The sequence below is a fragment of the Spermophilus citellus genome, assembly GCF_964194105.1.
Source record: "Spermophilus citellus genome assembly, chromosome: 7".
In the NCBI taxonomy this organism is placed as follows: Eukaryota; Metazoa; Chordata; class Mammalia; order Rodentia; family Sciuridae; genus Spermophilus; species Spermophilus citellus.
In genome coordinates this window covers 163,081,667-163,356,072 of record NC_138188.1, presented here as the reverse complement: position 1 = coordinate 163,356,072, position 274,406 = coordinate 163,081,667, and the positions used below count along the sequence as shown (strand labels likewise).

General features: G+C 52.1%; 6 protein-coding genes and 2 long non-coding RNA genes across 25 annotated transcripts; 5 read left to right on the top strand and 3 right to left on the bottom strand.

Moving 5' to 3' along the window:
- The first annotated feature begins 10,597 nt into the window (after positions 1 to 10,597).
- LOC308652932 lies at positions 10,598 to 27,278 on the top strand. The gene is made up of 3 exons (XR_014022939.1): positions 10,598 to 11,814; positions 11,915 to 12,051; positions 24,389 to 27,278. It is a non-coding gene; the product is annotated as an uncharacterized lncRNA (long non-coding RNA).
- Positions 27,279 to 70,496: 43,218 nt separating this feature from the next.
- On the bottom strand, positions 70,497 to 86,193 carry CRYAA (crystallin alpha A; the record flags this gene model as incomplete). 2 transcript variants are annotated; one of them, XM_081301855.1, is made up of 4 exons in its annotated part: positions 70,497 to 71,276; positions 72,292 to 72,414; positions 73,674 to 73,966; positions 86,111 to 86,193. In XM_081301855.1, 3 exons carry the CDS (start codon positions 73,860 to 73,862, stop codon positions 71,067 to 71,069), a joined length of 522 nt encoding a protein of 173 aa, XP_081157981.1. In that variant the 3' UTR covers positions 70,497 to 71,066. The 2 variants fall into 2 exon arrangements, with proteins under 2 accessions (XP_081157981.1, XP_081157980.1); XM_081301854.1 differs by lacking the exon at positions 86,111 to 86,193 and having other exon boundaries at positions 73,674 to 73,985.
- A 7,808-nt stretch (positions 86,194 to 94,001) lies between these two features.
- Positions 94,002 to 106,213, top strand: U2AF1 (U2 small nuclear RNA auxiliary factor 1). 4 transcript variants are annotated; one of them, XM_081301415.1, is made up of 8 exons: positions 94,002 to 94,131; positions 97,033 to 97,120; positions 100,728 to 100,794; positions 103,944 to 103,993; positions 104,133 to 104,231; positions 104,778 to 104,911; positions 105,002 to 105,094; positions 105,930 to 106,213. In XM_081301415.1, the coding sequence occupies exons 1-8, from the start codon at positions 94,088 to 94,090 to the stop codon at positions 106,069 to 106,071; spliced, it is 717 nt and encodes a 238-aa protein (XP_081157541.1). In that variant the 5' UTR covers positions 94,002 to 94,087; the 3' UTR covers positions 106,072 to 106,213. The 4 variants fall into 4 exon arrangements, with proteins under 4 accessions (XP_081157541.1, XP_081157542.1, XP_081157543.1 ...); XM_081301416.1 differs by lacking the exon at positions 100,728 to 100,794 and adding an exon at positions 99,829 to 99,895; XM_081301418.1 differs by lacking the exon at positions 97,033 to 97,120 and having other exon boundaries at positions 94,074 to 94,131.
- An 8,616-nt stretch (positions 106,214 to 114,829) lies between these two features.
- CBS (cystathionine beta-synthase) lies at positions 114,830 to 141,040 on the top strand. 7 transcript variants are annotated; one of them, XM_081300689.1, is made up of 18 exons: positions 114,830 to 116,444; positions 124,261 to 124,453; positions 124,543 to 124,759; positions 127,276 to 127,382; positions 129,431 to 129,565; positions 129,913 to 129,992; positions 130,070 to 130,204; positions 130,544 to 130,613; positions 131,461 to 131,552; positions 132,196 to 132,321; positions 132,836 to 132,920; positions 134,164 to 134,269; positions 135,485 to 135,562; positions 135,674 to 135,808; positions 136,293 to 136,401; positions 138,343 to 138,427; positions 139,243 to 139,284; positions 140,777 to 141,040. In XM_081300689.1, exons 3-18 carry the CDS (start codon positions 124,551 to 124,553, stop codon positions 140,878 to 140,880), a joined length of 1,698 nt encoding a protein of 565 aa, XP_081156815.1. In that variant the 5' UTR covers positions 114,830 to 116,444; positions 124,261 to 124,453; positions 124,543 to 124,550; the 3' UTR covers positions 140,881 to 141,040. The 7 variants fall into 7 exon arrangements, with proteins under 7 accessions (XP_081156815.1, XP_081156816.1, XP_081156817.1 ...); XM_081300690.1 differs by lacking the exon at positions 124,261 to 124,453 and adding an exon at positions 116,977 to 117,143; XM_081300691.1 differs by lacking the exon at positions 124,261 to 124,453 and having other exon boundaries at positions 114,830 to 116,426.
- Positions 141,041 to 154,641: 13,601 nt separating this feature from the next.
- Positions 154,642 to 210,558, bottom strand: PKNOX1 (PBX/knotted 1 homeobox 1). Of its 5 annotated transcripts, XM_081302208.1 has the most exons (14): positions 210,420 to 210,484; positions 197,966 to 198,207; positions 193,121 to 193,226; positions 189,617 to 189,809; positions 187,311 to 187,421; positions 183,857 to 183,984; positions 180,043 to 180,214; positions 177,929 to 178,099; positions 172,310 to 172,406; positions 171,134 to 171,231; positions 165,644 to 165,772; positions 162,876 to 162,952; positions 159,584 to 159,756; positions 154,642 to 156,798 (listed from the first exon to the last, which is right to left on the bottom strand). In XM_081302208.1, exons 5-14 carry the CDS (start codon positions 187,359 to 187,361, stop codon positions 156,587 to 156,589), a joined length of 1,308 nt encoding a protein of 435 aa, XP_081158334.1. In that variant the 5' UTR covers positions 187,362 to 187,421; positions 189,617 to 189,809; positions 193,121 to 193,226; positions 197,966 to 198,207; positions 210,420 to 210,484; the 3' UTR covers positions 154,642 to 156,586. The 5 variants fall into 5 exon arrangements, with proteins under 5 accessions (XP_081158334.1, XP_081158332.1, XP_081158335.1 ...); XM_081302206.1 differs by lacking the exon at positions 197,966 to 198,207 and having other exon boundaries at positions 210,420 to 210,512; XM_081302209.1 differs by lacking the exon at positions 193,121 to 193,226.
- Positions 210,559 to 210,885: 327 nt separating this feature from the next.
- Positions 210,886 to 220,416, top strand: LOC308653587. Its single transcript, XR_014023074.1, has 4 exons — positions 210,886 to 211,003; positions 218,124 to 218,189; positions 219,452 to 219,608; positions 220,209 to 220,416. It is a non-coding gene; the product is annotated as an uncharacterized lncRNA (long non-coding RNA).
- A 13,542-nt stretch (positions 220,417 to 233,958) lies between these two features.
- Positions 233,959 to 245,242, bottom strand: NDUFV3 (NADH:ubiquinone oxidoreductase subunit V3). 4 transcript variants are annotated; one of them, XM_081301790.1, is made up of 5 exons: positions 245,004 to 245,242; positions 244,220 to 244,360; positions 243,709 to 243,829; positions 236,384 to 237,454; positions 233,959 to 234,219 (listed from the first exon to the last, which is right to left on the bottom strand). In XM_081301790.1, the coding sequence occupies exons 2-5, from the start codon at positions 244,238 to 244,240 to the stop codon at positions 234,056 to 234,058; spliced, it is 1,377 nt and encodes a 458-aa protein (XP_081157916.1). In that variant the 5' UTR covers positions 244,241 to 244,360; positions 245,004 to 245,242; the 3' UTR covers positions 233,959 to 234,055. The 4 variants fall into 4 exon arrangements, with proteins under 4 accessions (XP_081157916.1, XP_081157917.1, XP_081157915.1 ...); XM_081301791.1 differs by lacking the exon at positions 245,004 to 245,242 and adding an exon at positions 244,824 to 244,997; XM_081301789.1 differs by lacking the exon at positions 244,220 to 244,360 and having other exon boundaries at positions 245,004 to 245,228.
- A 5,884-nt stretch (positions 245,243 to 251,126) lies between these two features.
- Positions 251,127 to 270,151, top strand: WDR4 (WDR4 tRNA N7-guanosine methyltransferase non-catalytic subunit). The gene is made up of 11 exons (XM_081301475.1): positions 251,127 to 252,121; positions 253,400 to 253,465; positions 254,633 to 254,776; positions 262,026 to 262,182; positions 262,952 to 263,064; positions 264,653 to 264,713; positions 265,516 to 265,614; positions 266,483 to 266,547; positions 267,249 to 267,432; positions 268,079 to 268,148; positions 269,666 to 270,151. The coding sequence occupies exons 1-11, from the start codon at positions 252,033 to 252,035 to the stop codon at positions 269,857 to 269,859; spliced, it is 1,242 nt and encodes a 413-aa protein (XP_081157601.1). The 5' UTR covers positions 251,127 to 252,032; the 3' UTR covers positions 269,860 to 270,151.
- The last annotated feature ends 4,255 nt before the right edge of the window (positions 270,152 to 274,406 follow it).

Here is a 274,406-nt window from a genome sequence, read left to right as displayed (position 1 = left end):
ACTCCTTCCCACCCCCAAGACAATCGCACCCCTTCGTGAGGTAGCTGGTCCCGAGGGTGTCATCAGAGTCCACGTGCCCTTCTCCATGTCAGACATTACTCAGCTAGAGAGGAAGCTAGGCTCATTCACCACTGACCCCACCACTTACATTCGGGAGTTTCAATGGGTCCTGCAAGCATATAGCCTCACTCATCATGACATCTACATGCTCTTGGCCAATACACTTCTCCCCGAGGAAAGGCGACGGGTCTGGGAGCTAGCCCAAGCCCATGCTGATGAAAATCATAGGACCAATCCCAACCACCCCACGGGCCCTCATGCTGTCCCAGAGCAGGATCCCCTATGGGATTACAACACCCCTGAAGGCTTGCAGTCTCGTGACCTTTTTACATCCTGCCTCTTGGCGGGCCTGAAAAAGGCCACTCACAAGGCTGTTAACTTTCAAAAGGTGCAGGAGGTCATTCAAAGAAAGGAAGAAACACCTTCAGAATTCTTGGATAGACTAACCAAGGCCCTTCAACAGTACACAAACCTCGACCCAGAAACCCCTGATGGCCGTCATGTCTTAATGACATATTTTCTAGCCCAAAGCTACCCTGACATTAAAACCAAGCTTAAAAAGCTTGAACAGGGCCCTGCTCCTCCTCAGACTGAAATCCTCGCTGTCGCTTTCAAGGTTTTTCATGGTAGAGAGGATGAAAGCGAACGCCGTAGGCAGAGGGCTGAAAATGCCAAGTTCCAAATGTTGGCCCAGGTCATTCAGAGAAGGTCATCACCACTCCGTCCTAATAAGACACCCCCTGGAGCTTGCTTCAAATGTGGTAAGGAGGGACATTGGGCCAAGGATTGTCCTTCGCCGAGGACACCCTCCACCCCCTGCCCAAAATGCCACCAAAGGGGACGCTGGGGGGTGGACTGCCCAACAACCCGGAAGGGAGGTTGGTCAGCCGCCCGGCAACCCCAGCCTCTCCTGGGCTTGGCAGAGGAGGATTGACGGAGCCCTGGGCCTTCCCTCCCGACTATTACCATCAAGAAGCAAGAGCCTAGGGTCACCTTTCTGGTGGATGGACGCTTCATTACCTTCCTCTTAGATACTGGTGCCGCTTTCTCGGTCTTGAGGGAGTATTGGGGTCCTACCACACCCTCAAAAACTCCTATTGTCGGGGTAGGAGGTAAACAGATTTTCCCCCGAAACCCCCCCCCTTATCATGTTATATGCAGGGATCCCTTTTGTCCTTCACACACTCCTTTCTCGTTATGAGCCATTGCCCCACTCCCCTTCTGGGAAGGGACATACATACTCTCACTATTGAAAGTCACCATTCACATATCACCCCACACTTCTCCCACCTCTCATTTCCTCATGATGTTCCTAGGGGCAGATACACCTCCTTCACACACTCTTCCACAACTATCTAAACCAGTTAACCCTGAGGTTTGGGACACAACTACACCCTCTATGGCTAAATGCAGTCCTATTCATATTGTCTTACGGGACCCTTCAAGATATATTAGTCAACCACAATATCCACTCACAACCACAGCCCTCCTCGGATTAGAACCCATCATCCAAGATTTATTATGAAAGGGATATCTTAGGCCTACACACTCTCCTTTCAACACCCTCATTCTGGCAGTTAAAAAACCTAACGGGTCCTACAGGCTGGTTCAAGACCTTCGCCTCGTCAACTCCTCTGTGGTCCCCATCCACCCGCTAGTGCCCAACCCTTACACCCTCCTTTCTCAGATCCCTGCCACTACTACCCACTTCTCGGTCCTAGATTTGAAAGATGCATTCTTTTCTATTCCCTTGTCCTCAGAATCTCAGGATATCTTTGCTTTTACGTGGACTGACCCTCACACCCGCCATTCTCGTCAGCTTACCTGGACTGTCCTCCCACAGGGATTCAGGGATAGCCCCCATCTCTTTGGCCAAGTTCTTGCCCAGGACCTCACATCCTTTCACCTCACCTGTCCTGACTCTACTCTCCTTCAATATGTCGATGACCTTCTTCTATGTAGTCCCTCTTGGGAACACTCTCAATCCCACACCGCCCAGCTTCTTAATTTCCTAGCAGACAAGGGATATAGGGTGTCTCCCCACAAGGCCCAGGTTTCCCAGTCTTCTGTCACCTATCTTGGTTTTCACCTTACACCCGGGAAAAAGGAAATAACACTGGATAGGAGGCAACTCCTCTCTAATCTTCCAGTGTCCCATACGAAAGCTGAAATACTATCATCCTAGGACTAGCAGGTTATTTTAGGGCCTGGATCCCAAATTATTCTCTTCTAGCCAAACCCCTGTATGACCTAGCAAAGGGACCCCCTAGTGAATCTCTTGCCTCCTCCCCCAACTACCACTTCCGCAGGCTTCAGCAACTCCTCTTAAAGGCACCTGCCCTTCACCTTCCTGATCTTTCAAGACCATTTCATCTATATGTCCATGAAAAAAGGGGGCAAGCACTTGGGGTCTTAGGTCAAAACTATGGGCCTACATTTGCACCTGTGGCATATTTGTCCAAGCAACTAGACCCTACCATCCGTGGGTGGGCCCCTTGCTTAAGAGCTCTGGCTGCTGGACAAATTTACACAAAAAAGCCTCTAAGCTGACTTTTGGGGCCCCTTTAACTATCCACTCCCCACATCACTTGAAGGATCTTTTAGCTTATAAGGGCCTTCAAACCTTTCCTCCATCCAGAGTTCTGTCACTCCTCACTTCCTTTCTGGAAAACCCTAATATTACGTTCCTCCCCTGCTCTGCACTGAACCCTGCCTCACTGCTCCCAACGACTCCCACGTCTGACACACCAGCTCATAATTGCTTGGAAACCTTAGATGATTTCCTCCCCTGTCATCCTTCCATTTCTGAGGGACCACTCACCAAGCCTGACCTTATCTGGTTCACTGACGGCAGTTCCTTTAGACAGAACGGCACTCATGACTCTGGATACGCTGTAGTTTCAGCCACTGAGATTATAGAGGCCAAAGCTCTGCCTTCAGGAACTGCCAACCAGCAGGCTGAACTCATAGCAGCCACTCGTGCCTGCTTTCTAGCTCAAGGCAAATCCCTCACCCTTTATACTGACTCAAAATATGTCTTCCATATTCTATTATCCCATGCTGCAATATGGAAGGAGCGAGGCCTACTTACCACCAAAGGTAATGCGATCACTAATTCGGCTCTTATAACCAATCTGATAGAGGCCTCCCACTTACCCACCCAGTTGGGGGTTGTCCATTGTAGGTCCCACCAGAAGGACGGCTCTCTTATCACTGAGGGCAACGCCAGGGCTGACCAGGCGGCACGAATGGCTGCTACTACTTCCAATTATGGCCCCCCTGGGGGACATATAATGGCCACCTTAGACAGCTCATCTGAAGCCCCTACTTCTTCCAGTAAGAACCAGGATCTTTTCGAGTTCCTTCATACTCTATTCCATTCCAATTCTCAGTCTTTGACCCTCTTCTTACAGAGCTTCTTTTCCCTCACCCCCTCTGACAAAGCCATGCTACAGAATATAGCCTCTAATTGTCAGATCTGTCAGCGGACCAACCCTCATACTCCTTTAAGGCCTAAACCTTTCCCCTCCCACCAAGCTCGGGGACACACTCCTGCTGCTGACTGGCAGGTAGACTTCACCAACATGCCCACAGTACGGCGCACTAAGTACCTCCTTGTCTTTGTGGACACCTTCTCTGGTTGGGTGGAGGCATTTCCCACTTCCAATAAAAAGGCTTCCACTGTAGCTTCAATCTTACTGACAGACATCATCCCTAGGTTTGGTATGCCCACTTCCTTACAATCTGACAGTGGTCCTGAGTTTATTTCTAAGATCACACAAAAGGTCTCTCAAGCCCTCTCCTTCAAGTGGCATTTCCACTGTCCATATCGCCCCCAGGCTTCAGGGAAAGTGGAAAGGGTAAATCGGACTCTAAAGGAAGTCCTTACCAAATTGACAATGGAATTAAACTTAGACTGGGTCAAACTCCTTCCCTTGGCTTTGCTTCGAATCAGAGCTCTCCCTAAGAAACCATCTTTACTGTCTCCCTTTGAGATAATGTATGGAAGACCTCTCATACCCCCTGGGTTGGTCGTTTCACAAGGACCTCTCACCCGAGATTTGTCTTTGCCTCTCTTGTTTCATCTCTGCTCGGAACTCTGGAAATATCAAGACTGGCTTCTTCCGGACCCAGTCTCCTCTCCAAACACTCCCCCCTTAACACCTGGAAGTCTAGTCTACTATAATACCCCAGAGGAGAAAGGGCCGCTTACCCCAAAATGGGAAGGCCCCTATCCTGTCATTCTCTGTACCCCCACCGCCGCCAAACTCTCCTTACCAGACAACCGTCTCACTCCCTGGATTCACATTTCTAGGTTGAAGCCATATCACCAGGAGGCCCCACCTGCTGACGACAGGACCACCCCAGAGGAACTCCAAGAATCACCTCCTGAACCTCCCCTTTACTCCTGCTCTCCACACCCTTCTCACCCCTTTAAGTTGTGGCTCACACGGTGTTCCCTGCAGCCCAATTCCTCTTAAAGAAGGCACAATGAGCTTTCCCAACACCTCAGTCTTCTCTCTCTGCTTGTTTTTTGTGCTCTGCTTCTTTTCTGTGCTCTATCGGGACCGGTCTTTACCCTCCTCTCCTACCATGTATCTATTCACTCTTCGGGAACGATACTCAGAACATGGCATGCTGAAGGTCCGCGAAGTGGATGCAACTACTTGCTTCATCCACAACTGCACCTCTATTTCCCTAAAATTGTCACCTTCCAGGACCTTCATCCCTGGTAGCTGGAACTGGCCTTTCATTTGCTTCCTTTTTGATCAAACCAAAGGCTATTGCCATTGGTGGCCTGAGATATATAATGGGTGCCCCTGTTGGTCATGCAGGTTCCATGATGAACGTGGTAGCTATTCTTACCACTCACTTGGTTACCCTGTAGGATGGACTTCTAGTTACCTAAAATGGCATAAAGGCTCTTCATCCGATAACCATCGATGGTATACTTTAGATATACCTGACCCCAAGGCCAAACGTTGGGACTATGTTGAGTTTGCTGTCTATGCTCGGACAACCTCAGCCAGACCCACAGGGTGGATGACTGTTGGCCGCACCCTGATTACGCCACCTAAGGCAACCATCCAGGTAGTCGAGCACATCAAGGAGTCAGAATCAAAACTTCAAGATCTTATCCATAGCCCATCCAAAGAGGATTCAGAGCCTTCAACCCCCTCAGGCCTCCCTCCCACATGGCTCAATTTGCTACACCAAACTCTTCGATTATTAAACTCCACCCCTCTTTCTATGCCTACTTCTCAGTGCTTTCTCTGTGCTTCACTTAGTCGTCCACTTCTAGCAGCGGTCCCATTAGCAGCAGGAAATATTTCAGCAAAAACCTACAATTTCTCTAAGAAAGGACAACCCCTACACGTGACACGTATCCCACTATGGGAAAGTTATTCCACCAATACTTCATTTCCTTTCATCTGCTTCCACCCACCAACAATGAATCCTTTACCCATTTGTTCCTTGAGCTATAGCACCCCATCGAGCCCTGCGTTTATGCAACCTGGACATTTCCTCTGGTGTAACGGGTCTTTAAGTACCTCAACAATCAATGTCTCTGGCACCTGTTTCTTGGTTACTGTAGTCCCTCAGCTGTCTTTATATACTCCCACCGAATTCTGACAGTTGGCCCTGCCTTCCCGCACCCGTAGGGCAGTCTTTCTGCCGGTTCTGGTAGGCCTCACTTTAACAACCTCAATGGCGAGTCTCGGACTCTCCGGTGGAGCTATAGGTCATGCTCTATGGGCATCCAATGACCTGCAACAAAAACTGCAGGAAGCACTCGATACCACTGCTGAGTCTCTGGGCTCCTTGCAGCGGCAGGTTACTTCATTGGCACAAGTGGCTTTACAGAACCGAAGAGCAATTGATCTTCTCACTGCAGAAAAAGGGGGTACATGCCTGTTCCTCAGAGAGGAATGTTGCTACTATGTTAATGAGTCTGGGCTAATAGAAAAAAATGTTGTTAAATTGCAGGAATTATCGACCCAATTGCTCAAACCCACCTCCTCTAATCCCATAACGGGGTTCTTCCAATCCTCTCTTGCCACGTACTTACTACCTATCTTGGGGCCCCTTATTGGGATGCTCCTTTTTTGTGCTCTCTTGCCCTGCATAATGAAGTTCCTTCAAACCCAATTGCAGAAAATTTCTAATCAAACTTTCAACCAGCTTCTGCTTAGGCACTACCAGCCTCTGATGACGGATGAACCCCCAACATCTCCAAGAGAAGAGTTCACTCAGTGCTGAGGCTCCCTACCAGGCACGATGGAATGCAACGGACATCAGACAGCGGGAGACAACGAGCCCAAAGAACCTCTTAATCTGCCATCCTGGATTCATGAGTCTTTATGTCCTTTTAAGCCTCCTCATGGCCCTTGGCCTCTTCTCTGTCAGTCCCCCAACATGGAACTTCTGCCAAAAATTGACCTTTGCTTTAATCTTTATCTTCATTCTGTTTTTATTCGCTCTGATCTTCTTCAGGTGCTGGCGACGCCATGTCCAGGCAACGCTTCCAGCATTTCCTAGAGTCTCTGTTACAGGCCCAGTGGCTGATACTAACAATCTCCTCCATCCAGGACTGGTTCGATGCCATCGACGACTTGTGGCTTCAGGGAACTTTCATAGACTTCACCCCACGGAAGTAGCTGTCTATAGCCACTGGGTTTTATTTCTGGCTGCCATGATATCCCCAGACCTGCCCCCCGAACATTCCTCCACTTCCCTTTCTAGGCCCTACGGCGCCCCCACACAGCAGGAAGCAGCTGGATCTGACCAACGACGCCCCAATTCCTAAGAAAACAAAAAGGGAGGAATGTTGGGAAAAGTATAAACGGCAGCCGTACCCCAGAGAAAAAACCCCAACATGGCGCCTAAGGACTTCTTCTTCCTACCTTCTTCTTCTCTGCAGTGGCGCGAAAAGTTCCCGCCCTTGTGAACTCTCCCGCCGGCGCCAATTTCAAACCTCGCTGGCAGGGAACCTTAGCCCAATGAGAGCTAATTCCTGGGCGCGGGAGCTGATATCTGGAAGAACTTGCCAATAGACGGGCGGCCTGCCATTTATCTAAGCCCTACCATCTCCCCTTTAGTTCTATATAAGCACACAGCTTTTTGCAATAAAATTGGAATTCTCCCGGCGAAGTGTCTTTGCGTGGGGAATTCTTTCACTTCATGGATTCAGATGCCCATTCCCAAAGGGCCCTCCTCCCCTAACTGAGTAGAACGCCTTTCTCTACATCCTGGACAAGAGCATGTTTTCTTAATATTTGTCTTTGGCAGTCTGACAGGTTAAAAATGGTCTTCCATTCTAATTTCAGCTTGCATTTCACTCTTTAGTGTGTCTGAGTTTCTTCTCGTGTGTGTAAGGAGTTTTTGTGGCTCTTCTCTTGTGAGCTATATTTGCCAATTCCCATTACTTCATCGGTCTTCATTGTGTTGATTTGCAGAACCTTGCTGTGTATGAGCAGATTAGAGCTTTCCCTGTGGTTTGGGTTGAAGACACTGTGTTTCATTTCTCACTCATGTATCTTGTCTTTATTTACGGTATTTTTGTTTTTCAACACTTTTTTGTTTTTCAAAACTTCCATTTTATCATCCTTGGTTTACAGCGTCCGCGTTTCTGCTATGTTTTAGAAGATCTTCTTCCTTCCCAAACTGGCCACAGCAATGCCTGTTTTCTTCTAGTGTCTCTACGGTTTTGAACCTTACAGCCAACTCTTTACAGTAGTTGTAACACACGCATGGTTCAGAGAGTGAAGTCAGGATGCAGTCTGTGGCTTTGGAGAACCATCTGGTTGTCTCAGCAGGATCTTGAAGGATCAGAGACCATCGTGTGAATAGTTGAGTCGCCTCTGCCTGTTGCTGAGCACCGTGGTTGGGAGCCCTGTCTAGCTCCCCTGCTCCTTCCTGGCTCGGTCTGCCTGTCTGGGTTTCAGCTACTGCCCAGCGACTGTGGGGATCTGTTTTAAGAGATTTCTCGACGTCCCATGTCTTCACCCTTGGCTTACAGGGTGAACATTCACGTTTTCATGTGGCCTTCCTTTGTGAGACTGGGCTTCTTACATGACTCTTCTGCGATCCTCACGAAGTGGGGCATTCCACTTTCTCACCACCTGTGCAGCTGTGATGGTGTCCTTAAGGGTGTGCCGGGCTCACCTGTGAAGCCACCTGGGCCTGGAGCTTTCATAGCCCTGTTGTTGTGCCAGCGTCCCAGCCCTCTGCCAAGATCAGCAGACGGCAGCCCCACCCACACACAGGCACCAAGGGGTGCATTCTCTGTGAGGAGTCAAGAATGACAGCACAGCCCAGCCAGTTTCACAGCCGGAGGGCATGCCATCACAGACTCGGGACACTCTCAATGAACCCCCAGATGAGAAGATGGAGAGCAAAGGCTTTCTTCAAGTTAGTTCTGCAGCATGATGAAAATATTAGGGAAAATTCCAAAGAAACCCCAGGCTTGAGAAAATTAAGCAAGGCAGTTCCTCAAAATTTAAATATAGAACTACCCCATGGTCCAGCCTTCCACCCCTGTACCCAGAGCCGAAAGTCAGGTCTTGAAGGGATGCAGGTGCACGCACGCTCACAGGTGGCACACGAGGCGGTGACACAGGTGCCATCAACCGAGGAGTGGAGAAGCGAATGGGGGGTCAGTACCGTGGGGTGTGGTCAGCCTTGGGGAAGAAGGAAGTCCTGACACCCGCAGCTCCCGGATGCTCCTGTGGTCACTGAGCCAAGTGAAAGAAGCTGGACCCAAAGGACATGCATGAGTGTCCCAGAGACAGGGAGTGAAGCATGGGGCCGGGCAGCCGTGGGGGCTGGGGGTCAGCGTTCAGCGGGGACAGAGCTTCGGGGCCGAGATGGCTGGGCAGCACTGAGAAGGCACCCCGGCCACTGAGCTGGGCATCAAAAATGACTAAAATGGCCAATTTTGTTGGTTTTCACCACAATATAATAAATGAACAATACAGATATAACAAGTAATTGAAACAAAATCATAAACAGAAAAATTGTTGTTAAAATAATTTTTTTTTCAAGAAGAAATAGTCAAAATGACAGCCCTGCTGCTTGGGCCTGCTGCTTCGCCTCCTGTCTGTGTTGGGAGCAGGCCCTGCGGCCTCCACCAGAAGCTGGCCCAGGGAGACTGGGGAGCCTTCCAGCTTGGCCATCTGGCTCCGGGGCCTGTCATTTGTCCCAGCAGCACGACACCAAGCTGACCCTTCTCTGGACATTTTCCACCAACACGGTCTTATCAGAAGCCTAACCCAGGTCTTCATAAGCTGGTGACATGAACTCCCAGACCCTGGCCCTCCTCTGCTGTGGGAAGCCTTCAGGAGTGTGATCTTCCTGGGGGACACCGGAGGAGCTGGACAGCCAGCTGTCCGTGCCAGAGCCACCAGGCTGCCCTGCTTGGGCCCGCTCCTGCCGCAAGGAAAACCATCTTCTTCCCACTGTGGCCTCCAGGCCCCTCCAAGCCCAGAGCCCTGGGGAGAGGCGAGGCTACACCCGGGGCCGCTCCCTGACAGCAGCAGGGCCTCAGCCCAGACAGACCCGGTGCCTTCTCATGTCATGACCTTGTCAGCCCCTGGGGCAGCCACTGTCCCTCAGGTGTGGTTCAGCCCTGCACTGACACTAACCCTGATAAACCTGCAGGACCATCAACAGGGCCACTGGCTGTGGAAGAACCCCTGCGCGGGGCTGACCATCTGGGGCTGGTGTTCCCTGCATCAGGGATCTTCAGGGGAGGTAGTTGGGGCTGTGCAGACGGGCACCTAGCACACCAGTGTCACCCCCTTCTATTTCAGCAGGCTTAATTTTGAAGCACATCTTTACAGTCTCATTTAAACATTACCAACAGTGTTCTGGGGGTGGAAACATGGAAGGACACGTGAGGGGTTCAGAACCTGGAGCATTTCCGTGTCACTGGATCCCAGGGCTTGCCCAGCTGCATCACACTATCTGGGGCGGGCAGGGACAATAGGGTCAGGCAGAGGAGGGTGCGTCTCAATTACATTGGTTGCCAAATGCTTTGGGCCAGCTCTGTCCTCCTTGGGCTAATATACATTTATGATGTTGGATGGGGACCGATTGGCCCTGGGGCCTGTGACAATTACTTCTAGAACTAGCCAGTGTCTCCACGTTCCAGAATTGACAGAGGTCCAGCCTGCGCCAAGACAGGGCCCCTGTAAGATGTGGGGTCCTGGTGGCCTCGGGACCCAGCAGAAGCTTTCCCTCCCCTCCTTCTGGGCTTCCGCCCACAGCTTCCTGCAGCCGCCGGAGACTTGCACCTGGGCAGAGGCTTGGGAGGGGACCGCCTGCTTCTGGTGGGAGCCCACCAGGTCCCTCCAAAGCGTCCTTCTCGGTCCTCCCCTGCCTTCAGTTCTTGGAGGAGCAGTGTTTAGGACAGGGCTTCCTCTTGAGGACCCCTTCCCTCCTGGAGGCTACTGCCCAGACTGGCCCCTGGCCTCTGCTCCCTGCCTTGTCCTGGCCTGCGCCTGGCTCCCCACACACTCTCTGGTGGCAGTTTTCCAGCCCTCCTGGTAGATGTGGCCACAAGGCATTGCCTCAGCACTCTGGCCAACTGGGAAGGGGTGGGCAGAGCAGCTGGCCCGTGAGCCAGGCAAGACCACAGGTCCCATTAATTGGGGTCCCTAACCCCATGTCCCTGTCCTTCCCCCAGTGACTCAGCCTTGACTCAGGGCAGGGGAGAGTTCCGGTCCAGCTGGGCCAAGTGGCAGCTGCCAGTTTCAGTGTGTGGTCTTTTCTTCCCTTTTCTGGAAACCGGGCAGGCCTTCGCATTCCTAGGCTGTTCAGCTTCTGGCCCCGCCCGGCCCTGGTAGCCCCACCAGCTCCTGCCCTGGACTTGGGAGAACCAGTTCCAGATGGGTGTGGTTCTGGCCTGAGCAGGAATCCCAGGGAGCCCTGGGGAAGCCACTGGCTCAAGAGAGTGGCAGGGAGGAGGTAGCCATGGACACCAGACAGTGCCGGCCCCACAGCCCTGGGCCCCTGTCGTGAGGGGAAGCGGGAGATGGGCAACCTGAGTACCTCCACCAAACAGGTGTTTCAAAGTCACCATCAAGGCCACCCTGGCCACGGCACAGCCCTGCACTCCCAAGGCAGGTTGTTAGGCTCCTCAGGAGCTAGGCTGGCTGGCTGGGAAGCAGGCATCTGGTGTCCACTTGAAGACAAGGAAGACCCACTGGGCCCATCTGGAAGCGTCTCAAGCGTGGCTTTAATCCCAGGAGCGCACTCTCATGGAGATATCCCCATGGGGGCTCTGAGCGACCGTAAGCTGTCACCAGAGAAGGGCAAGCATGCGGCCCTGGGGCCCAGGACTCTGTTGGGTGCCTTGGGGCATGGAGACCCTTCTGGAAGGCCAAACTGCCGTTGCTGGAGACGCCATGGCTGACCTCATCCTCAGGGCACCGCCTGAGTCTGCTCTGGGAGTTTCGAAGCTGGGCTGGTGGAAGGAGGGGTGCCCGTTCCCCAATTGTGGGGCATACCCAGGGAGCAGGCTTGCTTCCCGCCCCCGCCCCGTGTCCATCTGTGAGGCCACCGACTTCCAGAGGCTACGAGAGTCTCTCAGGAGATGTGGCAGCTCACCTAGGGGCTGGCTCCTCTGCTGGGGGCAGGATGGGGTACCTTTGGGAATCAGCCGTGTGCTCATGGGCAGAGCCCCTGTGTGGAGGACACACTAACTCTATCCACCCACACACCCCCTCATTCGTCCGCTGCAGAGGAGTGAAGGTACCTGTAGAGCCCTGGGGCTGGGCCCCTTTATCCCCAAAGCCCCTCCAGTCTCCTCTTTCTCTTCTCTTTTGTGAACGAGTCTATTCCTGTTCCACAGACGGCAGCCAGCCAGCATTTACCAGGTGGCAGGCCCTGTTCCATGCAATGCTCCGGTTTCCCTGGGCCTCCTACACAGATGTCTCTAGGACTGCACAGGGCCCGGTTGGGCACCTGACCACTGTGCACCCGACAAATGTATGGCCACCCTTCTTTGAGGATCAGGAGCCACGTGCTTCTCCTGTGTGGAAAGATCCAACGTGATCTTAATCACCTCCTGAAAGACTCATGTCAAGATAGGGTCACATTCTCAGGGCTTCATTATATCATCTCTGGGGGACACAGTTGAGCCTGGAACCCTAGCAGGTTGCACCTAGCCAGTTTGCTCACGCAACACTTTTCACTGTGCCCAGACCCTCCCGTGGCCAGGTGTGAAGGGAGGACGCCCATCAAAACTGCACCCACTCCAGTGAGCAGGTCACACAGGGCTCGGTGTCCTCGGGTGGGGAACCTCTGGAAGACCCTGGCATCCACGCAGAGGGGCTCTCTTTCTTGGGGAGTGTGGGCAAGTGGGGGTCAGCAAGGGGGAGTCCGCGGGCAAAGCATCTGGATGGAAGCTCTCAGCTCCGTCACCACCAGCGCCTCCTAGGCCGACTGGCCCTACAGCAGCTGCGCAGGGGTGGACCCGGCCATGCACGAAAGAGGGTCTGCGAGACGTCCTGGCGAGACGCCAGCACAACTGGGTTAAATAGTGTGAATTCTGGACAAAAAAGACCGAGCTGACACACAATCACAGACCACAGGCGTTCTCACACACGCACCACACCATCCACACACACACCACACAGATGCCACACACACAATCGTACATATGCCACACACACACCATACACATTCTCACACACAAACCACATACACACTTGCACATACATGCCACACCTACATCACACACCCACACACAATCCACATATACACCACACTCACACACTCACACTACACATACACTACATGCCACACACTCACACACACCACACACCACAGCTCACACAATCCACACACACCATACACAAGTCACACACACCACACCCCCAGTCCTTAGGGTCCCTCACAGGCTGGCTCTGTACAGCCTGTCACTGCCGTGGAGGTGGTGGCAGCCTGGCCTGGTGGACCAGAGTGGGGACACGGCCCTGGGTGCTGGCTCAGCCACATGCTAGTCCCCAGGAGACGGGTCTTCTGGCGCAGGAGGAGCAGGCCCTGCCAGGTGGCCTGCAAGAGGAGCAGGATGACATCAAAGAGCTTCTGTGGCCTTGAACCACTGGAGCAGCCACCTCAGCGTCCCTCCTGCTGGGCTGCCTGGGGTGGTGCTGGGCCCTCCAGGCAGGTGCAGAGTGGGGAGCACAGTCCAGGCCCCGAGCTGCCCTGCAGGACATTGTGGTCTTGACTCTCCTGGGCCTCTCTCTAACCCCTCAGCCAGCTCCTTTCTGACCCCTCAGGGCTCTTCCTCCTGCCCTCTTAGCATGGGGACAACAGGGGACAGGACCCTGCTGTGGCCTCAGGGAGGCCAAGGGCTGCTCCCGAGCTTGACTCTGGGCTCTGCCATGCAGCACAAGGGTGGAGGGGCCCGGTGGCCCTGGTGCATGCAGGGCTTGACACGTGCTCCTGCTGACAAGCACCCCGCCTCGCTGCGCCAGGGCAGGCGCTGGCCAGTTCCCGGCCTGGAACATGGGGACAGAGGAGCAGAGCCACAGCTCCCCTGCTCCAGAGCTGAGCCCGAGTCCCCGGAGCCCCCAGAAGTCAGCAGGAGTGCAGTCACTGGTCAGGCGCTTGCTAGCCACAACCCATGACAAGCGCTGACTGACCAGCCCGCGGGCTCAAGGCTGCCTGCTACCCCACTGCTCCTCCCCATGGACCCGCGTCCAGCACGGGCACTGCAAGTTTCCGGCAGGCCTGTTCATTCCAGACACAGTCTGAGGGGGAGAACTCCTACAGTATAAGAAGAGTCGCTCCAGGGCCACGTCCTGTGCACTCCAGGGCTGCCCTGGCTGCTTTCGAAGCCCTTGGTGGCAAGGCCCAGCCCTCGTCCTGTGTCTGTGGGTGCTGGGACTGCCTGACATGCTGCTTCCTGCAGCCTTACACACACCGCCTGCCATCACACCAAGCTCAGGACAGTCCCAACAGCTGGAAATCGGGGCTGAAGGGCCAGGTGACAGGCTCCCTCTGCCCCTGCCCCCCTGCCCTGAGCCCCGGGCTCCAGAGGGGAGGCTCGTGTGTGCTGTGTGAGCTGCACACGTCAGCGTTGTCGCGGGGCCGTCCCCCTTGCCCCTCCCAGCCTGCCACGCCAGGGCTGTTAGGCTAAAAAAAGCAGCACTCCTCAGCCTGCCTGCCAGCTCACTCAGATGGCAGGTCCACGCAGGCGCTGCCTGCCAGGCCCCAGGCACACTCTCACACAGAGGGCCTCGCACACGCGGGCAGTCACGTAGTGGGACAGGCCAGCCACTGAGCCTGAGTGCCAAGGAGCCGGCCTGGGAAGTCTGGGCTGCATCCCAGGGGCCCTCAGGAATGCTTCCTGAGGGCTTCCGGTCGGACTCACGCAGCTGGCTCCCCTCTCTTGGGGACAGACAGGCCCTTGCCTGGAATGTGGAGGAGTCTTGTTCCTGTTTAGAAACAGCTCCGATGGGGCCACTGGATACGTGTGGAGGCCAGGAGGCCGAGTCAGTGAGCTGCCCCGGGGCCCCCTCCCAGGGCGCTTGCTCCTCACGGCTCACCCTCAGGGAAAGCTCTGGCCTCCCGTGTCCTTCAGACAGGTCAGCTCCCCTGGCCCTTGGCCTTCCTCTGCAGCCTCGGGGCCCACAGACCTCAGGGTCTGCTCCTGTGGAAGGGGTGACTTACGCCCCTGGGAGACGTGAGTGGGGCAGGGCGGCCGAGCACCGGGTGAGCGGGAGGTCCTCAGGAAACCCTCTCCCACCTGAGCTGGACAGTGGGCAGTGATGGGGTGGGAAGAGCCCCGGCAGCTGGGACATCCCAGAGAGGTGGGGAGGGCAGGGCGAGTCCTCTGGGACCCACATGGGAGTGGCAGTTCCCACGGGAGCAGGTTGGGAACAGTGAAGAGCTGACGTCAGCAGGGATGACTGACAGGGGAGGGGGGGGCCACACAGACACAGGGACACAGACGTGGGAGGGGTGCAGAGGACACAGCTTCTTCCAGGGGGCTCACTGCAAAGGTGCTCCCCGGGGGGTCACGCCGTGTGTCAGCCAGTCTAACTGTGGGGCAGGAGGGCCTCACAGGGGTGGCCCTGTTGAAAGGCAGCTGTGAGTCCTCCGGGGCCTCTGCTGCCTCCAGTGAGTCCTAGAAGGCCCTCCCTTCCCGGTGAACCACAGGGCCCCTGCGGCCCTGCTCCGGAGCCCTGCCCCTCCTAGCCAAGGGCACCAGCTTTTGACGCCTGTGCCCTGTGGGGGCTGCAGGGTCCCAGCACATGTCCTGAGGGGGAAGCAAGTTCAGGCCTTACTGGTGACCTGGGGCGTCAGGGCACAGTTCCTCTTTTAAAAAATGATATTTACAAGAAAGAGGGAGGAGTAGGGAGGGGCTGCCAGTGAGTCCCAGGCAGCAAGTGCCAGACTTTCCAAGGCTGGGGCCCTAAAGCCATCCGGCCCCTGGGAAGCAACCTGGGAGTGACCTGGACTCCAGGTGGTGTGGCCTGCTTCGTGCTGCGCCAGGTGGGAGCCCGTGGACCCAGGTCTTGTTGTTTGCTTAGTTTGGTTTCTGTGGAGCGTGTGCGGGACCCATGCCTGGGGAACGCCAGGCAAGTGCCCGGCCACTGGGCCCCACCCGGCCCTTTGCATCTTGTTTTGAGGACATAGTTCTGGACCGTCAGCGTCAGCTCCGGGGTTTGGCCTGAACACTTCCTCCCCCGTCCCTGGGATCCTGCCACCATGGACACTGCCCTCTACCGTGGGCCTGGCTGCTGGCCAGCCCTGCTGACCACCTCCGTTGGGCCGAACCAGACAGGTCGCTGCCCTGAGGTACGTGAGCAAGCACTGTTGGAGGCCTGGTGTCTCCAGACGCATGATTCTGTTTCAGGTGTCTTCACCCACCTAAGTGTGGCCCCATTGAAACACATCTCAAGAGTTTGACACAACTGCATCCAAGGAGCTGCACTTGTTGGAAGGACAAACTTCTCAAGATAGTAATAAACAGAGCTGTAGTGCAGCCCAGCAGTGCAGAGCCAGCGAGGGGAGGAAGGGCCAGTGCCTGCGTGGACGGGAGCTCGGCCAGGGCGGCCTCCGTCCTGCACCTCCCTGTAGTGGGTCAGGCCTCTGGGGTGATTCCGGCCTGGGGCTAACTCACGAGGGCCCTGGCGGGGCCTGAGACCTGAATAGGGCTGTCCTTGGCCAGGAATCAGCTGGTTAGATCCGCTCGGCCTGCCCAGTGCCCTCCAGCCTGTCACCACCATGGTCATGCCCCAGTACCTGGCGTGGGCCAAACCACGACAGGAAGCACAGCTCTGAGCCCAGGCAGCCTGAGCGTTGTGTTACCATGCAAGGGTAGGAGCTTAGGGCCACACCCCAACCCGTGTGACCCTCACTCATGTCCTGGTAGAAGGTGGTCACAGATGGGAGCCTCATCCCCGCCAGGTGTGCTGCCCTGGCTCAGCCTGGGCCTGAGACTAGAGAGAAGGACCCCGGGAGAGCCCCTGCAGGCACTCCATGGTGGCTGCACGGGGCAGCAGCTCTGCTGAGGGGCTGCACGGCTCTGAGAGGCCCCTCACCTGGAAGCTGGGTGTGTATTTGTGTACACGGCCGTGTGGAGGCGTGTGTAGCGTCTGAGGACTGGCAGGCTGGGTCCAGACCACACTCCTTTGCCGCCTGCCCTGCTCCCAGAGGACAAAGAGGAGCAGAGAGCCTCAAGGCCGAGCTCCGGCTACAGACCTTGGGAGTGGGACAGGGCTGCACCCTACCTCCAGGTGGACGGTGACCTCTGACCCAGGCAAGGTGTGGGGAGCAGTTTCTGGGCCTGTGACAGGAAGGCCAAACAGCAGGGGCCCAGGAGTCCCACAGAGCTGTGTAGCGACCACATCTGGCATTTATCCTAACAAGGTGACTCACGTGGCCCCAAGGTCACTCACACGACAGGGTGACTCAGGATGGGGGCGTCCCTTCTGGGACAAGCTGTGGTGGTCAAGTGGTCCCGGGAATGCTTCCTGGGCAGGTTGCCAGGGGCTCTGCGTCCAGCTGGAGGCTCTCCCAGCCCTGGAGGACATGCTGGCTTCTACCGGGGGCGCGGGGTTGTGGTGCGTCAGGCTGGGAAGCTAGCCAGCACAGGGGTGGGGGGCACCACCAGGCCCTGGCCGCCTGTTGTCCTTGCCGTGACCTCTGTGGACCTAAGGCCATTCAGATGGAGGGACCAGGGGAGGTCAGCCTGGGCAACCAGACAGGCAGCAATGGAGCATGGTGGCCCTACCCTGAGGCCCAGCAGCACTGCAGCATGAGGACACGCACTGTGCAGATTTCACAACTTTGCTGCGACTGTCCCCTCATTTACGTTGTGGGATGACAGGAGCATTTGCCAAGTGGTCACTGCTGGGGCTAAAGGGCCTTCAGAGGGCCGACAGTGTAATTTGGGCTCCTCTGTGCCCACAGGACTGAAGCCCTGCCCACTCCCGTGACCATGAGTGGGGGCAGCAAGGATGCTGGCCCATGTCCAGTGCTGAGAGGAGGCCTGAGGGGACCACAGGTGGACCAGCTAGAAAGACCCGTCCCGGGGCTGGGGCTATGACTCACATGTGAGGCCTTGGGCTAGATCCTCAGCACCACATAAAAATAAATAAAATAAAGGATGGTGGGATGTGATGGACACCATTATCCAAAGTACATGTATGAAGACATGGATTGGTGTGAACATACTTTATGCACAAACAGAGGTAAGAAACACTGCTCTATATGTGTCATAAGAATTGTGATGCATCCCGCTGTCCTGTATTTAAAAAATAAAACCAATTTTAAAAAACAATTAAAATACGTAAATTAAACAGAGGTATGTGCCCACCTACTAAAATATATATATATATAAAAAGAAAGAAAGAAAGACGGGTCCCATGTGGAAGCAGCTAAGCAGAAGCTGACGGCCCTGCCAAGGACACTGCTGTGGAATTGGCCCCTCTGCCCTCAGACCTTCCCTGCTTCCCTAGATTAGAAGAAGAGTGGTCACCCAGCCCTGCTGGTGAGTGGATGCTGGGTAGAGGCGGGGTGAATAGAGAGTGTCTGCACTGGGCAGTGGCGCCCACCACTGGGTGCACCTTCTCTGATGGACAGAGACCCCGAGGCACAAGATGCAAGCCTCTGTGTGTGCGTGGCTGATGGCCTGGACAGTGTCCCCTATCCCTTTAGGACCAAGAGTCCAGAAAATGCCTGGAAACTGCAAAGAGAATCGGCCCACAGAGAGGAAGCCCCTCCCCAAGTGCAGGGCCGGCAAGGAAGTCCCAGCCCCAGCCTCAGCTTTCAAGGCCCTGCTTCACCTGCAAGGGAGACCCGCCTTGAAGGCTCAGGCCAGCACAGAAGCTCGGCCCTCGACCTGCTGAGGTTAGGGAACCTTCACCGACAGCCATGGGGTACTTCCTCTGGCCAGAGAAAGCTCACGGAGATCAGGCAGCCCACCAGAGAAAGGGCCCCTTGACCCACTGGGTCTTCTCCAGCTGTTCTCCCATTCCTCTGTGGAAGGGCACCTAGGTTGGTTCCATGGTTCTGTTACTTTTTAAAAACAGTCTTGCTGTATTACTTGGTTTCAGTTATTTATCACCTAAAAAATGAAGGCATCGAGAACGCTGTGACTTAGCACAGCCATGTTTTACAAGTCTGTGGGTCAGTCTGGGGTTTCTTTTGATGCCCATGGTGCCCATGGGTAAGGGCTCTCACTCATGTGGCAGCTGCCCATGGCCCAAGTTCAGCTCCACCCTCTTGGCGGGGCTCCATCCTCCTCTGGCCGGCCTCTCAACGTGGCTGCTTGGGCCTCCTCACAGTGTGGCTGCTTGGGCCTCCTCACTGTATGGCTGCCAGTTCCAAGGAGCAGGATGTGGAGCCGGGTATTCTCCAGGCAGGGCTCAGGAGTCTCAGACTGTCACTTCTGTGTCCTTATGGTCACAGTCAGTCACAGGCTCCACTGACTCTCAAGGAGAGGGGCTTGGAGTGCATCCCTGGTTGTGAAGAGCAGTGTGTGTGTGCAGGAGGGAGGGTGTGCTGGGCCTCTGACCCCCACAGTGCTCCAGGCCATGTCTGAGCTGAAGGGCTTTCCACACAGCAGGACCAGCTTGCCCAGTGGGCGGAGGTGCCCAGGAGAGCCTTTAGGCACATCCTGAGCGCTCTCCTGCCTCTGCACCGGGACCTGGGCCCTGACAGGCGAGGGACAGTGCCTGGGATCCTCTGGAGAAAGACAAGCCTGTTCCTCCTCTTCACTGTGTCCTCCCTCAGCCTGCTGGGGGTAGGATCTGTCGCATCCTCCATCACCAATCCCTGGGAGTGCTCCCTCCCCACAAACAGTCCTCCCCAGAAAGCTGGCAAAGCTAATCTGTCTGTGGGAACCACTTGGGGGGGCCAAGGAAGGTGCCCACAGTCCAGCCTACTAAGTGTTGCCTTTGTCTACAGGCCCAGGAGCCCCCTCCCCTCACAATGGAAAACTCGTGGTCACCTCCCCCCACCCCAGCCTCCACACAGTCCTATGCTTGGCCAGGACCTGGTTTGGTCTGGTAACAATCTGCCCCTGTGAGCTCACAGGCACACATGGTCACTAGGCCACCTTGGGGTTTGGCCTCCAGATGAGAAGGGAAAGGGTGGGCAGCTCCAGTACAAGGAGAGAGGCTGGTGGTCCTGTGAGGTGGAGAGGGTCCTTACACAAGTCCAGAGTCACCAGGTCTAAAACAGGGTCCAGACCTGGGGACACGTGCCGCATTCAGCAGCAGCCATCGCACTGCTAAGGTTTACTCCAAGCCAGAGTCAGAGGTGTGTGGCGTTTGCATCCCACGGTCCACGTCTGTCAGGGAGGCCTCCCCATCACACGGTAAGCAGCTCCCGCCCTGTGCACAGTCTCCCTGAGCCTTGCCATGGTGCTGGTGGGCCCCATCCTGAGCACACCGGTGTCAGACATGTGCTCACTGCTGCTGAGAAGCTCTGCAGAGCAGGCCCTGGCCAACGGGTTCCATCACGGGCTGAAGGTTCAGGTCCCCCAAAGCCACATGTTGAAACCTAACCCAAGGGAGCCGGTGTCAGGGCCGCAGCTTTGGGAGGCAACCAGGTCATGAGGGTGGAGCCTTGTGAAAGCAATCCATGTCTTTGTGGAGAAAATCCTGGAGAGCTCCTCCCCGCCACCATGCAAGCACACAGGGAGAGGGCACCACCCAGGAACCAGGAAGCCGCCCTCACCCGACCCCAAGTCTAGGGCACCTTGATCTTGGACCTGCAGCCTCCAGAACTGGGAGGAGTGCACTTCTGCGGTTCCCAGACCCCCTGGGCTGTGGCCCCTGGTTGCAGCAGCTCAGCAGACGGAGCAGCTGCTGCCAAGCTGGGTTCCACTCCTCCTGCCTCCATCTCGAATGTGCTGTGCTCCTGGCAGCTGGGCCCCCAGCCTGCTCTGTGCCCTGAACTCCATGGGAGGAGCCCCGCAGGGAGCCATAGCCGGGAGGTGGTGCAGGGGATTCCTGCTCTTCAGTCACACAGCTGACAGTGTCACAGTCTGGGTTCCAGGGCTCCTGGGTCCAGGCTCTGGTGCCCACTCCCAAAGTCTGCCTCCTATCAATGGGCAGGCTCCCCTACAAGGACAAGGGCAGGATGCCCAGGTCACGTCCCAGCTGGCTGGGAACCTGCCCCACGGCGCTGTGCTTTGTGTTCCCCTCTGGGACATGTGATGCCCATGGCATGTGCCTCGGGGAGCCCGGGAAGGTGCAGGGTCATAGCAGAAGGGAAGGAGGGTGCCAAGGTCCACAGCCATGTCGGAAAACTAAGCAGGAGGGGGCGTGAGACCCTGGGGGGGACAGACTCTCCAATGTTACCCTGGAGGGGGCCAATCCCACCAGCCTCACCTTTGGGCCTAGACTGGAGTTTGGCACTCCACCCACCCCTTGTTCACACCAGGCTGTGTGTCCCCTGCCTTCCTTCCTGTACCACTCGGCCAAGGAGTATGCAAGTGTGCAGGCAGGCAGACAGACATGTAGATGGACAGACAGACAAAACAAAACCCCAAATCAACCTACAAAATCAACACATCAACAGCTTTCCTTACACCAATAACGAATCTGCTGAAAATCAGGAAAATGATCCCATTCACAATGGCCTCAAAGTAAATAAATAAACAAACAAACAAATAAATAAATTAAATATCTAGGAGTAATTTAGGAATAAATCTAAGCAAGGAGGTGAAAGAGCTCTGCAATGAAAACAATAGAACACAAAGAAATCAAAGACAACACAAGAAGATGGAAAGCAAAATTAATGTTGTAAAAATGGTCATACTGCCCAAAGTGAACCATACAAAGCAGTCCCCATCAAAATACCAATTATATTCCTCACAGAACTAGATAAAATAGTCCTAAAATTAATTTGAAGGATAAAAGAAAGACCCAGAATAGCCAAAGCATTCCTGAGACAAAAAAGCCATGCTGGAGGCCTCACCCTGACTACGTGTCGGAGCTACAGCAACCAACCTGCATGGCACTGGCTTCAAACCAGACCCAGACCAACGGCACAGAACGGCAGACAGAGACAGCCCACATCTACTGACCCTGGACCAAGGGGCCAAGAAGACGCCTTGGAGAAAAGACGGCCTTTTAACAAATGGCGCTGGGACAGCTGGTTATGCTCGTGTAGGAGAATGAAACTAGACCCTTATCTCTCACCTGCACAAAAAATCCACAAAATGATCAAAGACCTCGGAATTAGACCAGAAACTGTACAATTCCAGGAGAAAATGGAGATCAACACTGCAGCATGAAGGCCAGGAAAGGACTTTCTCGAAGGACCCTAGAGCTGAGGAGATAAGGCCCAGAGTGAATAAGCGGAAGGGCATTGAATTAAAAAGGCCCACACAGAGAAGGAGACAATTAACAACGTGAAGAGAGGACCTCAGAACGGGAGAGAAGCACCGTAGCTACTCGTCTGACAGACGATGAAGATCCAGAACAGGAAAGAACTCAAACACTTTACACCAAAAACCAAGTGATCCAATTGGTACGTGGGCAATGAACCCAACAGGCCTTTCTCAAAAGAAGAGATACAAATGGCCAACAAATACATGAAGAAATCTTCAAGACCATAGCAATTAGGGACGTGCAGATCAGAACCACACTGAGATTTCATCTCACACCAGTCAGCATGGTGGCCGCCAAAAATACACTAATAAGGGGTACCGGAGAGGACGTGGGACCCTTGTCCATGTTGGTGGGACTGTGGATCAGTACAGCCACTGTGGAAACCGGTGCGGAGGGTCCTCAAAAGGCCAGGCCTGGCACCACCACGTGACCCAGCCACCCCCTCCTCAGTAATTACCCTAAGAATCAAAGTCGGCATGCCCCAGTGACACAGGCACACCATGTTGACAGCAGCACGTTCCCCACAGCCAGGCTGTGCCACCAGCCAGGGGCCCCTCAGTGGAAGAATGGATAAAGAAAAAAAGCATGGTCTATATACACAATGGAGCTTTATTCAGCCACGGAGAACAATGAAACCATGTCATTTGCAGGAAAATGGATGAAGCTTTCTCTCATGTGTGGACGCTAAAGAGGAATAAGGGAGAGGGGGAGTGGTCCTGTGAAGAGCAAAGGGAGGCCAGGGAATAGAGGCCCGGGGACGGGGTTCTGGGTGGTTCGTCGTCCCTCTGGGAGTGTTTATGAATGTCAACAGGAATCCCACGTTGTGTATGGTACAATGGGGGAAAGCAGGAAAGAAAGTCCACATTTGCAGCAACTGTTAGCACCGTGGGACTGTAAGGAGCCACTGGACTGTGAGGACTGGCCTCCTTTCTGGGACAGGGTCACCTGCAGCCTCCTCTCCACTGCGCTTGCCCAGCCTCTGTGCTCAGCACACGCTGCAGGGTGTCCTTGGACAGAGAGGACAGAAGCCCTTCCCTTTCAGAAGGAGCGTGAGCAGGGACCTCTGCTCCAGCCCTCTCCTTGCAGCACAGGGGTCAGGAAGGCCTGCCTGATCCCAGCCAGGCCCCGGTGGCCATCTTCCGAGATCTGCACTCATCTCTCTCTTCCTGAGGCGCCCAGAGGTTCTGGGTTGAAGAAGTGGACGTGGGCAGAGCTCTCTGGTCTTACACAGATGCCCCTACCTCATGTGCTCTGGTGTCTGCCTGTGTGACTGGGGCTCTCTGGGACTCCATCACATGGCAGACCGTGTGACCCCACCAGTCAGATCCGCCACGGCTCCAGCACAAGGCCTGGTGCCGCCCGCCCCAGCCACAGAGCCTCCCCCGGACTCTGGCACGCGCTGATCTGTTCTCCATCTCTATAATTTCGCCCTTTCAAAAATGCTAAGTGGAATAGTACTGTGCGGAAGCCTTGGAGACGGTTTTTTTCCCCCACTCTGCATCTATCTCAGGGGTTCACCTACGTCATTGCATTTTTCATAGTCTGTCCCTCAGTGTTCCAAGATACGGGTCCACCATCTTTTGGTTGACCGTTGACCTCTTGAAGGACATCAAGGCTGCTTCCAGCTGGGGGTGATCGTGAATACAGTTGCTCTGAGCAGGTGCGTGCAGGTTTCATGTGAGCACAATTCTGCGTTTCTCTGGGACGATTGCCCAGCCGAGGAATCAGCAGGTCATGTGGCCAGCGCAGGTCTGGTCTTCTGAGAAGCTGCCAAACTCCACTCCAGGGCACAGGCACTTCCCCTGGCAACAGAGGCTGATCCCGTGTCCCCACACGCGGTGGGCATCTGCTGCCGCCATGTCAGCTGTCCCGGGAGCCGCTAGGCAGCATCTCCCGGGTATTGCTTTCCCGACGCTGATGGCATTGACCGTCTTCCCAGGTGCCGCGGTCCTCGGACCCCCCCCTCAAGTGAGCGTCTGCTCAGGGTCTCGCCCAGGTTCTGACTGGATGGTTTGGTTCCGGCTGCTGCCTTGGAGAGTCCCCCGTCCTTTGTTGGAGGGGAGGTGTGTGGACACTTGTCCTCAGTGTGACTCACCCCCTTCTCCTCTGCACAGGAGTCTTCTCAGAGCCAAGGCTTTTAATTCCGACGGCGCAGTCCTCCATCTGTCCTCTGGTGGAAACTCGTGTTGTAGTAACACCTCCTCGGCCATCCAACTTAGATCCTCGTCTGTGGATTTTTTCAGAGTCTTCTAGTTGGTGCCTTGCAGTCAATCTGCGACCATCTTGAGTAGATTCCTACAAAAGCCGGCCCTTCATCCAGGGCCATTCTGTGCCTGTGGGGTATCAGCTCCGACACCGTTATTCTCTCACATTGAATTGTTTTGCCTCTTTGTCAAAAACCAGTTGGGCATATTTCTGGGTTCTCTGTTCTGTTCTGCTGACCCGTGCGTCTGTCCCTCTGCCAGTCCCCACTGTCTTGATTCCTGTCGATCACCGTCAGCTGTGATGTAGGAAACCTCGCGCGATGGAAACGTACGCCTGTTCCCACGCAGGACCCGGGGCCGGGGGGATGTTCTCTCCTGAAGCTTCCCCTCGGTCAGCTGGCTTAGGAAGGTGTTCCCACGCAGAACAGCCAAGGACGACTGGAATCCAGTGGCAAATGTACTCCTCTCAGGCAGACAGACCGCTGGAGGGAGGGAGGGAAGAGGCCTTCTCCCTTGCCAATGGATGAAAGCCTCAGGCCCTGAGGCTGCTGGCCCAGCTGCGGCTTTGTTTCGCCTTGTTCCGCGGCCCGATGCCATCTTACCTGGACCTCAGCCATGGTCACCCTCCTTGGACAAACAATGATTCTCACACGCAAGTGAGAATCATGAAACAAATGTGTTTCCTGGCTACTCAGGGGGTTTTTCACTTCTGGAGATCAAAGGTAGGGAGAGGGCCCCATCTTCTGTGTGTTTGCGTTGATAAGGGGCTCGGCAGCACTTCAGAAAGTCCAGAAAGATTAAACATAGGCGTCGACGTCAGTAACTCCTCACTGGCACTCAGTGTCCCCTGATGGGTGCCTGCTGTCTGCTGAGGCACAGAGGCTTGGGAAACGCAGGCCAGGTGGGTGGCACTCCGCTCTGAGCTGAAGGACCACCACCGTGGATTCCTCATTCCCATGGGGAAGTGTAGCTGGCCTGGGCTCAAGCCCCAGTAAGGTTCTCAGGCTGCACCCCATAGTTCAAGCTGACCCTGGAGGGGGGACCCAGTAACAGTGCTTGTTGAGGCCAAGGGAAGGGGTTTCCAGGGAGATGGGACATTGGGGGAGGCGGGGAAGACACTCCTAGAGTACTCTTGGCCAGGTGGACAGGAGGTCAGGGTGACGTCTAAGTAGGAAAGGACAAATTCAAACCCAAAGATCAGAGCTCCTGTACCTGGGGCACTGGACCAAGTGCCACAAACAGGTGGCTTCACACAGCAGCACTGCTCCAGAGGCACAAATCCAAAATCAGGCGCAGCAGAGCTTGCTCCCCGTGCGGGCTCTGGCGGGGGGGACCCTCCCTCCATCCCTTGGCAGTGGCCCTCCTCTGTTTTTGCATGGCCAGCTCCTCTGTGTGGGGTCATCTCTGCTACCTCTCTTATAAGGACGCAGTGGTAGCCTTCAGGGCCCCCTGGACAGACCCCCTCTCGAGATCCTTACCTTGGTCACATCTCTTACTACTGACAAAATTTAAAAACTGGAGATGCCTCCAATTTCATCAAAAGAGCCAAAGGGTGAGGGGCAGGGCCGAGGGACGCTCACCAGTCAGCGCTGCAGCAAAGCCACCTAAAGGTGAGTGTCACGGGCAACCCCCAGGCCACCGTCCCAGTCCACTGCACACTTCCTAGACTGTGAGCCCCAACCAGCCGGAAGTGACAGTCACTTCATAGGGCCCTGGAGCCCCAGGCTGTCTGCCTCCAGTGGCCCACACCTGTGACGGGGCCCCTCAATGCCGTCCCTGCCTGCCTTCCCTGCATTTAGTCCAGCACCGCTCCAGCTCTGGCCCCAGTCTCTGGCCGCCCCCCAGCGCTGAAGCCGCCATAGCCTCTGCGGGCCCTGCTTCTCTGGCTGGCATGTCCAGTCGGTGAGAGGCCCCGAAGCCTCTCTGCCACCAAGTCCCGTTACCTTCCGCCAGGTGACACGGGCACTGACTGGCCTGGGAGCTTGTCATTGAGTATTTATGGAGAAGGGCAGGGAAGGCCTGGCTCTGTCCACCCTTTGACGGATGGATGGCCCCACAGGAGAAGCACAACTCAGAAGATTCGGGCTCCAGGGCTTTGGCCCCGAAGCTGCGGGCCGGGGAACCTCGCGGTTTCACTTTATTTGGGGGCCAGCTCTGCCCACTCCTGAAACTCAGTCCTCTGCTGCCTCTAATTCCCCACTAGTTGTGGACATCACAACCTGCACTTTGGAAAGGACATTGGCCAACATGGCCTCGTTCTGGCTGGGTGACAACCCTGTGGGCAGGCTGAGCACCCCACCTCCCCGGCTGAGAATGCTCCTGAGGAAGCCAAGCTGAACCGGGTAACAGCCGCCAGCAGAGCTGCCTCGTTCTGGGGGTCCCTTTGCCACTGAGAGGGCATCCCGGGGCATTTCCGGGGGTCTCCGGCAGGTGGGAAGGCACTGCGGCCTGAGAGCCACCTTGGCTTCTCTGTAGACTTCTTCCTCTGCTGCAAGCCTTGACCCTCGTGGGGAGGCGTGGCTGGGTGGAGGGCTCCGCCTGCCCAGCTGAGAGCAGCAGGACCCCCTTGCCTCCTGAGACTGGCCACCCCGGGGATAGCCGGCCCCATGGGAGGGAGCCGTGCCTCACATCACACACTCCCAGGCCTGCGGGGCAGACCTCAGAGAGGACTCACTGTGTCAAGGAAGCAGCCTCCAGTGTGGGGCGAGGCCAGCCTCTGTGCCCGGGTGGCCCTGGCACCTGCAGTAGAGGAGGCTGCTGGCCCGCAGCTCGTGGGATGGGCCTGGAGTGGCTCCCGTGGGCACCCAAGGCTTTCCACAAACTCCCGAAACAGCCCCCAGCGACCAGACTCCACGCCACACAAGCCTCAAAGGGGGGCTCACGGCCCCAACTCGGCCCCAGGCAGCCCCGGAGGCCAGCAGGTCTGACTCCAGACGCCAGACGGGCTGCCTGGACCTTCTCGTCTGTGCTGACCACAGCCTGTCTGAGCAGCCGCAGCCTTCACGGTCTGCGGCCTGTGGGGCGGCTGCCAGCTCCAGATCACAGAACAAAGAAACCCCGGAGCAGAGGAGCCTCCCACCACCCAGGCTTCCAGATCCTCCTAGGGTTTCCAAAGAGAGGGCAGAGACCTGCCCACCCCTCCACCAGGGCAGGACCCCGGCAAACAGGAAGCAGACCCGGAATTCCTCGGAGAAACAGAAAACCCCTGTGGGGCCTGCCCCCGGCCCTCCCCGGGTTTCCCCTTTTCCTCTGGGGGAGGGGGCAGTCGCTGGTGCCAGGTTCCTTGCAGGTCAGGACTGGGACTCAGCTGAAAGGGCTGCTGTGGTCAGGCTCTGCGGTGTTCCCCCACCACCCACCACCCGCGACTTCAACCCATGTGGGAAGGCCGGGTCTGTCCTGCCACAGTCAGGAGGGGGTGGAACGTTTAAGAGGGGGCCTCCTGGAGGTCTTAGGTCATGGGGCGCACCCTTGAAGGGGCTCTGGGACCCTGACTCTTTCTCTCACCCCCGTGCTGAGCAGGCTCTCTGGCGCCACAGCAGAGCCCCAAACAGCAGAGCGAGTCAGTCGTGGATTGAAACCTCCCGAACTGTGAGCAGGTAACCCTTTCCTCTTTATAAGCCAACTGTCTCGGGTATTTGTTATAATGAGAGACACCTGACAGGCAGAAGCCGGACCACGGGTGTCTCTAGACCCACCAGACCACCCACCGGCAGGTTCCGGGCCCCGGCCACAGGAGGCTGGCCAATCACGCTGACGGGCATTCCTTCAGTGTCCCGCCCGCATTTGCCCGGATGTCACTTCACACAGTGAAGAATGTTTCTCCAGTATCTATAATGAGTCAAGCCCTAGTCCAGGCGTTGGGGCCACCAGTCCAAACCCATCACAGTGCCTGCAGTCCTAGTTCACATTCCAGCTAGCCAGGAAGCCGCCCAGCCAGGATCCGAGTCAGGGAAGTCCGGCTCCTGGACTATGGTCAGTGGGATCCGGAGATGCGGCCCCCCCCTGGACACAGTGAAGCAAGTAGCCCATTGTGGGGCAGCTGGGGGTGTTGCACCTGAGGCCAAGCTGTCCCGGGCTGGAACCACCTAGGTGGTTCAAGGGTACAGGGGGCTGTGGGAGCCGTCGTGTGGTGGGGCTGTCGTGTGCAGCACAGGACGTAACTTGCTTTGCAAGGTGAAAAACGTCAGTGGTCGGAGCTGCTTCTGCTCTGCTGCGTCCAGCAGGGGGCGGGGGGGGGGCAAGGGCCCAGCTGGAGACCTCTCCCCAGCCCCCATCTCCCCAGCATGCGTCACCAAGGGCTTCTGAGCCAGAACAGCCTCGAGACCAGCGCCCTGCAAGAAGCAGCAGCCCACTCTGGCCTCGGGGGCTCCGCCGCAGCAGGAGCCCAACAGAAATGCCACCAACAGAATGCCTGCACCAGTTACCTGGCGGGGGGCAGAGCTCTGCATGATCTCCCTTTAAGTCATGACAAATGCAAGCCACGGGTCCCTAGCAACGGGCGAGAGCTTGGTTCCGATTTCCTCCCTGTCCTCTGTTTCCCACAGAGTGCTCCGTCCTGCCCATTTGCCGTGGCTGTGTCCTGTAAGACTTCAAACACCAAAGCCCAGGCCAGGTTCTGGGGAGAGCAGCCTGTGCTCTGAGTAACTCCGCTTTGTAAAGCAATGGTTTGCCACGAGCTTTGAGTTTAACTGCCAAGGTGGAGTGACTCCACACCTCGTTTGCACAAGAAAACCCACCATCTGCCCAGCACAACCATAAGGCAAAGACTGATAAATAAATTAATCATGCTGATAAAAACAACCACCTGTGATCATCTCAGATTAAATCAGAAGCACATGGATACATGGGCATAGCAACTCCATATCAGAAAAGCCAGGCCCAGCTGGGCAAAAGGCTGCATACCTATAATCCCAGTGGCTAGGGAGGCCCAGGCAGGAGGATTGCAAGTTCAAGGCCCTCCTCAGCAACTTATTGAGGCTCTGTCTCAAAATAAAAATAAAAAAAAAAAAAAAAACAGGCCGGGGATGTGGCTCAGTGGTCAAGTGCCCCTGGGTTCAATCCCTGGTACCAACAAGAGGAGGAGGAGAATAAGAAGGAGAAGGAGAGCCAGGCCCTCAAGCTTAACAAACACACCAGACCTTCAGAAGAAGCAGCCCCTCACCTGAGACCCACATAAGGAGGAGTACCCCAAGACTGGTTAGAGTGGCACACACTGACCTTGTCACCTGGGGTGGAGCCCAGGAGCATGCACACCTCTGCTCACTCACCACACACGAGCCTTGCCCAGGAAAATCGTCATAGCAACAGATCTCCTGTCCCCAGCCTTCAGGGGACAGACCAGTTTCTCCTGCCCATTCCCAGCGGACACCTCATGCTGACGACGCTGGGAACATGGCTGCTGTGGGACGCTGGCTCAGACCAAGTCCGTCTCCGACAGCTCTGCACCCTGGACAAGCCCGTCAGCTGGTTTTTGTTGATGTTGTTGGGTTTTATTTTTGGTTTGGGTTTTTTTTTTTTTTTTAATCTGTCTGTGGTCCTGGGGTTTGTGGCACCTAGGGGTGCTCCACCACTGAGCTACACCCCCAGCCCTTTTTACTTTATTTTGAAACAGGGTCTTGCTAAGTTGCCCAGGTTGGCCTCAAATTTGTGATCCTCCTGCCTCAGCCTCCCCAGCAGCTGGAATTGCAGGCGTGCACCACCCTGCCCACCAGCTGGTTCTTAATCTCTTAATCTGGCCACCTGTAGTGACTCTTGCTTTCCTGTCTTCTCTCTCTCCCTGAGACTACCTTGACCCTTTCTTAGCCTTCCATGGTGTAGAGTGTGATGTGTGACTCTGGTGGTAGAGACATCAGAAGAAAGGAACTTGCGTTCGCCTGCCTTCTGACCACCAGATGACCCTCCCCTGGAGCAGAGTAGCCATGCATTATCGTATTCAGTGCATTCTGACACTGTGGAGAGACAGGCTGTCTGTGTTAATGGCACAGTCAGCTCGCGATAGCTTCCCAAAGCCTCCGGTCACATTTCTCGGTGATCAGCACGTAACCTTGCTCCACGTGTGTCCACCTCATTGGTCTAGACAGCTGAGTCCTCCACTTGGAGCCCGTGGCCAGCAGCACCACTCGTGGGCCTGACGAGGACTTTCCCCACTAGGTGTGTCACAGCCTCTCGGGCCCAGGACACAGGACAGCACGGTGCTGGGACACTGAGAACACCAAGGGACCCACAGAAGCACAGAAACACTACTGTGTGGACCTAACTGGACCAGGCCAAGGACATCTGCTTACCCTGTGCACTGAAGCAAGAAGGCAGAAGGTCACCTGCTCAGTCTTGGCTGGGAATGTGTGGAAGTCACCGATTCTGTCTCCCCCGCACGTGATGGAGAAAGATAGTCAGCTCTGGGAGTGTGGACTTGGGGTGGCGGAGACATTTTAGCAAGTGGGTGAATTTGCAATCAGGGAACCTGTGGGTGGGTTGTGCCACCCTGCCCTGGGCACAGAGCTGACCTTCCTCCCACCTCTGGCCTCCAGCCAGCGGGGAGGAGGGTGGGGAGTCAGATCCGGGCACCAAGCCAGCTCCCCCCACACAGGAGGAAGTGTCCCCCACAGTTGGTGGAGCCGTCACTCCATGGGCCTCCTGCTTGGTCGGGGCCTGCCCTCTGCTGGAGCTGTCCCCTCTCGACACCAGGGCTGGGGGACAGGTCACTTTCTCCTACAGCTTGGCCCAGCCTCTGCCACGCCTGGGTTGGCCCAGGAGGGCCCCTCTCCTACCCACAGTCACCCCACAAGGGAGAGGCCTGGGGTGGAACCCAGGAGCATGCCCTGCACGCTGAGGCCCGGCTCTGCCCACCAGCCAAGACCTGTGGCTCCCTGGACATCGCCCACGGCAGCTCTGGCCTGGCCCTGGCAGGTCGCAGCCTTGCTGAGGTACTGCAGGTAGGCGCGGCTCAGACCCCGCGGGAGAGGAGCGGAGGAGGCACAGGCCCTTGGTGATCCTGGAAACCGTCTGGGGAATTAGGATGCTGAGGACGCCAGGGAGGTCCCCGGGAAAACTTGAACAGGCACAGAATACAAGTGAAGCGCGGGGCAGCCCCTCACAGGATGCCAGGACACTGAGGGCGGCAGAGAGCATCTCTCCCGCGGGCAGGGAGGCCGAGGAGAAACGGCCAGCCGCCCTCGGTGTCATCCCTGTTGTCCCTTAAAGACGTGGCTGGAAGCACCTTGTGGTCCTCGTCAGGGCTGGGCAGCTGTCGTCTGGCTGAGCCTCGCCGTGTCCTCGCTGGCTGGGCTCCACACCTTGGGGGCAGCTTCGCTCACGACACTCAGTGATTCCCGAGAGTGGGCATCAGTACCAAGAAAAGCTGACCCAGCTCCCCCCTGACGCACCAGCAGAGAGAGGCGCAGGGTTAGGTGACACCGCGATTCCCCTTGGCCACCCCCCTTCCCTGGGTGGCGGTCACAAATCCAGACCAGCCATGTCTGCTGGGCAGGACTCATTCCTGCAAGGGGCCCCCTGTGGGCCCCAGGGACCAGACTCTCCTCCTCAGGAAGGCGTGGAGACAAGCTCTTGGGGTCTGGCTGAGCCGGCAGCCCAGGAAAGGCCTGTGGCCACCAATTTGGGGGATAATTACAGGCCATCTGCCTGAGAGGGAAACTTAATGCAGTTTCCAGGAAATCTCTGCCCGATTATGTAGCTTCAGAGAATGTGAGGAAAATCGCCACACCACGGGTGCCCCAGGCCAGACGCCTGCTTCCCGGGAAGAATCGGGGGAAGCTCGGCCAGAGCCATCAGGCTGATCCAGAGGCCTGCAGCTCTGGGGCCTGAGACCAGCGCTGCCCAGCCTTCGACGGCGGCACCAGGGCACTGTGATAGGAACTGGCCCCAGCCGCCCCATTCCCCACAGGGGAAGGCAGGGTGCCCGTCCCCACCAGGCAGCGGCTGACCCTAACCTCACCTCTCTCCCCGTACACACCGGGGCCTTGCTCTCTGCAAATGCCGGCAGTGGGCTGGGGGCCCAAAGGCCTGGGACACAGGCTGCACCTGGAGGCCCATGTGGGATCCTGCAGGGCCACCAGAGCTTGCTTTCCTGAGCCATCTCCGGAATTCTCCTATAGCCAGGCACAGTGGTGCAGGCTTACGACTCCAGCGACCCGAGGCTGAGGCAGGAGGATTGCAAGTTCAGAGCCGGCCTGGGCAACTTAGCTGGTCCCTAACAACTTAGCAAGACCCTGTCCCAAAATAAAATACCAAAAAAGGTCTGGAGATGTGGCTCAGTGGTGAAGGGCCCCTGGGTTCAATCCTCGTACAAAAAAAGAGAGAAGTTCTCCGATATCCTTGTGTCCTGGAACCCTAAGAGTACCTTTGTTTGGTGAAGGACCTCAGGGCTGTCAGAGTGGATGGGGGATGGTCAGAGCTGTGGCGTCCTGGCCATGGGTAGCACTTGCCTCTGTCCCTGAAGCCAGCCTCCAGGAACACTACCTGTCCTCTGTGCTGGTCACCCTCAGCCTGACTGCATGGCCGCCCCAGGGCTCCAGTCTCAGCGTGGGGAGGACCGAGAGGCCACTGGCTGGAACAGGAAGGAGGCGTGGTGCCTCCATGGAGGTGTGGTCTGGATGTGTGTTCCCCAAGTGCATGTGTCGGTAACTAACCAAGGGGACGGGGGCCTCTGGGGGTGATGAGGCCAGGAGGGTGGGGCACTCAGGTGGGGTTAGAGCCTTGACAGAAGCCACCCCAGAAAGCTCCTGCCCCTGGTCCACCTCAGGAGGCCACAGTGAGAAGGTGCCGTCTGTGACCTGGGAAACGGCCCTCACCAGGGTCCTCTGCAGCCTGACCTGCCCTGTCCCCAGCTCCGCCCACCGTGGTCTGTAAGTTGTCTGTCCATGGTGTTGAAGGGACAGACAGACAGGGCACCAAGACAGCAGGAGACAGTTTTATTTGGCTGCAGCCAGGTCCAGAGGGCACAGCTTTTGCTGTAATCAGTTAACCCCCTGAACCCCGAGTTCAGGGAGTTTCAGAGTTAAACCCAGCATGTAAGGGGAGTGGCTCAGAAGTTCAGTCTGCAGAAGTTCACATAAAAGCAGCTTTTTCTCTCACTGTTCTGGGCACGTTAACCCTTCAAGGACCACACCTGAGAAGGGGAGAGCTTCTTCTCCCCTCTCTTTCCTCCCCTGCCAGCTGTTACCATGGAGTCCATTTGTAACTTATCTTAGAAATGTAGACATCTCTGTGAAGCCCAGCTCAAGGCCAGAGGCTTTTTTGCACAGTTCTACAAACTACTATATCGGATACATGTTTGTGAAAACTAGTAAGGGGTGTCCAGCACCTGGAGTGCAGGTATCTTCCCGGCCAGCGGCCAGGTAAACAGGGCGACATGAAAACAGGAAGTTTATCTACTTGGACTCTTTTGCAGCCACCCCAGGCTCACAGGCAGGGTTTGGTCTTCACCCCTGCCATCTTGGAGCCAAATGGTGGTGGCTTCTGCAGACAGTCAGCCCCATCCACCTGTCCAGGGGGAAGGGGCAGAGGGGCCGCAGGTACTGGCCACATCCCCTGGCTCCTTTCCATGTGGAGAAAGCTCAACCCACCTCATGGCTGACCCTGTGATGATGAGTGGCCGGGTGCTCAGCGTGACCACATGCTGGCCAGTGCCACTCTCAGGCCCGGGCAGCTGTGCTACCAAGCAGAACTTCCAAGCCCTCTCTCCCAGGTCAGCCACCGACCGATGTCAGCTTCTGCCTGTATCCATCACTAAGATGATGAGATCACAACAGCAAGAGACCCGATGTTCCTGCTGCCCTGGAAGATACAGCTGGAGCGTGGACCACCGGAGCACGTCCCCAGGTCCCTACCCTGCACCTCCCCTGAGCCCTGGGAGCAGAGCCCCGCCCAGTCCTCAGGACGCCCTGAGAACCAGCCTGGGGTGGGCTGGAGGGCCAGGCAGGTGCGCGGCCCCCTGCCAGCTCCAGCTCGACTCCTAGTGACAGATGATGAAAAGAAATGAATGATGGTCTCTGAGAGGCCACAGCTGACCGCCCCCCCCCCCGCCGGCCCCGGGCAGAGACTTGTCATTTTACTTACAAGTTGAAGAATGGAGTTAGAGAATTGCAGCCAATTAAGTGTCCTCATTGAAACTCTGAGAGGTGCCTCCCCCTGAGAGGCTTCGTCACGAGGCCTGAGGACTCAGCGCCGCCCCTCTGTGCCCAGGGACCTTCGCTGTGGGAATGCAATTGTCCCCCGCAGCAGGAACATCCAAACCCAGCTTTGGATCAAGAGCCTCCCACGTGGTGGAGCCAGAAATAACCACGGAAGGGAGTGAACACCTTCCTCCTGGGTTAGAGGGCTCCTGGGCTTCTTGTCGTGGTGACCTGCCCCAGGGAGCCCAGGGTGGCCTCGGATGTCCCCGAGCTGCCAAAGGACTCATTACAGTGGGCAGAGCCTGGGAGGAACCCTCGAGATGCCCCAAGGCAGGCGGAAAAGAAGCCCTGGGAGCCTGGGAGGGGGCAGGAGTGGGCAGCAGAAGGGGTGTCCACTGCTACCAAGAGGACCAGCCTGACCCCCACCGGGCAGGGGCCTCGGGGGTTCTGAAGGACACTAAAGCTGGGGGCTTGAGGGCTCGGCACAGTAGGCAGAGGGCTGGGGGAGAGGACAACCCTGCCCCTCGGCTGTTGCCACACGCTGGCCCTAAACCTGAGCAAACCAGAAGCCCAGGAACAGAATCGGCCCTAGGCCCCTGAGCACAGGAGCCAGGAACCAGGCTTCCTCGGGCCTGTCCTACACGGCCCTCCCACGCCCACTGCGGGAGGGTGGGGAGAGACCCTGGCCTTGAGCCTCAGGCTTGTGTTCTGCTCCTCATGAAGGCAGGTCATGGGTGACCCAGCAGGGCTGGCCACAGAGTAGTCAAGGCCTGAGCACAGCGAACATAAAGGCAGCCCACAACACCATCCGTCGACTCACCACCACCAGTACCACCACCAGTACCACCACCACTATCACCACCACCACTATCACTACCACCACTACCACCATCAGTACCACCACCACCACCACCACTATCACTACCACTACCACCATCACCACCACCACCACCACTACTACACTACCCTAACACCACCATCACCATCACTATCACTACCACCACTACTACCACCACCACCAGTACCACCACTATCACTACCACCACTATTACCACCACCACCACCAGTACCACCACTATCACTACCACCACTACCACCACCACTACCACCACCACCACCACTATCACTACCACCACTACTACCACTACCCTAACACCACCTCACCACCACCACCATCACCATCACTATCACTACCACCACTACTACCACCACCACCAGTACCACCACTATCACTACCAGCACTACTACCACCACCACCATCACCATCACTATCACTACCACCACTACCACCACCACCACTACCACCACCACCATCACTATTACTACCATCACTACTGCCACCACTACCACATCAGTACCACCACCACTACCATCATCACCACCACCACCATCACTATCACTATCACTACCACCACTACTACCACCACCACCATCACTACTACCACTACTACCACCACTATCACCATCAGTACCAACAACACCACCATCACTATCAATACCACCACTACTACTGACATGCTACCACCACCACCAAACACCACCAGTACCACCACCATCACTACCACCACTACTACCACCCCCCCACCCCCACCATCACCATCACTATCACCACTATCACTACCACCAATACTACCACCACCACTACCACCACCATCACCACTATCACTATCACCACTACCACCACCATCAGTACCACAACCATCACCACCGTCATCACCACCACAACCACCACCACCACTATCACTACCTCTACTACCACTACCACCACTACCTCCACCACTACCACAACCACTACCACAACCACTACCACCATTATCACTACCACCACTACCACCAGCATCATCACCACCACCACTATCACTACCACTAATACTACCACCACCACCACCACAACCAGTACCACCACCACCACCACCACCACCGCTACCAACACCACCACCACAACCAGTACCACCACCACCACCACCACCACTAGCACTAGCACTGCTATGACCACCACTAGCACCATCTCCACCATCATCATCACCAATCAGCACTGTTGTTGAGGCAAGTCACCTGAACACCCCCCACAATGCACTTGAGCTGACTCAGTCTGCCCAGGGGAGCCCCTGAACCACAGCCGAGGGGCACACATGTCATCGTCTATTGCCCATCTGATGGCTACTCCAGTTCGCTTGGATGGTGTGTGTGTGAAATCGACAATACCCAGAATTGGGTAGTGCACACAAAAGCCTAGTTTGGTTGGATTTCAGGGCAGGCCCAAGAGGCATGATGGTTTCTGTCCCCTACAACAAAGTTCTTCCCCACCTGGTGGCCCACCTTCAGTCTGGGACCCCACCTTTCAAACTCAATTTCTTTTGTTTAAGATCCAGTACCTCCCAGGGGTGGCACATTGATGTGAACTCTGGCCTTTGCCCTTCTGTGGGGACAATTCCACCTGCTCTTTCCCAAGCAGGGATGGGAGAGGTGATGGCTGTGGGACCCCCCAGGTCTCACCTCCTGCGCCATCTGTCTTCAGCCTGTCACCCTGGTCAGAGTGGACGCTGGCAGGAGTCTGCTGGCTCCTGGCCCAGGCGAGGCTTCTGAAGGAGGCCCTTTCTGAAGGGAGCTGAGCAGATGTAGCTGACACCAGCGTGCCCTCCTGTGCACAGAAGACCTGCAGGGAAACAGGATTCAAAGACCGCAGGGTTTCTAAGTGCTCTTGGACGATTGGCTGTTAAACCTGAACTCAAGAGGAAGATCTCTCTCCAGGGGACTGAGAATTCTACCTTCCAGAGCCCAGGACAATCGTCACCCCCAGCCCGGCCATGGAGGGAGGGCCTTGCCCAGGATGTTAAGGTCACCTTTGAACCGTCACTCTTTATCACAACTCACTAAAGCCACCCCAGACTCTGCACCCAGCCCTGCTCTCGGTGGGCCCTGCCACCAGCCAACGGGCGGGAGACAGAGAGGTGTGAGCGTCCCAGCGTGGGCATCCTCCTGCCACTGTCAGCACCTGCCCATCTGAGGAGTGTCTTCCACGTGTCGGTGAGGCCTCGGGTCCATCTGAGCAAGGAAAGTGTCCCCCTAAGTCCTTCTGAGTGCTCTGACACCACTCTGCAGGGTAGTGTCCCTGCCTTTCTTTTTTTCTTTTCTTTTTTGTTGTGAGATTGTTTTCCCTGCTGGAGGGACACCAGGAGACGATGGATGAATAACGCATTCCTCCTTCCAAGTGCACGTGTGTTTTCTGAACACCCGGGAACATGCTGCACCCACACAGAGAGGCCTGAGAATAAGGGTCCTGGGGAGGGGAGAAGTATTTGCAATGAAGGGGTTTGCATGGACCTGGAAGTCACCGGAGGCTGCTTGGGTTTGAATTTCTCTTGGGTTGGACTTTCTCATAGACTTTCATTTTCTTCCCATGATAACCCCTGAGAACCCAGCCTCCCTGCTCAGCGAGCCGGCTCTTCTGCCCGTGCTTCGGGCCTATCCCCTGTGTCCCTCTGTTCTGGGTTGATCTCTTTCCCTGCCTCCCCCTTGGCTGAATGGAAACTCCCTGACTGGTGGCCTGTCCCCACCCCTGCCAGGGCCAGCGACGTGGTGGAGACTAAGTTCCTGCACCTACTGAGACCCCCTTGGCACAAGCCCCGGAGACCACAGAAGAACGCTCAGCCTCCTTGCTGGCCATGGGACAGGGCATGGGACACAGTCAGAGCAGGCCAGCAGAGAGGAGCCAGCTCTGTGGCATGGCTCAGCACGCAGACTGCAGCAGGAGGACCAGGAGGCGTGGGGCCCCCTCGACAGGTCCCCTCCACCAGGAGCTGCCGTGGTGAGGACCTGGGAGGTGCCCTACTGACTGTGTGTTGGTGGGCGTGGCCCCCGGCTTGTGGTGTGACTGGGAGGTGTGGGAAAGGTAGCTGAAGGAAGTAGCTCACCCAGGTGTGTCCTTGCGGGGTGCTGGGGCCCTGACCCTCCCCTGGCTTGTGTCTCCTGCCTGCACCAGGTGAGCCGCTCTGTTCCAGCACACACTCCCTCAGGACGTTGGACCTCATCCCAAGTCCAGAAATGACCAAGGCAAGTGACCCCTGCTGAGGCTGCAGTGGGCCTCAGCCTGTCCTGTGAGCTGGTTCCCCAGGTGTCGGCACAGCGATGGCAGTGGCTGACAGGCGCTGGGGACAAGATGGCCGGGGAGGCAGGTAATAGGGCAGAGCCACGAAGGCTGGCCCTGGGCAGGGTTCTGTCCTGAGGACAGCAGGAGACTCCACACACCTTCAGCAAGGGCCTGGCGTAGGGTCCAGCTCGGGAGCCCACTGGCAGGCCCAGGCAGACGCAGGCGGCCGGGGTGTGGAGGAGGTGCTGCCCGTCTAGACCAGGGGCGACCAGCCCAAGCTCAGGGGCATGGGGGATAGACAGGAGACCAGTGGTCAGAGCAGGAGCTGAAGCCCCACCAGGGAGAACACGGGCAGAATGGCTGGGGATGTCACCACATGGGGTCGTCATTGACAAGGGTTTCGCCCAAAACTATAACACAGGGCTGACTGGCCCAGGTTTCCTGGGCCCCTCTCTCGTCTCCCCCCCCCCCCCCCCCCCCGGTTCATCTCCCAGCTGCCATGGCCAGACACAGCAGAGCAGGGAGGGTCAGTGAAGATCCACCTACCCCTAGAACAGACTGTGAACGCTCCTCCTTACCACCGCGGTCTCCCATGGTCCCGCCCCAGATCTGTGACCCTCCACACTGGTGCAGAGGCTGCCTTTGAGCACAGCCTCTCTTCTCCATTCCTCGGCCACTGAGAAAGCCTTTCTCCCTCTGGCTCATCTCTGGAACGTTGCTTTTCTCCCTGAGCTGAGCTCCTGGGCCTGGGATTGCATAAAGATTTAGGGTTGTTCTTTCTTCTGGTAGATGGACTTGTTCTTCGCCACTGGGAGAAGCCCCCTTCGTCTCTGGTAATATCACCCCTTTCCTACAGCCTGCCCTGCGTGGTGGACACAGTCAATGTGGCTCTCACAATGAGTGTTGGCATGGGGACCATTTCTCATCCTTCACTTTGAATTTCTCTCTTCTATTTAAAGTTTGTTTCCCATCTTTAACATTTAATTGGATCTTGCTTTTTAAATACAATCGGACAATCGCTGACTTTTAATTAGAGTGTTTAAAACATTCACATTTAATGTAATTATCGATTTGATTGGGTTAAAGTCTACCAGGTGGCTGTTTTCTATTGGACTCTTGTGTTCTTTGCTCTTATTTCTCTATTCCTGGCTTATTTTGGATTGAGTTTCAATTTTATTTTCGCTCTTGGCTTTTTAACAACACTTCTTTTCCTGTTTTCCTAGCAACTGCTCTTGGGTTCACACTGTTTTCAACTTACCACAGCCTGCACTGCAGACTCTCACACGTTCCACACCCCAGGTGAGGGCCTGCAAGAGTCTCTCCTTCTGTCCTTGGTGCACCCTTATATACACTTGACTTCTACGCAAGTGTGTTACAACCCACAGCACACCGTCATTACTTTTGCTTAGAATTGCTATTACTTAGTAAGGATGTTTATAAAGAAAGAGAAGCCCTTAATATTTGCCATTTTTCTAGTGCTCTTCTCTACTTTCTAAAATAATTTCTGGGATCACCATCTTTCAGCCTGAAGTCCTTTTAATAGTTATTGAAGTACAGGTACACTGGTGAAAAGTTCTTTCAGGGTGTGTGTGTGTGTGTATATATGTGTGTGTGTGTGAAGAAAATCTTTGTTTTAGATTCATTATTGAAAAATAGTTTTTGCTACACACAAAATTTCGGTTGGGTGTGTTTTTCTCTCAGTGTTTGAGAACTGCTGTTCCACCGTCACCCAGCGGACACTTCCCTGAAGAGAAGTCTGCAGTGAGCCTATTACTGTTTCCCTGAGTGTAATGGGTCTCTTCCCCTCCGGCTGCTCTTAAATGTTCTCGTTTTCATAGATTTTCAGCTATTTGATTACCATGTGCCTCCATGTGCTCCTGTTAGTGTCTGTCCTGTACAATATTTGTTTTGTTTTCCGCAGAATTTGGAAGCTTTAGGACCATTATTTTTCCAAATATTTTGCCCACTCTTGCCTCCCTCGCCAAGCTCATTCCTGAAATCCAGTTATGTGCGTGTTTGACAACAGTCCTGAGGTTCTGTTCGTTTTTTTTTCCAGGTTTTTTTTTTAATCTATTTCCATCTTTACAAGTTTATCTCCATCTTTGAGTGTATTGATCTTCTCTTCTGCAGTGTTTAATCTGATACTCATCAATCAGTGAACTTTCCATTTTGTAAAATTACTTTTCGTTTCTTTCATTTGGTTATTTTTAACACCTCATTTTCCTTCCCACTTTTGTTTGAATTTTCTTTTACAGTCATGAGCAGATATGCCATATTTACAGTAGCCATTTAAAATTCATCATTCACCAATTCTATCATTCCTATCATTGCTGGTTCTGTTTTTTCTCAATCTCCTGATTCTGAGCCACCACCTCTCCTTCTTCACCTATATGGTAATTTTTTATTGAATGCCAGGAATTTTAAGGGTAACATTGGGAAATGTATAGCATTTTCCCTTCTGTCTTACTTTAAAGAGTGTTGACATTTATTCCAATAGACAGTACATTACTTGCCAACAAGGTTGACCCTTTTGAGACTTGTTTTTAAGTTTTCCTAGGGTGATCTGCAGTAGCGTTTACTCTGGGACTGATGTGTCCCTACTGCTAAAGCATGATCCCTTGTGTTCTATGGTGATTGCCTCAAGAATTCCATGAGCTCTCTTGCTGGACAGATGGGATTCAAACATCTCCTAGTCTGGTGTGAGTTCTGGGAATCATTCAGCTTCTACCTCACTGTTCCTGGTCCGGCTCCTGAGATTTCCCCACACATGCACAGATCAATATTCAGTAAAGATCGAGGGTGACCCTATGCTGGGAATTGACTGTCCTCATTTGGGTATCTTGCCCTGGCACTCTGCCCCACCTCCGCCTCCCAAGGCCCGGCGCCTCCTCCCTGCTCCAGAACATGTGCGTGCTCTGCCTCACCCCCACCCGACTGGAAGTACAGAACTGCCTCTGGGGAAAGCTGAGTTGATTGTACAGCTTGTTTTAGTTGTTTCCTTTCTCCTTGGATCGCAGCACTGCACAGCCTGTCAGCCTCATGTCCAAATCCAGTTGTTTCTTATACTTGTCCAATTTTCTAGTTCTTTCAGGAAGGAAAAAATAATCATAATAACTATCATGAGTTCCACACCAGTTGCTCCTTCATGGTTGACTGCAAACATTCCCAAAACCATTTTCTGTGTTTCTACCCCACTTCCTTCCTTGAGATTCCTCAGAATTGTAACTTGAGCAGGTTCGATGGATGACTACATCGACTGCAACAGATTCCTTCTAAGCTCCTGGCAATTCCTGACCCTGAGAAGACTGGCCAGGATGAGTGAGCATCCCCTGGGCCTGGGGAGGAGGCAACACAGCTGGGTGTGGTCCCCGGAGGGGGAGCTGAGCCGGGCTCCAGAGCAGAACAAATGAAGGATGAGCGCCATGTTCCTTGGAATTCTGACTCTGACAGTTTGTTGTTCTACATGAATATCACTAACATCACTCCCTCTTTCAAAAACGCTGAACTAAAATGAATTTACAAACACAGAACTTTACTTAAAGGGGGGTGACTCAGGATTTCCAACTGATAACACCCCTAGGTAAGCCACGTTTCTGAGCAGAGGGACCCAGGCCCATTGTCAACCAAACCTCCACCCCAGCACGTTGCAATCCTAGCGTTAAAGAATCCTCTTCCACCTTCATAGGTCCTTGTGAAGCAAACTGTCAAGTTGATTAGATCTGGAGATAATTGTGTTTGGTATTTGCCTGTAGCCGCAGCCCTTCCTAAAGACCGCTGTCCAGCCCACAAACCCTGCCAGGTGAGCAGACCTTGGCTCCCATCTTACACCCGTTGAGTCCACCCTTCTCAGTCCACTGGACCAGCACGGACATTTGACCTGAGCAGCTAGTCCATGTGCTTGCCTGGGACCAGAGAGTGACCTATGAGGGGAAATTCCTCTCCTTAGTGAAATGAATCAACAGACACCACACGAACACGACATTTGGCAGGGAGAACTGAAGCTCAAGGGACAGTTAAAGGAATGAGCTGTGAGCTCCATCTGGGGCACCACAGGTCAGCGACACAAGAGGCCATTCCTGGGTGAAGTTACAAGTCAGTGAAATCCATAAAGACAAGGAAGAAGCAAGGGGGGAGAGGTGCAGAACCTGCTGAGGGCCCTGGAGCTGCTGGGAGCCAGGCCTCGCCGTCGGGGCCCCACGTGGGAGTCCTCTGTCTCCTTTTTTTTTTTCCTGCGTGATTCTCAGCAGAGTGAGTCTTTATTCACTGATTCATTCTTTTTTTATTATTATTGGTTGTTCAAAACATTACAAAGCTCATGATATATCATCTTTCATACATTTGACTCATTTGGGTTATGAACTCCCATTTTTACCCCAAATACAAACTGCAGTATCACATCAGTTACACACTCACCATTTTACATAATGGCATATTAGTGACTGTTGTATTCTGCTGCCTTTCCTATCCCCTACTATCGCCCCTCCCCTCCCCTCCCATCCTTGTGAGCAAGTCCCACCCTACCTCTGAGCCAGGGAAGGCCTCTGCTATTCGCAGCCAAAGAAAGCTCACACAAAACAAAATGAGCACATCACTTTGCAGTATCGAAGTCTGAACACAGGTGAACTTACAAAATATGAATTAATTGCTGACTCTTGGCAAAGGAAAGGGTCAGGAAGATTTGGTGGGAGTCTCAAACTGGTGACTAAAGGGCTGTATCTGATTTACACGCATGTTTTGATTGACTTGTTTGGCATTTTTGAAAAATAGAAGCTAGCAAATCCCAATATCCTGCTCCTCTTGAAATATCTAGAAGACGGGGTAAGGCTAGGCTTGCATTCCCCAAACTCAGTCGCCTCGAGCTGAGCAGCAGCCCCTGTCCTATGGGACAAGGTCTCTATGGGGCACATGTGTCCCCATCAGCGATGGGCTGGAACACACACTCCCCATTGGCTCATTTGTTCTGGTTGCAGAATACTGGACTCCTAGAGAGGCATGCTCTGAGAGTCAGAGAGCTTGTGGCCTCCTCTGGGCTCTCCCCAGCTTGCTGAGTGACCTTCAGCAAGTCACCTGACCTCTGTGCCTTGGTGGAAGAAGACCCCATGCTTCCCGGTCAGGAAGAGCTTCTTGAAGGAGACTCCTTCCCAGCAAGAAGTACACAGACCCACGCATGGCCCGCAGCTTCCCCAGTATGAAGCCCGGCCCTCACCCCTCTTCCCATCCTTTGATGCCTGTGCTCATTGATCAATAGAAACAAAACCCTCCTCAACCAAACTGGGTTAAATTCCTCTGTCCTCCCCTGGGGCCCTGAATTGTGCCCACCCACCCTCAGCCTGAGTCCACGGAGAGCCTCTCTGCCCCTCCCTCCTGTCCCACCACACCCGCACCTCCCGCCTCCCACCCTCCATCCTTCCTCCTGTTGGCTGCTCCACACGGGAGGAGAGGCCCTGCCGACCTTTCAGAGGCAGACCCAACTGCCCACTCGCTCCACCTTGCGTGCAGTGTCCTTCCCAGTAAAGTCTCTCCTTCCTGACATCCTGGCCTGGTTTGTAGGTGACACTTGCTCAGGGCTGCTCCTACCGCTGAGACCCCCATCCAGGAGGTGCAGGGCCACACCGGCCTTGCCCTCCCCGCTTCCGTCTTGCTGCTGGGCCACCCTGCCCTGCAGCCAGGGCCCACACAGCCCAAACACCCGCCCGCGAGGCCGCTCCAGCACTGCCTCCTGGCCCCTGACATCCTGCTCCACACAAAGGAACCTCCTGCCCTTCCTTTGAGGCACAGCCAGGGATCTGGCAGTGGCCAGAGTGTACTTGGACTTCTGATGAAGTCACGTGCATTTGCGGGGTCTCCAGCCGCGGGCCTCAGTGCATCCCAGGCACTCGTCCTCCCCCAGCTCCATGTTCGAGGCCAAACCCAGGGGAGGATTCCAGAGCTGTCTGTCCAGAGGCCTGGCCACCAGAAACCCCAGGAGAAGTGGCCACTGCCCAGAGCTTGTTTCAAGGTGCTCTTGTTGTCCAGCCCCGACAAGGCATTTCTTGGATGCAGGTGGACAGTAGCCTGTCCCCAGGGGGCGGCATCCTCCACTTGCCCCTAAAACCAAATGGCTGCTGCCCATAGAGAGGGATGGAAACACCCACGAGGTCAGAGCCACGTGCTGGGGGCACACACAAAGGGAAGAGCCACCTGCATCCAGCCCAGGTTCTCCACCTGGCCGGGCCAGAAAGCCTGCCCAGGCTGTGCAAGGGCACACAGCTGGTGACGGCCCTCTCCTGGACGCGGTAACTATGGACAGACGCAGACCCTGTCCCCCCATCTGCCACTGGTCCCACCCAGGAGGCCAGGCTCTGCTTCTGTTCTCGAAGAAAGTTTCCTCGGAACAGACCAGAGGGTGTGCCTGTGGGTTCATCCCCTCTTTAGAGGAGCACCCCGTGAAGTCTGCACAGCCCACCAGCCTCTGTCTGCACTGGGACCTGTGTGTCCCTCACGGTCACCTGCAGTGAGACAGCGTGGCTGCTGGATTCCTTTCACTCTACCACAAGCCAGGGGCTGGGCCAGAGGAGCTGGCGGTAGCATCCAGGGTGAAGCAGGATCCATGTCACCACCCTTCTTGAGGCTCTGTCCCCGGCTCTGTCCATGCTGCGGGGAGGGCCACCACTTTACAAGACCCTTCTTGTGGGAAAGGCCCATCCTGCCCTCCCTGCATTCCCACATGGAGGAAGCCCCCTCCAGGGTCCCAGGGTTCCAACTGTTTGAGAAAGTTAAACGCTGGGTGACCGTGGGGACCAGGGACAGAGGAAGCCCTTTCCAGGTGACAAGTAGAAGTCAGTCCTGCCCTTGAGGGAGGGGGTATCCCCTGGGAAGACACTCCTACCTTCAGTATGCAGCGTCTGAAAGGCGAGCAGGAGGGCTCTCCTGGGGGAGCAGGACACAGGAAGGGAGGACCCCAGGGGCTGGGGCGGCTCGCACAGGTGTGGAGCACCAGGATGGCAGCCCTGGGGGCAACTCCATGGTCCAGGGCCTGGAGCCAGAGCAGCTGGGTGAGGAGGGAGCAGGCCCTGGGCCCTGTGCTGCCAGCAGACAGAGTGTGTCCCCCATGTCCCTGTGTTGAAGCCCTGTCCTCCCATGTGACTGGATTTGGAGACAGGGCCTTGGGGAGCATGGGGCCCTGGGTGTACCTGAGGGTGGGTCCTCGCCCTGCAGCACAGGAGTCCTCCAAGAGAAGGAGGAGAGTCCAGGGGGCACATGCTCCGTCTCTGTCCCGTGCAGGACGCAGAAGGAGGCAGCCAGCTGCAGGCCGGGAGAGCCCTCCCAGGGACAGAGTCTGCTGGCCCCTTTGCTTTGGACTCCAGCCCCAGCCTGAGAAGCCCCTGGGCATGGCAAGTTGTCATGACCATGGGGGAGACTGCACCGCGTGGGAGGGATGAAGGTGAGGGTCCCCAGACACCCAGCAGGATATGCCCAGGCCGCCTCCTGCAGGGGGCCCCCCCTAAGGGCAGCTCGTGGGCAGGGAGGGGTCCCTCCAAGCCATGCAGAAGGCCTGTGTGTGGTGAGTGGTGTATGAGTGTGTGTGTGCCCAGCATGTGCTGTGTGAGTGAGTGTGTATAAGTGTGTGCGGGTGTGTGTGTGCTGTGACTGTGTTAGTGTGAGAATGTATGTTGTGTGATATACTGGGTGTGAGTGTGCTCATGAGTTTGTGTGAGTGTATGAGTGGGGGTGTGAGTGTGTGATGGTGTGGAGTGTGTGTGTGAGTGTGTGTTTTGGGTGTTTGTGAATGTGTGAGACTATGGATATGTGAATTGTGAGAATGAGTGTTGCATGTGTAAGTGTGATCGTGGGGGTGTGAGTGGGTATGTGTGTGAGTCTGCATGGAGGGGTTGTGTGTGTGTGTGCAAACTTGTGAGTGTGTTAGTATGTGTGAGTGTGGGGGAGAGTGTGAGTGTGTATGCGATGATGTGTTAGTGTAAGTGTGTGCGAGAGTGTGTTATTGTGGGAGTGGGAGGGTGTCTGTGTGTGTCAGTGTGCGTGTGAGTGGGGTGTCAGTGTGAGTGTGTCCTGGCCTGCTTTCCTCCTCTGCAGAGCAAGACAAAGCCCACTGTGCTGCCTCCCCAGAGCCACCGCCCAGCAGCCAGACACAGCCCCCTGCACCTGCCCAGCGCCTGCCCTCGCTGCCAGTTCCTGGGCCTGGGCTCTGCGGCCCTCTCCTCCCCTGCCCCTGCCGCAGACCCTGGGTCATTCTGGAGAGCGCTGCAGAGCAGTGAGCTCTAGGTGAGAGGCTCTGGAGGCAGCAGGGCAGAATGACCGGTGAACAGGGGACCCTGGAGAGAACACGGGGCGGGGGGACCCTCCAGAAGCCAAAGATGAACGCCCTGCGAGCCTTCGGGCCTGACTCCTTTGCAGAAAGTGGAGTTGGGTGGCAATTTCACCCCTACAGACTAGTGCGACCCACAGCAGCACAGCGCCACTCGCCAGGCGGGAACTGATGGCTACTGACTCAAAGGTGTCAAAGAAAACGCTGAAGGTGCTGCTAGCATTTCACAAACACGCCCCTCGCACGGAGGTCCTACCGGTTCCCTGCCCTGCTTCAGATGGGAGAGAGCCCAGGGGGCTGGGGGGTGCTCCCTAATGGAGAGTAATCTGGGCGGCCATCCCCTGCCTCTCCCAGAGCACCGTCTTCCCCTGCTGGCCACCCACCACTCCACCCTCTTCATGCAGTGTGACTCCCCTTGGATTTGAAATCCACGTTCCTGCCACATCCCTCTCCCTCATCCTTCATGGATCCTGAGAGGTAAATTCTATTTCAAGCAAAAATGACATCAGAAACTCCATGTTTCAAAGAACAATCCTTCCATTCACTGAGAGTCTGGTTAGGTGTCTGGAGCTCCCCGTCCCCCTCCAAAAGCAATTTGATTGAACAGAGTGGGTTAGGGCTGCGGCCCCACATGGGGGCCCTGGACCTCGCCCGTGCACCCCCACAGTGGTGTCTGGGGAACATGGGGAGCGTGGCTGTTGGGCTTTATGGGTTGTGAATATTTGTAACCCCTCGGGAACCAGCTCAGCTGGGGCAGGGGACACCAGCAGGTTCAGTGACCCCAGAAAAAAGCAAAGAACCCCTGCCCCTCCTCTGTAGCTGGGGTAAGAGCCCAGCCCAGGCCTCTATCAGGAGAACACAGGAGGAAGGCGTCCATGGAGAGGGGCTGGGCGCCATGGCAGCCACAGCCATAAGCCAGGATGGCGTGTGATTGTTCACAAGAGCCAAACTTGGGGCCAGGTGGGGATGGCTCTGGCAGGAGGCCAAATGGTCCCTGATGAGAGCCACCTATATAAAGAAGGCCTAGAAGTCAAGAAAAAGATCAAAGATGGGAGCCTTGGGTGAAAGAGTTGGTGAGCAAGAACAGGGAGGGTGCTGGGCCCATGACAGGCACCGAGCCCTGGTAAGCATCAGGAAACGGCTGTTCATATGCCTCGACCACTGGGATGGGCTAAGCATCAGAGCTGTCGCCAGGACCCAGTTCAGCTGAGCACATGGCCCACCATATGCCAGGCCACCCTGGGGACCCTGGAAGACCCGGTACAATGTTTACAGTGGTGTCTTCTCTAATAGCCAAAACTCAGGACGAGTTCACCAACAGCAGGACGGAAAGACAGAAGAAGGCCTAGTCACACAGCAGGACACTACACAGCACCCAAAGCCATGCACCCCACAGAAGCTCCCACACAAGGCCAGGGAGACAGACAGTGCCTCTGAGATGCACCAGGCACATCCAGCTTCCTGAGCGGCATGTGGCTACAGGGTGCACGTGGACATGGAAACACTGAGTGAAGCAGAGGACGTCACCGGGAGAAGCCAAGGCACCTCTCACCTGCCCGGGAGGGAAGGCACATGGGCAGGAGGCCAGGCCTGCTGCCTTGGCTGCTTATCCCACACTTAGAGCTGCACCTGCCCCTAGCAGGGTCTCACTGAGGATGCAGAGTGGGTGGGTGGTGAGTGGGTGAGTGAGAGAGAAAGTGGGTAAGTGAGCGGGTAGGTGAGTGGGTGGGTGGGTAGGTGAGTGAGTAGGTGAGAGAGTGAGTGGGTGGGTGAGCGGGTGAGGAGTGAGTGGGAGAGAAAGTGGGTGAGAGGGTGAGAGAGTGAGTGGGTGAGAGAGTGAGTGGGTGAGTGGGTAAGTGGGAGAGAGAGTAGGAGAGTGAGTGGATGAGAGAGTGAGTGAGTGGGTGAGTGGGTGAGAGAGTGAGTGGGTGAGAGAGTGAGTGGGTGAGAGAGTGAATAAGTGAGTGGGTGAGAGAGAAAGTGGGTGAATGGGTGGGTGGGTGGGTGGGTAAGTGAATAAGTGGGTGAGTGGGTGGGTGAGTGGGTGAGGAGTGAGTGGGTGAGTGGGTAAGTGGGAGAGTGAGTGGGTGAGAGAGTGAATAAGTGAGTGGGTGAGAGAGTGAGTGGGTGAGTGGGTAAGTGGGAGAGAGAGTGGGAGGGAGAGTGAGTGGATAGGTGAGTGGGTGAGTGGGTGGGTGAGTGGGTGGGTGAGTGAATAAGTGAGTGAGAGGTGAGACAGTGAGTGGGTGAGTGGGTGAGAGAGTGAGTGGGTGAATGGGTGGGTGGGTGGGTGAGTGGGAGAGAGAGTGGGAGAGTGAGTGGGTGGGTGAGTGTGTGGGTGAGTGAATAAGTGAGTGAGAGGTGAGAGAATGAGTGAGTGGGTGAGAGAGTGAGTGGGTGAAAGGGTGGGTGGGTGGGTGAGTGGGTAAGTGAATGAATTGTAGGTGGGTGGGTGAGTGGGCCTGACCTGAGGGCACACGGAAGACCTCCAAGGCCCTGGACACGGCCCTCTGCCCTGGCCCACAGAGGCCAGACATAGCTTAGGGATGCACGTGACGTTAAGCTGGTCTGTATCTATTGTATAGTTCACAGTGAAAAAGTATAACTGTTTTAAAACTCAACTGTTTCTAAAAGACAATAGTGAGGGGAGAACATGTGAGAACATACCATAGATGTAGAATCACTAAAACATTGTGATTTTAGAGCAAAAATAGACAAATAAGTCAGAAGAAAATATTGCATACAGTCAGCTCAGGGGAGAGAGAGAGAACCATTATTTTTTCTTTTCTGAATCCCAAAAGAGCCCAAGCAACTGAGCTGGACTGTTCTCCACTTCTTGGCAAGTATGGAGAGACGCCACGGCGTGCCAAGGCCGGCTGGCACACACACACCCTCCACACGGCGCCAAGTCCTCTGAGCCGGCAGTGGCCGGAGCTTTGCCCTGCAGAGTCCCTGGCAAGCCAAGCCTCCCACAGGGGCACAGAGCAGTGCGCTAATTAGCACAATTACCAAAGAGGTGGGGCGCCCCCAATAACCCTGCTGCTCTGGAAGCAGGAGCGCGTGAGAGAGGGACTGTCCAGGCTGGGCACCTCAGCACACACACGCAGCTGCAGGACGCACAGTGGACCTCGGTGTCCCAGGAGCTCACCAGGGTCATGGTCACAGCGTCGGCGACACACAGAGCCAGGCTGCCTGTCAGATTCCTCCCGGAGGCCCCGAGAAAGCAGCCTGTTGGCCACAGACGCTGCCCGTGTCGCCAGAGCTGGCTGGGTAGGCTCGCCAGCGGCCGGGGCAGGAAACAAATGAACAGGAAAGTCCTTTCCTTTCCTGTTAAGGCACCGTCCTTGCTTGTCCCTTTGTCATTCCTCTCGTTAGCCTACTCCAGAAGTCTGCTCCCTCCACTCCCTTCCTGTTTGAAAAGGTGCTGGTGGAGTCCACCCGCTGCTGGTGGGGTGCGCCCATGGCTCAAGAAGCCCCCAACGTAAAGGCTTGGACTGCTTTGCTCCTGGTGTCCATGGACGCGCTCCCCCGAGCCCACGGCGTGTGCACAGCTCTGCACACTGTGTGCATGCGTTCACGGCATGGTGGGTTCACAGTCACACATGTGTGCGCATGCACTGCGCTGGCTTTTCCTGGAAACGAGTCCACGCCTTCGGATCACGTTTCGGAGGCATCCTTGACCCTCTGACCCCACCCCAGACCTTCACATCACAGAGAAGAAACCGAGGTATGAACTGAGGCAGAGGGCCCACCTCCCAAGTCCGGCCGGTGGAGGGTGCAGCCCTGGGGCTCAGGAAGCCAGCGTCCCTGCCAACGTGTGCAGGAACTGCAGTGGCCGCCCCGTGACCCAGCACGGAAGTGGCCTGTTTGGTCTCCCCTAGAAACCTGCCCTTGTGTACACACTGCCTGGCAGGACAGGTCCCTAGGCTCTGACCTCTTGAGCACTGCTACGGGCCCCAAGACTGGGCACCGCCTCACACGCCAGGTCCTGGCCATCATGAAAGCACAGAGGAGCCTTGCCCGAGGCCCAACCAGGTTTGTTGTGGTCATGGCTCGGCCAGCAACTGTGCCACCGTAGAAGACCCAACAGCAGGATGCAGAGCGCCCCCAGAGGGCTGTGGATAATGGAGCTGCGGAACCAACGCTCAGGCCAGTGAGTTCGAGGGCTTGCCCAGAGCCAGACTGCCACCTAAGGGTCCTCAGGCACAAGGACCCCAGGCTTGGAGAAGGTTCAAAAGCATGTCCATGTTTCAGCAGGCCTCACAGAAAGCAGTGCTGGCTACCTGATCCCTGGGTGTCAGGTTGCTGGGGAAGCTGACCGGTGCCCAGCAGGGGGCAGAGCTCAGGGTCAGCCCAGTCCCAGCAGCCCTCTGGTTCCAGATCTCAAAACAGAAGCCCATGTGCTGTGGATGGGATGGTGCTAATGACGCCGGCCCCAGATGGCACCACCCCAGCCAAGCTCAGCCAAGAGTTGTGACCCCTTGACCCTCTGCCCCTCCTCCACACAGGCCACCAGCGAGTGATACAGTAGGATCCCAGAATGACAGCAGCGGGCTCCAGAGCCAGGAGCAGTCCCCGGCCACATGGCTGGACACAGGTCTGACCAGCTGCTTCCATACCTCACGGGAGCTGAGGCATCTTCCTGCCCCAGGACGTCACCTTGCAGAAGCCACCAGCGTGCCCCCTCACTGTAGGCAACACCTGCCACTCAAATCCTCACTCTCTGCCCAAGGTTCACTTCTTCTGAGGATGACTGGCTGGGCTAACACTGGTGGACATCTGAGAACCGTTCCCACTCACGGTCCGGTGGCTCTCTTCTACGGCTCCTGTAAGAGTTCCACATTTGAGCATCTCCCAGGTCTGGGTGATTAATTTGTCCTCTTTTTCTATGTCTTCATTCTCTTTGCATTGATTAAAGCCTTTATAAAATTCCTTTATTACATCTATTTTGAAAGTTGCATATATATATATATATATATTTTTTTTTTTTTTAAATTTCAGCATACACCGCTAATTTAAAGTCTGAATATTTTCTCCTACTCCAGAATAACACAAGTACCTGGTCCACTTGAAATCCCACCTGGCCCATATTGTAAAGCCACATTTTTAAAGAACCATCTAAAGAAGTCCTTAGGAGCTGGGCACCGTGGTATGAGCCTATAATTCCAGCAGCTTGGGAGGCTAAGGCAGGAGGATCATGAGTTCAAAGCCAGCCTCAGCAACTTAGCGAGGCACTTAGCAACTCAGTGAGACGCTGTCTCTAAATAAAATATTAAGAGGCTGGGTGGACTGGGGATGTGGCTCAGTGCTTAACTGTCCCTGGGTTCAATCCCCAGTACCAAAATAAATAAATAAGTCCTTAGGGAGAGTCTGGTAAACTCTTGGTTTTGTGCATCTTAAATGTCTTTATTTTGTTAGCACTCTCAGTTGACAGTTTAGCTGGGTATTTAGGTTCAAGGCTTTTTCTCTCCACAGTTGAACATAGTATGTTTCTGTCTTCTGCCTGTATAACTAACAATGACTATTTCAGGACATAGGTTTCCTTTTTAATAAAAAGCCCCAGCACCCCACCTGGGTTCCCCTAACTCCTAGGATGTGAGCTGCGAACTTACTCTCCTGGGCACTGGCCAATGCCAGAATGTCTGCAGCTCTGCAGCCTCCAGCAGTGGCTCTCCCCAGGGTTTCTGGAGTCTTGTCCGGCACATGCATATTTTAGGGACAAGCCAAGAATTCCGGGGAGTTTTGCTAGATCCAGGGTTCCCCCTAGCCATGTCTCCCTCTTTCTGGACTTTCTCCCTAAATTTCCAGATATTCTGGTAGCCCTGACCTCTGACCTCTGCACACAAGACTGTTGTGTTGCTTGTCTGCAGCCCCCTTGGGCTGTCTCAGGAGGGCCCTGGGAAGAAAGTCAGGTGGGTGGCTCCCTTATCTCATGGCTCATGACCCAAAGTTTTGTTTCGTCTTTGTTTTCTTTTTGGTGGTGGTGGGGGGAGTTTCATGTTTTATGTCACTTTTCAATCAATGCCTTTAAATAACTGTTTCTCTTTTGTCCGGAGTTTCTAATCAGCAGACAAAAATATTGGGGGGAAACAAAGTGCCTGGTCAAGTTCATTAAACCTGAAATGGAACCCAGGTTATCTCCAGGCCCCAGTGAAGCTTCCCTCTCTTTAGCCAATGCTTGAAGGGAACAGTTCATCGCCCAGAAAATGCAAACAGCATTTGATATAAAGAAAGCAAGACCCATGAGACACAGAGCTGCTAAGGTGTGTTCCCCCTTGACACCACAGGGGGCTTCCAGCAACACCCGACCCTGCCCAGGTCAGAGACGTGGCACCTGGCCACATGTACGCAGGGCCACAGGAGCCCAGAGCCAGTGGCCATGGGGCTCAGGTGCACGTGCAAGGCTGGTCTCTGAAGGAGCAGAAGATGGCATCAATGTGCTGGCTTCTTTCTCCTCGTCCAGGACTTGGGGTCCAGACTCCCAGGCTTCCAGCTCCCAAGCTGTCTCCTGGCTGTACAGAGAACGTGACCTCTCCACCCCAGCAGGGCCTCGGAGGACAACTACAAGCGCCAGGCTCTTGAAGGCAGGACGCGCACCTCAGCAGGGAGGTGTCCTTTGTGACTGGTGTTGCCGTTGCTTCCACCTCTTCTCATGAGCTGCTAGACACAGAGGACAATGAGGTGGTCCCGTGTGCGTCTTAACTAGCTGCACTGAGTTTATGTAAGTTTCCACCTTTCGGTTCCACCCCAGCAAACTCAGGTTTCTTGAATTCAGTCCAACCCTCCACCAGCAAGATGGTTGACCTCGCCCATCCCCGTGGCCCGGCTTGTGACAGGCACCCAGGTGCAGGCCGAGGCCCACAGGGTCACCACCTGATGGCCATGAGTCACAAGTGTGAGTCACAGATGCTAGCTCAGTTCTGAAATCAGAGGCAGATAGTGATGCCACCGCATGCAGACTGGCCACTGTCCAACGAGGCCTCCAGTCACCAGGACACCTTCCTGCTGCTCAGCCATTCAGAGAGCACAGCTGAAGGCTCCTCCCGATGGCACAGCTCGCAGCTGGCAGCCTTAAGAGAAAGTGGGAGAAGGACCCAGACCAAAATCCTTCATCGGGCAGAGGAATCGAGAAAAATTCACGAGGACCCACGGGGAAAAGGGCACCCTTGGTGCTGAGGAGGCAAGGGCCCAGAGGGCAGGCAGCACGGGGCAGCTCCTCACCTGACCTCCCAGGCCTGCCTTTGACCTTGACTGCACAGTAGGTCATAACCTCTGGGCAAGAAGATGGAGGCCTGCTGCCTGCAGCCCAGCTCCTTGTCTACACGAGGCCACACGCCTGGCCTCATGTCCCCTTGCTTCTTTCCTGGTTCCCCCCCCCCCATGTGGTCTGTCACTGGCACTGACACCAAACCACCATCCAGCACAACTCTCAGCTTTCAGACTTCGCCAAGCAGCACCACACAAACAGAACTCGAGGACCCACAAGGCGGTGACGGTGACACAGATTCAGGGGCCTATGTGGCTTCATGGCAAGCTCAGCCAAACTGACCCACCCCTGCCCACCTAAGACATTAGGGATCTATAACTGTCCTAGGTCAGTGGAGGCTGCCCAGGGACATCCACAGCCTTTAATGGACGAGCCGTCAACTCTGTGCCCACCCAGTGGTGGGAAACCAGCAGGGAAGCCCCCTTCTCCTGGCTTGTTCAGGCAGGCTCAGAAACGAGAAAATGGAGCTGAAATAATTCCCCCTTTAGAAACGCACTGCGGAGAGTCCACCTCGAGAGCCGAGAGCCGACTGCCTGGCTAATGAGTCAGGCGAGCGCTCCCTCCGAGGACCTCCCCCCCACCCTGTGCGAGCTAATTTGCAGAAAGCTCCGACTGTATTTGCCTGTCTTCCATGTGATTTTGCCTGATCACAATTGAGAGCAGGTGCAGCTCCAGCAGGCGACTTGAGCCATCAGCCAGGCCCAGCGGGCTGCGCAGGAGCCCACTTAAAGGGCCCCTGCCAGCCTGGGGTTGGCACGAAGGCACCGCAAACCCAGCTCACACATGAGGAGCCAGAACATACGCTGCATGGCTGTCCCCAGTGCCACCTCCAACTCAGTGGCCAGCGACCCCCAAGAAGCTACAAAGGTGCCAAGGGATGCCCTCTGCCTTCTATGTGCTCAGGTCCAGGCACCCAGATGCCACTGCTGGCCACTAAGCTATGGGCCCTATGTGCTGGCTGACCAGGGCCCTGGAGCCCCCAGCAGCCAGCCCTGAAGGAGACGGGGGCGAGCTGGAAGTTCAGTGAGCCCCTTGAAGCCCTTCACTCCCACCTGCCCTGTATCTAACCTAGGTGGCATTGTCCAGTGGCCACACCTGATGGAGGCCCCAAGCCACACCCCTCCCCATTGCTTCTCCAAGCCACCCTTCCCTAAGGCCATCCTCCTTGGGCACCAAGGTCAAGAGCACTAGAAAGGTGGGCAGGGCTGGGAACCTGTGGGCTGGCAATGGGGGCATTCCACCCCACAGCCCTGAGGGAGGTTCCAGACACTCACGCCCAGGGCATGGTGTGGGACAGGGGGCCTGGTGAGTGAGGACCAGGGCCTGCTTCTAGGCGTGGGAGTGTGTGCAGGAGCCAAGGCTGCTTCCAGGTGTGTGAGTGTCAGTGCACGTGTGTTATGCATGTGAGTGTGTGTGCCCGTATGAGTGAGCACGTGGGCAGGGTAGGGCTGTGGGATTGGGCAGCATAAGGTCCCTCTCCCCAGTACCTTACCTGAGAGGGCCAGGAGGGGCAGGGGGAGGGAGGAGGAGGGGGAAGGAGAGGGGAGGGAGGGGAAGGGAGGGGAGGGGGAGGGGAGGGGAGAGAAGGGAGGGAAAGGAAGGGGAGGGGGAGGGGAGGGGGAGGGGAGAGAAGGGAGGGAAAGGAAGGGGAGGGGGAGGGGAGGGGAGGGGGAGGGAAGGAGGGGGAAGGGAGGGGAGGGGGAAGGGAGGGGAGGGGAGGGGAGGGGGAGGGGCGCATACCCGAGGAGCAGCCTGCAGTGAGGACTCTGCAGCAGCACTCCTGTGCAAGTAAGCCTGTGCTTCCCTACACCATCCCTTGCCTTGAAGCAGCTCTGGGGCAGCACCTGCATCCGAGATGGAGAGCCTCCTTGAGTGCTGGGCCCTGGGTGGTGCCCCTCAGCAGTCCCCATTCACAGAGGAGGAGCCGGGCTCGGGGTTTAGCAACAGCTTGGTGGGGTCAATCTTGGTGGACCTCTCCAGGCAAGGTGCTCAACCCTTCTGTCCTACCCCAGAAGGTAGGTAGCCTGTGGCCAGAGGCTCCCCACTCACTAGCCCAGGACCTCAGGCCCCACGTGTCTATTCTTCCCCAACTCTTCTGTGCAGGGTCTCAGGAAGTTGGCCCTGCATGGAGGAAGGGGCTTTTCAGGGAGGCCCAGTCCAGGGAGGACAGGCTGCCAGCCACAGGCCTGATGCTGTCCAGGAGCCATCCCAAGAGAAGTAGGCCCTGTGCCAAGACAGAACTCCATCCCTCACTGATGAGGGTCTGCCCTCAGAGGAGGCTGCAGCTGGCCCACAGCTCCCCACTGAGACCTCTGGGAAACCTCAGCAGCACCCAGTGTGGCCCTCAGGTCAAATCTCCCTCTCAAAACTGACCAGCTCATACCGCCAATCTTCAAGAACATCCCTGAGCCTCAAGACCCCTCACTGAAAGTCACAGTGACACTCTCCTCCCAGGGCTCTGGGGAACACAAGGCAACACAGCCCAGGACCCTGCACCACACCAGACAGGAACAGGGCTTGGCAGGTCCGTGTCCTCCTTTCTTCACTCTCAGAAATGCCAGAATGGCTGCAGGGGACCCAGGAGCTGTGGTGCTCCACACGAAAATCAAGCTAAGCCACTCTCGGCACAGCTCCCACGTTCTGCATTGCTGCCCATGGGCTGTGCACACACGTGTGGGATCACAGCTGCAGAGATGCACACAGCGCATGCACACTCGTGCATGGATGGACGTGTATGCGTTGAGAGGGACACACATGTACACGCACATGCTCAGGGTCCCCATCACCAGGGACTGCACGCAGTAGCCAGCAGGTGTATGTGTCCATGGCTGTGGGTCCCTCTCACCCCCTGCTTTGTTGAGCCAAAGGCAGACCTGTGAGGACTCTGCAGAGCTACCCTCAGCAAGGACCTTGGAACCTGGGGCTCAGGCCAGTGGGATGGCCCTCCTTTTCATCCTCGACACGCAGTGAGCGTGGCACACTCCTCTTCTGATTGTGCTGGCAGAAGCGGGAGGACAAGGCACAGGTGGAGAGACGGAGTTTGCACCTGTGGGAATGGGGTCCTGACTGTGCACTCTCTCTTGGGCCTTGAATTATATGCATCTACACTTTCGGGGGGACAGGGAGTGGCAGGGACAGGGTGTCCTAGGACATGTGCAGGACAAAGCAGGAAAGGCCACACAAGTTATGCCACATCCACTCCTCTAAATGTCCCCTTGTCTGCACTCCTCCCCTTTCCTCTTCTGGGAGGACATGGGAATACCCACCCCCCTTCTTAGTTGATCACTGGCAGCTGGTTGAGTCCCATCTGGTCCCCAACAGTCCTACAGTTGGGTTCTGTATCTCCTGATAGACAGACAAGAAACCAGAGCACCCAGGCAACTTGGCCTGGTCCCAGCAAGGGGAGGGGGAGGGGAAATGAAGTCACCTATCCTTGAACCGGAGTTATTCGTGTCGGTGTCACGTGACATTCCACAGCTCACGTTGGAGTCACAGCGTGGGCACTGAAGAGCTGCGGGTGCGGTCGGGAGGGCCCCTTCTCCAGGGTGGGGTCGTGACCTTACCCAGGAGGGGGACCAGGCCAAACGGGGAAGGGGCTGTTTTCCTCCTGGTGGTCGCAGAGATCCCAGGGACAGGGGAAAAGGTGGAGAGGCTCTAGATACCGGGCGCCGGGACTCGCACGGGGCTGGGTTGCGGAGGGTGGTGCCACCATGGCGAGAACTGACAGATGGTCGCGCCCTGCTACCTTCCTCTCTCCTCCCCTCCCCTCCCAGGCTGCGGGATGGGTCGGTCGTGGGCACCTGGCGCCTCCCCAGCCGCGGCCCACCTTCGTGCGTCAGCCCCAGCTCGGCTGACGCCCGCCGCCGCCCGCGCTCCCGGCGGGGAGGGGGCAGTCGGGGAGCCCGCCTGGCTCCCGAGGGGAACGGGGCAGGAGGGTAGAAGGCGCCCCCTCTCGGCGGCGCGAAGTAGGCCGCGGTGCACCGGGGCCAGCGGCCGCCGTGGCGTGGCAGGGAGCGCTGGACTAACCGAACCAGCGCCGTGCGCGCCCCGCCCCACCTCTGGACGCGGCTGGGGAGAGGCGGCCTGAGGCCCGGGAGAAATGAAGGCGGCCCCGCCCCGCCCGCGCCCCTTTGCAGGCCCCCATCGCTGCCTTCCCTGGGCCCGCGCTGCTGGGTTGTAAAATGGTAAGATGTCCACGTTACTTTGCCTCTCCTGAGCTGTCTGAGGCTGCTTAGGCCGGTAATGGGTGCACATCTGAAATTGCAGCCACTGGAGAGGCCAAGGCAGGCCGGTCTCAAAGTCCAGGCCAGTCTTAGCAACTTGAGGAGGCCCTGTTTCAAAATTAAAAAAAAAAAAAAAAGCAAAAGTCCTGGGGATGTGGGTCAGTGGTGGGGCACCCCTGGGTTGAAGCTGGGGCTCACCAGGATGAGCCCATTCCCTCCCCCACTCCTCACATTGCTCCTGCCATATGGGCACAGAGCCTTCTGTCCTGGACCAGTGGACCCAGCTCAGCATCCATCACAGTGGTCCTGCATCTGCACCCTGGGGACTCCATTCCAGCTCTGTCTTGTGCTGGCCTGGCACCCCAGTCCTCAGTTGGAGGACCTTAATGACTGAGAACCCAGCAGCCCTCTGCTGCGGACAGGAAGGAGATGGAGCAGACCCCACTGGCTGGAAGGCTTTCTCCTCCCCCTCAGAGGGGCCAGAAGGGGCGACCCCACTCGGGCTGGGCAGGACTCAGTGATTCCTTTAACAGACTTGCACAGCATCTGCAGATTCCAAGAGCTCTCCTGCACCCGGACCTGGGTTGGGGTCTTCTAGGCATGATGGGTTCCAGGGGCTTCACCCCTGGTTTCCAAAGTGGAACCTTGCTAGCTCCTGAGGACCCGTCCACCACTGGGTAAAGGATGCTCTTCAAGGTCAGTGGTCAGCCCCCATTTTACAGATGTGGAAACAAGTTACACACCCAAATCTCCAACCTGGAACTCTACCCAGGCCCCTGAAGGCCACCACACTTCCCAGCAGGGACCCTGGCTCTCCTGCTTCTCTGTGTCCTCACTGTGGAGCCCCGGCCCTGCCTCCAGACCCCACCTCTCCTTCTGAAGGGCCCACAGCAAAGACTGACCCAGCCACCAACCACCCTGACCCACTCAGGGGCAGATGAGGAGCCCACACAAAGCAGCTGGCTCAGGGTCCCCGTTGCCACCCACAGGGCACAAAGTTCAGTTGCATGGACATGAGGTCAGGGGGAGAAGGGGAGTCTGGAGAGTGTGGCTGCCCGCCACAGGAAGTGCGCTGGCTGCTGTGTGGCGGTCCTCCCCCAGGTCAAGGAGATTACGAACACCACCCTTTCTGGCAGCTTCTCTCGTGGGATTCCCTTCTGGGACAGGCACTGGGGAGGAAGATGCCAGAGGTCGGAGGAAGCAGAGCCCCCAGCCCTGGCCAGTCACTCCAGCTCCAGTGTGTCCATGGACTTTTCCTAGCTGGCAGCCCTGGGAGGACTCAGGCCATTCCCTCACTGTGGGCAAGTAGCTCCCGTATGCAGGGCAAGCCTGGCCTGCCACCAACACTGGGAGGGGCCTCAGGGATTCTCTCCAAGGCCAGCCGAGGCCATCTAGCAGCACCCTGTTCAAAGAGGGCAAGACCTGGCTGGGGTTGTGGCTCTGTGGTAGAGCACTCTCCTAGCACGGGAGATACTGAGGTCAAGTCTCAGCACCAGGTAAATGAGTAAATAAATAAGTAAAGGTGTTCACCTATAAATAAAACTAAAATTGTTGAAAAAAAAAAAGAGGGTAAGACCCACACGGTAGGGTGGGCCCAGGGCAAGAAGATAGCAGGAACCTCATGGTCTTCAGCACAGGTGCAGAAATGGGCCCAGGGCAACTAGGGCTAGAGACTGGCAGGGGAGACCAGATCTGCCTGTCCCTCCACAGGCCTGAGGGCTGCCAGTCAGCCCAGCAGAACACTGTCCTAGCTGCCTCTGTGTCACCCATGGCGGTGCGTCCCCAGGAGCTGGCTGGAAACAGGGTCACCTGCCACTCCCCTGCCAACTGGGTCCAAACCCAGAGTCAGGGAAGACCCCATGACTCACAGGGAGGGCAGGTCCAGGCATGTGGACGAGGAAGAGAACAGACAGGAAGAGCAGAGCTGCAGCCCAGGTCAAGGCACGGCCTGGACTTGGTGGCTATGTCCAGGCCTCTCTGGCCACTCAGAGAGGCAGGTCCCTCCCCAGGCTCAAACCCCGCCTGGTGCAGTGGGGACAGCCATAGGGGAGGTGTGGGTGTGGTAGCCATGGCACTGCCCGCCATCGGTGCCTGGGCCTTCCCCAGGCTGGCACAGCTGTCCCCCGGAGGAGATGGCGCTGGTGGTGCTGCTGGGGCTCAGGCTGGCGTTGCTTTCAACACTGCCTTTGTGCCAGCTCTGTGCATCTCCCGCCCAGGACACCACAGGGGCTCTGGCTGTATTTTTTCCATCCCTGTCACCTGCAAAACTCAAGGACACCTGTCCCTATGCTAGAAGTAGGAGCCTGTGTCCCTGTGCTGCCTATGGGGTCGAGGCTGACAGAGCCTCAGGAGTCCTTCACTCATGCGCCGTGTGGGCCCCTGTTCAGCTGCCCCCCCGCCCAGTCGCAGGGAACCTGGCTCTGTGCCCTCACTTTCCCCATTGGCTGGCTGCCTGCCTGCTCAGCACCCTGTGGAGGAGGCGTGGCTTTGGGTAAGGGTGTGCACTCTTGTGGAATAAGCTGGACATCCTCCTGCGAGAGCCTCCAACTCCAGGGACCACGTGGTTGGCCCTACATGGCCACTCTTCTTGAGTGAGAGAGGTGTTCCAGCAGGTGTCCTTTGGACGGGGGGAGGGGTTGGGGCTGGAGCTTAGCAAGAAGGGCCCTGGGCAACCTTGAGGAAAGAGACCCCTCTGCCCAGTGGTGTGGGCCCTGGGGTGTGGACAGGCTGTGATCAGGCACCCCATGCCCCAGCAAAGTCCTCACATCAGCACAGAGACCCTCTGGGGCCCTTCTCAGACCCCCACTCCCTACCCCACACAGCTACCCCCAGGCCAGTCAGTCCTGATCTTGGGGTGGGACCCAGGCCAGGCCATGCAGTGGCTCAGGGTGCTGCAGCGCAGAGCAAGGGGCAGGAGGACAGGAAGGGAAAGGACCCCGGGGGAAGGAGGGAGGGTGGTCCTAATCTCCCACCAAGAGGAGGCCGTGAGCCTCACTCCGGGTCTCCCCCCTCTGCTGGCAGCACCAGGCCTGCTGTCTCACAGCTGGCCCTCGGAGCAGCTGGGCTGCTGTGGCCCTGACCCCGGTTCTTTCTGCTGCAGCGTGTCCTGTTCCCTGAGGTGTTTGTCACCCCATCAGTGGACCGCCGCCCCGCCCCCCGCCCCCTGACTTCAGTGCCTGGGGCCTCACAACAGGGGTGGAGCAGATTTAAGGGGCACTTGTGCCCATTTGGGCAGCTCCTCCCATTTCCCCCTAACTGCAGACTCCAGGGACTCCACATGTGTCACACAGACTCAGCAGGAACCAGATACCTCATGGGCTCCCCAGCACACCTCCCTCCCCCTTCTCCCCTCCAGCCCCAGGCCCATCTCTCAAACTCACCCTCCCCCTGTGCCCAGGGCCCTCCCAAGGCTCCTCTGCACATGGCTTTGGGGCAGAGGCCCTGTGCGAGGTTTGAGGTCCTGATGTCTTCCTGGCAGAGCCGGACCTGACCCATGACGCAGCGGCTCTGTCCCTCAGGAGGCTCCCGCGTCGTTTCCCGGTTCCAAGCACAAGTGTTTGGGGCCCTGAGGGTGGTAGCACCCTGGCCTGGGTCAGCGACTGCCCCCAGAGCCTGTTAATGGGTGACTCATTGATGGACACTAGCAGGGGTCATCCGTGGGTGGGCACCATAGATTTCCATAGAAACATCTAGAACAAAAACACAGACTTTCAAACATTAGAATGCAGGCTCAGCACTCAGGAGTCAGAAGTGGGTGGCCCTTCCATGACAGCTTCCAATGGCTGTGTCCACACCCCGCTCTCAAAGGGAGTGGGGGAGGGCAGGCTGCGGTGCTTTCTGTGGGTTGGTTGCTTTGTTGGTTGGTTTGGTTTTCATCCAATGTTTTACAAGACATTCATTTTAATTTATCGAGAATCGATTAATCATAGACTTTCTCCTGAAGGACCTTAGGAAACTTGCCCTTCCCGTCCAGGGTCTTGGTGCCTGCCCGTTTGGTCAGCTGGTGTCTGAGCCAGGGCTGTCCCCAAGCCTCCTGCCTCTGGCTCTACACATTTCTGGGCCTCAGTTTCTCCATCTGTCCCACCTCAGGGGCTTCTTGGGCCAAAGTGCACAGTGGTGTACATGAGCCGTCCCTAAGGCAGGGTCAGAATAACTGGGGATGTCCTCAGTACTTGCTGTGGGTGGTCCAGGGTCCCCAAGACACATCTAGTTCTAAACTTCAGAACCTGGAAGGTAACTGCATCTGGAAAAAGAGTTGTGGCTGATATAAGTAATGAGGGAGTGAGATCACCTGGGATTGGGGCAACCTTCATCCAGTGACTGAGTCCTCGTAAGAGAGAACTCTGCAGCCAGGGAGAAAGCTTGTGAGCAGGAGACCCCCGAGGAAGGCAAGCATATGGAGCCAAGCTTGGAGCCCTGCTTCCACAAACCCAGGCCTGCCCCGGGCCGCCGGGTCCTGGGAGAAGCAGGAAGACACCCTGGTCCTTCTGGAGGGAACAGAGCCCTGCAGGCAACTTGATTTTGGAATTCTGGTCTCTTGGTGAATTTCTGTTGTTTTAAGCCGCCCAGCTACGGGCGCTTGTCATGGCAGCCCCAGGACACTGGTGGCACTGCAGGACCCAGGCTGGCCCGTCACAGACACACATCTCACAGCAGCGAGGGCAGGGCAGGTGGAGAGAGGGAGTAGGCGGACTCGGAGGAGACGGCTGGAGTTCTTCCCCTGCACTTGTAAAGGCCCTGTGTCCTCAGGTCTCACACTTCAATGCGGAACAGGAGAGAACAGCAGCGCCTGGGAGGGTCCCCACTATGCCCCCGAGCATAGGCACAGCCCTGAACACTAACACACCCCAAATTTGGCCACTCTTGCTGGTGACAGCCATAAGCCAGCCTGGAGTGCCTCCAAGAATGGTGGTTCCTCTCACCATCATCTGGAAGATCAGGGGCCACCATGGCACCCCCGGCTCCCTGCAGACTGCAGATGGAGTTTGGGACATCTGGTCTTCCCGCCTGGTCTGATTCCCTCCCTCGAGGGTGCTCCCCACCCCTTCAGTCTGGAATGCTGTGGAAGCCGCAGGCAGAGGCCACAGGCAGAAGCCACGGACTCGTTTTGCAAAGTTGGGCTCAGAGGCAGACACTTTTAAACCGGTTGCCCTCTCCTGGGGGCGGCCAGGCAAGGTGCTCCTAGGCTCAGGCAGAAAACAGGGAGCCACCCTGCTACTCACCGCCCTGCTTCCTGGTGCCCTTGAGGTGCCCTTGAGTGTGAGGCAGAGATTTTTCCTCAAGGTGGAGAAGCAGGAGGGCAGAGTGTGTGTGGCTGTGTCTTTCAAGACAGGGCAGCCAGCGCAGTGCAGGGCAGGGACCACCCGAGCTGGGCTGGGCCCACTGTGGGGGTGTGCGTGGGCACGGGCACAGGTGCTGTACGGCACAGGCTCCTGTGTGTTGTTTGTGTGCGTGTGTATGCCCACGCTCACATTCTGTGCACGTCCGCTGGGTTGTTTGTGCTGTGTGCCCGGGTACATTCATCTTTTGTTCTGCTCTGCTAATGACGGCAGCTGCACGCTGGTTGGGGCCTGCCTGCCTCCTGTGCGAGCTCAGTCCTTGGCCAGGGGTCTTGGGGAAATCCCAGTCGCGGGGATCCCTGCTGTCAGCCGGCTAACACTGAGGAAGGCCTCAGGGCAGCTGCTGCTCTGGCCAAACCACCCCTTCCCTGCACCCCCAGCCTGAGGGGGGCTCCCCTTTCCAAGTGCCCACTCCCACCCTGAAGGCAAGGAGCGTTTTGGGGGATAGGTGCTATCCTGCAGAGAAGGCTGTCTGCCCTGGGAGCATGTCCTGTCCCCAACCTCCACGGCTCCCTGGCTGCCCTTTTTTTTTTTTTTTCAAACTGGGGCCCTCTGACAAGGGAGCACAAGTCCCCATGGCACCTGCCTGCAAGGGCTCCTCCCTGCTTCCCCCAGGCCTCCGTGACTGGCAGGCAGGAAGACGCGACGCTAAGTGCCTGCCAGTCTTCCTAGGAAGAGCCTGACCCTCTGGGACCCTACCGGGCTGACGTCACTGTGTCTGGGAGGAGCCCCCACCAGGGCCTGGCCCAGCTCAGCGCTGACCTGCAGCCTTTCCCAAATGACTTGGCAAACAAGCAAATGAAACTAGAAAATGCTCATTGTTGAGAACACCGCTGGTTTCTCACAGCTTTCCCGTGTCCCTGGTTGGGCTCTCCTGCAGGACACAGGCCCCCAGGGTCAAGGTGGGTCTCCTACAGCCCCACGTCACACAGCCCAGAGGCTCCCAGAGCCAGGCCCCTGCAGATGTTTGTTGCGGCTGCTTCCCTGTTGTCTAGACACGTGAAGGTGACCTCTAAGGCTGATGCTCTGCCAGTCTCCTGCCCACCAAGGTCTTGGCGCCCAGGCAAGACCTCTGCTGCCACCTGGTGGAAATTCTGAGATGCGCTGTGGTCAATGGAAAGAATCTGATATTTATTTGGTCCACCACCTTCCCTTAACGGGTAAGGATGCGAACTAATGCTCAGAGAGGCTGATATATCTGCCCATAGTCACACAGAAGATACCAGGAGAACAGGCTTCGCATCTGTCTTCATCAGAGCCTCCCAGCTTTCAGGGTACACGTGACACTGTAATACTCTTCCACCTAGGATTGAGTCCTGGCTTTGAGGTCAAACAGACAGGTGTGGCCTCCAGCCAAAGCCCTCACCTGCTGGGGGCCTCAGACAAGGGACTCCAAGCCAGATTCCTCCATCTAATGGAACTCGGGTTACAGGATGCTGTGTGGGTGACATAAAGACTCTCAGTCACCCATGTGGCTGGCATCAAGCCTGACACTGTAGGCACTTTAATGCTTTTGCCACTATTGCTGCTGTTGATGATGACAGTGGTGATGGTGATGGTGACTGTGGTGGTGACGATGATGATGATGGTGACAGTGGTGGTGATGGTGGTGATGATGATGGTGGTGACAGTGGTGGTGATGGTGGTGGTGGTGGTGACAATGGAGATGGTGATGATGACGATGACAGTGGTGGTGATGATGATGATGGTGACAGTGGTGATGATGGTGATGATGATGATGGTGACAGTGGTGGTGATGGTGATGATGATGATGGTGACAGTGGTGGTGATGGTGATGATGGTGACAGTGGTGGTGATGGTGGTGGTGGTGGTGACAGTGGTGATGATGGTGATGATGATGATGGTGACAGTGGTGATGATGGTGATGATGATGATGGTGACAGTGGTGGTGATGGTGATGATGATGATGGTGACAGTGGTGGTGATGGTGATGATGGTGACAGTGGTGGTGATGGTGGTGGTGGTGGTGACAGTGGTGATGATGGTGATGATGATGATGGTGACAGTGGTGGTGATGGTGATGATGATGATGGTGACAGTGGTGATGATGGTGATGATGATGATGGTGACAGTGGTGGTGATGGTGATGATGGTGACAGTGGTGGTGATGGTGATGATGATGGTGACAGTGGTGGTGATGGTGATGATGGTGACAGTGGTGGTGATGGTGATGATGGTGACAGTGGTGGTGATGGTGATGATGATGATGGTGACAGTGGTGGTGATGGTGATGATGATGATGGTGACAGTGGTGGTGATGGTGATGATGATGATGGTGACAGTAGTGGTGATGGTGATGATGATGATGGTGACAGTGGTGGTGATGGTGATGATGGTGACAGTGGTGGTGATGGTGATGATGGTGACAGTGGTGGTGATGGTGATGATGATGATGGTGACAGTGGTGGTGATGGTGATGATGATGATGGTGACAGTGGTGGTGATGGTGATGATGATGATGGTGACAGTGGTGGTGATGGTGATGATGATGATGGTGACAGTGGTGGTGATGGTGATGATGATGGTGGTGACAGTGGTGATGATGGTGATGATGATGATGGTGACAGTGGTGGTGAGGTGGTGGTGGTGGTGACAGTGGTGATGGTGATGATGACGATGACAGTGGTGGTGATGGTGATGATGACGATGACAGTGGTGGTGGTGATGGTGATGATGGTGACAGTGGTGGTGATGGTGGTGATGATGATGGTGACAGTGGTGGTGATAGTGGTGATGATGATGGTGACAGTGGTGGTGATGGTGGTGGTGGTGGTGACAGTGGTGATGATGGTGATGATGATGATGGTGACAGTGGTGATGATGGTGATGATGATGATGGTGACAGTGGTGATGATGGTGATGATGATGATGGTGACAGTGGTGGTGATGGTGGTGGTGGTGGTGACAGTGGTGATGGTGATGATGACGATGACAGTGGTGGTGATGATGGTGATGATGGTGACAGTGGTGGTGATGGTGGTGATGATGATGGTGACAGTGGTGGTGATGGTGGTGATGATGATGGTGACAGTGGTGGTGATGGTGGTGGTGGTGGTGACAGTGGTGATGGTGATGATGACGATGACAGTGGTGGTGATGATGGTGATGATGGTGACAGTGGTGGTGATGGTGGTGATGATGATGGTGACAGTGGTGGTGATGGTGGTGATGATGATGGTGACAGTGGTGGTGATGGTGGTGGTGGTGGTGACAGTGGTGATGATGGTGATGATGATGATGGTGACAGTGGTGATGATGGTGATGATGATGATGGTGACAATGGTGATGATGGTGATGATGACGATGACAGTGGTGGTGATGGTGGTGGTGGTGGTGACAGTGGTGATGGTGATGATGACGATGACAGTGGTGGTGATGATGATGATGATGATGATGGTGACAGTGGTGGTGATGGTGATGATGGTGACAGTGGTGGTGATGGTGGTGGTGGTGGTGACAGTGGTGATGGTGATGATGACTATGACAGTGGTGGTGATGGTGGTGGTGGAGGTCATGTGATGGTGATGATGATGATGGTGACAGTGGTGGTGATGGTGATGATGATGATGGTGACAGTGGTGATGATGGTGATGATGACGATGACAGTGGTGGTGATGGTGGTGGTGGTGGTGACAATGGAGATGGTGATGATGATGATGGTGACAGTGGTGGTGATGGTGGTGGTGGTGGTGACAATGGAGATGGTGATGATGATGATGGTGACAGTGGTGGTGATGGTGGTGGTGGTGGTGACAGTGGTGATGGTGATGATGATGATGGTGACAGTGGTGGTGATGGTGGTGGTGGTGGTGACAGTGGTGATGGTGATGATGACGATGACAGTGGTGGTGATGATGGTGATGATGGTGACAGTGGTGGTGATGGTGGTGATGATGATGGTGACAGTGGTGGTGATGGTGGTGATGATGATGGTGACAGTGGTGGTGATGGTGGTGGTGGTGGTGACAGTGGTGATGGTGATGATGACGATGACAGTGGTGGTGATGATGGTGATGATGGTGACAGTGGTGGTGATGGTGGTGATGATGATGGTGACAGTGGTGGTGATGGTGGTGATGATGATGGTGACAGTGGTGGTGATGGTGGTGGTGGTGGTGACAGTGGTGATGATGGTGATGATGATGATGGTGACAGTGGTGATGATGGTGATGATGATGATGGTGACAATGGTGATGATGGTGATGATGACGATGACAGTGGTGGTGATGGTGGTGGTGGTGGTGACAGTGGTGATGGTGATGATGACGATGACAGTGGTGGTGATGATGATGATGATGATGATGGTGACAGTGGTGGTGATGGTGATGATGGTGACAGTGGTGGTGATGGTGGTGGTGGTGGTGACAGTGGTGATGGTGATGATGACTATGACAGTGGTGGTGATGGTGGTGGTGGAGGTCATGTGATGGTGATGATGATGATGGTGACAGTGGTGGTGATGGTGATGATGATGATGGTGACAGTGGTGATGATGGTGATGATGACGATGACAGTGGTGGTGATGGTGGTGGTGGTGGTGACAATGGAGATGGTGATGATGATGATGGTGACAGTGGTGGTGATGGTGGTGGTGGTGGTGACAGTGGTGATGGTGATGATGATGATGGTGACAGTGGTGGTGATGGTGGTGGTGGTGGTGACAGTGGTGATGGTGATGATGACGATGACAGTGGTGGTGATGATGGTGGTGGTGGTCATGTGATGGTGCTACTGGCGGTGATGGTGGTGACGGGGAGCTGAGTCTGGGCCCATTGAGAAGATACAGGGTCAGAGGTTTCACGGCTTTGCCACTTGATGCACCAGGGCCTTGCTGCATCTCTGATGAGCCTGTGTCTTATGTGGACAGTGGGTGACAACGCTGCTCTCCAAGCCTTCTGTAAGACGGTGTCAGCCTGGTGTCTGTGGGAGTCTTGTGACCCTGGCCCCACAGTAGCCGTGGTAGCAGTGAGGCCACCAGGGGCCAGTGTAGGAAGACTATTGATACCCAAGCCCTTGGTGAGAAGAATGGGCTGCAACCAGCCTCGACGGGAAGGGACATCCAGGGCCTCAGGGCTGGTGCTCCTTGCCCAAGGAGGGACCTCCAAGGCCTCTCTGAAGGGTCCCGGTGGGCCTACCCTGCTCCAGAATCCCAGACATCTCTAAAGCAGCTTTTGTGTCCTCAAGTTTAAGAAACAGGGAGCATCGGAGGCCCAGTCACACAGCCATATCTCAGGAGGCCTGAGAGGGGGCTGCCTACCCTGCCTGAGCCTCTGGGGCTGAAAGAGCACCTGTGGGAGCAAGGGCTCAGGGAAGCCTGCACCTGCCTGAGGTCTGCCGGCTCCGGGCCTCGCTCTCTGCCTGAAGACCTAGCCCCAGGTGTCTCGGGGCCAGAGCCTCCTGGGGCCTCCCTCCTTGGCTTACAGGTGCTGTCTTCTCCCCAGGTCCTACAGGTCACCCTCTGGGTGTCTGTGTCCTGATCTTCTGGTGGGGACACAGCCATGCCAGATCAGGGCCACCCTGGTGACCTCATGGGGCAGAGCCTGTCTCTGTGCAGTGACATTCTGAGGGGCTGGGGGTTAGGACTTCAGCACCAAGTTTGGAGGGTCACAGTGTCACCTATAGCAAGGTCCAAGCAAGACCCGCAGGGGTGCAGCCAGACCCAGCAGGCTATTACCTGCCGAGCTCAGGAGGAGCCAGTGTCCTACAAGGGTGCACTTGGGGGTTCAAGTTCATAGACTTAACCAGGGGAGCGGGGTTCCAGAGCTTAGGTTTTCTAGCCCAAGTCCCAAAGTGTGGTAGCCATTTTGCACCTACCACAGGGCACCCGCTTCATGCAGAGGTGGGCTAACCAGCAGAAGAGCCGGGGTGCTTGGGAGGGGCAGGAAGGAGGGTCTTGGCATCTCTTCCAGGGGAGCCATTCTATACATGAGGCCAGGCCAGAGCACAGGACACACATGTCCAGGAGGTGAGGGGTGTGTGGTGTGCTTGTGTGTATATGCCTGTGGTGTGGGGGGCCTGTGTGTGAGATGTGGGATGTGTGTATTGTGGCTGTGTGTGACGTGCGTGTGTGATGTGTGTTAGGTAGATGTGTGTGTGTGTGTGTGTGTGTGGTGTGAGGGGTGTGATGTGTGGCATCTGAGATCTCTGGTGCCTGTGAGTGTGTGGTGAGTGTGTGAGAATATGCTGTGCTTGCTACTATTTGTGGGGCCTGTGTGCACGTGTGAGGGTGTGTGCAGTGCGCACCGTGCTCTGTGTGGATGCGGTGTCTGGGGCATGCCTGTGGGGTGTGTTTGTGACTGCTTTGCAGTGGCAGTGAGCTGTCCTGTCTGCCTGTGGGGCAGTGGTCACTCAGACATCCCCACACCCATCGCCTCCCAGGAGGAAGGTGCTGGCGCCATCACATGGCCAGCCTGCTGGGCCTCCTCATGGTCCCAGAGCCCTGTGGCCTCCGCCTCCCCCTGCGTGACTGAAGTGCTCAGGCCCCGTGGCCCTGGCCCAGCTTCTCGAGGACTTCACCTGGCCTCTGGCCTCACTGTCGGCAGCCCCCTAGAAGCCCCTGACCTATGCCACTCCCCGTGGAGTCTGAGGCTCTGCAAGAGAGTCCCCTCCCCACCTTGGGGTCTGGGCAGAGAGCAGGGCCAAGCTGCTCTGGGTGGAGGGTGGAGGTACTGCCGGACACTGCTGGTCCCCAGGAACCCTGAGGGCTGGTGTCTGCCCTGGGGATGGGGAGGCTGAGCAAGCCACGCCTCTAACACAGGACCAGGGCCTGCTGCCCACTGGAAGTGGGCTGTGCACCCCACGAGGTGATGAGGTGACAGGAAGCCCGGGGAGGCAGGCTGGAGAGGGGCCATCTCCCACTCCTGCTCCCACAGAGCCTGCTGAGGAGAGGCCCCTGGACACAGGAGAGAGGAAGGGACACTGGAGGCCCTGGGCAGAGCCAGCAGGAGCAGAGGCCACCCATTCCTCCCTCCGGCTGCTGACCCCCGCCCTCAGAGTTGCCCAATGCAGACAGCATGACCACCAGACGGCAAATTGCTGTGCCACCTGCTCTTTATTGGCTGCCATGGGCTGTATTCTCATGGGTGACCGGAGTCCCCAGGAGAAGAAATACACAGAGGAAGGGTGCAGGAAGACGGTCTGAGAGGAGCAGGCTGCAGAGCCAGGGGCCCCCAGCACCCACAGCACCACAGGGAAGTGGGCTGGGCCGCCGAGGAGGCCACCGGTATCCGGATCCATCCAGAGGGCTGGGCAAGGCACCCTTGGGGCTGGTCCCCCCCTCCTGCCCTCTGAGCAGAGCTGATGTCCCTCGGGAGGACAAGGTCCCATCTAGAGAAGTGTGTGATGCAATCACTCCCCTGGCGGGCAGGTGTTGGGCCTGGGACACCCTGAGGTCACGGCTCCGCAGGCCACGGCTCCAAGCTCCCAGCCACTCTCTCAAAACCTCATTCCTCTGAGAAGACGGGGGATGAAGGAAAGGAAAGGAAGGGAAGGCAGAGGCCTTTTCTGTGGTCCCCCCAGCTGGAGGGGTCAGGGGCTGAGGGGGGCAGCCGAGGCCGAGGCCTGCTTAGGACGAGGGTGCCGAGCTGGGCTTCTCCTCCCGCGACACGGGAATGGCTCTCTCGCTGTGGCCAGCATCCAGGCCAGACTGGACCTTGGGGCCTGAGAACGTCAGCATGCCGTCTGCAGACAGGGAGCAGGACAGGGCCGACTGGTCCACGTTGGAGGGCAGGCGGTAGCGGCGGTGGAACTCCCGGGAAATGTAGCCATGGTCATCCTGGGAAGAGGCCGGGGAGGGGCGGTCAGAAGCAGCAGGGCAGCTGCCATCCCCCACACTGAGAAGGGCCCTCCCAGACCCCATGAGGCAGCCGGGCTGTGGTGTCCTCAGAGGGGCTGAGCTGAAGAACTGGAGTGCCACTGTCCAGACCTCCAGAGACGTATGGACCTTTGACAAGAGCAGAGCACAGCAGCTGGGACTGCCCAGGGCTCTCTCTGGCCTGGCGTTGGCCCCCAGTGGGATGCCTCATGCCACTGGCCCGGCCTCTCCATCAGGTTTTCCCCTGAGGGCGACCCAGGAAGACTGCTCAGGCCGGGTCTCTCACTCCCACCTGACAGGGTCGGAAGCCGCGGGGGCAGAAGGCCTTTGCTTCTGGATGCCCTGACCCCAGATTCAGCTCCTGGGCCCTGCTTCCTCCTCCAGGTGCAAAGACCTGAGAGCTGGGAACTTGACGAAGAGGGACTGGACAGGGAGCGGGCCTCCCCTAGCCAGGGCGGGGAGGGGCAGCAGACAGGGAGCCCCCAGCGTCTCCATATGACCAGGGGTGGGCGCAGGGTGGTGACTGCAGGGGAGCCCCCACTGCCCCCTGGTACTAGCCACAGGATCCGGCAGGCAGGGGACCTCCTCAGGCTCTGGCCCTACCCTGGTTACCCCGAGATACTAAGCACAATGTTGAAAAGGGCCACTGAGAGGTGACTCAGTGGACGTCCCTGAAGGCCAGCTGTACTGTCCTCACGGGCTCACCCTCCAAAGTGAGGTTGTGAAAACATGTGTTGGCTCAGAGGTGCCCACCACGGGCCCTGCCCTTTCCCGGGGTCCTTCTAATCCCATCCTGTTGTGAAGACCCAGAGCAGCCCCGACAGCCGGGAGCAGCACCCAAGGCAAGGACTCAGGATGGAGCCACAGGCCACATTCACAGCGCTGCCCCGCCCTGCTGGGCTCAGGGGGACGGTGCCCAGGGTCCCGGAGGCCTGCTGTGGGCAGGTGGAGGCGCTGTCCCGGGCGCGGAGCTCACCTGCCGCTCGTTGTGCTTGCCGTGGATCTCCACAAAGTCCTCCAGCACCTTCACCGTCAGGTCCTCGGGAGAGAAGTGCTTCACATCCAGGAGGATGACGAACTTGTCCCTGTCGGATCGGACCTGAAACCCAGACCCGCATGTGGAGCTCCCCAGAGGGCCACCAGCTCCAGGATGGAGCGGACACACCACCCAGAGCGATTGGCAGCTCCAGCACCGGCCACCGGAGCTGGCACCAGCCACCGGAGCAGACCCTGTGCTGGCCTCCTCCTCACGGGCCAGCAGAACAGAGTGCACAGGAGCGGGACTGTGGCACCCGTGCCAAGGGCAGCTGCGCCACTGACCCCAGACCTTAGGGGTAGAAGTGCTTGACCACTGCTGGGCGATAGGTGGGCTGGCCGGTCCCTGGGGAGTCACCGGCGGGGTGTGGGTCCTGGTGAGCTAGCTGGCTGTGGCTCATTGGCATGGCTGGCTGGCTGACACAACTCTGCTGGCTGGTGACGGTCAGGGTGGCTGGTCATGGGCTGAATGGTTGTTTGGTGATGGCCAGGGGGCTCTTTAGGGTTGGAACGCTGGTTGCTCACGAGTTGGCATTTGGAATAAGGTGGCTGCCCCAGCTTCATCTGGGCTCCGTAAGCCCCCACCGGGGCCCATCTTCCCAGTCCACCTGCTGCTGCAGCCTGCGCAGCATTCTGTCCAGCTCACAAAGCCCTCTGTCCCTTGCTCTCCCCTCCCTGCCCTGGCTCCTCGGCTCCCTCTGGCCATTCTGCTCCCGGGCGTGGTTGGTAGTGCCTGGCCTCTGGGAGCCTCCTCCTTTAGGAGGCCTGCTGGCCTGGACCTGCCCCAGCTCAGCAGGGAGAGGGAAGTGGCCTCAGGCCTTTCCTGGGCATGGCTGTGCACCGGTCAGCTGGGTGAGAGCCCAGTCTCTGAGCTTTGCCAGCAGCAAAAGGCAGCTGCTCTGCTGAAGTAACCCTCTCTCTGGGCCTCAGGCAGCACACCCTCCCGCACCTGCAGGGCCAGCGGGAGGACAGCCCGACCCGGGAAGCTCACACCACCCCCGACTTGCCTTGGCGGGGTTGTTCTTGGGGTTTCCAGCATGTGGTTGGTGCATTACAAACCACATACGGGTCATGAGCTGATGGGAGGAAAAGACAGCGGTTGGGCCTGGGTTGGCTTCCTACTCCAACCCTCCCCAGGGGCACCTCTGAAGGTGACGAGGCTGGGGGAGGCAGGACGGTGGCCTACAGCCACCACCTGCTCCGGGGAACAAGATGAGTGCGCCAGGGGCAGCAGGTGGCCCCTGGGGAATCCCTAGCTGTCCTCTGCCCAGGCCGGGCCCCCCTCTGACCAGCCAGGAGAAGCCAGAGGCCCCAGGACCTTACCTCGGAGATGCCAGAGTCCAGCACTGTGCGGAAGAGGGACTGGCGGTAGTAGGGGCTGATGGTGGAAGACAGGAAGGGCAACAGGTCATACTCGAAGAGGCCTTCACCGAAGAACTGGTCGAACAGCCGGCTGGGGTAGAAGGGTCCCAGCGCACGCTTGAACCAGGGGTGCTGGATGGTGACGTCCATGTTCTGCTTCGGCACTGCGGGGACTGGAGGCTGGCGACAGGGCAGGGCAGAGGCCTCTGGGCAGCGCAGTGGGGAACTGGGTGGCCAGCCCTCCCTATATACGCCTGGACAGAATGGAGGCATTAAAGGATTTCTCTGGAAATGCCTGAGCTCAGGAGGAAGGTTGCAGAGTCAGCAGAACCTGGCGGGGGGGCCCCACGCCTGCTGCCCCAGCCCCAGAGGCACAGGCTGCCCCAGCCCCAGAGTCCAGGCCTGAGCTGTCTGGGCACCTCAGGGCCACCAGGAGGACAGGTGCCCCCATGTTCACCACGGGGAGACCGTGGAAAGGTCATCTCTGTGGGTCAGGGGCAGCACTGATTCTTGGCACACCTCTGTCCTGACTGTTCCTCACGGTGGCCCTTGGAGGGGAAGCTCATAGCTCGGCTTCACAGACAAGGAAACTGAGGCACAGAGATTAGACAAGCTGTCCCCAAATCTCAGCTCCCAGGTGACAGCACGTTTCTCCAAAGCAGAATTACCTCTGTTGCTTCTTACTGATCACAAAGATGAGGCCTCCTCACATAAAGCTCAGGAAGACAGGAAATAAGACAAGCCAGCCGAGACTTGGGGTGCCGGCAGGAGCCCTGTTCAGCCTCAGGCTCACTCCAAAGACCGTGGGCTTCCTGCAGGGACCTGATTGAACGTGAGGAGAGGGGACCTGCGTTCCAGGCCCTCCGCGCGGCTCACCCTCCATGGACATGGCCTCCTGCAAAGCCTGGAGCCTCAGCATGACCACACCGTGGTTGCAAACTGACCACCCATCACCATGGTCACTGGCCACAGGGTCCTGCTGTTGGCAAGGCCTGGTGAGTACTCTGCTCCTGCCCATGCCCTCTCCAGTGACTCCCACTTTTAATGCTTCTAGAAGTTTCTTGACCTTGGGCAGCATTATACTTCTGCTTCCTACACCCCTACAGCAGAGGACAAAGCCTGCTCCCACAACCCGGGCTAGCTTTTGGCACGCGTGACCCAGACCGTGAGAAGCTGCCGGTTCCCCTTTGTGCCTCCTGCTTCCTGGCCCAGCTTCTCATCAACGTCCAGTCCATGTTTGTGGAACAAACTCTAGCCCCAGGCTCTCAGGATCTTTGCAAACTCTCTGGCCCACGGACTCAGAAGGTCATCAGAGAATAGACACCCGGCCATGAGGATGGTACATCCAGGACAAAATTGGTGTTGCAAGTGGAGACCCAGGGCCTTTGCCACACAGTGTGAACAGGTGGGGGCTTCAGTGAAGGGGGCTTCAGGTTGCCTGTTGGGCTGGGGTCACACCTGAGCGGTGGCAGGGGTATGGACAGGGTGGGGTGCCAGCTGCCTGTTCCTGGTGCAGAGGGTGGGGTGTGGGGGGGCAGATGGAAGCTGAGTCCTCCAGGGAGTGGCCAGTGGGGCCAGGCCCCAGGTCATGGCTGGGTGGAGCCGTCCTGTAGTGCCAGGCAAGGACAGAAGTGTTCTTTCTGTCTCCACTTAAACTCTGCTCATCACAGATGTTCTGTGCTCGTTTTGATTTTTTTCACGTTGCCTTTAGATAGGACTCATCTCGACAGCTACAGTGCTTGGCACCTCCCTGGCACTGGGCACAGAGGGAAGCATGTTGCTCTGCCTGCCTGCGCTGGCTCTGCCTGTGGGCGGTCAACAGCTGGGGCCCTCAGCAGGGATGGAGACAAGTGCCCCCTGACGCTGGCCTGAGCCTCGTCCCGAGGCTCAGCTGCCGAGGGTAAGGCCAGGTCCTCTGGTCTCAGGTGCTCACACTCCTGTACCCCGACCCCTGTGGGCCGAGAGTCCGGGGGGCCCTGGGGCATGGAGGGCCAGGCAAAGTCTTCAGGGTGAGCCAGGCCTGGGTCTGCACAACTGAACCATGAAGATTGAGACGGGGGAGCTATAGCGCCAGGGCCCTCAGGGCCCTGTGTGAGTGTGCTGCAGCTGCCCTAGGAGGTGTCACAGACTTGGTAGCTTCAAACACACTAATGCATGATCTCGAGGTTCTGGAGGCCAGAAGTCTGCACTGTGTTTCGCTGAGCTAAAGCCAAGGAGAGCCCGGTGGTGCCTGTGCTGGACTTAGAAGAACAGGTGGGGGCTTCAGTGAAGCCGCCCTCCAGCTCCCTCTGACTGGCGGCTCTTCTCCCACCTTCAAGGGAGGCGTGGGTGGTCCGGTCTCCCATCACCCCATGGCTGTCGCTCTCCTGCCCCTGACCCTGGATGAGCCAGGATCATCTCCCTGAGGCCAGCAATCCAGGAAAACCAGCCTTCTTCCCTCTGCCACGTCAGCAATGGACTAGCTCTGGGAACTGGGGCAGGGAGGCCTTGTTTCTCCTGCTAGCAAGGGAAGAGCATGAGATGTGGCCCAGGGCTGCCCTGGCCCTGTGTCTCTGGAGCACAGACTGGTGGGCTACTATACCACCAACCAAGAAAGGCCAGTGGTGAGGGTCAACATGGAGCCTCTGACTGTACTCAACCTGAACCTCAGTTGGCTATCGAGGGCTCCCCCGTTTCATCTCCAGCCCACTGGCCTGGGTCCTGCCGGCCTCGGTCTGCTGCTTGAGAGCACCTTCATTCCTGGACAGACTCTGGCTGAGCCCTGTCCACACTCTACACTGTCAAGCAAAGCCTGCTCTATGGAGCCGATATGGTCTAGAGGGTGAGACAAAGAAGCAGGTGGCATCCAGGGCTCAGCAGGGACAGAGCAGGACCAGGGGGGAGACCCTGGGGCTCTTCCAGCAGACACGCTTGCAGTGTCCCCACCCACCTGGGTCTGGGCCAGGCCCCTTGCTATGGGCCTGGGTTCCTTCTAGAAATCATGGTGAAGATGCCCACTCCAGTTGGGGTGTCAAATGTCCCCCAAGGCCCCTGTGTTAAAGCTTTGGTCTTCAGGGAGGCCCTCCTGCGAGACGGTGGAGCCGTGGCCGGGGGGGGGGGTCTTTAGGTCACTGACGGTGCCCCTGAAGAGGCCGGTGGAACCGTGTCCCTTCCTCTCTCTCCTGCTTCCTGGATCATGAGGTGGGCTCCACCAGGCACCCGCCATGGTGTGCTGCCCCCGCCAGAGACCCAAAGCTATGAGGCCACCTGCCCTGGACTGGACCCTCCAGAACCACGGGCCCAAGTCAACCTTTCCCAAGTCACCTGCCTGACGCTTGTTGCTCTAGTGACAGAAAGCCCCCTAACAAAACACTACTTCAAAGCCATCAAGTATAGCAGCAGGTCCAGCCACGAAGGTGCCGTGTCTGGGAACTGAAGTCAGGTTCTTCTCATTACTCCACGTCCTGCCCATTGAAACCACACAGACAGCCCTCCCCATCGGGGGCCTAAGTTCTGCACACCACACACAGCGGGCAACCCTCGTGGTTGGAGCACACCCTCTGGGGTGCTGTGAACATCGACTGAGCGAACACAGCAGAGACTAAGCCCCGGCCACGGGGAAAGCCAAGGTCACGCTCCTGCGAGGCCCTGACCCATCAAGACAGAGCCTAGCTTCGTGTGTCTCTAATGACGCCTGATTTCTTATGTGTCGTTGGTCCGTGAATATTGACTCTGCTCCGACAGCACCATGGGGCAGCCTGACTGAGACTTCTTTAACACATGCGTTTTCTCCATGAGAAACAACACAGCTTCCTCGTGTGCAGGACAGGGACAGCACTTCAGCACTGGACTTAGGGCACTGAAACAGCAAAATCACCAAAAACAAACAAACAAACAAACAAACAAACAAACACAAAAATGCAGAACACACAGCATTAAAGACACCTCAAAAAGACACAAGCTGACTTGTCAGCCTCAGCTGGGAACACGCGTCCTGGGGGACTCAGCCACTCAGCACTGATCTGGGAGGGCAGGTACACTTGAGCAAGTGTGTGTGATTGTGAGAGCAAGCAGGCACCGTGTGCTGAACTGGATCCCCAAATTCTCATGCTACGTCCTCGCCCCAGGGCCTCAGAAGGTGACTTATTTGGAGACGGGACTTTGAATTGAGGTAAGACAAGGTCATGTGGTGGAGCTTACTCCAATCTGTGTCCTCACAGTGGAAGTCTGGACACAAGAGAGACACTAGGAATGCAGGAACGCAGGGAAAGACCACGTGGGGACTCAGCAACAAGACGCCCTGCCAGCCATGCGGAGCGGCCTCTCGAGGAACCTGCCCTCTCACACCTTCACCTTGGACTTTTAGCCTTCAGAGCAATAAAAAATAAAGTTCTGCTTAAGCCGCCCATTCTGTAGCACCCTGGGCCCCTCATCTGAGGTTGGGCTTTCTGTCATTTCAACTGCTTGCAGTTAGTCATGGTCCAAAAATATTAAATGAAAAATTCCAGAAATAAGCAATTCATGAGTGTAAAATGCACACTGTTCTGGGCAGCATGAGGAAACCTCTCGCCTGCTCCATCTGCTCCCTCCTGACCCAGGGTGGAGGAGGGGCCAAAGGCCCAGGGACCAGGCAGGGGGTGTCGGTGTCAGGGAAGGACCCTACTGATGTGGGTGGGTGGTACGTGTCTATGGCGTGTGCATGCTTTGTGCATCTGTGTGTGGCATGTGTGGTGTCTGTATGGGGTGTGTGTGGTGTGTCATGTGTCTATGCGTAAGTTTGTGTATATCTGTGCACGTGGCGTATGTGGCACATGTGTATAGTGTGTGTGTCTGTGATGTGTGTGTCTGATGTGTGTGTGATTGTGTGTGTCACACATGCTGGGTGTGTGACTGTGTGCATGTGGTGTGTGTGTTTGTGGTGTGTGTTTTGTGTGTGTGGTTGAATGTGCTGTGTGAGGTTATGTGGGTGGCGTGTGCTGTGTGTGCGGTTGTGTGTGACGGTGTCTGATGGAGGACAGCCCTGACCTCGGGGGTCTTTTCTCTGCTATCCGGTGGCCCTGCCCAGGGAGGCAGGCGCTGAGTGCTGCTGTGGTCCCTGCATTGTCCCCACGGTTTTCTCCTGTCCTCAGCATTCGCGCTTCCTGCGCCCGCTCGGCGCCAGCCTCCCCCACACACAAAGGCCACACTGACTTAGGCAGAGGATTCCCAGAGCCAGCAGTCTGCCGCGCGGCCACAAAGCCCCAGCACTCCGATTTTCCACTCCAGGGCCCTCGGCTCATGCTCAAATCGCCCCCGCCCAGGGTGAGGGGCATTGTTGTGGTCAGCAGGAATGCGCCCAGCTAAGCCCTGGCCCCAGCTCCTCACGGTCATCGGGTCGGTCATCGGGTCGACAGGACCTGGGATGTCGGCTGCAGACCCCACCACACCCCAGAAAGGAGCAAGGGGCCCATTCACTTCAGCCCCTCAGGAATGCGGCCTCTCGGCTGGGTGCAAGGGGAGACCCCACAGAGCTCTGAAGGTGGCACCAGGTGATGTGGCCCTCTTTGGGATTCAGAGACAAAGCCCGTCCCTGCCAACACACGAGGTCACAAAAAACACACTGCTTCCAGCCCTCCCTCCTGTTTGCCGACACCTAGTGTCGTGGACAGTTTGGCCAGGGAAGCGAGGAGCTGTCTTGTCGGGCTTATTTTCATTACAAAAGTGCTCACACAGTCTCCAGAGTAGAAAGAAACAACAGTACAGGAGGCGCCCTCCAGGCCTCTGCAGGTGCAACCATCAGGATGATGCGGCCCCATTGCTGGTCCCCCCCCAGGACTGAAGTGTTTTAAAGCAAAGTGCGGACAAAGCCCTTGCCCCACACAGATTTGAGGTTCTTCTCTGAATAACAGGCACAAATTCCACTTCCCAGTTGGCAAGATCTATGAGAACTTGACACCCTCTCAACCCTAGACACCACTTAAATCTCCCTCCTCATTTCAAATGCATCCTTTTTCAATTTTTAGAATCATGACCCCCACAAAAAACTCCGTTCACGGCTATCACTGCTCCGCAGACCCCCCTCAGGCTTCTCTGCATTACTGAAAGGCTGCCCGTGGTTCCTTCCACCCGCAGGCAGAAGGAGCACAGGGCACGAATCGATTCTCTCACGGGAGACAGATCTTGCATCAAGGCAACCAGCCCAGCTTAATGGTTGTCTTAGTCTAGGCTGTTCCCAAACTGAGCCTGGGCCAAGGCTCAGGTGTTGGCCTTCACTGGGAGGTTGGCAGCTGACCCGAGGCAGAGTTAACTGAGGAGGCTGAGGGTGCCAGGCCTTGGCGGTGCCGCGCGCTGCCCGCTACTCCAGAGTGCTGCTGGCTGCCACTTCCTCCCACAGCCAGACCTGGGTCACAGCCACGGAGCAATGACCTCCCCAGCTCTCTGATGCTCCCCTGGGGCCCAGAACCCTCTGGATCAGACAGGTCGGCCTGAGGCTGAGGCTCTGCTGGGCTAGTGGGTGTTCGGCAGACACGGGCGCAGCGGGTTCTGGGTGCTCAGGAGCTCGCCCTGAGCTCCGCGTGCTGTGCAGAGCTGAGCAGTGGCCCACACAGGGGCTGCGACTCTGCCCGGTCAACACTTCAGCTGACAGCATGGAGCGAGGCTGACTGAAGGTTCGTCATGTTTGTCCCCACCCAAGAGGTCGGTCGCAGTGCTCAGGGCCTGGACTTCTCCGACTTTCAAAGGCACCAACAATTCCTGAGGAAATGATCTCAAGGAGTTTGAGGACCTCCAGAAAACTGCACTCCAAGTGAGGCAGGCACCCTGGTTCAGGTAGCCTCCCACTGGAGTGTGCACTGGGGACATGCCTGACCACACATGTCCCCAAGGTTGCTGCTGTTCCAGGAATGGACCTGCTTCTCCCCACAAAGCTCCCCAGTTAGGTCAGCTAGGGGCCAGTATGTAGGGGCAGCAGCTAAGGCTCCACAGGAGCAATGGCAGGACATTCCTGGAACCACAGGTGGAGAACGGGGGCTCATCCCAGCACCTGATGTCCTGCCCACGGTCTCAGCGTGCCTTCCTGCAAAAACTGCCTGCTGCCAGTCCCACGAGTAGATCTGCAGGCCCTGGCCCGCCCACCTCTGGCTTCTCCTCAGGCATCGCAGAGAGCCACCTTGGTTATAGCAGCCTGGAAGCGTTGGTCCCCGGGCTAAGGGCCAAGCCTGGCAGTGGACCATGTATGCACGCTGATGCCGGATGTTGGTGACAGAGGAAACACACCCAGGGACAGGACAGGTGTGCAAAGTTCCCCGGACTCAACAGCTGGCTTGCTGTCAAGGCTGGATGGACAGCTCCCGGGGTGAGGAAGCGCTGGCTTGCCTTGGCACACTTCTCAAGCTGCTGGCCCAGCTTTGGCCGCTAGCAGCTGCTGGGAAGCTGCCTGAGGAGGGCTGGGCTAAGGTCTGCCCTCCAGGAGCCGCAGCTGCCTGCTATGCCCACCTGGCGTTTTGGCTCCAGCTCTGGCCAGCCATGTCCTTGCCCCCAGGGCTCCTAATATGCTGCAACGGGAGGACCCCAAGAATCCATGATGGTTCTTGGCAAAAGGCTGAACCCAAAGGTATACAAAACTCCATCTAGACTCCCCAGGAAATGCTGCAGCGGGGAGAGGATTGAGGGGCCCGGGGAGCCAGCAGAGACAACCAGAATGGCAGCCGGCCTCTGTCGGTGCCTCAGAATCCCATGGGATCCCCTTAAAATGCAGCTCTTGAGTCGGGGACTCTGGCTCAGGCTGAGATTCTGTGTCCAAAAGCCCTCAGGAGATCCTAATTCTGGGGTTAGGGCAGTGGGACAGCCGACCCAGACCCAGTGAGTTCTGGTGCGGGGAGAGGAAGGAGAAGGCACCTGCACAGGCTTCAGGACCTGACTACCAATGCCAGCTGTGGGCCTCCTCACTGGGCAAGGTCTTTCTTAGACAACTGGAAAACTCTGGACACACACACACACACACACACACACACACACACACACACTTTTTCTTTGTAAGTTACCGCTGGTTTTGTCAGCTATGGTGATGGCAGAGTTGTATAGATGATCCTGTAAGAAAATTTACTTTCTAGACGAATATCTGAGGCAGGTTGGGGTGGAATGGCATGGTGTCCAGAGTTTAGATTAAAGTGCTTCGGGGGGCAGTAAGGTAACAGGATAGCTGCTGTGAATACAGGTCTTTTGATGACCACTGAATGTGCATGGTAGCTGGACAGGGCATCACTGTGCTATCTGCTCCTCACGGAATCGGGTTTTGGTCTCCAAAGATGAGGCTGCTCCATACAAGACATTTACAAACAGCCTCTTTTACATCCCTCTCCGTTTCCTGAATGTCAGTGCGTGGGCCCCTGGGTCCCTCCAGGCCCACTGGATTAGACAACAAAATAGATATGCCACTGTTTCATGTATGATTTAAAGAAACTGCCAGTAGCAGGCCGTGGTCCTAGTTCTGTGGCACCTACGATGTCATGCTTGAAGTGAGAGGTGTCAGCCTGAGCTGGGACATCAGGACTTGGAATCTGCAGGTCCCCTACGTCTGACTTCCGTTCTAATTCTCTTGACCTCTTGGGAAGCCTGGGCTCACCCTGGGAGAAGTCCTGGATAATCACCTCCTGGCTGCAGGAGGGAGGGACTGGCCTGTCATCGTGCCACCTCAAAACAGGAGCTTCACGCCCCCTAGTGTCCACTGTCACAGCAAGTGGGGGCTTCTGGTTCCAGGATGAAAGACAGTTCTTTCAAAGGTGTCACCCCAGAGACAGTAAAAATCTGAAATTTGCACATTCTATCCACAACTTCTGCTTCATAAATACTCGCACTGCTCCTAAGACTTGGCGTATCTGAGACCAGGTTTCAACAGCCACGGAACTAAAGTGATGTCAGGACACAGGGTTACCAGACTCAGCAGCACAGCCCACTTGAGGCAGCAGCTCCGCTTCTGGGAAGGTATCTTGCAAGTACATGGTGCAGGTAACGGCAGAAGGCTGCTTACAGGAGCTGTGTTGGTGTTTGCAGACAGCGGACGCTATCAGGATACATGGGTGGTTTGGATATGAGGTGTCCCCAGAGTCCCCATGTTAATGCCAGCATGGTCAGGTGGCATGTTAGATTATGAGACTGTGAACTGTTAGTTCATCCTAGTTTGAATAGACTGACTGGGTGGTAATTGTAGGGGCATGGCTGGAGGAGGGGGTCACTCCCTGCAACCCTTTCCCCTTCTCTGTTTCCCAACTGTCATATCCTGAGCAGCACTCTTCTGCCATGTCTTGGTCAGCCTCATCTTGGGCCTAGAGTAAGGGGGTCAGCCAACCATGAACTGAACCTCTGAAAACACGAACCCCAAATAAACTTCCTCCTCTAAGTTGTCCTGGGCAGGTCTTTTGATCATAGCAACAAAAAGCTGACTAACATAAAGTGTTGGGGGCTTTGGGCTTTTTCACATCCGAAGCATAACATTTCACCTGTGGCCCATAAGAGCTCATGCCCATCTCATGATACCAGATGCATTTAGTCCATCTCCACGAGTACCCATGGTCTTAACAGTCCCAGCATTGCCCAAAAGTCCAAGTCCAAAGGCAAAGACTCAAGGCAAACTCTTACTTGTGAGACCCTGTAAAAATTTTAGAATTCCATGTATCCAAAATGCAATGACACAGAGTACACATTCGCATTCCAGAGAGAAGGAAAGGGGCCTAGAGAGGGGATGGGACCAAAGCAAGACTGAAACCCATCCACACAAACAAGTCCTATACCTCCGCATTTGGCATCTGGGGTTCATGGCACCCAGGTATAATCTCCAAGAGCCTGGGCAGTCCTGACCCTTTGCCCTTGCTAGTTGCAGCCTATGTGGCCTCTCTCTCTCCTGGCAGCTGACCTGGGCAGGCAGTCCATGATATGGCATCTCCTTATCCTGGGGGACTCCACTAGAGCTTTGGCTTCCTTCCCACAGCCTCACACATTGCCCTTGCAGGGGCAGACCATAGGGATTCCAATCGCATTATACTTTGTCTGGACTCCCAGGCCTTCCTTTGAAACATTGGTGGAAGATTCCATGACCCCCTAAATCCAGCATCCTGCATTTCTGCAGAACTAGCATTACATGAATGATGCTAAGTTCTGCCACCAGCTCGAGCAGTTGCCAGGCCCCCTTGGACCATGGCTGCAGCCTCTGAATGCCCCAGCAGCTGAGCATGGTGAGACAAATCCTGGGGAAGCGGCACCCTTGTGCAAACAGGGTGCCACCATGATTTGTTAGAGGACTTTTCATTTTTACACGCTAGAGCCTGCAATGGATATCAACTTTCAAATTCCTGAGCTGCCTCAAGACATCTTTCCTATTGCCTCTGTGAAAACTACCTAGTTTCTCTTCAGTGGTAGTGAACTTCAAAAGCTATAACTTCCTTGGCCCTGATTTTACATATGCTTCTCTGGCCAAACCACACAGTTTTTCAATCCTTTCTTTCTGCTTTCTGCTCCTGATTCTAACAGTAAACCGGGCTAAGAGCTGGCAATCATACCCATGCCACCATCTGAATGCTGCGTAGCCTTGGGATTTCCTCTGCCAGATTAATAAGTCCGTCACCTTTAAATCTGGCCTCACACCAGTTCTCAGCACATGGGGAGAATGTAGACAAGCACTTTGCCAGAATGTAATACTTATGCCCTCCAGCCCAATTCCCAGTTGTTCCCTCTGAGACCTCATGAGCACAGTCTTTACTGTCCACATTCCCCACATTCCACATTCTTGTCTTCTAAACTTCTGCAGAATTACCCATTAAGCTCTGCTTACAACATTCTAAGACTTATCTAGCCCATACCGCCAAACTTTCCAATTTCCTCCCACAGACCAGTTCCAAAGGCTTCTGAATCACATAGTTGGGTAGTCATAGCAATGGTCTCACTTCTGGTATCAATTTCTGTTAGTTAGTTTTTTTGTTTCTGTAACTAAAATACCGAACAAGAACAACTTTGAGGAGAAAAAAATTGATTTTGATTCATGGTTTCAGAGGCTTCAGTTCATGGTCAGTCAACTCTGGGCCTGAGGTGAGGCGGTCCCTCATGGCAGAAGGGTGTGGCAGAGCTGCTCAGTTCTTGGTGGCCAGGAAGCAGACAGAGAGTGGGAGGAGCCAGGCAAAAAACATAGTCCCCAAGGCATGCCCCCAGTGACCCACTTCCTGGGCCACATCTCACCTGCCTATATAGTTACCCCCAGTAATCCATCAAGTGAATCAATCCACTGATTAGGTTACAGCTCTCATCATCTGATCATTTTACCTCCTGCATTTGGGGAGGACACCTCATATCCCAACCACAACACTAGGTGTGCATCATCAGTAAAGATAAGGGCACTAGATTCTGCTGCATGGAATATTCTTCAACCACTTAAAGACAAAGTCCACAAATTCATGTTCAAAACATTATTATTCACAGGAACCAAAAGATTGAAATTATCCAAATGTCAATCAATGGTATAAACCAAATGTGGTCTATGCAAACAGTGGAATACCATTCAACCTTGAAAATAAGGAAATCATGACACGGGTACAACATGAATGAAGCTTAAGGACATTTTCCTTAGTGAAATCAGCCAGACACAAATAGACACACACTGTAAAACTCCCCTTATATGAGGAATTTAAAAGAATTCAAATCAATAGAGACAAAAATTAAAATGGTGATTGCCAGGGGCTGGGGGAAACTGTGAATTAGTGTTTATTGGGGACAGAGTTTCAGTTTTGCAAAATGAAATAAGTCCCAGAGGTGAAGGTGGTGATGGCTGCACAACAGTGTGAATGTGCTTGCTACCTCTGAACTGTGCATCTGGAAAGTGCTAGTACTATGCTGAGCTGGTGATACACACACATGACCCCACCCACTAGGGAAGCAAGTTCAAGGCTAGCCCCAGCAACTTTGGTGAGACCCTGTCTCAAAAATAAAAAGGACTGGGGATGTAGCTCAGTGACTATGCACCCCTGGGTTCAATCTTCAGTATCCCACCCCCCAAAGTTGTGAGTTTTGCAAATTTTAGGTTATATATATTTTTTTTTCCACAATAAAAAGTGAGGACATTCTTCACATTGTGATACACATTACATAAAACTAATGTAGAGAATAGTGTGTATGGTATGCTAACATGACCAAACATAAAACATACAATCAACTGTTTATAACTACATAAAATGACTCTGGGTCCTGCATGAAACTGGCAGTACTGGCCACTCTTCCTGGGGACTGCAGGAGGCTGGATACAGAGCTGGCAGGGGATTTCTCCATTTTGAATTTCAACCCATGAGTATGTACTAACCACATGTAAAATAAGACATTAAAATAAAAACACAAAGCATTAAAAAAAAACCCACACACAAAGGATAACCACCTTTATAGAAAGCTGTAATGTGGGTCACCTGTTTGTGCTGACCACGCTGCCTGCTGGAATAGAGCCACTGATCAGTCAGTCCCATTCTTCACATGGATGTCCATCAGTGTCTTAGCCCATTTTCTGCAGCTATAACAGAATTTCAGAGATTGGGTGATTTATAAAGAACAGAGATTTGTTTGGCCCACCATTCATTCTTAAGGTTGGAAGTATACGAGAACAGTGGTAGTATCTGATGAGGGCCTTGGTGCTGCTTCATCCCATGGTGGAAGGCAGATAAGAAGAGAGGGTGAGAGCGAGACAGAAAGCAAGAGAGGGCCAATCCATCAGGAAATTTATCCCATGACGACTAGCCCACTCCATTTACAAAGGCAGCATCCTAGTGATCTACTCAACTCTGAAGGGCCTCTCCTCTCAACACACTGCACTGGGGACTGTGCTTTAATGCATGGGACTTTGTACATTAAGACCACAGCAACTAACCAGGTGCAGTGGTGCACACCTATAATCCCCGTGGCTTGGGAGACTGAGGCAGGAGGATCGCAAGTTCAAAGCCAGCCTTAACAATTAGGCGAAGCCCTAAGCAATTTAGTGAGACCCTGATCAAAACAAAAACATTTTTTTTAAAGGGCTAAGTGTGGGGAGCCAGTCTGAACGATTCACATTCTCTTTCCCTGAGCCAGAGAGGCTCTGGCCACCACTACATAGTGACCTGGACATTGCCTGGTCCGGAGGTTGAGGACGCATCTTCAGACGTAGGTGTGTAGCCCCATGGATGGAGCTACGCTCACCTGCTCCTTTGTGATATTACCCCTTGCCCTGTTTGGGATAGAATGTTCCATGGAAATGCCCTTTGTGTGTCCCCTTCTCTTGCTCTGCCCTTGGGTGTGGCCTTCCTCGATGTCAGTCAACCTGCTGACAGTGGACATCATGAAGCTAGACTCAGCCCCCTGAAACCTGACCCCTGGCCTCATTTAAATGACTTCTCCTCAATAAAAGGGGTCAGCACACACTCGCTCTTTCTTTTTTCTGTGGACCCTTAAGGTCAGAGGAGCTATCACAGGAACCCCCAAAAAAGGTATCTCTGTCTTTTGTGTGGTTATTTCATGCAGCCCAGTTCCCCTGGAGTGACCCTGATGTTGACAGCTAAGGATGTGGCTCAGTAGTTAAGTACCTCTGTACCAAAAAAGAAAAAAATCCCAGCAACTAGCTTACACCAGCCCCCAAACCTAACGAGGAACCACCACCAGACCCCCTTGGCTGCTGAGGTCCTCTGCGCAGCTCTCAGTGCAGCTTGAGCTCAGCTCATGCCAATTCCTGCTTGTCTTTGCTCCTCTCTTGGACATGGGCTCCGGGCAGGCAGGGACCTGGCCTTACCAGGACCTTGAGTGGCATGTGACTCCTAGGAGATGCTCCTAAGCGTGTGATAAAGAGGCAAAGACTGGAGGACTGGAAGCTCCCAGGACCCATGCCCAGCAGCTTCCCTTCCTAGAGCATGACAGCTCATTCACCACCTGCCCCGCACACGCTTGTGGGGTTTTGCTTGGTCCATTAACGGGCTGACCCTGACTTCTACCCTTTCTCCCACGTTGTCAGGCACACCTTCCCTCCTCAGAGGAAGGCAAACCCTCCCTTCTTGCTCTGTGAGACTTTGTGCTATAGGACGTGTGCCACCAGCACATGCACACGCCTTTTCTTCTCTTCTCCTTTGCACATGAAATGAGAGAGTAGACACACTAAGCTGGCTTTGCAGCAGAAAACATCTCTGGCCAGAAAAACACTGCAGGGACCAAGCAGCCTCTCTGCCACCAAGAGGTCATCCCTACCCAGGTGAGGGAATCCATGGCTGACAGTAGCATTCAGCTGGCTCTGGATGTCAGCTTCAGGAACTTTTAGCACTTGAGCTACTTCCCTCTGGCCCAGCTAACACACACAGCAATTGCAGGTACCAGTCAACTGGAGCCTGCCACCATTACAGTGACGGAGCTAGTCTTCAGTCCTAGCTGGGTGGTTGGTCCACTGGCGGCTGGGCACCCTCACGCATCTGCAGTCAGCAGCAGGTGGGCCTGTGGCCATGGGCAGCCTCGTTGCAGGAGGCCCTCATGGGCAAATGCCTGGGCCCAGGCCCCTTACACAGCAGCTGGAAGTTCTGAGAGAGGAAGAGCACAACACTTTGGCAGCCCAGGCTCATAACTGGCACCAGTCATGTTCACCACACTCCACCACATTGGACATTGCCCAGCCCAAAGAGGACATACCACCACCATCAGGAGAGCTGCAGAGTCACATTCCTAAGGAGCAAGGAAACAGTAGGAGTGCAATTAAAGCCATTTTGCAAACAAAATATCCAAATACACCATCCAGAGCCCAGTTAACACATAGGAGCAAACATTGTGGCTCAATGGCAGGCCCTTGACCTATCACACATGAGGCCCTGGGTTCAGCCCTCAGTACTGGGAAAAAAATAAAAGAAAATACACATTGCACAACCCTCAACTGGGGTCTAGATCAGGACCCCCAAATTAAATACATTAATATTTCTACAACCAAATTCATCACTGCTAAGTGGGATAAATATCCCATAAATAGTACTGCAGCATGTTTCTGACTTATATAGGTAAAAAAGTGATTGATAAATACCAGATAATATATACTGTAAATGTTCTACTACTTCTTATTCCCAAGGAAAGCTTCAACTCTACATAGGTTCCAGTGAAGCTGCATGCCTGTGTGTGAGCATGCGGAGGGCCATGTCTGGTCTGGTGCTCAAGGGTCTTGGGAAGGCCTGGCAGTGTCATATGCTGTGGTCGGATTTAGAGGTTCCACTGAACCAGCTGTGGTGGAGCCCCAAGTCCTGACCTCAGTACAGAGACCCCAGTTGCCAGGCCCATGACCGAGCCTTCTCCTTTACCTACTGATCCAGATGGCTGAGAAGTGTCCCTGAAACTAGCAAGGAGCAGGTGACATGTGATGACCATACAGTCTGCAGGATCCCCAGCATCTGCAATGTCTCCCCCATTCTAGAAATTTCTCCATCAAGGGAAGAAGGCAGAGGGCTTCTTCACCATGTGGGATGTTTCCTCCTGTCTTACGACTTTGGGGTCAACAGTGAGGTCTGCTGTTGCCTCCTTCTGCCACTGAACCATTCAGTTTCAAGAACTGTTTGAGGTCACAGGCTGAGCCCACTAGCAGAGCTCTGCGCTCTGGAATGTCTTGTTTCACCACCAAGTCTTAGAGCATCTTTATCTCTACCCCTCATCCCTGGCGCTGGGGGTGCCAAGCGACCACTCCTCTCCTGAGATACACCCCAGCCACAGAACATGTGAGGGAAGCCCTGGTCTCTGTTAATGGCATGACCCCTACCCCCCAAAAAAGCATTTATGTTTGATCTTCATGGAGTGTAAGACTCCTTTCCAAATGAGAAGTAAATGCCAGATTCAGGACCATTTGAAAGACAACCAGGAAGAGAAGTGTGGAGGGCTGGGCAGAATGACAAACTGCTTCCTCTCTCCTGGGCCAGCTTATCCGCACTGAATCCAGGGCACTGATGCAAGGGATTGCCAAGCATGCAGAGAGTAGTTCTCAGGTGTTCATCTGCATAACAGGGAAAGGGGGCCCCGCCCACGCACACCTGAGGCTGCTCCCTCACCAGCATGGCCCCGCCTTCCTGGAAACCAGCACAGCCAAGCTGCTGCCTCAGCTCCAGGCACTTGTTCAGACCACAGTTTTCATGGGACTTGATTTCAGAAAAATCCATTCGTGTAATTTTCGGCTGTTCCTTGAAGAGACGCTTCTGGGAGACTCAGCTCTGCAGACGGTTTCACACCTTGGCACTTGTTGAATATTCATGCTCACCTTTAAAGCGCAGCTCCTCCTGCCAGTCCAGCTGGTTTCACCCCCAGCCCCCCCCCCCCACTGTATGCATCTCCATTGCCAGCTCGCTCCATCCACTCCTGGAAAAGTCCCCGCGTACACTGGGTTCTCTGTTTCCATGGTTCTTGGTCATCATGTTCCTGTAACCCTCAACTACTTGTCTTCTGATTTCCTAAGGGGGGGGGGGGGGCTTCCCAACTTCAATGCGACTTTCTGCCCCATTATAAGGACAGTGCTTCTATGTGCCCTTCTCACAGTGAGCAATGGGGTGCATTTAACTCTTCTATGTATTCAAAGTTCAATTACAATTGCAAAGGACAAGTAAGGTTTTTAAATTAAAACACACATGTCATACTAAAACAGCAGTGGCACCTGACCAGACAGGGATGCTACTAACACCTTAGGGCGGGGCAGTTTTTGCAGCAAATTGAATTTTGGAATCAAATTTACAGGTGGACAAAATCTTTCTGCTTCCAGAGCTTTCTGCATTTTGAAATCACAGAGAAGGGACCATGCACCTGTTCTATCAGGAATCAGAATAAAAAGAAGGAAGGTCTTCAGGTACCTAGAATCCAGCAGGAGAGAGATGACCATGTGCAGCAGAGCACTGTTGACCTATGACAGAGAGCTGGAATTTCAGGAGCCCTCTTAGGTGCTCAGCTCAGAACACTCTTCAAGGCAGGTGCAGATGACGCGACCCCTGGAAGATCACAGCCAAGGTCCCAGGAGATAGGCCAAAGCAAGCTTCACCCCCACAAGTAAGCAGGGAAGGCTGTGAGAACCCAAAATGAGCCACTCACCTGAGAGGTTCCTGGGGAGACCTCAGGCCAAAGTGTCTTGTTGAAAGGAGGGAGGCAGTGTGGTCAGAATAAACAAGACTGTGCAGGTGAGCAGCACAGACAGACAGGTGGACAGGTGCCGCAGTCTGGCTGGGCACAAATAACGGAGCTGCCACACAGCCTTGTAGGTTCAAACAGCAACTCTTTATTCCCGAACTCTCACCGGCACTCTACACACACTTTCCGGGAACACACTCCCTCCACCAGGCTCCGTGCGCCAATTCTCCCAGAACACCCCCCCTCCCCCTCGAGAACTCAACGGGAACTCCAAAGTAGTGGGCGCCAAGGCAGCAGGATCCGCCCTAATCCCGGAGCTGCCCTATTCCCACCCCACCCCAGGATCCGCCCTAATCCCGGAGCTGCCCTAATCCTGGAGCAGGGTCACCTTTCAACCATTCCCTCTAGCAAAATGCCAGGCGTCATTCCGACTAAACTGTGGCTCCCAACAGACAGGGGCCTGCCTTCTCAGGGACTTGGGAGCAACAAGGGCCCCCCCAGGAGGAAGTATGGTGTCAGATCTGTATTCTCCCCAATCTTCCATCAGCTGGACAAACTGTCACCTGGAAAGGGGAGAAACAGTGTAGACACTGCTGTTGTGCCCCAAGTGTATTGAGAAATAGCTAGAGGACAGAGAGGGCAGAGATGGCTGAGAGAGTTGGATAGCCAAGGATGGCCCTGGAGAGCTGAAGGGTTAGATGTTAGAGCAGAAGTCTGGCAGCGGGAGGAGGAGACAAGTTGAGTTTGAGGTGTCCATCAGACTTCTAAGTGTAGATCTGTCTTCCCATGGTGTCTGCCAACTTGCCACTGAATCTGTCCTAGCAGACTTCAAATGTCATATGGACAGATTCAAGGCCAGACAGGTGGCTGAAAGACAGACAAATGGATGGGTGGACAGATAAGTGAGAGGGACTAGATAGATGGACAGATGAAGAGAGGGAAGGACAGACAAATGGGTAGATGGTGCTGGTGGCCCTGGTCTGGTCACCGACCCTGGTTCTAGTGATTACCTCCTTGTGGGAGCTTTCTATTTCAATTCAGCTCCCATGCACAGAACTGACCCTGCCTTCTTCCAGGGACTCCACCAGAGACCCATTGCCAGGTCCAGCTCCCCAGGAGTCCCGCTTCCTGCAAGGTGTCCTGCTGCTGCCCACACTGGACACAGCGCTGCCTCTTGGACTGGCATCTGTCTTGTCACTTCTCGGGTCTCACCTCTGAGCCCCTGCTCTTCTGAGAGGTATCACCGTGCTGATGCAGCCCTTCGCTGGGTTGGGGGTGCCTTTGCTACACTCTGCCCTAACAGGCAAGATCAATAAACCCAGATGGTCCACGTCCTGCCCACTGTTGCTAAAAGCTTGGTCCTTGTCCCTGATGCCAATCCAATAACATAACGAGGACATGGTTTTGAGAAAAATGAAAAAGATTTATTGCTTTGCTAGCAAAGAAGAAACACAATGGACTCTTGTCCCAAAGCCTAACCACAGTAATTGGGGGCTTTTATAGAGGTGATTCACAGAAAATGAAATCAGGGAGGAGAGACCAGGAAGGAGAAGAATGGGGAAAAGAAGATCAGGGAGGAGAAGTTCAGGAAAAAGAAGATCAGAAAAAAAAAAAAGGAAATAAAGTTTCAAAGCCACAGGGACATAGTGGAAGCATCAAATGAACCCCTATTAGCTACAGCCAGGTTCTCTTGCCACTCAGTGACAGAAGGCAGCAGGCCTGGAAATTAGGTGGCTGGGCTTGTGGCTCAGCAGTAGAGCACTGGCCTCAAATGTGCATGACCCTGGGTTTGATCCTCAGCACCACATAAAAATAAGCAAGTGAAATAAAGGTATCGTGTCCAACTACAATTAAAAATAAATAAATAAATAAATATTTAAAAATAAAGAAAGGAGGAACAGAATCCCTCCAACTAAAGGGTTCCAACCTCGGTGGAGGTGGGGGTGGGAGGAGTGTCTGAAAAGGTGTCCCAAGGCAGGTCACTGCTCTTCCAGCCACATCTCTAGATGGCCTTGGACAGGCCACAGCAAGAGTGGGGGATCGGGTTTCCCATCCGCAAGAGTAAAGGGCAGGGCAGAAGGCTGGGGGTCCAGCCGGTAGGAGTGGAAAGTGTGGGGCGGAAAGTGTGGGGCGAGGGCTAGGGGTCCTGTCGCAGGAGTGGGGAGAGTGGGGGAGGGATGGGGGGGTCCTGCTGAAGCCAGATTTAAAGTTAGGTAGTCAGTGTAGTTAGGTAAATCGGGTCTAATACCTAGTGAAATCTAAAATGGAGGCCAGGCTGACAATGATTCCGGCAAACGCATGAATGTTAATGAAGGCCCAGAAAAGCCCCTAGGCCCAAAGTCCATCCCAAAGAAATGTTAATGAACAGCCCCCAACAGATTTGGAGATAGCCCATCCCAGAGAAGTGATAATGAAGTCCTTCCTGCCCAGATTACTCCTTTGGCCCACCTGTGTCCCACCCCTCTGGCCTTCCCACCTACATTCCATCACCAAAACTATAAAAAGGGGAGAGAACCCCACTTCCACGGAATCCACCTCTTGGGTCCCCTCCTTCCTCCGGGAGAAGTCTTTTCTGCTGTCCTTTAATAAACTTCTAATCTCTACTCTGACCTTGCCTCCCCTCCGCGTGTTCTCTGGCGTTATTCTTCGACATCGGGAAGCAAGGACTCGTCACCCGCCGAGAGCGGTAACTCTGCCCCAGGATTGGGGGAAGTGGGGCAAGGTCTGGGGGTCCTGAGGCTGGAGTAGGGGGAGTGGGGGAGGGCTGCGGGCCCAGCCGCAGGAGTGGGGTCCTGCCGCAGGAATGGGTGAGGGCTGGGGGGCCCTGCCCCAGGAGCGGGGGGAGGGCTGGGGGTCCTGCCCCCGGAGTGAGGGGAGTGGGGTGAGGGCTGGGGGGTCCTGTCAGCAGGAGTGTAGGGTGTGGGACAAAAAGGAGGAGTCGCCCCAGGCGGCAGGCGACCGGAGACGGAAGGCAAGCTCAGCGCCAGGCGCGGAACCCGAGACGACTTTGGCGGAAACCGCTCAGCGCGGGTTAAGCGGCGTGGCGCACAGGCCCGGCCCAGGTAGAGCCCGGGCGCGAGAGGCGCAGGGCGCCGGCAGGGGGCACACGAGCCCCCGGGGCGAAGGATCAAGTGTGCGCATGCGCCGAGTCCTGCCCACACGTGGGCGGTGCCTTCTTGGATTGGGTAGCCCCGCCACGTCGGGCGGGAGCGTCGTCGCGTCCGGTGACGTCTCCCGCGGGCGTCGGCAGGGTTGGCGGCGTCGGCAGCCGTGTCGGCGGCGGCGGCGGGTGGGAAATGGCGGAGTACCTGGCCTCCATCTTCGGCACCGAGAAAGACAAGTGAGTGAGGGCCGTCCTCCGGCGCTCGGGCTGGGCGCGGGCAGGGCGCGGGGCCGGGCGGCAGGCAGAGCGCGGCGGGCGGGAGCGCGGCCTTCCGGCCTCGCGCGCCTGGGCCGCCGCCTCGTGGGCCACGCAGCGGGCGGGTGGGGCGCGCCGCGGCCTGGACCCCGGACTCCCGCCCGCCGTGGCCGCCGAGGGTCCGGGCCCGGCCGGCGCCGACTCGTTTTCTCCAACTTTCAGCCTGCGGCACGCCGGCCCCAACCCCAGCCTCGCCAGCGTCCGGTCGCCGGCGGCACGGGGTCGTGGTGGTCGGGGCAGGTCCGCGGAGCCCGCCTGCTGCCCGCCCCAGCCCTGGCGGGCCGGCGGCGCGACCCTGAAGTGGGAAAGCGCAGCCAGACGCCGGATTAGCCGCGCCGCGGCCACGGAGGCCCTGCTCCCGGAGCGCTCGGGAGTCGCGCTTCCGATGCGAGCAGAGTTTGGGGTTCTTTGGGGGTTCGTTTTTTTTCCTTCCGGTAAAGGTTGCATGTCTTCTTCCCTCATCAGCTGTTAGGTTAAAAGTGAAGAATCAAATTTCGCTTGTGTTTGGTTGCCGTGTTGGCACGTGTTAATTTCAGTGTGTTGGCTGAAGTTTAGGGTAAAGAGAAGTCTCCAGACGCTTTGAAGGATAATTCCTACTTTGAAAACCCAAAGCCTAAGCGTCTGGCATAATCTACTCCCAGTAAGTGGTAACCGTCTTGGCATTCTTGAGCGCCATGCAAAGCTTATGCAAACATCTGTTTTTTCTGGTAAGCCCCTAAATTTGTCATAGATAATATTTTTTGATGCCACTTTTTCAAATACTATTGAAATGTTTCTGTTTTCCAGGCTGGAGGCTGCCCTGTCAAATGTCTTCTTTACACAGGATAGAATCCCCTGTCTTGTTTGGGAGAGGGGATGTATCTCTTTCTAGAAATCTCACGCCAGAATCAGCAGTCATAGTCACTGGAGAAACATACATTGGATATCAGCTATGGGACATGCTGGGAACTCAGAGATTCATAAAATTTGGGTCTTGTCTTTAGGGATTGTAGTGGGAGGGAGTGTCAAGATTAATTAAAGTAAAATACCTTAAAATATTTGAAACTCTGTGGAAGAGTGTGTACCTTAAATGCTCTGAGGTATAGGAGGTGGCTTGGGAAACAGGCCTAATATGTCCTTGGACATGGAAGCTGCAGGACTTATGCATGCAGAACCAGGGACATCAGTTCACCTTTTCATGTGTATTTCTGTGTGCTGTCACTGGGTGTTGTGAGAGGCTGTCCTGTGTGGCTTGTTACTCCAGTAACATTTTTACATTCCTGCTTTAGGCATATTTCTCCCTCTTAAGGCAGAATCACACATGTCATGGTTTCAATTCAGAAAGTTTATTATCTAGGTCACTTATGTGCTCATTTCAGGGAGTTGCATGGGCTTAACTTCAGGAAACAAGATCAGCTCCTAAAAAATGAAAGCTATGGTTTCTATTAACTTTTTTTTTTCCTTTTTTAATTAAAGCTAGAAGATAGATGTGGGACTACTCTACCAATTTTAAAAAATATATATGTAACTATGCACGTTAAGTTATGGCCATTTTCTAGCTTCAAGTATAAATCAGCCTTTTTAGTGGTTTGTTTGTGGTAGTAAACCTTTTTTCTTATGGCATTTCATTTCGGAGTTATACTAAGAAAATCACTAAAGTTACCTGCCCCCCCCCAAAAAAAAAAAAGTTTTGATTAATTTACTAAGCTCTAAATAGCGAATTGGTTGAAATGAAAGCCCATCACTGGAAGTACAGGAACAAGGGTTATTTTATCTCTATGGGATAATTGAATATTAATTGTTCAAGCAATGATTTTGCTCATTCTGACATTTGTTAAATAAGGAATTTATTTTCACTTGAGTTCATTAATATGTTATTATCTGATCAAGTTAGGTTATCTAAAGTCAGAGTTACTTCTAAGTTTGAGAATTATACATAGTGATTATTTTCCTTTCTTGATAAATTTACAAACCTTCCCATCTTGATTGCTGTCTGGTAATAGCTAACAATCTTCGTGGCTAATCAATCATGTTTCATTGAAAGTTGAGGCCATTAGGGTTGACTTCCTGAACATGTCCTTGCTAAAAAATTGCATCTATAGAGCAGCACTTTCACTCTGCAAGGTGAAACTTGAATGAAGTCCATCTAGTACAATTTCATAATTCCTCACAGATTTCGCCACATTACTTGGCATTACCGTCGTGCAGGTGCTGATTGCAACTTGTTCTGGGTGATCAATGTATTTACAGTAGAGACAGATGATCTGAGATAGTTTCTAAGACATGCTTGATCCCTTGATTTCCTGTTTACTTCATACTTATTTGTAAATCTTCTCTTGGTCTTATGGGTTGTAGGAGAACCTGAAATTTGTTTTCTGTTTTCCTTGGTGGTAGTATTAAATGAGTCCTGTGTATGAAGCACATATATGTTGTATCTGATTCTCAGAACAGTGTCAGGTTGGCTCCTTCTCATTTTACAGACAGCATCTGTGACCTGCAGAAGTGGGGAACTTGTCCAAGCCAGGCAGCTGGTAGAGTTGGGGTTTCTCTTCTCCCTATACCCTGCTGGTGTCCTCCAGAATTTTATCATGGACAAAATAAAGGATAGGGCTTAGGTTTAACTTATACTAAATACTTGATTTAATTAAGAAAAACCAGAAGAGTAAAAGTGAAAAAGAGTAATCCTAAGATATTGCAAGGAAGAGGAAGGTGCCACACAGAAAAACTGCCTGCGCTTTTGTGAAGTAAAAGGAAAGTAGTTGGATGGTATATATATCATGTTAATGGCATATTCCCTTTTGATATTGTCACAGTAAAATAATCAGCTCTTGTTTTCCCTTGCAGAGTCAACTGCTCATTTTATTTCAAAATTGGAGCATGTCGTCATGGAGACAGATGCTCTCGGTTGCACAATAAACCGACCTTTAGCCAGGTTTGTTTGTTTTTTCTTTTCTGTTTTCATGTAAATTTACCAAAATTTTGTATTTTTCAGAGGCACTTAATGGTTTCCATATATTGTCTTTTTTCCTCTAGTTTTATTTTGTATTTGTGTTCATGTGTCCTTTTGTTTAAGTGAGAATGAAGCAGGTGAACCACCCATAGTGGGAGGTCCCTTATTCTTCTTACTAGAGAAACTTTTTAAAAATAAGTTAAATGTTTCTGTGTTGGCTGTGACTGATGTTGACTGCACCTCTTGTCCAGGCTGTGGTGGATGCAGAGTGGGCTTTCTGCTCTTTGCTCTCTCTAGACAGTAGAGTGATTCAGCCACTGGACAAGGGATGTTGGCACGGTTGTCTGTCAGCAGGCCGACACACTGTGCTGCTGAGTTCCTCTGATACCCCAGAGAAGTTCCCACTTTTACACCCCAAGTTGAGCAAGCAGCAAGTTGCACCATGTTGGAACCATTAAGATGAAACTTAATAGTAGAAGATAAGCATACCTTGTCCATAGCAGGCCTGTTCAATTAATTGAGAGATACCTGTTATCTTGAGCTGAGTTCAATCTTTGGGGGGGGGGGTGATTGTTTTGTTTTTGATAGTTGGTTTTGGCAGATTGAAGAAAAGGCAAGGATCTGTGCCCTACAAGGGCTTACTGATGGATTGAAAGGACAAAATACTTCTAATAGTAGCAGAAAGTGTCATTAAGTCTGTCTGGACTGAGACTGAGGAGCCCCTTTCTCATCACCCCATACACAAGGTGCACTTGGACCCTTTGGTGGCTACAGTGCATAGCTCTCAGAAGCTGCTGGACTCAGCCTCGAATACACACCTTTCTGTTGATGATTTATCCTTCTCACAGACTGGATGTATTCTTTAAATAAGAAAATCAACCGGTAGAAGTGAGTTGGAAGAGAGACATTGATGTTTTAAGTCTCTGGGAAAACCTTACCACATAATGTTTTTTAAAAGAGAAGCACATAATGCCTTTTTCCTCACAACATTCCTCATGATTACATGGTTAGTGTAACAAAAATCTCCTCTTTAATAACCAAACATGTCCCTGTTTGTTTTTGTGAATTTCGAAATATCAGAGAACTTGCTTTAAGTTTTCTATTATAATTGTGTTTTAATTTGAATTATTAGCTAAGTCTCCCCAACTAAACTAGTGGCTATAGATTGTGCAGTAACCAAGTCTTTGAAATCTACCCCGGTTTTTTATTCTGGGGAAAGTACACATCAGGTATCTGGCTGTTTTCTCCTTAAGAATGCCCTTTAACTGAGCCAGAACACTTGATTTTTCTTCTTTCTGAATCATTGATCTCTTCAGGAGGTTAAATGTGAAGTTGATTTGAATACTGTGGATTAGAACATGGAGGTGCTTCCATTAAAATTTGATGGGATCAGCAGTATGAGGTCAGTATCTTGTGTTGGTTTGGTTTGTTAGTTGGAGGTAATCCTAGTTGCCCCCAATTTTAATGGAACCACTTCACCCCTTTATTTGAAGTTTCGTGCAGCAAACAGCCACTGCCTGAGGGAGCCCTGTAGTGAGTTTTATCATTGAGTATCCAGGCTCTGTTTAGCTTATAGTCAGTGCTCACACCTGTGATCCCTGAGGAAGCTGTGTAGAATCAAGTTTTTGGAAACCTCCAAGGCCCAAGATGAGTTGACTCAGGGTAGCCCCTGATGGGTAGGGAGGGTGCTGGGCCCTGAGTGAAGGTGGCTGTTTTATTCTCATGGTTCAGGGTGTGCATTCTGAGTTCAGCCCTTCCTCCAGGTGGGTTCCAGCTCAGGCCTGCAGGAACGTCCCTTGGTACCATGCCTCTTTAAAGATAGCTCAGAGTAGAACTGACTGGGTGACTAAAATACTTTAAAGATGCTTTCTTCACACCCCTGTTATTAAGAATGAATATTTATTTTTCTAAATCATGCAGTGTGTTGGTTCAGCTTGTAAATCTCTAGCATAATTCAGGGTGGGTTTCTTTGTAAGCTTCTTACAGTGATGTGGACAAGATTCATGTAATATATTAGCTTACTAACTCAAACATGGTTTGTTTTTTCAGACAACTTGATTTTAAGAAGAACGGTACAGTGTAAGGTTTCAAGTCTGCCTGATCCAGTTTTAAAGCACAAGGGCTAAAAGGATTTTTTTCCTTAAAAGAAGGATCGGAAAAGAGCAAATGTTTTAACTATTGTATTATGTAAACAGAGATCCCACCAAGAAAGTGTAAATAAGAGTCAGGTATCCATGACAACTTGGTGTGCCTATTTTGCTAAGACCAGAGAACTTGATGTACTGCATACAGTTGAGTTATGCATTTGGTTGAGAAAGATGATTTTGTGTGGGGAATATGATTATAATGTGAGTTTTTTGACATCTTCGTGTCTGCTGGCTTGAAGTACAAGAAAATGTTAGTGTTCTATTATTTATCTTGTATTAAAGCACTTTACTATTGGTAACGGGGACCACAAAACAACAGTTACAGTTTCTTCTTGGTTGCTGGCTGACTTGACCCAAGTCACTGCTCAAACTCTGTTTTCATAATATGATGGTTTTGGTATACTCTGCACAAGACAAAGTGTCTGACTTGCGGGAAAAAACAACAAACGTTTAGCCATTTGCAAACAAATTGTCTCTTTGCAATTGTCTAATATATGCACAGCAGCCAGTAGAATTCCCCTTTTTATTTTTTTTTCCCCGCAGACCATCTTGATTCAAAACATCTATCGTAATCCCCAAAACAGTGCACAGACGGCTGACGGCTCACACTGTAAGTCCCACAGTTGGAGAAATTTTTTTAAAACGATGGTGTTCAAGAGCCCACTCTTAATTGAGACATAATGTTGGCTCTGAGCTGCTGACATAGAGCTGTTGCAAACAGGACAAGGTGCTGGAACAGCGTGGCGCACACAGCCAGAACTTGATATGGGCCATGTTCAGGAGGCTCTCCTAGGAAGGGTCACTGGCGACCTCTTCCATTGACTGACATCTGTCTGGAAAGCGTCCGTCCACGTGAAACGGGTTTTAATGTTAATAGCCGGTCATTGGTCTTTACAGTGACTGAACCCCTGGCCTTTATTAAGTTCTTTCTGTAAAATTTAAAATGCTAGGAATATTGAGGAAATCAACAAGGTAAGTTGCCCAATAAGTGTGGGTTCTATTTCACCATTATAATTTTTCCTCTAGGAAGTGGAGATTTCATGAAATGTAATTATTGTATTTCTCGAATTATTAGCAATTTTTTCACCCGTTTATAGAGGTGCTTTTCTTTCTCATTTGTTAAGCTTTCTGTCACACCTGAGGACACTGGTAGTCACCTGGCAAGCTATTTGCATTCTTACTTGGATTGGAATTTTAAAGTGGAGCGTTTTTACATTCTATAAACAGAAGTACAGTATTGGCATCTCATGAGATCTCTGTTGCACTGCAGTGTTAGGGTAGATCAAGACAGCCACCAACTAAGGGAACATCTCTGCTTCTGAAGAAAATAACCTCCTCTTTTTTCAGCACTGACTCTCACCTGAAGCGATCGCCAAAGGCAACCGGTTAAGTGTTTACATTTAATTTTCCGTAATATAAAGTTGTTGCGTTTTGTATTTCAGACCATTGCCCTCTTGAACATTTACCGTAACCCTCAAAACTCTTCCCAGTCTGCTGACGGTTTGCGCTGTAAGTTCATACAAGTTCCTTCCCTGGTTCCCTGGGCTTGCGTGTCAGAGCTCAGTGCCCACTCCATCTGGTCTGCTGTGCTAGTGTCGAGGACCACGTTCACTAGAGGTGGCAGGAGTGTGTCCCACTGATCCCGTGGAAGCCTCTGTTGGAGATCTGAACTCCGGCCCTTTGTGCCAGAGCAACAGTGACTGGAAAGGGCACTCTTTGAAACAGTTCGGACCTGCTGCTCTTTCTTTCTCACTTGGACTGTCATCCTGGGATTGAGTTCAAGTTCTGCTCTTCCCTCTTAAGAGCAGCAGTATCTGAATGTTTCTCACTTTCTGAACTCTCAAAAACAAATTGATTTGAATTTTTTTAGGTTTTTTTTTCTCATTAGCCTTTTCACTAAAACTCCATTTTGGAGGTCTTGCTTTTAATTGCAAGAGCTTGTTCTGTATTACCCAGTGAAGGTCTGTAGCTTGTGTAGACCTCTCGGTTTTCCTCCACACGTGTGGTGTACTCCATTCAGATAGGCGCAAGACACTGTTTGGGGCCGCCTGCTTTGCCTAGATAAAATCTCCAACTGCCAGAGTTAAGTGCTGCTTTGGGGAAATAAAAGGCACTTAGTGGGGAAACAGTTCTAAACTGGCATTCAGTAAACATTACCAGTTTCTTCCTGTATTGGGAAATCTGTTTAAGTTGTGAATATTTATAGAGTGGAAGTTTGTAAGTGTCCAGCAGTAGAACCATTGGGAATTAGTCATTTGTGGGTAAATTGAAATGAACTCCTGGACTCTAGTTAGAATAAGGAGTCAAAACCAAAGGGTCAGACCTCTCACCGGTTTATTTTAAAGTAAAAATTAATAAAGCTGTCCTTGGATAGCACAGACCTAAATCAAGCACACCCTTAAACCTGAACCTTTCCATTATAGGGTAACGTACCTTGGGTAAATGGTCCTGGGGGCAGGGGGCCATTGCCCACTGGAGCTGGCCCTCAAGTAGGGGTGCCTTGGTGCACCTTTCCATGTGAGATGGGATTTTCTTGTAAACTTCCTGCTAAGATGCTAAATGTTTTTGTATGCTAATACTCACTTGATAGAGCTTTCTCTCCCTGAATCTGGTAGTTGCAGGATTTACTTGGTAATCCTTGGTTTAAAATACCTGGTGTTTTGTTTTTTGGTTGTTCGCTTTTTAAAAGAAATAAGGTGCCAGTAGTGGAGGGAAATAAACATTTAAGTATGGACTTTTGTTAACCCTGGGGTGAAGATAAATGAGAAATAGATGATTAACAGTTATTAATAAATCTCTGCCCTGGTTGTTCACTTGGGGACTGCGTATGCTTCATTGACCATAGTGTTGCATTAGTTTTCTTTGTATCTTTATTTGCAATTCACAGTACTCTTATTTTGCATATGCTACAAACTGAAAGTTTAGCTGTTACTAAATGTTCCAATTCTGGGGTCCATCCAGATTGTACAAATTAAATGGATTTATAATTTTGGGTTTTAGAAAGAAAATCAGTTCCTAAATGAAATCACTGGCTCTGCCCTTTCATACCTAGGAAAATTAGCTTCATGTGCAGGAATTGAAGTTAAACATGAGTCCCAGTTTTTGAGTGACACTCTTCTAAGAAAACTAGTTGTTTTTCAAATTTGTGTTATTAAAATTTGTATTATTTAAAATATACTGAGTCATCTAAGTAGTTTCCATTTGGTTACTATGTACCGATCTCTGCCTTTCAAGTTATTTTCACTAAAAAATTCTAAGCAAAATGAGTGTAGCCAGTAGTTCAAAAGAGCTACCACAAAAAACTTCTCAAAGCTGCTAAAACTTTAAGTTCTTTTTCTTTTCACATTCTTTCTGATACGGAAAAGGAAATGGATTGTAAATCATGTTCAAATCCACCCCTGGAATGGGCTTCTGGCTTCCTGCTGTGTTGAGTTCCACTCAGGGACCAGGTGCTCCTGACAGCTGAGTTGGGCCTTTTGTGGTTCCAGTGGCAGGTTGGCTGTCAAAGTCATATAGGTGTTGCCTAGCACATTCATTCAGTCTTGGATTGTAAGGCAAACTGTGTTTCTGGAAATTCAAAAATAACTAAAACAGCCTCCATTAATTTAAAAAGAGGACTTATTCTCAGAATAGAAAATAAGTTAGCTATTATCTTTGAGAATGAATAAAAAGGGTTTTGAGTGAGCTCAAAGGCAGCCCAGTCTGTGTAGTCACACACCCCAGTCACAGATGCCCTTGGTGGGCTGCGCCAAGTGAGGTAGCGAGGTTTGTCAGCTAACCTCTCATCCAGGAGCGTGGCCGTGGAAGGTAACAATTGGAGACCCAGCCAGCCCAGCCTTGAAGCCAGCTGGGCCTTTGGCCCTGACCTACCTGTTTGGAACATGACTTCATTGACCTGCCAGCTTTACGATTTCTCAAATTTAGATTACGAGAACTCCAGAATTCTAGAATAGTAAAATTTGATAGCAAAAATGATGATGGGAATAGAATGTAAATTTGCAAAATTATCCATGCAATGGGTATGATTTCACTTAGTGCATGTAAATTGTGAAGGGTGAACTTGATAAAAATAGTTCTGGGGCATAAAAGAATGCTTTTTTTTCTGTAAGGCATCATGACTTTACGTTTACTCAGGGCATCCAAAATACTGAAGTTGTAACTGGTTAATGGTCCTGCTGAGTCTCTGATCGCTTGGGTTTTAATCGCATCAGAAAGAACTTTCTAGCCTTCTGTGGCTGGTAATGTATAGAAAAAACTAGTTAGGCACATAAGCTCTTAATCGTTTGCCCTGATTTCAGCTTTTATTTTAATAAAGGGGAAAAGTAGTGTGCTTACTTGACCTCTATTCTAAATCTTAAAGGAAGGAAACTTATTGTCAAGTCTTAATTTGAGAGTCACCCTTCCCTCGCATTTCCTGAAAATACAGCCCTTTGATGCTGATTAAAACTGGTTGTGATTTTTAGTAGCCAAAATTGAGACTGCCGGGCGTTCACAGTCTCAGCACGCTCTAAGTCACTGGCAAGCCGGTGCTCCTGTAGCGTGCAGCGCTGGCCTGCTGTTCCTCTAGACAATCGTGTGTGTCAATGTAGCAGTTGAACTTTAAAGAGGAGAGTTCTGGGCGGCCGCCTTCTAACCAGCAAGATCTCTCTTGTTTGTAGGTGCCGTGAGCGATGTGGAGATGCAGGAGCATTATGATGAATTCTTTGAGGTGAGACCATGGACTGCACACCTCCTCACCGTATCTGCTTGGAGGGATTAATACTCACCCCCTGAACACACATGAGTGCAGTTAGTGACGCCGGGCTTGGCTATTTCACAGTCCTTAAACCACTGTGTTCTCCCTTCAGGAGGTTTTTACAGAGATGGAGGAGAAGTACGGGGAAGTCGAGGAAATGAACGTCTGTGACAACCTAGGAGATCACCTAGTGGGGAACGTTTATGTCAAGGTAGGACACTGGTTGGCTGGCTGAGCCTGGTGACCAAGGACTGTTGCCCTTTGAGCTGCTGGCCTTAAGATCATGAATGTGGGGACTTAGGAATTTTGATGTGGTAACTCAGCACTCCCAGTCATGGCTTTGATATCCGAGGCCGCCAGCCTACACCCTGTCAACAGGATTGGGAGGAAGGACAGTGCACCATGGTTGTCATCACTGTGGCAAGGGACATAACTGGGTTAGAGCTGTTTTGACTAGGGGCAACTTTATGTTTTGTGTCTTTTTCCTTTTTGTTCAATAAAATGCATTGCTTGTGCAATCACCTTTGCTCTTAGCATGTTGAATTTGAACATGAATGCAACATTTAGCATGGTCTTGGGCTGTGATGAAATTAATAGTTAAAAAAAAAAGGGAGCTATTGACTTCTGACTTCTCAGTTGTTGTGCACCACTATTCCATCCTAGAAATTTCACCTCAGTGTGTAACATGTAGCAGGATCAATGACTGAAAATGTGTTACTAAGGTGAGTGGCAAGCAGTTTTGTTTTTGTCTTTCCAGTTTCGCCGTGAGGAAGATGCAGAAAAGGCTGTGATTGACCTGAATAACCGCTGGTTTAATGGACAGCCAATCCATGCTGAGCTGTCTCCTGTGACCGACTTCAGGGAAGCCTGCTGCCGCCAGTATGAGATGGGGTGAGTGCAGGGCAGACCGCAAAGCCGCGTGTGGGCTGCGCATGCTCCAGCCCTCGCAGTGCATGACACACTTCTGGCTTTGACCCACAGAGAGTGCACACGAGGAGGCTTCTGCAACTTCATGCATCTCAAGCCCATTTCCAGAGAGCTGCGGCGGGAGCTGTATGGGCGCCGTCGCAAGAAGTGAGTACTCAACAACATGTGTGCTGTAGAACTTAATTTCACCCAAGACTAAACAGACTTCATTCCATTCTTTAAAAGGCACTTATTATTTATATGTATGTGCGTGTATTCTGTTTTTTAATGTGAAATATGCTTTTTGAAGAATGTTCACGATTTTATTTCTGAAGTGTAAATCAAACCTTAGTCACCAGAAATGTTAAGAAGGAGACCACTGAAATTCAGTGTGTGCGATAGTTTACTCTCCAGTTAGGTATTGTAGCTTCCTTTAAATACCATGTGCCTGTTGGTTCCTTTTGGTTTTGGGGGGAGTTGCTTCATTTTCTCTTGATGGGTGTCAGTTCTCTGTTTCTACTAGTGACAAAATTGGGTGCGGCAGTTATGTCACAGCAGAGAAAGTCAAGGCATTAGTGGTGAATAGGAAGAGTCACACTTTTGGTTAGGCTGAATTCTGATCTTAGAAGGGGTCTCATCCCTTTCTTGTTAAACATGTGTCAGGAAATGGAGTAGTGGGGATCCTCTGTTGCTACCAACAACAGGAAGCAGAGGAGAAAAAGAACTCTGCTCTCCTGCCCCAAAATAGGCCTCCTGGGCTCGGTAGTGGGTGTCCCTGGGGGGAGGGCCTGGTCAGAGTTGGGGGCAGGGTGCGTGTCAGGATCATGTATTATGGTGCTTTCCCGTGGTCATGTGAGTTGTTACTGGAGGAAGACGTAGAAGGTGGAGGGGTCATATCTTTGTCCCAAGACTATCTGAAGCGCTTCTCCCTTCAAAAGGGCTGTTGGCTGTTGCATTTTCAGGAGTGTTGGTGCTGATTACATGTTCCTTTCCTTGATTGCAGGCACAGGTCCAGGTCCCGATCCAGGGAGCGTCGCTCTCGGTCCAGAGACCGTGGTCGTGGCGGTGGAGGCGGCGGAGGAGGTGGGGGCCGCGAGCGTGACAGGAGGCGATCGAGAGATCGTGAAAGATCTGGGCGATTCTGAGCCATGCCATTTTTACCGTATGTCTGCTAGAAAGTGTTGTAGTTGATTGATCAAACCAGTTCATAATGGGAATTTTTTTTAAAAAACAACAAAAAAAAAACACAAAGATGGGTTTCTGAATAAAATTTGTAGTGATACAGTATTCCTGGTATAACTTTTTTCTTTTGGAAAGTTTTTAATTTAAATTTTCTTTATGCCAGTGATTCATTCTTAAGGTAAAGCTTATGTGCACATCTTGCTTTGGGTATAAATGAAAGTGTTTTAAATAAGCAAAACACACCAGGTGAGACGTTCATGCAGGAAAGTCAACTCCAGGTACATGCCTATTAGGTGGCCCAGAATTTCTCCTCCCGCCTGGTCACGAAGCCTGTGGAGTCTGTCCTCGCCAGTCAGGAGCCACCCCCTTTCAGCACATATTCTGGGGCACAGGAGCCTGCTCTGCGGTGAGGGGGTCCCAGACATTGTCGTTTCCTCTTGTTCAGTTTTGCTGGAAGAGCAACAGTGCTTGTTTAAAACAAACGTGCTGTTGTGTACTTTTACATTGGTGTGTGTGGAAATGAGTTTTGTCTGTTCATGGTATGGCCGGGGGGGGGGGGGGGTCAGTGACAGCTCCTGGTGAGTAGGGGGTCACATTCCCATCCCTGTACTCCCCTTGACCCCAGATGTCAGAACAGGAATTTCAGTTGGTCTAACGTTCGGATGTAATTGTGCAGATTCTTGTTTCCTCAACTGATCTGAGAGGGGCAAGGTGGCAGAAGTTGTACTTTGTGTCTAATAACTACCTGCTATTAGCTTTTCCTCCATTTTAAACATCTATTTAAGGGCTGAGGCTGTGGCTCAAGTGGTAGCGCGCTCGCCTGGCATGCGTGCGGCCCGGGTTCGATCCTCAGCACCACATACCAACAAAGATGTTGTGTCCGCCGAGAACTAAAAAATAAATATTAAAAAATTTTAAAATTAAAAAAAAAAACATCTATTTAAAATGTAAATGGAAAATGTCATTAGAAGTTTTTTCAGACATTGTTGTTGAAGATGAGCTGTCTGGAAGAGATGGCCCGAGACCCCAGAACACTGTTACTGCTGTCTGTCGTGTCCCTGGCCAGTTGGTGAAATACAGCCTAACAGTGTAGGCTGGTGCAGAGGCAAATGAAGCCATGACTTTTATACTTCTCGGTTCAGGATTGCCTGTTTGCCAAAACAACAAGTGATTTATTTTACAGTCACAATTCAAAACACTGGAAACAATACGTTTACAGTTTCCAATGCTTTGTCCTTTGGGATGGTCTTGTATACTGCTGTGTCTTGTAGGACTCTACCATGGCTACTCTTCAGTTCCACTTGAGTCTACTGGTTCCCAAGCTGGAAGCACAGTTTGTGTAAATTCCCCAGAAGTGTGGCGCTCAGCAGAGGGTTTCCAACTCTCAGATTGCCCATTGGGATTTTCTAACTTCCTTTCATCAATTTCTCCTTAATTTTGTAAAAGAATGTATATATTTTTTCTTCTGGAAATTAGGCTTCATGGGTTTGTGTTCTGTGCACAGGGACTTCTCACTACCTATGAGGAAGGCACAGCCCCTGAGTAGGCTCAACTTGCTCTCTGAGAGCCAACTACCTCAACTCCAGGGTTTTTTGGCATACATGGGCTTCACTAGCACAGCAGGGTGTGGTGACATTCTAGGTACACACCAGACATGGCGTGAGGAGGACCTGCTGAATGCCTGGTTAGCACTTTGGATATTCCAGCTGATGGTGCAGGGGATAGCAAGGGCCTTGCCATGGTCTGCATGTGGTCAAATGCCCATTATGATTGACAACTTAGTCCTTGGGGTGGCACTGTCTGGAGTGGTAGAACCCTTGGGGGATGGGGTCTAGTGGGAGTTTCTTGGATAACTGGGGTGTGCTCTTTAAGGGGATTGTGGGACCCTAGTTTTTCTGACTCGCTGTTTGGCAGTGTAAGTTCTTCCACACATACCTCTGCCAGGATGTGCTGCAGTGGAGAACTGAGCAGTGCTAGCACCATGCCCTTGAACCTCCAAAACTGAACTAATATTTCCTCTTTTTAAAGTTAGCTGCCTGTGGTTCACTTGAGCAACTTGGGAAGGGGTCTAGGAGAGGCCTTTTGTGGGGCAGCAGAATTCCAAAGGCTTTGGACATAGCAAAACTGGAACTGGGCCATGAGGAATGGGTGTTGAATTACCTTCCCTCGAAACCTCTACATAGGCAAGGGGAGTTGAGGTTGACATAAGACAAAGCGGGAAGATGGCTCTTCACCCCAATTAACCCACTTGCCTTTCTGAGAATCAGAATCTCTCTTTGTAGGAGCAGAGACAGGCTGGTGCCTTGTGCTGTCATAGTGTCTGATCAGCAGTGCTGGTGTTCAGACACCAGACTCCAGCCTGCCCTGCCCTGCCCCTGGAGATGGAGCTGCCTCAGGTGAATGCTAAGGTGGCTGATGAGGCCACTGACAAGGAAGAGCCAGGGCCCAGTGCTTCACATCTCATTGCCCAAATCATTGCTGCCTTTTTAATCAGAAATCCTTTATATGGAGTGAGTGGCACTGATAGAACCCATGGCACAGAGGTACATGCAGGGACCCCAGCTGTAAAAGTGGCACAAAAGCACAAGATACCACAGACTAGCAGCACAGCATAGTACATAGCATAGTACATGTGCCACAACAGTGGGATTCACTCCAGTAATTCAAAGATGGGCTTTTTCAAGGCTGATCTGTCCTGTGCATGGCTTCTTGGAGACACCCAGTTATGCTTATGTTATATTTCTTCCCCGTCTGTTTAGTGCATGATGCATACAGCAAGGTATGCTTGCTCCTCTGTGTGCTCCACTGTGCTAAAGACGGCCAGAAAACATGAGGAGAGGTTGAAGGGCGACAGAACTGATGGCTCTGGTGGGCCATGGGAAGACCTAGCTGGGGTCCTGCCTGGTGGAGGAGGGATTGTGCTGCAGTGTGTGTGGATGTTGGAGGCAGCATCCGGCTGCAGTTTGGAGTGATGCACAGAAGAGGGGCAAGAGTGGAGAAGCCTGACCAGGCAAGAGGGGCGGGGACTCTCCATGTTCTCAGCACTCTGATGGGGTGCACTGGTGGGTGCTGTTTTAATTTGTATGTCCCTGGTGACCAGTGACACTGCACCTTTTCATGCTGTTGGCCATTTGCATATCATTATGAAGGACTTCTTCTTTAAGTCTTGTCAATTCAAAATGTTGACTGAGTTGGCTGTTTGTGGCTTGTTCCTCGGGCCCTCCGCAGAGTGTGGAGAGGAGTCCTTTGTTGATGTACACTGCACACACTTGCCCCAGTGTTCGGATTGATCTTTACCTTCCCAACTTCCTGCTGATATTCTACCCTGAGCTTAATTTTTTTTTCCGTGTTCAAGTCTGATTATCTCCAGTCATTTCTTGTGTTTGTGTGAGATTGATTTTTCCTGCGTTCAGGTCAGCTGCTCCATCAGGGTCACTGGAGGCGGCCACTTTCCTCACTGAACTACAGGGCTCTGTGTGCTAAATCACTGACCACGGAGACTCTGGGTTCTCTTGGTCTTCCCTTTATCTGTGTGCTGTGGACAAACAGGATGTGGGCCAGCAGGACTGATGGTCAGTCAGGCAAAGACGAGAGGACTGAATGCCTCCAAGGAGTTTCACCTGCGTAGATTTGTTTTTCACTTTCATCAACTTTTATTACTGATGGCACTGATTAAAGAAATAATTCAGGTTTTAAGGCCAACAAACTTGTAAGATCACCCCCATGCCCGTGTCGGCCTTGGGACAGCCCACCTGAAGGAGGACATGGGTCTGCGGAGTGTGCGCTGTCACCAGGACGGCTGCCTGTTGCGAGGCTGGGAAAGGGATGAAAGACTAGGTCCCCAGGGTGTGAACCTTTTAAACAGGTAGTGTCCTGCAGCCCAGAAAAGTGACACGCAGAGTCAGGGCCTTGTCACCACACATTTGGACAATTCAGGAAAGAATCGTCCTAGGGAAGATGGGGCTGAGAGGCCAGGTGCAGTACTGTGGATGTCGTCTCCTGGGAACACAGTAACCCAGTATTCCTCAGTGTCCTCTCTGCCCACTGGGATAAGAAGGTGGTCACTCAGGGTAGGCCTCTGCTAAGGAAAAGTCCCGTCATCCATAGAGCCACATCCCTAGTACCCACCAATACTCCTCGGTGATCCTCCTGGTTCTCTGGATTAGCAGTTGACTTCTACTCCTAGAAGGTTTTGAGCCACGCCCCAGTGAACTAATGACCACCTACAGCCAAAGTGAACCCCCTGCCCCAGCCACTGGCTCAGGTAGTAGTGGGCCCCGCTGCCCACGAGGCTCCCATCCCAGCTGCTTTGTAGGAGACCCGATGAGAATAAGCCAGCCTTCTAAAACTGCCTGAGATTGAAAATGCGGCCCTTCTCACTGTCGGGTTCCTAAGAGAGAACAAATTCCAAAGCTGAAATTGCCTTTCCCCTCTTCATTGTTCAAAAAAGTGGAAGTTTGAGGTCTTTGAACTATTTTTTTTTCCCACCATATCTCAATCAAATAATCCTGAGACCAGCCAGGTGGCAGTCTTCCCTGTACCAAGGACAGCAGGACAAAAAAATCCAGAGCCGCTGCAAGTCCACGTGGCCCTTTCAAGAGAGTCCAGCATTCAGAGCATGGCAGGACTGTGGGCCTGTCCAAGGGGGTGATTTCTAAGTGGTGAGGGCACCCAGTGGGGACCCTCGTCTCAGGACAGACAGCAGTCTGGCTCAGAAGTGCCGGGTCTGCAGTGCGCTTCCCTGGGCGGGAGCACCCTGAAAGGGCACATACCAACCTCAACAGCAAAGCTTCAACGTGGAGGCGCTGCCTGTACTGGCTGGTGGACACTGTTCAGGGAACTGGGATCCTGTGAAGTGTCCTTTTGTTGTAGGTCGAAAAAGGTCAGTGGCTGAGTCTGTTTTTGTGTTCAACAAAATAGCTGGGACCAGACTTGGTGGCATGTGCCCATAGTCCCAGCTTCTTAGGAGGCTGAGGCAGGAGGACCACTTGTCTCAAGGATTCGAGACCAGCCTGGACAACATACTCCCCATCTTAAAACAAATTAATTAATAGATGTGTTTGGTCACAATCCTGGTGGCTGGGAAGTCCTTGTGAGGGCCAGTGGCTCCATGGGAGCCACCACAGAAGGGCCTCCCCAGGCCCCTGTCCCTGCACCTGCCAGAGGACTCTGCCCCTCTGGACTTCCCTGTCGCTGGAGGCTCCCCTGGTGAGAACATGGTACCCCCCTCCTGCACCCACTGTCCCTTGAGCCTCACCTTCCTCTAGCCCTGGTCTCAATTCTGCATTCCCTTTTGTGACAAAGGGAAGTGGCTAGGGCCATGGGGGCCACATGTCCTCATCTTCTGACCTGCCTGCTCCTCAACCCTCTCTGAGATTTCTATCCCATTGAGCCACAGAAACCACACTGGCCACGGCTGCCCCCACCATCAAATCCAGCGTCCCACCAAGCGCTCCTCCCACCTGGGCCCTGGCAGGGCCTGGCCGGTTGGAGCGCCCTTTTCCCTGAGCATGCCCTCCACTCGGCCTGCCTGGCCACAGTGGTCCCCGACACTCCAGGAAGTGAATGTTTTCTGGCCTCTCACTTTACCACCCCCACCCTACAGGTGGCATCTTCCCTCCCGTGGCTTCAGGTAGCACCAGTTAACTGACTCCTTCCAAATTCAGGCTCCTCTCTGAATGACCAACTAGTTTACCTGGTGGCTACGAGGCACCTCTGCCCCTTGGTGCCCAGCTGCTGGGACTCCACATGTGTAGTCCTGCACACCATCTCCTGGCCTTTCTGGGCAGACCTCACACTGCAGGCCTCTGCCTTCCAAATGCTGCTCACCAGCCTGGAGCAAAGCCACCTGCTAAAGCAGTGGACAGCCCTTTCCCCCACACAGCCGATTCTCACAGACACAAGCCTGCTCCCGAGCGTGCAAAGCCCCAGCAGGGTGAGCCAGAGTCCAGGAGATGGGTGGGGCGCACGTCACAGCATTTCCCGCACATGTCTAGCTTTTGCAATGATGGTAACGATTCACATGCTTGTAAAAACAAAAGAGGTGAAGGAGCAGGGACCCCAAAGCCGAACACAAACAAACGAACCTCGCTGAGGAGGCGAGTGCCCTGCTCCTGGGACCTTTGATGGCAACACTTGGACCTTGTGCCTTCAGCTAAAGACACAGATAATGACGCAAAGCTGACTCTCATCAATGGTAATGTTTTACCCAGAGGCACGAGTTCCAGTCCAACACTGACCCTGCACATTGTGAGATTGAGCAAGCAGGTGCTGGGCCGGACAGCATGAGCTGAAGTGGGCAAGTGGCAGTCACCAAACCCAAGTGCCCTTACTGACTCGAGGAGAAGCCGGGGCTAGGAGGAAGACTTCTTTGGAAAGCCAGAATCCCAGAGGATGGGGCTACGGCCATCGAGGCCATCTTAGTGCACTGAGGCACACAACAGGCTGGACGGGAGAGGAGCAGGGGCACCAGGCAGGGAAGAACTCAGCTGGAGACTTCCAGCTGCTGCCCCGGTGGCCTGACAGGAAGTTGTCCTGGTGACTCTTATCTGGGTGTCTTCAGCCCTTAAAGGGAGGAGAGAGATTGGGTAAGTTCAGGTCAAAACAACCAGTATCGTTGTTCTGGACAAAATATGCCGTCAGTGATTAATATGCTGTATGCAGAGCCAAGCAGAGACCTGCCTAGAGACAAGACAGCAGAGGAGACAGATGTGAAGACACAGCGAAGGCCCTGGAGAGTCACCAAGGTCACCATTATCATAAGCCACACGTCATAGGTGACATCTAGAGCAAAGCCAGTGTGGGATCCATGAAGCTTTGCTCAGCTGCTGGTCAGCTGGAAGCTAGGGAAAGTGCAGGGTGTGTCCAGGCTCCCCTGGGAGACAAAGGGTGAAGGAACCCTGGCTAGGTTTGGACCTGAAGGAGTCATGTGAGCCCCCCAGAACCATCTTTCCAGCTGGTTCTGGGTAGTAACTGGTGTGGTGTGTATATGTGGGGGTCTCCCTGCATTTACTAAGAGGGTCCAGAGAGGACCACCGAGTAGCCGTGAGCACATCTGGGGCCTGATCTGGGTTCTGACTTCCACGGTCAACTGACAGGAAGGACTGCTGCCCCCACTTTTAGGCAGCCAAGACTAAGTGCAGAGACCAGGTTGCTGGGGATTGAACCCAGGGTCTCACACGCATGTACTAGGCAAGAGCTCTACCACAGAGCTACGTCTGTCTCCTCCCTGTGTTTTAATTTTATTTTTGAGACAGGGTCTCACCAAGTTGTCAGACTGGCCTCAAACTTACTATCCTCCTCCCTATCTCAAAATAAAAAATAAGAAGGGATAAGAGTACAGCTCCGTTGTAGAGCATCCATGGGGTCAATCCCCAGTACCAAAAAAGAAAAAAAAAAACAACCTGCCTCCATCAGCTACATTCATTTCTAAAGGATTAGTACTTTCTCTTTTTTCATGGTCCTGGGCACTGAATGCAGGGACACTCTACCACTGAGCCACAGATCTGCTCCTTTATATTCTTCTATTTAGAGACAGGGTCCCACTAAATTGCTGAGGTTGGTCTCCGATTAGCAATGCTCCTGATTCAGCCTCCCAAGTTGCTGGATTATAGGCATGTGCCACTGTGCACAACCATTGGTTACGTCAGAAGTCCAAAAGTGGGGCTGGGGATATGGCTCAGGTGGTAGAGGGCTTGCCTCATATGCACAAGGCCCTGGGTTCAATCCCCACACCACAAAAAGAAAAAAGTCCCAAGGTGGAGAGCATGTGGCAGAGGAAGAATCACCCCCACACCCAATGGAAGGTGCATCTCGCTGTGGTTTCAAAGCACAACATCTGAAGTTTAGGAATCTTTGGGAAGAATTTTTTTTTTTCCTTTTGTCAGTACTGGGGATGGAATGCACAGCTTTGTGCTGGGCAAGCATTACATCATTAAGCTACATCCCCAGGTCCTGGAGTTTGAACCCCCGGTGGGGAGGCTTCCACTGAGCTACAACCCTACCCCTTTTTATTTTGAGACAGAGTCTTGCAAAGTTGCTGATAGTGGCCTCTAACTTGCGATCCTCCTGTCTCAGCCTTCTGAGTTGCTGGAATTATAGGTGTGTACTACTGCACCCAGATTCAGCCCCCTTTGTAATTATTTTTTAAATCATACACTTACGTGCAGTTTCTTTTCTTTTTTTTAGCAAGAGATGGCTTACCTGTAGCTGGAGGTATAGGTAAGGGAAGGAATATTGGGAAGGGGGAACAGGGATGACTGCTAATGGGTACAAGATTTCTTTCAGGGGTGACAAAAATGTTGAAATTAAATTGTAGTGATAGTTTCACGACTCTGACTACTAAACACTTGTGTTCATTGTAGAATCCATTGTGCATTTTCAATAATAAAACATGCTTTCTTCTCCCATTTTTTTTTTGAGATGGGGTCTCCCTGTGTTGCCAGCCCCTGCCTCAGCTCCTGTGCAGCTGCACCGCAGGCCCGCAGCTTCACACCCAGCTAAATGTCTGTGTGGAAAAAAATGAATCTATGCATCCACACTAATCTAAATAAAACAGAATTAGGCAGGAGGCAACTCTCTTAACGCGTGTGATGCCCAGTGACTACTGGGTCTAGAAGACTCAGGGTTTGGCAAACATTTTAATAAGAACTGATTGAGATGAAATCCATTAATAAGTGTTAAAACTAGGGAATGGCTGAGTCTCACAGAACATTCACGTCGTCATAAAACATGCCTCGAGAGACACTTATTAGTGACCAAGATAAGGCCGTAGCTTCGCACTGGAGAAGCCTGCGGAGGCTCCTTACCCAGGTCCCTGTCAGCACCACAGCAGGAGACAGCAGGACCTGGCACCCAGTCTGGACCAGGATGCACATCCCATCCATGGCCTTCAGCCAGGTGGCTGTCCCCTGGGTCTGTAATGAAGCATGAGGCACATCCAAGTCAAAATACCTCGCAAAAGGTCTGTTCTGTACACTCTGCCTGCCTCCCCAGGCGAGGCCCAGCCTGTGATCCTGGCAACTCAGAGGCTCAGGCAGGAAGACAGCAGGCTGCTGGCCTGGCTGGGCAGGAGTCTTCCCAGAACAGGAAGGGCTGGAGATGCGGCTCAGGAGTCCAGCATCCTGGGCTCAATCCCCAGAGCCAAAAAGGAAAAAGCCACCTCCTGAGACACAAGGAGTGACAAGAAACCGCTCCACAGAAGGAGAGGTGGAAGAGACCGCCCTCAGGCACTTGCTGCAAGCCTGGGGGCCACCAGAGCCAGGGGGAGCAGGGACATCACGTCTGCAACTCCCGCTCCACTACCAAGTGGCCAGACAGTGTGTGTGAGGAGGGGACTAGGAGGGGAGCCAGCAGACTAGTAAGAATATCCACATTTGGAAAGTTTTGCAAAAGGGCTCTGGTAATTCTTTGTATTGTTCTTGCCACTTTCTGACAGTCAGAAATATCTATATATATGGACTTTGAAATCCAGACCCTGGCCTCTGCCCTACAGGACCCCCAGACGCCCCGGCCTTTCCCTCCCTGCCTGCGGCGGTGACTTCAGCATCTCCTCTGACCCGCCCCAGGCATTACCCATGCAGTTTTCAGCCCGGAACATTCTTCTCCAGAACAAGATGTGGCTCCTCCGGTCTTGGCTCAGATGTCACCTGTGCAGTGAGACGTTGCCTGCCTCTGGTCCAACGGGAGCTCCCACATTCCTGCGCTTGCTCTCCACCCAGGGCTCCTGGTTAGACCCGGCGCCCTTCCCCAGACTGAGCTCCTGTGCCTGGTGAACCAATGCAGGCGCAGGTGGCCAGCGCAGGCGCCCCTGGTAACGCCTGCAGGCACCTCCCTAGACCCGTCTCTCATTTTAGGTCCCGGGATAACTCCAGAGTCGGGGACACCTGTTGAGCCAACGGGGAGGGGGCACCGAGATCGGCCTCTTCCCCAGCCGGAGCGCAGCGTTCGGGCACCGCGATCAGCGCCCCCTCCGGGCCGGCCATCGCTGGAGCCTGGTACCGGGAGGGCTACGGGGACATTTCCGTCCCACACCGCTTCTGTGACTTTTGGTCAAGCGCCTTCCGAGCGTCAGGTGGCCCGGTCCAGCGGGAGCGGTCACCGAGCCCGGGAACCGCGGAGCCTGGGAAGAGGGGCGTTCTGCAGAGGGCCGCCGGCAGCTCGCTGGCACGGGAAGCCGCCGCGGGGACACCGACCTAGTCCCCGGGCGCCGACGTGGACTCGGCGACAAACCTGGAATCCAGCCTCAGGGGTAGCAGGACCCCCACTCTCGACACCGCTCGCTTCCTGAACTCAGCCGCAAATCCTTCTCAGACTCCAGGTGCGACAAGTTCACCAGGTGAGACCCGGACCCGGGCACTCAGGCAGCGCCACCCGCTGTCCCGCCGACGGAGGGGTCCGGGGAGTTGGGCCAGGGGAGGGGTCGGGCGGGCGGCGGAGCGGGGCGGGACGCCGGGGCCCGGAGGTGGGGGTGGGGGAGTAAAATGGGGGAGGGCGGGGTGAGGGCAGGGGGCCAGGATTCCCCGGCAACCGGAAGCCGGGCGCGGACCCAGGTCAGGCTGGCGGGCGGGGGTCGGGGGAGGCGGGCCGGGGCGGGTCGGCTGGGGTGGGGGCAGGGCGGTGGGGAGGGGGCGGGGCCGGGCGAGGCCGCGCGGCGCGCGAGGGCCGGACGCTCTGCGCCCAGGGATTGGCCGGCACCGGCCCTCCGCCTCCGCCGCTGGGCCAATCGCCTCCGCCCACTGTCCGCCGCCGGGTCCACCGAGGCCCGCCAGCCCCCCGGGTCTTCTCCTCCTCGTCGCCGTCGGGGCTGCAGCTCACCCAGGCGCACCGGACCAGCCCAGCCCGCCTCGCTTTCCCGTTTCTGCATCCAGGTGAGCTCCGGCTCGCAGAGACCCTTGGCGCCTGGGACCGAGGGCCTCGCTGGGGTCCGATCGCCCCACCCTCACTCCCCTACCCGTGGGCGCGAGTTGCATCATCTGCATCGGGACACGCGGAGCCAGGCCATCCCACGTGCCCGGCCGTGCTCCGGGTCTGAGCGGTGGGTCCCTTCCCGCCTCCAGCGCCCTTCCCTCTGCCGCCGGCAGCCCTCCCTTTCCTCGAGTCCAGAGGGCCCTGAAGCTCAGAAATAGGTGTCCAGTTGGCCCGGCCCCCACCCCAATCCTTGGGTCTGCGGAGCGAACCGTGCTGGCCCGGCGCGCCAGAGCGTGGAGCCCGACCGCGGGATGTCGGGGAGACTGTGTTGGTGTAGATGGTTGACTTTAAGGTGTATTTGGGTGGGAAAAGACTTTCGCAAATTGCTCTTTTTTTTTTTTTTTAAAGAGAGAGAGAGAGAGAGAGAGAATTTTCAATATTTATTTTTTAGTTCTCGGCGGACACAACATCTTTGTTGGTATGTGGTGCTGAGGATCGAACCCGGGCCGCACGCACGCCAGGCGAGCGCGCTAAGCTTGAGCCACATCCCCAGCCCCTCGCAAATTGCTCTTACCGCAGGTGAAGCGGGGTGGGCATGTGAGGTGGTGCTGGCGGGGTACCGCATGTTACTGGGGGTCCTTATCCCGTATGCGAGTCCAATAACAAGGACACAGTTTTGAGAAAAAGGAAAAGGAATGTTTATTGCTTTGTCAGCAAAGGAGAAACACAGGGGACTCCAGTCCCAAAGGCTGAGATTCTGCCCATTAGGGGACCAGGGCTTTTCAAGCCCAGACTCAAAGGCTACTTCCACGTGTTCTCCATCTGGGCTGTAATTCACTTGTTAATTGGGGAGATAATCATTTCTGAGATATTCTGTTCCTTCCCCAAAGTCAGGATTACTTCATTCCCCTGGTAGGTGTGTGCTCAGACACCTCTGCCTAGGGTGGGGAGGAAAGGTGATCCTCCTCTTTTCCCTGAGGTTAGGGAGGAGCAGGGAGAGAGGAGGAGAAGGGATATAGCTCTGTTGGTAGGGTGCTTATCTTGCATGCACAAGGCCATGGGTTCAATCCCCAGCACCAAAAAAAAAAAAAGAAAGAAAGAAACAGGTCCATTTTAAAAATCAGTTGCAATGGCAGAGCAGCAAGGGCCAAGTCAAAGCCTAAAAAGTGGACCCTGTTGCATTTCCCCACTGACAGTTTTACACTTCATTTCAATGAAAAAATCGGTGACAACATCTCCAAGCAACTACCTGTTGAAAGAGGGCAAATTTGGGGAAATAACCGGAAGTTTTTGTTCTCTATCAGGTGGGGCATGGACAGTGAAGGGCATTCAGCATCAGAGCAGTCCAGAGATCCAGAGTGGTCGATACCTGGACAAGGTATCCACAGGGCAGGGATCCTGCGAAGACAACAATAGAGACAGCAAAGCTTTCCTTTTTTGTACACAATTAGCGCAGAAGCAGTTAGTATTTCAACCAGTCTCTGAAAACCGTGAAGACAGGAACTCATAATCGTATCTGTGAAAAACAGATCCAGTTTACAATGTAGGAGGTTAGGAAGATTTATAGACCTAGGACAGCAGGCCCAAATTAACTCAGGACAGACTGTAGCCTAGAGTCCTTTAGAACATCACTATTGGGCACTGTCACACAGAACCCTTTCTATATAGCCAACAGCTTTACTTACTTTGGGTAGGGCTGACACCATCTCCAGTTACTTCCTTTTAAAAGTCCCTGTAGGACCGTGCTTTAGGCCATACTGCCTCTCCTGCCAAAACTGACCCTGTTCCTATCTACTCTTAAGAGTCCGCCGAGATGCCTGAGGGATCACTCTTGATGATAAAGCCTCCTGGCTCCCTTAGCCACTTGCCAGGATGGGTCCAGGTCTGGTTGACCCAAGTGGCTTCTCTTGGAAGCATCAGGGACACTTCGCTCTCCAGTAACCCTCCTCTTTACGAGTGTGCACCGGTTGGCTTCCTGTCCTCTGGGTCCTCTTGGTCTCCCCAGCCACATCCCCAGCCCCAAGACTTAGTTTTCTCCAAGTAATAAAACCTAATGGATATAAGAAAATTATATTGATAGATAAAAGCAGATTAATGTTTCAGGCTTTGTTCCATACCAGTGCTTTAAAGTTCAAATAATTTTGAATGAATACTAATTATATCCATGTAATCACAAACACAGACTTTTTGAGATTTACCTTCTGCAACTTACTAAACATTCACAACTTCTTTATATCCTTAGTTCGTTCTCTTTCATCTTGGACTTTAGCACAAGAATATTACTTTACCAGACAAAATATTTTCTCATCCAGAAACATTCCTTTTATCTTCTAATTTTCTGTGCTAAAATATATTTCCATGCCTATAACTTTAAAAAAATATATTTTCTAGTTTTGGATTCTTCCTTCAACTCATTCTGAAACAATCCTTTTGCGTTTTATTTGTGCATTTGATTTACACACCACATATTTCATCTCAGGAGAGGGTTGAACAGTCTGCTACTGTGCCTTAATCTTTTTTCTCCCAGGTTGCAGTCAAAGGGTTGGAGCACAGCATATATTGGAGCCTGACCTGTCTCCCTATTATCACATGCCATCATCTCTAAGTGAGCTCCGCTGTCAGTTGTACCCAGAGGCTTCTTTGGGGCCTTTTCCTTACACTAAGCATATTGATAGGCCATTCCACCCTTTTTCTTTAGGCTTCTTGAAGGTCCCTTTGCAGAGGCTGCCAACAAAATTGGTTGGCCTTAGTTTCTATATTTTTCTTTTCTGGGTGCGGTTATTCATTCTGCCCGTCTCCCCGGGCATTCAGTTTGGTGGGGTACTGTCATAGCAAGAATTGCTTTGCCCCAGTGATGAATATTCTCTAAACAAATAGCATCTCCTATCAGATCTGTTTTTGGGGGTGGGAGTTGGGTTCCAGGGATTAGACTCAGGGGCACTCAACCACCAAGCCCCATCCCCAGCCCTATTCTACATTTCATTCAGAGACGATCTCAACTGAGTTTCTTAGCACCTCACTGTTGCTGAGGCTGGCTTTGAACTCAGATCCTCCTGCCTCAGCCTCCTGAGCCACTAGATTAGAGGCGAGCTCCACCACACCCAGCTTCTGTCCCCAGGTCCTAAGCTAACAGAGCTGGAACCTCCTGCCACATCCCTTGTGGCCAGTAGCCCCCACCCCCCAGGGCTGGGAGGTGGGGCCGGGCAGGTTCTGTCCCCCTCTCCACAGCCCTGGCTGCTGTTCTGTTCTGTTTTTTCCCAGTTTAGGGCTGGTGACCTTGACCGCACTGAGATGACCTCTGGCTGCTGGGGCCAGGCTGAGCGGCGGTGCTGGGGGTGCAGCACTGGGTTTGAAAGACTGAAATCCGTTTAACCATTCTTCTGGTGTCCTGTTGTCCTTGCACACAGAGCAGTGCCTTGTGGCACTTGGGCTCCCTCCCTGCGGGCTGCACCCCTCCTGCACCCCATCAAGGCCTGTGCAGTCTCTCTCTCCTACTTTACTCGGAAAGACCAACCTCAGTAATCCAGAAAGACCCTTGACAGGCTGATTGTGTTACAGGGACCCTTTTTCTCTTAGAGAGGCTCATCCCTAAAGGGGGCCCATGCAGCCAAGGTCTCTGTGCTCAGGAGACTACCAGAAAGATGGAGGCAGTGGCCGTGTATTAAAGGGCCAGTAACAGGACAGAGAGGACCACTGAGACCAGGGCTGGCAGGCGGGATCCTGCGGACAGCAGACCTGCGCACACACTTCTTCCACTCCCTTTACCTCTGAGAGACCAACCCCAACTGCAAGAGGGTACGATGATCCAGAAAGCTAACCAACAGCCGGACGTTATAGTAAAACCTTAGGCTTCTACCTGGAGCTGACCCTTTCTTCAGCTCACTTGACGATGGAACAGAAAGAAACAGAGACAGACAACCAGAGAGGAGCCCCCAAACCACGGCTGACGGACGGGCACCTTCATATTGACCTGCCAAGGTCTTCCCCAAGAGGCTCCCTACAGGATCGACGCGGTTCTGGCCATGTCTAAAAGGGCGGTTACAGAGGCAAACAGATTAGCAACTGGAGGGAATTCCCAAGACAAGGCCAACAAACCAATGAGAACCTAGAACAGATCATAAGGGAGCACATATCCCTAGGTCCTAGAGCCCTGCTTAACCAGGACTCCTACACCAGTGGCCCCACAGATGTCCCCAGAAAGAGGGACTAGATGTGAATCAAGGGTCTCACTGTGTGCACCGGGGGACCTACCAGATGCCAAGGCTGTCTCGACTTCCCTGAGTTGAGTTTCCTCTTTCTCAAACTGGACCATGATGGAGCCACCTGTACCACTCGGGGGGAGAAGGCAGGAGTCCCCAAAGCAAAAGGAGCTTCAGGGCTGCTGGGACGCAACTCTCCCATCTCCTAACTCTGTTGCAGCTGGCTGTCAACCGGGTGCCCCCCACCTGGCATCCTGAGCATGGGAGTGGCTTCCTGGAGAGCCAGACCTGCCCCAGAAAGCTGGAGAGGGCCACTGGGGTACCAAATTTGTTACCAAAAGCTAGTCCTTGTCCCTGATGCCCATCCGATAACAAGCACACAGGTTTGAGAAAAAGGAAAAAGAAGTTTTATTGCTTTTCTAGCAAAGGAGAAACACAGGGATCCTGTCCCAGGGCTGTGATTCTGCCCCTCAGCAGGAGCAGGGGCTGTTAGAGAGGTGACTCAGGCTACCTTCCACGCGCTCTCCATCCAGGGCTGCAACTCGCCTGTTAATATGGGATAGTCCTTTCTGAGGTCTTCTGGTGCCCTCCCCACGGAGGGCGTGTGCTCAGGTAACTCTGCCTAGGGTGGGGAACAAAGGTGACCCTCTTTCCCCAGAGATTTGGGAGGAGGAGGAGGAGAAAGAAACCCGTGCATTTAAAAACCAGTTGCAGTGGCTGAGCAGCAAAGGCCAAGTCAGAGCGTGAAGTAGACCTTGTTAGCGGGCATGGGGCCTTGTCCTTGGCCTCACCCCAGGCGAGGCGGATTGCTGAGTCCCCCAATGCCCAGGGAAAGCAGCGGGGTGAGGGTGCCCAAAGCTCGGATTTTCTGGGTATAGTTCTCCCACAACTGTGGCCCCTTCTGGAAGCCACATGGCCTGAGGGCTCATGGTCCCACTTGACAATTCCCACATTAAGAGGGCTTTGCTGTGGTCCCCTCATTTGGCCCAAACTGGGTCCCTCTGGACTGGCTGGTGTGTGCCAGCAGGGCTGCAGCGGGGTGTCCACAGGGGCTGGAACTGGATGGCCTTCCTCCCCAGGATGCTTCTGCATCTGGCCACGTGGAGGTGACACCTCAGCGGGTGGGAGCAGGACGTCCCACCTACTCCCCAGAGCCAACTTCTGTGGCTTTGGGTTCTGTGGGGACTCTGCCCACAGGATGGTGCCTCGGCAGGGCCCTGGTCTACAGGGCCATGTGGCTAGTCCCACAGCCGGGGTCCCCAGGCCAGCTGTTGGCCTCTGTGGGGGACACCAGTGTAGAGCAGGGATCTTGGGCCAGGAGAGAGAACCACCTGCCTGTAGGCACAGATGGCCCCTGAAGGGACCATGCTGTACGGAGTGGGGTCTTTCTGCAGTGTTGGGAAGAACGTGGCACAGCGCAGGCGGCCCGGGTGGAAGGGAGAGCCCAACCTCTGAACCCAGGCACAGCTTTACTGAGAGTGCAGCCGCAGCCTGTGCTGTGCTGGAAGAAGGGCAGCCGGGCTTCCTCTGCCCTGGAGACAGCTGGTAAGGGGGGGGGCCTCCAATTACAGTGAGTGAGGAGGCCTCACCCGCCTCTGACTTGAGGGCAAAATGGCCTGGGGAGCAGGGGAGGAGCCAGGCTGGGTTCTGGGGGAGACACCTGAGCCTCAGCCCCTGCCACATGCTCCTTAAAGGACGTTTTACACCCATAATACAATTGGGGGGCACCAGGGATTGAACTCAGTTGCACTGGACCACTGAGCCCCACCCCAGTCCTATTTTGTATTTTATTTAGAAACAGTCTCACTGAGCTGCTTAGCACCTGGCCATTGCTGAGGCTGGTTGACCTTGGCCTCCTCCTGCTCACCTCCTGAGCCGCTGGTTATAGGCAGGCGCCAAGGCTGACCTTTTTTTTTTTTTTTTTAAACAGCTTTAGATTGAGAGGGAAATTGAGCAGAACCGGTTCCCACTTACCTCCCCTCACCTGGTTTCCCAGTTATCAACGTCTGTTACAAAAGGGGCCAGTTACTTTCTCAGGCAGTGACCCCCCCAGGGCTGAGGGTCCCCCACCCTGCCTCTGTCCCAGGAGAAGGGGCTCAGAGCTTCAGTGTGGTCACTTGAGCAGTCATGAGCTGGCCTTGGCTGTGGCCTGGGGACAGTCAAGGAGGAGGCCGCAGAGAGGCGTGTCCAGGCCTGGTCCTTCTGGGGATGCCGAGGCAGGAGGTGGCCAGCAGTGGCAGGGCTTCACCAGGCGCCTGGTCCTCCCTGTTTCCTTTTCTTGTTTGGGTTCATTTACTCTAAGATGCTTGTTGTGGTTGGCTGAAGTTTCCCCAGGGGCAAGGCAGAGCACCAGCAGGGGCTTGTGGGGTCCCCTGGGCTTGTGGGGTCCACCTGGCCCCGGGAACCCAGAGTCACCTCTGCAGGAGAGGCAGGGGCCCTGGGGAGCTGACCCTTCTGTAGATGGCGGGTGGGGCGCACATCACTCCTCCGTCTTCCCAGGACCCCCACTGTCCTATGTCCTCCAGTGGGCGGTGACGCCCCAGTACCTGTCCCACAGGTCGCTATCACAGGGTGTTCTTCAGTGCTGACCAGGAAGTGCCCACACGCACGGCTTTGCCTGATTTGCCCCTTTCTCTGGTGCTGGAGGTGGACCAGCCTGGAGTGTGCCAGGCACAGGCTCTGTCCCCAGCCACTCCCCGTTCCCGTCCTCTGAGCGCTCTTACTCTGCAGTTGGTTTCCCGAGGGCTGGCTGGACTGACTGATCGTTTCTACGTGTCCCTCCTGCGGGATGAGAACTTTACCATGTGATGACTCCTCCCTCCCATGGCTCTGCTGGCCTCTTCTGCCCTCTGGGTTGCCTTTGTGGGGCGATCTCGCGGTGGAATCAGCTGTGTCTGTCTTCTCTTCATCTGGCTTCTTTTTACTCAGGGTCCACCATGTCGTAGCAGGGGTCAGAATTCCTTCCTCTTTGTGGCTGAATACTACTCCATTGCTGGATGGGCCCCATGGTGTTTTATCCGTTCATCTGTTGGTGGACTCTTGCAGCTTCCTCCCACCTGGGAGCTCTGTAAACAACATCGCTGTGCACACGGGTGTGCAAACACCTATTCCCATTTTCTGGATTGGTGCCTGGGAATCGAATTGCTGGTCCTATGGTAGTTCTGTCTAACTTCTGAGGAGCCAGAGTGTCATCTGTGGCAGCTGGAGCCTTGCTTTACGCTCTTCTTGGTGCACTGATGTGAGTGGACTCCAAGGCCCTGAGGCGCCCGATTTGCCAGAATGCCCCAGCACTGGAGCCTGAGATGACGTCTCTCCCTTCCCTTGCAGATCCCAGCATGCCTTCGGAGATGCCCCAGGTGAAAGAGGGGTCTGCAGGGTGCCCACACCACCTGGGGAAAGGGAGCCCAGAGAGGGGGCCTCCAGGGGACAAGGAGGCCAAGGAACATCTGTGGACCCGGCCTGACATCCCCAGCAGGTGCACCTGGCAGCTGGGCAGGCCCACCACGGACTCCCCGCACCACCACGCGTCTCACCTGGAGGCTCTGTGAGTGTCTGACAGCCAGATGGGTGCTCCCTTACCCTGGCGGGAGCCGCTTATCACCTGGAAGCCACATCCAGCAGGACCTGGGGTGGGGGTACCCTTCGTGATCACGGTGGGTGACAAAGGGCTGGGCTGGCGGGGAGCACTGAGTTTGGGCAGGCCGCTGCCCAGCTGAGCTGGGCACACTGAGCTGGGCAAATGTGTCAGCACACCCAGGTCAGCCCGCCCAGGTCGGTGTAGGGAGTAGCTGGGAGAGGTGTCCCCGCCAGGTGTCTGGGCCTCTTGCCAGGCTCCTGTCGTGGGCCCTTTCATGGAGTTCCAGGGCCGGTGGAGGCCTTTTTTTTGGTCCTGTTGATTGAGCCAGGGGCACTCGGCCGCTGAGCCACACCCCAGCCCTATTTCGTGTTTTGTTTAGAGACAGGGTCTCCCTGAGTTGCTTGGTGCCTCGCTAAGTTGCTGAGGCTGGCTTTGAACTCGCAGTCCTCACCTCCGCAGCCGCTGGGAGGACACCTCGCCTGCGCCCGGCCTGGTGGGGTCTTTCCAACCCTGTGCTGGTCCGGTGTTCTCAGTGCTCTGCGGTAGGACAGCCCAGGGCTGCTCGTGTGGAAAACAGCGTTCCCTGTCCTGGCAAGGACACGCCAAGCTTGCTGTTTGAGGCTGCAGGTGACCTTAGTGCACAGTCCTCCCGATGGAGAGCGGGTTTCCAAAGTGCCTGTCCTCCCCCACTGCGCGCCGCACCAGTGGTCACAGATTGAACAGTCAGCAGGAGTGTGCGGGGGCTCAGCGGCCACAGGAAGAGCGAAATTCACTCACCTGCAGGTTCTGCAGGAGCCTCGTGCTGGCAGCCCAGGAGGCCACTCGGGCAGCTGGCCAGAGGGATGAGTCCTTGCTGCCCAGACAGCCCAGAGCAGCGGGGCCAGGCTGCGGAGGCTGGGTGTGGCTGCAGGTCCCTGGCTGCTGCCTGAGCACACTGGCCTCAGGGAAGTCTTGTCCCGAAATAGCCCTGTCCCCAGTCCCCACAGTCAGGAGGGAGTTGTGGTCCACTAGAGGGAGACACAGTCCCTGGGGATTACTGGCAGGGAGACCCAGGGGCCAGAGACAGAGCAGGCAGGTGGGGTCAGGTGCCTGGGGCCAGTTGCAGAGGTTTCCAAGATGGTGTGGGCTTATGAAGAGGGCCTGTGGGAGCCTCAGGGGAGGGCAGGCAGGTGGCCCTGTGACAGGTTGGGGTCTAAGCTAAGGTCTGGGGATGCCCCGCAGCCTCCTGGCTGAAAGTATAAGCCCTTAAGATAAGGTGAATCAGGACCTCTCAGCCCCGTCACCTGCAGACTGTGGCCTGCTGAGTGAGCACCCTGTCACCTGCCCTGGGGGCCAAGCCTGATCCTGCCCAGCCAAGCACCCCCCCGCAGGGCCTGTCCACTCCCTCCTGGGTTCCGGCCTGCAGGGCAGGCAGCTGTGCCCGACCACTGGGGTGTGGCGATCCTTGCTCTCTGATGCTGAGTGGGAGCTGGCCTCCTCAGGCCCTCCGCGGAGTCTTCTCAGGAGGTTGCGGCTGGGGGTGGAGGGAGCCACAGGAAGGTCATTTGGGAACCTGCCTGGGCCACACTTTGTGCACACAGACCTGTGGACAGCCGCTGGCCTCACAGCCTTCCTGTCCCTGTCACCATCTTGTCGGGTAGAACTGCTGGCATTGTCCTGGGCCCAGGGCAGGTAGAGGCCTGGCATTTCTTGTGGTCCTGCAGTCCTCCTAGCTGGCCAGAGGTCTGAGGAGTAGAGCTACCCTAGCAGTCAGACCCTGGGATGGGGGATTGGAATTCCCAGCAGAGATGTTCTAGAAACAGGGACTCCGATCTGTTGTTTCTAAGTCAAGGTTGTTTCTAACCTCGTTTCCCTCCTGTGATATGGGGAGGAACCAGAGCCTGGTGCCCGCTGGGCAGGTGCTCTTCCTCTGAACCACACCTCAGCCCTTTTGATTTTGAGGGACAGGGTTTCTCTAAATTGCTGAGGCTGGCTTCAAACTTGCTATCCTCCTGCCTCAGCCTCCCAGGTCGCTGGGATTATAGTCATGTGCCACCACACCTGGCTGTTAACTTTTTTTTTTTTTAACTGGAAAATTATTTTAAAACTCATAAGAAATTGGAAAAATAATAAAGGTTCTTTGCACCTGTCACCACATTACCACTGATCAGGTCTTAGGTGACCAAAGGACATGTTCAGATCAGGACACAAATGTGGTACATTCCAGTGCCCTTGGCTAATCCACAGGAATTACCGTGTTTGGGCTTGGCAGGTGTTAGGAGGGCGGGCGTGTGTGTGTGTGTGTGTGTGTGTGTGTGTGTGTGTGTGTGTGTTGTGATGTCATTTTTCCCCGCCTGTGGCTTGTTGGGCCGCCCAGACCCTTCCCCGCAGCCAGCCCCGTGGTCCTTGGTTTGTTTTGTAAGAGGGCAGCTGCACTGCCTGCCCGTACCGTTGGTGTCTGGTCTTGTTCGTCTGAGTAATTGTGGACTCCCTTTTCTTTTTAGGACAAATTCTCCAAAAATCTTGCCAGATATTCTGAGGAAAATTGGGAACACCCCGATGGTCAGGATCAACAAGATCGGGAAGAGCGCTGGCCTCAAGTGCGAGCTCCGTGAGTGCCGCCCCGCGCTCCCCGACCCTGGGACGGACCCCAGATGAGGCCTGGGCTGCAGGCGGTGGGGCAGGCAGCCTGCTGGTGGCTCAAGTGGAGGTCATGTCAGTCGAGTTGGAGAAGGAAGTGCCGCAGGGGTTCGTCAGGGTGAGCAAGGGGCCACCCGGAGCTGCCGGCAGCGGGGAGCTGACCTTGAGTGAGGAGCGAGGTGAAGACCCCAAGGCAGAGCGGAGCAGATTGTGCCCAGGGCTTCCCTCGGGCCACTTCAGGGGAAGTGGGCAAGTCCTCGGTAGGGGTGTAGCCATCAGTGGACAGGAAGGGTCCATCTCTGTGTCCAGCTGGCTCGTGAGTGTTAGAACAGAGAGATGGCCAGACACACGTCACAGGTCATTTCAGCCTTTATTCAGGAATGGGACCACACGGGCATGGGCCCACTTCCCTGGTGGAAAATGAGCCGCTGAACAGGTCGCTTTGTGCACTCGGGAAGTGGGGCCGCGAGCAGGGGCCGGTGGCCAGTGCCTGGGAGCAGTTGTCTTGGAAGAGATCAGGGTTTCCTAGAGAGTGTCACTTGTGGGTTGGAGGGGACACTGTCTCCCCCGTGGCTGGCATCTGGGAAGGACTCACCTTGGGTGGGAAGGAAGCCGTCGCTGTATGGCCGGCCCTTCCTGTTTCTTTCTCCCAGGCCTCACTGTTGGGGTTTCCATCCTCCATGTCAGTAGTGGGGACCGAGCTCAGCCAATCCCTGCCGAGGCAGAAAGGGCTAGGAGGGTCAGCAGCCGCAGTGAACACTGGACCGAACCTCAGCCTTTGCTGGGTAAAGGAGCTGCTCCCAGAGCAGAAGAGGCAGGGGCACCCTCCTGGGGGAGAGGCCTGCACCCCTGAGCCCCAGGGAGCGGGGTCTGGGGTCCGAATCAGCAGTAGGGCAGCCGGAAGGGCCAGGAGCTTGAGGACAGGCTGGGGACCAGGAACCTGGCTTATTACTCCAAGGTCCCTGCTGCATAGAGAGGAGATGTCCCTGCCATGGGGTGTCCTGAGACAGCAGGAGGCACAGGGCATGGAGGGCCTGGGGGCCTGCCTCCTGCCCCCCTCTAGAGAAGTGGACCCGCTCCCTGAGCACTGCCAGGCACCTAGACTGCTCCAGAACAGCCCCCTTCAGGAGACCAGGGCTGTGTCCCTTTGTCAGGCGGTACAGAGGTGGCTAGGGCACCAGCCAAGCTGCTCAGACCACGTCTGCACTTGGTAGTGGCCTCGAGGTGGGCCAACCTGGCCCGGCAGCTGGATTCCCAAGCAGGGCCGTCCCCAGCTGTGAGAGGCGTCCTCCTGGTAACTCGCTGGGATGCAGGCCTCTTGGCCACATGTCACCCCACCCCCCACCCCAAACCACAGCACCTCCACCTGGTTCTGGGGTGAAGTTTTTGGTTGTGGTTTTCAGAAACACAGATGAGCCAGGAGGGGGTGGCTTGTGGGTGTTGCAGGTCAGTCCAGGGTCCTTCAAACCGTACTGGTGCAGACTAATACCCACCCCCTTGGAAAACTAAAGACTTTGAGAGCTGGGGAGAGAGAACTTCCCTAAAGGAAGAAGAGCCCAGGCTAGGCCCCTGGCCTCAGAGCGCAGTTGGGAGGGGCTTCGGGCAGGGGAGTGACCCCAGCTGCGGCTGGAGGACAATCAAGGTGATGGTCAGCAGGGCCCGCTAGTTCAGCTGGCCTCGGGTGTGGGACTCACAGCCAGCCCTGCTGCAGTCCTACCTGCTGCAGTGGGACTGCCTGCCTCAGAGGACACATTGTGGCCTGTCCACCTGGTGGGGGCTCCTTGGTGCCTTTCCCTCGATCTCGCAGAGTCGCCCTGTGCCCCGTAGGGGTGTGTGCGTGGCCTGCAGTGGGAAAGCCCTGATCCGCCAGCACCCAGGTGCAGGGGCGTGGAGGGGCAACTTCCAGAGTGGGTAAGCCCAAACCTGGGGCCACGCTGGGGTGCGTCTGGTAGCCGGAGGGCAAGCAGGAGTCCATCGGGGTCGGGGTCTTCTCCCTCCTGAACCATCTCTGGCTCCCAGTGGCCAAGTGTGAGTTCTTCAACGCGGGCGGGAGTGTGAAGGACCGCATCAGCCTGCGCATGATTGAGGACGCTGAGCGTGATGGGACCCTGAAACCCGGGGACACGATCATTGAGCCGACATCTGGGAACACAGGTTGGTGCCGGGAGCAGCAGGAGGTGGTGGGTGCTGGCTGTCCCCTGGCCACCCTCCCACTCAGCACCTCCTGGGTGAACACAGCTGGCTCTGCACTGGCCGCTGCAGCTGCTGTCCTATCCTGACCCCGGGCTCTTCCTCGTGAGCAGAGGTGCCTGTGGTTCTGCCTCTGCCTTCCCTTGGCCCCACGTGGGGTGGTAGGTGCCGTGGTGGGTTCTGGACGTCCTCAGTACTCTGCCCAGGGCCTTCCTGGCAGGGCAGCTGGACTTGGGGCTTGTCCCTGGTGTCCTGACAGGGAGGGGCAGGGCCAGCCCCCGGGCCCCTCACACCCTCCGTGCTGCCCTCAGGGATCGGGCTGGCGCTGGCTGCAGCTGTGAAGGGCTATCGCTGCATCATCGTGATGCCGGAGAAGATGAGCATGGAGAAGGTGGGTGCTGGGTGCGGGTCGCGGCAGGCCCCAACTCAGGCCTGACGGGAGGACGAGGTGTGGCTCTCCACCTGCAGGTGGATGTCCTGCGGGCCCTGGGGGCAGAGATCGTGAGGACGCCCACCAACGCCAGGTTCGACTCCCCCGAGTCCCATGTGGGCGTGGCGTGGCGGCTGAAGAACGAGATCCCCAATTCTCACATCCTGGACCAGGTGAGGTGCTGCAGCCCGGGCGTCCGGGGTTGGTCCTGCGCCTACCGGAGAGATCCCCGGGGCTCCGTGGGCTCTGGGTGGTGTGGTGGGCGCTGGGCCTGTGGTGCTCCTGCCCTGTGTGCTGCCAGCTGCGGCTCAGCGAGGCCCCGGAGCGCTCTGCGGGCGGCAGACTCGATTCCTCCTGGACGTGTGTCTGGCTGAACAGGAGCTGTGTGTTCTGGGGGGCCTCTGCCCCGGGCCTTGGGCTCCTCCCTGGCCCTCCACTGAGCTGGGGGCCAGCGGCTGTGGCTGGTGTGGCGGAGGCCTTCACGCTCCTGGCCCTTGGCTCTCTCTGCACAGTACCGCAATGCCAGCAACCCCCTGGCCCACTACGACGCCACCGCGGAGGAGATCCTGCAGCAGTGTGATGGTGTGTGCTCCCCATCGGTCTCGGTTTCCTTTGTCCCTGGTTGCCTGGAGTGTACACGTCCTCTTCCTGGCCAACTCCTATGCACTCTGCAGAACCCCTCTGAAATATTCCTCTCTAAAATGGCCTCCGGGGCAGCGGGACGAGCTGCAGCGGGTAGTGAATTCAGCCCTGTTTCCCTCACCTCCAGGCTGGGTGCTGAGGGCCACAATTAGCTTATTGTCTGTACAGGCATGTGGCTCCTGGAACCGTGTCCACTCACGAGTGCCAAGTCCCGGGGGTCAGGGAGATGCTGTGCCAAGCAGATCCCTGTGGGAAAGAGCTGGGAGACGGGAGCCTCGGCTGCCTGCTGGCACTGGCCCAGGTGACAGGCTGGCCCAAGCCTTTGCTTGCCCCATTTTATGAGCCAGCCTCCTCTCACTTGGCAACAGAGGCCTGGCTTGCGGGGGGCTGCAGCCGGCGCCTGGGCCTGCCTGTGCTCAGACTCGCCCGGAGGGTCTGGGGTGGCCCAGGCGTGCCAGCGCCCTGCCTGAGCAGTCTGCCCCATTTCCTTTTAAAATTCAGTGGACTATTCCCATCACCAACAAGGGACACGGTCCTGCCACCTGCACCCAGTGGGCATCAGCTCCAGACTCATCCATGGGGGGCTTTGAGAGCTGAGGATCTCTGAGCAGAGCCAGGGCAAAACCCATCGTCCCTGTCTTCTTGCTCAGACCCGTGAAGGCCGTGAGCTCCATTTGCGCTTGAGGATGGACTTTCCTTGGGGCACTTGATCACTGGGCTGCTTGCTCTGGGTATTGTGAGGAGTGGGGGCTGGCCACACTGGCCTGAGACCTTCTCCCTCCACCAGGGAAGCTGGACATGCTGGTGGCTACTGTGGGCACGGGGGGCACGATCACAGGCATCGCCAGGAAGCTGAAGGAGAAGTGTCCTGGGTGCAGAGTGAGTAGCGCCAGGGGTGGGTTGGCACCGCTGGGCCTGAGGCCTGGTCCACTGTCCTTTCTCACCGGGCCCCGAGCTGAGCCGCAGAGCACTGCCATCTGCACCCCCAGGGATGTTTGGCAAGTGTTGCTGGATGACAGTCCAGGAGCTTCAGGGGTGGGGTCTCCTCCTGCCATGACCCGGGGTCTGCTGTGCTAAGTGGAGATGAGGGTCAGCCTGGGGGTTGAGTTGAGACAGGCCCTGGATTTGGGGTTCAGGGCTGGTCTGAGGATGGCTTGCAGCCATACCTGGCTGGCTACTCTTTCTGGATGGTATTGCCCACCAACCTGGAAGAGGTCAATGTCCAGAGCTTCCCTGTGTCCCTTAAGGCTCTGGCTGCCCCAGTACTGAGGGGTCCTTTCCAAAGGAACCATGGGAGGTCACCCCTGAGGGTCCTGCTCAGGACACTGCTTCAGATGGGTTGTCACAGCTCCTACTCTGGGCCTGGTTCTGGGCATTCTTCCTGCCTCTGAGCCCCAGAGCAGCATGTGTGCCCTGTGGATGGGTCATTAAGAGTCACGTGTTAGCAGTGGGGGTGGCTCCTGCAGTAAGTCCAGATGAGGTTTAGTCTCCAGCTTGAACACTAAAACCACCCACTCTGCAGATCATCGGGGTGGACCCGGAAGGGTCCATCCTTGCGGAGCCTGAAGAGCTGAACCAGACGGACCAGACCTTCTACGAGGTGGAAGGGATTGGCTACGACTTCATCCCCACGGTGCTGGACAGGGCGGTAGGTTGGGCCAGAGCACTGCCCGGCCAGGCAGCTGCAGCCTGGTGCCTGGGCACTGGCTTTCCACTGAGTGGGACGGAAGAATAAGCACTGGCATAGGGACTTTGAGGGCTTCTGGTACTGGGGTCAGTGACGGGAGGCTGGGGCAGGAGGGTCGCAGGTTCTAGGCCAGCCTTGGCAACTTAGTAAGACCTCGACTCAAAAAAATAAACGAAAGCAGGTGTCCTCAGGGTTAAGTCCTGGGAAGGGGCACTACCAGGTCCAAGTTCACGCCCTGGCGCTGCCTCCACGGCTCACTGCGGCTGGGCGGTGGGGGAAAAGGCCAAGTAAGACGCCAGGCCCTGTAGCAGCCCCCAGTCCTGGCAGAGGCTGTAGTTGGGAAGCATGTTGGAACAGGAAGGGCAGAGCGCGCCAGGTTTGCAGGCGGGAGTGCTGGGTTTTTTGGGGGCACAGTCACCCAGAGAAGTCTTAGGTGGTCCCTGCCCCTGCTGACGTCCATGGTGTCTGGCCACAGGTGGTGGACAAGTGGTTCAAGAGCAACGATGAGGAGTCCTTCGCCTTCGCCCGCATGCTGATTGCACAGGAAGGACTGCTGTGTGGTGAGTGGCGGTGCCCCTGGGGTGGTGGGGCAGGTGCAGCGGGGGCCATGCCCTCTGCCAGCTCCTAGGCTATCTGGGGCAGCGTGCCCGCAGCAGTGCCCTGCTTGGGGGCCATCTGCCCTGGCCTTCCTCTGCAGCAGTTGCTTGCTCTTGCTGTAGCTTGTGCTTACCTGCACAGGTGAGGGTGGGCGGGGCAGGGCTCTTGGCAGAGCTCTCGGAGTACTCTTCTCAGTCAAGACCAGCCCTGTCTATGGTTGGGCTCCTCGTCAGCAGGGTCCAGAGCCAGGACAGGGTGCCCCCAGGGCCCTGGAGAGGCTGGGCTGGGTCTCCCTCCACCTTTGTGGCCCCAAAGAAAATGGATGGAGATTCTTGTCAGCCCCCTTCTCTGTGGCCCAGAGGCCCGTCCAGGACTAGGCTCACCGGCCTCACCTGAGCCCTCAGCCGCCTGCTCAGGGTGGACAGAGCAGCACTGGGGACCATACCATGCAGGACAGCAGGGCCAGTTTGGTGAAACCTCAGGTTTTACCACTTGAAGCACCATGTGTGGGAACTGCCCTCCGCGCAGCCAGTCCCTGCCACCCAGTCCCACCCAGACCAAGCCCCTGCTGATGACAAGAACCTGCCAAGCGCTGCTTTTGGGAAAGGCGACTTGCTCCCTGGCCTTGGGCCCTGGGAGCCAGGCAGCAGGCCCACTGCCTCCCTAGAGAGGAGGGTCTCCCTGCAGGCCACGCTCTTGTGGCCACTTAGAGCTAAGTCCAGACGCAGCCCAGGTGTGCCCCAGCTGGAGGTGCAGCTGCAGCCCCTGGATTCAGGCTCCTAGGGTCTGGCACAGTTGGCAGGACCTGGTGTCACCCACCTCCTCGTGGAGTGACCATGAGCAGCCGCTGAGACGGCAGGCTATCCCTGGCACTCAAACAGGACCAGGGGTGTTTGCGTGGGACCCAGAGCCCATCTTGGGCATCCCCTGTCACCAGCCTTGCCCTGCCCGATCAGAAAGTCTCACCTCCTCCTAGGCCTTCTTACTCGCCCTCAGCGGGAATGTCAAGCATGTGTGGGTCCTTTCAGGCCCTGCTCCTCTGCCCACAGCTCCGCCCAGAGGAGGTCAGGTGTGCTACAGGCACTCACGGGCAGGGAGCACACACACGGTGCCAGCGTCCCACAGGGCCTCTGAGGGTACCTGGGCATGCGTGCGGGTGTGCACGTACCCAGGCGTGTAGATTGCCAGCTGCGTGGTCCTCGGCAGGTGGCAGCTCCGGCAGCGCCATGGCTGTGGCTGTGAAGGCGGCCCAGGATCTGCAGGAAGGTCAGCGCTGTGTGGTCATCCTGCCCGACTCCGTGCGGAACTACATGTGAGCCCTGCTCCCTTGTCCTCCAGCCCTGCCCCTGACCTCGACACCACCTGTCCGCTGTCACCGCCCTGCGCTGCCTCACCAGGGAGCCGGCGGCAGGAAGCTGGAGGTGGCAGGGCCTCAGGAGCTCTGGGGCCCTGTCTCTGCCCCTATCGCCGCTCAAGGCTCAGCTCCATGGGCCAGTGTGTGGCACCAGTGTCCTTAAGGGAGAGCCTGCTGCCCCTGCCATCCAGGTGCCTGCTGACCTGGACCTGAGAGAGCCTGTGCAGGGCCAGTCCTGGCTGGGGTCCCGTAGAACTTGCTGTGGCTTGCCATGGCCTTTGACGTGCAGGACAGACCTGGTCCCCCGAGTGGCCATTCAGCTTCCAGCTCCTCCCGATGGGGCAGTGCCTCACCCCAGGCCCCTCTGAAGCAGGGGGAAGCTGCCCTGCAGCAGGCCTTGTGATCAGTGGAGCAGCAGGGCTGGGACAGGCCATCCATCCCCCATTCCCTCTCTTAATCACAGGGCTTCCTCCTGGCCCGAGCCTCTGCATGACCCTGCTGCCCTTGCTGGGCAGGCATAGTGGGTGGGCACCCCCAGGTGGGTTCTCAGACGTGGGATGATTCATACCTGGGTGCCCACTGCCAGGTTGCCCCAAGTAGGGCTCCTGCCTGCCCCAGCAGCGCGTCTCCCTGAGCACTTGGGTGGGCTGCTGGGCCTACATGTGAGCTGGCGAGCAGCCTGGTCTGTGAGAGTGGTTTCGGTGTGTGCGTGGGGCAGGAAATGTGAGGGGTCAGTGTGCGTGTGTGCCCCGTGTGCGCCCTCAGGCACAGGGGTTGCCCTGCCCCACTGTGGTGGTACTTGGCTGCCTCTTAGGAGGTAGCAGCAGCTGTGTGGCTTCCTCTGCTGTCCTTTGACTGAGCAGGGTGGGCTTCCTCTGTTGGGGCAGACATGGAGGCCAAGGAAGAGGCTACCTAGGGGCCCCTGGGGGGCTGTGAGCACAGAGGCCCCAGAAAACAACCGTGCCCAAGGCTCTGAGCCCATCAGCCCAAGCATGGTGCCCTGGCTGACCAGATGCCCCTTCCTCCTGAACCCTGGACCTGCTGCCAGGCTCTCACTGTCCCTGGACTAGTAAGGTCCAGGAACCATGTCCCCTGAATGCACAGGGTGTGCACCTGGCGTGTGCAGAGGCTGTGGTAGGGGCCTTGGCCTTGGTGACACCACAATCCCTGCAGGTCCAAGTTCCTGAGTGACAAGTGGATGCTGCAGAAGGGCTTTTTGAAGGAGGAGGACCTCTTGGTGAAGAGACCGTGGTAAGGACGTCCTGAGCAGGGACACAGCGCCTGGGCAGGGTGCATGGTCCCCGTAGCCCCTGCGGTGAGGCCTGCAGTGAAGCACTGGTCCCCGGCCTTCCCTTTCCCTAGGTGGTGGCACCTGCGAGTTCAGGAGCTGAGCCTGTCGGCCCCGCTGACTGTGCTGCCCACCGTCACCTGTGAGCACACCATCACCATCCTCCGCGAGAAGGGCTTCGACCAGGCGCCTGTGGTTGAGGAGTCGGGGTCAGTCCCAGCTTCCCCCCACCCCACCCCAGTGCAGAGCTCCGTCCTTTGGGCCCTATGTGTGGTGTCATCAGACAAGGTAGCTGAGGCCCATGCTGCTAGGCTGTGGTCACTGTGCATAGTGTTCAGAACCTTGGCTACCCGCTGGTCAGCCCCTGGAGCGGCAGAAGGTGCTCACTGCCTCATTGCTCACGTACACACTTTTGCCCTGGGCCTCTGCCCAGGAGGCAGGTGGCAGGCACCTTGGGGTGTGTCTCAAGGGAGAGGTCCACTGCAGCTATGCCCAGGTGACCAGCTGTCCCACGTTTAGCATTTAAAGTCCTGGGAGTCTCCACACCTGTGAGAACAGAAATAGTCCAGGACTTGAGTTCACCATGTCCTGGGGGATCTCTGTGTTCCTGCCATGTGGAGGCCAGAGACCCCCAGTGTAGTTGTGGGCAAGTCTGACCCCTGCCTTCCCCCACCCATTCTCTATCCCCTGCAGGGCCATCCTGGGGATGGTGACTCTTGGGAACATGCTGTCGTCCCTGCTTGCTGGGAAGGTGCAGCCGTCAGACCAAGTCCACAAAGTCCTCTACAAGCAGTTCAAACCGGTTGGTATGCCCTGAGTAGAGCAGCCCCTGCCCACAGGACCCTCTGCCTCTCTCCAGGGCACCTGCAGAGGGCAGGTATTTGTTCCAGCCTTGGTTTGTCCTCAGAGCAGGGCACAAGTGCTTCCTGGGGAAGGGGACCAGGTCCCTGGCTGTAACCCCACTCAGGTGCCAGCTGTACCCCATCAAAGCCCAGGGTGCAAGTGCAGAGCCAAGAAGGGCAGCTCTGGCCAGGGTCGCTTCCCCTCAGGTGCTGCATGGTGGGGCCTGGGGTCAGCAGCAGCCTGGGGACCACCAATGCAGCCCAAGGGCCTCCGCAGGTGGTCTTTCTCTCAACCCTTCATCTTTGTTGTGTCTGCTTCCGTGGGAGACACGTAAGAACCCAGCTCTTCAGGGACGGGCCAGAGCAGGCCCTGTGCTGGCCAGGTCCTGGCTGCCAGGGCAGTACCTGGCGTTGCTTCTGCTGGCCCCGGGCAGAGCCTGGCTCTCCACACAGACCCTGTGAGCTGGAACAGGGAGCGTTGGCTGTGCAGGCTGCTGAGCTGAGGGGCTCTGCCCAGAGCAGGCGGCAGACCTGACCTCTCCCGCATCTCGCACACCCACGGACACTGGCCCTCCCCCTTCCCGTCACCTGTCACGGCCTCTTTTGTGGTCCTCACAGGGCCCTTGGGCCTCTAACCCCCACAAAGCCTGCCTATCTGGAGTTAAAACCGAAATCCCTGCCCCTCCCTGTGCCGAGTCCTGGCCTGTCCCACTGTCCCCTCGCATGGCAAGGCCTCCCAGCCTGGTTCTCCTGCTGTTCACTTGGCCTCCTGGGCCTCCCTGACCACGGGCCCCTCTGCAGAGGGCGGGTGTCTGTCCCAGCCTTGGTCTGTCTTGTTTTTAACACTGTGGACTGAGCCCTGGGGCACTCAACCACTGAGCCACATTCACAGCCCCTTTGGGGTATTTTACTTGGAGACAAGGTCTCACTGAGTTGTTCATGGCCTCACTAAGTTGTGGAGGCTGGCTTTGACCTCCTGATCAGCCTTCCCCATGGCCTACTAGTTCTGGAAGTTTCCTTCCTTCACACCTCTTCTGTTCCTAAGTGAGGTGTGGTTGCACACAGTGGGTGCTGAGCATGTAGTTCCATGATCTGACGTAAAATGCCCCCGGGAAACCCTCACCGCCCGCGTCCATCAGCCCCAGCGCTTCTTCCTGCCCCGCTCGCCTCCCCACCAGCAAGACTGACCTGCCCATGGCTGTTCATGGAAGCCATGCGCTGACCTCTGACTCCTTCCTCGCGGGGAGTGTGTCCATTGCTCTTTGGCCTCCTGTGCGTGTTCTCGTCTGTGCCAGGCGTGGGAGCTCTCTCCAGCCTGCAGGGGGCCACTTCTGCTGCTAGCCCTCCGTCCGGGCTGGCCTGCATCTCTGCCTGGGCTGCTGCCCATTTTCCCCCTGGGTCAGGTGGCCGCGCCCAGTGTGTTGTGGGACTGGGAAAAGATGAGAATCCCGCACCAGGCCCTGGGAAGGGTGTGAAGGCTGCAGGGTGGGCCCCTCTGAGGGCAGGGGGCTTCCTGGCCCAGCACCCTGTGTCCCACAGATGCCTCCAAGGTGTGAGCTTGCCCCCAGTGGGAGTCATCACAGTGTCACAGACCCCAGTGTGTATGGCCCTAGGAATCCCAGAACCAATCCCTCCCTCCTCAGCCCTGCGACCCCTGACCTGGGCTCACAAAGCTGGCTGCCATTCTGACCCCCTCCCAACAGCATCTGCTGGCCCCCTTACCCTGACTGACAGCTCATCTGAGTGTGTTTCTTGAATGCTGCACCATCCTCTGACTGGCGTGGCAGTGCCCTGCCAGCCCTCCCCACCACCCCACGTCCTTTCCGTGGAGGGACTGTGGGTGGCTATGCTGCAGGCAGCAGCCTTCCATCTCCAGTGAGTGCTCCACGGTTCCCTTCCAGATCCGCCTGACGGACACGCTGGGCACCCTCTCGCACGTCCTGGAGATTGACCACTTTGCCCTGGTGGTCCATGAGCAGATCCAGTGTAAGTGGGTCCACACAGCGCTCTGTCCTCAGGGTGGGGTGCTGATTGGCCTGGGCCTCCACGTGCACAGTCCTGCTGTGTGCAGAAGACACCCCTGTCCTTCATGGGTGACGGGGAATGGGTGGTACTGACTTGTGTATTCCCCACCCCAGGCTCTTGGCCATGGAAGCCTGTGATCCCAGCCACGTCTCCAGGGATGTGCAGGGTAGGCAGTGCTTGGCAAACCCCGCTGTCACCTGGGCAGGGGCTCCTCTGCTGCAGTGCAGGGGCTCAGGCTCAGTGGGCTCTTGGCCCTAGGTGGCAGGCAGTCACAGGGATGCTTGTTTTTTGCTGTACTGGCCATTGAACCCAGGGCCTCATGCTAGGACCCTACCACTGAGCCACATCCCCAGCTCAAGTTTACTTTGTGAGTAGTGAGGATCACAGGGGTCTGCCACCACACCTAGCCTGTCTCTGGGACTGTAAGGGACAATCCCAGGAAAACCTGGAACAGTTTTAGTCTTGGCTGCTGGCAATGTCCCGTGTCCCCAGGAGAGGCCACATTGACTTGCCAGCCTCCTGCCCTTGGGTGCTGGCCCTGAGGGACTGTTTGTGGCCGTACCTTGGTGTCTGCTTCCAGCCAGCTCTGGGGCACTGTGGTCCCTGCTCACACTGCTGCTTCCTGGGCATCGGAAGGCCAGCAGGGTCCTCCTCGCCTTCTAAGAGCCCAGGATTTAAGTGCCTGGGAAGCAGAGGGCCCTGGGGCCCAGCCAAGGCTGGTCAGTGAGGGCCTGGGGCGACCACAATCTAACCCTCTCCCGTCCTTGGCTCTGCAGCACGGGACCAGGCCTGGTCAGGAGTGGTGGGGGGGCCTGCAGGTATGTACGTCCATCCCACCCCTCGAAAACATAGCCCTCCATTCAGAACCACAGCCTCCTGAGGCAACAGGCATCCAGGGTCCCACCCTGAGCTTGGGTGGGGGTACTCCTCTGATCCCACATTTGCTTATATCTGAATACCTCAGAAAACAGTGGGTGCCAACGTCAGAGTCCACAAAGTGTTTTTGTTTTTTCCTATGGTGCTGGGGATGGAACCCAGGGCCTTGGGCATGGGAGCCAGTGTTCCGCACTGAGCACACCCCAGCCCCACAGAGAAGGTATTGTTGGAACTTGTCCCCACGCTGGGCTCCATCATGTGACATTGGAAGAGTTGAATGGCTGTGACAGACTGCATGATCTGCAGACCTCAAATACTGACCACTGGTCCTCTGTGGAGCCGGGTTTTAGGGGGTCCATAGGGCAAAGGCAGCCCAGGCCACCGGTTCTGTTCTGGATTCTATTTTTCTGAGGCTCCTACTGGGGCACCAAGGTCCCTGCCCACTGTGGGCCTCCCTAGTCCCGAGGGTCTCTGCTCATGAAAACAGAAGAGGCAGCACTGCCGCAGGCAGGAAGCGGGGTCGGGGTAGTCGTCCCTTCTGCCCTGCCTGCCCTCTGTGTGCCTGGAGGGGACTCTTGCCAAGAGAACAGGGCTGACAGGGTAGGTAACTGTAGAAAGAGAGTTGTGAGGAACTGGCCTGTGATTTTGGAGGTTTCAATCCCAAGAGCTGCAGGGGAAGTTGGCAGCCTGGAGCCCAGGAGAGGTGATGTGTCATTTAAATCCAAAGTCAGGAAAAACCCCCTTCCTCTGGGAGACGGGCCTTGCTGGTCCAGACCCTCCACTTATTGGACAAGGCCCACCACACCGGGTAGGGCATCTGCCCTCCAGGGTTCTTAACTCAGGTGCTGAGCTCATCCAGAACACTCACAGACACATCCCAGTACTATCTGGGCAGACCTCGAGATTCCGGAGGACCCAGCCAAGCTGATGAACATTAACCACCCACCCTCTGCCTGCTGGCTATGCGGTGTGGGGCTGGGCTGGCACTGATTTGAAGACTGAGCCCCAGAGAAAGGACTGCGTCTGCTGACACAATCAGGCAGAGGCTGATCAGGTGTTGCTCAGGGCACCAATGGCTTGAGCCTCCTACTAGGGTGCCTTGGCATAGAGAGGGCCAAGGCTTGTCCTGAGGTGGTGAGACCTCCAGTGTGACCTGGGGCATGGGCCCAGCAGTGCTGCCCCCCAGACCATCCGTTCTGGGGGCCTGGATTAGGTCAGCCTGCAGCCTGGCTCTGCCCACATGCTCCAGTTGGAGGGAGACAACGTGGTCCTGGGCTGTTTGGGTTGCCCAGTGCTCCCCACCCACAGGAGGCTGGGGAGGGGCTAGCACAGCCTCCTTGCTGGCCGGCCTGCAGCAGCCCTGGGGTGGCGTGCTGCCTCAGATCCGCTTTGTGCCAGGTGCCTCCTGACCAGTGGTCCTGTCTTCTTCCCCAGACCACAGCAATGGCGAGTCCAGCGAGCGGCAGATGGTATTCGGGGTTGTCACAGCCATTGACCTGTTGAACTTCGTGACAGCCCGCGAGGAGGATGGGAAATGAACCTGCAAGTCCTGCACCTTGCTCCCACCCTCCCTCTGCTTTTCCAGATGCTAAGCAGATTCCCCTGTGGGTGGCAGGAGCAGACAGAGGCCGGTTCCAGGCCAGCCAGCAAAGGCCTTGGCGCCACCTGGTCTGGACAATTCATAAAAGTGGAACTGCAGTCTGGCCTCCTGTCTTCCTGGTGTGTCTCAGGTCCCCTGCAGTGTTCATGGGTCTCCACATGGCGTGGACGCTTGTTTCCACCTGAGACACAGGTGCGCGTGTCCCAGCATCACCCACACTTTTCTGGGGTGCATGCTCAGGAGAAGAGCTGTGGGGTCGTGGGGCAGTCTTGCCTTAACCTGGAGGAGTCGCCCTGCTCCTTGTCCCCCAGGGCACAGGGTCCTCGCCAGTAGTCTTCACTTGTCACTGCCGAGTTGAGTCACAGCCATGCTGTCCATCCCTAGCCCCTCACTGGTTTGGGTCTGCGTTTGATGACTGCTGGCGTTGGACGTCTGTCCAGTATCTGCTGGTCAGCCGGCAGCTCTGGGAAGCCCTTACCCATTAGGCAAGCACTCTAGCACCTCGGTTTTCTTTTTTGTTGAGTTGTAGATTCTTTACACATTCTGAATACCGAGGTCTTAACCAGTTCCTTTTAGTTCTTTGAGGCACGATTTTTAATTTTGGCAAAGCCAAGTTGTTTCTTCCTGTTGCTCTTACTTTTGGTGTCACACTGTGACATCTAAGATGGTGAGAATTCACACCCGTTAGAGTTTTATGGCTTTAGCTCCCTGATCCATCTACTTTTGTAGATGAGAGAATGAGGGAGCTATTATTCTTCTGAAGATGATCCATTTATCTCAGGACATTATTTTTTATATATATATATTTTTGGTACTGGGGATTAAACCCAGGGGCACTTAACCGCTGAGCCACATCCTTTTTTATATTTTATTTAGACTTACTAAGGGCCTTGCTAAGTTGGTGAGGCTGGCTTTGAACTCACGATCCTCCTGCCTCAGCTTCCCAAGCTTGTAGGATTGGCTTTAGCTACATTGGAGCAGTCAGAGTAGAAGTGGATTCCTGCACTTCCATGGAAGGGTGTGCCCCTTCGCATCTGTGCCTCAAACCAGCAGCATAAGCAAGTGTTTGGAAATATGGGCACAGACTCCCCAAGATCCAGCTGGAAGGATTGAGCTGCCTTTGGGAGGAAGAGTTGGGGGCAGAGGGTGGTGTGGTGACCATCTAGAACTCTGGCCTACTGTGTATGACCATCGTTAAAAACAGTTTGCATCAGGCTGGGGCTGAGTGATGGAGCGCTGGCCCAGCATGTACGAGGCACTGGGTTCAGTTCTCAGCACTGCATAGAAATAAGTAAAGGCCCATCAACAGCTAAGAAAGCAGTAGTTTACACAAACCCAGTAAAAGTCTATGGAGAATGGGGTAGAAATGACTTGGTGACATTTTTTTTTTTTTTTGAAAGCTCAGGGATTGAAATTAGGTTCCTGTGAGCCACTGGCCAAATGGAGGACACGGGACAGGCTGGACAGGACCCTGTGGTGGCAGCTCTCTGACCTGGGAGCACACAGTCCTGCACCTCCAGCAGCCTGGCTGTCATGCTGGTATCTGACATCCTTAACAGTTTTGTGGTCCAGCCTCGGCACCGTGGAGATCACTGTCCCCAGAGTCACTCTCAGTACCCTCTGAGCCTGGGAGGACAAGCCTTCCTGGGGCCCTGGAGCATCTTGGGGACAGGCTGCCCCTCTGTCCATGCAGGCAGCAGACCTGGGAAGCCCTCATTCATGCAGTGCCACAGCCTGTGGCAGCCAGCGCACAGTGGGGCTCTCTATAGGCCCCCTGGCTAGGCAGACCATGGTGCAGGTCCTGGGGTCACCTACTGTGTTCCTGGGCTTCTCTCCCACCTCCTGTCTCATCTGCTTCATGAGAGCAAGACCCAGGAAGCGCTGCCATTTCCTGATGACTTGGCTCCCACACCCTGGCACCAGCCATGCCCCTGCCGTCCCTGTCTCAACAGAGGCCTGCAGGCAGGGCAGGCCCCACTGGTCCTGGTGTCCACCTGCTGTGGGGGTTGCAGAGGTCCCTGCCCAGTTTCTGGCTTCCTGAAGGTTGGAGGCTCTTCAGATCTCAGAAAAAAGCAGGCCTCACCCCAAACCAGGGCCTGCTGAGAGGGGAGAAGGGTATAAACCCCTGAGAAGTGCAGTTTCCTTGGACTGAGGGTGGGGCATTCAATTACAACAGAGGGGGTTGCAGATAATGGCCTTGGAAAGGTTTTTGCCTGTGTGAGACAGGACCCTGGCTGCGGAGGCTCTCCACCTGCCCCAGCAGGCTGCGGGGTCTCTGCATGTGAGTTGGCTAGGGCTGCCGCAGCAGCAGCACACACAAACCCAGGGGCTCGGCCAACAGGAATCCCAAGTCCACCACCGGGTGTGTGCAGGGCAGGCTCCTGTGGCTGCCAGGAGACCCTGTCCCGGCTGCAGGTGGCTTGTGGGCCGCCTCCGACATTCCTCCACCTTGGCTTTGGTCTTACCTGGGGACCGCCCTCTGCTCCCACCATGTCCCAGTTACTCCTCTTGGTGAGGATGCTCACTGTCAGGACCCACTCTTGAAGGCCTGTTAACACAAGTCACCCAAGATCCTGTCTCCGAGTCAGTCACATTCTGAGGTCCTCGGGGCTAGTAATCCAACATACAAATTGAGGGGCACAATTCAGCCAGTAGCAACCCCCAGGCCCAACCCAGCATCTGAGTTCCTTCAGCAGTGCCACCCCCAGCATTGGGGCATAGCCCAGAGAAGCTGCAATTCCGGACCCGGTCTGCTCTGGATTTGAATCCTGCCTTGGCCAAGTCAGGGGTTCTTAGGCAAGCTGCCCCAGTTCCCATGTCCACAGGGACAGCAGGAGCCGCCCTGTGACAGTTCCTCAGTTGGCAGTGCCATGCCGTTTGTTTCTGCCTGTTTGCCCCTCCTCGTGGGTCTGAGCGTCTCAGGCTCCATGCACCACGTGGACAGTCATCCTGCGATTGGACTAGAGTTTACCTCTGCAGCGAGCATTCCTATTTGAGGTAGATCGTCTAAAAAGCTACTGGGTGTGAGGTTTCACAGTATCTATTTCTGACAATTTACTATGTTTAGGAAGCCAGAAAATCTCCAACCAACCATTATGAACTAAGTTCTTAAGAAACTGTGCTTTGAGATGTGATAATTGGTAAGAGCAGCAATTTCCGTTTGTGTGAAGCTGTTGCCCCCAACACTGCTCCTCTGAACAAAGGGACCCCTAGGCAGTAAAGAGCGGTGCAGTGGGCAGTCTAGCCGACTCCTTCTGCCAGTTGGGTGAAACATCCTTGGCTCCTATTTGCAGGACCTCTCAGAGCCTTCAGTGTGCAAGAGCATCTTGGCCTGGATACTGTTTGGTTCCTCTGCAAGTGATAGAAGGCCCCGAGGGCAAGGACTTCCTTTGTTAGAGAAGCACATTTCTCTGGTCACAGTCCAGAGGCCTGCAGGACAAGGGCAACAGGCAGCTCCACCACAGCAGAAACCTGACACCTCTCTAACTGGCCATCTCTCCCTCCAACAGCGATCCTACCAGTGATCCAGGGGGGGGCGTTGAGACCAGCTGCAGGGCCTCCACCACACAGGACAGGGTCAAGGACAGGAGCCCCCTTCTCTGTGGACACTTCCTGAAGTCACAGATGTCACTCAGGATCCCACTGGCTGATCCAGATGCCAGCCCCCAGGGTCTCTGTGTGAGTCTGAAGAGGAGAGCCCCCCGGCTCAGTGCAGCTTGCCATGGCTGCCCTCCTCCAGGTGGCCCCAGGGGCAGCTCTGGGTCAGGGACCTGCGGGGCCAGCAGAGCTCAGTTCTGGCTTCCTGCGCTTCCCGGACCCACTTCCTGACTTGGCACAGGTGCCGCCAGCACTCCCACCTGAACTCAGGACATGCCCTCGGCTGCAAGAAGCTGGGAGCCAGCCTAACTCAGGAGCTGGTTCCAAGCTCTGCTGGCAGCCTGCCCACCAGCCCCGGACGTCCTTCCTGATGCAACCCCAAGGGAGGGAGGTGGCTGAGGACTAGTATCCCCAGGGAAGGCCAGGGGTCTCCTCAGGTCCAGCCTGGGGTGACCACACAGCAGGCAGATGTTGCCCTCCCTCTGAGCTGGAGTGGTGGGTAGGCCCTGGTCCCGGTAGGGAGGACTGTCCCTAGGTTGGGAGTGCCTCACCTCTTGGTTCACATCCTGGGGGGAGAGGCACCCTGACCTCAGTCTGGGTGGCACTCATTCCCCTCTCCCCAAAGATGACATGGACAACGTCTCTGTAGGAAGGGACCACACGTAGAGGTGGCACTATTGTGTCCATTGCTGATGGCAGAGCTGGCTTTCACCCCTCCTGGTGACCCCACCACAGGTCAGGTGTCCCCTGACCATCCAGTCTGCCCCAGGGCCTCCCCGAGGGTCCATTATTGCAAAGTGGGCCACAGATGGAGTGTGGACATGCTTCCTCCACATAGTCTGGACAACCATTTTGAGTCCCTTCCCCCATTCTCTGTCACAGTCCAATGCAGCCGGGATTCCAGAAGGTTCTCAGTCTTCTAGGAGCCATGTCTGCTGGAGGGGAACCAGCAGCTGGGGAAACGCTGGAAAGACTCCTGCTCCACAGCTCTCCCAGGCTGCCGACTGCTGCCGCGGCTTGAGGCGCCTTTGCAAAGCTTCACTGCTTGGGAGGCTGCCTGACACCTGTCCTCAAGGACACGCGAGTCCAAAGCGAGCTGCTGCTTATCCACCACATGCACGAGGACCAGGAGGAGGAAGGAGACCCCAGCAGTGAGAGCACCCACACACGCATGCCCTGGGAGGCAGCCCCCAGTGCCGTCCGCAGCCTGGCAACGGAACGCGGGCACAAGCTTGGGAGGAAGTCTGGCAATACCCAGGGCCTTAAAGCACTCCTCCCTCACTCGAGTCATTGAGGCCACTTTGGGGACAGGCCTGGTACTCTGATGAACAGACCACAAGGGCGGGTGGAGCAAAACAGGAAGTGGAGTGGCCTGCTGGCAGGCAAGGCAAAGGGGCATCAGGAAAAAGACGCTGGGAGGACCACAGCAGGATCACTCAGCCCTGGGGAGGAAGGGGATCCTGACATGGAGGACCTCGAGGGTCACAGAGTGAAATGAGCCAGACAGAGGCTGCCAGGTCCCTGGAGTAGCCAAGGCCTGGAGACGAGAAGCAGAAGGTGGGAGCCAGGGCTGGGGAGGGGCTGGAGGGTCAGTGCTTAAGGGGACAGAGCTTCGGCTGGGGAGGGGCTGGAGGGCCAGGGCTTAGGGATAGAGCTTCAGCTGGGGAGCTGAGAATGGTCTGGAGTTGGCTGGAGGTGACAGCCACACAACAGTGTGAATGACTTAACGCTGAACAGTGCACTTAGAAGACGGCTGAGTGCTGCCGGCTACAGTGGCACATGCCAGTAATCCCAGCCACTTGGGAAGCTGAGGCGGTAGGACGGCAAGTTTGAGGCCAGCCTCAGCAACTTAGTAAGACCCTGTCTCAAAAAACAAAACAAAATAACAAAGGACTGGAGATGTAGCTCAGTGGTTAAAAAGAACAAACACCCTGGGTTAGATCCCCAAAATAAGATAAAAGTAAAGGAGGCAAAAGAGGCAAAGGGGGGTGTGTACTGGGGGTGGAGCAGCCCTTTTCCTCAGGCAGGTGAGGGTGAGCTCACCAAGACGACGACCTTGGGGCAGAGACCAGACAGACACAGGGGCTGCCCAGTGCTAGTGGTGTTCCAGGCTGAAGGCACAGCTGTGCAAAGGCCCTAGGCCAGAGTGCGGCCGGAGGGCAAGTGGAAGGAGTCCCAGGGGCCAAGTGAAGAGTACAGAGCGGAGCAGGAACATCAGATCCCAGGGAGGAGGATCTCCGCCTGCAGGGTCTGCTTGCCCTAGTCAGCTGGGAACACTGAAGTGAAGGGAACCGAGAAAGTTCCCACAGGGCGATCCATGTGCCCATCCAGGTGCGGACTCTGATGGGCATGGAGGAATGGAATCGCGCAGTCCACAACCTGTCCACCCACTCACGGCAGCTGATTCCCGATTGGGGAGGGTGGTCACTGCATGTGTCCTCCCCAAACCTCTGCAACTACTTACGTTGCACCACCTGGTTGTAAAACTCTATAATTGACCTTTGGCACCACCCTGAAAAAGAAAATGAAAATTAGAGCTGGGTGGTAGGTCTAGCTACTCAGGAGACTGAGGCAAGAAGATCACTTGTACCCCAGAGTTTGAGACCAATCTGGGCAACATGGTGTGTCGCGTCCCACGACTAAACACTTAGGGCACTCTAGGTGAACTGGGCTGGCACAAAATAATCGCACAGAGACAGAGAAATACCTTTTTCTTTGGGTCCTGTGACAACGGCTGCTCTGACCTTAGGGGTCCGTGGAAAGAGAGAGAGGTGCACGTGCTGAACCCTTTTACTGGAAGAAGCCATTCAAATGAGACAAGAAGTAGGGTTACAAAGGAACAGATAAGTGTCGCTCAGCCCCCCCCCCCCCCCCCCCCCCCCCCCCGTGATGCCTACATCTGACGACATGCCTTGCTGTCCGAGCGGGGACAATGCCCCAAGTCACTACGAAATGTAGTGACTGGTCAGAGCCTTTGCTTAGGGCTGGAAGGCGGGGTCTTTCAGCTCGGCTCCCCACAATGGTGATATTCCATCTAAAAATAAATAAATAGGGCTGGGGCTGGAGCTCAGTGGTAGAGCATTTAACTCTCATGCATGAGAACCTGGGCTCAATCAATGAATGAATAAAATGAAATGAAAATTTCTTAGTACACCACTTTTTAGAAGCACCCCCTTTGCTATTTTGCATGAAAAGACTGGGGCTGATGAACTACGAGGGAATAAGTCCAATGTTTCAAGTCAGGAATCACCTTGCTGTTGTTTTTAACCAAACAGAAAAGCTACACAGGTGTATATTCAAAAGTATACAACTTCTGTCACTTATTTAAATTCTCAATTTGTGGGAGATTAAAGCATTCTATGGATTTCTGCTACAAGCCTCCTGATGCCTATTGAATACAACATAAAACCAATATAAGTAAAGAGACTTTACTTAAATCTGGGCCTGAATAAACCACTCTCTTCCTGTACCCCTGTTAAGTAATAACTAGATGGTTTAGAAAACGTAACAATTGTTCTTGGGGAGGAAGCCTCAGGACCAATCTCTAGTTAAATTTCACTTTATCCACTGTAAGTGTCCTTGTGGCTGGTGACAATCCCTTCCAGAGGCAGGTGCTCATTCAGTTAGGTGCGCCCCTGCAGGAGCATGCTGCTAGCTTGGGACCCAGTCTGGATACCTCCCAACGAGACGCCAGCCCAGTGGGGTCTGGACCAGTTGGCAGGCTCTTGATCAAGAGGGAAGTGACACCCATCTCCTGAACTTCGAGGGTCCTTCAGAATGGTGTCACCAAGTCTTGAAATCCCGAGAAGAAAGGCACACTGGCAGCAACTCTGTGACAGTGCCCAAGAGCAGGGACCAGGACGGTGGGGGTCTGGGAGTGGAGGAGTCAGGCCTGTACCTGGCTCTGGAAGGGCTTACGGGAGGTAGGGTGGGGCTGCACACAGCCCAGCTCTGGTGGAGGTTTGGTCTCAAATGGCATCAAAACTGGAGGCTCTATCTGAACTTCTGGACCCCCAGGCTCCCTGGGAGGTAGCCAAACAGGGCCCTGCAGTGCACAAGCCCATCTGGCATCCCAGGACCTGGCCAGCTCCTACAGAGACCAATACTGCAGGAGGGTGGACAGTGGGTGGAGGGCTAGGTGCTGGCTATTTCCTCAGGATTATTTTAATTAAGTAAAAATCCCTGCAATATGTAAAGAGAAATACATGTCAGTTTTGCTCTGTTTTGTTGCAGTACTAGAGATGGAACCCAAGGATACTTTACCACGGAGCTGCGTCCCCAGCCCACCATTTTATTTCAAGACAAGATGGGGCTAAGTTGCCAAGGCTGGCCTTAAGCTGTGGTCCTCCTGCTTCGGCAGCTGGCGTTGAGGTGTGTGCCACCGCACTGGGCTCAGGTCAGCATCTTCCGCCTTAGTGGGTAGGATGGAGCACTGCTCTACTGAACCCGTAGTTCCTGACCTGAAGGAATAAAAGAGGGATGGCGTGCGGCTGCAGCAGGAAAGGGAGCAACACACTGCCCACCTCCACGCTGGGGAGGAGGGGAGGCCAGCTGGAATCCAGAGGGCCAATGCTGCAGGACCAGAAACTCAGAGGCCCACAGACACCAAGGACAGCCTGTGAGGCACCGGGCACTGCCTGCCTGCCTGCCTTGGTCTGAGGGCTGTGGACCGCACAGGACCCCACAGTCCTGTGGGACCCCACCCCATTACCCAGGCCTCACTCCCTAGCTGGGGACTATCCAGTTCAGATGTCAGGGAGGCCCTGCCTCTCCTCTGAGCCTGGGAGTGGTCCTGGGGTTGACAGGAGCCAGGGAAGGGTGACATCAAACAAGGCAGGGCTTGGCAGGGCCACCGTCGAGCACTGTGTTTGCTTTCTCCAGACCGACTCCTCTACGTTCCGAATGCGCAGTTATGGCACGAGCCAAGCTAAGGTCCGCATCTGTGCTGTTTGTTTAAAAAAGAAGTGAGAGGCCTGCCAAGCGTGGGTCTAGCAAAGTCGGTGGTGCCAGAACACGACAGCCTGCTTGGACACCACGACCTTGAAGACGGGTCAGAGCAGCCCGGCAGGACACACAGGCCACCACCACAAATGGGCCCTTCTTGAAATCAGGCCCCTGGAGACCTGGGGCCTTGGGAACACTGGTCTGTAATCGGCTCCCAAGGTCGTTGATGAGAGCACCAGTCTGCTGGGGTCTTTTGAGAGTTATTCCTCTCAGGACTCCATCTGGCCTCTGTGATTCAGCAGTAATCAGGCTTTTTCTTCCAGAACTGAAGGGCACATCCATCTCTGAACGTCTTACCCCCAGCCACAGCCCCAGGGTCGGCAAGTTCACTCCTGTGTGCCTGGCAGGGGGGCCTGGCCTCTTACCTGGCCTGGGCTCCCTTCCAGCAAGAAGGAAGCCAGCTGGACAGCTGGGGCCCGAGCTTGGGCATCCCTCAGCCCTCAGTCCCACAGTGGCACATGCTCCTTGGTCCTGTCCACGGCCCTGGTCAAGAGCAGGGCCTCACCTGAAGGGCGTGTGGGCTGGAGCTGTGTTTGTGGCCACCGCTGGGAAGGCCACCTCAAGCAGGCACTCACCACACAGCCTTGGGCGTCAGGCAGAGACAGGGAGCACTGCCCTCCTCCTGAGGAAAATGGCCTCTGAACCCAGCTGTGCCCTCCACATTCCTGAGGCTCAGTTCCTGGATATGAGGCACAGAGCCAGGTGCACCCTGGGGTCCAGGCCAAGGCTGCACCCCACTGTAGAGTCATCCTGCAGGGACCCCAGCCTGCACAGCTCTGTGCGTCCTGGAGGAAGCCTGTGCTGGCCCAGCCTCGGCAGCTCCACAGGAGGGTGCTGTCTGTCTCTGCGGCTTTTTGCTCTGCTCAAACCTAATTACCACTGTTGCAGCTCCGCTTCCACCGTAACGCACAAGGTCACCAGAACACCACCTCCCCTTAGCAAGGACAGGCATGGCCAGTCACAGCTGCAAGACCACTGATGGACTAAATCCCAGAGAGGACGAGCTTCTCCTAGGAGGGAGGGGACTCAGCTGCCGCAGGGCAGAACACGGGAGGAAGGGGCAGCACCATGGGCTGGGCAGCAGACAGCCCGGGCACCTCAGATGCCAAGAAATGCTCAACAGTGAGTGGTGGTGGCTGTGGGTGAGGCAGGGAACTCGCGGGGACCCAGGAACACTCAGGGTGCATCGCCCCGGAGGAACAGCACCTGTCAGACCCACAGGTGTCCTGCCCCAGGTACTTCCCAGCTCTAGTGCTGCCCAGATGTCAGGCAAGCTGTGGGAGCAGAGACAGGAGTGGGCATGAGCTTTGCCCCACGGGGACGAAGCCTGCCTATGACTGAGGCCAAAGAGAACCCAGAACTGTGTCACCCTTCTGCTGGGGTGGGGCCAAGAACAGAGATGCCACATGGTGGCACGTGTATGCCCTTCTGGAGCAGGGCAGCAACATGGAAAAATCCCCTGGGGCCCCAGACTGAGCATAGGCCAGTTGCGGCCACAGCTGGAGGACTGGAGGACCTGGTGCTGCAAGTGAGGAAAACAACACCCAGACCTACAGCCAGCAACCAACCGGCAAACAGACCACTCGCAGCCTGCCCAGAGGGGCGTGACCACTGCTGGGCGTGAGGACCATTTACCTTGGTCTCTACACCGTCCTACAAAAAAATATCTAGCCCTCAAGAGGCATGAGGCACGTGACAAAGAAAAGTCAACCCACGACCAAGGAATACAGCCGCCAACAGAACTAGACCCAAGAATAGCTGCCCTGTCACCCAGGTGCCCCAACCCAGAAGCCAAAGGTCATCTGCAGCAGCACCGACTTTGCTTACACTCTATGGGGCATGGTGCCTGACTGCCACATCTGTCACCAAGGGCTGCAGCAGCGCCTCTCTCAGATCTCTGCATGACCACGGCCAAGGGTCAGGACCAGGGCACGCAGCCCCTCCGGCTGTCCCATGCTGCAGTTCTCACCTCGGTGAAGCTCCACCCGTGCGCTGGGCCAGAAGCTGCCTGACAGAGGCCGTGGTGTGCTGTGGTTCCCATGTGGGCGTCCAGGGCGCTGGTGGGGACGGGCACTCTGCACGCTGCCATCCGCTTTCCCTTCAGTGCCGTTTGTTAACAGCCCGCTGTTTTACTACCGATTTCTAATCTTCTGCTTATTGATTTGGAGGAATCCTCCCATAACTAATTGCCAGATTTACATATTAAAAAAGGAAGAAAGAGATCCAAAAAGAACAAATAAAAACAATAAACACCAAAAAAAGGAAGAAAGAGAAAGATGCCTTTTTCGATTCTCACCTGTCAACCCATGGTGTCCTTCAGTGCACAGAACAATCCTTAGATCTCATTTGGCCCCAACTACCAAGGCTTGTCCTGGCACATGTGCATCTGGGGTCTTAAAGAAAGTCTTCCTTGCCCTGGGTAACAGAGGGGATCTCCCATATCATTTCCCACTAGCTCCAGTCACTCCCCAGGGAACCCATGGCACCTGGCTTCTGCCCTATCCCTTTCTCTGAACCTGCTCCACCTAAGCCTAAGTCGCCTCTCTGGCCTCCCAGCACAGTCCCCGTACCAGGTCCTCTTGCGGGCCACTCCTGTCCTTGATTGGCCTCAGGGCACAATCAAGCTGAGCCCTCCTCCAGCTCTACTGACAGGGCAGCCTCCACTAACAGACGAGGCAGCAAAATCTAGGAAGAGGATCAGAGCTTACCTCTGGATCGGACTGCTATACGACAGAAGAAAACGGAGTTAACACAAGCAACCTATTTTAAAGTTCCTCTTCCATTACAATGATTTTTCTATGAGCATTTTCTGAAAGTAGCCATTACTACCCTTAAAATGGTGCTCTCCAAACATGCTGGAAGAATCTCTAACTTATGTTAAAGCCACTGTTGGTTTGTACATGGCAGAATTCTTGGGTCCATTCAAAGAACAAGACAAAGAGTGGTAATGACTGCCCGAGGACAGATTCTGATCACTGTACACCAAGCACTCACCAGGGGACAGCCAGGCCGAGCTTGTCCCTCAGAGCTGGAAGAGGCCTGGCGGGAGGAGCAGTTGGAGCCACTCTGTGGAGGAGGTAGAAACATTAGCTTAGACTCTAGTGGGCAGTTGGCCTTCAGGCCAGCATGTCCCTCTCAGCACGGTGCCGGGGGGCCCGCTCTGTGGATGTGTACGTCATAGTATAAGGTGGCATACTGACCCCAGGTCTTGGTGCAGGCGGGAAAGACCTAACTGTCAGAGGGCGAAGGTGCTTTGTACCAAGGGCTTCCTGGAGTACACAGAAGGGCCGCATGCCAAACCTAATATGTTGTTTATGATGTCTGCGTAATTCAACCAAACGCAAAACACTGAACTTTTAAACCAAATGTATTTCTTATTCTTAGGATTTGCTAGACCATTCCTCATCTCTGTCTACTCAGGCAGAGTCTCATTAATCATCCACATCATTTCAGTGCTACAATAAACCTCAAAAGCCAAACTCTCCTTCTTAATAAGCAAAGCCTGTGCAGCCTGAGGGCGTGGGGCTGGCCTGTGGTCATGCCCCTGCTCTCACCTGGGGAGCTGGAGCAACCCAGCGCCTCCATTTTCTATAAATCCATCAAAACATTTCCTGAAACAACACACTCAGCTCTTGCTTTGATCACTACCAACACCACAATTTGGGATGCACTTTTTAAAATCCCTCAATCTGCTGACATGCTTTAGCTTCTAAGCACAGCAGCTATTGGGAAGTCACAACACTATGGAAAAGAGAGAAGAACCATCAGGTGTCATTATGCACCTGTGAACGTGGCCAGGCGCCGCCTCACTGTGAAGTTTGACAACGTGCGTGACTGAAGGGTACATGCTGCCTCTTGGATAAATCATTTTCTCCTCATTAACATCAAAATAGTGTATGGAAAATGACAACAAAAAACCTATTTGCTTTTCTCCTGGAAAACAATGGTTGGCAGAAGTAAGCAATTTGAGAAAAGATGCCTGCGAATGTAAACAGATCTGGGCCGTCAGAGGCAGCCTGGGTTTCAAGATGTGCAGGCGTCACCACGGACCCTGAACATCACTACACAGCACATAACCATGTGTGAGAAGCAGCTCTTGGTGACATGAACCCTATAAAAATAAAACATCCATAAGGCATGTTTCTATTTTTAATTTTTTGCTTTGATAAATCAATTGCTTCACAAAAATCCTTTTTAAAGACAACAATCCAAGAAAACATATTGTTACAGTATTCACATTTTAAAGATTGTCAGTTTCAAAGACCGAACATAACTAAAAAAGGCAGGTTGCTGAGTTAGTGGTGTCACCGACAGCCAGAGATGTCCTTGGGGACAGCGCACACCTACTGGCACACTGCACTTGTCCATAGGAGGAAGCTCCCTTGCTCCCCCACTCAAGGTTACCCAGAGAACGCCCTGCGGCCTTGGCCATAACGGCCACTCCGCGTGCTGGACAGGTGTTCATACTGATTTGACCATCTGGGATTTAAAAATGGAGCGCTGAGCCCGCCAGATGGAGCTTGCTGTACAGCAGCCAGTCCAGCTTCTGCTCAGCAGCGACAGCAGGATCGGCAGGCTCACTGCGTGTCTCGGGCACATTCCAAAGGCTCCACCACAGTGAGGAATTTAACAAGAACCAAGTTGGGATCCAGTCTGACCATTTAAAATGAAAGCTCGAGTGGATGCACTTTCAGATACTCTCCACCAACCAAGGGCTAGGAAACCAGTGTTTCTAAGGTGCAAACTGATAACACATAAATCTGGGTGGTGATTTTAGGAACCAGAACAGCTTGCCAGATGGAAGTTACTCAAAACAACCTCAGTTCTTATGAAAAGGGTGAAGGAAACCCAGGTTACAACCTTAAGTGCCCTCTTTCTAATCCTCTGAACTTAGCAAGTGAAGCTTAGGGGTGAAGGAAACCAATTTCAGCTGGACAGAATGTATACGGTGTCCTTCAGCGGGATATTCAGCCCTCAGCGGGAGCAGCCCGACATGAGGCCTCCGCGCAGACATGGCTCACCCCACCTCTCAGACTCAACCCACCACGTGTGGGACCATGATTTCTGTGGGGAAGAAACAGTGCCCTCTGCAGGCGTCCACATGCTGTGAATATGTTCCCTGCTCTGCCGAAGAGCGGGGCAGCTGAGGGCCTCAGGGAGTCAGGGCAGGAGGAAGGAAGAAGGGCTGGTGGTTCCCACAGGTCCAAGTTGTACCAAGTCCAACAACGTTGGCACTTAAGGAAAGTTAAAATAATCTCTTAAGTGTGTGCAGACCTGACTTAAAACACTATAAAAAGAAAATAAAGAATTCCATGGCAGCTTTAAAATGTTATTCTCCCCAAAAGAGTTAATAAGCAAGTTTTCCTTTTAGTTGAAGCTCTTAAAAAAGTTTTAAAGAAACCTCTGTGCTTCTTGCTGACGTAGGTTGTCCAGGACATACTCCCCCATGGCTGACTCTAACACAACTGGGTGGCGGAGTCAGGGTGGTCAGTTCTAGGAAAATCTGCATTAGCTAAAAGTGTCCTCAGTGTAGTCTTGGTCCTTAACCAATCACATTGCTGGATCTCAAGAACTGGAGGCGGTGCCAGCTGCAGCTGCCCTGGTCAGCAGATGCGCTCTGGGCACCCATCTAGGATGACAAGAAGACACTACATGAAGCAGGTGGCTGGTTCTCTCTGAGGAAAAGTCTCCATTTCTAAGTCAAACCAAATCATGCCAAAGAACAAAAGCCACCAACTCTTAATTTCTCATCACCAGGAAATGGAAGTCCCCGAATCATCCCACACCCATGTGATCAGGTGAGGTGGGAGGGCTCTGGGAACTCTGAAGCAACACACAACGACAGGATGCCAACAACAGGGACCAAGGCCCACAGGTGAGCCACGGGGTGCGCTGTCCCGACCTGTCACAATTCAGGTCACTGCGTGGCTTTGCGGATGTTGCCAATTGCATAAGGCGGCCTGGATGTTTCCTATGCACCCCAGCTCTGAGCCGTGGGGTCGAGCACTTTTTACACTAGTTTACATTACACGTTCTATGCATAACATATTTTGACTAAAAAAGTTCTAAAACAATACAGTTAACACAGCAAAGGAACCATGTAACTGAAGTCAGATTCAAATCAGACTGGAGTACGTGGGTGAGAGCTTTCAACTGATCAGGGCTACACTCCACCTCACTTACCTGAAGTCCTACTTAGCACACACCTTTAGACACTTGTGTAGGTCAAGTGTAAGACGCAATCTGAGCATGACATATCAGCACAAATCTGGAGATATCAAAATCCCATTAGAGCTGTTTCTTTTCAGCAGTAAACGTAAACCCCCTGGGGAGCAGGAGACCGTGCAACGGTAGCTAGCTGTGGGCAGGTCATTCAATTTGGGCAATTCAGAACATTCGAAATCGAAATATAATCACATATTGTTCCTTCTCTAGAAATTTTATCCTCAATATAGTCATAATCCAATTCATAACGAATTTATAAAAATAGCTTTTTATCCAATAATTCCAGCAAGGTAAAAATAGGAGTTTCTTTTTATATATAGCAAATGAAACAGGCTCGCTGACCATGAGAGAACTTAAACTTGCTGAAATTGCCATCCACTCACTCTGAAACCACACATAGTCGGCTGAGTGTTCTTGCTCCGCACAAGGCAGTCTCAGGCAGAGCTTCTCTCAGGTCCGTGGGCTGCACAAACGGAGCAGCCCCAAGACCTGCTAGTAACCACAGAACGGAATTACAACTGAAGAATTCTTTTAGAAAATGGCAGCACTACTCCTTAATCTAATCAGAAACTTGGGGCAGGGGGTCATTCATCACATTTCTAGCGTTAAATCTTTAAAGAATTTCTTTAAAAACCCACACACACATCTGAAAGAAGTGCTGCACCGGCAAAGACGCTCTTTAAGCTTACTATGAAATACAAAAGTGCACTCTTCTATATCTACATATAAAACATATTAGAAATAAAACTGTGTAAAATGTTTGCTGTGCAAACTATAAAAAGTCAGGTGTGCCGGCTCCCAAGCTGGTGCGCCTGCTCCTACTGCAGGGAGTCGCTGTTCTCCAGCACCAGCCCGCCGATGTGGGTGGGCGCCAGGGCACCCCCGTCGTCCTCTGTGCTGTCCACAGACTCGTCCTCACTCTGCCCGGCCATCATGACCTGTTGCACGGCCAGGGTGGCCCCATCTGAGGACAGGGACTGGAGGCTGTCCACGTTCATGTTCACAGGGGTGGTGATGGTCACAACGGCACCTGGGGCAGAGCACAGTGTGTCACTGTTCCAGCCCACACTCGGGGAGAAGCACTTTATGAATTAGTTGGGCGCTGCTAGCTTTATGACCTAAAGTCAAGACACCTACGTATATTTAGGAAAAGTTCCACAGGAATTTAGAAACCTGGGGAGGAACACCCTTTTTTTTTGGTACTAGGGATTAAACCTGGGGATGCCTAACCACATCCCCAGCCCTTTTTATTTTGAGACAAAGTCTTGCTGAATTGCTTAGGGCCTCGCTAAGTTGCTGAGGCTGGCCTCAAACTGGTGGTCTTCCTGCCTTAGCCTCCCAAGTCCCAGATATGCATGAATAGGACCCAAATGACACACACTTAGCAGTGGGACCTGAGCTGTGGGTAACCATGACACAGTGAACCTGCAAGTACTAATGCCCAGCTGCTAGTAAGATGTTGATCTGAAGATGGTCTCGGTGGGGGCTCAGGACAATTGGGAGCAGATTTCCACAGCAAAAATGTATTGAAGGAGAGCAACAGGAGCCAGAAATGAGGAGAAAGGTACACGAGGAGACGACAGACAGGAGGCAAGTGGGAAGAGCAGAGCAGCCAAAGGGTGACTGGGAAGGGAGGAGGGACCTTGGGACAAGCACATCCTCGCCAAGCAGCCAACACAGCAGAGGGAACCGGGGCGCCTGGCCCCCAAAGCCATGGCACAGGGCTGCGAGTAGTCACGACTCAGTGATCTGCGAGCACCCAGGATGTACTGGTAACGACACAAGGAAGACAAGATGGGCTACGCCATGTCTGGGCAACACTGTAGGATGTGTCTGTTCCTGCCTGTCTAGGCACTGGAGGGCACGGGACGGGCGTGGCCAGCCTGGAGACCAGACACCAGGGTGGAAGAGGTTTCTCCTCACTGGATATTCTTGATTTAAATGCCTTTCCCAGTAGACAGATGCTGCCTTTTCTGAGGGGGGGAGGGGGAGAAAAATAATAATCGCTGAGGTGTGGCTGAGTCACCCCAAAGGCCCATGTGCTCAATGGTCCCCAGGGGACACTACTGGAAGGTGGCAGAACATTTGACAGGTGGGGCCTTGTGGGAGGTCCTGACGTCATGGGGGCATGCCTTAAAAGGACTGTGGGACCCAGGCCTCTTCTTCTTCTTCCTTTCTCTCCAATTCCTGGGTCATGCTGTCAGTGGTTGGCTCTATTACATGCTCTTGCTATGATGTGCCACCACTGCCAGAGGCTATACTAACAGGGCCACCTGATGTAGAACCATGAACCCAGGTCAACTTTTTGTCTTTGTAAGTTAACTGCCTTCGGTATTTCATTATGGTGATGGAAAGCTAACTAGTCCAAGAATACCTTTCAAACTAATTACTGGGCTGAAGGCGGAAAAAACAACAACCTGCAAATAGAAAATTCTTCAAGTGTGCACATAAGACTCCTAAACATGAAAACCTAAATGAGGAAGCCAAAGCTTTATCTGGGAGAACTTAGCTTTACATGTTAGTGAATCCCAACCTCAGGACTAGCACACCACCACCAGAAACCCCTCGAGCACTCAGCAGAGAACTGGTCAGAAGAATCACCTGAGGGATTACTGGAAAAGAGTCTCCGGGGCTCAGAGCCCGGCCTGGAAAACCACCCACAGGCCCTGGGTGGAGACTCCGGAAGCTCAGCCCTACACCGAGAACTCCTGTGGACACCATAGAAATCGTGAACGCCAGACCCAGAAGGATCAAACTGTCCCCAAGTAGTCTAGCTGGAGTCCAGAACAACGCTCAGGAAGACTCACAGGGATAAAGACCAAGGCATGATGTCTGACCCAGAGAGATGAGCAGGAGGCAGACAGGCAGAAAACCTCCCCAGAACCGACAGACGTGGAGTAGACCAGGCACTGACACGCACCACAACTGCGTGCTGTGTTCAAAAGTGAGTAGACACATAAACCACACAAAGCTCAAGCAGAACTTGTGGAAAGATCAAAAGTACAGTGTCTAAGATCATCACCATCATCATCATCTTAATAACCCAACTGTATGGGATTCAGGTCAGATGAAGCACTGGAGAAGAAAGATTAGTGAAGTAAAAGGAGAGCAGTAAAAACTGTACAAAATAAAATAAAGAAACTGAAGAGAGTATCAATTTAAACTACCTAATACATGGGCAATTGATGTTCTTATACTTCAAGGAAAAAAAATGGAGCTGAGGGTGGTAGTGCACACCTGTAGTCCCAGCAATCTGAGAGGCTGAGGCAGGAGGATCTCAGGTTCAAAGTGAGCAACTAAAGAAGACCCTCACCAACTTAATGGGTCTTTGACTCAAAAGAAAAAAAAAAAAAAAAGAAGCGGGGATGCTGAAGATGTGGCTCAGGGGTAGAGCACCCAGGGTTCAATCCCCAATACTGAAAAAAAAAAAAAAAAAAAAAAAAACAGTGATGATGATAATAATAATAATAAATGCACCCTGAACTTGAAGAGCTCATGTAACCAGAAAGATATTATGACACATGAGCATGGTGGCCCGTGACAGGGAGAGGAGGATGGAGGTCCAAGGGAATAAACAGAAGCAAGAGGTGGGCACATGGCCTAAAAGGTAAGATGGCTGGTGAGGAGAACAAGATCAACTCCACCATCTGCACTGAAGTTGAGAAGAAAGCAAAGATGGACGCACAGGACAGGACACCTTGTCGACGACTGTGTCTTTGAGACACAACGGTTTCAAATGTGTAAGTTGAATGTCCCAAAGTGCCCTTCGGGAGCCTCTCCCTCTGCACTCTCACTCTACCCTTGGCGCTGCCCACCTTCTGACATGCTGAGCTCGCTCGGCGCTGGCTGTGCCACTCCCGACGCGATGGAGTCGGGCCAGAACCTTTGGACTGGCCTGTTCTGAGCAGTTTTTTTCTTTGTTTTGGGGGTCTCTGAACAACTGGAATCCAACATTGGCTGGAGAATTCGTCTTCTGGCATTGATGAACCTGTGTGTAGACAAAATGAAACTCAGGCCAAAGTGACCTTTGTAAAGACCTGTGCAGAACCAACAAGTACTTTTGGGGAGTGGGGAGTACTGGGATTGAACCCGGGTTGCTTTACCACTCAGCTACATCCCCAGCCCTTTTTATATTTTTATTTTGAGGCAGAATCTAAGTTGCTTAGGGCCTCACTATGTTGCACAGACTGGCCTTGAATCTGTGATCCTCTTGCCTCAGCCTCCCAAGTCACTGGGATTACAGGTGTGGCCTCTGCACCTGACAACAAACACAGCTTTATGAACCATGCCAAAAAGACTGACTCCTAATCTCCCACTAGAATAAACATGTCAGAGGAATGACAAGCATATTGATTATTTAAATCTCCAGAAAAAAAAAAACCTGCTGGTTTAAAAATTACTATTTGAGGACCATTTAAATAAGAAGGCCACTTTTTTGTTTTTTTGCTTAGTGTCTGTGAATCCGATATAATTGACATTATTTTCTCTAAGGAGAAAGACTGCTGCAGTAGGGACCTGACATCTCCTTACGCTGGAGGCTACCAGACAGCCTGATCTGCCTGCCCTTCCCAGCATGGTGCCTCTGGCAGCCGTCAGTCAAGCCTCCAGGGAAGTGTCCTGGTCCACAAAACAGAAGCCTGAGGTCAGACCTTCATCTTCTCGAAAAGACCCGTTCTAAATGACTCTAAATGACGAGCCCCTCTTCATCAACTACCCTGAACCCCAGCTGACAGGATACCTATGCAGGCAGGGTAGGGGGGGCGATCCCTGATGGACTCTGGCTGCTCTGTAAGACTCAGACCTCACAGCCGAGCTGGACTCCCACTGAGACTTCAGCAAAAACTACAAGGTGGCAAGGCAGTGGACCCGGCCTCAAGCCAAGTACAACTGAGAAAGGCTGCTGCTTCCCACTGCATCCTCAATGCACCAAGCTATGTCTTTAAATCTGAGAAGGGGAGGGCAAGAAGGAGCTGGCCCCAAACCACTCCTCCTCCTGGGCGGCTGCTGGCGCAGGAGGACAGATGACCCCCTTCCTGAACCCCTCCTGGGGCTGCTCCCAGTGCTCACAGAGCTGCTTGGCTGCAGAGCCAGCTGCAATGGAAAGAAAACCACTGACGCCCAATTAAAGGGAACCTATTCAGGTTCGCACACTATTTCTTTTGTCCCCACTTTTTTTTATTGGTGCATTATAATTGAACGTAATGATGGGATTTGTTGTTACGCATTCATACATGCACACAGTTACAATGTGGCCAATGTCACTCCCCAGCACTTCAGGTTCACAGTGTAGAAACGCTAGAGTAAATGAGCTTCCGTTTCAGTGGGCTGAGGGACAGGCAGTTAACCCCTTGCTAGATCCACACATGCCACCTCTATGAGCTAGACCTGGTGGACGAGGGGCAGCCATTCGCAGGTGTCACAGAAACTAAAGCACTGCTTTCGACCCAGCTTCCCTCTTTAGATGCCCTCATCCGTAAAACACCAGGGCCAGAAGAGCATCAGCTCCAAGGCTGCTCCACTTGAGGCTTTAAGATGAGGACCACTCAAAACGATCTGAGGACATGCTCTCACCAGGATTGGACTGCACTCGGGGAAATGGCTGGTCCCTGCATCGCCAGCACTTGAGGGTGGCACCTGGCTAAGGGTGCCACTTGGTCCTAGAACCCTGCCTCAGCAGGAAGGCCCCCAGTTGCTTCTCAGCCCTCCTTTCTGTCTCCCTATTCATACTGATACTAGCAGAGGCCCACGATAATAATGGCCACGTTCCAGCCATTCAAAATGTAAGCTTTGTAAATAAAAGGAAAGGAAAGCCCCAGAAACTAAAAATAGCTACAAATATTAAAGGATTTTAGAAATTTTAGAATTTAAAAAAGTCATGTTACTAATTTTAAAAACTAAAAGCTAATATAAGGCCTTCTAAATAGGACAGTCCTGGAACTCAACAGTAGCATGTTGGGGGACATGAGAAAGTCACAAATGGGTGAAAAAGCAGGGAGCACACAGCAGGGAACACCCTAGGGCAGGCCCAGTGCCTCTGGCATCGTTCGCCCACCATCACCCGCGATAAGACTCAACGGGACACTCCAGCACGCCTGCGTGGACATAACTAAGACAGGCTTGGTGAGTGACAGGCGTCTTAGCAACAACACACTTGAAACCTTTACACAGTTTTGTTAGCACTCTGTTTAAGAGCCTTCATAGGAAATGACTCAAGCAGTATGTTCTACATTACTATTCAAATAAAAAACAACAGCACAAAAGCAAGAAAACAGAAATATTTAACGCAACACCAACGCATTCCTCTACATCTATGATTGTATAAACAGGAAAATTTAATTGTTTATATTGGAACTTAGACAAGTCTACATTTCAGCATAAAGTAAATAGTAAATAGTAGTGTTTGCTACTTTTTAAAAAGTAGCACTTGTGCTACAATAGGATTAAATGTAGGAAGCTGACCTTGCTTCCTACAGCTGAACAATAAAAATGAGACCACTCACTAGACCCTGAGTGGCGCGACACTCCTGTGCAAGCCCTGGAGGTATGAGTGGCAGCTCTTGTGGAGGGAAACGTGGCCAGGACCCCACTGCCTACCACAACTGTGACCCCAGGATCAGAAGGGACGTTTCTTTCATAAACACAGATCCCACCCTGCACTGGGTGTGACTCTGGGGACAGCTCTAGGCTCTGCTGTGCAGTAGAACAGCTGCAGAAACAGACAGCAGAGGGACTGTGTCCTTAAGCTGCAGGTGGAAAGTGACAGCAGTTTCCAAAAGGAGAACAGAGGGTCCCCCAGGGTTAGCACACCTCACTGTCACCACTCTTGCCATTGAAGTCATCCACTAAAACATCCCAGTTTTGAAGGAACGTAGGGCTGGGCAGCAACACCACAGAGAAACCCTCTAATGAGGAGAGTGGGATGTACTCACAGTGAGAAGTGACAATCACAAGCAGGGTTGAAATCTGGGCTGGCTTATTCCCAGGTACCAGCCACTGATTGCAGCACTGCTGGCAGACTGCTGCCTGCTAAGAGTTTCCATTTACCAGTGCCGGCCGTTCCAAGGCCCTCTGGTGGTAAAGGCAATTTCAGAAAGTGGTGCGTCTTACCAGTTGTTGACTTGGAGTAGTGTCAAGTTTGTCTGAGCGGCAATCTGCTTCTTCTCATCTTCTGTTGGGTAAGGATGCTAAAAATAAAGAGGATTGCCATGGACTTTGATTTTTGAAAAGGAAACCAAGATTATCTAGGCAAAATACAAGCATGCAAGTAAGTATTTTAAAAAAATGGTCGGGCTGGGGATGTGGCTCAAGTGGTAATGCGCTCGCCTGGCATGCGCGGGGCGCTGGGTTCAATCCTCAGCACCACATAAAAATAAAGATGTTGGTGCCCACCGAAAACTAAAAAAAATAAATATTAAAAAAAATTCTCTCTTAAAAAAAAATGGTGTTGACAATGCTTTTAACCAAAACCTAACTTACAAATAACTTTTTTGGAAATAACCCAGGACAGAATGAATCATTTCTCCTTGCTGCCCAAGAACATCCAGGGCTGCAGACGCTGGTCAGTGCCCAGAGATATGGCCAGCCACATGCCCTCAGGTGCTCAGGGGAGAACGAGGCAGCAGGAGCAGCAGCCCTGCTGTGAGGTGTACTGTGCCACCCAGGTGGGCACACGACGCCACCACAGACCTGCAGGGAGCCCACTGTGGCTCTGTTTATGAACAGTAAGCCACATCCACTACAAGAGGTGAGTGGGCAGTAGGGCCCATGAGACCCCTGCCACAGCACACACACACACTTCTATGGCCCTGCACGTCCCCTGCCACTCCTGGAGGCCCCACGGCACCCTCTGAGACAAACACTGTCACACCTCAGCTGTGGATGGGTGGAAGCAGGCTGCTCCAGGGCCTGTCACATGGCAGGTGACAGGAGAATGAACTGGGGATGTGCTGTCATCTAAGGCTCTCTCAGGATCCAGTCCTGCTGGACTGACCTGGCACCACAGTCTGTATGTTGACAAAGGCCGTGTGTCACAGGCTGGTGCTACTGGGAACTGGTGCAACCTTCAGGACATGGGGCCTCCTGGCAGGTCTTTGGACCTCTGGGAGAGAACCTCAAGGTTATGGGGCTTGTGGGGCCTCGGCCCCCTGCCCTTTTTCTTTGCTTCCTAGCCCTGAGGTGAGCACTTGCTATGCCAGTCATTCTTTGTCTACTACCCAACACTCCTGCCAGAGGCCCAGAGCTGTTGGTCTGCTCAGTCATGCCTCAGAACCTCTGCATCTGTGAGCCAGAATAAACCTTTTCTTCTTTGTAAGGTGATTATCTCAGGTATACTTTTATAGTGAGGGAAAGCTGACTAACACACCTATGCTGTCCACGAAGAACCAAATCTGGGGCTGTGGCTGAGAGGGTCCACTGCAGGCAGCATCCCTCTCTTAGGTATGATAGAAACACTCCACTTACTAGACAAAACAAAACAGAGTTAAACCCGAGCAAATATCAGAACTCCCAGAAGTACCAAAGGAGAAAAATCTCTCCTTTGGTACTTCTCGCCAATAGGTGTCTGTGCATGGAGACCAAGAAGACTTTCTTATAAAACTGCACGCAAAGATCCCTTATCTTGGACCACTGAGTCCCCAGGCGTGAATGGCACTCACAGTAGGAGACGGGTATTTGTTGTGGTTTGACTTTAAACACTTGATGAAATCTGCAAAAGTCCCTGCACACCGAGGTAGGAATGAATCCACATCAGACTCACTCGGCAGCCAGCTTATTTCTGGAAACTGATCAGTAGGATAATTCAAGCTGATTCAACAGATGAGTTCAAGGCTCTGAGTTCAAGGTTGTGGAGACAAACATTCTTTTTGTTTTTTAAAAAGCTCATGACACAGAAATGAGGCAGAAAACATGAGCACACAGCCATAAACAAAGGGCACCCACTGCTGCTCAAGGGAGGAGGCGTCCCATAGAAACAGGGGCAAGGGACAGGAAAGGCAGTGCAAGCCAAAACATCACCCTAATGGCACCCAGGAGCAGGGCAAGTGCTGGGGAAAGAAGGTGCCAACCCCTACTTCTGCCGAGCTGTGGCTGCTGTCGCAAGCCCGCACCCTGGCTGTGGGGACCCCAGGGCGCGCTTCCTCACTTGCTGCTGTTCCCCGTGTGTCCACCGCCTCTGGCCCTCCTCCCTGTGTGTGCTGGCCATATGCACCCCTCACAGGACAGGGGCCCTCATGCACTCTCCTCAGAGAGCCGAGCCTGATCACTCCTGCCCCTGGCACTCGACCAGGGAGTCACTCTGGCTGCTCCCTGGGTAGGTGACTGGCCACAACCCATTATGTTGCCAGCTGGACAGGGGTGTCACCGTGCTTCCTGAGATGTCCTGGGGACTCGGAGGCAATGAGTGCACACGTAACACTGGACAAGCTGTGCTCCCTGCTGGGTCAGACTCACATCCAGGTACACCAGCCCATGTGCTGCTGCCTTGTCAGTAGACTCTTCTCCTCAACCTTGTCTGCCTTCCTTCCACATCCAACATAAAAGCACTGCCCCAGAGGTTTGGCCTACTGGCATCTCTTCTCGCCCCACTTCTCCACCCATTCACCTCCGTCCCTCTCGTGGGTTGAGTTCTACATCACATACATAACCAGCCCAAGTGTGCTCGATTTCCTGTCCACCAATGAGATCCTTACTGTATTTTAAGTTTCTTGGAGCCATTTGTTTGGGAAGCCCCTGTCCTATGCTCGACCCATTATGACACTCAACAGAACACTAATACTTAGGATCAGGCCTTCGAGACACATACATGAATTTTTCCACGACACACAGCCAGGAGGAAGGATTTCAGAGAGCTGCCCACAGCGCCAGCCCACTGATCTTACCCCTATGTGCTGAAAGAGCCAGGACCGCATCACGCTGGTGGCATGCTTTGGCAGGACACCTCTCTTGCTCTTGGATGAGCTATCATCTTGGTGCAGGATGCTGAGGTCTTGGTTCAACTGTAACTGAAGCTTTTGCACAATTGAAAGCTGATGTTAGAGACACCAAGCAATGACACACGCAAGCAGGCTACGCTACGACTTCAGCTGGAGCGACAGCTGAGGTCTTCCAGGTTGTGTGATGGGGCGCACTAACAGGATTCACGCTGGGAGTGTGTGGTGTGGTGCAGCAGTCTCCCTCCCTGGCATCTCCCAAGGGGTGAGTGAAGACTTTCTGTGTACTAGTGAGCTGACTGCAGCCCCCGGGGGACTTCAGGATGGGGGAGGGCATGGGAAAGACCAAGGCAGGATCCCAGGGACTTTCAGCCTCAACCACTGGGGAGGGGCTGGGCAGAAGGTCAAGCTGATGGCCAGTGGCCAATGATTCAACCGCTATGCCTATGTCATGAGGCCTGCGTGAAACCCCAAAGACAGGGCTCGGCGTCCTTGCAGGCTGCTGAGTGTGTGGAGGCTCCTGGAAGGCGCTGCACCCCGAGAGGGCAGGGGAGCGCCTCCCTCCCGCAGCCTGCGCCAGGAAGCCTTCATCTGTGGCATCTCCTCGTGGCCTTTATAATGATCTGATAAGCCCCCAGGTTTTCCCCTGAGTTCTGGGAGCCACTCAACATAATTCAATCTGAGGAGGGGTCATGGGCACCCCAATCTACAGCTGTTTGGTCAGAAGCCTAGGTCACAACATGGGGCCTGTGACTGCCACCTTGGGGACCTGTGGGATCTGACGCCACTATCTAGGTAGACTGTGTCCGAGCTACACTGAACAAGAGGATGCCCAGCTGGCATCAACTGCCTGCTGGTGGGGAGAGGACCCCCTGCTGCGAGCTCCCAGAACCTCCTGTGTCGACTGCTATGGTGTGAGTGCCGAGCGAAAGCAGCTGGTTTCTCTGTCTCCAGGACGTGGTTCTCCACATCCTCACTCCACGTGGGGACTCGGCTCCGCAGGGACCCCTGGCCTGAGAAGGCAGAGGGGATAGAGGCTAAGGGGGCCTTCGAGCCCGAGCCAGTGTTCCTCAGGCAGGTGAAGCCTAGGGCTACCACACCCAACCCCTGTTCCCACCTGTGCCTCCTGCAGGGGAACAGCGACAACACCCCACTGCCTGGCCCAGGAGAGATTCCAGGCCACCAATAAGAATGGACAGGGATGCCACAAAGCACCACTTGAGAGGAATGTGCGGGTTGAGCAGAGGGGGAGCCACAATGGCCCACACGGCAGAAAAGGCCCAGGCCTGGGAGACAGCCCCTCAGCCACAGAGCTCCAGGGAGGTCTTAGCAGCACTGATCCAGACACTCAGGGGACAAACCAGAACAGCCTGTGACCATGGCAGTACCGTGACCATGGCCACCAACTTACCTCTGCAGGACCAGTCCTGACAACACTGACCCTGACATGGACTTGGGCAACCGTGTATTTTATGTGCCTGCAGATCCAGCACCACACGGACAGTGCCAAAGACCACGAGGACAGGTGAGGAAGAGGGCACGAGAATAAGGCCCCTTCCCGGACGAAAGGCAAAGCCAGGCATTCGAAAGGATGTTACGTGATAGGATTTTACTTAGAAACAGAAGAAAACAGCACAAGAAACTACAAAGGGTTTGCAGGTGACCTACGGGGCAGGATGGCCTGAGCTGCGACCCACAGAAACACTGAAAGTAACCGAGAGGGCAAGGGGCAACCCTGCAGCTAAGTGGAGCCGTGCAAATAACCCTGCAGTAGAAAGAGAGGGCGGACAACAACCTCATCCCGACCACTCCTCCCTTTATCAAGCATGTCTTCAGGTGGGTCCTTGTGAGCAGCACAATCAAAGGATTTCAGTGAACACACCACCCAAGGACAGATCCAACTGCAGCCTGCCTACTAGGCCCTGTGTGAACAGGCCAGCATGTCCTGCCCGGCGATGACTCCCGCCTGCGGACCAGCACTGCACATCACCAGCTCCTCACATGAGCAGAGGACGTTAGACCACCTAAGCCTGGACAGGCTGCCCCAGGCAGGGAGCCCTGTACAACAGTGGACAGCAATGTGGAAAGAGGGTCACAGGGTCATCTGCACAGCATCTAGGATGTGGCACATGTATTGGTGGCAGCTTTTAGCCAGGTTTGTAGTAAGAATCACGAACAAGAAGCAGAGTGGAAATAGGTGGAAAACTTACAGTTTAGCTAAAAAATCCATGAAAAATTGGAGCCAAGGAAGATGTAGTTGCCATTAAAGACATTAGTACCATAAAGAAAAATCAAGTACTGTGCACAGAGCCTGTAGGAAAGAGGCCTTGAAGGCCTTTCAGAATTGGCCAGGCCCCAACCTCTGCAGGCTAAAGGACATGAAAGTATAAAGTGACCAGAAGGACCTTCCTCTGAGAGGAGACAGCTAACGCATCCGGCTCTCAGAGAGCCACAGAGGAAGTTGTCTCCCCTGTTCAGCCATCCTGGCACTCAGAGGCCACTGCAGCTACGGGCCAGTGGGACTGGCTACTGCTCTCACTGGCAGCAGTCTTTGGCACTGCCCGTGTGGTGCTGGATTTGCAGGCATATAAAATACAAGTTGTGGGATCACAGAGGCTTCCATTGAGACTTTAAAGGGATGTCTGGGGGACAAGTGATGTGTGGCAGGGTAAGAACCCCTATCGTAAGCTCCTGAGAGAATGGTGCATAAAGCCATGAGAGTAAAGTCAGAGCTGCAATGGAGACCCCAGAAGATAAAAAATGCCAAGAGCATGCAGCATCTGTCAAGCAAAGCGGCAGGCAGTGAGCAGACCCAATTCAAGAGAGAGAGCATGTGAACTGCCCTGGGAAGGCCACAGGGCAGGCCTCCCTAAGCCCTTTGGAGAGAACATTACACCAACACATGCTCTGGCTACTGGATGGAACTAGAGGATTTAATGTTTGTTCCGCTGGGTTTCACTCTTACCTTGGTCTGATGTTTCCTAGGTATTCTATTCCTACTTTTCAGAATAAGGATGTTTACACTGTGACATTGTATACTGGATACATGTAGCTGGCTTTTTGATTTTTACAGGGGTTCACAGCTAAGAGGTTGCTGTAAGCCTTAGAGGAGATTTGAAACTTGGACTTTTTGAGAAATGTTGGAACTGTTCTGGAGACTTGAGGACTCTTGGAGATGGATCAAATGTATTCTGCATTATGAGAGGAATGAGTCTTGGGGTCAGGGTTAGAATGTTATAGTTCTGACCTGGAATGTCCCCCAACCCAAAGACTCCAAAGGTGTTGAAGACCAGTCCCCAGTGCAGCCATGTTGAGAGGTGGGGCTTTGGGGAAGTGCCTGGATCATGGGGGCTTGAGGCTCATCAATGAATTAATCCATGGATGGACTGCTAACCAAATGGACTCCTGGCAGATGGCGGTGCCCAGCTGAAGGAAGTGGGTCCTGGGGGCATGCCTTTTGTGACTATGCTTTGTCCTCAGCCCCTTCCTGTCTCTCTCTGTACTTCCTGTGCCAGGAGATAAGCAGCTGAGCTCTTCAAGGCCCTCCCTGCCATGATGTTCTGCCTCACCACAAACCCTCAATGAGGGGCCCAAACAATGGACCAAAATCTCTGAAACCACGAACCAAAATAAACCTTTCCTCCTTCAAGTTGGTCTCATTGGGTATTTGGTCACAGTGGTGGAAACTAACAAGGCGGTGTAAGCAGAAGTACAGGACAAGCAATGTCATGGACAGAGGGGCTCTGCAACTGGGACTAAAAGGGAGTCACAGTCCCCAAAGTCTAGCTGAAAGATCGGAGAGTTCTACTGAAGCACTACACACTGTGCAGTTTGCTATTTAAATTGTTGCTGAAAAAACTCAGTTAAATAGAAAACATACTTCTTAAATAACAAGACAAGGCACTGGACCTGAAAATGTTTTCCTCTAAAAAATAATGTGATCCAGGGGGGCTGGGGCTCAACGGTAGTGCGCTCGCTTAGCATGTGTGAGGCACTGGGTTTGATCCTCAGCACCACATAAAAACACATAAAATAAAGGTAATGTGTCCATCTACAAATAAAAAAATAATAATGTGATCCTAGGAAACTATTCTGCAAACAGACACAGTTTTATTGTCACAGACATCTTAAAGAAAACCAGAGGGAAAGAGGACTGGCCAGAGAATCAAGGAGCAGCCCCAGTGGGATCTAGCTCCTCCCCTAGGCAGGTCTGGGCCAGGGCAGCCACCTCAGCCTAGATGGTCCCTGAAGTCCCCCAGCCTCACAGTGATCCCTGTCTCATGGCCTATGGCTCTAGTCCACTCTGTCCAACAAGACCAGTTAAGTTCAAGAAGGCAGCCCCAGACTGCCTACGCTGCTGGGTGCTGCCCAGAGCTGCTCGGACTTGTTTTTGTGCATTCAGTAAAACACCAACATCCCTAACACATATAGCTCTTAACAAGGATGTGAAAAATGTCCATGCAGGTCACAGATAAAGATCTAACACAGGGCTGGGGATGTGGCTCAAGCTTAGCGCGCTCGCCTGGCGTGCGTGCGGCCCGGGGTTCGATCCTCAGCACCACATACCAACAAAGATGTTGTGTCCGCCGAGAACTAAGAAATAAATATTAAAAATTCTCTCTCTCTCTCCTCTCTCACTCTCTCTTAAAAAAAAAAAAAGATCTAACACAAAGAAAGAATCAATGCTCTTAAAATAAGAACTGTAAATTAAACTTGGTCTTTCTGATTACCTAACTTGAGCAAAGTAAAAAATGTGTATGTATCGCCAGAATTTAAAGGGATACTTCAGCCTAGTAGATCTAAACTCCTTACTTTACCACAAAGGCACAGCAAAAGGCAGCATGACCCAAGGTCACACTATGTCAGAGTCATCTCTGCTCTGACCCCGCTGCTTGCACAGTCACCTTCAGTGTTCTGGGAGCTGAACACCCGAAGGCAGGAGCCCTGGGAGAGCAGGGGTTGAGAGCCACCCGAGAAGCCCCCTCCATCTCTCATCAGACACACTGAAGATGTACCACAGAGAGGCCTGAAGAACTCCTGTGCTTGGGACCACAGGAGCAGCCTCGTACTGGAGGTCCCCTGCTGGAGGTGTAGGCCACGCCCTGCAGGGGTGAAAACCTTGCCCAGCTCTTATGCACCTGCTGGGCCTCGGACCCCAGATAGATATGCAAAGTAAACCTGCACATAAGCCTGCCTCAGCAGGGGCCACGGGCTGCTTCTGGGGTCATGAGTGACTTTCTTGCTTCTTTAGACTCTCCTGAGTTCTGCAAATTTTCCTCTGAGGGAGATGAGGAATGGAAAGAAACACTGACATGCAGACCAACTAGAGAGGGCTCCAGGAGGATGATGCTCACCCAGAAGGGCCAGCGCAGCCTGCTGTACCATGCGGCACATAGGGCAGCACCCACCCTCAAACCCTCCAGAGGAGGGCAGACATACCTGGGAGTTCTGGATCCTAATTGTCCCAGGTGACAAGGCCTGTGTGACCACTTGGCCTTGTGGAGTCACGACTGTGACAGGCTGGTACACTGTGCCTCCTCAAAAGGGAGAAGAAAATTTAAAAGTTAAACTACTTTCAAGTCTTAAGGATTTAAAACATTTTTATTGATATGCTTGTGGAATATAACTTATGGAATAAAATCTTTAGTTTGAGGAGGTTGTAATCATTTCAAACAGTCAAAAATACTTTGCAAGTTGAATTGTCACTATACATGATCACCCAAGTTCACTGATAGGCCACGCTCAGGTGCCTTGGGTCCTGCAGTGTCGGGAAGCACTGGCCGACGAATAGCTAGGCACCCTTTCCCTCTGCCAGGCGGCCGTGGCTTTCTGCTTTCTCCTATAATTGCATGTATCAAGGACTTGGCCAAAGGTGCTGATAATACATTTTCATCCTAGCTCTGCTCCAGAGGTTCCCACCAACAAACACCACTGTGAGTACAATGCTCTCTCTTTCTATATGCCCTTTTCATGTTCATGATGTTTTGTTTTTCTAATATTCTACACATACCAGGGAACGCTGGAATCTGCACCCTCCTGTAATGCTTTTGTTATACAAATAATACTGAGATCAAGGCTAAATTTTCACTTGACTGTCATCAATTCATGCTATAACTTAGGATTTTCCAGGTGCTGCTACAAGCACAATTAAAAACTATTTATCCAGAAATCATAGTTGGTTTTTCCTTATATTTCCAACTCTGATATAAAACCTTTTTTACTTTCCAAAGCACATTTTGCATAATGTATTTGTGGAGAATTAACAAGAAATAGGCATTCAAGAAGCTCTATATTCTAACACTACCAAATCAGGAACCAACATTAGTTAAAATACTGTGAAATCAAGAACAAAATTAAACACTTAAAAATTATATACTCATTCTAATACAATAGACCTGTTTTCTGCACAAGCTCGTGTAGAAAGCACCTGCTTTGGGGCTGGGCTGTGGCTCAGTAGTAGAGCACTTGCCTAGGACGGGTGAGGCCCTGGGTTCGATCCTTAGCACCACATAAAAATAAGTAAATAAAATAAAGGCATTGTGTCCATCTACAACTAAAAAATAAATATTTAAAAAAAAAAAAAAAAAGAAAGCACCTGCTTTGCCACGGCCCTACCTGCCACCGTCGCCATGGTCACATTTCCCTGTTGCAGGGCGGAGGCAGGAACCACGATCCCCTGTGGGCTGAGTGTGCCTGTGATGGCACTTTGAATCTGCTGAAATCAGAACACACATGTTGTGGGAATTATTAGAAAACGGGAACCCCTGTGAAAACTCAGAGCCAGCAGCACGATGACATCTCGGGAAAGGAAAGGGAGGGTGGGCCCCAGAGTACAGTCAGATGCCAAGGCTTTCACAGACAGAAACCAAGAGAGGCAAGGCTGACTGCTCGACACAAGACTGAGGCTGAGACGTTAGGTAGCAATGTGCTTTCCAAAAGATCACCTTTATCTACATTCCCTAAAGCCCAGGAGGGACCAGGAAAACCCTGCTACCTAATCACACACCTTTTTCCTTAGATCTTGCTAAGATAACTGAGTTCTCCACAAACTAAAGCCTCCTGGACAGGACGCACACATCAGAATATACCATGGGCTTAGAGGTGACTGGAAGCAACTGGTAGGTACACTTAAAAGATAGACACATTAATTTTGTTATAACAGAAGTTAAGCCATCCAAATCAATAACCTAGGGCTGGGGTTGTGGCTCAGTGGTAGAGTGCTTGCCTAGCATGTGCAAGGCCCTGGGTTCGATCCTCAGCACCACATGAAAATTAAAAAAAAAAAAAAAAGATATTGTATCCACCTAAAAAACTAAAAAATAAATATTGAAAACAAAAACAAGGGCTGGGGTTGTGGCTCAGCAGTAGAGCACTTGTCTAGCACGTGTAAGGCCCTGGGTTCAATCCTCAGCATCACTTAAAAATAAATAAAATAAAGGTATTGTGTCCAACTACAACTAACAAATAAATACGTTTTTAAAAAAAAATCAATAACCCAAGCTCCCACCAGGCAAGATAGCACACACCTGTAATCCCAGAGGCTCAGGAGGCTGAGGCAGGAGGATTGAGATTTCAAGGCCAGCCTCAGCAACAATGAGGCACTAAGCAACTCAGTGAGAGCCTGTCTCTAAATAAAACACAAAATAGGGCTGGGGATGTGGCCCAGTGGTGAGTGCTCCTGAGTTTAATCCCTGGCACACCCCCACTGTAAGGGTGGCCTTAGGCCTTAACCTGCAGTCTCACCACCTAGTGGAGCCCTCCATTGTGGCCCTCAGGCACAAACAAGTCACTTCTCCTCACCCTGACAAACTCAGAGTGAAGTTTCTGGCATGTTGACCTCTCCCCATAAGGGGGAAAGGCAAGAAAATCAGGGTGGGGACCACCAGACCAGATGCTTTAACCCCAGGGTAAATGACCTCACTGAGAACCGAGTGGCAGCTCACAGGGACTGAAAGGTGGTCAAAAGCCCCCAAATTTAGTATAAATGATGGAGCAGATGAACAGACATTCAGCCAGCCGACACTGACGCACACGACCCTGAGAGCCTGATGAGGACCTGGACTGACATCCCAGCTCTTCTCATCTGCCTGATCCTCAGCATCTTCCTCACCACTCTCAAACTCTACAGCCACATATTGACCCTGTGAGAGCACAACTTCTCCCCACAACCCTCTCCTTAACCAGCCGTTGGCTCCATCCCAGGAGAAGCCTGACCTGATCACCGTGGTCTGACTGTGCATCTGCTGGGCTCAGAGCCTAAGACTTGAGACTTCTGATCTGACACTTGAGCTTTGCATGCAGAGGGAATGCCTGTCATGAGCCTGTCGTGATGAAGTGTGTTTGCAGTGCTTAGAATTAATCCAGAATTGTTTGCTATGAATTGGTTATGTCTATTGCCATGCCCAGAGTTAAGGATTGTCATTTTCTTGATTAAGAACCTATAAAATGAAATTGTATTGAGTGATTTGAGTGAACAAAGCATTGACAAAGGCAGAAGCACATAGACATTCTTTATCTCTCCCCCTCGACTGTGTAAGTCGCACCTTTTGCCATCGTGACACCCACCTCCACCAAAAAAAAAAAAAAAAAAAAAAAAAAAAAATCAAAGAAATGAAATGCTGGCTTATTAAAAAGAGCAAACAAACCTCTACTAAGACACAAAAAGAGAGAGGGAGAAGGAGAGAAGGGGGTGGGGGAAAGGGAGGGGAGACCCAGATTCCCAACAATGGGATAGCTACAATCCTGCAGATGCCAGAGGTCAGAAGAAGTGAACACAGCCTCACACCTAAGCCTGGTGCAAGGAAGGCAGACCGGCAGCCCAAAGCTCAGCCACCACAGCTCACCCAGCATGGATGGGACCTTCTGAGCAGCCCTGCACCTATTAAGGAAACTAAACTTGTAATTTAAATCTCCCAGAAAAGAATTCTAGAGGTTTGTGCATTTTCAATAAGGACTTCTATCTATCAAATATCTAAAGAAAAATCCACCTCTTCTATAATCTCCCAGAAAACAAGAGCCACAAACACTCCCCAATCCATTTTATGAATCCTGTATTTTCCTGACACCAAAGCCAAAGAAACTACAGAAACAAAACTCACACCATAATCCCTTATGAATAGACACAAAAATGCTTTACAAAATACTAGCAAACACAATTGAGGAATATATATAATTATGTGCCACAGCCAATGGAATTGATTCCAAGAATGCAAGACTTGTTCAATATTAGAAAAACCAACCCATGTAATCTCCCAACAAGACCGATAAGGAAAATCACACGACCAGACTAACTGATACAGAGAAAGCATCTGACAAAGTTCAACCTAATAAAAATTTCCTCTCAGAATACCAGGCAAGGTGGCACATTCCTGTAATTCCAGCAACTTAGGAGATTGAGGCAGGAGGATCACAAGTTGGAGACATCCTCAGCAACTTACTGAGGCCTTAAGAAACTTGGCAAGACCCTGTCTCAAAATAAAAAATAAAAAGGGCTGGGAAAGTGGCTCAGTGGTTAAGCACTCCTAGATTCAATCCCCAGTACCAGGGAAAGAAAAAAAAAAAACAAAAAACAGCCAGGCATAGTGGTGCACACCTGAAATCCCAGCAGCTTGGGAGGCTGAGGCAGGAGGAGGATCGTGAGTTCAAAGCCAGCCTCAGCACAACGAGGCACTAAGGAACTCAGTGAGACCCTGTCTCTAAATAAAATATAAAATAGGACTGGGGATGTGGCTCAGTGGTCGAGTTCCCCTGAATTCCATCCTCCAAAAAAAGCCAAACAACTCTCAGAGGGGAGTGTCCTCCAACAGGTAAGAGCATCTTTAAATACCTCAACCAGTATGAGCAAGGCACTGACTGACAGGTTCCCTAAGGCTGGAGAAAGGCTGGGGAGCCTGCTCTCCTTACCCTCAAAGACGGCACTGGACGGTCCAGTCAATGCAGTGACACAAGGACAGGAAGTAAAAGGCAGGGTCAGAACGGAGGCAACAGCACTGTCCCTGTTGGTGTGCCACTTGCTCAACAGGTAGAAAATCCAAGTAGCCCACAAAAGCAAAGCTCCTAGAACTAACAAATGAGTTCAGCAAGGTCACAGCACATACAATAAACACACAGAAATCAAGTGTATTTCTGTAGACCAGCAATGAACACATGGAAACAAAAACTAAAAAAATAATCTATTCACAATCACTCAAAAAATGGTTACACTTGGGCCTAACTCTAAAAGCACACGCTCAGGACCTGTATTTGAAAACTGGTGGGAAAAAACCATAGAAGATGTAAAATAAATGGAGAGACATAACCATATGTGTGGGTTGAGGACTCAACATAGTAAAGCTGTCAATTCTTCCCAAATCAATATACAGATTTGATGAAATTCCTATCAAAATCCCAGTAAGATTTTTTTAAAATGGACCTAGACAAAATCATTCTAAAATTTATATGAAAAGGCAAAGGAACCAGAACAACTAACACTGAAGTGGAAGGAAACTATCTGCTCAAGTTGGAGATTTATCATATGATATGACAATCAAAACTATGTAGTAGTTGACACACAGATCAATAGAGCAGAACAGAAAACACAGGAGACAGGCCCCCCAACATGCCCAATTGATGTTTGACACAGGTGCAAAAAGCAATGTAGTGGAAGTAGGAAAGCTTTACAACCAAACGTCCTGGTGCTGACAAACATCATCGACAAAAAAAACCTCAATTAAATCTCCCACTTTCTGCACAAGCTAACTCAAAACTGATAATGAATTTAAATGTAAAATATAAGACTACAAAACATTCAGAAATAAAAAAAGAAAGAAAGACAACATCTTTGGGATCTAAAGGTAGGCAGAGTTCTTAGACTTGATATCCAAAGCACAATCCATACAAGGAAGTACTGAAAAATTAAACTTCATCAAAATTAAAAATGTTTGCTCTACAAAAGACATGTTAAGAGGATGTTAAGAGGATACTTAGCTACAGATTTGGAAAATATATTTGCAAACTCTATATCCAAAAAAGGATTAGTATCTAGAATAGGGCCGGACTCTCAAAACACAGCAGTTTAAAGAAAATCAAATTAGAAAACAGGCAAAAGACACGAACAGACATTTTCACCAAAGCTGATAAACAGGTGGTGGACATACACAGATCAACACCGTTAGTCAGCAGGGACACGAAATAAAAACCCCAATGGATTACCACTACACGTCATTAGAATGGCTGAAATAGAACACTGCTTCATCACACACAGACCTTCAGAGCACTGTACCCAGTGAATGAGTCAGGCACAAAGGACAAAATACTACATGATTCTACTGATACAAGGTCCCCAGAGAAGTCTAAGTCATGGAGACAAAGTGTGGGCTGGTGGGTGCCAGGGCTAGGAAGGAGAACGAGGGATACGTTTCCTGAGGACAGAGCTCAGGTGGGAACATGAGGAAGTTCTGGAGGTGGATTGTGCTGAGGGATGCACAACAATGAAATGAACTAAACCACTGCAATGTGCATTTTAAAATGGTTGCAATTAAAAAACATGGTTAAGATGGTAAAATTTATATATATGTTATTCAATTTTTAAAAGTGTATTGGGCTGAGCCAGGTGCAGTGGTACATGCATATAATCCCAGCGGCTCGGGAACCTGAGACAGGAGGGTTGTGAGTTCAAAGCCAGCCTCAGCAAAAGTAAGGTGCTAAGCAACTCAGTGAGACCCTGTCACTAATTCAAAATAGGGCTAGGGATATGACTCAGTGGTCGAGTGTCCCTGAGTTCAATTTCCAGTTATCCCCACTCCCCAAAAAAGAATGTGTTGGGCTAGGGTTGTGGCTCAGTGGTAGAGAGCTTGCCTAGCACACGTGAGGCACTGAGTTCAATCCTCAGCACCACATAAAAACAAATAAACAAAATATAGCAAAATACAGGCATTGTGTCCATCTATAACTTATAAAAAAAAAATACTGTGTGTTTTTCCCCAATAAAAAAAAAGGAATGAGTGGTACTCTACTCTCCATAAACATGGGGTGGGGTCAGCGGGAGCCAGAATGCAGACTGAGGACTCACCCATTCCCTACATGAAGTCCAGAAAGATTCTTCTCTGGCCTGAATTTACTCCTAAAATAAGCCAGCTTCAGAGACCTAGAAGGTCCTTCAAGCAAGACAGCCATCGAGACAGCCCCAGCAATTCTGAAAGGGTTGGTGATCTGGGGTTGATGCTAAAGGCATAATGACCCCCCAAAGGCAAGTACCTGGGATTGCACGGGCGAGTATGGACTTCCAGGTTCTCCACTCAACAGAGTCTCACTGTTCATTTTCGTCTTCAAACAAGCAATGTATCGACTACAGAAATCTTTGCAGAGTTCGTTAACTTTTTCCAGCTCAAGAAGATGAATACGCAAGACCTGGATTGCTTTCACCATCTAGAAACAGAGAAAATGAAGACTTATATAAGAAAAAGGTACTAGTATAGTCATCATTATCATACATATTTGGTTCCTAGTTATCAGAAACCTCTTCAGTGACAGCAAGAGAAGTGAAATGACGTCAGAAATCATACAAAGAGGTGACTGCCTCAGCACTGCTAACCTGGGCTTTGGCCATCCTGGTGTATAGGGACAGGGGAGCCCTGGACCGGCGCTAGTGAGGCTGTGTTGGCAGTGAAGCTCTGCCTCAAGATGGCTGGGCTGTCTCACCAGCCACCAGATCACTCTGTGGCCTAGGAGGTTTTTTACCCTCACTCTATTTCTATAAGTAGGGACAAATCTATACAGGTGGTTTAATTTTTTTTCTTTTTCTTTTTTTGGTACTAGGGATTGAACCCAGGGGCACTTTTACCACTGAGCCACATCCCCAGCCCTTTTTCTTTCTTATTTTTCAATTTTAAGACAGGGTCTCATAAGGTTGCTTAAGGTCTTGCTAAGTTACTAAGGCTGGGCTTAAACTTGCAATCTTCTTGCCTCAGCCTCCTGAGTCACTGGGATTACAGGCATGTGCCACCACACCCAGCAGCAGTTTTTAATTTTGATGAAGTTAGACTTATCAACTCCATCTTTTCTGGATCATATTTCTGGGGTCAAGTCTAAGAATGCTTTCCTATCCCTAAATCCCAAAGATTTCCTCTTGTGACTTTTCCAAGAGTTTTGTAGTTTTATATGAAGTCACTAAGTTTTGAGGTAATCTGTCCCCAAACAATAGATCATTAATGCCAATAATGAATCTGTTTTCATTAGTACTATCTGCCTGTGAATCAACAACTCCAAAGTTCAGTGCTAAGCTAACATAAAATAATTCATACATATTCATGGAACAAAAGAATCAATCAACTAATACCAGTAATTACCAAGCAACAAGCTCTACCAGTGCTAAAGACAGGGTGGGAGACTGTGTTCCCTGCAGCCAGGGGGGTGTGGAGGATGCCCACTCCCCACTCACTGAGCCAGACCAGAGGGATGACTGCATCCCAGTCCCAGGAGCAGAGAGAGCTGCCACCCTTACCCAAAAGGGCATGGGTCTCCTTTCAGAGTTGAGCGGGCAGGGTCAAAGGTCAAAGTCTGACCACTTACAGAATCTATGAGGTGGTAAAGAGGAAACACACAATGAAAACCTTAGGAAAGCTATGAATGGGCAATTTACCCAGGAAAGAAGCAGTTTTCCAAAGACCCTTCTATGCTCAGAGCCTGACTAAGGTTTGATACAGGTCCTAGAAGGCATCTGTGACCCAGCAATGGTACCCTGATGCCAGAACCATGTCAAACTGAATCTGGGAGGGATGAAAACAAGTAGCATGCTAAGGTGAGAAGGCAAAGGGAGCAAGAGCCTAACAAAGACTGCCAGGACCACCCAAGTCCTGTAAGGGATGGCTGGCTGTGGGTGCACCAGGGACATTAGCCACAAGAACTTCTTCACTTCCTCTACAGAGTATGGAAATTCCTGGATTTTGGAGCCCTGGAAACAGGAGGAAGTTGGCATGAGCCTCAAGACTCAAAGTTGTCTTAAGAATATAGTCCAAGTCCTGTATCCATGATTAGGAGTATGCCAAGAGTAGAAGTTGGACACAGACATGTCAGGGAACACCCTAGCTCTGGGGAGTCTTTAGACCTTCAGAAGAGAACTGGCCCCCAGGCATTTAGGACAGAGGCAGGGATTGCTTCACTGGCTTGTTAAAGGAAATGTAACTAGAGGGGAAGACCTGGGGACATTCAAGTTACACACACTGGAAGACAAGCTACTTCACAGTTACACCATTCTCCCCTTTAGTGGAACCACAAGCAGCAGCTTAAAGCTATAATAAGAAGTTTAAAATTTCACCATCTGATTTTAAATTATTAAAAATAAATTTTAAAAAAGCAGTCACTTTACTTACTAAGTTGTCAGTTTCTGGATCTTCACAAAAGAAGGGTTTCCCTTCCTTCTCTTGCTTTCTGACGAAGTTCTCAATGTCCACATCAAAACTGGCAGAAGTTGTGCCTTCTGAGCCCTGTGTGGACTGCTCACATTTTTCAAACAACAAAGCTAATAATGGAAATAGTGGATGCCTAGGGGAAAAAAGAACAAAGAATACAGGTACGTTCTCCATCTCCACAAGAATGCTTGGGCTCTCAGGGTGCACAGCCTCAGAGAGTGACTCTGGGGAGCCTAATCCACATGCCACAGAAGTTGCTATTTAAAGTGTACCATTCAGTGGGGTTTAGTATATTCTAGAGTAGGACAGCCATCACCACAATTTTAGAGCATCACCATCCCCAAAAGAAATCTGATGCCCACTAGCAGTCGCTCCATTTCTACAAACCTCAGCCCACCACAAACCTACTTTCTATCTCTATGCTTATTCTAGACATTTCACATAAAGGGACTCATGAAGTCCCTGGTGTCTGTCACTTAGCATGTTTCAAGGACTTACCAATGTTGTAACAAGTATCGGTCCTTCATTCCTTCACAGCTGAATAGTATCCCATTGTAAGGTGATACCACACTTAGTTTTTCCAGTTGATGGACATCTGGTTGTTTCTTCCTTTTGACTATTATGGATAATGCTGCCATGAACATTCATGTACAGGTTTTTGTGGGAACATACACTGTCATTTCTCTTGGGTATATGCACAGGAGTGAAATTTCTGGGTCAAATGGAACTCTATGTTCAACATTCTGAGGAATTGCCGAAGTTTTCCAAAGCGGCTGCACCGCATACATGACAGCAACGTAAGAGGATTCTAATTTCTCTACCTTCTCATCAACACCTTCTAGTTTCTGTTTTTCTTTTTTTTAATCATAGTCATCCTAATGGGTGCAAAGTGTGTATCTCTGGTATTTATTTTTAATTACATAATAACTGAATAAATACCTCTTGGAAAAAAATTCAGACCACCTGATCAACCGTAGCCCTCTGGGATACAACACTGTGATCCTTCCTTGCTCTCCCCAAAGGTGTTGATATTTTGGTGTGTACCCTTCTTCAGAGTACACTGTGCCCTCACATGGTACAGTGTACCCTGGAAACTTGCTTTGACCTCTGAAATCTGTCACACAAACAGAAATGCTACAAGGGTATATGGTTTGGATAGCTGCCCAGGGCCCCATTAGTTCAATGCCCTGCTAATGCTAGATTAAAACTCTTAGTTTGGAACAAGGAATGCTGTGGTTTGGATATGAGGTGCCCCCCAAACTCCTATGTTAACGCAGAAATCTACCGAGGTGGAACTATGAGATTATGAGAGATGTAGCCTGATCAGTGCCTTCTGATTTCCCTGGGCTAACAGGGTGGTAACTACAGGTAGTTGGGGCATGGCTGGATCACTGCAGGCATACCCTGGAAGGGCACTTCTTCCCTGTGGCCTCTTGCCATCTGTCTGTCTGTCTCTCTCTCTCTCTCTCTGCTTCCTGGCCACCATGAATAGAGAAAGGCTCCTCCGCCACACCTTCCACCATGAGGTTCTGTCTCACCTGGGTCCAGAATAATAGGTTTTCCCACCATGTACTGAACCTCTGAAACTATGAGCCAAAATAAATTTTCCTATCTAAATTGTCCTTGTCAGGTGTTACAATTACAGTGACAAAAAGATGACCAACACAAGGAGCCCTGTGTTTTCTTTTTTACTGAGCTTCACAAATTATGCAGCCAATGTTGCTTAAGAGACTGTCCATGGGCTGGGCTGGGAATGTAGCTTAGTGGTGGAGTGCTTGTCTAGTGTGAACAAGGCCCTGGGTTTCATTCCTAGTCCTGCAAAAAAGTAATAATAATAGTAATAATTTTAAAATTAAATTAATTAAAAGAGATACCATCCATGTCAGTATATGGTAGTCTTGTTATTCTTTAAATGATAGATGGTAACCTGTAATGTGAAATCTCAACAGTGTGGCCACTTGCCTGTTGGCCATTTAGGTTGTCTGCAGTGTAGGAGAGCCTTAAGGTACACTTGCACTCACCTGTTAGGAGGCTGCCTAGAATGGAACTGCACCAACACTGTGAAAGTCACTATGTAAGTTATTTACCAAGCATTATATAAGTTATTTACAAAAGTAAATTCATAAAAACAAAGGAGAATGGGATCACCAGACTGAAAGCAAAGACGGGAAAGATGATTTGTTTTTTAATGGGTAGAGTCTCAGATTTGGAAGATGAAAAATTTCTGAAGATCTGTTTCCCAACAATGCAAATATACTTCACACTACCAAACCATACACTTAAAAATTAAGATGATAAATAAACTGTAGGGGCTTAGGACGAAGCTCAGTGGTAGAGCATGTGCTTGGTATGAGTCCAATTCCCAGCACCACACACAAAAAAACAAATGAATTGTATATTATGTATTTGGTTTCTTTTTAAACTACAATCTTAAAAAGTAAAGTCAGTAATTAATCATAAAAAGAAGTTATTCAAGGGCCAACTAATTTCCAAAAAGGAATATCCTAATTACCTGCTCACTAGGGGTGACAAGGCAACATCAGCGCCCCAGACCTGCTGTCACCACTGGCTACTCAGCTTTCCATTTGTAAACCCGAGAGCCAAAAGACAAATCTCACTGTTGTGCTGTTTTCACATTCATCATCTGCTGACTCCTTTAGGAATCTGCCTACTTTGTCATTTTTACTTTCAGCTGTTTGTCTTTTTCTTATTTATTGTGCCATCTTTGTTCACATACAGGGTTTGATTTGTAGTGATTAAATTTATTAGTCTTTTTGCTTTGTCTTCTGAGTTTGTGCTTATTTAAGAAGGTATCCTGGACTGAAGGTTACTCCCATACCTTTCTAGGTTTTCTCCAAACTTCTTATTTACTTCTTTCTTTCTTTTTTTAATACTAAGGATTGAACTCAGGAATGCTCTACAATGAGGTACATCCCCATCCCTAGACCTTTTTATTTTTTGAGACAGGGTCTTGCTACGTTGCTGAGGCTGGACTCAACCCTGTGATCCTCCACACCTGGCTGTTACATAATTTTATTCAGCCCAGCCCCTACCCCCAGATGACTGACCTGGTCATCATCACCAGTGTTATATCCATATAAAAGCAAATGAAATCATACAGTATGTGACCTTCTGAGGCTTCATTCACTCAGCACACTGCAGCTAGACTGACTTAGCTGTTCAATACCCATATCCCTTCCTTCCAGTTGCAATAACATTCCATGATATGGATATATCATTGTGTGTCTATCAGTTTATCAGCCAAGAAACTCCTAGGCTGTTTATAGTTTCTGACAATTGTGAATAAAGACTCTATTTACATCAGCATAGAGTTGAACAGGTATTTGTACACCTATGTTTAGCAACTGGGGATGTGCTCAGTGGTAGAGCGCTTGCCTGGCATGTAAAGCTCTAGGTTCCATCCCAAGCACCACAAAAGAACAAAAATCTCCCAAAATAACAGTCAAACTACAGGTGCAACCCAGGTATCCACTGACAGACAGATAAACAACATATGGTATACACAGACTACCAAAAATCATCTGGGCTTGAAGATTTCTTTTTGCAAGATTACCCAAAATGATTTATAGTACAAAATGTTCTCTTTTAATTTTAAGAAATGACATCTTAAACTGAAAAGATTTCACTCCTGATGCAGTGATAGCATCAGGATGGTGCCCCCCACTTTGCCCAGCTACCACTTCTGGTGTTCCACCTCACAGGTTTGTGTTCTGACAGTCCTCTGGAAACCTACCCCTCCACGCCCAGGTGCTACCTGTAAATGGCCTGCTTGTCTGCGTCCATTGGGGTCTGCGACTCTACAGGAGGAGGGCTCACTCCTTCTGCATCGGGTTCAGAGCAGTTTGGATCTTGCTCCGTTTTTAATTCTGTTACCACTTGCATCTATAAAAAGAGAATTTTGTTATCAAACACAAAACACACTGCTACCAAGTATTCTATTGTCAAACAGGAATGCTTTCAGACTGGTAAATTATACATAAAGAATACCATCAAGAAAACTCCTTTTAATTTAAAATGCTTTAAAAGTGAATAACATAAAAGCCAAATTTCCAAAGTGCCTAAGAACTGAGATTTTCTAAATCTGTGAAAGGCTTAAGATTTAAAAAAATCATAATGACCATGTACAACTGAAGTAATTGTACATATGCAACCTTACTCTTCTGTAACTTCTTACTATATATATCCCCATATTTAATAAAATAATGAGAGGGATAAACAAATAGTACAAGTTCTTATCTTCTCACAAGAATGACTCAGACTCAATATGCTACATATTTGTGAAAGGACTAAATTTTCTCATGTCCACCCTATCCCTCAGGAATATATAAGCTATGAAAATTTAACCCAAGCTCTGGGTATAGCTCCGTGGTAGAGCACATGCTTGATCCCTGAGCACGTACACACACACACACACACACACACACACACACACGATGCAAATTTATAAAATGTCATGCATTTAGAAAGTAAAGACCAGCCATGCTTACTGAAAGCTTAGAGACATAGATTGCTTTAGACAAGCCATGTGTTTGCCACTTGCGTAAAATATAGTTAAATCCTCAAAGAATTCCACGTTACAAAAAAACAAAATTGCTGCAGTAAACTTTGGACTACCCAACCTAACTTCTTCAGGACCAGGGGTCTGAGAAATTCTGAGGAGCCTGCCAGAATTCTGCCCCTCCAAGGTGGCCAGGCATGCCCACCCCATGGAATTCTCTTTGGCCCTTTGCTCTCTTCTCTCAGTCCAGAAAGGTGCTCTAGGATGTCCATTCTGCTGCCTTTAAGATAAGTTTACATCTTGAGAATGTATTTTTCTCTCTTAAAAAAAAAAAAAAAAAGCAACTAAAGTACAATCAAATACAATCCTTCTAGAGGGCAATCTCACAGTAGTATAAAAAGCCTTAAAAGGTTTATTTCAATATTTTTCTTTTTTTAAATTTTTTTAGTTGTTGATAGACCTTTATTATTTACACTGGTGCTGAGAATCAGACCCAGAACCTCACACATGCCAGGCAAGTGCAATTCCACTGAGCCACAGCCCCAGCCCTTTTTTTTCTTCCTTTTTTTTTTTTTTTTTTTTAGTTGTAGTTGAACACAATACCTTTATTTCATTTATTTATTTTTATGTGGGCTGAGGATCAAACCCAGCACTCAACACATGCTGGGCAAGTGCTCTACCACTAAACCACAACCCCAGCCCTCAGTATTTTCTTATTAATGAATGAAAAAAGAGAAATCTAAGAGTTCGACCTTAAAGAAATGGCTAAGTAATTATGATATGTCTATACTAGAAACAATGAAATGTTTATTTAAAATAATGCTCATGACAGGCCCTTCAAGTCCTGGGGATACTTTGAGCACCACACATGGTGGCAGGATGAAGCAGGGTGCCCAGGCCAGGCCAGGGGACCATCACTGCTCCTTCTGACAGAACACACAATGGGAGGCAGGTGGCAAGGCTCATCTGAGCCCAAACTGAAGAATGAGAAGGGAAGACTGCCAGGAATAGCCAGGGCCAGCCCCCCAGCCGGCAAGAGGTGCCAAGGTGGGCCTGGCAGAGGTGAGTGTGGATAAGGGGCTGAGGGTGACCTGAAGGTCCACGGAAACCCGGCCATGTGGGTCGGGGGCAGCTTGGACTTTACCTAAAATCCATGGGGAGTCCCTGGAGGGGTTAAGAAGGGGGCATATTGTCAGATTTGCACTTCAGGGGGGAAAAAAATCAAGTGGAACTATCCAAGGACTTCCAGGTCAAGATTAAGCAGGCTGAAAAACTATACAGGATGACCCTCTCTCGATGCCTGCAAGATGCAAAAACATGCAACAAAAAACAAAGTCTCTTGGACTTGGGATGTGGCTCAGGCGGTAACGAGCTCGCCCGGCGTGCACGGGGCACTGGGTTTGATCCTCAGCACCACATAAAATAAAGATGTTGTGTCCACCGAAAACTGAAAACTAAATATTAAAAAATTATCTCTCTGTCTTTTCTCTCTCTTTAAAAACAAAAACAAAAACAAAAAAAAAGAAAGTCTCCGCAACAGGAACCAAATAAGAATGGTACGAAACTGGCCACCAGGGTAAGGGAGGCACGACTCGCCTCACCGCCAGAAGCCTCCCCAGCTGCATGGAGCCTCATGGGGAGCAGGGGCATCCAGGGCGTGTATTCCATTTCCCCTCTGATGGGCAGGAATGCAATGGAGAAGGCGCCAAACCCCAGCAGGATGTGGAGCATGCAGGGCACTTGGGAAGTTCTCAGCCTATGCCTCAGCTGGCCTCCTTCCCCTCCCCAACCCTTGCTGGTCACAGAGCACACACCACCAGATACACACACACATATACTGCAGCTCCAAGGGGAAGACTCCTTCATCTGGGAGGACAGTCGAGAAGCGCCCTGGCAGCATGCACCAGATAAACGGGTCTGCTGTGAAGCTCTGCTGGGAGGGCTGGTGACTGGGTCAGTGCCCTCCCATACTTGTAAGTGGGGAGATGAAGCTCGGGAAGTTAATCCAGTGAGACTCAGATTAGTGACTGTCAATGTAGGAATCTGGCTGTCAAAATAGATCTGTAGCTTGATAGCAGAGCAGCTGCCTAACATTCAGAAGACCCTGGGTTTGATCCCCAGAATTACAAACAAACAAATAGAAAAAAACACCTGGGTTTTCTTTTTTCTTTTTTTTTTTAAATTAATATTATTTTATTTTTTGGTACCAGGGATTGAAGCCAGGGGCACTTTGCCACTGAGCCATATCTCTAGCCCTTTTATTTTAATATATTTTGAGACAGAGTCTCACTAAGTTACTCTCAGCCTCGCTAAGTTGCTGAAGCTAGCCTGGAACTTGGAATCCTCCTATCTCAGCCTCCTAAGTGGCTGGGATTATAGGCACATGCCAGCACATCCAGCTCTCTTTTTATTTTTATTTTTGTGGAGCTGGTGGAGGCCTCACATATGCTAGGCAAGCACCCAGCTTTTCTTTAAAAGTCACATAACTAATTAACACTGACCTTAAAAAAGTAAATTCCCAAAGAATTCATATGATGGAGGGAGACTCCAAATGTATCACTTAAGGATATAATGTGAATAATTCTATGGCTTATCTTTCTGAACACCAATATATAATAAATGCATAAAATATTTAAAACTGAATGTGCAACCTCATAGAAACTGAATGACTGGCAATAATCAGAATGCAGAATAAAGCTCAAGCTCTCACTTGCTGCCCATCTTGATAGCTGTCTATACTCAACGTCTGTGTGGCCATCATGGTTGACAAAAGAGTTTTATTTAAGACATCAAATCATCTTGAGACAGAAGCAAATGATATCTGGGAAAACAAAAGGAGAAGAGCATTAGAAGAGCACTAACAGTTATACAACATTTTTTTTGTTTTTGTTTTTGATTTTGGTACCAGGGATTGATTGAACTCAGGGGCAGTTGGTCACTGAGCCATATCCCCAGCCCTATTTTGTATTTTATTTAGAAATAAGGTCTCACTGAGTTGCTTAGCACCTCACTTTTGCTGAGGCTGGCTTTGAACTTGTGATCCTCCTGCCTCAGCCCCCAAAGCCGCCAGGATTACAGGCATGTGCCACTACACCTGGCTAATGTTCTTTATTCTACACCACCTGTGCACATGTATTTTTATATAGAAAAAACACCCTGACCCTGACACCCTGCTATGACCAAGACCCTCCTGGATAGCACTTCACTTGCTGAGCCATCAACAACCTGCACTGGTCCCTGATTTGTCCTTGCATTGTCAACCAGCTGGCCCACCACCCAAAGATACCAGCACTTGCCTCGTATGCAAGACAAGTGTTGGGGGCTATTATGGTTTAGATATGAGGGGTCCCCCAAAAGCTCATGTGTGAGATAATGCAGGAATTTTCAGAAGTGAAATGATTAGATTATGAGATGCTTGACCTAATAAGAGGATGATCCACTGATAGATTAACTGGGCAGTAACTGTAGGCAGGTAGAGCCTGGGGATATATCTTTGGGTTTATAATCTCCCTGTCTCTCTCTCTCCTCCCTCCTCCCCCCACCTGCCTTCTTTCTCCCTCTCTCTCTCTTCCCTCTTGGCCGCCCTGTCCTGGGTTGCTTTTCTCTACCATGCCCTTCCGTCATGATGTGCTACCTCATCTTGAGTCCAGAGCTAAGGAGCGAACCTCTGAAACTGGGAGCCAAAATAAAGTTTCCTCCTCTGAGTTGTTCTAATCAGGTATTTCAGTCACAGTGACCAAAAGCCAACTAACACAGGAGGCCTGAGATGCAGCAAGGAGCAAGTTGGCTCGAGAGCCCTTATCTTCTGGGAGTAGACAGGTGTGGAGGAGAAGAGCAACAGGAGGGCAGCACAGGGTGAAGCACAGAGGTGGGAGTGGCTCACAGCCATGTGCTCATGCAGGCCCCAGGGAAGGCCATTTAAACCAGCCCTGATACACTGAGTAAGGGAGATGGGTGCTCCAAAGAGGAACAGTGAACAAGGAATGAAAGGACAGGATGAAGGTAGCCAAAATGGCACTGCTATAAAGCTGCACATGTAACACAAATACGTAAATAATGGCCACTTGCCTCAAGATACATAAAACCTCCACCCTGATGAGCTGGAAGGACGGTGGCTGTAAGAAGCACCTGCAGTGGGGCTGCGAGAGGCACTGCAGAGCTGTGCAGGAGTGTGGGTCCAACCAGCCAGCGAGACCTGCTTGGGTATAGTGTGGCCACTGAGAGTCGGGCGGGCTAGGGCTTGCCAAGAAGGCCACACGCAAGTCAAGCATAGTCATGCCACTTGTCTTGCACTAGCAGGACCACAAAGTCACCAGGGGAAGTCCAGCAGCACTTCGGGGATGGTGCTAAGTGTGAGCCAAGCAAGCCAGGGAAGGAATCAGCAGCAGCCTTAATGGAGACAGTTGACAGGTGTCTGTCTCCTGATGTCTGTCTCCTGACCACTAACGCTGCAGCCAGGCCACCTCCTGACATGCTACCCCAGGAGGGATTCTTCACATAATGCCCACTTACAGCTGAGCACCGAGTAATGTGGCCAGGCCCACAGAGCTAGCCAAAGGTTTGCCGGTCTCAGCCTCAGCAGCATGGCTCTGCAGCTATCACAGGGACAGGGCTTGTCCCAGGTTGAGGAGCTAGTGTGTGGAAGGGCTAAGACATGACTTCATGAAAACCATGGGGCACATGAGGCCACTCCTTCCCTCCTTCAGCAAATGCTTGTTGTGTTGGGCAGTTCTGGGCACTGGGGCACAGAAACAAATAGGCCAACAAGACACAGGCAGGGGCACAGGCACAAACTGATGGCAAGACAGGCCTTGATGTGCACGCAAGTATACTCAGGAAGTGACGGGGCCAAAGGAAGGCAGGAAACGGTGACTGGACAGAGCAGAGGAGGAAGCAGGGAGGTGCATGAGAGGTGACTATGGCCACAGTGAGGATGCCAGTGTCCCACACAGGATGGAAAACACAGCTGAGGATGTGACTCAAGCTCTGACTTCATGAGCAAAACAGACTGTGTACCTTTGGAGCCCAGGAGAGCTGGGGTTGGGGTGTAGGCACTGGGAATCCAGACAGAGGTGAGCCAAGGGGGCTGTGGGCAGTCCGGAGTATGGAAGGAAGGGACCAGAACAGGCTGAGCTTCCCACCCGAGCACCTGGAGGAGCAGAGATGTAGGTCCCAGGACAAGTAGACAGGTAAAGAGCAGCTTCTTAGCCTGGGAAGGAAAACAACATGAGACATTTCAAGTTGGAGAGGCTTCTCAGAACCACACAGGCATCTGGGCTGGAAACACACTTGGTCACCATCAGGGTACAGCTAGTACGTGTGGACATGCCTAACTCCCTACACCCAGGAACTGCATGTGGGACCTGATTTAGAAATGAACTATAGGGGGCTTGGGAAGTGGCTCAAGAGGTAGCGCATTTGTCTGGCATGCGTGAGACACTGGGTTCGATCCTCAGCACCACATAAAAATAAAATAAAGATATTGTGTCCACCTAAAACTAAAAAATAAACATTTAAAAAAAACATTTTTTTAAAAAAAGAAATGAACTATAGGGCTGGGGCTGGGGCTCAGCAGTAGAGCGCTCACCTAGCACGTACAAGGCCCTGGGTTTGATCCTCAGCACCACATAAAAATAAAATAAAGATATTGTGTCCAAATACAACTAAAAAAATAAACACTTAAAAAAAAAGAGATGAACTACAAATGGGATGACTTTGGGTCTCAAGGTGAGAGCATCCCAGGTTTAGAGCCCAGGGATTGGCCGTCCTTAGAAGAGAGGAGGAGATCTGAGGCACCCCAGGGACCCCACAGAAGACAGAAGCAGGGACTGTGGTGGCATCTGCAAGCAACATGACCCTAAAGATGACTGGCGCCACCAGAAGGTCAAAGAGGGAAGGGAGGACGCTCCCTTGGAGACTGCAGGGGCGGCAGAGCCCTGAACTCCGGTCTCCAGAACTGTATCCTGGTTTGGTTTGGTTTCACAGGGCCTGCGATGGCATCGAGGCCTCACGTTTGCCAGGAGAGCACACTGCTCTCAGCCTTCCAGTTTGTGGCAGTTTGTCACAGCTGCCCTTGCCAACAAATGCAGTGTGTGAAGCCCCCAGACTAGAGGAGACCACCAGGAAGAGTCAGGAGGCAGCTGTGCCAGGTCAGTCTGGAGGTCAGGAGGACGGGACGCAGCAGCCAGTGGGACAAGAGAAGAACGGGGCAGCGCCACTGAAGCCGTGGAGGCGGGGTACCAATCACATAAAGAACAGCTGAGGGTCAAGGAGAAGGCGGCTGAGCACCACAGCTGGTGAGTGCAAAGCCCCCGGGAGCAGGACGGGAAGAAGCGCTGTCACCGGAAACTCTGCCCCTGGGAACAATCCCACCAACAGCAAGAGCCGCTCGCACTAGGGAGCAGTGTGTGTGGCGGTGAAGACACAGGGAAAGGCTCACGCACCACGGACGGTGTGCTCGCCACGCTGTGCTCCACCCACCCTCAATCCCTCTCAGGGCAGAGACACCACACACGTGCAAACTTGTCCCTGAGTGTCTCTTACCGGTTTCTCCTTGATCAAAACTTGGCCCTCCTTCAAATCCTGTCTTCTCTCCAACTTCACTTCCACCTGCCCCTCTGACCCCTGTGGACTCCAGCCCAGCATCACCCCTGAGACCCCAAGCTGCAGGACAGGGTTACTGACAGGTGGCTGCAGACAGGTGGGATGTGCCTAGAGGAGCGGGTCACTGCGGGTGTGCCTTTGGGCACGACTGTGCCGGCTGAGCTTAGTCTCTCTTCCTCCCAGCACCCTGTCTTCACTGCCTTCCTCCACCACATCCATCTCACCACCTCAGGCCCCAAGTACTTTCCCTCCTTAAAACCGTTCTTGTCAGGTCTGTTGGTCGTGGCAGGGAAGAAGCTGATGAAAGCAAGGGCATTTTACAAAGTAGACAGCCAGTGGCCTGAGAAGTCAAGGTCACAAAAGGTCAGAGAGAAACACCACCACAGTGTGACTCTGAACTGGGTCTGGGCCCCCAATGTCCTTTTCTTTCTGTAAAGCTCATTAATAAAACAAATGGCAGAATCCCCAAACACAGTCGGAGTGGATTTTAGTACTGTATTAGTGCTACTTTCCTTACCTGACCACTGTACTAGGGTCAGTTAGTGGAGTCTTCTGGTTTGGGGATGCATGGTCAAGTATGTAGCCAAGACGGGCATCATGCCTGTGCCTTACTTTCTCAAATGTTGGAGGGGGAGAGACAAAGTGTGTTTATACAGAGAGAGAGAATATCAGAGATGGAGAAAGCAAGCACAATAAAGCTAGAGTTTGGTAACGCTGCAATTTGGAGAAAGCATACAGGAAATCTTTGTATGATTTCTACGACTTCTTTGTGTGTCTGAAATTCAAAACAGAGCTTTTTAAAGTTTAAAATTCTATAAAAGGTATGGGAAGTGTCTGGGGTTAAAAGAAACTAAAGAAACAAAACAAAAGCTGACCAGAAACAGTGGTGCATGCCTCCTGTCCCTGCTAATCAGGAGGCCGAGGGAGGAGGATCACTTGAGTCCAGAAGTTGGACAACAGTCTGGGCAACATAATAAGACCCTGTCTCAAAAATCCAAAAACACACAACCCACCATAACAAAAGAAAAGAAAGGAGAGGAAAATGCTGTAAAAGACAATTTAAGGACATTTGGGGAGATATGAAATAAAGTCGGTATTAGAGAGTGTTACCTTGACAGTTTGATAATGCTGTGTGCTCACTGCATGATCCTCTAACTCTGAGGGGTTGGGCTGAGGCATGTCGATCTAGGTTATGATAGCCACAACTTATTTCATCTGGGTCAACAAAAATACACACATAACTAAGTACACTTGGGCCAGACATCAACCACAGTGGACTCCAGGTGGCAGGGAATCACACTTCTTCTCTTTCAACATTTTGTTTCCAAATGTTCATAATAAATATTAAGGGAAAGTCAGAATTTTATTTCTAAAGCTTAAATATTTGTGATCCTCTCTTTTAAAACTGGTTAAAAATTTCTAAATTTGGGGCTGGGATTGTAGCTCAGTGGTAGAGTGCTCGCCTAGCATGTACAAGGCCCTGGGTTCAATTCTCAGCACCACATAAATGTAAATAAATAAAATAAAGATGTTGTGTCCAACTATAACTAAAAAATAAATATTTAAAAAATTTTGTAAATTTGATATAGTTATTAAAATATTCTAAAGCAAAATTTTGAAATTTGGGCGTGTCAAAAGCTCTGAAAGTATGTGTTCTCCCTACATCAGAAGACCATGCAAAGAATTTTTTTTTAAAGGCAACTCCTTATAACAAATATTGTGAGTAAATACAAAGGAGCAGAGTACCAAGATGGACAACACTCCTGCTAGACACCAAGAAAGGAAGCCAGAGAGAAAGTGCCTGCAGATGGCACCTCCCACTCAAGATGGCCCCACTCATAAAAGCCATTTGCAAAGTTGCTCATCATTTGTGGAACTGCTCACTAAACCCCACTCCCCAGCAGAATGACACACCACCTTTTGGTAGCAGTGCTGCCTGTTCCTCCATCCTCCAATCGGAACAGCTCCCGCAGAATCCCAGTTCTTGCTGCAGCTCCCTTCTTAGTCTGTAAGAGGCCGTGATCTTAATTAAGCTCAGGCCATCACCTCTGTCCATCAACTCAGGGCAGGACCCAACACAGAACCTGAGTCATGAAGTGAAACCTATCACTAACTGGGAAAGGACTAAACCTACAAAGGTGGAAAGCCGGCTCACCTTCACCAAAAACCATTCTATCAGGCATTACGTCAAAACCCAATGCTGGGGGCTGGGGATGTGGCTCAGGCGGTAGCGCGCTCGCCTGGCATGCGTGCGGCCCGGGTTCGATCCTCAGCACCACATACCAACAAAGATGTTGTGTCCGCCGAGAACTAAAGAATAAATATTAAAAATTCTCTCTCTCTCTCTCTCTCTCTCTCTCTCTCTCTCTCTCTCTCTCTCTTTCTCCTCTTTCATTAAAAAAAAAAAATACTTTAAAAAAAAAACCCAATGCTGGGCTGGGGTTGTGGCTCAGTTGTAGCGCACTTGCCTAGCACGTATGAGGCACTGGGTTAGATCCTCAGCACCACATATATAAAGAGTATCTCATGCTTATTTAAAAAAACAAACTCAATGCTGATTTCAGATTAAGAGACAATCGAGGCCAGGTGCAGTGGTACACATCTGTAATCTCAGAGATTTGGGAGAATGGAGGATCTCAGCAACTTAGAGAGACCCAGACTCAAAAAACAGGACTAGGGATGAAGCTCAATGGTGAAGCATCCCTGGGTTCAATCCCCAATACCCCAAAAGAGAAAGAGAATATGAATGAATCGGGGACTGGGGATATAGTTCAGTGGAAGAGTGCTACAGATATAGATACAGACATGTCCTTTTTCATCTGCCAATTAATATGTTTAAAGCAAAGTTGAAGTAAAACCTGGAACTCAAGGGAGTTGGCCCCAGGTCATACGGTGCACTGGTTTGGAAAGCAGACTGACCACCTACATGCTTAGCCATGGAAAATGTTGCACGTCTCATAATCCACCCAAGAACAGAGCTCTGGGGTCGTGACCTTCAAGGCTGACAGAAACGTGGAATGCAGGCGGCTCTAGCAGGCTGCCATTTACTGTTTTTAAGCATGCTAGTCCGGCCAACTGGAAGCACACAGCAAGTTTTCCAGAACTGAAATGTGACCAGACTGATTTAGTCCAGCCATGAGGTCCGCCCTTTGCTCAGGTTTGACTCAATAAAGTCCCAGAGAGATGAAGCCCAACTCGGGTGGGAAGACTGGATGTAGTAGTGCCCCATCCCTGCTCATCCCTACACCACGGGGCCTGCTGGGAGTCTCGGAGGGGAACCTCTACTTGTCTGAATGATTTAATAATTATCTTAGTGGTGTCTTTAACTCTGATGGAAGGTTTCAATTTTAGCATTTTAGTCTTTATTTTCAGAATAGTCAATGTATTTGGTATTGCAGGTATACTCCGGTTTGAATGTGTTCCCCCAAAGTCCATGTATTATAAGTAATCCCTAATCCATACTTTCATGGTATATGGAGAGGGAATTTGGGAGGCCATTAGGATTAGATGAGGTCATGAAGATGGCACCATAATGGTGTCAGTGACTCTATAGGAAGAGGAAGAGACCCAAGTTGGCACACCTGCTATCTCCCATGTGACGCCCTCTGCCATGTCATGATGCAGCAAGAAGGGCCCGCCAGTGCCCAGCTGAGGCAGGTGCCACACTCTGGACTTCCTAACCTTCAGAACTGTAAGCAAAGAAACCCCTCTATTCTTCATAAATTACCTCATCTCAGGCACTTTGTTTTAGCAATAGAAAAAAAAGACTAAGAGAACTTGTATTACTAAATTTTAGAAATTAGCTTTTTCAGACAAAAGATTTGAGAGAAACTTACTAAGACTGCTTACTTCCCCTCACTTTTCCAAGCTGATAAGACTGACAAGCACTCCTCTCAAACTGGGGGTGCCCAGTGGACAGGGCCAGGAAGTGGCTCCACAGAGCTCACTTTCTGGTAAATGGGTTTACAAAGTCTGAGGATTGAGATCCACTGTACGTGTATTTCCAAATTATTATATCCACTTTTCTTTAGTCAGATAGTAAGGTGTTTTTTTTTAAACAATTATGCTTACTAAACTTAAAACTATAGTTCAAGATGGGCACCATGGTGCACACCTGTAATCCCAGTGGCTTGGGAAGCCTGAGGCAGGAGGATCGAGAATTCAAAACCAGCCTCAGCAATGGTGAGGCACTAAGCAACTCAGTGAGACCCTGTCTCTAAATAAAATACAGAATAGGGCTGGGGATGTGGCTCAGTGGTCAAGTGCCCCTGAATTCAATTCCTGATACCAAAACAAACAAACAAACAAAAAAACTATAGTTCAAAATGTGTAAAGTTCGGGCTGGGGATGTGGCTCAAGCGGTAGTGCACTCGCCTGGTATGCATACGGCCGGGGTTCGATCCTCAGCACCACATACAAAAAACAAAGATGTTGTGTCCGCCAAAAACTAAGAAAAAAATAAATATTAAAAAATTCTCAATCTCTATTAAAAAAAATGTGTAAAGTTCAAGTTGTAAAGGGAACTGATCATTTTCTAATGATACTCTAAAGAGAGTATCTAATATGATCAACTTGAGTTATTCAAAGGTCATCTTAAAAGTTCAAACTTATTGAATTTGCAAAAATTATAAAATTTATAAAACCTACATAAAAACATAGGGAAAAACCAGGCCTGTAAGTGTACCCCTAAGAAATACTGATTTGTGGGCTGGGGATGTGGCTCAAGCGGTAGCGCGCTCACCTGGCATGCGTGCAGCCGGGGTTCGATCCTCAGCACCACATACCAACAAAGATGTTGTGTCCGCCGAGAACTAAAAAAAAATAAATATTAAAAATTCTCTCTCTCTCTCTCTCTCTCTCTCTCTCTCTCTCCTCTCTCACTCTCTCTTAAAAAAAAAAAGAAATACTGATTTGAAAGTAGAGCAATCTTTTCTGTGCTTAAAAGCCTCATTCCAAAGGGCATTTAAAAATCATGGCCAGGGGCTGGGGTGGAGCTCGGTGGCAGAGCATGTGCTTAGCTCACTGGAAGCCCCGGGCTCCATCCTTAGCACCAAAAGCAAAACAAGAAACACCATGACAAGAAAAGCTGGATGCCAGATACCTTTTAATTCACAGTAATAAAGAATGGAACCAGAGCCTGCAGACCCCCCTCCTCGGGGGAACAGTGAAGTCAGCAATGACCATCGTCACGCCATCATGACATGCGAGGGCCAGACCCTAGGTGGCACCAAGAAGTGGTGGCCTGCAAGTGAAAGGCAGACGCGTAGCCCCACGAGCATGTCTGTGCCCTCGTCAGCGCCACCGCTCTCTTGCAGCTCTCTCCTTGCCAGGGCCCATCCTAGTGCTGACGTGGAGCAGCAGATAGACGCAGTCCCTGCTTCAAGAAACAGCATCACTGCGAGACTTACTTATGGGTCATGGGGAGAAGAGGCGTCTTTGACCCCAGTCGTCTTCCCCAAGAGCGCAGAGTCCTCTCTGTCACTCAGGGCCACCACCTCCCCCTGTGAAGTCCGAGGTCTTCTGTAGGGAGGCCTTCGAGATGCTCAGTCCCTCAACACCTATGGGTTTTCTTGTGGCTGTCTTAAGTACCTCAGTGAGATCATACTTTTTGATGGGTTACTAATGAGATATGTCACTTTTTGGCAGACGGACAATGCACTTGCCAATTTTGCTGGACTCTCCTTTAATCCTAACAGTAGGTGCACATTCCGCTGGTTTTTCTCAGTAGATATCATCATCTGTAAGCCATGCAGATGTGATCCCCATCAACACTCCTGCTGCTGGGCTCAGGGCCTAGCTCAGAGCTAAGAGTGCTGGCCTAAGATGCCCAGGACCCTGGTTCCATCCTAGCACTGCTCCCCTACCCCAAAAATCCTGTTGTATTTGACAAACTCCAACTATTCTCAAATGTAAACAGAGCAAAGATCCATGAGTAGCTAAATTGCTAAAAAAAAAACAGTTTAAAAAAACCAGATTTCAAAACATAAGACCATAGTAACAACAAAAAAGAGCGAGTAATAGCATAAGAACAGAGGAAAAGTCAAGAGAACTGAAGAAATGAGACACTGGACTTGGGAGAGCTTTTATAAGTATTTAAAATACACACAACTTTGAAATTTTTGATTTTACAAAAAATCCCATTGACCCAACAGCTTGGTAGGCTGAGGCAGGAGGATCACAAGTTCAAAGCCAGCCTCAGCAATGCCAAGGCAGTAAGCAACTCAGTGAGACCCTGTCTGTAAATAAAATACAAAACAGGGCTGGGGAATGGGGCTCAGTGGTCAAGTGCCCTGAGTTCAATCCCCAATCTACCCCATCCCCTAGAAAAAATCCCATTGAATGCAACCAACTCCAGCACAACTAAGGCTCTGGTGAGACAGGTCTGGTGCTGTCTGCACCTGCAACAAGCAGGCCAGGCCCACTTCCTCTCTTTAATCATGGATACTGGCCATGTCCTGGCCTCGGCTGTGCACAGCACAGGCGCCCGAGAAGTGAACTCCTGAGGCTCGGAAGGAACGTGTCTCAAAGGCCTCCAGCACAGTGTTGGTGACACAGCTCATGTGGATGACAGACTCAGAGAGGAGTTTCCCAAGAGGCCACATCTTCGTGTCCTGTGTCAGGAGAAGGGGGCTTAGTGAAGAGAGTGGAGGAGGGGAGCAGGAGGAGAGCTGTGTTGGAGTGCCTACTGTATAGGCCCCCTTTCTCCAGCACTCCATCCAGGGGATCAGAATCCACACAATCCAATGATTCCCAAAGACTCACCAGATGCACTGAGCACCAAGTCGTCAATGTGGGAGCCCTGGAGGACATCACTCCTCCAAACCAGCTCAGTGGCACTCAGCTACGGCAGAAGCCAGGCCAAGCCCAGACTCCAGCCTGGGCCACATGGGGATGCAGCTTCTTATTAGCAAGAGGACTCACTTCTTGACCCCTGGAAAGAAGGCTGACCACACGCAGGCCGTACAGTGTGAGGAGGGCATCGAGTTGCCAGGAGGCCCAGAATGCTGTGAGGGAGACCAGGGCTGTAAGGAAGACCCCCAGGCTGTGAGAGAGACCCCCAGGCTGTGAGGGAGACCCCCAGGCTGTCAGGGAGACCCCTTGGCTATGAGGGAGACCCCTTGGATATGAGGAGACCCCCATGCTGTGAGGGAGACCCCCAGGCTGTAAGGGAGACCCCCAGGCTGTGAGGAAGACCCCTAGGCTGTGAGGGAGACCCCCAGACAGTGAGGGAGACCCTCAGGCTGTAAGAGAGACCCCCAGGCTGTGAGGAAGACCCCCAGGCTGTCAGGAAGACCCCCAGGCTGTGAGGGAGACCCCCAGGCTGTAAGGAAGACCCCCAGGCTGTGAGGAAGACCCACTAGGCTGTGAGGGAGACCCCCATACTGTAAGGGAGACCCCCAGGCTGTAAGGGAGAGCCCTTGACTATGAGGAAGACCCCCAGGCTGGGAGGGAGACCCCCAGGCTGTGAGGAAGACCCCAAGGCTATCAGGAAGATCCCCAGGCTGTCAGGGAGACCCCCAGGCTGTAAGGAAGACCCCTAGGCTGTGAGGAAGACCCACTAGGCTGTGAGGGAGAACCCAGACTGTAAGGGAGACCCCCAGACTGTAAGGGAGACCCCCAGGCTGTAAGGGAGAGCCCTTGACTATGAGGAAGACCCCCAGGCTGGGAGGGAGACCCCCAGGCTGTGAAGGAGACCCCCCAGGCTGTGAAGGAGACCCCCAGGCTATAAGGGAGACCCCCCCTGGCTGTGAGGGAGACCCCCAGGCTGTAAGGGAGACCCCCAGGCTGTAAGGGAGAGCCCTTGACTATGAGGAAGACCCCCAGGCTGGGAGGGAGACCCCCCAGGCTGTGAGGAAGACCCCAAGGCTATCAGGAAGACCCCCAGGCTGTCAGGGAGACCCCCAGGCTGTCAGGGAGACCCCCAGGCTGTAAGGAAGACCCCTAGGCTGTGAGGAAGACCCACTAGGCTGTGAGGGAGACCCCTAGGCTGTAAGGGAGAGCCCTTGACTATGAGGAAGACCCCCAGGCTGGGAGGGAGACCCCCAGGCTGTGAAGGAGACCCCCCAGGCTGTGAAGGAGACCCCCAGGCTATGAGGGAGACCCCCCCCCCCCCCCCGCTGTGAGGGAGATCCCCAGGCTATGAAGCAGACCCCCAAGGCTGTGAGGGAGACCCCAAGCCCTGAGGAATACCCCAAGCTCTGAGGAATACCCAAATGCTTAAGAAGGATCCCAAGGCTGTGAGAAACTCAAGTCGCGTGGAGCATCTACAAGTAGTTGCTCTGTTCAACATGCCCACTCACCTTCCAGCTTATAGCCATCAACTGCCAAACTTGAGAAAATGCTTGTTAAAGATTCTGTCCCTTGTTGGGCACAGTGGCGCACACCTGTAATCCTAGCATCTCGGGAGGCTGAGGCAGGACGATCTCAAGTACAAGGCCAGCCTCAGCAACTTAGCAAGGCCCTAAACAACTTACCAAGACCCTGTCTCAAAATAAGAAATAAAAAGGGCTGGGGATGTGGCTTAGTGGTTAAATTTAATCTCCTTGCTACTGGGTGGCCACTATTCCCAAGCATATCCCCCTTTAGAGTAGCTTCTAATGAACAGAGACAGAAAATATTTCTCATAAAAAATTGTTTAAAATTAGTTAACACTGATATCTCCAATTCAAACTTGGGATTACAGGGTATTTATTTTCTTGCTTCAACTTCATATCTGTATGTCTTTTCTCCCACCCTTGAACTCTTATTTCCTAATAACAGCAACATAATGATTTATCGTATGATATATAGTTTCAAACTAAAACAAACATTATTACTAAAAATATAAGTACTAAAAAACTGCCTAGGTTCTTTTTGTTCTGATTTTTAAAGAACCATACATACATAGGGCTGGAGTTGTGGCTCAGAGGTAGAGTGCTCACCTAGCATATGCAAGGCCCTGAGTTCGATTCTCAGCACCACGTAAAAATAAATAAAATAAAAGTATTGTGTCCAAGTACAACTAAAAATAAATAAATAAATATTTTAAAAAAGGAACCATACATAAATATCATATGGCTTTGATAGAGCTCAGGACATGCTATGCTATCCTAAATGTGGCACCCTGGCATATTGACTTTTTTAAGCTGAGCAATTTGAGAAAATACACGTAAGGGAGTCTACTGACTGTCCTCCCCATGTCTCCCCTAGGGCAGTGAGTGGTGCCCTGCCTATACTGGAGGAAAAGCACAGCCTTATCCCCACAGCAGGGACACAGAGAGGAACCTGGGTACACTGCCCCTGCTCAGTTTCCCCAGTGGATCACAATTTAGTCCCTTGGTCCTCTCGTGTTTCTCCACAGCTTCCCACTCTTAATCAAACTTAACCCAAAACACTCAGGTTTAAACACTCCGCTGGGTCCTCATTTCCTTGAGAAGGTTCCCATGTCACACAAAACTTAGATCAAATAAATTGTGTGCCTTTTTCTTGCTATTCTTGATTCCAGGGGACCCAGCAATAATCCTACAGTGGGAAGGAGAAAAACCACCCCAGCTGCCTCCTCTGCAAGGACCTTGTGTTGACTGGCCTCAGGCCTCTAGGTAAAGGGCATAGTCCTCACACCCTGGGCCTTGATCTCCTCACTTGGCCTATGGATGGATGCCTCTTGGCAGGTGGAGATCACCTTCACACCTGCTTAGAGCTGCAGCGAGCTCAGCTGCCCCTAAACTGACCACTGTCTACCTAGCCAGTCCCCTGTGCAGGAATAGCAGCCCCTTGCGGCACCATAGTCACACCAGCCTCTTGGGGTCCCTCTGAGCTCCAGCTCCCACCTCTCTCTGGAATGGCTTCACTCCCCCCCATCCCAAGGAGGAAACACCCTTGACCTCTGACCCACAGCTCACTGCAAATTGGCCTCCCTTTCAGTCCTTAGCACAGCTGTGAACAACCATTATTCTGAGGGATCTCTGACCAGGCAGAAACCTTATCCCTGTTTTTGTTTACCATTATACCCAGCCACTATCACAATGTGGGGTGCTCAAATTTAGCAGGTGCTCAAGATTTTTGGTTTAGCAAATCCTTGCTACAATCTGTACAACACAGGAATTACCTGTTTCATGAAAATTCAATCTCAATCACCCATCTGTGCCTAGAGACTTCTGGAGGAGCTACGTCTTGAACCCCTTCTCAATTCTGTCTCAAACTTCTGGTCTATACAGGTGTTCTACCTCAAGGTCAACTCTAATTATAGCCCAGTCATAAACTACCCAGAACTCCTTAAGTCATCAAACTGTACAAGGCACTTCTTTTTTACATATTTTGATTTTTAGTTGTAGTTGGACACAATACCTTTATTTTATTTTTATGTGGTGCTAGGTAAATGGTCTACCGCTGAGCCCCAGCCCCAGCCCATACACGGCATGTTCTTACGTGTACCTTCCCATCTGCCATTACATTCCTTTAAAAATACTGTCCTTGCTCCTTCTTCATCTATTTGCCTATCTTCTTTTGGGGGTGATTTTATTTTTCTAGTGTTTTATGCTGAACACTCAATTCATTTACTTTCTTGTTCTCTAATAAATGCACTCTAGGCTCCAGAGTTTCTTTCTCCTGAAAGCGGTTTGTGCCTCACCCCACTGGTCAGGATATAAAACCTTTACTGTCATCCACTTATAGTCAGAAAACAGTTTGTGATAGTTCCCTCTCAATCCAGAGATAGACAGACCTTAAAATGTCCAGGTAGAATAGACACCTTTAGATGTCTGTTCACTCTTTGTGGTACTGGGGATTGAAGCCAGGTGTGCTCTACCACTGGGCTACATCCTCAGCCCCTTTTTAATTATTGAGACAGGATCTTGCTAAGTTACCAGCCTGCCTCAGACTCCAAGTCTCTTAATAGGTATGGCCACCGCACCCTGCAAGCTATCCTTTTACTCTGAAATTCCAAACAGCTTGTGTCACTGCAGTCTGAGGTTCTGACCAGCAGGATTTACTTTTGAAAACTTGGGATAATTTTTCTTTATGGCCTAAAATACAGCCGATTTTGTTCAGTGTCTTACGAGACTGATGAGAATCGACATTTTATGTTTATTGGGCACAAATATCTGCATATGTCCATTAGTTCCACATAGCCACCATATTAATATTACTTAAATCCCTCATATCAGCAGTTCTCAGATGGAGGCATTTCTGGAGATTACTCTGAGGGCGATCTCGATGGAGCGTGATCTGGCCCATGTTCCTGATGCCAGGCTGAGAACTCCATTTCGACCCTGGGTTACGGAAGTCCCTCCCTGTGTGCAGAGCTGTCAGGCCCCCCCCCCCCCATCAGGATCAACTGTGCAGTGAGGTCTCCATTATGATGTTAATAACCCTCGACTGCTCCTCCCTCCTGTGCATGACCTCAGCCTAGTCTGATGGTGATAGTGCTCCTTTTCTCATTGCACTGATACAGTTCTCCATCTCTTATTTCTCTTCTACTTGTTAGTTTTAGATGTCTGACTTGTGTAGAAAACTTGGCTAGATGTCTTTTTTGTACTAAATCTGGAGTTTTATCACCTGAGATATACCCTTTCAACATTAGCTGTGGTTCCTGATATATCTGGCATATTCACATCATCTTAGTTTTGTTTTCTAAAAAATATCCCAAGCATGCTTCCTTGGGATTTTTCCCTTTAGTATCTTTTCTTAAGGTTTTTCTTTGTTGTATTTTCCCCCTTTGCACTTTGGGAGTTACACATCCGATCTTCAGGCATCTAGTAGTTATTTTCATACCACCCCAAATCAACAGGAACACCCCATCCCAACTGGTTTCCATAACTGTGTATCATCAACTACACATAAGCAAAGTGTTCCCATGCTCAAAGGGAACTGGTCACTAAGGCAGAGTTCTGGAGTCAAGTCCTAGCACCTAGTAACATGTACTTTTATGATCCTAAATGATTTAAGGGCTATTTCTTTATGCTCTCTTTTTACAGATGACCTATAAACCCACCATAAAAAAGTCAGGAGTCCAGGGAGGGGAAACATCTTGCCTATTCCTCATTTGTTAATTCATATTTCCCCAACAATGCTATTTGATTTCATTTCGATCCAGACAACTTTGATGTATTTCCATTGAGATCTATGGCCAGGGTAGGGGTGGGGCATGGAGTAGTCCTGTGAACTAGTTCTATAAAGGGCTAGATAGTGAGTATTGTAAGTCTGTGGACCACATACTACTTCTATTACATATTCTTTCTTTTTCTTTATAGCTCTTTAAAAACATATGAGCCATTCTCAGCTGTAAGCATATAAAACTAGAGAGCACTGAGATTGAATCCACAGGCCTGCCATCTGCCAATCCCTGGCCTCAAATATGGCTATTTAAAAACAAGTCTTAAAAAAAAACCATCAAATGGACTTCTTTCAGCCCTTTGGAAAGGCTCTCTACTCATTCTGATGACATATCTCATGCACTGCAATAGTCAGCATTGCCACCTGATAAGTCCAAGCATCTGTGCCCCTCTCCAGCTGCCACACCCAGGGAAGGACTACCACTCTAGCAGTGCACCTCCCTGCTGCTGTTGAAAGCCAGCAGGCAAAATCCCAACACAGAAGGACTGGAGATCCTAGGGTTGCTCAGTTCTAGTATCTGCAGAGATCAAAGGCATTATTAAGTCAGATAGTTATGGAACCAGAAAAGGACTAGAAACAAGGGCAAGAGTTCTGGGGCTACTTCTCTAGATTTTTTTTCTCACTATTTTTCCCTAAAACACTTAATTGATGATCTTTTTCCAAACTGTCTATTAACAAACCTACAGAAACTATCAAGGCACCAAGAAAATTGCCCAAATTCCATACTCATAATGGATACCTTCTCTAACCTATCTTTCGGGACATTAATTATCCATCATTACAGTTCAGGGAGTTTTCATGTCTTTTACAAGTTTTTGCCAATCAGGGTTCAAAAGACAAAAGCCCTTCATTTCCCACCCCAGAGAGATGTTCAATCAAATAATTCATTCAAGGAAAAACATTTGCCAAGAAATCATTTTATTTTTCAAACAAGGCTTGGAGAGGTCCCACCTGAAATTTAATACCAAATATAATCACAGATATTAAATTGTTTGAAAACTTGTACAAAAAAAGTATCTCTAATCCAAAAGTCCACATATGTCCAGTGAAGACAAAGCAAAATTTAACAAAAACATTTTATTGGTTTTATAATTTGTTTTAGATGACCTATTATGGTAAATTTACATTCACATCAAAACTTGACTCTCACATCATTACAAACTAGCATGCAACACTTTCATACGTCCTAATTATTAAGGATCAATGCATGAGTTTTTTATGAGAACTAGGGAGCTGGGGATATGGCTCAGTGGTAGAGCATGTGCTTAGCAGGCATGAAGCCCTAAGTTCAATCCCCACTACCAAAAAGGAAAGAAAATAGGAACCTTAACCCTTCAATCAAGGAACTCTTTCCCAAAGGCAGTCTTTCTCCCATTGCATTGCCTGTGCTCAGGGATGCAGTAGTGCAGAAATGGCCCTATCGGGCCCTCTTTCCAGCAGTTGCTGCCCTTCAGATCCACACTCCCTTTCAACCTGATTAGCAGCAAGTCAGCTTTCAGATGGCAAAACAGACAACGTAAAAAACCTAAATGCTAAAGACTTTGAGATACTGGACACGACTATAAATAAAATATATGTGTGTGTATACACATACATAAAAAATTGCAAAATTGTTAAGATCTTAAATGTTTAATGAGAAATATTTATGTAAATATACACAGAAAAACATAATGTGGACTAGTAATACAACATGAAATACCTTAACAGATCAATTTGCAAAATGTATGCACATAAACCACTGGCCTCAAAAATGGACAAAGGACTTGATGCTCAACATCACACTGATCATAGGGAAATGCAAATCAAAACAATTTCACACCCACTAGGATGGCTACTATCAAAAAATAGAAAATTGGAGCTGGGGATATAGCTCAATAGTAGATCACCTGCCTAGACTGCGGGAGACCTAGGTTTGACCACAAGCACCATAAATAATGATGATGGTGATGGTGATGGTGATGTCAAGGATCTGAACAAACTGGAACCTCCATGCATTGTTGATAAGAATATAAAATGGAACAAACACTATAGGAAAACAGTATGGTAGTTCCTCAAAAAATTAAATAGAACAATGTGTAGTGGCACATACCTGTAATTCTGGCAACTCAGGAGACTGAGGTAAGAAAGCCAAGTTCAAGGCCAGCCCCAGCAACTTAGCAAGACCCAGTCTTGAAATAAAATAAAAAGGGGTGGGGATGGAGCTCAGCGGTAGAACACCCTGGGTTCAATCCCCAGTACTGGGGGTGGGAGGGTGTGGGGAGGGCGTGGCAGGGAATAAGTTAAACATATAACTAATATATGATATAGAATTCTAATTCTTAATCTACACCCAGAGGAACTTAGTTATTTGCACACCTGTGTTTGTAGCCACATTATTCACAATAACCAAACAGTGGAAGAACTCAAGTACCCAGAAAATGGATGAATAAACAAAATGTGGTACATATAATGGAAGATTGGTCAGCTTTTAAAAATGTGGAAATTCTGACACATGCTGAAATATGGATGAACATTTGCTAAATGAAACAGTTAATCACAAAAAGACAAGTATTATGTGATTACACTTATCTGAAGTACCTACAACAGGCAAATTCCGAGAGACAGTTGAATGGTGGTTGCCAAGGGGCTGGGGAGAGGGTGAAAGAGGAGTTTGTTTAACCATGAGGAGTTTCAGTTTAAGAAGATGAAAACAGTTCTGGAGGTAGATGGATGGAGAACATGAATGAACTAAATGCCACTGAGCAGTGCACTTAAAATTAATTAAGACAGTAAAATCTGTATATACAACTATACAAATAGAGCTCTACAATAAAAGTTTGGGGAAAGTACCCATAAGCATATAACTGAATTTTTTTAAATGTGAAGTTTGACAATTTAATGTTTATAATTTTCCTTTTTCCTAAGTTATAACCTTAATTTCTTCTAGCACACACACAAAAATGCAAATCTTAATAAAACATCTTGGAGAAGATATAATTAAATATGTTGAGAGTCTACTAAGCTCTCATAAAGGCATTATTTTTGCACAAATTTGATCAGACTGTTTTAGAAATTGCAATCATGGTACCTAGCAATCCACAACCTGAGCGACCCACCCCAACTGTAGGCCCTGTTGTAAGGAGGGGCACTGTGCAGATGCAGAAGCCCAACATTCCTCACTGCACCAGGCAGCCCCCTGCTCACAGGTCAGCGCCCGAGTGTGGGGTGTTAAGAGAAAAGAGCTTGGTCAGTCTCTCTCTGAGGTGTGCTGGGAAAGGGAAGAGGATCAGACAGGTAGCACTGGGGACTGAGAGGCTGCAAGGTAGAGCTGGGTGGGGCCCAAGCTAGGGGAAGTCAAGTGTGCAGAAAGGAGGACAGAGCTGAGAGTAATAGTCTAATTTCCTGAAGGCACCCCCAAGATCCCTGGTGGGCAGGTGGATCCCATCAGAGCCTATTATGACTTGTATAAGGTGTTCCCCAAAGCTCCTGCTGTGTTAATGCAGGAATGTTCAGCAGAGAAATGATTAAATTATGAAAGCTGTAATCTAACAGTGGATTAATCCTTTTGGTGGATTAATCTATCTGGTAGATTAATAATTTGAATGGACTAATAGGGTGGCAACTATAGATAGGTGGTACATGGCTTGAGGAAGTAGGGGTGTGCCTTTGGGGTTTATATTTTGTCCCTAGCATATCTTCTCCCCACCCCACAACTCTGTTTCCTGGCTGTCAAGAGTTAAGCAGCTTGCCTCCCACACTCTTTCACCATAAGGTCTGCCTCACCTCAGGTCCGGGGCAAAGGAATCTGCCAACCATGGACTGAACCTCTGAAACTGTGAACCCCAATACTTTTCCACCTCTAAGTTGTCGTAAGGTATTTTGGTCACAGTGATGAAAAGCTAACACAGAGCTGAACCATGGCTCCACTTGCCCAGACATTCAGCAATATGTTGATTCCAGGGGTCCCACTAGATTTCTTTATGCTTACTCCTGGTGACCACAGCAGACCTCCCTCTGCAGCCTCACCTAGAGACAGCTTTATGCTTGCTAGAGGATAAGCTAAGGAACACAGACCTTTAGAGTAGCAATATCATCCTGGGCACAAATAACCTCCCTCAGGCAGGGACACTAACAATTCATGCTGAGCAGCTTAACCCAAGGAGGGAAGAAAGGTACAGCCTCATGGCTTGACCTGTCAGCATGATCACCCCATATCATTTTAGGGAAAGGCCTCAGATGGTAAAATGAATCCCATTTGAGTATGTATGTGTAAATGCAGGGATCAAATCTGGGGCTTTGTGCCTGCTGAGCATGCACTCTGCCACCAAGCAACACCCCTGGCACAATAAATCCAAATGCTGTACTAGTTCACAGACCCTCAGTCTCTCAACCTGACAGATTGGCAGTTTTCAAGATTAAGCTGTAGACCTTTATCCCAAAAATTTCTTAGAATTAAGAGGCTGCTCCATCCTCTTCGCAAGTCCCTAAGGCATGTCCTTAGACTCACACAGCTTCAAAGGAATAACAGTTTTTAAATACAGATTTAACAACTTATTTGCTATAATATCACACTGCTTGCTTTCTTTGTGAATTTTCCAAAAACAATAAACTGGCAGCGACTGACAAAGTCTAACACCTACCTGCAGAGAGCAGGCAGCAAGCTAGGTAACTGGCACTCACTCTCATCTGCAGGACACTTGGCCACCTTTGGTGGCCAGGCCTACAGACACTTCTCAACAAATGACCATGCCTTCTAGTCCTCAACTGTTCATCCATCTCCAGACTGAACTTTTTGCACACCATACATCCACTTTACATTTCTTCTTAGACAGCTGAGGACAGACCCATAACAGCTGCTCAGTCAGTACAACCAGTGGGAGATAGCCTTTCCTGCAGCCGTGGCTACTTCTCTCACCCTCACAGACTTGCCTCACCATGAGCCTACACAGCTGTTTCCCTTGCCCTGCTATTTGAATTCCTAGTCACCTCTGCCATCTACAAAACTGTGTCAGGAAGTGGGAAAAAGAACACATCCATCCATATTCCTAATAAAGGAGGGGCTCAGCGTACATGAACTTCTACTGAAGAACTTGCTATGTGAACCTAAGGGAAAAAATATTTACCTGCAATAACTTCTAGCTGAAATCTAGCACTTCTTCAATGATGAAAGCAGATAATAAGCCCTGGAGTTTCAGCAGGTCAGCGACAGACATGTTCACAAACCACAGGTTATCAGGGAAATCTCACTACTACTCCAAAAGACTTACCAGAGCCACTGGTGGGTGATGTACTGTGCTAACAGAAGGCTCAGATTGGACTCTATCAATAATTTGGTTCAATGTTTTGATGACTATTTCAAAATCATTGGTTCTATTCTTGAAATTTTTATTTTGGCCTGGGAGAGTCAAGGTCCCTGAGGTCTACACTCTGCATCACTTTCTCACCTTCAGGCTTTCCTTTTGAAGTTTGAGACAGTTAACAATTAGAAACAAAAATGAAAATTGTAAACAGAAATGTTACTACTCAAGTAACGACCATTTCTGCTACTCACAATTAGGACTTCCCTAAACTTAGGTTACACTGTCACAGAAATGTAACTAAATGTAAGCTAGAGAACAGGAACCTCAGATCATTAACCAGGTAACTTGCTGACACTTAAAATTATAAACAGAGATTGTTAATCTTTAGAACTGGCCATCCTCCTCGGGACAAGTTTACTCAATTCTAAAGCACACTTAACTTTTCAATACTTCAACTGGCCCGCTAAGAAAGCAGTGCATCCATAGGAATTGTGAGCAATGGTACCTAACACAAGGGTACATTTTAGATCCATCAACTATTGCAGCTAGATGATCCACACATCACTCTCCACCCTAAATACATTAAAGAACAAGAGATGAAGAAGATGAGAGTCAGTGTGCCACCTTCCAAGTCAACCAGATTCGACTGCATCACCAGTAATTGACCTGGCAAACACGTTGGCAGTTCACTTAAACTCATCTTTATAATACCAACAGAACACTCCTTATTTCAGCACCATGAGATGAGGCCTAAAGCTGGGGTTTTCTTCTATCCTTTGACGAAAAGTACCAACATCTTGCGGAAAAATCGGTGACTTTTACAATAAGCCACTCTCACAAGCTACCTAAATGATGACGTTAGAGCCCCTGGTCTATGACAAATCCATCTTGAACTGCTGCAAGTCTGCCATCAATTTAGCGAAGTGCAGGCGCCGCTCCCGGCTCGTACCGCTCTACGCGCAGCACCGTCTACAGGGTAGAGGATCCGAGCGTCCTAGGCGGGGCCCGGCGGTCGCTCCGGGGCCACTCTCCAAGCCGGGCATCGCAAGGCACCGCGGAACCAAGCAGGCGAGTTCTCTCACAAGGAACGTGCGGTCCACCGCGGGGACACCCGTGCCAAACTCTTCCCCAGGAGCTACCCGGACCGGCTGTGTCTAGCGCACACTGGAACCCCTCCCGGAACCCCCACCGGTCGCCCGCGGGACCCCTCCGCCGCGCCCGGGCCCCGCGCCGCCCGACACCGCGACCCGCCCGCCCCGCCCGCCCCCGCGCCGCGGCCCGGGCCCTCGCCGCGCCACCCCGCACCGCACCGGGACCCCGCACCCGGACCCCACACCGCGCCGGGACCCCGCCGCCATCTTCCGCCGCTTCCCCGGGCCAGGCCCGGCCCGCCGCACCCGCTCCGACCCTCGGCCCGCCCCGGCCCGCGCGCCCCCGCCCGCACCCTGCCCGCGGCTCGGCGCGCCCCCGCCACCCCCGCCGCCCGCGCAGGGGCGCGCGCCGCACTCCGAAAGGGACGGTTAGCAGCGCGCGCCTCGAGCGGGCCCTGCGCGGCGGCCGCGGCGCCTTCCAGAAATTTCCGCGTCCCTGAGCCCACAGAGGAAAACAGGCCGGGCGCGCCCCCGCGCCGCGGGCGGACGGCGCCCCCTCCCCCGGCCGCGCTCCCCTCCCCCGCGCCCGCCCCCAGCCCCGGGCGGCGGGGCAAGTGCGGGCCCCGGGCGCCGCCCGCCCGACCCGAGGCGGCGCAGCGGTGCGGCAGCGGCCGCCGCGGCCGGTGTGATTGATAGGGACGGCGGCGGCGAGAGCGGCGGCGGCGGCGGCGGAGCGGTTGAGTGACAGCTTACCTGGGTGCCAATCTTCATCACACTGACAAGCGGCTGCAGCAATCGGGACCCGCAGTGCCGCGCCCGCGTCCAACCGTCACGCCGACGCCGGGCCACGCGACACAGCCTCGCTCAATGGGAGGAGGGCGACGCCGACGCGCGCCGCATCAATATTCACCGCGGGGGCGGGGCCTGCTGGCGACGGGCCCCGCCCCCGCCCTGCGCGGCGGCGGGCGCGGGGTGGGGCCTGCGCGGGGGCGGAGCGGACCGCGGCCCCGCCCCTCGCGTCCGCAGCCAGGCCCCGCCCCGGCCGGTCGCGTAGGGGCGCGAGGAGTGGCCTGCCCCGCCCCGGAGGCCGAGCTTCCCACCTCGTGACTCTTCAGTGAGGCGTGGCCACGTCCCTCTGCGCGCTCCGCTGCGACCCGGGAGAAGTGCGCGGAACCGGTCGGAACCATCTGTGGTCTAGGCAGGGGATGAGGAATGTACCATCTGAGGCCCCGGCCGCGCAGGGCGTCAGGCGCAGACCGTCCACGCGCGGTTAGACGCTCTTTGGGTGCAGACTCCCGCCCTTCCCGCCGCCTTGCTGCCGGAGTTCTGCCGCCCAGGTGGGTGCGGGCTAGGACAGTGCCGGGGATGCAAATGTGCACAACAATCTGGCGGCGGGTGTGCCCCAAGCCTGGGTCTCTGCCCATGGACCTAATCCCGTGCGCCCTCTCTCCCCTAGGTATGAGGACTCCACACCAAGGCGCGCCCCAACCGTGAAGTTCACTTGTGACTGCGGGCTGCCTTTTAGTCCTCCTGGTCCCCCTGGAGTGCACTCTCCTGCCCAGGTGACCCCAGCTCCAGGAAATGTCAGCCTAAGGAGGGTTGGACATTGTCTCCATTTCTTGCTGCACTTAAGAAAATCGTCCTAATCAGATCATCTGTCGCAGTGTACCCACGGGTCCCACCCGTGGTTTCACTCAAAGATGTAGGAACAGCGCTCAAGGAAGCGCGTGGTTGGTCTGACAGGTCACACGCAGTTGCTGACATTCACTTATGCAGTGGCTCACCCCGTGAGGTCGGGCACTGAGTCCACACACAGCTTGAAGGAGGCCAGCTTTGCTGACCCCATGCTCCCCCAGGAGGAAACCAGACCTAGGGCCAGAACTCAGGGCTGGAGGGTAGCTGAGGTGGAAAGGCTTCCAGCAGGCACTAGGGGGAGGCCAGTGTATTTTTGCCTCGGCAGAATTACAAGGGGACACAGAAAGTTCAGTAATCGAGACCACTACAAAATTTGCAGGGCCTAGTGCAAAATGGAAAAATTATCAAGAATTTCTGGGCAACACCAGCAGAAAGTGAACCAAGACTGGGTTTTCTAAGCAGGCCCTGAAATTGATACTGGTTCACACCCATGAAGGGTCCCTGGCCTTGCTACCCTCACCTAGACTGGGCCTCTGTCTGAAGCTTTCATTTGGTCCCATCCAGTCTGAGAGGCAGCAGGAGTCACCTGGCACCCCCTAGTACAAGCTGCTGTCCCAAAGTCCAGAAGCAGGTGAGAGACCTGCCCACCTTCCAACCGGTCTCAGCAGCTGAGCCTTCTCTGTCTGTCCCACTGTTCCTTTCCTGCTGGGATCTGCCACCAATTCATCTCCATCTCTTATCACCTCCAAAGAGGGGCCCACACATCAGGGGCCTTGAAACTCATACATTAGGAGACCTTCCTTAAGGGAAAGAATCTGAATTTATGTATGTTTCCCAAAGATTTGTTACTATTTTCCGAGAGATATTGTTTAGGTATATAAAATTAAAAGCCACATATACAGTTATTCTTTATAGAAACACAACACTGGGACACTTGGTAAAACTTGTAATGCTAAAAGAACACTGGAATTTAAATATGCAATCTGCTTTTCTCTTTTTCACTTGGACATGAACTTATTTAGAAAACCAATACCCTTACTCATTGCTTTCCTTAAAATTCATCTATCATTCTCATTAATAGGGCATTTTAATCCTTGGAATGTTGGTGGCCGCAGCATATATAAACCCCATTGGGGAAACAGGGAAGGGGAGGGCCAGATGGTCACAGGCACTGAGCATGGACTGTGCTCCTTGGAGCAGCAAGGAAAAGGTATGGTAGCTGCAGGGCAGGCTGGTGGAGCAGCAGTTGGTGGAAAGCCACAGGAATGGCAGAACTCTGCCAAAACAGAGAAGCTGAGAAGCCAGAAAGACAGAGCTCCTGGGCACACACCAGCAGGGGACCTAACAGAAAGGTAGGATGTAGGCCCTGCGCAGCACAGCTTCCTGCCCAGGGCACAGAGCCAGATGGATGCAGCCCACCCTGCTGGGATCTGAGAATACAGCCAGAGGAGGTGGGAGAAGGCAGGGCTTTGGGTGTCGATGCTGGGGTGTTTCCAGAGCTTAGCATGTGGACCAGGTGGGGAAGATCCACCCACCCTCTGTATGGGTGAGCACCACCCAGTCAGCCGAGGGCCCTCAAGGAGAACAAACACAGAAGGCGAAATGGAGTCCCCTCACCCCACAGAGCTGGGACATGCCCACCTCCTGCTTGGGCACCAGAATTCCAGGTTTGCCCTTCTCCAGGTTCCCAGGTCTCCGTCCTTTAACTGGAAGTGACACCAGCAGCTTCCCTGGTTTGGAGGCCTTAGGATGAGGATGGAGGAGCCATCCCAGAGTCGCCAGCTGGCACACAGCCTGCTGTGAGGCTCTCACTGCTGCCATACCATGCAAGCCAGTACACTCACTCTGGGCATCCTGTCTCCAGCTGGGTAGCCTGTTGGTTCTGTCTCTGGGGAGAACCCTGGCTAACGCCCTGTATCACTTATTTCTTACATCTGTTGCCTAACACGCACACATCCAACTCTAGAATCCATGATCCATCAGAGCAGGAATTTTGCTCTATTTCTTTTACATCGCACACCTGAGATGGTGAATGGTGGGTGAATGTTTCTAGAGCATGCTGCTTCACTATCTACTGCTAGCCTAGAAATCATTTCAAACGTAGTGGCTTAAAACAGTGCCCATCGTGCTCTCCATTTGTGTGAGTCGGGAGTCTGGGCATGGCGCAGTGTGTCCTCTGCTTCCTTGCCTCTCTCTGCAGTAGGAGTATCATCCAGGGCAGGGTCTCATCTGAAGGTCCCTTGGGGAAGGGTCTGGATGTTGGCAGGCTGAAGTTCTTTTTTTTTTTTTTTTTTTTTTTAAGAGAGAGTGAGAGAAGAGAGAGAGAGAGAATTTTTTTTTTAATATTTATCTTTTACTTCTCGGCGGACACAACATCTTTGTTGGTATGTGGTGCTGAGGATCGAACCCGGGCCTCACGTATGCCAGGCAAGCGCGCTACCGCTTGAGCCACATCCCCAGCCCTGGCCTGGAACTTGTAATCCTCCTGCTTCAGCCTCCTGAATACTGGGATTATAGGTATGTGATATTGCACCCAACATGAGAGGTTGTGTGTGTGAAGAAAATTTGAACTTGCGGAGGTTTATACTTGGAGAACAGAGGGGTTTTCCTGCAGCCTTTGCAGGTAATGTGGTACTTAGCTAAGCTGGACACATGGACCTTCTTACAGGACTGTTGGTGTGGATGCAGGTTCCACATCAATGAACTGTTGCTCTCTTAGACCGAAAGCCATTGTTCTTCCTGGCACATCTAATGGGTCACTACCCACAAGTGATTTTGTAACATGACCTTTTGGAAAATATTAATTCACTGAGTTATGTGGCTCTTCCAAATGTTGGTCCATTTCTCCAACAAAATTTAAAAATCACAGTTGATAATATTACTTTCTGGGGCTGGGGCTCAGCGGTATCACACTTGCCTGGCATGTGTGAAGCACTGGGTTCAATTCTCAGCACCATGTAAAATAAAATAAAAGGTCTATCAACAACTCAAAAAAATAAAATAAAATAAAAATTAAAAAATAAATAAATAAAAATATTACTTTCAGCCTCATCAGACAAGTCAGTAAGTGCTGCGCATGCTGGCGCATATCTGTGCTACTAGGGAGGCTGAGGCAGGAGGGTTGCAGGTTTTTTTAAGGCAAGTTCTCAAAAAAACAGAAAGCACTGGGGGTATAGCTCAGTGGTAGAGCACCCCTGGATTCAATCCTTAGTGTACACACACACACACTGACACAGACACAGAAAAAAATCAGTTAGTTTTGGAACATGGTCAAGTTTATAATGACGAACATAAGCTCTCCAGAATTCTAACTTCAGCTTGAAAACATTGATTCTATCCCTCATGGCAAATGACATCATGGTTGAAGTGACAAGCCTGCTTTGCTCAATTAAAAAAATTTTTTTTTTCTCATCACATTGTCCAGGCTGGCCCCAGACTCTTGGACTCAAGCAATATTCTGGCTTCAGCCTCCTGGAAACCTAGGATTACAGACAAAAATGGGCTCCTGGACAGACAGTGGACTGTGCCTGAGCCCAGTGTGCTTTCTGTTTCCAGGAAGGTAACAGACCACAGCAGGAGCAAGCTCACTGAGAAAACACTGTGAAAGTCACCAGTGCACCCAGCCAGCACTGTCTCTGCTACATAAGGACAGGTGCCTATGACAGTGTTGAGGCAAGATAGCAATAGATCACCGAGTCAATCTTAAAACAGGAGACAAATTTATTCACCAGTTGGCGGTCCAGATCCATCAGCTGGTGGGCTAAGAGGGAGGCTGCAAGTCTACATCCTTTGACCCCCTCCTGTTGAGTACACCTTTTATAGTCCAAAACCATATTAAAGCACAAGTGGCTGTTGCTATGCTTCAAAAGCACAAACAAACGTCATGAGATCTAAAATCGTAAGTAGAAAAGAGAGTGGGCCAAAAGTCCCTAGTTGTGTATAAGTTACAGAATGGTTACTAACATCTAGACATTCAGAGATTGGATACATTGTCCAAGAAAAGCAGAAACCAAAGAGAGAACACTTTCACATTGTATAAGAATCGCCATTTTGGGGCTGGGGGGATGTGGCTCAGGCGGTAGCACGCTTGCCTGGCATGCGTGAGACCCGGGTTCGATCCTCAGCACCACATACCAACAAAGATGTTGTGTCTGCCGAAAAAACTAAAAATAAATAAATATTAAAAAAAAAGAATCGCCATTTTGTGTTGCCAACCTTGCTATGCCAAGCAACTGTTGATGGGCACAGAGGTGGGCTTTCCATGGCAGAAGCATTTCTTACATGACGTGGATTCTCGGGGAAAAATGGAGTTGGTTTGGTCCTTGTCCATATAGCCTGGCTATTGGCATCAGATTCACCATTTGAGGTCCGGAGCCATTTTACCTAGAGGTTCCAAAGTTTGGATTCTGAGGCAAAACTGCGTAACTTCCAACTTCCCGTAAGACATGTGCCTGCCGAAGGATTGACCCCTCCAGCTTAGGCTCCTAAGCAGTTTACGAGATTCCTCCTGCGGGCTATGGAGCTGCTCTGTGAGTGCCACAGGCTGCTGCTCTCCTCTGAGGGACAGCCTTGTCGGTTTGCCTTTCTGTGAAGGAGCAGTTTTAGATAAGGCTAACATTTTATATTTTAGACTTTAAAAATTCAATTATTTTATTTTTTGGTACAGGAGATTGAATCAGGGATACCTTACCACTGAGATACACCCTCAACCATTTTTGTTTTTTGTTTTGAGACAGGGTCTTGCTAAGTTTTCTAGGCTGGCCTTAAACTTAAGATCTTCCTGCCCAGCCACCCAAGTAGCTGGCTTACTTACAGCTGGGCACCACCATGCCCAGCAAGGCTGACACTTTGATAAGGATATCTGAGTGAAGGAGATGACCCTCCACAACGTTGAGGGGTCTCTTTCATATGTTAAGGCCTCAGAGAAGAGCCCGAGGGCCCAGTAAGGAAGGGCTCCTGCCTCCAGACTGCCCTGGGTCTCCCGCTGCAACCTCACATCTTGCTAGAATTCCCGCCTGCGGCTTGCCCTGTTTCCAAACTTGGAAAATTATGCTTCAGAACATTTAGAACTAGAGGAAACCAGGGACTTCCCCACTCTGGCACAGGGATGGGGAAGGCTCCATGAAGTCCCCTTTGCTGACTGAAGAAAGGTCTTCCAAAAAAGTGTGATTGGCTAGTTCCCTCCCTGAACTCCCAGCAAAGGAGGCTAGGAGGCGCACACCAGTTTGTCCTGTGCTGGTCATCTCCCTGGGGACACACAGGTCCTCCTCCTGCAGGAGAGCACCTTTGTTCCAGCACAGTCTCACCTCCCCTTCCTCTCCCAGAGGGACGCTGTCTCAGGCTGCTGTCCTTCAGACCCACTGATTTCTCTAAAAAAGCATTGCCCTCTGAGACATGAAGAGGGTGCTTGGTCTTCACCCCTGGCCCTCCTTGGAGCTTACTACTCAGGGAGGCTCCTGTGCACAGGTGAACGTGCAGAAATCCTTCCTGCTGCTAATGGTCTGGGTCCATCTGATTCAGCACACTTTAGTTACCAAAACAGCACAGGGCAAGTCTGAACCTCCATACGCCTGCAGACTGCAGACATGCCAGTCCCCGATTCCTTAAAATCCGTCTCTCTCCATAGGTAGAGACAGACATAGAGCTGCAGCCATCTGTCCTGGTGGTTCCGTCTCTCTGCAGAATCCAGGGCCCAGTGCTCTCTCTGCAGGGCCCTTGGGTGATAAGCAGCACAGGCTTCACAGGTCTGTTGCACATTCTCCCTGGACCTCTGGATGGTCAAGGCCACATAGGAAGACCCTGGAAGGCCCATGGTCCTGGCTGGCCACTCTCCCTCAGACTTTCCTGAGGGATGGTGCAGCTGAGGACCAGCCACAGAAAGATGCTTTCAGATTCCCATTTCCTCTCCTCTCTGGCCACAGCAGTGTCGCCTGGACAGTTGCTCTTCTGCCAGCACAGAGCCCCAGGCGCAGACACCCTTAGCTGGAGGAGCTCAGGCTCCTCTCAGCCTGGGCCATCAGTGGGGAGAATGGAGCGGAGAGAGAGGGACGAAGGGAGGGGAGGAAGAGTGACCGCCTGGCTGAAGGCCCTGCCCACCTCCTTGCCCAGAGCTGACCTTTCCAGGGGCTCAGACTGCCGTGGCACATCTGGGGAGGCTGAGGGTAAACCCCCTGAGGGGAGAGGGAGGTGACTGGCCCACCACCTTCCTGGGCCCAGGATGGCACAGTCTGCACAAAAGGGAGCATCAAACTGAAAAAAGGGTTTTTACTTCTTGCCTGTCCTCCTCGTGGTGCTGAAATGAGCATCTGCCGTTGGATGTCCTGAGACATCAAAGAACACAGTTTCTGCATCTGCAACATATTTCCAATGACAGTAACAAAGAAAGACCTCAGTGCAAGGTGGCCCTCCTCCGTGGCTGGGCAAGCGCCTCTCCCCTGCCTCCGCGTCGGGGCAGCTCTCTTCTCAGGCTGTTTCCACGTACCTTGCACACCTGCGAATAAAGGCACCTCTGTAAATGTGCAAGTATCAGTCAGCATCAGTGGAAGATTAGTGATCAGCATTGTTAAACGGGAAGAGAACAAGCTCATGCAGTTCCAAGCCCGGGAGGGCCCTTGCCCGGTCCTTCTACAGGAGGACACTATTGGACAAACTGGAGGCTGGCTCCAGGTCCTGCTGGCCTCCTCCTGCCCAGGGCTCTTCACACTCAGAAAAATCTCTCTTTTCCTTCTTCCCTTCTAGGTCTCCCTGGGCCCCTGTTAGAAAAGGGATATAAACAAGGGACAGGCCAATGGGGGTATGGTAACACGTGTCTCTTCTACGTAGGAGGAGGAACTCAGGGATGAGTGAACTCCAAGAGGCTGCAGAACTGAGCCTAGATACCTCCTTCAGGTAAAGGAAGGGAGGCTGTGGGAGGCGGGAGGGGGAGGTGGCCAGGTAAACCTAGGTAGCACTCCTTCTGCAGATCTCGGTCTCCTGTGATGTAGTCATCTTTCAGAGAGAGAGAGTCCACTCCTACAAATGACGGTTTCTTTGATGAATGTGCATTTCCCTTACAAAATACCCTGTGCTCCCTTTTCAGAACTGCTTTAATGTCTGCTGGTTTTCAAAATAATCAGCTTATACCCACGAGGCACATTTGGATGATATATTCTGATGTCCTGCAAATGGGTGTCTCTTTCACTTTTTTTTTTTTTTCTGGTACCAGGCATTGAACCCAGGGATGCCTAACCACTGAGCCACATCCCCAGCACTTTTTATTTTTTTTATTTTGAGACAGGGTCTTGCTAAGTTGCTGAGGCTGGTCTCAAACTTGCATTCCTCCTGCCTAAGCTTCCTGAGCTACTGGGATTGCAGGGGTGCACTACCATGCCTGGCTTTCTTCACTACTTTCAATTCAAATAAGAAATCTTAGCTGGCCATGGCGGCACACACCTGTAATCCCAGTGGCTTGGGAGGCTGAGGCAGGAGGACCATGGGTTCAAAGCCAGCCTCAGTGAAAGCAAGGTGCTAAGCAACTCAGTGACATCCTGTCTGTAAATAAAACACAAAATAGGGCTGGGGTTGTGGCTCAGTGGTAGAGTGCTTGCCTAGCATTTGTGAGGCACTGAGTTCGATTCTCAGCACCACATATGAAGGTCCATCAGATACAACTAATAAATTATTAATAAATAAATAAAGGTATTATGTCCATCCACAACTAGAAAAATATTTTTAAAAGATGTGTACTTTTTTAACAGCTAGATGGAAATAGTGTATAATAAACTTCGTGTTGGCTAAGGTTATGTAAAAGTTATCAAAGTCCCTTAAGAACCTTACTCAGATTCTCCCACAGGCCTTCTCTATACTATTCTTTTCCCAGGACCAAAGGGTTTGCTAAACAATAAACAACTTCTGTCTCATTTGGAGACAACTCTTTGGACCATCAGTGATCCTGTATTGCCTTTGTTTTGTGGGGGTTTTGTTTGTTTGTTTGTTTTTGTTTTGGCAGTGATGGGGGTGTTTAATGATTTAAAAAATTGGGGCAACTTTGAACAGCTAGTTAGGCAAGGTTGACACTGTGTGGGGACAGGCTCTGATACTTATGGGGGAAGCTGCTGCCCAGTTTAAAGACTGCTAATGGGTTTTCAAAATTGTTTTCCTTTTTGTTTCAGCTAAGGCTCTTTGGAAAACTTACAAGGACTAAATTCTATGCTCAAGGAATGTGCCCACCGACTCTGTGTGAACATGTGACTCTGACCTTGAACTGAAAGTGCTCAGGAATGTGTCTGCCTGGACATGTGACAGTGCATCTTCTCTCTGTGAATATGTGTAAGTCTCCCCACTAAAATCCCGGGCTGTCTTTGTGTGGAGAGAACACTGCTTTGCAAATTAACTCCAGTGTGCGTCTTGCTTGAGACAAGTAATAAACCTCTCTGCTGCTGCATCTCCTGGACCAGCCGAGCTGCTTTGCGCTCACTGAGATGGGCTCACAGCATCCAGCCATGGAGCTGCTACTGAGTAATTTGGGGTCCTTTTTTTTTTCAATTTCAGCAAGATGCATGTTGCCTTTCTTCATGTTTGTTGTCTCAGAATAGTTAGGGTTTCTCGCCATCCGGGAGACCTGGAGTTCCCTGCTCCCGGCTTGCCCAGTTCATGGTGTGGACCAACAGACACCCGATCTCTGGTGCAGGAGCAGGCAGGCTTCCCTCCCAGGTTTCAAAGTACACTTACTACTTGTCTCTAGAAAATTCTCTTTGTAGGATAACAGAAAACTCAGGGGTTTCAAAAGAGCCAACAATAATTTGTTCTCAAGTATAACTTCCCTCCATGTTAATGATTTTTGATAATTTGTTACAGAATGGATGTCAATGCTTTTCCTTCTACATGGCCCATACTGCGCATCTCACAGTCATGTCTGTGTTTGAATAGGCTTGGCTTCCTACATTTATTGGATTCTCCTGCTGTCACGCAAACTCCCTCGACCCACAGAGCCGAGCGTCAGCAGGGCCAGGGTGAGGGTTAACCCGTCTCCTCAAAGTCCCTTCCATTCCCTGCTCACCTGCCCCTGCGACCAACGAGTTATAAGTAAAACCTTACTATTTATCATTTATGAGACTGGAAACGTTACACAAATGGATTCTAGAAATAAATTGTCAGCGACTGGACAACATATTTTTGATGTATTGCACATTTATTTCCTGCATCACCAGTCTTCCCAGATGGGACCCCAGTTTTCACACTAGGTCAGATCTTCCACAGAGCATCTCATCGTTGAAAGTTGTATCTTCATCTTGCATGGCTGTGCTTCCCCTGGGTTCTAGTGTATTTTTTGTCTCCCTGTCGACAGGACCTCACAGTGTGATGCAACAATTTTAGGGCTGCTGTGTAAAACTTGATCTGGTGTTCAGGCAGCAGCCTTCTCTAAGAAATAAAAAGTGCTTCAAAGACACTGTTCAAAGCTATGGTGATGTCATGTGTTAGGCAAGGCCAGGCATTTTTTTTTTAAACATTTTATTTTAGAAATTTTCACAAGCATGGTGGTAGAAAGAAGGGCAGGATATGAGACTCCACATGCCCAGCATTCAGCTATAAATTAGGGACGAGGCTCAGAGATAGAGTATATGTTCAGCATGTGCGAGGCCCTGAGTTCTATCACCAATGCACATGCACAAATGATAGCATGTGTCAATCTTATATCTATTCCTCACCCACCCTTTCTTTTTTTTTTTTAAAGAGAGAGAGAGAGAGAGAGAGAGAGAGAGAGAGAGAGAGAAAATTTTAAATATTTATTTATTTATTTTTTTTTTAGTTCTCGGCGGACACAACATCTTTGTTGGTATGTGGTGCTGAGGATCGAACTCGGGCCGCACACATGCGAGGCGAGCGCGCTACCGCTTGAGCCACATCCCCAGCCCATCACCCACCCTTTCTGTTGTGCTGCTGGAGTGCATATCAGGGCCTCACATGTGCAGGGAGCACCTGACCACTGAGCACACCCCAGCTGCCCTGCCTTGGGTATTTTATTTACATTTTTTTTACTTGTTCTTTTTTAGTAAACCTTAGGTATTTTTTTAATTGTTATTTTTTAGTTGTAGCTGGACACAATATCTTTTATTTATTTTATGTAGTGCTGAGGATCAAACCCAGTGCCTCAAACGTGCAAGGTGGGCGCTCTACCACTGAGCTACAGCCCCAGTCCAAACCTCAGGTATTTTAAAGCAAACCCCAGACATCACGTTATTTTACTGAAGTAGGGACACCTATTATTAATTCAATTTGGGGAGAAAATAGGCACTGAAAAATTAAGAATTTCACTTGAAATGATACAGAGTCTATAGGAAAACTAGATGTCAAAGTGAATTTCTTTCCATCCAATACGGTGCTCGTATAAGACACCTCCCACCCCAGGCTGGAGATATGCTTAGTGATAGAGCACTCGGCTAGCACATCTGAGGCCCTGGGTTCTGTCCCCAGCAATGCAAAACAAAGAAAAAGAAAGAAGACATCTCTAAAAAATATTTTACTTAGTTACCTGTTTTTTGTTGTTGTTGTTTGTTTTGATGGTACTGGGGATTGATCCCAGGAACGTTCAGCCACTGAGCCTCATCCCTAGCCCTTTTTATTTTTTTATTTTGAGACAGTCTTTCAAAGTTGCTGAAGGTCTTGCTAAGTTGCCCAGACTGCCCTCAATCTTGCCATCCTCCTGCCTCAGGTTCCTAAGTGGCCTGGATCACAAGCATGTACCACCATGCCCAGCTACTTCATTACCATTTTAGCACTTAGTTATGCAGTTACATGTATAAACATGTCACATACTACAACAATTCAATTGTGGCAATGACTTTCAAACACATTAATCACACAGATTTATTTGCTTTAGTCATGAGTGTTCAAGTAGATTGGGAGTTTGATGCTGGGTACAGGGACTTCTGACTCATGACAGTGGCAAGGAAACTGAGCCTAGGAGCAGGACATGCAGGCCCAGCTTTGGTTGGGGGCTTAGCTCCAGGAGAGGGAGACGGCACCAAGAGGGAGATCAGGCTGCTCTGGGAACTATGCAAAGGTGAGATCTTATTGAGTTGTCTGGTGGGCTAGGACCCGGTCATTTTCCAGATCATGAGTGATATCTTTTTTTCCCCAAGAAATCTCTACAGTGACAAGCCTGCATTTTCCTGCTCTATTGGGCTTTAGCAGAGCAAGGTTCCTTCTGCCCATGACAACCATGAAGGCCCACGCCAAGCTGACACCTTGAACTGACACTCTAAGCTGACTTCTGAAACTGCTGTCCATCCGTCCATCCAGACCCTCTGCTTTGACAACTCTGTGGAACTTTTTGTTTGTTAGAATTCTTTTCTGACCACCTACAGTGACTCTGACTCTGAAGTCACATGTCCCTCTGCCTGGGCTCTTGGCTCTGCAGCCTGTCCCCTGCCTTAACCTTTCTTTGTATTCCTGTGACAGACATCTCTGTGTGGTGTGCTGTGTGACTCGGTGTTATAGATAGGAGAGATGGAGACTATCTGCCCATCTTACGACGGTCGGGTGACTCACAGGTATCTGGTGAACTGACCGCTAAAGGTGATGCAGCCTGCGAATCCATTGTTATGCAGTCCATTCCGACACTGTGGAGAGGCGTTTGGTCCATGTTGATAGCACGGCCTGCTCACAGCAGCAGACACATTCGAGGGGAAGCAGGGGACATCTCCAGAGCGAGAGACTCAGTTCAGAGGTCCTCAGCTCTTCTTTTAAAGGAAACCTTGGAAGGTATAGAGGAATGATATCAGTCTGGTGATCCCAGGCCGATTGGGGTGGTCTGGTGAGTGTCAGGATCCTCAGACAGATATGGTTTTCATTATCTGATCAATAGATAGTGCTGGAAGACCCCCTAAGTTATAGGTTTCTCAAGATAATGTTTCCCTTTGCTTAATCTCTTTATGGGCGTTAAATAATAGTGCACAGGTAGATTTACAAATCTCCCTGAAATTTGGGAGTACAGGCCTAGAGACTGGCGTAGGGGCATCAGGCCTGGAAAGTCTGAGAGACTTCTGAATCACATCTTGTTACTGCTCTTCCCTTAAGTCTCTTTTCTACCTATTTTGTTCCTCCTATCCTATCTCACCTTCAAAGAATGAATAGGAAACGGAGCCCCAAGTTACATCCACCTGTAGGAATGTTCTTTAAAAGCCACACACGAGGAGACGTGAGGCCTAAGTGCCTGCCCTGCTGGCCGGCTGGGATCCTGAAGTACTCCTGGTTGTTCTTTTAGCGGTTGCATGGGGCCCCGTGGCGCCTGGTGGTACGACTTTCAGTGAACATGTCCCCTCCCCATAAAAGCATTGTAGCTTCCTGGGGGTTTCTCCGGGCCCTTGTTTGAGGGTTGGAGACATGGCCAGGCAGACAGGTCAGCATGAGAGGCCTTCTCAGAGTGTGGCTCTCTGCGTGGCTCAGAGGAGAGGAGGCAGAAGGGGAGGGTGTCTTTGGTCCCTTGCACTGTCCAGGGGAGCTGTTGAATAACAAAATATTTGTCCAGTTTTGTCCTGCAAGGGAGCCCCTAAGTTCCTGGACTCCCTGAGTGTCTTGTTACAGGGTGGACCCGTGCTTTCAGGATGGGGGTGGTCACACTAGAAAGAGCATGAGCCCCACGTTATCATGTGAGCTCCCAGGAGGAGGGCTGTAGGTGGAATTCAGTCAGGTGCCCCTTCAGCTGAAGGGGTCCTAGGAGGTCCCAGAGAGGAGGACCTCAACCCAGGATGATGGGTCCCTGATGCAGGTGATGGAGGAGAATTTCAGCACGTGTCGGATATTGAAGCAAGGAGTACACTTCCAGGGAGAACCTGGCCACCACGACAGGGACACGCTTGGGTTCCCGGCTTTTCTTCTAAAGGCAACTTGGCGAGAGCTGGGCATGGGCTGGGCATGGGTGATTCCAGGATGGCTGGTGGTGGTCTGCAGTTCTCAGATGATGGTTAGATAGCCTGGGGAAGCACCACGCTGTAGGTTTCATATCTCCCTTTGCTCAATCCATTTTAAAAATATAGGTGTTAAGCCAGTGACTGGGAGGCTGAGGCAGGAGGATCTGAGTTCAAAGCCAGCCTCAGCAACTTAGCAAGGCCCTAAGCAACTCAGCAAGACCTTGTCTCTAAATAAAATATAAAAAAGAGCTGGGGATGTGGCTCAGTGGTTAAGCGCCACTGGGTTCAATTCCTGGTACCCCCCTCCAAAAAAAAAAAAAAAAGCATTAGTGGGTTAATGAGCAGTGCACAGGGCAAATTTCATAAGTGGGTAAATTTCCAATAACCTTAAGATTGTTAGTGAAGATTTTTAGATTTCCCAGAAATTCAAGACTGGCCTGGGAGTGGAGGGATGGGGAACTCAGTAGGAGGTTTCAGGTAGAGGTGTCTGTCCTCTCCTCCCCATTCTCCCTGTCTCTTTATATCTCTTTGTTCTACTTCAAGTCACCCATCCTGCCTAGAAGTGGACCCCAAACCGCAGAACGTAGATGAGCTTCCTTGTTGGTTACCTTCCTGGGTTATCTGGTCCCTCTCAGTCCTGCCACCACCCCAGGTGCCATCCCAGCATCCAAGGACCTGGGCTCCTCTCCCCTCAACCACTCAGGCCAGGCAGGGTCCCAAGGCACCCTTCTCAGGGACACGAGGGTTTTCTGAGCTGCCCGTTCTGGTGCTGCTTCCTGTCACCAGGCTTATTGACTCACGAGTTCAGACGGTTGTGTCAGGTTTCATTATTGAGCAACACAACATTATTGAAGTTCAGCTACACAAGTTCTCAGGTTCAGGAAACCCTACCCAAGAGGGGCCCAGGGCACCTCCTAGAAGCCAGGACTCTGGCACCTTCCCTGCCTCCCTGTCCCACCAGGGGAGGGAAGAGAACTTCTGCAAAGTCCCCTATCCACTGAGGGATCAGGGATTGCCAAAAGAGAAGCACAGTGGCCTCCAGGCCTCTCTGCAACATCACTGACCGGAGACAACTGAACTCACTGCAGGAAGAAAGGCTGGAGTCTGTCACACCCCTGGGCCGCCTCGGCCACACAACATTGTCCCAGCTCTCTGTCCTACTGTGACTCCTGCAGAGGCCACTGCCTGTTCCAACAGACTTTGTCCCAGGCCATGGTGTGCTCTCCAGACCCACTGAGTCCCCCAAACCATTTGCTCCTCTTCACACCCCCTGTCAAGAAAGGGTGTGTCCATTTCCAGGTCACACTAGGGATGTGGGTGATCACACTCCTGTAACTCCCCCTCACTGTGATTTTTCCCTTCTGCACATTAACAAATTTGCCTTTTCTTCTATCAACAAATTGTTCATTCATTCCAGCTAAACTTCAGATGGTGGAGGAGAAATTTCCTCCCTCCCCTATAGAGGTAAATAGGTAAAAACAGAGAACTCAATAAATGAGCATACATTCAGTGTCCCCAGAGGCAACTACTGTCCTCTGGAAGGTGTTCTTTCCATTCTTTCAAGGAACACCAACCATCTGAGGCTGGCTTTGCTTCCCACAGGGAGGACCCAAGGCGGGCGTTCCTCATGGCTGTGCCTGACCTTCTGCCTCTGCCCATGCCCTGAGGGGCCACCTGCACAGGCCTAAACGGAGCCTCCCTCCTTTCCTGGCTCCCACTGGGTCTGGCCCAGTGGTGTCAGAATTCAGAGGGTAAGAGGAGGGTGAGGCAGGGTCCATGGTGGTCTTCCCATGGCCGCAGTAGCCCTCTGCTCATAGCCCCAGCTTCCCCCGTTCCCCTACTGCCCCTCCTGAGGGACACTGCCACATCCCTCAGCTGTAGCCTGGAGACAGTGCCTGCAAGAGTGCCCTCAGGTTGCCTGTTCTGCACGTGCATTCTGTACCTCACTGGCCCCTGACCTGAGCCGGGGTGGCGACAGCAGCAGAAGGCAGTCTGGGCCAGGGAAGAGGAGGCCCAGTTTCCTTGGGAGCTGCCTGTCATCTGCTCAGCACTAGGGTTTGACATGGAGCTGTCCCAGGTGGTTCTAGCCAGACCAACTCCAGGTGAAAGGGGACAGGAACGTGCAAAGGTCACCAAGGTCAAGCTCCCTCAACAGGGCAGGCTGGGCCATCCATGGGCCCTCTGTGTGACATCTGCCAAGAGTCTCTTCTCCCATCATGGAATGTATTGGCCCTGTGAGCAGAGGTGACAGCAAAGCTGGAGAAGGGCTAGCGGCTCCTCGATGTCCTGGTCTTGCCTGAGCCACATCTCAGCCTCTCAGTTCATCTGGTTATCTATCCCATGATGGCAACACAACCAAGAAACGCCAGGAGTGGGGCCGGGTGAAGCTCAGTGGTAGAGCACATGTCCAGCATGAGCAAGGGCCTGGGTTCCATCCCCAGCACTGCAAAGAGTCAAAGGGTTCCTTCGGCTTCACAGGCTGCCGTGAAGGGCGTCTCGAGGTGTGACAGCTGCACCTGTTCGTGAACCTTGTCATTGCCAGAGATGGAGGTTACTGGCACTGCCGGCAGCAGAATGCGCCCGGGCTCCACAAGGCCCCACCTCCACAGGCCCTCCCTTTTCGGGCCATCTTCCCCACCAACTTCACCCCTGTGCACTGTGACATGCCAGATCTGACCCTGCACCTTCACGCTCTTTGTCCACAGATGATTACGGAGATTGGGATTGTTTGTCCCCTGCTGGGTGCAGGAGCATGCCCCTGGGGTCCCAGCTATTCTGGAGGCTGAACAGGAGGGACACACAGCTGTTCCTGGATGATTATGCTAGGACCAATGGAGGGAGCCACCCCTCACTGAACAGGAAATGTTTGTGTCTGGGTCTGGCTGGTTTCAGGGGAACAACAGTTCTTTTCATCCATTTGTTTGTTTTTAGACGGGGTCTCTATTTTGACCAGGCTGGCCTCAAACTTATGGACTGAGTGGCCAAGGGCAGGCTAAGACCACACCATCCGGTGTGCTAGAGACCTCTGATCTTGATTCCGGGGCTTCTCCCTGTTGTAGTGGCATGAATAAAACCAATCTCAGGCTCGGCATTTTGAGTGCTGGGGTTTGGACCCCAGGGCCTTGCACATGCTAAGCACACACTCTACCCCTGAAGTGCACCCCAGGCCTTGGCTTTGTCTCTGAAAGCTCCCCACGCCTGACCCAGGCCTTCTAAATCAGAGATCAGCTCTGTAGCTAGTGCCAGTGGGCGGCTCCTATGCGTGGTCAGGTTTGAGCAATAGCACCCTTCAGGCCAGGGTGACCCAGGAAAGTCACCAGGGCTAACACTCTTTCTACATTAGCAGGGGCGGGGCCTGGTGGACAATGGGCTGGGGAATTATTTGGGGTTGTCATTGTAAATTGAAGGACTCAAGTCAATAAGTAGCAGGAATTCTGAGGCTGGGGCGTGTCTTTTGGAAAGGGCTCTGGAGGTTGCCCTCTCAGCTGCTGGCAGACAGCTCTTTCTCCACCAGCCTCACTCTGTGGCCTCTTATGGCCTGGTCACCGTCGCCCCCAACAAGGAATGGCTGCCACAAGGACCAGGGCTGCTGCCAGGATTCCCTGGCACAGACTTCTCTCTGAGCACAATCAGCCAGGGAGGAACAGCTGCAAGGCCACACATCTGTGAGTCACTTAAAAATTTTATGATGAATAAAAACTATCCATTACGCAGACTCATTCATTATGTATTAACCGGGTGCTCCACAGTTACACTGCCAACAGCCCCTTTTTGTTTTGTGTGTTTTTTCTAAGGACACACTAACTTCAACAATAAATTTAAAAATCTGAAACTCTGAATATCTAGTAACACTACCTAAAATTTTCTACTCAATTGTCAAATCTTTAACAATAATGTTAATAAACACATCATTTGCTTCGAGGGGAAAAAGAAGTGGGAATCCCCCGAAGGTTAAAATCATGGAAAGAAAATTATACAGTTTAGATTAAATAACTAATTTTAAAAAATTACAGCAAACGCCACTAGATACTGGAAAATAAACCTTAAACACATTAAAAGCGCTATATAAGCTGCCTCCTGCCTGTACATGTCCTTGGTGTCTGACCACATTTTAAAGGACCCAGTGGCACAATGAAAAGGGAGGACGGTGGAAACCAAACGCCAGGGGAAGAGGGGGCCCTTCTTGCGAGGCCCGGCAGGCTGAGAAGGGCCGCCCCGTGTGTCTGGCGAACCCCTCCCCCAGCTCAGCCTCCCTGCCTCCCCTGCCCTCCTGGGCACCAGGGTGGGAACACTCAGACTCCTGGGGCTTACACCTCTTTCCTGTCTTTATTTTCTTCTGTGAATTCCATAGTTTAAAATCCTCCTGAATATAGCTTTAGTCCTGTCTTGGGTGAACCCAGGGCCTCAAGCCTGCTACATATGTGCTTGGCTGCTGAGCTGGACCCCAGTCCCTGAAACTGGCTCTGGTGACCAGAAGATTTGCCCTGGTATGAGAATGCCCTTTCTAGAATTTCTTTTGATGGCTGCAGCAGCAACAGTCTGCACATTCTGAGGAGACGGATCCTCCTTCTGGCCCTCTGGCTGGCTCAGAACTGAGGAGGATGTGTGTTAAGCTCTACATTCACAAATAGTAACTGGACGGGGTGTAGCTCCGTGACAGAGCACCTACTTTGCACTCTCTAGGCCCTGGATTCGATCCCCAAGCCTGCAAAAACTAATAAGGGTCTGATGAACTAAAACATCAAGATATGCTTGTTAACCTGGGCTCCATTGTCTGGATTTCCTGACCTCAGAGCCAGGGGAAAAAAGACCAGCAAGTACCAACTTGTGAAGTGTGACTTTTTCCCTCCAAGTGTTGGTCCCCTGGCACCTTGGGACAGAGTACTGGCCCAGGAAGCTACTCTGGCGCCCTTGGAGTTTTCTGGAGGCCACTGTCCTGGGAGCTCAGGTGACAGGGAAGCACCGTGCCTCCCTGCCCTCCTCCCCAGTTGCAGTCTTACGTAGTTCAGTAAACCTCTTTAAAAATGACATTATTACACTTAACAAAGTTATTTCTTAGCACTATCTATTACCAAAAAAATCACTAATAAAAAGGGGATCAGGGTTAGTAATTTGAGAAATACTAATTAACCATAACACAAGGAGATATTATTATATACATATGAAATTGGCATGAATTTAAATTTTTGATACTAAGCATCAGAAAGGATGCAGAGCACAGAAACAGTAATATGTTGCTGAGAGGAGGGAGAATAACTGTACCTCTGGAAAAAGTTTCATGCTATATAGTAAAACTGAGCATGCATATACTTGATTTCTTCTACACTGATATATACTAACAGAAATGCATATATATACCAAGAGACACATATAACAGTGCTTATACCAATATTGCTTACAATAGGAAAAATGTGAGTTAACTCAAATGTCTTAACATAGAAAGGATAAAGAAACTATACTATGTAATTCCATAAAATAATATAAAATGAACAAATTATAACTTTGTAACAACATGAATCAATATCCCAAATTTTATAAAAAACGAAAAAGATACAAAATTATATGCATAGTGCAAGTCTGTTCATATAAAGTTCAAAATCAAAAGCACTTATTTTCAAGTGGTTCTGCAAATTAAAAATAAATATAACCCACTTATGGAGCTATAGAGAAAACATGGTAAAATGCTAACATTTGGAATCTAGGTGAAGACTATACAAAGGTTTGTTACACTACTTTGTTACCTTTCTGTGGGCTTGAGATGTTTCAAAATAAAAAGATAGGAAAGTTTAAAAATCAGGCAAAGTGAATTTATAGTGTTTAGGAGTAGTAAAATGATAAAGTGAATAATTATCAAAATTCAGATTAGAGCTGGGTGCAGTGGCACATGCCTATAATTCCAGTGGCTTGGGAGGTGGAGGCAGGAGGATTTCAAGTTCAAAGCCAGCCTCAGGAATTTATCGAGGTGCTAAGCAACTCATTGAGACCCTGTCTATAATAAAACACAAAATAGGGCTGGGGACATGGCTCAGTGTTCAAGTGCCACTGAGTTCAATCTCTGGTACAAAAAAAAAAAAAAAAAAAAAAAATCCAGGTTAGTGCCAACTCTGGGAAGAAGGCTGGAGTTGTGCTGTGGGAGAGCTTCCTGGGAAGCCTGTGGCCCCAGCAGTTTCTGCATCGCAGTGTGAGTGTAAAACTCTCATGAGTATTTGGCAAACTGTCACATAGATTCCACGCATTTTTGCATTCTGCTGTCATATATAACAAATTAGAATAAATTTTTAAAAAAAAAAATCCATGCATTTTTTATGGATGTATATTTCATAAGAGGAAAAGGTACAACAGTGTGAAGAGGTTTATCAAAATACTTTGGAAAGAAAATTGGTATACATGCTTATAAAAGAATAAACCATTATTGCTTTGTAATAAGCAAATATAAGTAAGGGACTTTTGCCAGGAGGGCTGTTTACTAATTTTTAATACTAGTTACAATAATATCATCTTATTTTTACATGAGAGCTCTTATATGATCACCAATTCTGAGTCTTGCTTACTTTGATAACAAATACATTTATGTATATAGGTAAAACATTCTTTTAAATAATTCTCACAAACTGCAACAGGATACTTCAATATGTGTTTTGGCAGATATTATTCTAGTATATGCAACCTAAAAAATTTGTTCTAAGGAAACTCTGGATGAAAGTTTGATAATTATCCAAATTTTTTACACAATTTATATTGTTCATGTATATATTTTACATATTTTTCTATAGTTTTTTCTGATTTCATTAGGATGTCACAATTTTTTTTTGTGAGCCCCTCAAAGGCAAAAGTTGGTCAAAATTCCCTATTCTTTAACTTTAGCTTTTGCAGTTTCTTATATGGTTGTAACCTGCATTATTTTCAAAATTTCCTGTCTTTTCTGGATCTTTATTAAATGGAATAACAATGTCTTCTTTCTTTCCACATTTTGCTCAAACTTTGCATTCCGAGGCCCGTGATCTATGCCTCCTGTGGCAGTAATCCTTCACCGTGTGCTGTGGACATTGAACACTTGGTCTGAGCACTCTCTTCAAACTTGTCATTTTTTTAAACTAAATGTATCCTGGTGCTTCTGAGGCCTGGAACCAGCCACGCTGCCTTCCTGGGAACTCAGCCCCCAAACCACAACCACCTCAAGTGGGGTGTACCTAAACAGTTGCAGGGATGACCAGAGAGGTCCCCCCTCCTGCCCCTGGCCCCAGGTGTTGACACTTCTCTTGTGACCCGGAAGGAACTTCCACTTGAAGTTTCTTAAGTCTTTGAAGGGCGACAACTGCTGTGCTTTAGCTGCTAACTTTTTATGCCACAGTGTTTCTCATTCCTCCTAGAATAAGGGGGAGGGGGAGAGGAGACGGTGGGGGAGAAAAGGCTGGTAACAGGAGGCACTGAGCACGGGAAGAGCCTGCTGGTCGGCCTCACCCTCCATCAGCCCTTTCCCTAAATGATCCACAGCAACCCCTTTACTAGTGGGGTTGACACACTAGCCTCAAAGACAAGCCTCGTCCACTGCCCTGTCTTAGAAGCTAAGGATGGTCTTCACACTCTTAAAAGGTTGTGAAAAGACTAGGTAGCTGAGACTGTGAGGGCCCCCAGAGCCAGCCCTTAGAGAAAGCTCCAACAGAACCAGTCTCTACAATTTCTCTGGGGTAACCAGCTTTGTGGTGCTGAACTCACCTCACAGACCTTTCCTGCTTCCTGTGTGCACAGCACCTGCCAGGCCAGATTCTTCCAGGGGCGCTGTGACCCAGTGAGCCTCGCCTGGCTTCAGAACCCAGCTGGGACCAGCAGCAGAACGAAGTATACAAACACAAGGCTTAAAGCAGGATCAGAAAGGCTGAGGCTGGCCGAGCGCAGTGGCGCACACCTAGGATCCCAGCGCTCGGGAGGCTGAGACAGGAGGATAGAGAGTTCAAAGCCAGCCTTGGCAATGGCAAGGCACTAAGCAACTCAGTAAGACCCTGTCTCTAAATAAAATACCAGATAGGGCTGGGGATGTGGCTCAGTGGTTGAGTGCCCCCGAGTTCAATCCCTGGTACCCGCCTTCCCCCCACCCAAAAAAAAATGCTGAGGCTCTCAGTGCCTGGGGAGTCACTAGGGCAGGAACCTGTCATTGGCAGAGGTTTGCCTCCTCTGGAGCACGGGCATCTGTACTAGGCATGAGAGCAGACGTCTAGGGGACAGGGAAATATACAAAGAGGCAAAATAATGACCTTGTTCAAAGTGGTTTAAAAATCCAGCAGGAAATACTAGTGTCTACACTCTGGTTCATCAGATCAGTTTCTGGAATCCATCTTAAGGAAATAATACAACACTAAATGAAGGCCAATGTGATCCCAGTGACAGGAGGCCAAGGCAGGAGGACTGAGTTTGAGGTCAGCCTGGACAATCTAGAGAGACTCTGTCTCAAAATTCAAGACACAAAATGAGTTGCATTTCACAGGTGTTTCTGGCAGCACTTCTGGGGAACATAGGCTTCTTGGGCCACCACAAGAGCGTCCAGGAGGGTGAACTGCAAGGGTGTGACCCAGGGAGGCCAGGATGAGCCAGGGCCAGTTCCAAGGGGAGAACTGCTCAAGCCTCAATCTTCCTCTTCCAAGCATGTGCAGACCTCCTCCTCATCCACCCCAGGGTTGTGTACCCAGGGAAGTGCCGTGTGCCAGGATTCCAGGGGTCTTGGCCCCAGAAGCAAGCCATTAAGCCAGCCACAACCCCCCAAGAAGGGACTGGATGTCTAAGAGGTTGCGTCCAGTGCAGCCACCGCAGGGGGGCGGCAACAGTCAGGCCAGCAGGCAGGTTCCAAGGTTAGCCTTCTTCTGATTCAAGAGTCAGCTTTCCTTTTGGGAATGTGGTTTTATTACTTTATAATAAAAAGGTGATTATTACAAACTTGTTGAGTTGCTAAGCCTCTAGGATGGTCATAAAGTCTGAGGTAGATGATCTCAATACCTGCTTTCAACACTGCTTTCTATTTTGGAATCCCTGACTAACCTTAAGAAACATAGGATTACAGAAATGTGGACTGTGAGTCACGTCACTGTACTGAGTTTGCTATAGGTGGCCTAGAGGCCAAGGATCAGAATCCAAATGAAATAAACCCCAATTTGGGCTCAACACAAGACCATAAAAGGAAAGCAAAGCAAAACGTGGGTAAGCGCCCCACCTGTGTGACTCACCTGGCCTCCAGAGAGCAGTGACCAGCACTTTTTGGTGCATAGTGAGGGCCTCACGAGCAGCAGAGTCCTGAAGAGCTACAGCAGCTCAGAGCCGGCCCATGGCCACTTGGGGGCACAGCTGCCCTGGACAATACAAAACATCCACCTTGCTCTAATCTAACCACTGAAAACGTCCCTGAGTCTACGTGATACCCAACAGAACAAAATCTGCTCCTTTTCTGATAATAAGATGCTATAATCTAGTACCATGGCTCTTAGCAATGCAGTAGTTTAAATTTTAAGATTATTTCTAATTTATCAAAACCAGGCCTATAAATTTCGAAGTCACTACTGCCATTACCAACACCTCCATGTCAATCAGCTTACTGCCAACTCACCCAGCACTCTCTAGTTCCGTGGACTTGTCCTGTTGGCCCTCGCCTTACAATGAAGAATTCCTTGCACACAGTGGACATTCCTGAGTATGTCCTACGTGGGAATGAGTCACGAGCAGTGTTGTCTGTGTAGCATTCACTGGGGAGTTTAAAAAGGAACCAACGACACACTCTGGGCTTGTGACTCAAGTGATTTTTATTTTTGCAGCCAAGACGAGGCCAGGTCACTCCAGAAGAGGGCTCAGAGCCGAGGGGACTCACGTCCAGAAGAGGGCTCAGTGCCGAGGGGACTCACGTCCAGAAGAGGGCTGAGGCATCCTGAACTGGGAGAGGTCCCGGTTCAGGTCGAGGAATGTGTACGTGTTGTAGTCGTGATGCTGCAGGTTCTTGTAGGTGGTGGTGTCATTCGGCTTGGGGGGCGCTGGGGCCTGGGCGGGCTCTGCAGAGGAAGCACAGGACAAGAGGGGCTTTCGGAGACTCATCCCAGCAGCTTCCACCAATCCTACCTGTGACGAAGGAACTGTCTACTTAGAAAGGAAAGTCCGCGGAGGCACCATACCTTCAAAAGCAAGACAAGGATGTTAGTTGAAAAGTTATTCGAAAACTGTGGCCCTAACAATTCAGGAGTGATAATTATTACAGGACCACCTGGGGACAAAGCTGTCACTGGGCCATATAAAATGTTCACCTCTCCCTGACCTCACCCATTGAAAACTGCCCCAGGTTTACATCACAAGCCCACTAGAGGAGGGGACCACGCTGCTCTGTCCTGGTAATAAAATAATAACGACTTCCAGGCCCCAGATTTTAAGTTTAAAAATGCCTAGAACCATTACAGAAGGACTTTCAGTTTGCATGAAGATGCATGGGAAAGAATACTACCTCTATCAGAAATCTGTCTGTACTAGAAATAAACTATTTGTAGAAGAACACTTCCCTAAGCAGAACTAAGTGAGCCTGCCAGTCTCTGTTAGAAGATTAGGAGAATTCTGGCATCTGGTGACCTTAAAACTGGAAGTGTTGGCTGAAGCACAAGAAGGGACTGCTCCTCTGCCACACAACATGCAACAGGACAGGATAAACCTTGCATGGGGCAACAGGCAAGGTTTGGGCTGGAACTTCCACGGACTCTAAAATTCCTGGGAATCAGAGGTTGGGCCATTTCAACTTCTATTTGTGCTTCACCAAACATAATGCACACAAACTTTTTACTATTCTAATCAAGGCCAAAAGCTCTGTTTCTCACAATTTTGCTGGACTAAACAAAAAAAGTCTTAAAGAACTGACATCCTTCCAAACTCAACAAGCCAAAGCCCTTCAGTGTGCTGTACACACACCTTTGGCTAACGCAAGGGGATGACCACAGTGATATTGGGTTATAGTTGCCTCTGAGGGCAAAGAGATTCCCCCCACCCCACTGCTAGAGATGAACCCAGGGCCTGGCTTGTGCTAGGCAGGCACTCTGCCACTGAGCTATACCCCAGGCTGGCAAGTTGGTTTGCAGTCTGAAAATCCCAACGTCCTATTTTCACCCTGAGGGTTTTGGCACCTCCATCTGAGAGGGGAGGAATGAAAGCAGAAGCGCGAGGAGAGGCAGGGCCTGAGGTCGGGAGAAGCCTGGCAAGCAGGGCACGAGAGCTCACGTAAGAGGGCTGGTGGAAAGGGAAGCAAACACTCATCCTGTGACCATATCAGGAGCGCACCAGGCGATGCACACGAGGCAGGGAGGCTTCCAGAAGGATGAAACAGAAACAGGAAGGAGAAGGCGTTGCTAGTGATGCTCTGTTTTAAAGAACCTGCTGAACCACAGATCCTAAAACTGAGGTCCTCCTGCTAACATCTGGCCGCACCCCCACAGCACATCATATCCTACAAGGTCTGATGCTCACGAAATGTAACAGTTAAGGGATGCACTGCTTTCCTCAGGAAGCCTGTTGTGTTTCTTAGGTAAATCAGAAAAGGAAATGTCCTGTGAAAAGAAAACCCTGCAGTCCCCAGCTGTCTTCGTGTGACACTCACTGCTTCAGCCCCTAACTGCGAACCTTCCCTCATGCCTGAGGGTGCTCAGGGCAATCGCTGGCTTAGTTCACTTGAAGACTATCACTCCCTTATGACTCTCACTCCTGCCTACTCAAGCTAGATGGGAGACCAAGGATGCTCACAGGTCACCAAATAGACATCTGGATGCCCTGGAAGGTTAAGGGTGGCCATGCTAAACTGACAGTCTGCAAAAATTATGCTGGTTAAGAGGTTGTCCAGAGTACCAAGGGCACACTCTTTCATTACAAAAAAAATGATATTGTCATATTGTGTGCATGTACAAATATGTAACAATGAATCCCACTGTTAAGTATAATTATAATGCATCAATAAAAAATTTTAAAAATGTTATCAGAAAAAGTAAAATATTTTAGGAATTTGTATAAAGATGTGCATTATCTGTAATTAATCTGTACTTCTCTGCCTAGCTGGACACATTGCAGCCCTAGTTTCTACTAGAAGCTGATTAACATAATATCTCTTTCTAAGCAAGCAGAAATTCAGAATAGTGTGTTAGAGTCTAGCCACCCCCAAGGATAAGAGTCTAACAAGGTGAGGTGTACCCTGTGTGTGGCCCTGGGCTTCCCCGCAGGGCGCTGCGTCTTCCGCGGCCTGGCCCCTCTCCTCAGGCTGTGGTCCTGCGGCCTTCTCTCCAGAGACGTCTCTCACTGGTACCTGATCTTCCAAGACGCCCCCTTTGGCCTTTGAGTGTCTTTCCGTTACCTGTTTCCCCACGTTTTCTTCTCTGGCTAGGGAAGAAGAGGCTTTCCAACCAGGCCCAGGCACCTGAGGTTCTAGGCGTCTGCCTTGGGCCCCAGGGGCGGCAGCTGGCAGCTGATCCCGCGCCCTGGCCTCTTCTGTCTGCGCTGCGAACACTGGGCCGCCACTCTGCTGTGTTGAAGATCCAGCTTTTGTGTGGCTAGGTAAAGTGTCCTGAACATCAAATGGCTTTTGGCTTTCTTCATCTGTCTCATTGGAACTAAATATTTTCTGCAATTCTTCTTTCTTTACATTTTTCTTCAAAATCTCTTCACTGGCCTGTGAGCTGGGTGTGGTGGGTTTTGGTTTGGCTTCTTTTCTGTCCTTTACTGACTTGGTGGAGGGCCCCGTCTTCTTCAGCGGACGGGGCTGCCCTGGGTAGGTGACATCCACGGGTGGCCTCTGCACCCCAGTATTCTCTTTTGCAGATGCCGTGGCTTTGGGGTCTTTCTTCTCAAAGGGGTGGGTGGCCTCTGGCTTTGAAAACTGTCCCTTGCCTTTGCTCACCCCTTGGGGACCAACTTCTGGGACATCCCCCTCCTCGTCAGACTCTGAATCGGAGGAGCTGGATGTGGAGGAGGAGGAGGACGAATCCTCCCTCTGGTTCCCAGGAACCTGATGAACCTTGGAGTCAGAACCCTGTTCTTGGAATGGAGGCAGGAACTTTTGAGGAAATTCTACCAGAGTCTTCCTCGAAAAACGCTGCAGGGGCCCTTCCTCTGAGAGCAGCCTGCTGCCACTGGGGTGGGGGCTAGCTAGTGTCCCGCCTCTGCTCCCACATGGCAGGGGAGAATGGGGTGGAGACAGGCTGTCAGGCGGCGCAGCTGCTGTCTGGGGGGTTAGTGGCTTGACCCTCTCCTTTGGTTCCACTACATCTAGGAAACGGCATAAAGAGGAAGGTTATTTTTACTATTTAATGAAACAACTTAAACTCATTAGTCAAAGTCATCGACATTTCACTGCATATCAACCCATTACTTATAACACCTTCAGTGTAACCAACCAAAGACAAGTCCCCCGGGAAGGCTCTCCAGTGACACAACCAAGCTGTGTGCTTGGCAGCTAAGAACTGGAGATACTTCCCTCTCTTGCTGAAAACATTAAAGATGGAGATTTTTTTTGTTGTTTAAACCAACAGGAATAACAAACTGCATGCATTTTCTACACTGATGGCTTCTCTGGTTATGGTTATTTTTAAACTATTTCATCCAATAAAGATATTTTTAGATGACTACTGAAGTTTTATAATTGCATATTTCCTTGAATCCCTAAAATCAAGCAAATATTTGGTGTTTCTCCAATATTAAAAACAACAACAAACAAAAACAAACAAACAAAAAAAACAACCAAACAGTGAAAGTACATACAGGAGCCCGGCAGGGACTGGGGTCCCCACATGCATGTGTGTGAGAGTGGGGGTGGTGGGAGAGGATAGTGCCCTGAAAAGGAAGAAAAGTCCTTCACAGTCACACAGGTCATTTGGGGATTTCTTGAGCCAAAAAAAAAAAAAAAAAGTACTACGATACTGAAAAGGTCTAAATAATGTAATATCATAGGTATCACTTGGAATGGATTTTAAATTCTAAAAAAAAAAAAAAAAAAGATAAGTACTAATATAATAAAAAGTCTTATATTTCATGGTCATTGATGAAAAAAATGAGATAAAGTAATATATCAATTAGAGCTAATTTAATTTAATTTTGTCAGCTAGTAATAAATGTTTTCTAACCACATAAATCAGAAGAAAAGTATAAGACACATTCTTAAAATTATCTTTCAAACTTAAAACAAAACTTTGAAAACTATTACAGGTGAGCAGACGTATATCCAGATTCCTGAAGGCTAGGCGCCTATTTTGTACTGAAAACAGATCTATCCTACATCTCTAGGGTAAAACCTGTCCTCCCAACCACTCTGGCTTAGCAGTACCCAGCAGGGTTTTCTGAGCTCAGGAACCAATGACTAATAGACTGATATGGTGAGATCAAAGAGGAGAAAGAGGGCTGGGGCTGGGGCTCAGTGGTAGAGCGCTCTCCTAGCCCATGTGAGGCCCTGGGTTCGATCCTCAGCACCACATAAAAATAAGTAAAATAAAGGTACTGTGTCCAACTACAACTAAAAGGTAAATATTAAAAACAAACAAAAAAAAATGAAAAAAGAACAAGCCACTGGACGCGGGCCAGCCAGAGGGGGACAGCACTGTGAGGAAAAACGACCTGAGGGCTAGTGTGGGTGACTGTTGTAATCACCCCAGCCCACCACCACCATGCCCACCAAGCCACATAGGAACCTCGGACTCAGACCCTGCACTCGGAACCCCACCCCAGGAGGTGTTGATGCAGGTGCAGGGGACTTTCAGAGTGCACACGCAGCTGCAGGTCATGCTGAACGGAAGGTGAGCAAAGGGGTAGTGCACAGTGGCTTCTGCTGTGTCTCTCTGAACCCAGCTGCCCAGCTCAGAAATTCCTAACAGCTGTGTCTAAGATGCTCTGGCCTTCAAACCCTGCCAGCCACTCACCTGGATTACTGATCCATCTCTATTTTGACTTGAACGAATTTTCCAAGTATGAAAAATTAAATTAAAATTAAGGCTATCTTACATGGGCTGTTTTGAATAGAAAGATGGTAAGGATTGAATCTTTCAAAATCTACTGAGACCTTGTGCGTATGTGAGGTGCTGAGGTTTGAACTCAGGGCCTTGTGTACGCTAGGAAAGTACTCTACCACTGAGCTATTTCCCTATCCCTTGCATATATTAAAAATTGTAATGTTATTAAACCAGACTAATGGTGACACTGCAAGAGTTCTGTTCCTGTTTCTATTCTCTAAAAATGCTGCTCTTACACTCACTCATCTTGGCCTATGGATTTCATTCTTCGAATTCACAAGATAAAAACCCAGAAAGAAGAAATTGACAGAGCACTGCTGGGGTCGCTGCAACACTGGAGGGCGGGGCCAGCCACTGAGAGCTGCAGAGGACCGCAGCCTTACCCAAACCCCACCTGCCAGCAGAAGGGGGGAATTAAGTTTCATCCCAAAACTTGGGTTCCACTGGGGCTGAGAGCAGAGCTCAGTGATAAGAGTGCCAGCCTAGCACAAGGTCCTAGGCCCAGTCCTTAGCAGAAAAAACAAAACAAAGCAAAAACAACCTACATTATACATTGATTCATTACCTACAGAAAATGGAGGGGACATTTCAGATGGGGCTGACAATGACACAACTTAGATATTTTATTTGAAAAGGAAACCTTAAGGGCTTGGATGTAGCTCAGTGGTAGAGTGATCACCTAGTATGCCTGAGGCCCTGGGTTTAATCCCTGGCACTGCAAAAAAAACAAAACAAAAAAACCCCAAAGACAAAAAAAAGAAATTTCATTATATGAAACAAAAGGCATTCAAGTTTCTTTTGTCTGAGTTAGCTATTGAGAACACCCCAGGGAAAGGCTAACAGAGGACAGGAACAGATTTTGCTTTTTACCAAGAGCCAGTGTGTCTGCCCTGCCACAGCACAAGGAGAGCCTCCTCTGCATGGCTCAATAGGAAACCTGTCTGCTGATCTGTAGCTGCCTGCATCACTAACTAGCAAGCCCAGGGTCCCCACCAGGTCTGAGTTTCACAGTACAGAACTGATGTCGCCTAGAAGACAGTTCTATCACATCAAGGAAAAGTGGTCTTTGCTCTGAACAGAAGTATTTCACCCCAGTGCTTGCTCTCATTCAATGTCCAGAGACAGACTGTGATAACCTCTGACAATGCGACAGTGGCTTTCCTCAAAGACAAAGTAACAGAATGCCTGGCTGCTAAACAAGCCTCATGGGGCAGGTCCATCTCATAGCTCACTCTCCAGACCACGAAGTTGCATGAGATAAAGGTCTGTGGTCACCAGTGAGCAGTTCTCCTCACACTTCTCTTCTCAAAACAGAACTTAAGCTTCTTGATTCTCTCTTTCACTTGGTTGAAAAGTGAGGGAATGACCTTCAGGATTTTTGCAAAAGCAAGGATGACTATAGTATTTTAAACAGATTAGTCACCTTAAAACACTTCCAAATCTTTTCAACAGATCACAAAACTAATTCAGCATACAAAGCACATTCAGAAGCAAAGGTCATCTAAACATGACATAGAAGGCTGAAGTTACTTAGGTTTTATAGGGTAATTATATGGTGTTTTACATAAAAAGTTTTTCTTTTAACAAACGCATGAGAATGGAGATTTTTCAGCAGCAATATAGTATAGTAAATAAGATATAGACTATGAATCATAATGCCTGGGGGCAAACCTAGACTCCCTGCCGCTGTCTCTGTGACATCTCAGCCTCACTGGTGACACAGGTTGACAGCAACATCCACACACAGGCTTGTCTGTGGACACACAGATAATAAGGGGAAAGTGCTCAGAAGAGCACTTGGTATTATGGCTATAAAATAAATACATCAAATCTCTATTTCCAAATATCCTCACTTTTAAACCTGAGATAGGACTTGGAATGGCCAATCAACTTTGGTTTCTCAGCATACTCTTTAAAAAGCCACACGGAAATTACCCAGCCAACGGTTTATACTGACTCAAAGTTCAGCTTGGTGAAAGGATCCAGCAGATGACAAACCTGCAGAGCCAGACATTCCCCAAGAGGGGCCCTGGGAGGATACCCTGGACTGACACTCACCTACTGCTTCCCTCAGGAAGTATGTGCAAAAAGAAGCTAGAAACTTCCAGAACAAGGTAGAGCAACTTCTGTAGCCTAAGGCAAGCCCAGCCAGACCCTGTGGCTAGAGATGTGACCCCAGGGTGAGTACTTAGGGTCCCCATCTGCATGCAGAAAACTTCCACCAGAGCTGCTAAAGCCAGCTTGGGGTAGGAGGGTTTAAGATGACAATGTACCATGGTGGAGAAAAGAATGACTGAACCTTACACTTTCCTACCACTGACACTTCGGGGGAAATGCAGGCTCCATGCGTCAGTTTAGAAGCATTCTTTCTTTTTCTTTGTACAGAGATTGCTTTATGAGATGTAAATGTAATATGCACCCCAAACAATTGAAAGCTGTCTTCCCCCCCAAAAGCCCCGGTCATTTATGAAGTTCACAGCTGTCACATGCCCATGAGCCTAACACCCAGGGAGGGAGCACACGGGACACTCAAGCCGGGAGGACCCAGGCCCAGACACCCTCAAGGATGCCACAGCTAGCGACAAAAGCTCCACGGGGGCCCAAGGCCAGCTCCCAGCTCAGCATTCCCATCCCATGATGGCACCCCAACTGTCCCAGGACAGAGCACACAGTTCCCACTGACAATGTGGAAGCACATTTCTAAACAGGAGGCTCTGGGCTCTGCCATGATATTTTCAAATTCACTTAGTCCAGATTCATAAATCTAGGAGGTAGGATTACTGACACAAGGTTAAAATTCACCAAAGGAAAGGATGATGGTACTGACATAAGTAAAAAAATGTGCCAGGTTGCATGAGGCCCTGGGTTTGCACAAACAAAAAGTGTAATACAGAATGTAACTTTGTTTTTTTAAGTATTGAGAATTGAAGCCAGGAGCACTACACCTCTGAACTACATCCCTATCCCTTTTTAATTTTTTATCTTGAGACAGAGTCTCACTAAGTTGATCAGGCTGGCCTTGAACTTGAGGTCCTCTTTCCTCAACCTCTTAAATTGCTGGGATTACAGGCATGTGTCATAACTGACATACTCGTCACAAACATTTTTTAGGCGTGGTACTGGTATTGAGATTATTTTTACTAAAAGAAGAGTTCTTATGTTTAACACATACATTTTAAAAAATGCATTCAGATGGAAAAGAACATCAGATTTAAAAATGAGGCTGGTATAGGATAGAATTTTAAAAAGTTCCTGTGCAATACAGGCCTCAGGTCAACAGGACATGCAGAAACTACCAAGATGGTGAGTCTCCCGGCCCAGGTGGGCAGTGTGAAAGTGGGGCTGGCACTCTCTACAGGTGCAAACTTTTAAAACTCCCCAATGTTCTATGAGCAGGTCAAGGAGACCACAAGCAAAAGAATCTAGACATTTTCAGACACTCAAACTGAAGAAATGGTATTTTGATAAAGGAAGACCAAATTCAATTATCATTCTACAACCCCATATGAGGATCAAAGACCTGCAAAGATAGTAATACTGCATAGTCTTTCTAGAGTAAACTAAGTTTTCATCAATAAAAGCTAAATTAAGTGGACCTAGATCATGATCAACCATCAATGATGAACAAGGGGCTGGGAATATAGCTCAGTGGCAGAGTGCCTGTCAAGCATCCATGAGGCCCTGGGTTCCAACTCCAGCACTGCAAAAGGAAAAGAGGGGGAGGGGGAGTAGAGAATAGAAAATAAAAGTAATCCCAGAAGAGAAGCATTTAAAATTCACTGCTGCATTTCCTTTTGCTCTTTAATAAGGACATGTTACATTGGTACTCAGGGAGGAGAAACAAAATTAAAAACTAGTGGTAAAAGTCAAAAGGATTGTGTAAAGAGCTGGAAACAGGTCAGACATTGTGCCTTAGCAGAAGGAGTCACAGTGGAAAACTGCCTGCTCTTATTAACTCCTTCTCCACAGTCCTAAAATGATACCCACAATCCTGGTCTGTGACGGAGCAAACTGGGGAACCACCACAGGGTTTCAAAGAGAGAGAAGAAAGTCAAAATTGGGGAGGAAAGGGGCTGGAGTTGCAGCTCAGTGGTAGAGCGCTTGCTTAGCATGTGTGAGGCACTGGGTTCGATTCTTAGCACTGCATATAAATAAATTGAAAAAAAAAAAAAGGTCCATCAAAACTGGGGAGGAAAATGAGGGTGTAGTTGCTCTACCTCACACTAGTGAGGTCCATGGTGAGGACATAGAAGTACCTCAGAGGAGGACTAATGCTTGGTACCACTTGTTGGAGGTGGGTGTTTAGAAAACAAAAAGACCAGTTCAGGGTTGATGTGAGTCAAAGTACCATTTCTCCTGTGTTTGGTCTGTCACAGCCCTCATATCTGACTATGATCTGGACATGGCAAGGATGAAGAGCCATAAGTTATGTAGCTAATAAACCTTATTTGCATGCATGGAAGGCTGACTAGGTATTTACTTGGCATTCTCTGTCCCTTATGATTATCATTAAAATCTTACTTTTTGGTGGACTTTGCTTCTTGGGATTTAGTGAATGTCCCTTTTCATTCTTCCCTGATTCTGCACAGAGAGAAGCTGTAGAGGCAAATCCTCGAAATACTTGTGCTTCTAGGAGCATAGTCTGACAAGAGAGTTAATAAATATGGATATTTAGAGTATTATCATTTATAACAGTTATTACAACATATAAATACTACATATTACTACTACACATGAATGTTCAAGGAACTAGAGGTTATTCCAATTTCTATAATAAATGTATATCATGGAAACGTTAGAAAATACAAAAAAAGTTGCAACAAGAAAATGCCCAGGTTCAAGGATAATCACTGTTAGCATCTGAGTTAATAATGAAGGATGTCCTCCTGTGTACACTCTTGTCATCTCCGACTCTGTTAACTTTCAAAATACATTTTGTTCTTTTTATAAACTGTTTTTCTATACTTAGAAACAAAAATACAATCTGCAATTTGAAATGATGTACATAAATAATTGATTCAGAAGTACTTACAACAGAAATGAAAAATACCATGTGAATCCACTCAGCAGGTAATCAATAAGCCTGCGTGTTAAACAGATGCTGGCCATAGAACAAGACGTGAAAACATTTGGCTCCTGACTGTAAGCAGGGAAAGTATATGCACACGCAAAACTGAAAAAAACGTTGGGAGCTTAAAGGAGTAAATAAACAGTGGACACGACAATGGTTTCCTCCCTCACCTGTACTTTACTTAGCAGTGACTACTTAGTGCTTCTGGGGACTGGGCGTGTGGCGCAGTGACAGGGAACGCACGCTTGAGGCCTGGGTTCAATCCCAGCTCCAAGAGGGGGAAAGGCAAATACCGCTTTCATAATAAGATCCATTTTAAAGTGAAACTAGCGGCCTTAGCTTTTCACAGAGAAGGCGACCTTTCACGGCCCGGAGGGGTGACCTCCTCCTCAGTGGCCACCAGGTAGTTACCGGGTCAGCCAGTGCCCTCATTTCACTTAACCACGGTTGGTTTTCGGCTAAATATGGGCACTGTCCTTACGGGAGCCGCGCGGGTGGCACAAGTCACCGTCGGACAGCGGTTCTCCACGCCGGGCGCAGCGGGGACGCTCGGGGAGATGCACACCTGCCCGCAGCTCCCCAGGTGACCCGGCCCGGCCGGGGCGGCGCCGCGCAGGGGGCCACCTCGCCCGGGCGGCGTCGGAGCCCAGACCGCCCGGCACGAGGGGTCCGCGGGTGCGGCCGGGGCGCGCCCTCGCCGGGTCCCTGCGCGCTCCGGGCCGCGCAGCGGGAAACTCCTCCGTACCTTCAGCGGCCCAGCTCGTCCTCGCCGCAGCACCAGCGAAGCAGCCATAGCGGAGACGCGCAGGCCGAGGTCGCACGGGAGACACGCCCCGCGCGCGCACCCGCCGTCCCCAAACCGCCCCGGATCCGGAGCTCGCCAATCCCAGGGCAGGAGGAGCGGGGCGAGGGTCGAGGGACTGCGCGCGCATCTCCAGCCGCCGGCTAGGCCACACCCCCAGCCAGAGTCTACCAACCGCAAGCCTCAGCGCAAAGGGGCCCGCCCCGGGCAGCTGTGGACCTGGTAGGATCGAGTGTGCAGGCTCCCGCGGTGCAAGGTGCCCTTCGCGCAGCTGTTGGGGCCCGGTGAAGATCCGAAGTGTTTTGGGGGAGTTGCACCCCTCTTCTCGCTGTATGCGGAGAACGGATCTGGCTTTCCCCTTTATCTCACTTCGTTGCCAATTTCTTATCTTAAATCTGAAAACTTTCCCAGGTGCACAGCCTCATCAGTTCTGCCCTTAGTAGCATTAATGGTCCTATTTGAAAATCCTTTGTGTTTTGTGGGACTCATTTATTTGGCACTGGGATTGAACACAGCTGGGCTTAACCAATGAGCCACACCCCCAGCCCTTTTATTTTAAATTTTGAGACAGAGGCTAGCTAAGTTGCTTAAGGCCTGGCTAAATTGCGGAAGCTGGCTTTAAACTTGTGATCCTCCTGCTTCAGCCTCTGGAGTTGCTGGGATTACAGGTTCACGTCAGGACGTCGAACGTTTTGTGGGTTTTAAAGCTCCTCAGCACCATATCTCTGGGTCCATACCACGTGCCTGGTCTCCTTCCATAGCTACAACTACGGAGTCTGATCAGACACCATCAAGATGGTCACCAGTCATCGTCCACCCTGCACGAACAGGCCTGCTTTTGGCCCAAGACAATGCTAACACCAGAATTAGATTGGAAATTGATGCTTTAGTTTACCTAAAAATTTATCAGTGCAAACATCCCACCACCCACTGGGCATAGTTTAGTTGTGGAGTAGGTGTTATTAGTTATCAGCTTCCTTCATGTTTCATTGAGTAGTGGTCTCCTGCCTCATCTCCCCTACTCCATGTCCAGTGCCCCATAAATATTTCACGGAAGATGTTGTCACACCTCCAACTTCCACGGGGGAAGAGGCCCTTCCACCAACAATTCAATTGAAAAGGGATCCCTGACAAAGCTGGAGATTTGTTTTGCCGGTGGCAAGATATACTGGCAAACAGAGGTCCCTAGACCCAGACCTGCATCCAAGCAGAATCTGGCTTGGAGTAAATGCAATAGTGGCCATCCTGGAAGGCAAAGAGGACAAACTTAGGGTCACCGTCAGAAGACAGTCCTTTGTTCTTAAGAAGAAAACAAAGTAAAACATGCTAACACAAGGATTGACTCTTTCTCAAAACCAGACTAATTCCGCTGTCTCCAGGGGCAGTCCCTGCTTGTCTATGTGTGGTGTGCTCATTTGACCAGTGAAAAACAAAACTGAAGGTGATAGGCTGGGTGTGGTGACTCAGGCCTTTGATCCCAGCAGCCGGCCGTGAATCTGAGGCAGGAGGATCACGAGTTCAAAGCCAACCTCAGCAATAGCGAGGTGCTAAGCAACTCAGTGAGACCCTGTCTCTAAATAAAATACAAAATAGGGCTGGGGATGAGGCTCAGTGGTCGAGTGCCCCTGAGTTCAGTCCCCGGTACCCAAAAATAAACAAAACCTGAAGGTGACAGCCACAGCTTTCACTTGGGGAACCTGTACTGGAATTGAAAGACCCACATCACCTTCTCTGTGGTAACTGGAGGCCCCACTTCCCACACCACCACCAGGAGGACACATTCAGCCCCAGTTAGACATCTTTCTAGAGATGTAAGACTCAAGAACAAATAAAGACCTTGCCTGTCGCATTCCTCGCGACTAAAACACTCAGGCTCACTTCAGGGAACTGGGCTGCACAAAATAACCACACAGAGACAGAGATACCTTTTTCTTTGGGGTTCTCTAAAGCTCCTCTCACCTTAAGGGTCTGTAGAAAAAGAGAGGGAGTGTGTGCTGACCCCTTTTATTGAAGAGAAGCCATTCAAATGAGGCAAGGGGTGAGGATTCAGGGGGCTGAGTCTAGCTTCATGATGTCTGCTGTTAGCAGGTTGGACTGACATCTAGGAAGGCCACACCCAAGGGCAGAGTAAGAGAAGGGGACACACGAAGGGAGTTTCCATGGAACATTCTATCTCAAACAGGGCAAGGGGGTAATATCACAAAGGAACAGGTGAGCGTAGCTCGATCCATGGGGATGCATGAAGACACGCCTATGCATGAAGACACATTCTGCTACTTTGAGGATCGGGGCAGCCGTCTAGGGCCACTATGAATGTGGCCAGATCACTACGAAAGTGACCAACAGAGCCTCTACCGCTCACAGGAAGGAAAATGCTGGTCACTCAGCATGACGGCCCCCGACACTTTGCCTGTCGGAATTGTGCATGGTTTGTATGTGGTTTGTCCCGAGGGTTGTGTGTTAGAAGCTTTGTCCTGGCATGGTGATGAAGCCAGATTTAAAGTTAGGTAGTCAGTGTAGTTAGGTAAATCGGGTCTAATACCGAGTGAAATCTAAAATGGAGGCCATGCTGGGAATGACTCAGGAAAAACACAGGACAATGGAATGTTAATGGAGCCCAGGAAACAGCCCCCAACAGATTTGAAGATAGCCCATCACAAAGAAGTGTTAATAAACAGCCCCCAGCAAACTTAAAGATACCCCATCTCAAAGAAGTGATAATGAAGTCCTTCCTGCCCAGATGACTTCTTTGGCCCACCTGTGTCCCAACCCCTCCCACCTACATTCCATCACCAAAACTATAAAAAAGGGAACACATTTGCCCGCCAACTGGATTCCACCTATTGGGTCCCCTTCTTCCTCCGGGAGAAGTCTTTTCCTCTGTCCTCTAATAAACTTCTACTTTCTACTCTGACCTTGCCTCGGCGTGCTTCTTTGGTGTTATTCTTCAACATCGGGGAAGCAAGGACTCGTCACCGGTCAACAGCGGTAACAGTGATGTGGGAGTGATGGGACCTTTAAGGGGTGAGTCCTAGTGGGAAGTTATTAGGTCACTGGGGGGTGCTGCCTTTGGCGGGAATTAATATAGTTCTCATGGGACTCTGGTTAGTCATGAGAGAGTTTTTTTAAAAAGGAGTGAGACTGGTTCCTCCCTGCTCTCTGGTTTCCTGCCTTACCAAGTGGTCTCGCCCTCTAGCTTGTGTTCCCATGGTGATGCCATCCACCATGATGTGACATAATGAGGGGTCCTTGCCAGAGCTGGCACTATGCCACTTGGAGTTTCAGCCTCCAAAACTGGGAGCTGCACAGACATCTTTCTATATACAGACCCGAGTCCTTCAGAACTTTACCTTTGATCATGAAACCTATACAATATAAACTTTCTGAAGTAGCTTCAGGTCAGCCAAGCCTCTCCAAGGCATGGCTTTCCCACTGGGACCCAGCTTTTTCTCCCTATGTGTGTTTGTGTTTTTCTTAATTCTTCATTGCCCACGTGTTTCTGGTATTTCTTTAGTCAACAGTCGTGGCTCTAAGAGAGATGGGAGGTCATGGATCCAAAATGATCACCATGGATCATTTAGGAAAGGCCGCACCGTTCCGTCAGTTGTGTTGATATAAGTGATGATGAAAATGGAAAGTCCAGATGGTGGTGCACACTTGTGATCCCAGCAACTCAGGAGGTTGAGGCAGGAGGATCGCAAGTTTGAGGCCATCCTCAGCAATTTAATGAGGCCTTAAGCAACTTAGTAAGACCCTGTCTCAAAATAAAAAATAAAAAGGGCTGGGGATGTGGCTCAGTGGTAAAGTACTTGGCTCAATCCCCAATACTAAAAAAAAAAAAAAAAAAAAAAAAAAAAGAAAAGAAAAAGAAAAAAGAAAGAAAAGAAAATGGAAAACATAACTCCTTCCTTATACCTTTTACATAAAATTATTTCTAGCTAAATTAAAGTTCTAAAACAAAACAGCAATTGATTATGGACATAAAAAGTCCAAACTATGATAGCAATTAAAATGTCTATTGAAGTTAAAATCAAAATGTGGGCTGGGGATGTGGCTCAAGTGGTAGCGTGCTCACCTGGCATGCGTGGGGCCCGGGTTCGATCCTCAGAACCACATACAAAGATGTTGTGTCCGCCGAAAACTAAAAAATAAATATAAAAGAAAAAAATCAAAATGTCTGCACAAGGCACTATAAAAACTGAAAAGACAAACCATGAACTGGGAACTATTAACCAATATGAAATTAGTATCAAGAACACATGGTTTCCTAAGTAAGAAGAAAGACAAATCAACCAAGAAAATAGCCTAGTGGCTGTCTGTGGGGGAATGGAGAGAGATCCAAATAGAGGCGCCCTCAGGGCTGTGGTCTGTTGGGTGTTTATTGCTTAAGATGTGGTTTAGATACATGTAACTTGCTTTTGAGTTTTAGAGGAGCTCACGTGAGTCTCAGAGGAGGCTTTGTGCTTGGGCTTTGGGGCATGCTGGAACTGTTATGACCATGGGAACTCTTGGAGATGGGACTACATGCATTTTTTCATGATGAGATAAATATGCGTTTTGGGGGACCAAGGGTAGAATATTGTGGTTTGCATGTGAGGTGTCCCCTCAAAGCTTCTGTGTTAATGCAGGAATATTTGGAGGTGAAATGACTGGATTGTGAGAGCTGTAACCCAATTGGTCCAGCCTAGTTTGAATTGACTGGCTGAGTGGTAACTGTAGGCAGGTGGGACAAGGCTGGAGGAGGTATGCCCTGGAAGGAGCGTTTTCAATGGGAGCTCAGGCAGCAGGAACGCCCTAATCCCCGCAGCAATAATCTTCAACCTCCAACTTCCCTAAAACCCTTGTCTTAAACCGGGAACGCCCTAAACCCAAGGACCGGGATACTTCCTCAAACCTGGATCAGCTCTAAACCCGGATCCGCCTTGGTCTTTGAGCAAGGTCACCTTACTTGCAATGTCAACAGCGAAATCATTAACATGGGGTACGCTAGCAAGGAAATTTTGATGCGTCATTTCTACTTGGTAATGGCCCTCAGCATATGATTGCACTACCTAGTACTCTACATCATGTACAACCAGAAGAATGAAAAGTTATACTACGTTCATGTATGAAAAAGGTTTTTAAAAGAAACACTGTTGCGTAAAAATAGAATGCCAGACTGTGTATGACCTTATATGGGAGACAAAGAGCTGGCAAGTAAAAGAGGAACTAACAAGAGTCCTCAGCTTTTGGATACAAATCCGCTGGCACTAATAAACACTGCTTCCTGCTGAACACCCAGTGCCCTGTCTGGGAGAATCCCACAGGTAGCTACTCAACCATGAGTAGGTGAGCAAGTAAGGACAATAAGAGACCACTGAAAGCCACAGGGAGCCTTATCTGACAGATAAGCACCTATGGGGGTCCTTGTATGTTAAAACCTATGCCTGCCTGCCTTAAGAAAAATTACCATTTCTGGACCATGTCATCATTTTCTCTTGTAACCAAGTCCCCAGAACCCTACCTTATCGCTCTCCAATTGCCCTATTAGCCAAACATCAAGACCCTCATAATTCCTGATCTATTCAAAGGTAATGAGTAGGTTAAGGGGGTAGGAACTTTAGGCAAAAACAGGAGTATTCAGTTTCCATAAAAACTTCTACACTATGAGCACCACACCATGATCTGTTGGATTTTGCTGTCAGTCAAAGTCAGAAGGTGGTGGGGTTGGGAATGTGGCTCAAGCGGTAGCACGCTCGCCTGGCATGCGTGCGGCCCGGGTTCGATCCTCAGCACCACATACAAACAAAGAGCATTTTGGGAAGAAAGCCTCGTGGAGAAGGTGAATTGGGTGGCAGAAGAACTGGGATTGCCCCAGAACGTGTGTGGAGGCCGGTGTGAGTTCGGGAATAAAGAATTGCTGTTTGAATCTACAAAGCTGTGTGGTGGCTCGTGATTCTGTGCCCAGCCAAGACTGTGGCAATCATATATGCATATAGGGTATGATTAATTCTACTCATTCCTACCCCCATACTCCCCCCCTCTGTCTAATCCTAAGTGCTTCTATTTGTCCCTAGCCAACCCCTCTTATTATGAATTATTATTTGCATATCAGAGACAATATTCAGTCTCTGGTTCTTCAGGACTGGCTTATTTCGGTTTAGCATAATATTCTCCAGTTCCACCCATTTACTGGCAAATGCCATAATTTCATTCTTCTTTATGGATGAGGAAAATTCCAATATGTATATACACCACAATTCCTTCATCTGTTCATCTGTTGAGGGCCCCTAGGTTGGTTCCATAGTTTAGCTATTGTGAATTGAGCTTGTGGAGTGTGCACATTGATACTGAGGGTGTATATCTCCATCTGAGTATGACTGTGGTTATCCTTCACCATAGTGAGGTCAGCAGCGACGTGTGGAGGACCATCTTTTTAGTCTGGTAGGTCTTGGGACGTGGAGGACCTGCCTCAGAGGAGCCACAGACAACCTAGGAGGGACCACACCATTTCCGACTTCGGGCTTCATGCTGGCATCCGACGAGACTTTAAGGCATCTTGGGACACTGGTTCATACTTAAAACATCACTTCCAGTTTTAAGACGTCGAGTTTAAGGCGTCTTTGGCTTGTTTTCGACTGTGGGAGGGGGAGTACCTTCGAATCCATGGCGACACCCACACCCGCGGCCCCATCCCGGGCGCTGGCACTAACTCGAACCAGCACCAAGTAGGTACCGGGCTCCCATCAAAGGTCCAGAATCGCCCCGTCGGTCTGGAGGAAAACCCCAGAACGCAGCAGGTCCGGCCAGCTGCGCCGGGCGGGGCACGGGCTCAACACCACTGGGAAGGAGACCGCACCTACTGCGCACGCTCAAGGACGGGCGCTCGGGGATTACGTCAGCTCGCGGCGTCTGCGCGTGATGTAACTGGCCGGCGCCGGTAGAAAGGAGCGCCCGGCGGCACACGTGGGTGGCGGAGCGGCGGGTGGGCACATGGCGAGTGGCGCGGCGCTGGCGGTGTGCGGGCAGGCGCTGGTGGTGCGGGGTGGCAGTCGGTTCCTGGCCGTCTCCACTGCGAGCAGGTGAGGGAGTGGGCGGGGAGTGCGGGCGCGGCGGCCCTGGACACCCTACTTCCCGGCCTCCGTGGGTGCGTCCGCGGGGTGACTCCAAGAGCCCTGCCGCGGCCCGCGAGCCCACCGCAAGCCGACGTGGAGCCGCGAGCGCCGGGCGGCGTCGGACCTCGCGCACGTTTGTTTCCGGGTTCTGCTGCGGCTGCGCGGCCAGAGGGCGGGCCGGCCCGGGTCACGTGGGCATGCGCTCCCTGGGCTTTAGTGCTCTGGTTCGGGTCTCCAGTGTCCTTTCCCGGGTGGGTTTGATTCTTTTATACTTGAAACGGACAGCCTGTCTGTAAAGTGTACGCTCTGCAGTTCGATACCACATTTAGATTGCACAAAAAGTTTGCGCACGAACCTGTGACGTGTTCCAGTTAGTTTGGGGCTCAGAGCCCTAAATACATGATATTGTGAACCGACGGTGTGCTTGCCTTTGGAGGAATCTTATTGATTGGCAGAGTTTTCGACTTTGAAGACAGTTTCTCTTTCTGTAGCAATGCAGTGTTCCATGAGAAAATCGTTTGGGTGCTGTCACTTTAAACGTTATCAGCATGTACAAGATCCCTTCTGTGTGCCGGGAGTGGGGGTGGGACCCAAGAAAGCTCAGGGTCTGGTAGGGAAGATGGGTGATTTCTATATTGGTAGGTGCTTTGGCGGCACTGCAGCTTTTTTCCGGTAGGAGACATTTTTCTGAACAAGTAATGGCTATTTTACATTTGGGTGCAAAATCACACTGAATAACTGCAGTATCAGAACACAATTCTTCCTTTAAAAATATTTATTTTTTAGTTGTAGTTGGACACAGTATCTTTATTTATTCACTTTTATGTGGTGCTGAGGATTGAACCCAGGGCCTCCCACATGCTACGCGAGCACTCTACCTACTGCTGAGCCACAACCCCAGCCCCACAATTTCTTCTTGTAATCACGTTTTGTTGATTTTCTAGTGCCTGAAAGAACAGTATATTAATTCTGCTTGAGTTTTTAACTTTGAGTGAATTGGTTGGTTTTCTTTGGATAGAATCTTGTGGATTGTGTATGACATATCCAAACAGAAGGTTAAGCAAACAGAGCTCCTGAACTCTCTTGTGCTGTGTAGTACCAGTGCAGTTTTTTTTTCTCATTGATAAGACTCAGAATTTAATGAATATGCAAATGTACAAACTTTTTTGTTCCAAGGATAAAAACACCTCAAACCCTGCCTCTTTGTTAGAAGTGTTTATTATTATTATTATTATTATTTTTTAGTGATGATGACAGCCTCTTCACATATGATTGCAGTACCGCAGAAAAGAAGCCAGAAGAAAATAAAGGGTGAGGTGATGGGGAAGAGTGTTCAGGGCCTGATGGATTGAGTTGGGGGGGAACTGTTAGATGAAAAAGTAATTGTTGTCTTGCTGAATTCTTCACTTCTGTCACCTGGTTTTGTGGATAAGCTTAAGTTTCACCTTAGGAAAGAAACATGGAATTAACTTTCAAATTAGGTGTTAAGGAAATTTAATTAGTTTCTGTCAGTATTGGTTCCTATGAAATAATAGTTTGAAATCTGTAGAGGTCATGTGCAGGACATTAATGTCACCTAATTCAAAGATAAGGAAAGCAGAGTGTGCAGTTGTTTTGCATGGTGGCTTTCTTTAGTTCACTCGGTCTTCTGGGTCGACTTGTCCTTAATTATTTTCAGTTTGATTTCACCGCTGTGTCTTGTCTTGGATTAGTCCCTGTGCTCGAGGGTGTGGGCTCTATGATCTCTGAGGGTCTTTCCAGTCCAGCCCTTTGGGTTCTAGCATGTTTGCTAAGAGACAGTCAAGTTAGTTAGATGTAACTATTGTAACAATACAGCATTTTTTTTTGAACCTTCTCATGTCCCTTTAATACGTCTTTATGTTCTGACTACATGAACCACTTAACTATTAGCATTTTCTGCCTCTGCCTGTTTTATAAATTGGCAAGGCTAGCCATCCAGGAATGCAATCTTATTTTTCTTTATTAGCTAGGATTCTGTTGCTGTAACAAATACTTGGAATTAACAGTCTATAAGGAGAAAAGGTTTATTTTAGTTCACAGTTTTTTAGGTTCTAGCCTGAAAGCAGTTGGCCCTGTTGCTTTGGGCCTGTGCTGAGATAGCACTTTATGGCAGGAGCATATGGCAGAGCCAAACTATTCTTGTAGTTGCCAGGAAGTGAAAGAGAGTAAGGAAGTGGCCAGGGTCCCACGTTCCCCTTAAAGGACATGCCCTTTTTTCTTCTTTTTGAGACAGGGCTTGCTGTGTTGCCCAGACGAGCTTTGAACTTGAGCTGAAGCACCCCGTCTCAGCTCCCCGAGTACTGGGACTGTGGGCTTGTGCCACCATCCCAGCAAGATCCTGTCTCTAAGGGCTACCACTCCCAGTAGCACCATGGTGGGACCGTGCCTTTAGCACCTGCTCCTCGGGTACCCTCGCCCAAACCCCAGCAAGGCTGACTGTTTCTTCCTTTTTCCCAGGGAGGATGGCCGGCCCATGGATCAGGGGAGCGACATGATTCTAGCGTCCACCTTCTCCACGTCTGGCAGCTATTTTGCTTTAACTGATGACAGTAAGCGTCTGATTCTTTTCCGTACAAAACCATGGCAATGTCTGAGTGTCAGGTATGAAATGTTAACGTCGAATCATTAAGATGTCTTATTCACACCTTGTTCTTGCATGTCAGTAGCAATAGTGACAGTTACCATAGTAATAAGCACCCAAGATGGCGTCACAGCTGTGGGTTAGACACTGATCCAGGGATTTATGGTATTAACTGATAGGATCCTAGATTCCTGTGGGGTTGGCATGGTCTCGGTGGTGAGGAGTTGGCTGCTTTCAGGTCAGGAGGCTTGGCAGGGCTGTCTCTGCTGGGTCCTCCTGTGGCAGTGTTGCTGCCCCAGCTACTGTGCCATCCTACCTCCCACATAGTATTCCCCAGCCCTGTGTCTGCTAGAGGCAAAGGCTTTCAGCCGGGTCAGGGCTTCGAGTGAGTCTTGCTGGGCACTTGGGGCTGGGTGGGTCCAGAGCGGTCTTTCTGTTTGCTGGAAGAGAGGAAGGGGCCAGTGCAGCCCGTGCCCCAGGCAGGAGTGAGTGCAGTGTGCTGCCGTGCGCTCTCGCCAAGCCACTCCGGGAGCAACCTGCCTAAGTGCAGCTGTGCCCCTTCTTCAAAGCATCTTTGCCACTTGTGAGGGGGTGACCCTGCAGTGCTGTGAATCTGCTTCCCAAGCCACCACCATTGTTTGCTGCCACTGTGTCCTTGTGAGAGGAGGTGGATGTCATTGGTGCATGGGCAGATCTCTGACTTCTCCTGGTGTCTGTTCTTGAGAGTGAGAGCTGTATCATTCTGCTTTTTCTGTGACTCACAAACACATGGACAGAGTCAGGCCTGGGCCCCTCCTTGTCCTCTCTGAGACTCCCTTGAGAATCAGAGGTAAACATGTAGGTTGCCATGCTTCAGCTACTAAGGTTCAGGGATTTCCCTTTGTAACTGGCTCATACCAAATTATTGGATTCAACGTTTTTAGATATTTATTTTATCTGATTTTCTAAGGTAAGAGTAAGAAGCCATATTCCAGTTGGCATCAAAAGCAAGAGTATTCACCCTGCCCTCTTTTCTTGTCAGATGAAAACCACAGGCCTGTTGAATATGGCTTCATTGTCAGTGTTCACAGTGTGTGTTTTTGTGTGGCAGATGCACATTTTTGTGTGTAGGTGGACATAATTTGGAAATTTAACAACATATCAGAATTAAACAAAAGGATACCCAGATATCCAGTGATGTGCCAGGGTCCCTCATCTCCCTTCCCACAGAGTGGCAGAGTGAAGTGTCTCCAGGTGAACACTGCGAACTGGCCGTGAGCCCCTCCCACGGGGCTCCTGCCGGCCTGGTGGGGCTTTGCAGCTGGCTGGTCTTGACTGGGGTCTCTGAGCACCTGTGGGGACCTGGGAGGGAGGCAGAGGTTGGTGTTCAGCCTGCTCGTGCTCCTCAGCAAGGTGACTCTCATCAGGCAGCTGAGACCATGGACGTTTGTTCTCCGTCCTGGAAGCTGGAGTTGGAGATCAAGGTGTCTCGGGGTTGGTCCTTCCTGGATCCCCTGTCCCGGTTTGCACATAGCTTCTTCCTGTGTCCTCATGCGGTCATCTGTCCTGTGTGTTTCTGTGTTTCGAGCTCCTATAAGGAGGCAGTCAGGTTGGAACAGGGCTCAGTTGAATCTGTATGGCTCTGTAAAGGCCCTACTCAAATAGAGGCACATTCTGAGGTACTGGGTAGGTCAGGGCTTCAACACAGGGGTGTGGGGGAAGGTTGAGCCCATAACAGTTGATCTTGTTTTCCTAATACTGATAAGTTTATTTGTGACCCCTACGGAGTCTCCAAGGGGCTTTGGTCTCAAAAAGATATTATAAATGAGATGATCTGAACAAGCCAAGGGCAGTTCTTTGGCTATGTAAGGGAGACGCTGCCACCTAGTCCTTGTGATCATGCAGGCTGGACGTGCACTGGTCTGGGCTGGACCAGCTGTGGTTTGCTTGTGTATGTATTTTGGCACTGGGGCTTTCATGAACGCAGGGCCTGGTACATGCCAAGCCTGTCTCAGCCAGTCTCCAGCCCCCAGTTTGATTTCAGGTGCTCCTGGGTGATGGCAGCACTGCCAGGCCACACTTTGAGCAGCAGGATGTTGTAGAGCTCAGATTGCCCCAACCCGCTGTCTCATAGATCTGGTGAATGGGCGAGCTATACCTAACTCCAGAGTCTAGAGCACCGCTGGGGCCGGGGTGCAGGTTCAGGGCATTGCACTTGAGCATATTCAAGGCCCTGGGTTTGATATCCAGCACCACACACAAGGAAGTGAGGAGCCCTGTTTGTGTTAGGAAACAGTTTTTTTCCTGGTGGAGGTTTGTTGGGCCTTTCGGCAGTGCTGGCACGACGCAGGGTATGATATGCTGATAGCTGTGGGGACTGGATGGTGTCTTCAGTACACTTGCTTTGGTTGCTAAACTCAAAGGCCTGGCTTGAGAATTGGTGTGGATGTATGATTCTTGAGCTGCCCTGTGATTAGCACTGTCTGGGACCCTAGCAACATGGTCTCCCGAGCCCTGAGCTGTGGTAAAGTTGTAGGCTTAATTGTGGAAGTGCAGAGTGAGTTCTTGATTCTGCCTGGCTCCCCTGGACTATAGGCTACCACATAGCTTTTACCATGTTTTCCCTTTGATTTTGGTTTATTCAGACAATTGGAAACCACAGAGAAGTGCAGGATGAGAACAGAAAGCGGTCCCCTTGAGCTCAGCATTGGTGGCGTCCCTGTGCAGGAACACTGGTGTGCTCCTCCTGTGTCTCTCAAGTGCGAGGCTTGCACATGGTGTGCTGCTGTGTTCAGCACGGGGTGGCTAGGGGCCCCTTTCTCCCCACACAGCCATCTGGGGATGTGTCTCCCCTGCTGTTGGACTATACTCTGTGATGAAAGAGCCAGCGCCTGGGCCACTCTGGGAGTCTGGGTCCCTGCACCTGTGTTGGGATGAGGATTCTCTAGGGGGGTTCTGTGTGACTGTGGGGCTGATAAGATGGGATAACTCAGGGGCAGGACTCCTGCAGTGCCAGTCAGTCCCGCAGGCAGTGTGTGGATCTCATTAGTGACGAGAATGAGGCCAGTCGTTCTTCATGCTGTCTGCAGTTGTCTGTGGAGAGGTGCTTTGGGTCTTCTTTTTGAAGATAGTATGTCGGTGATCCCTTAAAGACCTGATGAACTCTGAGGTGGGCAGTACTACCTTGGCAGAGCACACCAGTTGGCACCTGATCGTTCCCCCCCCCCTTTTTTTTTTTGAGAGAGAGAGAGGAGAGAGAGAGAGAGAGAGAATTTTTAATATTTATTTTTTAGTTCTCGGCGGACACAACATCTTTGTTGGTATGTGGTGCTGAGGATCGAACCCGGGCCGCACGCATGCCAGGCGAGTGCGCTACCGCTTGAGCCACATCCCCAGCCCTCGTTTCTCCCTTTAATTACAGGTTTGCTTCTGGTTTTAAACTGACACCGGTGGGTGACTTTGTGTATGTAGGCATGAGGTGGTGTGGAGGGTAGATGGTGTGATGGATGCAGTGGGGACAGTGGGTGGCAAAGCCCAAGCTCTGCTGTGGACACGGGGCAGGTGCTAGCACCTGCCTGGGAGCTGGTGAGCCCTGGGTACCCTGTGCTGTGGCTTGGCAGCCTTGAGCCATTAAGGGCCTGGGGTCGCCCTCACATGGCCTCTTCTCTGGCATTCCCCTGAGCCCAGCAGGAGGCACTTTGTCACTGTCTCTGGATGGAACTATAGGGTGAATGGCCCTTTGGGGTGTGTGTGGTAGTGGACAGATGTGTAGTCATTGCCACCTTCCTCCTAAGACCTACTGGCAAATTCTTCAGCTTTCTTCTTTTTAAATTCCTTTAAAATTTGGTGTTTGTGAATTTCCAGTGCTGGGTCTTTACCCTCTCTTTGTGGGTCTAAGGAGAGATTTCTGGGGCAAGGATGAGGATGGGAAGGGAGAGCAAGATGAGGTGGTTTCGTCATACAGTGGGAGCTACTGTGCACTAAGACATGAGAGTGCAGAACCACATGCATGGAGTGAGCAGCTGACTGGTGTGCGGGGGCCAGTCCAGTCACACCGAGGGGGGGGTCTGCCTAGTGACATTTTATTGGGAGCACAGACCCTTCTGATGGATCCCCTCCTCAAAAAAGAATGTCCATCTTTTTTTTTTTTTTTTTTTTTTTTTTTTTGTGGTACTGAGTGCAAGTTGAATGTAACCTGTACATCCCTAACCCTTTCTATTTTATTTTGAGACAGCACCTAGCAAAGTCCCTCAGGTTGGCAGAGAACCTGCAATCCTCATGCTTCAGCTTCTTGAATAGCTGCTGCTGTGCCTGGTAAAAATGCCTGTCTTTAATGTATTTGAAGTGCAGTTTAATTTTTGGGGTTCCACACACCTGCAGTTTATGTGTAGTTGACTGGCTGACATCATATGCTGCTGGGGGCTCAATTGAGTTGGGACCAGACTGTCACTCCCATGTTGGCATGCTGCTGCTTTCAGACTTAACATTAGGGGTGTTGAAGCCAAGCCAAGGTGGAAATTGTGGGCAACAGTGGTTCTTCAGGTGGCAATTTAGAGTGACAGGAGATCAGAGGACCTGGGACCTGGGCAGATCAGGAGACCCTCTCCTGCCCTGGAACTGAAGCCAAGGAATTGAAGATGAGGGCACCGGGTGACAGATGGTACCTTCAATTTTGACATGCACATTTGCTTTTTACTTTTTTTGTCTTTTGTGTTTTATTTTTTAGTTATAGATGGACACAACATCTTTATTTTTACATGGTGCTGAGTATCGAACCCAGTGCCTCACGCATGCTAGGCAAGAGTGCTCTACCTCTGAGCCACAACCCGAGCCCTCTTTTGTATTCTTTGATGTGCATTTATGAACATGAAATCACCTCATTCCAGAGAGTACCCATTAGAGATTGGTACTGGCACCCGGAGGGCAGAGCCCCAGGAAGTCAGAACTGGGTTTGCTCTGCCTGCAGGTGTTGGGATGGTGGGGAGTCTGGTGGCTGGGAATGTGAGTTTGGGGAACTGGGGCCAGTGTGGTATGGCATCTGAAGCCCTTGGAGCCCTGGCAGGGCCTGGGATGGCAGCTCTGGAAATAGGCTCAGGGCAGTGCCAGTTCAGGCTGAGCCAGGTTAGCTCTGAGGGACCCTGCAGAGCCAAGCATTTGCTCTGTTGTGTAGGGCTCTAATAAGAATCCAGTGACTCTGTGGATGGAAGGGGAAGTGCCCAGACCAGGCCCCGACAGGATGAGAAGGTTATTGGGGCCGCTGCCTCAGTTCTCTGGGGTCCTGGGAACTGGGATATTTAACAGTGGCGACATCTGTCCCATTGTGCCACCTAACTCCCTTGGAGTCTTAAGCTGCATCCTAGTCACTGTGGGGACAGACCTAACTGAGAGGCAGAGAGCTCCCAGCTGGCACAAGGCAGAGCATCCTGTGGAGCTGGGGGCTGCATCTGTGCCGCTGTCCTGGGGTGGAGACTCCTGGGAGGTGTGTCCTGGTGTCCAGGTAGGGCTTTATTGGAGCTGCCTGCTTGGCTCCTTGTTGGCACAGTGCGAGCTGTTTGTTGACATTGTGGTGTGCTCTGAGAGAGAATTTTGATTAATCCTGCCCCAGAGCCTAATTATCTTTCTGTTGTTCTTTGTTTCCTCTGTGTTTACCCCGCCACACCCCCCCTTCTGAGGCTCCCTTCTGGAGGCCCAGCTGCAGGGAGCCTGTTTTGCTGGAGTTCGCCCTTCCGGGGCGTGGGCTCAGCAGGGCGGGCTGTGATGAAGTGCAGGTGGAGACTGCTGTGGAGAGCCGCCTGTGCTGTGGGGGGTGGAACCCCAGATGCCTTGCCTGGAGAGTGATGGGCATCTTGCTACTCAGAGTGCTGAACCTGGTTAAGCAGAGGCTTGAACGTAGCTGCGTCTCGTATAGAACCAGCTGGCAGATGTGGCAGGCCTTGGCAACCCAGATCAAAGGTTTTTATGAGTGTGCTGAATGCAGTGCCAACTGAGTGGTGCCCCACCCGCTCCCGAGCTCCCTGCTGTACTGTGGCCTTCCAGCCAGGGACTTGCGGGGACTCAGGGCCATTTTTGCTGCTGGCCTGTGTTGGGTGAGGGATGCTGGCACCTGCAGGAGTGAGACACCCCTGCAATATGTGTGGGATGCAGCAGTACCAGCAGCTTTTCATGGAGGCTGTGGAGAACAGTGGGAGGTCAGGTGGGCCTGTGGGTGTGGAGAGTCAAGGACCATGGGCCCCAGATGGTGGCCTTTGCTTTTGTCCCTGGTAGTGGCCCTCTCATGTTGGTGAAGCCCACCCACATTTCCTGCACAGGCATGGCAAAGGTTCTGGGGCCACAGGTAGTTTCCTCAGCATTACGTCACGACAGGTTTCAAACATACAGCTGAGCTGAGAGGACTTTACATCACATACTCCTGTATCTGCCACCCTGGTCTTATCACCAAGAATCATTTATTTTCTCCCTCCCTGCCTGCCTTCCTTCCTTGTTTTCTTTTTTTTGATACCAGGGATGGAACCCAGGAATGCTTCACCAGTGAGCCACATCTCCAGTCCTTTTATGTTGTACTTTGAGTCAGGGTCTCGCTAAGTTGCTTAAGGCCTTGCTCAGTTGTTGAGGCTGGCTTTGAATTTTGCAATCTTGATCTTCCTGCCTCAGCCTCCGAAGCCACTGGGATTACAGGTGTGCACTTCCACATCTGGCCAGGAGCAATTTTCTTGAGGAAAAATTATTGAAGTAAAATTAGTCCAAGGCACGGGCTTTGTGTGTGCGTGCTGGGGAGGAACCCAGGGCCTGGTGTGTGCCAGGCAAGTGCTCTGCCACTGAGCTGCACTCAGCCTAGGGCACTGGCTGTGATGCGGTTCTCATCTTCCCTGGCTGGACGGGCACATGTGTTACCATAGGCAACAGGGCACAGAGGCCCCTGGACTTAGAGTGGGATCACGTCCCAGTAAACAACTTAGGTTGAAAATACACGTGTTACACCAAATCTATAGAGCATCCTGGGTTAGCCTCACCTGCTTTAAATGCTAAGGACGCTTTCCTGAGCCGATAGCTGGTAAAATCACGCACTGAAGCCTGGTTCTGCTGCAGGGTGTTGAACATCCTGTGTAAGGCATTGAATATACTCTACAGAAGGAAACAAAGAGTGACTGTATGGGTGTGCTTCCACACAGTTGTAAAGTGGACAGCTCCAAGCTGAACCAGGCTAGCTGGGCTGGGGGCCGGCAGCATAGGTGTGAAGTCCTGCAGCTGAGCTGACCTGTGGCTGCTAACCCGTGTGTCTCTGCTCTTCAGGGTAGTGGTGAGGAGGTGCACAGCTCTGACCTTCACAGCCTCTGAGGAGAGGGTCTTGGTGGCCGACAAATCTGGAGACGTCTACTCCTTCTCAGTGCTGGAGCCCCATGGAGGTGGCAGGCTGGAGCTTGGGCACCTGTCCATGCTGCTGGACGTGGTAGGTAGGGGCACGCTGACTTGTCCGCTCCAGCTGACGCCCTGGTAGGGCAGAGGCTGAAGGGCCTAAGGGGAGGAGCCGGGGCTCTCCCAGAGCAGGAGGAGCTTAGAATGGAATCGAGGCAGGTGGAGTGGTCAGCAGGATGGGAGGGGACCGGTGAGTTAGGAGGGGGTTGTGTGGTTCTAGACGTGAAGGACAGCTTCCTGGGGACTCCAGCTTGGGATGACAGAGGGGAGGGAGGTGGGAAGCAGAGCAGTGCCATGTGTCTGAGGCCTTCTCCCAGGACCCAGCCCCAACCTGGTGTTTCCCAGCCATCTGGAGAGTGGTGGAGCTGGGGTGGACCCAAGCGGGGACATTGCGGGAGGGTGTGAGGGGCACTCACTAGGACTCGGTGACTACTAGATGTGGGGACAGGTGAGAGGAAGGTAGGTGGTCTGGAAGTAGGGGGTTGTGGAGGTTGGGGTGGGTGGAATAGGGTTGGGTTTGGATGTTCCAGGATTAATTGCCCTTGTCTGGGCTGAAGAAGAAGGGCTGGGGACACTGGAGACCCATGGGGGGCAGGGGGAGCCCCAGTGATTTCACAGAGGTCAGAGGAGGGGCAGGACCCCCTGTCTAGCTCCAGGCCTTGGTGGCTGGTGTGGGGCACAGTTTTATGCAGGCCTCAGAGGTGGCCTTCCATAGGGGACTAATGGGAGAAGATCGGGGGTCCTGTGGTACTGCGGAGTGGCCAGCGAGTGTCTCTTTGTTCTCTGACCCCTGGTGACACAAGGCTGTGAGTCCTGATGACCGCTTCGTGCTCACTGCTGACCGGGATGAGAAGATCCGCGTCAGCTGGGCTGCTGCACCACACAGCATTGAGGCCTTCTGCCTGGGGCACACAGAGTGAGTGCAGGGACCTCGGGCTTAAGGCAGATAAGTGGGGACCTGGTGGCAGAACAGCAGGGCCCCACACCTGGAACCACCGAAACCCCTTTGCCAAAGGAACGGGTTCTTCCTCAGCTGGCCCTGCCCAGCTCGTGGCTGTCCTAGCACTCACCCAGTGAGGGGGCCCACGGATGCCCAGAGCGAAGGGACGTGTGAGAGGCATTGACTACTGCCTTGTGTGCTGTCCCTCACCCAGTGTCCACGCTGCTGGTGAGGGGCCTTGTTTGGAGAACTCCTTCCTTGGTCAGTGCCCATGTTGGCCATTAAGAGCTGGGTGTGTTAGGGGCCGAGGACCAGCCTGTCTTGCCTTGGGTGGACCCAAGCAGGACATTGTGGGAGGGTGTGAAGGGGCACTCACTAGGACTTGGTACCATAGATGTGGGGACAGGTGAGAGGAAGGTAGGTGGTCTGGAAGGTGGGGGGTTGTGGAGGTTGGGGTGGGTGGAATAGGGTTGGATTTGGAAGTTCCAGGATTAATTGGGGCACACAGAGTGAGTGCAGGCCAGAGGCTGGGTACAGTTTCATGAGAGGAAAGCATTTAGCTGACTGCCTGGATGGCTGGCGTTCTTTCTGTTGGAGGGAGCCGTCCCGAGCTCTGTGGCCATGGGTAATTGTCACCCCATATTCCAGCATCCTCGTGGTGCCAGCCTGCAGTGCAGTGTGTGGTGTGCAGGAGCTGCTTGATGGATCTCGGTGCGTTTTCAGTGCCTTAATAAGTGAACAGCAGTTGGCCTTGAGCTTGATTTCCAGCCCGTGGAAGCTAGTCCTGCTCTTTGCTGCTGAGTGCCTGTTGGATGCGTGTTGGTGGGACATGTGTGCCTGTGGGACGCGAGGGCCTGGGGGATGCCTGTTGGTGGGACGTGTGCGTTGGGACATGAGTGCTTATGGGATGCTTGTCAGTGGGCTTTTTCTTCTTGGAGGACCTGAGTCTAGGAACTGGGTTCTCTGGCAGACGGCGCCCCTGGGCCCAGGCCAGGGTGACACTTGGAGAGGCTTTGTCTGATGGGAACAAGGAAGCGCCTGGGAGCCCTTGCCCCAGCGATCACTGGAGGGCACTGCATTAGAGGTGGGGAAGAGCAGGGAGCTGTTGGCCTGTGTTTGCCAGCAGAGGGGCTTCCTGGCCAGCCAGGTCGCTCAGGGCCCCCCGTGGCTCTTTGGATGGGAGAGTGGCTGCCGCAGTGAGTCGTCTGCTGGTGCAGGGTGAGCATGGTGACTGGCCGGGCCGCCCAGGGTTCTGATCCCTGGCTGCTTATGTCGGGGACCCTCAGGGTCTGATCTGTGGTGTGGTTCTGCTGTCTGGCCCCCCAAGGGTGCAGGCATTTTGGGTAGAGGCAGGTGCTCAGGGAGCTGGTTGGGGTGCTGCCAGTCAGAGCCGCTGCAGAGGGACATGAGGTGGAGGTCGTTGCATTGTGGGACCCCGAAGGACATGGTGTCATGTCATGATGCCAGGGGCCATCACCTGGCTCTCTACAGCACTAGCCGTCCTGTGGGGGCTGAGGGAGGGTTCCCTTCCTGAGGTGAAAGGTGGCCTCTCGTCCCACTATAGGTTTGTGAGCCGGATCCTCGTGGTGCCCAGCCATCCTGAGCTGCTGCTGTCCTCCTCAGGGGTGAGTGCCAGTGCTCAGCAGGTGCCCGCCACTGGCTGCTGCTTGGGGAAGGTGGAGAGCCTTGGGAGCAGAGGAATTTGTCTCTGTCTGTGGTCCATGCATCCCTGCTCCCCCATGGTGTCCACTAGATGGCACTTGCTTTCTGCATCTTAAACTGCCCAGGGTTGCTCCTTGCCCACAGTCGCTCATTTGGGGCTGGGTGCAGTCTGTGGCATGTGTGGTGTGTGTGCTGTCTGTGCATGTGTGTGTGTAGTCTGGTTGGTGTAGTGTGGGAGGTGTGTGTGGCTGTGGTGTGTGAGCGTCTGCATGTGTGCATACCTGGCCCCAGCACAGCAGGTCTGGGTTAGGACCTCCCGGCACATGGCGTCTGGCTGCCTTGGATTCCTATCCCATCATGCTGTGTCTTTTGGACATTCACCTCTTTTTCTTTTTTGGTACTAAGGATTGAACCCAGGGGCACTTCAACACTGAGCCACATCCCCAGCCCTTTTTATTTTTGTCTCGAGGTAGGGCCTTGATAAGTTGCTGAGGTTGGCTTTGAACTTGCAGTCTTCCTGCCTCAGCTTCCCAAGTGGTAGGAGGCACCATACCCAGGACGGGTGGGCAGTGCTGCTGGGACATTTGCATCTTTACAGAGAACCTTTAGCTCACAAGGGCAGCCCTGACCCCCTGACCACACCCAGCTGTCTTCAGTGTCATGTAACCTCCCATCCCCATCTCCCTCCCCGCCCAACACATGACTGGCTCTTGTGGAGCTGGAGGCCTGCTGCGATCCTGTGTGCTAAACTGTCTTTTTTTGCAGGACTGCACCCTGCGGCTCTGGGAGTACAGAAGTGGCCGCCAGCTGCAATGCTGTGACCTGGCCAGCCTGCAGGAGCCCGTGGAGCCTCAGGGCCCCAAGGTAGCTGCAGCACTTGTCTGGGTGATTGGGTGTGTGCAGGGCGTCTCTCCAGGTGCCTGCATTGTGTGCAAAGAGTTATCTGTCAGACACATCTTTGCTGTCGGTGCCAGCCTTCTTCCAGTTTGGGAGAAATCATGTATAGCATTTCTAATTCTGAACACATGCAGTCACATAGGTGGAAAACAAATTGTCTTACTTTGTGCATTCAGACAGCAAATGAGAGAAAAGCCTCTAGTCCCACTTGGAAGTGGAGAAGACGGTGGTGCTTAGTAAGGGGCCTCACCTTGGCTTCGTCTGTGGCAGGACAGGCAGCCCACCACAGTGCTCTGTCCTTTATGGTGTGTCTTGGCACCTGGGCTGTACCCAGGCGCTCCCTGAGATATAGATCATGTTCCCCACTAGGCCAGTTGCTCTGCGTGAGAACAGGGTGGTGTGGCCTCTGCCCTCTGCTCTGCTGGCCAGGAGAGTAGTAAGCCTTGTCCTCTGCTTTGCGAGCCTCAGGGTTCTGTCTTTGTTTCTGTCGTCTCCTGTGCTGGGAGAGTAGAGCCTGAGGATCGGTGGTTGTGGAGTCGGGCCCCCTGCTCCTCCTCCCCTAGCTTTTGCAGCAATTCTTGGGCTTTGAAGGCATTGCACAGGCCTGCAGGGTCTACTGAGGCCAAGGAGAAGCTCCTGCTGTCCCCTTGTTTGGAGTTGAGAGGACGGGGGAGCCAGCTGCTCACTTCTTTCCCACTGATTTCCACAGTGCCCTGGGTGCCCACCCTGCCTTGCCTGCTGAGGCTGGGGAGCGCGACGCTGGGGGCTCTGCCTTCCTGTGAGGGAGTGTGCAGCCTGCGGGGCGGCACTGACTCAGAGCCGCTTTTCTCTGCAGAGGTTTGCCGCATCCAGGATTGCATTCTGGGCCCAGGAGAGCTGTGTGGCACTTCTGTGTGACAGGTAAGCCACAGTGGCTTCTCCGTCCCACAAGCCCATCGGGAGGGGAGGCAGATGGATTGCTCAGTGGTCCTGCCAGTGTCCTTATGGAGGGGTGGGCAGTGCTGCTGGTGCAGCCCTGCCCCTTGTGCTCCCTGTGGCACGTGAGTCCTGCCGCTCTTGGTGGGCTTTCCACCTTGGACCTTACAGGTCACCGTGGCCTCTGTGGTCTCCAGTCCCTGCCACTCAGAGCTGGTCCCGGTGGAGCCTGCCATGCTAGGGTGGAGACATCACAGACACTTTTGGAGCTAGGACAGGTCCTCTGGTGCTTTCTGCGTTCTGTATTTCGCCCTGTGACAAGTCTGGGGAGGCAGTCCTGGCTCATCTTGGGAATGAGGGTGTAGGTTTGGAGAGGAGGGAGGTACTGCCCAGAGCCCAGGCTTCTGTGCACGGCTCTGTGGGTGGGGTGGCCATCCTCATTCTTTGTTCTTTGTCCTGTGTGGGTTAGTGCTTGCTGTGTAAGAAGTTGCCCCAGAACTCTGGGGCATGGACAGCAAAAGCCTGTCACCTCACAGGTGCTTGGGTACCTCAGTTGGGGCTCTTGGTTGGGGCATCTCCCAGTGTTGGTCTTGAGGGTGGTGCTGTCGGGCGAGGGCTGAGCTGCAGCCGTGTCAGGCCCCACAGGCCTGCGGTGCGGTCATAACCATCCTCTCTCTCCTGGAAAGCCTCCCTGTGGTCCTCATCTTCCATCTTGAGGCCAGCGGACAGCAGCTGGCGTTCAGACAGCAGTTGACTTTTCCACACCGGGTGTGGGATGTGGCGTTTGAGGAGACCCAGGGCCTGTGGGTTCTGCAGGACTGCCATGAAAGCCCCCTGGTGCTCTGGAGGCCTGTGCGTGGCCAGTGGCAGGTGAGACTGAGCAGCCTGTGTCCAGGGCCCTCTGTCCTGTAAGACTGGGGCTGTGGGGCAGCCATGATTTTCTCATTGCCCTGAGCCCTTTGAGCCTGATCATGTCTGAGTCCCAGGCTGTGTCCCAGGGTGAAGGGAGCAGAGGGCCAGCCCTGCTGTCCCCGCTGTGGTGTGGGCATGTTCTTGGGGCAGGGGTTGCCGTTAGGGGTTTTCCCTGGGACTCCACGTCCTGGCCCACACGTACTTCAGTCATGAAGCTGGGATAGCATTGTCTGTGCCTTGTGTGTGCAGGCTCAGTTATTGCTCTTGATGGGCACTTGGAACACGTGGAGCCCCTGGGGCAGAGGACGTGGCGTGAGCAGTAGGCCTAGCCGCCTTCTTGCCCCGTCATGCCAGGGACCGGGAGGAGGGGGATCATGTCCTTGGCAAACTCCACACTTTGCCAAAGCCCCTGGCCTGTGCTGGAAGCATGAGCCTGCAGAAGCTGACTGGGAGGCCCAGTGCTACCGGGGTGGCCCGTCCGCACCCCAGCCCCAGGTCCTGCCTCACTGGCTTCACAGGGAGCTTCCTGGCACCTGCTTCCTGGCCTCCTCCTTGCTGTCGCCGGTGTCTCCCACCTTCTTATTGGGGCCTTTGTCACCTCTAGTCTGTTCCTGAAAGTGCTGTGTTACAGAGGCTGGCCAGTCATCTCCGTGGACACTGGGCCATGTTGGAAGGTAAGAACCTGCAGGGGGCTGCTCATCAGGCCCTAGACCAGAGTTCAGGACAGGCTCACTGCAGTGGACGCCACACGCAGGCCGGCTTCCACACACCAGGCAGGCGTGGGGCAGTGCTGTGCTGACAGCAGGAGGCCCTGTGCTGGTGAAGAGGCTGTAGGCCCCTGGCCCATGCCTCTGCAGATGCAGCAGGGCGGTCAAGGCTGTGGGAGCCACATTTGCTGGTTGGCCTGGGGCCCAGGTGTAGAGGACACTGCCACAGTGTGGGCCACCTCTGTCTGCCTCTTGAGGCGCAGAACCTGCTGCCTCACCTGTCGGTGTTCCCTCATTCTTTTGTGGACCAGAGACTGAAGGTGGCCATGTCTGCAGGACTGTTCAGACCCAGCCTATGTTGCTCAGAAGAAATCCTCCAAAATCAGTCTTTTCCAGTTGAAGTTGGGGTTCCTTAGAGTCTAAAGGGTTTGGACTTAAACATGGCTTTGGAGGTATTTGTGTGGCAGTGCCCTGAAGTGTCCTCTGTGAAGCTTTGTGGGTTTGTGGGTGGCTTGTGCGCTGCCTCCCCACCTTTCCTTTGCTCTTTCCCATCCTGGCTGGAAGTTGAGGTGTGGACCCTGGCATGGTCTGGATCTACTTTAGCAGCATCTTCAATGGGCCCTATGGCTAACTGTGTGGGGACCCCCAGGCACAGCTCAACGCCCAGCACCTACTGCCCCCTTGCCCTCTCGTTGTTCAGGGGCCTTAGCTGGCTCAGACCTGTCCTGCTGAGGATCACCTCACATGGACTCAGGCCAAAGCCTGCCCTCACTTTCTAAGGTGTTCTGTAGACAAAAATGGCCTGTTTGCCGGGTAGGGGTGGGAATGGTGTTGGGGAGGCCCACCTCGGTCTGAGCATCCCCAGAGCAGTGGCGTTGCCACAGGACTCTAGCAGCCATGCCTAGGTGCAGGGTGAGGCAGGACAGCCGCTGGTTACAGTCACTGAGTGCCCTGGGTGTCTCCTGGCCAGGAGAGACCATGCCTGCCAGGCTACACCTATGACTGCCCTGAGGCTTCTGGACCACGGCAGGCCTTGGACATCTGTGGCTGCATAGCAGATCATTCCACACTTGCCTCCCTAACACCATGTGTCCCAGTTGTCTTTCTGTGGGTCAGGGGTCTGGGCACAACTCAAGAGAGGCTTTGTAGGCTACAGTCAAGGAGCCGCTGTCTTGAGTCTACCCCGACAGGCCCACCCTGCTCGCTTCCTTGCTGTGAGTGGAGTTGGGTTCTCACAGCTGGCGGCCCACCGTTCCCTGCCCTTTGGCCTTTGCCAGACAGCACACAGCCTGCAGGAAAGTGCCTTTGTGCCCTGGTTTCCCACGTCCATCCCTTTCCTTTTTGCTCATTCTGTTAGAAGCAAGTCCCCAGGGTACAGACACCAGGAGGCAGGCATCACGGTGGCCCTCTAAGAATTCTGAGTTCTGACTCTTTGCATTCAACTGCTGAGTCCTGACGGGCGTCTGTTTTTGTCCCCGTGACAGGCTCTGTTGGTGCTGCAGATGGCTTCCGCAGCCTGTACAAGGCCACCTTTGACAACATGACCTCCTACCTGAAGAAGAAGGAGGAGAGACTGCTGCAGCAGCTGGAGAAGCAGCAGCGCCGGAAGAGCCCTCCTCCAGGGCCCCCTGGAGGGACCAAAAAGGCCCGCTCAGGGCCGGCAGCCTTGGGCTGCTGAACTCTGTCTTGGCGGGGCTCCCCACTGACAGTACAAGCAGCTCTTGGCCCAGCACCTCCCTTTAGAGGGAAGAGGTGGCAGCCAGGTCCCACTGGCTCAGTGGACAATCTGTGGTCGCCAGGCTCTACAGTGTCCTCATTGCTAGGTGCAGGCTCTTGCCTGGAGTCCGTTCCTCCCCGGTAAGGGGAAGCCATGCAGTGACAGCTGAGCTGGAGAGTCTGCACAGGGTGGTGGGAGTGCCTTGAGCACTGTGTCTTCCTTTTGGAGGAAATATACTACCCGTGGCGCTGGCGGCTATTTTCTTGCTGTGTCCTCAGTGCTGTCTGCCAGGTGCGTCTTCCTCCTGGGAAATCAGGCACAGCCTGGCTTTCTGCCCTCACAGTGCCTCCTCCTGGGTGCTGCCGTGCAGCTCCTCTGGGGTGCTGTCCCTGATTCACGTGTGCAGTAGCTGGGTGGTGAGTGGCTCTGTGCAGCGCAGCAGTGATGTGTCCCTGGGGGAGCTGGATGGCGCTGGCACAGGAGGGGACTTTGTTGAAGGCGTCTGTGGATGTGGCCCTGGCGAGGACCTCATTTCACAGGGAAGTGATTGGTGATGTGTGTTTTTGTGCCTTTGACTTGGACTCTGCTCACTCTGCGGAGTGCCAGGGGGTTCTAACGAAGGGGAGCTTTTGTGGCTTCCTGCAAGTGTGTGGGGCAGTGTGTGGAGCTGGCCCAGGTGTGAGGTGGGTGCTGTGTGGAAGTCGTGTTTCTCAGTGCAGGTCGTGGCTGTGCCAGCCTGGCCACTGAACCCAGCTTCTGCCCACTTTCCGTGATTCTGTCTCAGACCCAGGCCCAGCGTGGCTGGGTGAGGACGTGGCCATTTAAGCAGATTTCTGCTGTGCACCAGCAGTTATGGAGCTTTGGCTTCTCCCCCAGTGCCCTGGTCTCCTTGGACTCCAGCCTGGAAGCAGCAGTGTTGTGGAGTGGCTGGGCCCACTCGCCTTCGTGGGCAGGAGGGGCTGCTGTGTGGAGGGTCCGTGTCCTGTGTGCTGCAGGCCCTCTGAACAGGCCTGTCCTCAGTGGTGGTGTGGAGTTCTTGGTGTAGGAGAAACTCAGGTTTGTTCTCCTCCATGCCGGTGTTTTGGGAACCCTCTGAGCTTGCAGCCTCCCTTCTCCCTGGCCCCCCACCTTTTACGTTTTATTTTGATTCAATGTCTTGCCAGGTTTCTGAGGCTGGCCTCAGACTACGATCCTCCTGTCTCGGCTGTTCATACCTGGGCTCTGCTTGGTGCTGTGGCAGCAGGTGTGGCAGGACCAGGAGCGCTAGCGGACGATTCTCGCCCCCCCTTGAGATCCTGTTTAAGTTGTGTGTTTAAAAAATGAACTGGTTTGCTTCTTGGGAAACACCTTTCCTGTTCACCTGGCTCCTCCTCCCAGCCAGAGTAGACACGGTCCTCCGTCCACGTTGTTCCAGACAGCGCTCGGGTTGGTGGCCAGGCCCCTTCGGTGTCTGGTGAGGAGACTCACAGACACAGCTTCAGGGCAGTGCTGCAGAGCCACGGGCATGATGTGAGGAGAGGCTGCAGTCTTCCCACTCTGATCCTTACCAAAGTCATGCACGTAGGTGATAGGCCAAAGGGCATCTGTGGCCTGCTGTCTCCCCTCCCGTGGTTCCTGACCTTGTTTCTTTCTCCAGAGGCCATGGTGTTTGGTGGTATTCCCTGCCCGACACCCAAGTGACCCCCAGGGTCCACTCACTGGGTCACTCTCACAGAAGTTGCTGTACACACACTTGAGTGGTGCTGTCCACGTGCTCACGTGGATCCGAGTGCGCCTTTGCCCAGCGCTCGCTGCCTGGTTTCCAGGTGGGTTGGCCACGTGCCCTCTTGGCACTGCCTTTCCCTCTCACAGGGCTGTCCTCTTGTCTGCTCAGTGGCTCTGGCTCACCTGGCCCCATGGCCAGGAGTGGCTTCCAGCTGGACCTCCTATCCTGTGGGGTCCTGGGCTTGCTCCCTGCCTTTAGGGCCCCTGATTCCTAGCAGAATGGGGGGCTTTACTCCAGCTGGCTCTAGGAGCCAGCGCTTAGGTGCTTCCAGGTGTCCCAGGAGTTTCTCCTGTGGGAGGTTGGCATCACCCCAATGCACATGCTCTCTTTAACCCCTCACCTCACAGCAGCACCCCACTTACTGTTCCCTCCCCTGGTGCCTGCTTGCTGGGCAGCTTGCTCAGATCCTGCCCTGCCACCCGACCGCTTCTGCATCAGTTTCACTACTTGTGTGAAGATTTGCCCTTACGCCCCCTTAGAATTTTATCCTTGTTTCGTCGTTCCTGTTTTTTTAAAAATTGTTTTTATTGTCAGTGGATCTTTATTTTATTTATTTTTTTGTGTTGCTGAGGATCAAACCCAGTGCCTCACACATGTGAGACAAGTGCTCTGCCACTGAGCCCCAGCCCCAGCCCATTTCTGTTTTTTAGTTGGTTTGTGTTTACTTTTGGGGACAACCCCTTTCATTGATTAAAAAACATGTGGTTATCATATTGAGCCCTGCCCACTTGGCTTGTGTTTTCATTTTGACTGTGGAGTATGTGGGGTGTACAACTGAAAAGTGTACAGGAAACACAATTGCTGAGACCCCCGTGTCCCCTCTGGTCACTGCCCTGACACGTGCAAGACCTGTGGCCAGTGGGTCATCCCCTTCTGCCGCTCTGATTTCTCTGCTGGCTCTCTCTGGGAGTCATCCACGTGCCACAGTGGTCATGGGTTGTTCCTCCTGCTAGTTAAGTGTTGTGCTGTGTGCAGATGCTATGGTGTGTCCATTCTGTTGAGGGACGTTAGGACGGTTTCCCAGTTTAGTTTGGTGAAGTGCTGTGGTGCACGCTCTAGTACCTGTCATTTGGCACACATAAGCGTTTCCATTGGTATCTGTGGGAGATTGGTTCTAGGACCCCGTCCCCTGCCCACCAAAACCCCACAGTCTGTAGATGCACGAATCCTGTGTGTACGATGGTATTTGCACACAGCCCCGCACGTCCTCCTGTGCTCAAGGCGCCTTTACCTTAACTCACAGTGCCCATGCAGTGCCCGTGCAGGTATGCAGTTGCTCTACCATGTGGGTTGGGGAGCAACGATAGGCAGGACCCTGTGCAGGTGCGTTACTGGCAGTTACTCCCCACCATGTAGTTTTGAGTCCACACTGGCTGACCCTGTCTGCAGAGCCTGTGGGTGTGGAGGACGACTGCACCTAGGAGTGGACTCGCTGGCTGTGGTCACTCACGTGTGTGGTTTAGAAGACAATCCACCTGTGCTAGTTCACATCCTGACCACAGAACGTAGAGTCAGGTATGCTCACACTCAGCTTTTGAGGTTGACGATGCGAGATGGGCCTTGAAGTTCCGTGTGCTGAAGTGTTCTTTTACCAAAGCACAGATGTGGAATTATGGACTGGTGGGCGGAGCCCCGCGGAGTCCAGACCTGAGCTTGGGTTCTCTGCTGTGTCACTCAGTTTGGGTTACTCACCTGAGGGAAGTCAGCCTCGAGGTCACAAGGACACTCTAGTGGTCTACAAAGAGGTCGCTGTGTGAGGATTTGAGGCCCCTGCTGGCACCCATCTGGGAGGCCACCGTTGGCAGGGGCTCCTGCAGTCTCCCACAGCCTGTTTCTGCCGTCCCCTGCACAGGCACGTGCTGTCCTGATTCCCTGTGGCTTCTTTGGTGTGTGGCGTGTGGGTCTTTGGAGGTGTGGCTTACCAGCCAGTCGTTTGGTTTCCTACTTCTCTCTGTTGTGTCTGCGTTATGAGTTCAGAGTGGGCCTCACCCTGTGCTCCTTTCAGACTTGGCAGCCTCAGAGGCTGGCCACGCTGGTCACTGCACGAGTGTGTGAGAGGAGGGTTCCCCTGTCTCATTGCGGCTGGAGGCTTCTAGCAGCGGGAAGGTAGGATTGGCCACATCTGCCTGAAGAACATGGTTGGCGCTTAGTGTGTTCACAGCTGTCAGTTACAGAAGCCTTGCCTACTGTCCTGGTCTGGGTTTGGATTTGGGTGCACACAGACCTTGTGTGTCTGCTCATCCATCACGAAACAGCCTGTGACTCGGCTCGGATGTCCTTCTGCAGTGCCTGTCCCTGCTGCAGCTTGCCTGTGCTTGCTCAGCGGGGGTTTCCTTCTTTATCCCTTTGCTTTCATGTCTGTGTATTTAATGTGGGTTTTTCCTGGTTTTGGTCAGTGCATTTTTTCTGTCCCCAATATTGGATTTCAGTGGAATGGCAATCTGAGCCACATATGAAATCTGCAACACTCCAGGACTCCCTGTGACAGCCTGACCACTCCCTAGCAGACCATGTCCCACCTGTGTGGTCACTCCTCGCTGGGGGACCTGGGCACTTCCTTTGACTTCGTTAGGAGGGGACACTGGAGGCCGTCTGGTTCCCCCAGGCTCTCCTTGTGTGCCTTTCCCGCTGGCTGTTCCGCCTCCTTTCCCTGAAAGGCGCCGTGTGTGACTGTGAGGACCCTGTGAGTCCCAGCACCTCCCTGAGCCAGGTGGTCCAGGACTCTGACTCAGGGCGCACATTT

Bases quoted from the DNA above. Each gene is read 5' to 3' on its own strand.
- U2AF1 (XM_081301415.1), top strand. From the start codon at position 94,088: ATGGCGGAGTACCTGGCCTCCATCTTCGGCACCGAGAAAGACAA. The intron at 97,121-100,727 runs GTTTGTTTGTTT...TTTGTATTTCAG, and splicing joins ATAAACCGACCTTTAGCCAG to ACCATTGCCCTCTTGAACAT. The intron at 100,795-103,943 runs GTAAGTTCATAC...TCTTGTTTGTAG, and splicing joins GTCTGCTGACGGTTTGCGCT to GTGCCGTGAGCGATGTGGAG.
- CBS (XM_081300691.1), top strand. From the start codon at position 124,551: ATGCCTTCGGAGATGCCCCAGGTGAAAGAGGGGTCTGCAGGGTGCCCA. The intron at 132,322-132,835 runs GTAGGTTGGGCC...GTCTGGCCACAG, and splicing joins CCACGGTGCTGGACAGGGCG to GTGGTGGACAAGTGGTTCAA. The intron at 135,563-135,673 runs GTAAGGACGTCC...CCCTTTCCCTAG, and splicing joins CTCTTGGTGAAGAGACCGTG to GTGGTGGCACCTGCGAGTTC.
- PKNOX1 (XM_081302207.1), bottom strand. From the start codon at position 187,361: ATGATGGCCACACAGACGTTGAGTATAGACAGCTATCAAGATGGGCAG. The intron at 180,215-183,856 runs GTAGCACCTGGG...TTTTTCCCCTAG, and splicing joins GACAAGCAGGCCATTTACAG to GCATCCACTATTTCCATTAT. The intron at 178,100-180,042 runs GTAAGTAAAGTG...CTCTGTTTCTAG, and splicing joins ATCCAGAAACTGACAACTTA to ATGGTGAAAGCAATCCAGGT.
- NDUFV3 (XM_081301789.1), bottom strand. From the start codon at position 245,051: ATGGCTGCTTCGCTGGTGCTGCGGCGAGGACGAGCTGGGCCGCTGAAG. The intron at 237,455-243,708 runs GTAAGATTTTAA...GCCGTTTCCTAG, and splicing joins GAAGCAAAGTCCACCAAAAA to ATGTAGTGGAACCAAAGGAG. The intron at 234,220-236,383 runs GTACACCTCACC...CTTCCTCTGCAG, and splicing joins AGCCCAGGGCCACACACAGG to AGCCCGCCCAGGCCCCAGCG.
- WDR4 (XM_081301475.1), top strand. From the start codon at position 252,033: ATGGCGAGTGGCGCGGCGCTGGCGGTGTGCGGGCAGGCGCTGGTGGTG. The intron at 254,777-262,025 runs GTATGAAATGTT...TCTGCTCTTCAG, and splicing joins TGGCAATGTCTGAGTGTCAG to GGTAGTGGTGAGGAGGTGCA. The intron at 263,065-264,652 runs GTGAGTGCAGGG...GTCCCACTATAG, and splicing joins TTCTGCCTGGGGCACACAGA to GTTTGTGAGCCGGATCCTCG.